Source organism: Homo sapiens, chromosome 4 (assembly GCF_000001405.40).
Source record: "Homo sapiens chromosome 4, GRCh38.p14 Primary Assembly".
Taxonomy (NCBI): domain Eukaryota; kingdom Metazoa; phylum Chordata; class Mammalia; order Primates; family Hominidae; genus Homo; species Homo sapiens.
In genome coordinates, this window is record NC_000004.12 from 100,348,473 (window position 1) to 100,636,830 (window position 288,358).

At 36.1% G+C, this 288,358-nt stretch overlaps 1 protein-coding gene, 2 long non-coding RNA genes and 1 other non-coding gene across 7 annotated transcripts; 2 read left to right on the forward strand and 2 right to left on the reverse strand.

The window, feature by feature from the left end:
• Positions 1 to 46,654: 46,654 nt before the first annotated feature.
• Positions 46,655 to 46,775, reverse strand: SNORA101A (small nucleolar RNA, H/ACA box 101A). The gene has a single exon (NR_135619.1). It is a non-coding gene; the product is annotated as a small nucleolar RNA, H/ACA box 101A (small nucleolar RNA).
• A 93-nt stretch (positions 46,776 to 46,868) lies between these two features.
• On the reverse strand, positions 46,869 to 169,550 carry EMCN (endomucin). Of its 4 annotated transcripts, none has more exons than NM_016242.4 (12): positions 169,379 to 169,550; positions 131,445 to 131,567; positions 126,566 to 126,637; positions 116,951 to 117,067; positions 99,061 to 99,099; positions 74,840 to 74,932; positions 74,549 to 74,608; positions 72,810 to 72,905; positions 68,645 to 68,669; positions 67,426 to 67,487; positions 61,810 to 61,883; positions 46,869 to 49,901 (listed from the first exon to the last, which is right to left on the reverse strand). In NM_016242.4, exons 1-11 carry the CDS (start codon positions 169,440 to 169,442, stop codon positions 61,849 to 61,851), a joined length of 786 nt encoding a protein of 261 aa, NP_057326.2. In that variant the 5' UTR covers positions 169,443 to 169,550; the 3' UTR covers positions 46,869 to 49,901; positions 61,810 to 61,848. The 4 variants fall into 4 exon arrangements, with proteins under 4 accessions (NP_057326.2, NP_001153166.1, XP_011530326.1 ...); XM_011532024.4 differs by lacking the exon at positions 46,869 to 49,901 and adding an exon at positions 52,934 to 60,621; NM_001159694.2 differs by lacking the exon at positions 99,061 to 99,099.
• LOC124900740 (uncharacterized) lies at positions 72,899 to 162,870 on the forward strand. The gene is made up of 2 exons (XR_007058203.1): positions 72,899 to 72,966; positions 162,661 to 162,870. It is a non-coding gene; the product is annotated as an uncharacterized LOC124900740 (long non-coding RNA).
• Positions 169,551 to 183,357: 13,807 nt separating the features above from the next.
• Positions 183,358 to 198,110, forward strand: LOC105377345 (uncharacterized). The gene is made up of 3 exons (XR_939023.3): positions 183,358 to 183,633; positions 196,291 to 196,399; positions 197,513 to 198,110. It is a non-coding gene; the product is annotated as an uncharacterized LOC105377345 (long non-coding RNA).
• Positions 198,111 to 288,358: the final 90,248 nt, after the last annotated feature.

Below are 288,358 nucleotides of genomic sequence, written 5' to 3' on the forward strand. Positions count from 1 at the left end.
TAGCGCAAGTAAAAATACAGTAGTACTCCCTTATCTGCTGTTTTGTTTTCCATGATTTCAGACACCCATGGCCAACTCTGGTCTGAAAATATTAAACGGGACATCCCAGAAATAAACAATTCATAAGTTTTAAATTGCATGCCAGTCTCAGTAGCATGATGAAATTTCTTGCTATCTCACTCAGCCCCACCCAGGACATGAATCATCGCTTTGTCCAGTGTATTCATAATGTATATGCTACCTGCCTGTTAGTCACTTAGCAGCCCTCTCAGTTATCAGATGGACTGTCTTGGTATTGTAGTGTTTGTGTTCAAGTAACCCTTATTTTACTTAATAATGACCCCAAAATACAAAAGTAATGATGCTGGTAAACTGGGTATATCAAAGCAAAGCCATAAAGTGCTGCTTTTAAGTGAAACAGTAAAATTTCCCAACTAAATAAGAAAAGAAAAAAACTAAATGCTGAGGTTGCTATGATTTAAGGCAAGAATTAATCTTCTATTCATGAAATTATGAAGGAAAAATAAATTTGTGCTACTTTTGGTGTTACACATCAAACTGCAAAAGTTACAGCCACAGTGCTTAATAAATGTCTAGTTGTCATGGAAAAGGCATTAAATTTGTGGCTGGAAGACGTGAACAGAAACGTTCTGATTGACAACAATTGCATTTGGTACTATCTGCGGCTTCAGGCATCCAATGGGGGTCCTGGAACATACCACCCAGCCCCCAGCAAAAGTAGTTTTTGATATTGGAGAAAGAGACAGAAAGAGAAAGGATAGTAGCTATGGAAGTTGCATTGCAGATTCCAAGAATGGAAGGAATTTAGAAAATGGAACCTGTTTATGATATAATTTTCCATCTAAAAAGAAACTCCCACTGCAGTTTAAGATTTATAAATTAGACCTGTATTGATGTAAGACCAGAATAGTTTATATAATTTACAAAATATATTATTACCTTTAAAAAACAGATCCCGACAAGCTGTGACTTCTTTAATTCTGGCATGGCCAGAGACAGCAGGGCAAGGTTTGCTGGGTCAAGAGTGACTTTTATTCTCTAATACAATTATTGAGGTTTAATTAATATACAGTAAACAGAATATGTTTAAAGTATATGATTTGATACATTTTGACATATGAATGTACTCATGGAATTATAACCACAATTAATGAATATACCCATCATACCCAAATGTTTCTTCTGATCTACTCTCCCCATTCCAAGGCAACCAGTGATCTGCATTCTGTCACTATAGATTAGTTTCAGTTTTCTAGAATGTTGTATAAATACAATAATCTAGTAGATATTCTTTTTTGGTCTGGATTTGTTTTTTCACTCAGGATAATGCCTTTGAGATTCATCCAATTTTTTGGAGTATCAATTTCTCTCATCTTAGGGCTAAAACTCCTGCATTGTCTATCGTGGACTCCAATTGTGGATGTATTTATTTTTACTTGCAGATACATCAGTTTTTGCTTTATTTTTATTTAAATTATGTAGTCAGGTGCATACATATTTTAGGCTGCTATGTTCTCTTTAATAGTTGACTGGTTTACATTATGAAATAATCCTCTGTCTCTGGTAATATTATTTGCTCTGAAATCTGCTGTCAGCTTTCTTTAATTAGTGCTAACACAGTACATCTTATTACATCTGTTTATTTTTAACTACTTGTAAATGGATTTCTTGTAGGAAACATACAGTTGGTTTTGTTTGCATATATTCTGACAATCTCTGCCTTTGAATTGGTATGTTTATGTTATTCATATTTGTATTTAGCCCAATTTCTCCTCTCTTTGTGCCAGTGTGTCACCTATCATATTTTGAAGGCAGTAACTCTTAAAACTTCAAATTATAGTTATTTCTCTTTGCTCTTTTTTCCAGACTAAAGAAGTAAATTTATAATTATAACTTGGCATCCAATATGTTTTTTTTTCAGTGCCATAATGCTTTGGCAACTGATAAGAACCACTATAGTCTGCTTAAAAGGTATAATTCTCATTGTAAAGCTATCCATTAATATTCCTTGTGTTGACCTAAAAGAAGAAACTGAGACAAAGTTAATATAGTTTCTTTGGAACACACTTCCAAGTTTTAATGGGGAGTGCTCCCTTCAGCCTTTGTTGCAAGCATATTTTTGAAGGCAAGAAAGGGGAACAACAAGTGGGCTGATACAAAATTGTTCATCAGGAATTCTCACTGGTTTACGGAAATAACATTGATTTGTGATTAGCTGTACATTGTTGAGCTATAGGATATGGTATCAGGATGAGACATTATTAGGTTAACTTATAGTTACTGGTGGCAACAGCAAGCAGTTTCAAGAGAATATTACATAGATCAAGGGGGGAGATAAAATGTGATTGCCGTCTCATTTTAATGCCTCTCTGGGCCTGATAATTTAAAAAGTCTTGCATTCCTCAGATTAGATACATACATACACACACACACACACACACACATGCACATGTTTATATATGTAAAACATATTTATATCATATATTCATATTATATCTATATTTATATTAGATACTATATCATATATAATAATTTTATATTACATATAATATATAATAAGATATTTCATATCATAATATGATATATATACATCTCTCTCTCACTGGGTATGTAGCTGTCTTTGTAACCAGGGCTAACCCCGAGAAACTAACCCTGCTGAGTGTACTAATATCCTTCAGAGCTGAGGTTTGTGTCTTTGAACATGATTCTCTCATTGAGGTACTATCACCCTTTGAAGCCTTGAATGGGTGCTCTACCTTCCCAAATAGTTCTATTCTCTCCCTAACTACAACAGAACCTGGTTTTAAATGAATATTTCTTAAAGAGTGTCTATGGGGCATTTAAACATTGGAATCATCTGGGACATGGCTTGTGAATATAGATTTCTGGGCCCAAATTTAGACTAACTGAATTTATCTCAGGCATGAAGGCTCCATGAATCTGCATTTTTAGTAAGTTTCCCAGGTGATTTTTCATGTACACTCAAGTTTGAAAACCGTCATTCTATAACATGAACTCTGATAATTAGATGTTGTACTCATCCTCTGAATTTACAATAATATTTATAGAAAATTTACCCTGGTATTTTACTTTTTACTCCTGTATTACTATATTATAGAAATCATTGGCAAAAATAAATTTTAAAATTTTGAAATTTAAAATAAATAAAAATGGAAGTTATAATATTTTATGCCCACATTCAAATAGGTTGCATTTTTATCTCCCCATTTTGTAGACTTCTGTTCAAAACTTTGGGGGAATCTTGGTAGGATGATGTCTATTTTCATTAATTTCATAAGAAAGAACCAAAACAAGCCAGGAAGGGTGGCATATGCCTGTAATCCCAGCTACTTGGGACACTGACATGAGAGGATTGGTTGAGGCCAGAAGTTTGAAACCAGCCTGAATTTCTGAAGGAACTTAAAACAGAATTAGCATTCAACACAGCAATCCCACTATTGGCTATATACCCAAAGGAATATAAATCATTCTATCATAAAAACACATGCATATGTATGTTCATTACAGAACTATTCACAATAGTAAAGACATGAAATCAACCTAGGGCCTATCAATGGTGGATTGGATAAAGAAAATGTGGCATTATATACACCATAGAATACTACGCAGCCATAAAAAAGAATGAGATTATTTCTTTTGCAGCAACATGAATGGAGGTGGAGGCCATTATCCTAAGTGAACTAACACAGGAATAGAACCGAATACCACATGTTCTCACCTATAAGTGGGAGTTAAACATTGAGTACATATGGATGTAAAAAAGGAACCAATAGGCACTGGAGGCCTACTTGAGTGTGTAGGGTGAGAGGAGGGTGAATGTGAATGTATTAGTCCATTCTCACGCTGCTATAAGGAACTTCCCGAGACGGGGTAATTTATAAAGGAAAGAGGTTTAATTGACTCACAGTTCTGCATGGCTGGGGAGGCCTCAGGAAACTTACAATCATGGCAGAAGGGGAAGCAAACACATCCTTTTCACATGGCAGCAGGAGATAGAAGAGCAAAGGGGGAAACCCCTTATAAAACCATCAGATCTGGTGAGAACTTACTCACTATCACAAGAACAGTATGTGGGAACCACCCCATGATGCAATTATCTCCACCTGGTCCTGCCCTTGACATATGAGGATTATTAGAATTCAAGGTGAGATTTGGGTGGGGACACAGAGCCAAACCCTATCAGTGAGGATTGAAAAACTACCTATTGAGCACTATACTTATTACCTGGGTGATAAAATAATTCATACACTGAATCCTCATGACATGCAATTTACCTATACCACAAACCTCCATATGAACTCCTGAACCTAAAATAAAAATTTAAAGAAAAACAAGAGAAACCAGCCTGGCCAACATAGCCAGCCAACATTTTTTAATAGACCTCATCTCTATTAAAAGAAGAAGAAGAAGGAGGAGGAGGAGGAGGGAAGGAGGAGGAGGAGGAAGAGGAGGAGGAAGAGGAGGAGGAGGCAGCAAAACAAAATTTTTTGGAGAATTGATTCTCAACCATGATTATGTCTTGGCTACACTCCAGTCCAATAAATATGAATATGGGATGGGACTCAGGCATTAGCGTTTTAAAATGTGATCCTGGTGTGCAAAAATGGTTGAAAACCTCTCGATTGAACATGTGTGGGAAGCACTTGGAGAGCTTATTAGAACACGGATCCTTGGCTCTACTTGCAGTTAGGTCTAGGTGGGGCTGAAATTTTATGTTTTTAACACAATTTTTTGTATTTGTAACAAAATATTGCTGCACTCAGTAGCAAACTGCTTCATGGTGATCGTATGGTCTCTCAAGACTTTTAGACAGGTCTTCATCACTGAAAATATCACATAGCTTTTAGTAATTAAATCTTAGATTCAGCCTATGCCTACATTAATAAGTTATTCCTTTGAGACAAAATTATTATTTAAAACAGTTTAATTATGGCTTTTTCTTGAGTATTTGAGAAAGCCCAATTATCATTCATGTACACTAGGTGATGTTGACCATAAATGCTCTGATCTAAATTAACATAACAGCCATGTGATCTGGACCACATGACCAAGACCTACTGAGATGACCACGACCTGCCCACAAGTGTATTGACCTGCCCTTCCCTTTTGCTGTAATTGTTGTTCAATAGATACATTCTTGATATAAGATGGGGCATGATTCCTATGATTGAAGTTTCTCTTTTTTTACCAGATTTTCATCTTCTCAAACTTCCTTGGTACCAGTTCTCTAATTGTGTAGACACAGAGGAAGCGGCAGTGAGGAGACTCAGGTCTAGCCTGACTTTGCCATTAGCTCTCTGTAAGTTTAAGAAAGGAATTTTAAATTTTCTGGGCCTCATTTTCCGTATCTGGAAAATGATTTGGACAAAATGAATGTTCTTAAGTTCCTTTCCAGTTCTAAAATTGTTTTCTGTATCGTTTCACAAAATACTATTCCCAGAGCAAACAAGTTGTTTATTATGTGAAAGAGTTTGTGATGGTTCAGTAATTCAGTATACTGAAAAAAAAGCATTAGCTTTTCAGCTTTTGGGGCATAGTAAATACAATTAAAATGGGTATAGTTCCATTGTGGCTTTGCTGGATCTAGTTGTGGCCAGGAAACCTCTCCACAGAATATATTTGAAACAATTAAAATCATCAGTTTTAATCTTCCTTTGGCAAAATGAAGGGGCTGTGTTCTGCTGGCAGAAATTATAATCTTCTGTATAAAAGTCCATGTGGCAAATAAAGAAACTTGAGAACATTATTGTCAGATTCAAAAAGGGAAGATTAGTGGTTTTTAATAAGACCATGATTTGGAACTTTGAATCTGTTACCCCCATATAGAGCTGCTAGGTAATGGCCAGTGACCTGTTGTAAAGAAGAATTTAAAAGTTGGGATTCAGTTTATCATTCATTTTAGGGCTAACAAACTAGAAACGTATAATGCTTAGAGAGAAATAATAAGCACTTTAATTGTTTTACAGAAAAAAGAGCACTTGTAAATGAGTGGAATTCTTGAATGGTTAAGAGTGAGTTTTATAATTAACATTTAGTAACAAACTTCAAATTGGAAGGAAGTTGGAGGGAAACTCCTAACAATTGCTTCTTATTCCTAGTATAGCTCCTCAGAGGCAAAGACTTTAATATCTTCTATTTTCAGTTCTTATTATTACTTTCACGGCTTTAAATAATGTGCTTCTACTACTATTTCTTGATTTATCAGTGTTTTCTAATCTGACAAACTTGACAAGTTAGTGCATTTATATGTACAATGGTTACTGGTGTATTTGGAGTTATTTCTACAATTTCATGTTGTGTTTTCATTTTCTCCACTTAAATGCTTTTCCCTTCCCCCACCCTTTTCTGCCTTCTTGGATTTATCAAAGTTTTATAAATATTTTGTCCCCACTTTCTATTATTTATTTGCTTTTGCTAGTTTAGAAGTTGTAATTTATATGTCTTCTGGATATTTAACATACTTAAATTATTGATTTTCAAATGTTAAACCAAATTTATGATAGACATATAAATCCAACTTGGTCATGATATAGTATTATTTTCATATATTGCTGCTTCTAAGATGATAAAATTTTGTTTGGAATTTTTTACACCTATGTTTGTGAATGAGATAGGCTTATAATTTTCTTTTCTTTTACTGCCATTGTTGGCATTTGCTATCCAGGCAGTGTTAATTCTCAAAACCAGTTGAATTAGTTGAAAACTGAAATACTTGTTCAATTCTCTGGAAGAGTTTGTATGCAATTAAAATTATTTTTTCTTAAATGTCTGGCAGAACTCAGTGGTGAAACAATCTAGATCTGGAGTTTTTTGGTAGGAAGTTTTACATTACCGACTTGATTAATTTAATATTAAACCATATTCAGGTTTTAATTTTAGTTTTTTTTATTTTTCACTGTGTCTATTCTGATGAAATGTTTTCAGAATATGTCTCTACAAATTTCAAAATTTTTGCTCTTGGATCTGTAATAATTTCTGTTGTTTCATGACTAAAACTGGATCTCTTTCTCCTGACCACACTCTCAATTTTGTATTTATTTTCTATTTTGTTAACACATTTTCCTCAGCTTTTTTCTCCCAGGATTTTGGCATGTCTCTTGTGTGTGTTTCAACAACTATATTTTGTCATAGGTAGCAGTAGCTGCTCATTTGCTTTTCAATGTTTTCAGAAAATGACCTCAGCATATCCAGTTCCGTTCTGAGAAAGTTCTGAATTAGGTGAAACAGAGGCAAGACCTTATGTCATTCCTTCAGAGAATTCCCACACAGGTCAAAACACACAAACACAATTTCTTTAGAACAAGGTTAATTTTTCTCCCTTTGATACCAAAGACACATCAGAAACATCGGATGCTGTCTTCAAATAAGTCAGTGAGTTGGAGTTGGGCAAGGGTAAGTTAAAATGACACAAAATTCTTCTACTGTGTGTAAGTGCCCTTATATTTTATAATTGTACATTTCCTTGATTATTATGAACCTTTGATTAAAAAAAATCTTTCCAAAGTTCTGACAAATGTGATTCTGACAGCTTTTGCCCATTTGGGGGCCCATCATTCTTTGAAATCATTTATCTTCTAACTACTTGTGATAGATTTTTTGATCACTTTTTAGAGCTATGTATTTCCTCAGCATAATGTTTTAGTTGCATCCTATACATTTTGATCTAAAATATTTTCAGTTTATAAAAAAAGGCAGATCTGAGTGGAGCCAAGGGTGGACTGTAGTGGATTCTGTGATGTGCTTTCTAGATTTCCCTTCTAGAAAAAATGACTTAATTCCTTCAGCTGCTGAGAGTCCTCCTGGCAGATTGCCTACAGCTCTAGTTTCCCTTCAGGTACTCCCTTGGATGATGACAGCTGACTCACTCAAGGTTACATTTCTTCCTTCAGCACTTTGTGTCCAGTGCCTGATTGACATCAAATATAAATTCCTGACCCTTTTCCCCCAGCTTGGGGCAATGCTGAAGGGTCAGCTTCAAAACTCTTCATAGAATCATCTGAGATTTCTGTTCGAATTTCATCACAGCTGGCCTTCTCTCATTGCTCAATCTGATTTCTTCTTTTTCCATCTACGGATACTGATCCTCAAAGTTATTTCTAAAAGTCCTCTGGCAGAGTGATCTTTGTGTCAGTCTTCTTTTCAAGGATTAAACCGTGAAGAAAGTCTTTCTAGAGAAATTGTTAGCCAACTTGGGAACTAGAGTAAATGTGCACAAGAATGTATACAGAACCAACAGCTCATATTCTTGGAGCAAAGAAGGTATGTGCATGTGTGTGTGTAAGAGTGGAGTCATTGTGAGAAAGTATGGCAGTATGAGAGATAGACCTAGAAAAGCACATTTTGGCTAGATCACAAAGGATCTCATAATCTGTTTGAGAAGTTTGAGACCTTAGATCCAAGAATATGGGGGAATCAAGAATCCATTGAAATAGTAAAGAAATTATCATTTCTTGAAATGTGATGGCACTTAGCCAACAACAAATGTTTGCAGATAGAAATGATCACTAAGTGATTACAGAGTTTCTAACTACCCACTTCCTTATTAGAGGTCCATTCCACTGTTGACTTACCCAGCAGGATTCTGGAAAATGTTTTTACTCTGTTTGGGACCATGCAGCCTCCTACTCATGGCTTGCAGGCAAATGGAACCCATAGGGAAAATTCTGCAGACTGTTAGTTTCAGATATGCAACCGGATCACTGCTGTGTCTTATTAAAGGCATAAATCTGAACTTGTGCTAAATACATACAAAGGAAATTTGATTTATACATCTTTATAACATAAAAAGAGTTAGTCCAGTTTCCAAAGGCAGCCTACCTGTCTCTTAAATGATCAACACCATGGTAATAGTTTCCAATAGGTAATACCAGTGACAGCTAGAATGCAACAATTATACATTAAATGCAAAATAATACCCACTTCTTCAATTGCCAATAATTCATCAGATATGGAAAAATGCTGATTTGTTCATTGTAAAAAATGCAGTTAAAAATTGAGCTATTTGGTTAGGAATCTCTATAAGTATCAAGGGCATCAGAGTAAGTGTGGGTGGCAAAAGGAGAATAAATGAGAGGAAGAGAGGAATGTGAAGGGATATATCTACCTATGATTGATCAAAGAGAAAAATGATGCTTTTCTAAAGATTTGAGCAAGCACTTCAAAACTGTCACCAGCAGGAAAGTCAGCAGAGTCACTTTGATAATGCATTCAGCCAAATGTTGCAAATCCTGTTGCATAACACAATACTTCAAAAGCAGTATTGGAACTCCTGAGTGACAAACTATTAATTTTACCACTTCATTGTATCCAGAAACAAAAAAATGTGTGTGTACGGAGTTCCATGGGGAAAAAAAAACACAATAACTGGTAGGCAAAGTGGTATTTTATGGTCTATATTGGGCTCAGAGTAGCTGCTACAACAATGAAAACCACCACGATTTAGTAGCTTAACGTGAGAAGTTATTTCTCACTGATTTAATAGTCTAATAAGGACTAGTTGTATGTGCCCACCTACCTGTTTGGGAGGGTGGAGAATGTCATCTATGTCTGTGGAGCCACTTCCCAAAGTCGTCTCTGTATTCTGGCAATTTTGGAGGGCATTTAACTTTCTCTTCCACATGAGCCATCACTCTCCTCAGAAAATAGCAGTGAACCCCCTTTTGAGTTACTTTTCTGATAATTTCTTCATTAGTAAGGCCACATTTGAACTGTATCAAATCTTCTGCATGTTGAAATAAAAATCATTGTATTCAGCTCAATTTGACACAAAAATATTATTAAGGATCCTACGTTGTTGAAGTACTGTGCTAGAGTCTGTGAATGATGTTAGTAAGATATTATTAACGTCTGTAGGGAATTCATAGGGAATGTATTCTAATGAAACCAAATTTCAATACACTATAGTAAGTGCTGGTCTCTTTTAAGAATGCTAGATGCTTACTCTTTCTATATTTTAAGATGCCATAATTCCTTAGAGGATTAATTGTCACAAATTCAAATACAGTTGTATTGACATTTAAATTAAGTTTACATATGTCATGTGTCAAAAAATGAAACTCAATAAAACTTTAGTAAATCTCTGAAATATAACCATATAGAGAAATTGACTTTGTATAAAAATTGTTTGATTTTAAAGGAAAGTCTTCCCCATTCTGTCTTTTGGAATAACAGCATCAAGCAGTCAGGCTAGCCAAATGTCATTTTTATTCCATAACATAACACACCCAGTCAGTCTTTTATTAACTTACTAATAATTGATACTTTGTTTTAATTAGTTCAAGAAGTTTTGCCCAGCACTTAGGAGTTTGACATGTCAAATAACAGTACAACTGCAGCCATTTAATAAACAGTTTATCCTGACTATGTCATTACTTCCTATGTTCTTTAGTGGCCTCCACAGCTGAGATGAACCGTTTCTCATTCCACTGTCACACTTTTTGATAAAGAATGAAATGCATTTAGGATCTTCATATGTAACTAGATATTGTAATAGAAAGAAACTAAACCAAAATGGCCTGGGACTGCTGTTATATGACCTGAGATATGTATTCAACCATTCAGTGTCTCAGTTGCTTCATGAGTGAATTCAGAGTTTCAGATTAACAAAGTTTCAAGACCCAGTGTATTCTGCTTGCTGAGTCTACTATTCTAACACATTTTGGTAGAATGATGTCATCTATGCAGGGAATTCTAAAGTAAAAAAGTTACAGTGGATATAGGCTATTTCAACAATAGTCCTTGTGTTATTTAGATGTAAACTTATGTATATGGGGATAGTACATTGACTATTTGGAAATTAGTTTTCCTTACAGTATCTTCTGTTTATTCTTTAGCCTCTTTTGTGCTATATCTTGCTTCTTATCCCCATAAATGCAAATTATTAACTCCCTGAAACTTATTCCATGAAGTACATGGTTAAAAATTTGCACAGTTCTTCATGTTTGGCAAAATTTTACTGAGGAAAATAATGTATTAAAAATAAATAGGCTTGGTTTGGGGAATGCTTCCAATTTTGAATCTTTGGCAGGAATGGGCTTCTACAGGAAAATAAAATTAGCCAAAGCTCTAGCTCAAAATCTTTTGAAAGATAAAGCTATGGGGCTTACTCTAATGTGTTCAAGGTGTCCATGTACTTTGAGAGCAGCTAATAATAAGCTCCCTGGAAAATATGATGAAAACGTTGGCAGATTATCAGAGTTCAAAAAAATCAACTTCATGTACATCCAAGACTACCATTTCCAAAATAGATTCTAGTATTTCAGGTTTATCATTTCATTTGGAATGTTAACTTTGGGAGTGTGGGAAGCGTTTTTCATAATCACAGGGAAGGGGACAGTAAGCTTGCCTCCCACATTCAATGTGTATCCTCATACTGTTTTATTTTAGCATCTGAAATTCAAAGTAGCTTCCTCCAAAGCAAGAGCCCACCCAGGAGCTGAAATGCAAGGAGTATATGGAGAAATTTGTGGTGAAATTTTGCCACAGTCCCTGAAAGCTCTCTTTCTTGTATTTTTCTGAAATTGATATGTTCTACTCACCAAATTCAACCTTTAGGAATTCTGTCACAACACTGTATTTTTCTCAGAGTGATTGGGCTTCAAGAGTGACTAAAGATATTATTTTGCTGTTCCAAAATACAGAAAACCCAATAAAAATATTTCAGATCATGAAAATCTTCCTAGTAATTCAGTGATACCTAAAGTTCACAGAAAACAGTTTAATTTTCTTAACTGAATAAGTAAACTCTCTTTTTGTTCAGGAATTATATAACTTCCAGCAGTCATTTTCAAGTAAGGAGGTAAAACGAAGGTTATTTTAGAATCTCTTGTGACACTTTGTCAAACCACACATTCTCTCCTCTCAACAGGCCCCACTCTTTCCCAAAGATTCTAGCACATTCCTACCCTGGGGGCAGCATGGATAGAATGTGCCACTGTGATCAGTAGCTACTTAGAAGAGTGGGCTGTATCTCCTGAATATTGGGGTTGGAAAAAGGTTGAGATACACAGCTCCTCTGTCTTCAAGCAATATTTCTCAACAGTGTCCCTAGATCTCAGGGGATTCATAAAGTTAGTAATGGAGACCTACAGGCAATGTTCACTATTTTTTAAAGCAACCTTATAGAAACTGTGTATCTACTGACAATAAAGCTGCTCCAGCTGCAGGCTAAAACCTTGTCTCTTGTCTTCAAGCTAAAGTTATATAAACTCCTGGTGATATGCTAACTATTGCAAGCTCTTTGGAAGTTCTGAGGAAGTTACATGTTCCCTAGTGAATAGAAGTGGAAAAATGTATTTCTATTTAAGTCTGTTCATTTGATAGAACATTTCAAAAAATGAGACACATAGATAAAACATAATTAAAAGGTCACTTGGAAGCTAAGTTTTGGAAACCATTGACCTAAAATAAGGTAGAACTGAGCATAGGGAAGATATCTGTTGATTTCTCTTTAATTAATAACTTACTTATTAATAGTATCACACACATATATATATAAGCACATATATACATACATTGTTCTAAAATAGGACTGAAGAAAGAACAGCAAATCTATAAGAATAGGGTTCTGGCTGGGTACGGTGGCTCATGCCTGTAATCCTGCACTTTGGGAGGATGAGGTGGGCGGATCATGAGGTCAGGAGATCAAGACTATCCTCACCAACATGGTGAAACCCCATCTCTATTAAAATACAAAAATAGCCAGGTGAGGTGGCATGCGCCTGTAGTCCCAGCTACTCAGGAGTCTGAGTCAGGAGAATTGCTTGAACCTGGGAAGCAGAGGCTTCAGTGAGCAGAGATTGTGCCACTGCACTCCAGCCTGGGCAACAGAGTGAGACTCCATCTCAAAAAAAAAAAAAAAAAATATATATATATATATATATATATATATATGTAGCTGTAATCATTTATTAATTTTAATTCTGATCTTTTAAAATTATTCATGTTTATTTATTTCCAGTAAGTTTGAATTCCACATGCTTGCACTTCCTGGGATGGGCACTGTGGGTGGTGAGATTGTGGGAGGCTCAACTTCAGAATGTGCTTTTACAAAATTCATATCATCAGCAAGTTCTGGGTCTTACATAAGGTAGGAATGCTTGTCCTTAAAAGTATATCTGCAAATACAATGCTATTAATACTACTTTTCCATATAATGAATTATAAATTAACGTGTGGACATTGGGTCTCTCTCATTCTATTGTAGAATTAGCAAAAATTTCCACCAGCAAACTGTTATTAGAAAGGTTGCTGATAAGCCATAAAAATCATAGAGCAGAAGTAAGAGGCTTTGGAAGCTACAGGTATTAACTTTTGAGAAACAGAAAGTTAGTTCTCCTTTTCTCTGTCTTCTTTCTAATTGCATTTAGAGTTGGAGGAAAAGACAAAAGATGACAGAGCTTTATTAAATGGCAGTGAGGGACAGAGATATGAGAAGGTGACATAAATTTAAGCTGAACAAGGATCCGCAACTGCTATCTTGATCTCTAAGGGATCTAGTTAGAAAGCAATAAAAGCTGACTTGGTAATATTCCTGCATGGAATAAGGGTGTCTTCTAATTCTAAAACTACAGTGTATTCTAGAAGAATTCTGCTTTTTAAAGCAATCACCAACAAGTTCTTGAGATTCCAGGTCATCCAGTTAAGGAGCTTGAACAGGGAGCAAAAATACATTATCAATATCAACCTCAATTTATTCACTTATTTATTTAAAAATACTTTGACATTCTTGGGGTGATAGTAAATTATACTGTATTCACTATTCAGCTGGTGGCCATAGTGGCTCCTTAATCAAGTTTTGACAAAAGGAGTTTGGAATAGAGAAAGAGAGAAAAGAAATGAAGAAAGCCAAGCATTTAGATTGTGAAATAACATTATATGGACTCATCTTTTTGAAATCCCTTCCTTATCTCTGCCTGTTTCCATTGTGAAGCAGCAATAATAATCAGAAACTCAAAAGCAATTTGGCTTGTATAAAGTATCTTTACTCTTGTCAATGTACATTCTATCTGGACAGCAGAGGAGAGAGGAAGTTAAGGTGGAAGTGACTCAAAGACCAACATAAAATAGATTCTTCATTCTGTGGTCTATCGAGTCAGAGGGCACTTAACAAAGTCAGGAGGGAAGTTTTCCTGGTCTATATGTGCTCTGAGTGTCTAACTCATAGCCAATGGCCTAAAAAATCAGCTGCATGGAAAAAAAATCAGGTATCACTGTCCCTCTGTCAGCAAATCCAAAGTTATACTCACCCTGTTGAATTCAGTGACTTTTCTTTTTAATCTTTTATATTCTTCCTTCTCATTACATTGCTTAACCTAGTGCTCTGTATACACAATGGCCACTCAACCATTGTGGGCAGGTTGGAAACAAGATAAATCTGAAAGAGTAGCATGGCCTGTAGCTTCCAAGGCTTCTTATCTCTGTTCTATGATTTTTATGCCTTAGAAACAACCTTCCTAATACAGGATTATTTTTTAATAGTTCTGTAATGGAATGAGAGAGACTCAATGTCCAGACCTGAATTTATACTTAATTATACAGTATAGTAGCAGGCTGCTGTGTTCTCACAGAGCCCCGCTTCTGGTGGTAAGACTAGCTCATTCCAGTGAGGGGCAGGACTCCTCACATGGGTGAGTTTGGCTTGCAAACTCTAAGGCCTGGCTGAAATATCTCAGCACTATGCTGCAGTGTGAGACTCTTCCTATCAATCAACTTTCCTTCCTTTTTCCTCCCCTTCCAGAGTGGGCTTTCCCTGCCTCTTCCAGCTTCCTCTGCTTTTCCCTACAGGAGAGTTGTCTCCAATAACTCTCTTGCAGGTCTACTACTGTCTTGGCATCTGCTCCTCAGAGGACCTGAGCTAACACAAGAAGAAAGTAAGCTTTCTCCCATGGCTTAGAGCTCTAAATCTGAATGTAAATGTAAAACACACTAGGGAAAACCAAGAGATAAAAAGCAGATATCCAAATGGCTTTTCAAACTGTGCTTGGTTATCCTCTCACCTTCTCAACTCCTCTTCCTCTATTCAGCTCTAGGCAGGGGTTGGCCAACTTTTTCTGTAAAGGGCAAGATAGCAAATGTTTTACACTGTGTGGACAATATGGTCTTGGTTGCAACCACTCAACTCTGCTATTGCAGTGCAAAAGCACTCATGGGCAGTGCATGGATGGATGGACATGGCTGTGTTCTGATAAAACTGTGTTCTGTTAAAAAACAAAAACAAAAACAAAAGCAGGTGGCAGGGTATATTTGGCCTGCAGGTCATAGTTTTACTGAGCCCTGTTCTTTCAGGTTCATATTGGAAATTGCTTTTGGCTGACTTATTCAGCCACCTATTTAGGCCCCTGGATAGCAGATCATTTAAGCTAAAAAGAAAGATCAAAGAAATCTGTGTTCTTCATTGGCATCTGCTGCTTTAGAAATACTTCGCCCTGCAGTCAGCATTGGAAATTCCCTTCCCTGGGGATCCTGTGAGTGTTCCACAATGCCCAATCCCCAAATCTCTTTCATTTTGCTTACAATTGCTGAATACCCCACTTTCTATTCTATTCTATTTCTATTCTAACAAACGAGGCTTCATTTTTCTTGTTGCTGGAAATTTAAAAAACTGAAATATAGCAAGAGGGTGGATGCATCTTACAAAAGCTTCTAGCAATTACAATAGGGGTCACTATAGCCACTCACTTTTTTTGGATTAAAGCATTTTGGGGTCCAGGAGCAGTGGCTCACTCCTGTAATCCCAGCACTTTGGGAGACTGAGGCATGTAGATCACATGAGGTCAGGATTTTGAGACCAGCCTGGACAACAAGGTGAAACTCCATCTCTACTAAAAGTACAAAAATTTACCAGGCATGGTGGCATGTGCCTGTAGTCTCAGCTACTCGGGAAGCTGAGGCAAGAGAATCACTTGAACTTGGGAGGTGGAGATTGCAGTAGCTGATACGGCACCACTGCACTCCAGCCTGGGCAACAGAGCAAGACTCAGTCTCAAAAAAAAAAAAAAAAAAAGCATTTTGGAGTGGGAACTGATGAAGAAAAAAATTCTGTATGCAGCCAACTGAGGTTTTGACTTTATCTAGAAAACTACCCTGAAGTTTTCCCAGAGTACAGGGATTGAGAAAAAGGAATTGGAGCTGAAAAAGGTCCTGTGGCCCCAAACAAAGCCAGGTATTGGAGGGGAGTCAACCAGGTGACCAAGTACTCTGGCTGCAGGTGAAACGGGAAGGTTTTACTTCCCTGATTATAATTAATTGGTGGTAAACATGGATATTTTGTAATTAGTATTTTATATACTATATCATTGCTTCATTTATATCCTTACTTGAATATTACACTTTGATTGTACGATTCTCCAAAAGAAGATTGTGAAAAGGGCACTGGGTTTATTTGAATTGCCTTTGGCACTTGTTCTTCCAAATACAGAAAGCAAAAGAATGGCCTCAGTTCTTGGACAGCATGGGATAGTGGCAACAGCAACCTTGGCCCACTTCTTGAGAGAGATTTGTGACTCAGAATGGATTTCCAAGGCTTGTATTTGCCTCTCAGCACTTGACTCTTATCCCCTGTCCTTCCCTTCTTCTTTGTTCTTGTTGAGGATTGAGACAGAGCTAAACCTGCAATATAAGAGGTGGTAAAGCTTCACTTATGTAATGTAACAATGTGCGATACTTTCAATGAAGCATCATTGTGAAGGCTAATAGTCAAATCAATGACAACATAGCATATAATTTACATAAATCAGTAGTAGTTATGAAGTGGCAAATTAAGAATAGTCACAACAATTACTAAAATAACATCATCTCATTTGATTTTCACAATGGTCTGTGTAGTTGTCATTATAGATTAGCAAATTTTGCCTCATAGTTTAATTTTGATTAAATTATTCTATCAAGTTCATAAAGCTGATAATTTGTAAAGGTGAAATTGCTGGCTGGTTTTCTGGCCTCTAAAAACTGGGACACAGGAGTTAGGTGCAAAGACTTGGGAACCAGATGACCTGGGTTTGATTTCTACTTCTGCCTCTTGTGTGATCAGTGACTGAACCTCTTTGTGTCTGCTCCACAGAGTCACTAGGAGGATTAAATGAGAAGTGTTTGGATAATGTTTCCCCCCATGCTTAGCATAAGTACTACATCAGTGTTTTTAAAAGCAACAAATATACTATGTTGCTTCTAAGAAAGTGAATAAATTAGTTGAACCTAGGGAATTACCTGATCTCCCTAAGCTTCATTTTCTATTTATTTGCAAAAGGGAGATTATAATAGTACCTACCTTCTAGACAAGGCTAAATCAGAATGAACGTAAAAACCTTTATATCATACCTGGGATTTATTAAGAGCTCAGTTTCTGTTAGCTATTACAGTTTTTTTGTTGTTGTTATTATCTTCTTCTATGGAGCAAAATTATATGCAAATAGATTAGTCAGATCAACATTGAAATATAGGAATGTGAATGGCTAACTTAGATAATAGAGATGATATTTTAAAGTTCTTAGGAGATCACACATATTATTTAAATATTAATCTGGCTGGCTGAAAAATATCTTCAAAAACATTTTAAGGACATTTCTTCTCATAGTGATACATCTTGTTCAGGCACAAGACAACTTAAGAATAATATAAAGTTGACTAAAAGGATACTAGACTCAAAGGAGACCATTGTATAAAATATTAAGGCTTTCCTTAAGTGTCAAGAGTTTGGACACATCAATAGGACAGCAGGCTTTTAAAACTGCTAAATTAAGTCAGAGTTTCTGCAACATAGAGCACCTCTGCATGAGAGGGGAATTTGTGAAATATCCTGAATGGCTTACTAAAAAAGACCCAGAGGAAATTCCTACAACCTACAAATAAAGCTTCAAGTGTTGACCACAACTGCCCTCAAGCTGCTACTATGAATACTCAACCCACAACCATTGTAGGCTGGGAAGACCCAGGGCTCATGCCGTGAGCCGCTGCCTGCCTCTCCACCCCTTTTCTCTCCTTCACTCAAGCTGGAGTTTTCTTGGTTTTACCAGTTAGCTATGTTTGTCCTCACTTTCAGGTCTTTGTTCATGCTATTCTTTTATGTGTGGAATTTTATTTCCTTACCTTCTGGTTAACTCTTTCTCATCCTTCTTAACTTGGGCCCCATTTCTTCAAGGAGGGCATCCATGAAATCCTCGCTGAGATTAGTGCTCCATGTACACTGTATATTTCTCTCTCTTATAGCACTCAACTCTCTTACAATTATTTTTCTTACTATATTTTTTAGTAACTATATGCACTAAGATCCTCTAAAGTTCTGAAAGGCAGGCACTATGTTCACTCTGTATTCTCAGTGCTTAACATAGAGCCTGACACACAGTAGGGGCTTAATAATTATCATATGTAATTGAATATAAGATACATTAATTGGAAGACAACCCATTATTTCATGAACCCACTAAGAAAGAAAAGAAACCCTGTGAATTAAACTATGGAACGATGCCTTTATCATCACTTAGCATTCTTATTCTATATTTATTAGAAGATCTCATTTAGTCTTATTTAGACATCGATTTTTATCATGTCACTGTTGCATATTTTATATATATATATAAATTGGTTGGTGGATTCCTGAACTTCTTTTTTGGAGCCTCTTATGAATTATTTTTACACTTAATTTAGGTTATTCTTTTTTCTTCCCACAAAATATTATGCTCTGTGCCATCAAGAGCCTGGGTGATGGTACATTTCTTGAAAAGATCATCCCCTATTGTTAGGGAGAATTTCTTGCAAATTTCATACCCATTCCTCAAATATTTATATGCATAGGCAATGACAACCTCATCATGACTGCTGCAGGGTCAGAATGGCTTTAAGATACATTCTATTTCTACGAATGTTCAAAGTAAAAAAAAAAAGTGAAACAATGAGCATGGCGTTTACCAAATAAATGCTGTAAACTATATAAATACGTGTAAAAAGTTCTATGCATGTATGTATGTGGGTAGGTAAGTAAGTAGCCAGAATATTTTCAGAATATTTTGTGTGCAATATGTCTGTGAAAAATGAGAAGTCCACATCAGATTGTTTATAGCAGGCCTCCTTAAGAATTTCAAGGTCAAGGCAAGCATGCTGTACTCTGTTTTCTTCTGCTTCTGCTTCCTGCCTCTGTAGGGCTGGAGTGAGAAGAGGGCTAGGGCTTTTGCTTACAAAAGCTTTGCTTATGAAGGAAGCTTGGCCATCTGTTTTTCTGAGATTGGGCACTTTTTCTTCAGCCCCTTGCCCTCTCACTATAACATCTGACTGGATCCTGATTCTGTTGACTTGAAGACTATAATTCTTATCTAGTCAAATGCCTTTATTGTGTCGGAGAGAAAATTGATGTTCATGGTGGTAAGAAGAAACTCATTTGTAGTTACAGGTGGACAATTATAAAGCAGAGTAAATTGAGTAGATGCTCCAGGGAAAGGTCTTAGGCTAAGCATTGGGAAGCCTAAATGCCTGGTGTGTACATCTATAATATGCATTGTTTGCAGGCATCTGTTATGGACTGTATTGTGTCCTCTCCAAATTCATTTGTTGAAGTCCTAACCCCTAGTACTTCAGAATGAAACAATTTGGAGATGGGGCTTTTACAAAGGTAATCAAGTTAAAATGATGCTGTAGGTGGGCCCTCATCCAAACTGACTGGTGTCTTTATGAGAGATTAAGAAATACAAAAAGAGACACCAGAAATGTTTCCACATAGAGAAAAGACAGCATGAAAAGGTAGCAAGAAGGTGACCATCTGCAAGCCAAGTAGAGAGGCCTTAGATCTTGGACTACCAGCCTCCAGAACTGTCAGAAAATAAATTTCTGTTCTTTAAGCCACCCACTCTGTGGCACATTTTGTTACAGCAGCCCAAGCAGATTAATACAATATGTTAATGAGAGGATTCAGAATGGTAATTGCAAAGGAAGGAGAAGGTACATACTCGAATGTCATTAGTAACTTACAGCAAGGTTGGCTATTAGGTAGTATTATTCAAGGAGTCTCAGAGGAACAAAATCCTTCTTCAAACCATAGCTCTCTTCTTCCCAAGGTGTTCAAGGAGGAAATGAACCAAAGACAAGACTGCAAAACTTCATTGCCGTCAGGGCTTGGTGTGGAATTTCCTCAGAGAATCCTGGTTTGCTGGACTGAGAACAGAGAGGGGTTCTTTCCCTCCCCTAAATTCACATCTATCTCAGCTCCCATTTGGTTATAGAAGAGGACCTTACACAAAAGAAGAGAAAACGTCATTCTTGGCACTTTCAGGTTATTTCTTTTTCTTTTTTTTTTTAACTTTTTATTTTTAACTTTTTATTTTAGGTTCAGGGGTACATATACAGCTTTGTTACATAAGTAAATGGTATGTCACGGGGGTTTGGTGTACAGATTATTTTGTCACCCAGGTAATAAGCATAGTATCCAATAGGTAGTGTTTTGATCCTCTCCTTCCTCTCATCCTCCACCCTTAAGTAGACTCCAGTGTGTCTTGTTCTTTTCTTTGTGTTCATGTATATTCATTGTTTAGCTCCCACTCACAATATGTGGTGTTAGTGTTCGTTCACTTAGGATAATGGCCTCCAGCTCCATCCATGTTGCTGCAAAGGACATGATCTTGTTCCTTTTTATGGCTGTGTAGTAATTCATGGTGTATATACATCACATTTACTTAATCCAGTTTACTGTTGATGGGCATTTAGGCTGATTCCATGTCTTTACTATTGCGGATAGTGCTTCAATGAACATATGCATGCATGTGTCTTTATGGTAGAACAATTAATATTCCTTTGGGTATTTACCCAATAATGGGATTGCTGGGTCAAATGGTAATTCTGTTTTAAGTTCTTTGAGAAATTGTCACACTGCTTTCCACAATGGCTGAACTAATTTACATTCCTACCTGCATTGTATAAGCATTCCTTTTCTCTGAAACCTTGCCAGGATCGTTATTTTTTAATAGTAATAGCCATTCTATTTCCTTATGAGCAAATCTAGGCCATTTATATTTCTCCAAATATAATACATTTTATTTAAAATTTTACATTTATTAGTACAGAGTTATGCAGATTTTTCCTTTCCAATTAAGAAAAAAAATACTTTATATATTTATTTTTGACCTTTACTCATTGCTTGTTTTGTTTGTGTTCTCCCTCTTTTTTCTTTCCTATTGTGTTGGTTCCCTTTGAAATCTTCAAAACACTCACTCTCACATGTTGTAATTGTCTCTTAACCTGTGATTTTTGTTTGGGTTTTCTGTGTCATAGAGGTCATATTATTTTCTGGGCTGATCCTCTGATTTTCATGATAAATTAGTGTTCGACCTATACCTTTTTCTGAGTCTTCATTATCTTGCTCTAGTGTGTCCTACAGCTTTTCTTCATAGGCTCTCTTTAACTAGCTTGTTTACTCTTCGTTGAAAAAAATAGATCTTCAGCTGTTGTTTGTAAACAAATAGAGTATATGGATTGCCTTTGATCTCATTTACCACTCACTTGAGAATTTGTTCTGTTTGTTCAATCTTCTGACAGGCATGGCAAGAGAGAAATTTATACCACACAGTTTCTATTTCAGTTTCCGGAGTTTGAGAGGCTTTTACCTAATACAACCCTATTGAGGTTCAATCATATGGCACTCTCTGCTCAAGATACCCCATTTTAGTTTTCTTCTGTAACAACTTGAATCAGTGCAATAAATGTAAAAGAATAATGCTCAGAATATTCTACTCCAAGGTCTCTTTTTATGCATGTACTTAAGAACTGTTTCTATTTTCTGGCCAGTTGTTTTCTGAGCACTGCAGTCTCTTTGTGGATATAGAGACTGGTATGATGTCCTGGGGGAAGGGGGAAGGAAATATCACCCTGCTTGCCTCAAAAAGCAGAATCTATCCAGTGATAGAATTCATGTGCAATGTTTTAGTTGGTTCATATCCTTTTTCTGAGTGGGACAGGAGGGAGAAAATAAAAAGATATTTTTGTTTCCATTATCTTGCTTTTGCAGAACAACAGGTTTGTTTCCTTTTTAGAAGCAAAGTATGTGTGGGACCATGATTGTGTTTCCCAGTCCTGTTTTATCACTTTAATTCTAATTTCAGGCAATTGTATGAATTTTCACCTTCCTCTCTAACTTTTATGTGGGCAGTAACTATACTTGTCTTCCCATTTTACTTCTGATATAATCTCAGTGTCAGGAATATTCCAGGTGCTCAATAAATAATTTATTTAATGAACACATAAATACCACAATTGTCACATTAGTGGGTCTTTTGGAACGAACTGAATCAAGGAAAATTTGCTAAAAAGTAATCTAAACAAGGCTTCCCCATTATGATTTCATTACATCTTAGTGCCAATTTTACTTCTTTCCAAACTAGTAATATCTCTATAACTCTAACAAGTGTTAATAACTTGATTTGGAAATTTTGATATGTGAGAAATTGTATGAAGATCAATCATTCATTCTACAAACATATATTGAGCACCTATTTATGGCTGGCACTATGCCATCATAGAATTCTTTCCAGCCACATGGAGGGTAGAGGTTTGGGGTGGCTATACACTAAAAAGTAGTTACAAGATATTGTGAGATATCAGAGAGTTATGTAAAATTTGCCATGAGATACACTTGAGCTCTGCTTTGAGTCTTCAGAGAAAATAATGAATACTAAGAGCTATAGGGGATGGAGCTGTAAGGATAGGAGTGTTTCTAGGAAAGGTAATAACACCCAGAGTCTGGAGTAGTCAGGGGATTGCATGTAGTTAATTGTGATTGAAAACAGAGGGTGGAAGATAACCGGAAAGGCTTTAAAGGCAATTTCCTATAGATCACTGAGAATAGTTTTCACTAGAATGTAAGGATAATGCTAGATTCAAGAGGGTGGTTGACCATAAGCCATAGTGATAATGACTGGGGAAGATATGTGAGTATAGGGGTAGTGAGGAGACTATGTGGGTAAGAGTTGCAAAATTGGATAAAGCTTCCCTAAAGAAAATGAATTTAAAGCTGCAGTGGATACATTAGAAGAGATAGTGCTGAGAGAATCATTATGTTCTTACAGGAGGAGGGGTGTGTGTGTGTGTGTGTGTGTGTGTGTGTGTGTGATTGTAGACACACCTGAGCTAGAGTTGGAGCTGTGTGGCTGCCTCAATTAGTCAGTATTTGTTTGCCATCCCTTGAAGTCATGGCATAACACACTGGCTCATGTCCAAGAGAGATAAAATGAAGATAAAATTAAAGTATAAGCTAAGAATGCTCAGAGAATGGAACAAAATGAACTACAAGTAAAGTTGTTGGGAAAACATGATCATAGATTTTCAAGGACACTGATCTGATGTCAGGGGAGTGATGTGCTAAGGGAATGGACAGCCTTAAACAGTAATTATAAAACTGGAAACCTACTATTAAGTAAAGGATTTAAGTGAGGCCTTAACTATAGAGTCTTTTGTATAATACCCCATCATGATTGTGCCAACCTCTACCATTTTTATTCAAAATCAAATTCCATTTCATTAACGTTAGATTCATTTCTTTTAACATCTACTGTGCCCTTTGGCACAATCTAGGTTTTCTAAATTTTTATTTCTTCATTTTCTCATATATTTTATGTACACACATACGCACATTATATATATATATGTAACTCATATATTTTATGTACACACATGCACACATTATATATATATATGTACATCCTCAGATAATTTTAAAATAATTTTCACATTACATTGAGAAACTATAGTACACCCGAAAAAATTCTTAAGATTTTATTTATATAGCTTAGATGTCCTAGGGGTGAAGGTATACAAAATTTTGCTTTTACTATATCTTCCAGTTAGCCAAATTACTGCCTAGCCCAAAGCAAGTATTTATAGTGATGAAATGGCTCTCTCCATTCAAAGAGGCATCCATTGTGTTTCTTTATGTAAGAGGTATGGGGTAACAGATCCCGTGATGTGATAAGAACAGATCACTATTCCAGCTAGAAGGTACCTGCCACTGGACACGGTGAAAAGGACCAAGGGTATGATTAAGAGTACCAGACTGTGATGATACTCAGATTTGTTTCCTTGATGTAATTTCATCTCTAGACTTCTTTCAGGAAAGATGGGCACAGCATTATAACAACCACCAGGGGGCTGCTGCTGAAAGGTACCCTAGCCTTTTGCAGGGAGATTGAGCTGCTTTGTTTAAGTTTGCTTTAAAAAGTAAACATAATTTTAAAAGAAATTAATAAAAGTAGCAATGAGCTGGGTGCGGTGGCTCATGCCTGTAAAAATCCCAGCACTTTGAGAGACTGAGGCAGGTGGATTACTTGAGGTCAGGAGTTTGAGACCAGCCTGGCCAACATGGTGAAACCCCATCTCTACTAAAAATACAAAAATTAGCCGGGCATGGTGGCACACACCTGTAATCCCAGTTACTCGGGAGGTTGAGGCAGGAGGTTGCAGTGAGCCGAGATCGTGCCACTGCACTCCAGTCTGGCTGACAGAGTGAGACTCTGTCTCAAAAAAAAAAAAAAAAGAAAAAAAAAAAAAAGCAATGAGACAAATACCATGTTACTTTTTGTTTACAGGCATATTAATTTCATTAATTAATATACTGTTTTAATTCTGGGTGTTCTGGTACGTTGGGCAAAATGGAAGACATGATGACTTCATGCTGCCTACTAATAGAAATCATACAAGCTCATCTGCAGTGACATACTTCAGTGGTACGAATTCAAAGAGGCATCAACTATGCGACTCTTTAAGAGATATAGGGTAACAGATCCTGTGAAGTTTTCAATTGGGATTTTGCACAGGGCACATCCATTTTGTTCAAAGTGGAGTTTTATATATCTGTTGTTTATAAAAGTTGCAGAAGAAAACTTTAAGGCATTACTCAGGGAAGATATTTCTTCAGGGAAATGAAATGGGTTCAGGAATATTATTTCCTAATGATCTTTCTTAATGCAGGGACTAAGTTTAGGGAATCCAGGAGAATGGCTAATTAAAATGCCTATTACATTATTTCTCTGATATATGATTTGCTTAAAACTATCCATTGGTAACTGCTCAGAGTTGACTTTCGGTAATTCTCTGATGAGAACCTGGAACCAAAATACAAAGATGCCTTGAGTAGGTATTTTGTACAGAGTTAAAAAATGAGAGCATGTTCAGTTGTATTTTATTTCCATTACAAGAAAGTTAAACCTGAAATCCATGTCAATTTGCAGAGGTCCTCATTCACCTATGAGCTCCACCCATTAAGGTTTTGGTTTTTTCTTTCTTTTTTTTTTTTTTGGTTGTAATTAATTTCTTACAGACACTAGCTTTCTTGCCAAGAGCAATCACAAACCTAAATGCCTTTATCTTTCTTGCTCAAATCTACAGGGCATCAAATATTGACCAAAATGTTTCTTCAAAGGAAAATATTAGCTTAGTAAATGCAGTTCATTTCTAGCCATCCTTGAATGTTCACTGTTTTCCCAAAGTTGTTGACAGTGCATCTATATAACAACATGCATTAATCTAATATTTAATATAGGTCTTCTTTCTCCATGGAGATTGAAGCACTCTACAAGGATTTTTATTTTAAATGAATTCAAGATACGAACTTGATAAAGCACAGGACAACTTCAAGTCTTATGTATTTCAAATCCAATATACAATGGACTCACACCTGGATTATTAGAGCTATGCTAGAATAAATATGATTTATTGGTTGAAATGGAACTCACATTTTTTACACTTTTTAAAAGTATTTTATTTTTTGAACATTACTTTTTATTATAAAAGTAATATATGTTCATTGTGAACATTATGGAAATAAAAATAATAAAATAAAAATCACATATAACTGTTTAAACCTCTGTTAAACTTTTAGACTATATCCTTACACACATTTCCTATGCACTAGTATGTATTAAAAATAATTAGGATATATGACATTACTTATTTGTGAGTGACACTTCATTTAAAATGTATCACATTTTCCCGTGTCATTAAATACTAACTATAGTATTCCATAGCATAAATGCACCATAATTCATTTAACAATTTCTTTAACAATAACTTTGTCTACATTGTAAACAATGCTATGTGAACATTTCTGTAGACAAATATTTGCGTACAATTAGAGTTATTTTCTCTAGTTAAATTTCCAAAAGGAGAATTTCAGGGTCAAATTTTTTTTTACAAGTTTTCATACATAGGCTAAACTATCTTCCACAATGGAAGTATATGTGAGTGTCTATCTTTATCTTTGCCAACACTAAATGTTATTATATCAAGTTTTTAATAATCTCTAATTTGATATGTGAAAAAAGATTGTTCTTTTACCCTTTGTTACTTTGCTTACCTGAAAATTTTGAAATAATTCATATATTTATTTACCATTTACATTATTGCTTTATACCTTATTTATTCCTACACATCATTCATTTTTTTTTCTGTTGGGGTGTATTAAATTTTATATGAAGAGAATTCTTTATATAAAATTAGGATAACATTGTGTCATGCATTTTACAAGTATCTTTCCAGCTAATCTTTATCATGTTTTGTTACTGAATTTTTCATTTTTAAATTGTCAGTTTCTCAAGTGTTTTCATTAAAGTTTCTATATTTGCTTGTACAATTAGAAAACCTTCCTCACAAAATGTTCAATATTCATTTTTATTTTACATATTTGATGATTTGCTTTGTTTTTCATTTTATGCAATTAATGCTTTAATAAATCTGCAACTAATTATGGTTTATCATGTGAGGAGAGGATTTGATCGGTTTTTTTCTATTGTTAAGCAATTGTTCCTGCATGTTTATTGAATAATACACTTCTTCCTACTGATTTTAATATTTTTAAATTCAGCTGAAGCTTTTATGTTCTGTAGTTTTCTCCTGAGATTAATTTCTGCTCCACTGATTTCTCTATTCTTCCACGTTTATCACAATATTTTAATAATGCATTCTCGTATCTGGTATTGCAAGTCCTTCTTCAGTAGTTTTTTCCAGAATGTTCTTTGTCATTCTTGACTCTTTATTCTTACATATACTTCAGAATTACTTTATTAAGTTGAAAAAGATTCACTTAAGAAGATATGTTTCACTGTGGAAAAATGCCTAGGATACATTAAGCAAAGAAAGCAAATTATATAACAGTATGTATATTATCCCTCTTACAATGAAACAGAAGTCAGAAAAAACACAGAAGTGTGTGTGTATGCTCATGTGTAGGTGAGAATGTTTCTTATAGATACATACAAAAGTTCTAGAAGAATGGCCAGGAAAGTTATTAACAATGGTTACCTGTAGTGAGTGGGAATGGACATTGTGGGGAAGAGGAACTTCTGCTTTTTCACTATAAAGAGTCTTTTCATGCAATTTGAATTTTCTACCATGAACAGTCATTAATCTTAAAAATTTTAAATGCCTTTGAAAAAAACCATCCAAAAAATATTAAAAAGCTATTTACACACAAAAGGACAAAAACTGCATAATTTCACTCATATGAGGTACTTGGGTAGTCAGATTCATAGAGACATAAAGTAGAATGGTGGTTGCCAGGGTATGGGGGAACAGGGGAAAGGGAGTTGCTGTTAAGCATGTAGAGAGTTTCTATTTTGCAAGATGAAAAATATTTTAAAGATGGATGCTGTCTCAGTGATGGTTGTATGACAATATGAATGTACCTAATGCCACTGAACTGTATACTTAAAATGGCTAAAATGATAAGTTTTATTTTATGTATATTTTACAATAGTTTTTAAAAGCTATTTATGATGATTCACCTCTGGGGAGTTGCATTGAGGAGTCAGGGTGTAGGCCGAGGACAATACTTTTCACTTAACACCTTCTGCATGGCCTGAATTTTTCATGCAAAGCTAGTGTTGTTTTCATAATGCAAAAAAAATTAGGAGTCTTTCTAAGCCTATTCTGATTTGAAGGGCTGTCTGATTAAGAAAAATTTAATGTCATAGCTAATTTTAAAAGGTATTGGAAATTCTAAGTGGAATTATATTACATTTATGAACGACAGGACATCTTTATTGTTATAAAGACAATATTTTGTCCTTTAGTCATATAGAAATACTTTTCAAAAAACATTTGAAACTTTTTTTATTTCAATAGCTTTAGGGGTATAAATGGGTTTTGGTTATATGGATGAACTGTATATTGGTAAAGTCTAGGATTTTAGTGAACTCATCACCCAAGTAGTGTACATTGTATCCAGTAGATAGATTTTCATCTGTTACCCTCTTCCCATCCTCCCACTTCTGAGTCTCCAATGTCCATTATACCAGTCTGTATGCCTTTGCTTGCCCATAGCTTAGGTGCCACTTATAACTGAGAACATGTGGTGTTTGGTGTTTGATTCCTAAGGAACTCACATGTTTGACTATCAGAAATAGAATGTTCAATTGAGAAAACTCTCACCTTCATTAATTCTCTCTCGGTTCTTCTCTACCCCATTATCATTCAATTTTTAAATTTTCCTTCTGCCGATCCTTTAAGTGTTGGTGTTTTCACTGTTTTATTGTCACCATGTGAACTCTTCCTGCAACTCTTCAATCACCATGTACGAGGGGTCTTCAAAAAGTTCACGAAAAATGCATACTATGAAAAAACTATGTATGAATTTCAATTTCTCTTGCACCAAAAAAAATTATACTAACTTGTTATAACATGTCTGAACAGGATTTAGTTTGAGGCATTAAGAGGGTTAAGACATCAGTTTGAAAAGTGTCCCTATCAAGGCAATATGAATTCTGCTAAGATTGAAGCATGAACAAACATCAAATTTAGGTGAAGCTTGGGTGAAAGAATGGTGAAAATCACTGATGCTTTATAAAAAGCCTTCGAGGATAGTACCCCAAATAAATCAGCAGTTTACAAATGGATAACTAATGTTAAAAAGTGATGAGACAATGTTAAAGATGAAACCCACAGGGACAGACCATCCACATCAATTCATGAGGAAAAAAGTTCATCTTGTTCATGCCCTAATTAAAGAGGACTGACAATTATCAGCAGAAAGAATAGACAACAGCCCAGCTTACACAATTCTGACTGAAAAAATTAAAGGTGAGCAAACTTCCACTCGATGGGTGCCAAAACCATTGGGCCCAGATCAGCTACAGACAAAAGCAGAGCTTTCAATGGAAATTTTAAACAAGTGGGATCAAGATCCTGAAGCATTTCTTCGAAGAATTATAACAGGAGATGAAACATGGCTCACCAGTACAATCCCAAAGACAAATCACAATCAAAACAATAGTTACCAAGAGGTGGAAATGGTTCAGCCAAAGCAAAAGTGAACTGGTCAAAAGCAAAGGTCATGGCAACAGTTTTTTAGGATGCTAAAGGCATTTCACTTGTTGAGTTTCTGGAGAGCTAAAGAACAACAATATTTGCTTATTATGAGAGTGTTTTGAGAAAGTTAACCAAGCTTTTGCTGAAAAACAACTAAAGAAGCTTCACCAGAGAGCCCTTCTCCACCACAACAATGCTCCTGCTCCTTCAAAAAGGGCAATTTTGCGAGTTTCAATGGAAATTCATTAGACATCCACCTTACAGTTCTGATTTGGCTCCTTCTGACTTCTTTTTGTTTCCTAATCTTAAAAAAAAATTAAATGTCACTCAGGTTTCCTTCATTATTAATGTGAAAAAGACTGCATTGACATGGGTAAAATCCCTGGACCCTCAGTTCTTTAGGGATGGACTAAATGGTAGTATCTTCACTTACAAAAGTGTCTTGAATTTGATGGAGCTTATGTTGAGAAATAAAGTTTATATCTTTCTTTTTATTTTTTAGTTCAATTTTTCCACAAACTTTTTGACATTTTCTCATATATGCTGATGACTTCTAAGTCTATATTTCCAGTTGGGATATTTCTCCTGAGATCCAGGCATCTAATTCTTCCCACAAGTCCACTTAACCCAAAATATGTGTATAACAAATATGTATTGCAAACTCTACTTCTTCAAAATCAAATTCACTCTCAGTTCTCTTATGTTTTTAAAATTGATCCAACCAGTCATTTAAGTGGGTCATCTGGGAAGCATCTAAGGGATATCTCCTTTGCTCATCTTTTATATCTTAAACACCATAGAATTCTGTCAATGTTTTCATTATTCTTCCCTTATGGTAATTGTCTTAGTCCAGGTACTAATAAAATTTAAATGAAACTATTTTAATAACACCACACACACACAGACACACACACACACACACACAGACACATTCACAACACTAGACCAGGGCCTCTTAATAGCATCAATTTTTATCTAATTTTTGCTTTTATGGAACTTATTTCTAGGTGCTAAATATTTATTGAATAGATATTTAATGGGACTAAAATTTATTGAATTATGAATGTCCTTATTTTTTAAAACAAGATAGAGGCTTTGGCATTTAGTTTCTCTTTTCTTTTCTTTTCTTTTCTTACCTTTTCTTTTCTTTTCTTTTTTCCTTTCCTTTCCTTTCCTTTCCTTTCCTTTCCTTTCCTTTCCTTTCCTTTCCTTTCCTTTCCTTTCTTTTTGTTTTCCTTTCCCATCTTGTACCTTCTTTGGAGGTTTCTTGCAGGTTCTTTGGGATTTTGTAACAGAGAACTAGAATAAGAAGAAAAAAAGAGAGACATGGGATAGGGATCATCATGGCGGACGGGAGGCAGGACTAGATTGCAACTCTGACTGGGACAGACAGAGCATGGTTCGGAGGATGGCATTGTAAACTTTAGCTTCAGATTGACTGCAAGAACAAACCAGCAATACTGAGAGGACCCACAGACCCTATGAAGGAAGTGAACTGCTCCTACAGGACCCAGGAGACACCACAAATACTGTGAGTGCCTCAACTGCGGTAGAGGAAAAGGGAGAGCCTCCTCTCCTGAACACACACCCTCACTGCAGAAACTGAAAGTCTGTTTGTGTGGAGGAGCTTCCAACCTTACCTGGAACTGAGTCAGTTTAGAGAGTCAAGTGAAATACAGGGATAGAGAAAGCAGCAGAATGGCTCTGGGAGCTCACTAGGTCCCCAGGCAGGCCATTCCTGCCTGGCACCACAGGGATCCATCAGGAGGGCAGCCAGAGGAGTGAGGGGGAAAACTGCATAGGGAGAAGGAAATCTCCAGCTGATCTTTGTAACAATTTGAACAGGGCGAGAAGCCTCCTGGCCAGAACTCTGGGGAGGGCACAAATCCTATGTGTAGACTCCACAGGCAGAGGAAGAACCAAGCCCCTTTCTTTTGCAGCTGGGAGGCAAGTAGTCTGGGGCAAATTTTCAAGCCTAGCTCACCCACCACCTGGAAACAGAACTCAGGCCTATTGGGGCAGGGGAATGGTGAGAGTGAGACCAGCCCTTCGGTTTGCATGGAAGCTGGGCGAGGCTGGCTTTCCCCCACTTCCCTGACAACCTGCATGACTCAGCAGAGGCAGCAAAATTCCTCCCAGGTACATAACTCCATGGACTTGGGTATCTCACTCCCATCCCTCACAGCAGCCGCAGCAAGACCTGCCCAAGAACAATCTGACCTCAGACACGCCTAGCCCTGCCCCCACCTGATAGTCCTTCCCTACCCACCCTGGTAGTGAAAGACAAAGGGCATATAATCTTGGGAGTTCTAGGGACTTGCCCATCACTAGTTCCTCTTCCTACTATCACAGCTGTGCTCTCTGGAAAGTGCCACTTCCCAGGAGTAGGCCAACAAGCATAAAAATAGAGCATTAAACCACCAAAGCTAAGAACTCTCATGGAGTCCATTGCAACCCTTAACCACCTCCACCTGAACAGGTGCTAGTATCCATGGCTGAGAGACCCATAGATGGTTCACATCACAGGACTCTGTGCAGACAACCCTCAGTACCGGTCCAGAGCCAGGTAGACTTGCTGGGTGGCTAGACCCAGTAAAGAGACAACAATCACTGCACTTCAGCTCACAGGAAGCCACATCCATAGGAAGAGAGGGGAGTACTACATCAAGGAAACACCCTGTGGGACAAAAGAATCTGAACAACAGCCTTCAGCCCCAGACCTTCCCTCTGACACAGCCTGCCCAAGTGAGAAGGAACCAGAAAACCAACTCTGGTAATACAACAAAACAAGCTTCTTTAACACCGCCACAGAATCCCACTAGTTCCTCAGCAATGAATCCAAACCAAGAAGAAATCCCTGATTTACCTGAAAAGAATTCAGGAGGTTAGTCATTAAGCTAATCAGGGAGGCACCAGAGTAAGGCAAAGCCCAGTGCAAGGAAATCCAAAAAACAATACAAGAAGTGAAGGGAGAAATATTCAGGAAATAGATAGCTTAAAGAAAAAAAATCTAAAATTCAGAAAAAATTGGACAAACTTTTAAAAATACAAAATACTCTGGAAAGTCTCAGCAATAGAATTGAACAAGTAGAAGAAGGAAATTCAGAGCTCAAAGACAACATCTTCAGGTTAACCCCATCCAACAAAGACAAGAAAAAAGAATAATAAAAAAATGAGCAAAGACTCCAAGAAGTCTGGGATTATGTTAAACGACCAAACCTAAGAATAATTGGTGTTCCTGAAGAAGAAGAGAATTCTAAAAGCTTGGAAAACATATCTGGGGGAATAATCAAGGAAAACTTTCCCAGCCTTGCTAGAGACCTAGACATCCAAATTGAAGAAGCACAAAGAACACCTGGGAAATTCATCACAAAAAGATCATCGCCTAGGCACATTGTCATCAGGTTATCCAAAGTTAAGACAAAGCATATAAACAGAATCAAAGACAAAAACCACATGATTATCTCAATAGATGCAGAAAAGGCCTTTGACAAAATTCAACAACCCTTCATGCTAAAAACTCTCAATAAATTAGGTATTGATGGGACGTATCTCAAAATAATAAGAGCTATCTATGACAAACCCACAGCCAATATCATACTGAATGGGCAAAAACTGGAAGCATTCCCTCTGAAAACTGGCACAAGACAGGGATGCCCTCTCTCACCACTCCTATTCAACATAGTGTTGGAAGTTCTGGCCAGGGCAATTAGGCAGGAGAAGGAAATAAAGGGTATTCAATTAGGAAAAGAGGAAGTCAAATTGTCCCTGTTTGCAGATGACATGATTGTATATCTAGAAAACCCCATCATCTCAGCCCCAAATCTCCTTAAGCTGATAAGCAACTTCAGCAAAGTCTCAGGATACAAAATCACTGTGCAAAAATCACAAGCATTCTTATACACCAATAACAGACAAACAGAGAGCCAAATCATGAGTGAACTCACATTCACAATTGCTTCAAAGAGAATAAAGTACCTAGGAATCCAACTTACAAGGGACGTGAAGGACCTCTTCAAGGAGAACTACAAACCACTGCTCAATGAAATAAAAGAGGATATAAACAAATGGAAGAATATTCCATGCTCATGGGCAGGAAGAATCAATATCGTGAAAATGGCCATACTGCCCAAGGTAATTTATAGATTCAATGCCATCCCCATCAAGCTACCAGTCACTTTCTTCACAGAATTGGAAAAAACTACTTTAAAGTTCATATGGAACCAAAAAAGAGCCCGCATCGCCAAGTCAGTCCTAAGCCAAAAGAACAAAGCTGGAAGCATCATGCTACCTGACTTCAAACTATACTACAAGGCTACAGTAACCAAAACAGCATGGTACTGGTACCAAAACAGAGATATAGATCAATGCAACAGAACAGAGCCCTCAGAAATAATGCTGCATATCTACAACCATCTGATCTTTGACAAACCTGACAAAAACAAGCAATGGGGAAAGGATTCCCTATTTAATAAATGGTGCTGGGAAAACTGGCTAGCCATAGGTAGAAAGCTGAAACTGGATCCCTTCCTTACACCTTATACAAAAATTAATTCAAGATGGATTAAAGACTTAAATGTTAGACCTAAAACCATAAAAACCCTAGAAGAAAACCTAGGCAATACCATTCAGGACATAGGCATGGGCAAGGACTTCATGTCTAAAACACCAAAAGCAATGGCAACAGAAGCCAAAATTGACAAATGGGATCTAATTAAACTAAAGAGCTTCTGCACAGCAAAAGCAACTACCATCAGAGTGAACAAGCAACCTACAAAATGGGAGAAAATTTTTGCAACCTACTCATCTGACAAAGGGCTAATATCCAGAATCCATGATGAACTCCAACAAATTTACAAGGAAAAAACAACACCATCAAAAAGTGGGCAAAGGATATGAACAGACACTTCTCAAAAGAAGACATTTATGCAGCCAAAAAACACATGAAAAAATGCTCATCATCACCGGCCATTAGAGAAATGCAAATCAAAACCACAATGAGATACCATCTCACACCAGTTAGAATGGCGATCATTAAAAAGTCAGCAAACAACAGGTGCTGGAGAAGATGTGGAGAAATAGGAACACTTTTACACTGTTGGTGGGACTGTAAACTAGTTCAACCATTGTGGAAGTCAGTGTGGCGATTCCTCAGGGATCTAGAACTAGAAATACCATTTGACCCAGCCATCCCATTACTGGGTATATACCCAAAGGATTATAAATCCTGCTGCTATAAAGACACATGCACACGTATGCTTATTGTGGCACTATTCACAATAGCAAAAACTTGGAACCAACCCAAATGTCCAACAATGATAGACTGGATTAAGAAAATGTGGCACATATACACCATGGAATACTATGCAGCCATAAAAAATTATGAGTTCATGTCCTTTGTAGGGACATGGATGAAACTGGAAACCATCATTCTCAGCAAACTATCGCAAGGACAAAAAACCAAACACTGCATGTTCTCACTCATAGGTGGGAACTGAACAATGAGAACACATGGACACAGGAAGGGGAACATCACACTCTGGGGACTGTGGTGGGGTGAGGGGAGTGGGGAGGGATAGCATTGGGAGATATACCTAATGCTAAATGACGAGTTAGTGGGTGCAGCACACCAACATGGCACATGTATACATATGTAACAAACCTGCACATTGTGCACATGTACCCTAAAACTTAAAGTATAATAATAATAAAAAAAATCATAATCAAGAAAATAAAAAAAAATAGATGTTGGAATGGATGTGGTGATCAGGGAACACTTCTACACTGCTGGTGGGAAGGTAAACTAGAAGAGCCACTATGGAAAACAGTGTGGAGATTCCTTAAATAACTAAAAGTAGAACTACCATTTTATCCAGCAATCCCTACTGGATACCTACACAGAGGAAAAGAAGTCATTATATGAAAAAGAAACTTGCACATGTATGTTTATAGCAGCACAATTCAGAATTGCAAAATCACAAAACCAACCCAAATGCCCATCAATCAACTAGTGGATAAAGAAACTGTTATATATAATATATATATATAAAATATATGTATATTATATATATTATATATCTAATATATATACGATGGAATACTACTCAGCCATTAAAAGTAATGAATTTAACAGCATTTGCAACAATCTGGATGAGACTGGAGACTATTATTCTAAGTGAAGTAACTCAGGAATGGAAAACCAAGCATCGTATGTTCTCACTGATATGTGGGAACTAAGCTATGAGGACACAAAGGCATAAGAATGATACAATGGGCTTTGGGGACTTGGGAGGAAGAATAGGAGTGGGGTGAAGGATAAAAGACTAAAAATATGGTGCAGTGTATACTGCTCGGGTGATGGGTGCACCAAAATCTCACAAATCACCGCTAAGGAATTTACCCATGTAACCTAATACCACCTGTACCCCAATAACTCATGGAAAAATTTAAAAAAATAATAAAATAGAAAGAAAAAGTAGGCAAACATCTCTTTTTACTATTAATTTGCTTTAAAAAAAAAAAAAGAGAGAAAGAGACGTGAAGCCTTGAGATAGGTCCCGACAAAAATTTCTCAGGGAATATTTGGAGGAGATTTGAGAAAGGTGGGTGCGGTATATGAATAAAATGAATGAGACAGGAAGGGGAGATTTCAGAACATGTTGCTGTGGTCTGAAAACTCCTTATACGTTGACAAATTCATTTAAAAGAAGAGAAATTGCAAGATATAATTTGTAATGACTTTTTGGTTGCCTAACTGTGCACCCAAATTGGGCAACTGTCATGAATTTACTTCTGTTAATTATGATGTGCACCCTGACAAGAGTCACAGATTTAATGCAAATACAGATGATTGAATACAGAATACATAAATGAAATGGGGACACAAACGATTGAGTACAGAATATGTAATTGAGTGAACAAATAAGTAAATGAATGAGTAAGAGCCTGACCAACATCATTATACAGATGAAAGGTATTTTATATCTTCATAGAGTTTAGTGCAGGTTGTCTATGGGTAGGGGAGTATAATCAAAGATTTCTTTAGCATTTGATTTGGGAGAGGCGGTTTTGATTAAAAAGTTTTTAAGATCAGCTGATATTTATTTAAAAATAGTAAAGGTATGTCAATAGAACTATATCCTGATGAACCTACTGGAGTAAATTTATGTAATTGCTTGTCAAAGCACTAAAAAAAGTTTGATGAAATTACTTAATGTTTTCCAATTAAATTGTATTTCCAAATATAGTGATTTCCACTTTAATGTAGTTGGTATGGAGCTTTGTGAGTGTGTGCTTCTTTTATTATGGATAATGTTCAACTCCTTTTTATTTGCCTCCTAGTTATAATAGTAAAACTCATATTAACTTAGTGAAGAATGATTGTTTTTTCATTTGCTGTAGCAGATTTATCCAGTCGCCAAGTAACTATTTAAATATATATTGCAAGATTGAGGATTTCAAGACATGGTCTTGATTTTCACTTATTATCAATAGATTTGTCACTGTCACAAATTTATTTCTGTTCACTATGATGTGAGCAATTTTATCAGCAAAGAGCCTCAAGGAAGCATTAATAGTGTAAGAGCAAGAGAATGATGATGCCACTTGGCTCACAGGCAGTTCCTCTTCATGAATTTTCAACATGATGAGCAGTTGGTATAAACTGAAAATAATCTTACTTTATCTTTAACTATATTCTTGATAATTATTCAATAGCTTGATCAGTATTGATAATAAGCAGAAATACCTGCTAGGTCTATATGCAACATATTAGATTTATTTATTTATTTCAACTATTATTTTATTTTCAGGGAATACATGTACAGGTTTGTTACCTGAATATATTGTGTGATGCTGAGGTTTGAGGTATGAATGATTTAAAAGCCTACTTTTTTTTTTTTTTTGAGAAGAAAGCTAGAGAGTGGAAATATCTAGTAGGGCAACTGATTTATCATTTAAGGTCGTTCTTCTTTATAATGATGATGTAGGTAACACTTTTTTAAAGGAAATAATTGGATATTTTGTCAAATATTTGAGTCTATCACTAAGGACTGGTTCTGAACTATATGATATTTTAAAGTACTGCTCCATTTCCCTCCCTCAGTCCTTATCCTTGTGGGGTACTGGAGTTACTAAATCCCAGGATTGGAGTCCCTACAGTACCTAGACTTGTGCTGTTCAATGTGGTAGCCGTTAAATATGGTGTTTATAAAATATTTGAAATGTGGCTAGTCTGAATTGATTGCAAGTGTAAAATGCATGCCTGATTTCAAAAACAGTTTGACAAAAAAAAACTTTTTCATTGTCTTAAAAATATTTGTATATTTATATACAACTTGAAATAATAGCATTTTGATATATTTGGTTAAAACAAATTTCATATTCATAGTTTTTGATGTAGCTACTAGTGAATTTTAAATTATACATGTGGCTCACATTTATTTCTATTGAATATCATTGCTTTAGACTATAAAGAAGTTGTCATAGGATTGTGGAGTCTAGTGATATAATTTGTCTAGATGCCAGTGGACACTTGAGACTTAACAACTTTATAGCCCAGAACAATCTAATAGCAAATTTCTCCATATAGGTACCTATTAAATTCCCTTTATTCTCCTCTCAAGAAGCTAAGTTGATAACAGATGATAAGCTAAGAGCTATAGGTTGATAAGCTATGTTGATAAGAGAATTTGCTTTTAAGTCTTTGGTGACTGAATGATTTCTGCTTGACATGATGAGTAGTTTTGGGAATCCATCAATCAAGATTACATTCCAAGTGAGGATAGAAGGCTATCTGACCATTAAAGTTTAAAGAAAGCCAAAATTTCAGCCTCTCTTACGGAAATGGCTTTGAATCAGAAGTCAGAGGCCTGGGTGAGATCACTTGGTTGGCTACGTACAAACTGTGTGCATGTTTTCCACTGAAAAATTATGTTTCTGGGAGCTAACAATGTGTTACCATAACTGTAAAAAAGGGGAAATTAATAATTGCAACACAACCTATGCACAGGGTTACTGTGACAAATAGAATCATAATTCTATGATTGCAACTCATAATTACTCATAATTGTCAGAGTATTCAATAAATTATTTTGTAAAGCCTTATGTATATAAGGTGCTATGATTTTATTACCTTTCAATCAATATACAGACAGTGAAATAGAATGTATATTTTTTTTATTTTTTCAAAGAGAAAATATATACGCAGTATTTTTTATAATAGAGTATATAATGCCACTTGCCAAGCCTAAACTAAACTGAGATTTACTTTTACCCTCTGCTCCTGAATGCTAGCCAGAGATAAGAACTTTTAACCATTTCTGTTTTCAGTTCTTCCAGGATTCATCATTATAATTTTAAATAATAAGCATGTACTTTTTCGTATAACAGCTTTACACAGTGGCTAATAACTCCCTGCTGTGAACAAAAAATAGTTTAGCTCACTAACATTACTTCACACTTTCCCTCCTCTTGCCTCCCAAGTTATAGACTTATATTAGTATTTAATGCTCATATTGCTTATCTTTTAAATTTTAAATAATATAATTAAATCTTTCTCTTTTTCATTAACTCAGGCAGTATTTTATGGTTGCTGTTTCTGTAAAATAAAGACATTTATGTCTCTACTGTGTCTTGCAACTCTCTTTGTCTTCATCTCATAACTCCTTTGGACCATGCCATTATTTTATATCCCCAGTGTTTATAATATTTTAGGCTCAACTTCAAATTCTGTCTACAGGCTTATTCAAAAATTGAGAATCTATACATCTTCCATTATTACGATTAGATTTTAAAGTATTCATTGAAGAACCTCTTAGTAAGATTCAGTTTCGCATAGTCTTTGGACAATTCTGTTGAGGCTTTCTTCCTGTGGACTTGACAAGCCATGCCTAGGTATGATACAGAAAGTCTCGTGTTACTCTACACCAACACATAATTTGTGATTAAGATGATAATGATAGTACAAGATGCACTTCTGTTATCATAGCTTTCACTTTCATGAGAATTTTTGCCTACATGTAACTTAGCAATGTCTTTTAGTAAAGAGTGGAAATCTGCCTCCCAATACCCATAATAGAAAAGCACAGATTGTAATTGGTTTTTGTTGCTGTCAGTCATATTGGAGTAATATAAGTAGGCAGGTCACCATGATGGTTAGATGTAGTGACTGACCCTGTATGAATCAATTTTTTAAATACATCCCTCTTAAAAAGGGGCAGAGTGGGTTGAGTTAGAAAATAACCCAGGCCTTTAATATAAAGGAGAGAGACTAAGCTGACTGAAGTTTGAGAATCCAGTGTAGATAATAGTGGATTATTAAATAATATTAAGTTCGGTAGCAAATACAGGGATTTTTTCTAGAAATCTTTAGAATAATGTTTGTATCTTAAGGTGTAGACCTTTTACTGACTTAGCAAAACACATTTTTAATTAATTGGGCTCAGCTAGAAGAAGAGAGTCTTCCTTGGTCTTTGGTTAAAGAGTATCTCCCAAAATAGACCTAGAGAAGGAAATATAATCGTCTGTCATTAAATTGTCCACTTAAGGATGCTATTTTAAGTGTCAATATTGCATTCACTCTTTGTGAAATATTGACTGTATTTTTCCTCTCTTCATTCATTAAAAGAACAAAATAAAAAAGATCTGTTGCATCTTTCTTCTGTTTCTTGTTTTCATAAGATACTACCAAGCTGAAATACATTTATAGTTTCTTCAACGCCTATAGGAAAATAGCACAAACTTTTCCAGGATGTGATTTCTTTTTATGCTTCAACCTTATGTACCTAATTACATGTCTATGTTAGCTCTCTGCCACATTTAATTTTTTTTTTTGATGTTATTATTTTGTATGTTTGGCCTATATGCTATAAATTGTGTTAAATGATTTGCATGCATTATTTTACTCAAGCTTCTCAAAACTTTAATATTGACATTTTAGAATTAAGATAATAACTGATGGAACCTAGACATGAGCTCATGTCTAATGACTGAGCTCATCATTTATTCCACCGTTATGCAGTGTACTGTATGTAGCTTGAAGTATGAACAATGCCATATAACTTTAAGTTTTCCATTTAATCACATAAGTTCACCTGCTCATATTAGTTGTAAGTCAAAAAACACTCTCCTCCTTAGGCTATATTACCTATCTTCTATACTACAGAACAAGATTTGGAAGTAGTTATCATTTAGGAAGTCTTTTTGTAACTTCTGTGCATAAAATAATACCTTGAACTAGTAGGAGGTAATAAAACTTTATTGATGATGATGATGATGTGATGATGAAGATAACTATTAGCATTTGATATTAATAGATGATTTCAATTTCCATTTCCTTCCCACACACATTTCTTAAAACTTCAACCTTTCAAAGCTTCCCACACTTCTCTATCCAGATAGTTAGACTTCAATTCCATATTTCAAACTCTGAACCTCCACAGAGTGGGAAGCTTAGCTATCAGAACTTTAGAGTTACGGTTCTTTTTTTGAAGTATAGATTTATGTCAATCCTAAGGAGTGTGTCATATCACAATAACAGGATGGAGCTAAGACTTAGCACATATTTCTAAGACACCAAATTGAAGTTCAATACATTTCTGAACCACAATTCTTAGATAATAGAGGTATTAATTAAAACCTGCCTCTTGTAGCATGAATGCCACAAACAGTGGCACTGAACTCAGCAGATAAGTGGGCTTTACTGCAAAGCCAGAGAAAACCTCAATAGTGCCTCCTCCTACCCTGTCAGATCATCTAAGCTGTTTGACACAATTAAATGACATTGCAGTGGGAACACCAATACAGTGGCTAATAGTTTGTTTTAAATGCTTTCATTTGCTTTTGTTTTAGTTTCAAGCAAAATACTGTAAATTTTGCATGGTGCTTACATTAATAATTTAAATGCACAGAGCATCAGAAGCAGCAGTTTTTTGCTAATATATTGCCAGCACACCAAAGAAGCTGTATCCTTTATCATAACACACACACAAATATTATTCTAAAGATTTCTAGAAAAATCCCTTTATTTGCTACTGAACTTAACTACACACACACACACACACACACACACACACACACACACACGGATTTGGTTTATATTTCTGAACAAGGGCATGTGCAGATATCTACAAACACCTGATATTGGAAAAGACCAATCAAGACCTGACACTAAAGTTAAATGCATAAGTAAGGTTTTGTACTTAAAAACATTGCAAACATTATCTTGCATTAAGTGTGCTTAAGTTGAGATGTTTCAGGTTGATATTTGGCTAACAAAGTGAACATATTCTAGAAATCAAATCTGTAGTTAAAAAATTATTTTCTCGAATTACTCATCCTTATTGTCTTCCTCTTCATTATCAAAACATATCTCTAAACACCAGTGATATTCAAAATACCTAATCATAGGTGTGGCATGGACGATTGACTTATCAAAACATATGCTTTCACTGTTGTCAGGTGTGAACCTTTTAGGGGCTGGATTCTGGAGAAATCTGAGGGTCTCAGGGTGGGGATGAGGAGGGCATCTGGGGAAGGAGTGGGCCCAGGATAGCAGTTATTTGTGAATAACTGCTGATACATTTCTGTAGTATTTTGCACTAAAGCATTTCTATATTTTAAGTCTCAGACAAATGTCAACCTTGCTAAAAGCTCATTTATATTAATAGGTGGTACTAGAATTATGGTGCTTAGAAATTTAGATGGCTCTAATCTAGAGATAGAATAGAAGGGTTTAGACATTTTCCCAGCTATTGGAAAGAAGTCTCAGGCTTGACAATTAATCTGGAACATAAATGTGAATATTTGTAGCCCTTCTAGTCACTAGAATAAATGAGAGAAAATGTTAATATTTTTATGTCCCCAGTACTTCATAATCTCATTTAATTGTCTCAATAACCCTGTAGGAAAGTATAATCTTTTGTGGGGTGCTGCCATTAACAAAGTATCACAGACTGGGTGGCTTAAACAATAGACATTTAGGGCGGGTGCCGTGGCTCACGCCTGTAATCCCAGCACTTTAGGAGGCCAAGCTGGGCGGATCATCTGAGGTCAGGAGTTCGAGACCAGCCTGGCCAACATGGGGAAACCCTGTCTCTACTAAAAATACAAAAAATAGCCAGGCGTGGTGGTGCACGCCTGTAATTCCAGCTACTAGGGAGACTGAGGCAAGAGAATTGCTTGAACTGGGAGGCAAAGGTTGCAGTGAGCCAAGATTGCACCACTGCACTCCAGCCTGGGTGACAGAGCAAGACTCCATCTCAGGAAAAAAAAAATAGACATTTATTTCCTCAAAATCCAAAATCAAGGCATCAGCAGGGTTGGTTTCATTCTGTGGTCTTTTTCCTTGGCTTGTAGTTGGCCACTGTGGATGTCTTCAAGTGGCCTTCTCTGTATGTGTTTGTGTGTGTGAGTGTGTATGTGTGTCTGTGTTTGAACCTCCTCGTCTTACACAGACATCAGTCATGTTGGATTAAGACTCCCTCTAATGACCTCATTTAGCCTTAGTTATCTCTTTAAAGACCTTATCTCTGCAAAGACCTTATCTCTGCAGTCACATTCTGAGGTAATGGGAGGACACAATTTGGCCCATAACAGAAAGTTAGTAATATCCTTCCCCCCTTGTGAGTTTCTAAAAATATTTTTTAAAGTCAATTCTATTAAAATATATCTTACATACAAAAACATACCTAGTTTATGTGTATAGCTTGAGTTTCGGCAAATATATACACCCATGTAACCAACACCAAAATCAAACTACGGAATATTTTATCATACCAAATAGTTCCCTTGTGCTTCTTTCCTGGCAGTTCTCCATCCCTGAGCTCTGGGCAGCCAGTGGTCTCATTTCTTTTCTAGCATTTCATATCATGAAGCCATGAAGTGTGTACTCCACTGTGACTAGCCACTTTTGTGCAGCACAATGCATAATGTTTTTGAGATGTAGCCATTTAACTCAGGGTATATCAATAGTTTCATTTTATTGGTGAGTGGTATTCAATTGTATGACTATACCACAATTTGTTTACTGTTTACAGCTTTAGACTGGTATGAATAGAGCTACTATGAACATTTCATTATAGGTCTTTGTATGGACAGGACAAATGTATTTATTTTTCTTGGGTAAATATATAAAAGTGGCAATGCTGTATCATATGAGACCTATATGTTTAACTTCTAAAGAAACTGCCAAATTGTTTTCCACATGGTTGTGCAAGTTTACATTCCCACTAGCAACGCAGGAAGAGTTCTAGTTTCTCTATATTCCCACCAACACTTGGCATCAGTGGCCTTTATAATTTTAGTCATGCCTGTGGATATGTTGTGGTAGCTCACTGTGGTTTTACATTTTCACTTTCCTGATGACTAAGTGATATTGAGTGTCTTTTCATCTGTATGTTGGCAAGTCATACATCTTCTTTTGTAAATTATCTGTTCAAACATTTCCCCCATTTTTTAGTGAACTGCCTTATTTTTAAATTTTTGCACTCCTTACATATTCTAGATACAAGCCATTTGTCATATATATATATATATATAATGTAAATCATCTACTCTTTGACTTGAATTTTTCAGTTTATTAATTCCCATTTAAAAAGCAGGAATTTTTAGTTCTGATAAAATTCAATTTTGTTTTTAGTTTTAATTTTTTTGTATCTTATCTAGGAAATCTTTACTGATTCTAAGGAAGGCAAACGTCATAAATTTGAATTTAATATTTAAGTTTATGACACATCTTGAGTTATATTTGTGTGTGGTGTGAGCTAAGTGTTGAACTTTTTTTGTTTTTGTTTTTTGTACTTGGGTATCCTATTGTACTGAGCCATTTATTAAAAAGACTTCATTTCCCTCATTGAATTACTATGGCACACTTGTAAAAAAAAAATCAATTGACTGTAAATGTGTGTGTATATGGGAGAAAAGCACTTATTTCTGGAATCTCCATTTTGTTCCATCAGTTAAATTCTATTCCCAAGTCAGCACCACATTGTCTTGATTACTGTAGCTTTATATTAAGTCTCTAAATCCAGTAGCATGTTCTCCAACTTTTTGCTTTAAAAAAAATGGTTTTAGCTATTCTAAGTACTTTGCATTTCCATATAAACCTTAGAACCATCTTATCCATTTTTATAAAAAGGATAGCTGAATTTGGATTGGAATTGTGATGGATCTATGTATCAATTTAAATGAGAGTGACATCTTAATAATATTGAGTCTTTTAGTCCATGAGCCAGTGTTCTTTAATTTCTCTCAGGAGTTAGACAGTTTTAAGGGTATAAGAAGTGCATAGATTTTGAAAAATTTATCCCTAAGAATTTTATATTTGTCGACATTATTCTAAGTATTACTTTTTTAAATTTTCAATTTTCATTTTTTTGTTACTAGCAAAAGATAATCAGTTGATTTTTTGTATCGATCTTGTATCCTGCAACTGTAACACATTCAGTTATTAATTCTAGTAGCTTTTTTGTAAACATCAGGATTTATGTATGATCTTATCATCTTCCTTTCCAATCTATATGTTTTTTTTCTTGCATTATTGCATTTGCTATAACTACCCTGCCACCACGCCAGAACAATGTTGAATATAATAGGTAAAAGTGAATATGCTTATTTTGTTTCTAATTTTAGAATTTAGCATTTAGATTTAGATTTTAGCACTTAGATTTTTACCATTTATGTAAGAATTAGCTGTGGCTTTTTCATAAATGTCCTTTATCAGATTGAGGAAGTTCTCTTTTAATCTTAGTGTAATGAGAGGTTTTATCATAAATAAATATTAATTTTGTCAAATGCTTTCTCTACATCTATTGAGATAAGCATATAGTTTTTCTCCTTTATTCTGTTCATATGTTGAATCACAATCCCAATAATAGATTTTCAAATATTAGACAACTTGGATTCCTGGATTAAATCTCACTTATTGCTTTTTAATTTGATAGTTTTGATTTGCTAATATTTAGCAAATAGTTTTGTTGTTTTTGTACATGAGGGCTATTAGTCTGTAGGTTTTCTTTTGTAATATCTTTGACTGGTTTTATTATCAAGTAATAGCAACATCCTGGAATTTGTTGTAAAGTACTCATACTTTTTATCACTCTGACTTAGTCTATTGTCATTAATAAATTTTTCTCAGGGTTTATGGTTCACAATTTACTCCTCTGGGGCATGTATATAATTTTGGATTAAATGGTGGATATTTAGACTTCTATGTTGTTGAGTTGTTGTTATGCTCCATTTTGTCTTTATAAAAGATTATCAGACTTTGTTCTGGAAGCCTGTTAAATATTTTGTGGATTAGTTTAATTCTTGCAAGGCTACTTTTAAGCTGTGTTAGGGCTTACCTACAGTTGTGTATACTCTAGGGGTGTTTTAGAACAACTACTAAGATACGACCATTCCCAGGACATTAAGAAAGGTGACTGGTGAGGATTTTTGAATATGGTTGACCAGACCTTGAATGTTTCTCTGCTCCATATAAGATGTAGACATTTTCAGCATACAACTACTTAGTTGCTCTTTCCCGGTTGTTCTTTTCCTGGCCTCGTGGAGTTTTACTCTAAGTGTGTTCACGCCTTCCTATCCCATTATTATCAGATACAGGGTCACCTTTGTAGTTTGTTTGTTTTTTTTTTTTGAGGTCTTTCTCTGTGTAGCTCCCTCCTCCCTGGTTCCATTCTCCACAAATTCCAGTCACTTTTGTCTCCTGGTTCCAATCGCTGTCATCTCAGGTTCTAATTAGGGATCTTCTGCTATACAGCCAGTCTGGAATGTGTCAGTCAGAGCATTCATAGGGCTCATTTGTTTTGTTTCTCTTTGCTCATGAATCCCAGTTCAGCTCTTCTTCTTGTCTACTGTGTGAAATAGCCGTTCATTTTTCAAACTGTTTACAGTGAGATAGGACTGGTCCCTGTTTTTAATTATGACCTGGAGCATAATGCTTTCATCCCTTTTTATAGATAAGTAAACTGAGGCTTAGAGAGACTAAGTAGTTTGGAGATGGAGAACAGGGATTTGGGCATAGGTTGGAACTCAAATTTTTCCTATTTACTAGTTGTACAACCTTGGGCAAGTTATTTAACTATCTGCCTTGATTTTCATATCTTTATAAGGGAGATGTTTCTGCTGCTGCTAATCATATATAAGGAATAGTTTCTTACTATTACTGTGATGGTTAACTGAGATGGTGACTGTGAAGTTTTCTACACAGTTCCTGGCACATAGTGCATGTTGGATAGGGTGTTAACTAACTAATTATATTGCCCATGATCACTTTGCTAGAATTTCTCTTTTTTTAAAGGAAAGTATGAGTTTAAATAGCCTTATCTTCCTACTTATTTCTAAATGTCAGAATTCTTGTTCAGACTTGAAAACACTTTTAAACAGTTCTTGGAAGCTTTAAAATTATTCTTGGTGACCTTGGTAGAAGCTCTGACTTCAAATTCGGGAATGTAATATGGATGGCAAAATGAATATTTTCCCTTATTTGTCAAAATTTTTTTTCTTTAAAAAGTATTTAGAACAGAAAACAAGTACATTCAAGCCCAAAAGACAAATTCCCTAGAAATTGGGGCAGAGTACACCCATTTATTGGAAAATGAGAAGTCCTGTGTGTGCAGAGAAATTTTAAAGAAAAGATCAGGGGATAATCCATCCATTAAGAATTCTCCATTAAGAATACTCATTATAGGTTTAATTAATCACAATGATGGATATCTTTAACATTAGGCAATAATTGACAGTTTTATAGTGGTGAGACTATCATCACCCAAAATACAATTTTTAAAGGTCATATTCACTTTTCCTTTCAACATCATAAAATCTTGAATGACCACAAGTAGAGCTCAACAGAGAATAATCAGGCAAAAAATCAGGAATGTTCATCATCGAAGGTTTGACTATGTCCTCGGTTGATACTCATAAATTTAAATATGGTAGGTAGAAAAGAAATAACACACAGATTTGTCAACCATATGTAACAGAATAGTTCAGTTCAGCAAGGGGAATTCAGAATTCTTTCTCTGCTGGCTGAGCCTGTATGTCAGCCAACAACATCCACTTAGTCTCAGGTGACAACAGTGCCAGTTAATTAGCTTTTGTTTATGTTTTGACTATTGATAGACTTAAATTATATTCATATTATTATGCAAAACAAACACATAGAAAGTCTTGCCTTTGATCTAAATACAGGCACTTCTTTGTTGCAATGATGTTTGAACTGTGTATCAGAATAAAAAACTTACAGTAAGCCAGGCATAAAAAGTAGATCATCTAAATCAGATAATTAAAACATATTTGATTAATGGTAATTTTGGCTTGAAAACAAAATATCCTATCTCAACAGAAGTTTAAGTTGGTTTATAAAAATGCAGACCTTACCTTTGAGATTGATATAAAATGCCGTGGACATCTCTGTAAACTTCTCAATCCTCCTTTGACCTTTTTGAAAGATTTAATCTCATAGTTGTTAGATTAATGCATATTCTTTGTGTGCACTTCTTGAACTAGAATAAATTTTATTCTTTTCTGACCATTAAAATTGTTCCCTCTTCCTAATTCTTGTAAACTCTTTTCTAACCATGCTCATGAAATGTAGAGAAAATGGTTTCTCTAGGATCCAAAATAACATATTACTTATAATTTAAATTGCAGAAGAGTTCATTTCTTTGGAATATGCTGTATGTAACATGGTTTTTGCTGAAGAGCTCGGTAAATTATCTAGGTGTGCTGGGACTTTCTTTCTTTCTTTTTTTTCCTTTTTTTTTTTTTTTTTTTTGAGACAGAGTCTTGCTGTGTCACCCAGGCTGGAGTGCAATAGTGCCATCTCAGCTCACTGCAACCTCTGTCTTCTGGGTTCAAGCGATTCACGTTCCTCAGGCTCCAGAGTAGCTGGGACTACAGGCGTGCGCCACCACACCAGGCTAATTTTTGTATTTTTAGTAGATATGGGGTTTCAACATGTTGGCCAGGCTAGTCTCAAACTCAGATTTTTTTTTTTTCTGAAGACAAATGCTCTCTGATTGGCATGCTCCAGTCACTGTCTCACCATTTAAAGACTTCTAGATTAAAATTAAGCATGGGCTCAACAGTTCTAAAGTGAAAACATACATAGTGGAGATCCCTGCCTTCTTCTCTCCTCTCTTCCTTTCCTTTCTTTCTTTTTTTTTTTTCTACTTCCCATCCTTCTCAAAGAGACACCAGTCAGAAATATAGATATGCTTATGCTTGCTTGGTGTCCTTGATTATAAATAGTCCAAACATCAGGAAACTAAAATCAAGGTGATTATATAACTCCTAAAGATGGAAGTTGTCAAAATACATCACCACAAAACAAATTTTAAAAGGCTATTTTAAATACAAGATTCCATCTTCACTAAACTGCCCCTTAGATCACTAAGATAATTTAGCATCAAAATCAGCTTAGATAATCATACGTTACAAAGCTGCCACCAGCAGCTTATTAGTTCTAAAGCTTTCCAAAAAACCTCAGCCAACTTGACACTTTGATCTCACATGTCAAAAAAGTGGTCAAGGTTGATCAGTTAGCTTTTAACAGAAGAATTTGCTCCTGATGGAGTGGCAGCTATAATCATATGGTATTTTTAGAACAGTGATACAATGAAAAATAATATCATAATTATGTATTTATAAAGTGTTGATTTTCTACAAACTAGAGGTTAGCAATGATTGCTAGAGCAAATAATTACATTTCTAAAAGAAATAAAAAATGCATGGAGATAATATCAATCAAATGAGTTAATGAAAAATCATGATCCTATTATCTTAATGAATGCAGTATAGTGTTATAAATGCCCTTGCACTTACATCTTCATCACATAGTATGAATGACAAATAGAAAGACCAAAGAACTGATAAATTACTCTCCCCCTAACAGTCTGATATGTGAATCGTATGTCCCTTTCTGACTTATTACAAATGCCTTTCATTAGTGAGTTCATGTATTCTAATAATCCATCCAAAAATATTCATAATTATAGGAAGACAATAACATTGCCATTTTCACAGTCATGTTATAGTATTTTTAGAGTATTGAGTACAGTAGTTATTTATTAAAAGTAACACGAAAGCAGGAATAAAATACTTATATGTACAAAGTAGCATGGTATGATTTCTACCTAATATTTAATAATACACGTGCAACTTTTCCCTGCATTAACATAGTGGTAAACAATAAATACTAACAGTAGGTAATATAAGAACACTGAGAAAAGTAGGAAAGTCTTCATGGATAAAAATTCTTGGCCCGGAAAACTTTAAACATTAAGGAAAGTCATGCCTATCAGCGAGCCCACCTCCTGGGCTGTCAGATTCACTGCTCACAAATTCTCCTCCTAAAATTCCTTTTCCTAGGAACGCTCCTGTAAATGGAGTAATGGAATTTTTAAATGTGAGAGAACAGGAGAGCCCCGGGGTTCTTTTTGATTCCATCAAATTATTGCATGTCAGCTGGACATCACTTTACTGGGACAGACGTCTGGTACAGTCCAGCAGCAGGTATGGAAGTCGGGATTGATTCTGCAGGACTTTCTCCTTTTCCACGCTTGGTGCATAGAAGCTGAAGATTAAGCCTGTGAGCAACAACAACAACAACAACAACAACAACAAAGTTCAGATTCCAAGAAAGCGAAGAAGAAATAGAGATGCTGGGGGAGTCCATTTCTTAGTAAGAAATGGTTGTCACTAGCTCCATTTTTTCCACCTAGTAGAATCACTTGACTGTCTCTCAAGCTCTTCAAACTTGACATATCTGAAAAGAAAAGCTCGTTTTCTTTCCCAAACCTGTTCCCCTCACTTCACAATCTCAATCTTTGGTATTTCCTCCATGATGCATTCAGGCACCCAGGCTGGGAGTGTGGGTATTGTCTATAGTCCTATTCTTCCTCACTCCCCATTGGCCACATCCAATCAATCACCACATCATGAAATTTTTAACCTCCAGACATTTTTCTCTATTCTATTCTGCCTCTTCATCTTCCTCCATACTGCAGCTCCCTAGCTTAAGCCTTTATCTTTTTCCAGTGGAATATTGCAATAGCCTCTGACTTCTCTGCTTCTGATCTTGCTCTTCTTGAATGAGTCTTCCAAATTAAACACACACTGGTGTATATCAAGCACAAATCTCATATTCCTTTTCTGATTAAAGTCCTTAACTGTACCCTATCACTGATGGGATACAGTTCAAGATCTGTTGCTTGGGGTGACAATGTGAGTAATTAAAAAATTTATGGGCAACTTTAAAGCTTTGCTGCTTTCTACTCATCAGGGAGAAGAATGAATAGGCATCAGAAGAAAGAATGAATGAATACCATTTGCCACTTCTTCATAGGAAAGGTAGCCAAGCCTTTGGTTTAGTATTTTGCATTTTTCTCTGCAGTGTAGGAACAACTTTCGATATTGGTCTATAAAAGAGCAAGAGATGGAGACTTCTATGTCCCAAGTACGAAAAGGGTAGTGGCCCAAACTGGCAGAGATTAGGTGGTGTTGTGTTGCTGATGGCAGTGTTGGTGGTTTGCTAGGTTCTGGGGAGAGCATGATATGGTGTGTGTGGTGGGGTGTGGGGAGTGGTACAAGTGGCGGAGACCTGTAACCAGCTCTTTCCTGGTTTGGTTGGTGAAGGCAAGTTCTTTGATAGGGATGGCCGAACTGTTGCTTTACATGGGGGAAAGCAGGACATTGGCGGCTATGGCCTGCGGGTAGCAGCTACAGGTATCCATGTCAAGTCTTAGGATAAGGAAAGGATTGTAGAACAGGATATCCGTGACTTCTTCCCAGAGCATCTGTGGCTGCTAGGCAGTCGAGCACATGCCAGAGCATGGTATAGCTTAAGTACCATGATTAGAAGGATGATTGCAGACAAGGCCTCTCCTTCAATTACTGAACTAGTTTTTTAGGCATATTTTATATCCAAGGTCAAGTGAGGGGTTCCTCAAAATGATAAATGACTTATTTTTTTATTTTTATCTTCTTTTTTTTAAACTTTTATTTTAGGTTCATGGGTATATGTATACAGGTTTGTTATATAGGTAAACTGCATGTCATGGGTTTTTTGGTACAGATTATTTTACCCATGTAATAAGCATAGTATTTTTCAGTCCTTACCCTCCTCCCAACCCTCTACCCTCAAGAAGTCCCAGGTGTCTGTTGTTCCCTTCTTTGTGGATAAAGGACTTTTGATGTCATTAGTGAATGAAGAAAGTTAGTACTTCATTCTAGCCTCATGCAATCCTTCATGATTTATCTTGGGAAACAAGGCTTCCTGTGATCTAGTACCCTCTACTACTTGAGCCTTGTTTCCCAGCCAGAGGTCAACGCTTCTCAAGCTGTTTATAGTGAAGGACAATGTTGGTTTCTAACAATATCTAATCAGCTACAAACAGACATTTTAAAAAATACAATAACATGAATGTTGCAGCAGTATCAGATTGCTATAACAGTTTTTAAAGTTTTATGATTTCTTTCATATACCATTCAGTTTCACAATTCTTTTCCTATTTGTACATGCTATTCCCTGTGCCTGGAAAATCTTTCCTCTCTTCACCTAGGCCACATTTTTTTTTTTTGTTTTTTGTTTTTTTTCTCATTCTGTAAGTTTTAGCTCAAATACCATCTCTAAGAAATTTGCCACTAAACTTCACGTTATCATGTCTGTCTTTACATAACACTATGTTATCATTTACCATATTATACTAAAATTATTTTTCTTATGTGTGTGTCTTTCCACTTCTATAAGCTCCTTGAGAACTGCAACCATGACAAGCCCTCCTTATATCTGGGATAGTACTTGACAAGGATTAAGGTCTGCCACTTTTTGTTCAACTGAGCCATACTCCTCCATAGATGAGTTTTCAAGTGAAGTCAAGAGTTTGTAGCATAGTTCAACTGGTAAACATCTGAATTTGTGCTAATAGGATAATGCTCATGATTGATACTGTTTCAATTATTTTCTCAAAGATCAGCAACCTAAATAAGAACAAACTCTAGTTTCATCAGCATGCATTTCACATTGACAATCTTTCTCAAAAAATAAATCTTGCTTCATTAATGATTCTTTACGTCCATACCAATATCAGTCTTTGCTTTTTTTTTACAACATTATAATCCCTCTAAAATTAGTGTGTTGGCTTCAATAATAATGGTATAGGACTGAATAGTCACTGAATCTCTCACAACCTAGATTTTCATATATTTGTGGTTTTTATAATGAATAAATGGCTATTTTATAATAAGATTTCATAATATGTTTCTTTAACACTACTGACAACAATTTATAAACAATCAGAATGGCCATAGGAGAAAAGATCATTTTGTCTTGGTTTTATAGATGTGGAACCCAGTGTAGAGCATTATTAAGAAATTCATTCAGGATTATAGAGTACGATCATAATATACAGTTGGCCTTCCATATCTGTGGGTTCTATGTCCACAGATTCAACCAGCTGTGAATTAAAAATATTCAAAAACAGTAAAAATGAACAATACATTAATAAAAAATAATACAAATCGAAATATAGTATAACAACTATTTATATAGCATTTACCTTGTATTAGGTATTACAAGTAATCTAGAGATAGTTTAAAGTACTACATGAGAGAATTCGTGTAGGTTATATTCAAATACTATGCAGTTTTATTTACATCAGGGACTTGAGCAACCACAGATTTTGGTATCTCCAGGCCTTTTGAAATCAATCTTCCACCTCCATGAATACAGAGAGGCAATTGTAAATATCCTTTATTTATGATGTTTTCCTTTTAGCTTGTGTTATTTTATTTTAAAATGAAAGAAAAATAATTGAAAAACATGTTAAGCTCTTCTGGAAGTTCACAAAGCTACTCCCAGATTATCAGGGCACCATTAAGAAAATTACAGAAGTATCAGGGAATTGTATCTTGGAGAAAAATGGAAATAGCTAACAATCCACATTGCTGAGGGTCTGTGGGAACGGACTTTGATCCAAGCTACCGGACTTTCTAACACCACAGTTCTTCACTGGTCTGAAACCCCCTTCACTCTTCAGCCTTCAAAGGTGTCTTGGAACAGAAGGAAGATGAGACCTACTGGTGAGGGAGCAACCAGGTAGCAGCAGATTCCCCCTTGACAACAGTGCAGAGTTGGTCATAGAACAGTTAAATGGCTATCTGTTCAATTCTAAAGTTGTTATTTTTCCCTTTTAATTTTATATCTTAGACATGCTTTCATGTTATTAAAAATTATTTCGAGAATTATTTTTACTCATTATATAATGTCACTGTGCAAAGTATAATTTATTTTATAATTTCCATATCATTAAACATTTAAGCTGCTTCTACGTATTTGCTACCCCTCTTGTATATGATTTCATGCTCCCACGAAGTAAAGCTTTGCAGAAGGCAAGGTTTATAGCTCATAAATGTTTCAAAATTCCTGTCTGCCCTGCCGAATCACATTAAACATAATACTGTGCACTAAATAGATGATCAATATATGAAGCAACAAGCATTAAATATATCTAAAATCTTGTTTTGATATGGAAATTTTTAACATAGGTGATGATTTCTGTATTACTGTTTGCTGTTTCATGAGGGTTCAAGACTTTTTAACTTCTTTCCTGAAATCTTCTAGGTTTGATGAATTCATTTCTATATATTCTGAATCTCCAAGTTGATATCTAATTTCAAGTTGACAACCTAGATAGTAGTTACTCTTTGGTTATTAAATTCAAAGTACAGTGATAGAAATATCTTAAGGAAAAAAGTGAGACAGACAATAGAATTGAACAGATGTCAAACTTGTTTCTTCCCATTACTTTCTGATCTTTACTCTTCAGAACATCATTATATAATTCCAAAATTACAAAAAGGAGCAATAAAAGTTATTTAGCTTTTCAAATCAAAAGGCTTGGAATCTGAGGCTAGGAATATTTTTTAAAGTACAGAAATGGAAAGGAATGGGAGTTGAACAAAAATTACTTTTATTAAGCTGGTTCGAAGATCAACACTGTTCCTTGCCTTCTATATACCTTTTCTTTCTTTCTTTTTTCTTTTTTTTCCAACTGCAGAAGACTTGCTTTTTCCAAGTTGGACAATTAGTTACTAATATTTGAGCATTTTGGTAATTTAAAAAACAGCCCTTTACTAGCCACTGGGTTGCAAAGCAACCATAGCAAGTAGAAAGGAAGGTTTCCATATATCAGCTAGGGCTGGACAACGTCTCTCATCCTCATCTTCTCAAACTTTGCACCTGAAAGTGTCCATTGCATAGGATGGACCAACTTCCAGGTTCCTTTTTTTTCCTTTAAAACTTTTATTTTAGTTTCAAGGGGTACATCTGGAGGTTGGTTACATGGGCATTGCACGTCATAGGGGTTTGGCGTTCAGACCATTTTATCATCCATGTAATTGGCATAATACCAAATAGGTAGTGTCTCAATACTCATTCTCTGGTGTCTCTTGTTCCCCGCTTTGTGCCTTTAGTGCTTGGCACCCCCTTAGAAATGCGAAGATAAAGTATTTGGTTTTCTGCTCTTTGGTAACTTCACTTAGAATAATGGACTCCAGATTCATCCATGTTGTTGCAAAAGTAACAATCTGGCTCTCTTATATGGCTGCATAGTATTCCACAGTGTATGCGTACCACATTTTCTTTATCTAGTCCACCACTGATGGGCATCTAGGTTGGTGGGCATCTAGGTTGGTGGGCATCTAGGTTCATTCCATGTCTCTCTTATTGTAAATAGTGCTGTGATGAACATACATGTCATGTGATTTGGTAGTAAAACAATTTGTATTTCTTTGGTCTGTATCTAGTAATGGGACTGCTGGGTTGAATGGTAGTTCTATTTTAAGTTCTTTGAGAAATCTCCAGGCTGTTTCCACAGTGATTGAACTCATTTACATTCTCACCTGCAGTGTATAAGCATTCCCTTTTCTCTACAACCTGGCCAGCATCTGTGACTTCTTGACTTTTTAATGGTCACCATTCTGACTGATATGAGACAGCATCTCATTATGGTTTTGATTTGCATTTCCCAAATGATTAGTGATATTAGGCACTTTTGCATATGCTTGTTGGCCCTGTGTATGTCTTCTTTTGAGAAGTGTGCATTCATGTCCTTTGCCCATTTTTTAATGGGGTTGTTTTTTACTCTTTCATTTGTTTAAGTTCCTTATAGATTCTGGATATTATACCTTTATCGGATGCATAGTTCGTGAACATTTTCTCCCATTTTGTAAGTCGTCTGTTTACTCTGTTGATAGTTTCTTAGGCTGTGCAGAAGCTCTTTAGTTTAGCTAGGTCTTGTTAGTTTTTGTTTTTGTTGCAATTGCTTTTGGAGTCTTCATCATGAAGACTGATGCACAGAATGGTATTTCCTAGGTATTCTTCTAGGGATTTTATAGTTTTTGTTTTACATTCAAGTCTTCAATCCATCTTAGTTGATTTTTGTATATGATAAAAGGTAAGGATCCAGTTTTAATCTTCTGCCTATGGCTAGCCATTTATCCCAGCACTATTCCTTGAATAGAAAGTCCTTTCCCCACTGCTTGTTATTGTCAGCTTTGTTAAAGATGAGATGGTTATACGTGTGTGGCATTATTTCAGAGTTCTCTAACTTGTTTCATTGATCTATTTGTCTGTTTTTGTACCAGTATCATACTGTACTAGTTACTGTAGAGTTGTAGTATCATTTGTCATACTGTACTAGTTACTGTAGCCTTGTAGTATCATTTGAAGTTGTAGGTGTGTGGCATTATTTCAGGGCTCTCTAACTTGTTTCATTTATCTGTGTGTCTGTTTTTGTATCAGTATCATACTGTACTAGTTACTGTAGCCTTGTAGTATCATTTGAAGTTGGGTAAGGTAATGCCTCCAGCTTTGTTCTTTTTGCTTAGCATTGCTTTAGCTATTTGGGCTCTCTTTTGGATCCAGATGAATTTCAGAATAGCTTTTTTCTAATTCTGTGAAAAATGTCACTGGTAGTTTGATAGAGAATAACATTGATTCTGTAGATTGCTTTGAAGAGTATGGCCTTTTTTAACAATATTGATTCTTCCAATCCATGAACATGCAATGTTTTTCCATTGGTTCATGTCATTTCTGATTTCTTTTGACAGTGTTTTGTACTTCTCATTATAGAGCTCTTTTGTCTTCCAGGTTAACTATATTCCTAGGTATTTTATTCTTTTTGTGGCTCCTGTGAATCAGATTGCATTCTTGATTTGTCTCTCAGCTTGGATGTTGTTGGTGTATAGAAATGCTACTGAATTTTGTACATTGATTTTGTATCCCAAAACTTTGCTGAAGTTGTTTATCAGAGCTAGGAGCCTTTGGGAAGAGACTATGGGGTTTTCTAGGTATAGAAACATATAATCTATGAAGACAGATCGTTTAACTTCTTCTCTTCATATTTGAATGCCTTTTATTTCTTCTCTTGCCTGACTGCTCTGGCTATGACTCCCAATACCATGTGAATATGAGTGGTGAGACTGGGCATCCATGTTTTGTTACAGTTTTCCCAGGAACAATTCCAGATGCTTTTTCCCATTCAGTCTGATGTTGGTTGTGGGTTTGTCATAGATGGATCTTATTATTTTGAGGTATATTTCTTCAATGCCTGGATTGTTGAGGGATTTTAACATGAAAAGATGTTAAATTCTTTCACAAGCCTTTTCTGACTGCACTTATTAAGATGATCATGCAATTTTTGTTTTGAGTTCTGTTTATGTAATGAATTGCACTTATTGATTTATGTATGTTGAATCAACCTTGCATCTCAGGGATGAAGCTTTCTTGATCATGGTGGATTAGCTTTATGACATTCTTCTGGGTTCAGTTTACTTTACTAGTATTTTGTTGAGAACTTTTGCATCTAGGTTCATCAGAGATATTGGCCTGAAGTTTTCTTTGTTCATTGTGTTTCTGCAGGTTTCATGATATCAGTGTGATGTTAGCCACATAGAAAGAGTTAGGGAGGAGTTTCTTCTCGTTTTTTTGGAATTGATTCAGTAGGATTGGTACCAGCTCTTCTTTGTACACCTGGTAGAATTCAGCTGTGAATCTGTCTGGTCCAGGGCTTTTTCTGGTTGGTAGGGTTTTTTTATTACTGATTCAATTTTGGAATGCATTATTGGTCTGTTCAGGGTTTCAATTTATTCCTGGTTCAATCTTGGGACGTTGTATTTTTCCAGGAATTTATCTATTTCTTTTAGGTTTTCTGGTTTGGGTACATAAAGATGTTTGTAATAGTCTCTGGATTTTTTGTTTGTTTGTTTGTTTTTGTATTTCTGTGGAGTCAGTGGTAATATCCACTATCATTTCTGATAGTGTTTATTTGGATCTTCTCTTTTTTCATTTTTAGTCTAGCTAACAGTCTATCAGTCTTATTTATTCTTCCAAAAGGCAAACTTTTGGTTTTGTTGATCTTTTGCATAGTTCTTATCATCTCCATGTCACTCAATTCATCTCTGATTTTGGTTATTTTTCTTTTGCTAGCTGTGGGATTAGTTTGTTCTTATTTGTTTAGTTCCTCTAGGTGTGATGTTAGATTGTCAATTTGAGATCTTTCTGATTTTTTGATGTGGGCATTTAGTGCTATTAACTTTTGTCTTAACACTGTTGAAGCTGTATCTCAGAGATTCTGGTATGTTGTATATTTGCTTTCATTAGTTTTAAAGAATTTCATAATTTCTGCTTTAATTTCATTGTTTACACAAAAGTCATTCAGGAGCAGATTATTTAATATCCACTTAGTTGTAGGGTTTTTAAAAATCTTCTTGGTATTGATTTCTACTCTTATTGTGCTGTGGTCGGAGAATGTGGCTGGTATGATTTTGGCTTTTTTGAAATTATTGAGAATTTCTGGCTGAGCATGTAGTCAATTTTAGAGTATGTGTCATGCATGGATGAGAAGGATTTATATTCTGCTTTTGTTGAGTGGACTTTTCTGTAGATGCATGTTAGTTCTATTTTGTCAATTGTCAAATGTAGGTCCCAGATGTCTTTGTTAGTAATCTGTCTTGATGATCTCTCCAATATCATCAGTGGGGTGTTGAAATCTACTATTATTGTGTGGTTACCTATGTCTCTTTGTAAGACTAAAAGAATTTGTTTTATAAATCCAGGTGCTGTAGTATTGGGTGCATATATTTAGGATAGTTAAGTCTTCTTGTTGAGTTGAACCCTTTATCACTTCCTTTCTTTGTCCTTTTTGATCATTTTTGGTTTAAAGTCTGTTTTGTCTGAAATAAGAATAGCAACCCCTGCTCTTTTTTGTTTGTTTTCTATTTGCTTGATAAATCTTTCTCCATCCCTTTACTCTGAGCCTATAGGTGTCCTTGAATGTGAGATTGGTCTCTTAAAGACAGCATACACTTGGGTCTTTCTTCTTTAATCAATTTGCCACTTTATGCCTTTTAAGTGGAGTGTTTAGCCCACTACCATTCAAGGTTAATATTAATATGTGTGGATTTGATCCTGTCATTCTGTTGTTACCTGGCGTTACGTAGACATGATTGTGTTTTTGCTTTATAGCATCAATGGTGTATGAACTTTAGTGTGTTTTTGTAGTAGCCAGTAATGGTCTTTCATTTCCATATTCAGCACTCCCTATGAACCTCTTGAAAAGCAGGTCTGGTGGTAATGAATTCCCTTAGTATTTGCTTGTCTGAAAAGGATTTTATTTCTCCTTTGCTTATGAGGTCTAGTTTGGCTGGATATGAAATTCTTTGTTGGAATTTCTTTTCTTTAAGGATGCTGAATATAGGCCCCCAGTCTCTTCTGGCTTGTAGAGTTTTGGCTGAAAGGTCCAGTGTTATCCACTGCTGTGGTTCCCTTTGTAGGTTGACCTGCTCATTCTCCCTAGCTACCTTTAATAGTTTTCTTTTCACATTGACCTTGGAGGATCTGATGACTATGTGTCTTGGGGATGGTTGTATTATATAGTATCTTGCTGGGGTTCTCTGAATTTCCTGAATTTGAATATCAACCTCTCTAGCTAAGTTGGGGACATTTTCATGGACAATATCCTCAAACATGTTTTCCAAATTGCTTGCTTTCTTTCCCTGTCTTTCAGGGATGCCAATGGGTCATAAGTTTTGTCTTTTTACATAATCTCATGTTTCTTGGAGATTTGTTCATTTTTGAAAATTCTATTTTCTTTATTTTTATCTGACTGTTAATGTGAAGAACTAGTCTTTGAGTTCTGAGATTCTTTACTTGACTTGGTCTACTCTGCTGTTAATACTTCCAATGTGTTATGAAATTCTTGTGGTGAGTTTTTCAGCTCTGTCAGATCAGTTTTGTTCTTTCTTAAAATGGCTATTTCATATTTCATTCCTTGTATGGTTTTGTTGAATTCCTCAGATTCCTCGGAATGGGTTTCAATCTTCTGATTTTCAGTGATCTTCATTGCCATCCAGATTCTGAATTCTATTTCTGTAATTTCATCCATTTTATTCTGGTTAAGAATCACTGCAGAGCAGCTAGTTCAGTCATTTGGAGGTAAGGAGGCAATCTGGCTTTTAGAGTTTCAGGAGTTCTTGAGCTGGTTCTTTCTCACCTATGTGGACTGATGTTTCTTTAATTGCAGTGTAATTTGAGTATAGTCAGTCGGTTTCATTTCTGTATGTGTTCAGAGGGCTGAGGCTTTGTGCAGGGTCTTTATTTGCAGTTGAGTTCTTGTCCTTGGTTTTACAGAGGAGTATATTACCAAAGTATTTTTGGTGTTGAAGTTTGGTTTGCAATTTAATAGATAGTGCTTAAACATAATGACTGGTAGATAGGCTCTTACCCAGCCATGCAGCCCCTCTGTGTTTCCTCACATTTGTAGCCATGCTTCCCCTCAGTGCTCTGAGAGTGTGTGATCCTCTCCCACTCAAGTGCTGGTCATAGATCTCAGCTTAGCACTCCCAGACTGTGCACTGCAGGCCTGAGACAAGCTTAGGATTTTTTCTCTCTCCCCAGCTTGGTGGCAGCAGGGGCAGGGACCTTGGCATGCCACTCAGAGCCACTGCCAATTAGAATAATCAGCTGGGGAAAGGTGGTTGCATTGCAGGCCCAAGCTAGGGGCTCATGACTGGTGAAGAGCAGGAGGGCAGGGGAAGGCAGTCTTGCCTCTTTTCCATAGGGCACTGCAGCATGCTGGAGGTGCACAAATTCCAAGATTCCTAATCCATCCCTAATTACTGGCTAGAGAGGGATAAAATTCTGATACTGACACATATGTTTGGATGGCACTCCTCTGTCTCTGTCTTCTGCTACTGGTCAGACAAGCACAGCAGGTACCATTTATTCTACAAGAAATTTCTGAGTGTCTGTAACAGAACAGTGTTAGTTAATTAGGGATTAGACATAGGCCATGAATAACAATATTTCTCATCGTGGACACTTTACCTAGAGTGACTATCATTGTGGTCAGGCCAATTCTGGACACGTATTTATTTTATTTTATTTTATTTTTTATTGTTAGTTGCCGAAAGGTAGATTCTTCTGCAAGTTTTATAAAACCTCAAAAACTAAGTGACAGCACTTAATCAATACTTCTTGTAACAATTAAATTAAAGTCAGAAGAGCATTTCCTTACTTAGTTCTAGGAAAGTAAAAGTCAATCCCATACCAACTGGGAGACTTAATTCCAAAGCAGGTTTAACGTTGGCCTGAGCTGTTTACTAAAATAAGAAACGTACCTGCCTTGAGCTTACTCCTGGTCATGACATGGAACATACTTTTGAGAAATTTCCATTTTTTATTGATTCACAATTATTGTAGTAAGATTGATCATTTGTATCTGGTTTTGTCAAGATACCTGGAGGGCTCTGTTGCTTGGCTGGTTACACAGCAAGACTATGTCTACATGACCAGCTGAGTAAAAGGAAACCTGGCTGAAACTGAATTTTAGATCATCTTGTTTGAGGTGTTTTTTTCCACACATCCATGGTTTCTGGACCCAGAGAGAAAAATATAAGGACCATATTCTGGTATGGTCCTTATAGAGAGAGGGCAATTAGACCCTTCAACTAGCTTCTCTGAACCCATTTCCCTGAGCCAGCCTACGGCTGTGATACACATCTTTACTTTAATGCAGTTTCTATATTTTATCATTTTCTTGCAATAAACTGCAAATTTGCAAGCACCGTCACTTGGATTCTGCCAGTCTTTGTCAGCAACAGAAGCCTGTCTAAGTGCCACAGTTAGTGTGTGCTTACTGACCTAGGTAGGCAGACTGAATTTACAAGGAAACATTAACAACAGGCAGAAAGAGCAAATTGTGTCATTCCTTAGACAGGCAAGAGAATTGGACAAATCGTCTACAACCACCAGGTCATTCATTTTTTGGCAATTTTTGTTAGAGTTTGTTTTTAGACAAATAGACAATGATCATTGCATTGACACAAACCATTAGCTTTCCAGCTTTTGAAATTCTTTAAAAACAATCTAAGCTGCACCAGGCTAACAAAACAGATATTAATGATTGTCTCCGTGAATGAAATTGGGAAACTTACGTAATTATTGCCTAGGTGTGGAGAGAATTCCTCAAGCTGTCAGTTCTTGGTTTTTCCTTGTGCAGAGTGCTCACCTGAGAACAGAAGATATGTTTTGATCTGTAAGCTCAGAGACTGAGTAAGGATGAAAATAAAGTTTCCTAGCTTTTTTCTATTTTTCAAGGAAAGTTCAACTTTCCTGCAAGAATGTCATTAAAGCCACCATTTGCCTCTTGGTATTGTCTAGAAATTAGTCACCAAAATATATGAACTTTTCCCAGACATCATCTGTTTTCACTTTAAAGTAGCAATATGAAGTCCTGGGTGGGATAGGTCAGGGGGCAGTGGGGGCGGGGATGTGAGTTGGGAGATGATAACATTAGAGAAACCCTGGGGAATAAGTATTGATTTTTGCTTGTTACATGAGCTGGCTGTGCCTAAGCAAGCCCATGTCATGTGTTTAAAGTGCCATTTTATCAGGAAGACATTCTAGGGTCCTTCTGTTTAAATAATTCAGTGAGGGTTTTGTGAAAATGAATTTATAGGCCAATATGAACACTTGGGTGATATACAGAGCAGCGCAGGTGCCATTACTCAAAATCCCAGTGCTATTCCACCATCCAATATACAGAGAAATATTAACCTAGGATGGTGGCAAGCTGAGAGGCCCCAAGTATTTTTCACATGCCACTGGATTCATGACCAATATATTTCGCATTACTTGTGTCCTTCAGGTAGAATCGAGTATCAACATCAGTCAAACAATATAAAAGCAATATAGGTCAAATCTCCGGCTTTTAGAATAATTCTCATCATTTTGCTCCAGCTTTTATCTGCCACTTGTTAGGAAATCTGTCCTTTCGGGACTCTGAGGATGTCACCTGTTACTTGTACCATCACGGCAATAATAAATAGTGCCAGAGACCTCTGAGGAGAACAAATTCAAGACTCCTCTTCAAGAGCTCCTTCGATTCTATGCTCTGAGAAATGTTGGGCATAGTTCTGCAGCACCCCCAGCCCCTGCTCCAAGGCAATCTTTTGCTAACTATTGTTCGTTTTGCAGAAGACACAGCACCTGCTTGGAACCCACGGCTATGAAGTACTGGAATGAGAAGTAAATAAAATAAATATTGAGTCATCCCCTAGTATCTGCCAGAAGTCATGCAAAGCAAGTCATTGAAAATCTTTACAATTCGTAATATTCTTCCTCAAGGTCTGTTTAATTGACAGACTAGAAATTTTGAGAAAAATTTAATAACAATATGATATCAGTAACAAGAATAATGATATTTATAGTAAAAGAAAACAACCCACACACATATCTAGTGAAAAAAAAATCCAGAGGGAAATATATCAAATACCAGTAGTGGTTGTATGAAGATTGTTTCATAGGTAGTTTTAAATTCTTTTTTATTCTCTATTTTTTTCTATTTTTCATTATGCATAATCTGGTCAAATATTAAAATGGTAGTTTCAGCCATGAAGAAATATTATAAGGCAGTAATATATGTTAATTTGCCAAATTAACAACATGTTAAGATGAGGGAAAGACTATTTGTAGTTGAAACAGTCAAGGAAGCTTTGGTGGAAATGCAGAGAATGAGACAAATATTGACGGGCTGCGGACAGAAGAGGATTCTATATATGGCTTTATAAATTTGTGAATGTTTTGTTCATTTTTACTCTGTGGTTTTTTTTTGTTGTTAATGAACTTTTACTTGTAAAAATAAATAAGCAAACAAAGATGACTATGCACTTAATGAGTAATTGCCATAGCATACCAATTAGTTAGTTTGCTAATGACATATTAATTATATGTAATTACCATTAGAGGGGTAAGTGTACATGACAAAGGAGAGCAAGAGACTCTCTCTTCCTTCTAGAAAGCTGGGTTCAGAGAGAGAGACAGTCAGGGGACAGGGAAGGGAATGAATGAAGTCGGAGAAATATGCATTATTATTGTATATCAAGTGCTTTCAAAACTGAGCTAGAGAAGGCAGGCACATCATGGACGGTGTTGCAGACATGCTAAGGTGTTTGAACTTAACCTTAAGTTATTACTTATCAGAGTCTTCCAAGTAGAGGAATATTCTAATGAATTCAGATCTGATTTTTCTTACTCTAAATGGTTCAAAATCAACTGATGCCTTGAAGCTAAGTTTAGTGATGCAATGTTTTTCTTCTTCCATAGAGTCATATATTTCTAATTTCAAGATTTTTCTTTATAATTTATATGACTTGACATATTAAAAGTGAGATAATGTGTATTAACTGTCTGAGATGATATAAATAAGAATCATGTTTAAAATGCATGTCACACATACATTTTTTAGTCAATCATGGTGATGTTTAACCTGACAAGATCGCTTACTAAAGCTGAGAAGTAGCTTATATGTTCTTATGAAGGACTCCTTGATCTGCAACATTTGATGCCCATTTTTTTTCCTGAAAGCATCTTCTTGTTATACCCTAGTAAGCTTTCTCTTTTACATTTAAGAGAATTCCAAATTTAAACATGCATGAGTTACAGTTTCAGCAGAAGACCTTATTCAACGAAGAATATATTTAAAGGAAGAAGGGAGTATGGATGGATGAACATCAACCATATTACTTATTCCATGACCTAACTGAAAAAGAGGGATTTGGGTCAAAGAACTCTCTTCCCTGGAGAAAATGACCAGAACTTTAACTGTGGCTCATTGAGGCTTCTAGAAAACCAGAAGATTTGGCATCCCTTGGCATTTTCCCTAAAAGTGGGTGGCTGCAGAGGGCTGTTTCCTTGGAAACATTGTTTATTGGTCTGTACCATAGTAAAATGTCCAGGGTTTCTACACTGAAGCAATGACAGATTCAAATAATTTTTATGACCACTGAAGCTCAAATTTCATTGTGTTACCCTTCTATGCTCATTAATTAACATTGTATTTCTTAGGTCTTGAAACAAATAAAGTAAATTGTAACAGTCATCAATTCTGAGTAGCTGGTGGTCAGATATTTGTTCTATCAATTGTTTTCTGTATTTTAAAAATTTCTAAAAATTTTTATATAGGCAGCAGTAGAAAAATTGAGTTAAGCTTGTGAACTGACATCAAACCTAACCATTTAAGTTTTTTTTTTCTACTTATTTTTTAGGAAAGATGTCAGTATTAGGCAAGAGAAGTTACTTAAATAAAAATAATTTTAGTAACGTAACTTCTCTTGAGTGTAGTGAGCATAGCATTATAAAGAAAAGATATTTGAATACATTTTGAAATGCAGTGGGAAGAAATTTGTTTGCTAGTGTTTGGGGAGCCACCAAGTTCTGTTAATGATAGACTTGAATAAAAATTGTGGTAGTACAAGGAGCATTTGGATAGCATTATATTTTAGATGATAAATTCTGGGCTACTGAAGTCTACTCTGAATCATCAATTTCAGTGTTGCCTTATCACCAAATATTTTCCATGGTAATCATCTGGGTTGCCCTTTGAGAGGTTATTTTGGTAAAAGCAATACAATTTCTAAATTGAAGTTGGCAGAAATAAAAGTACCCAAGAATATATCTTACTATTTCCATGGTAATATCTCCCTCTTAGACCTGTGACCTGACAAGTTATTTTTGAAGAAAAGGAAGTTAGGTGGGCCAACGGTCTATTTAACTAGTCTGCCATCGTCTATTCCACTTACTGCTATGGTCACCACTAGAGTGGGAGAGAGCCTACACGGAATTTTCCCCAGGCCTTAGAGTCTGCTATTACATTTGCAACGAAGAAACACAAGGTTCTCTGAGGCTTTCCCCCTGCTGGAAGTCATGATTCTAGTGTCAGTTGTCCCATTTCTTTGGCAGAAATGGGTGGTAGAAAACTGATCCCAGCACCCTCCTCACAAGGAGAGCCAGGAGCTTCTACACAGAGCACTTCCAGGTATGTTTAGCACCCTGACTCACCACTTGGAGAGCCAACATGACTGCAGAGGGTTTGGAGTATGTGTGATGCCTGCTTGCAAGCCACGGGCAGATTCTGAGGTCTTTTCTTGATAAATCGTGTAGTCACACTTAGGATCTCTCATGTGCTTACTCAGGACTGGTTCACATTAGGCTGCTTGAGCACTTTTTTTTTTTTTTTTTTTTTTTTTTTTTGCCCTTTTCCCTGACCTGGTAAAATAGGCCTGGCTACTTAGTAAAGGCTGGTGAATAGCCAGGAGAAAACTGTGAGTGGCTTCTAACCACTCTATGGGTACACTTTGCTCCTTTGCCCCCTTCAGATGGTTCCTCCTGAGAGAAAGTATAGTATGGGAATAAAGGAAATATGTGTATTGAAGAGTGGAAGAGATACAAGAGCAAAGGAGATCTCTCCTAAAATAAGATGGCTCATGTGAGGGATTTCAGCATTCCTGTGCAGGCTTCAGCTGTTCCTGCTCTTCAACTCTTCTGTTTGCCTTTTGCCGTTTGTTCTAGTTTGAATTTATACATGAAATTGAGAACACTTTCAGCCTTTAATATCTTGCTCTTGATTTGGGACAATATTTATAGTTTTCTGTTTTACAAAATTATTTTCAGCCACCAGAAATATTTATAATATAGCTTATTCAACTGGGGAATTGGTTATTATAAATGTATTAATGTAACATGATATTTAAATTAGACCCACATGGTTTTTTATATCTATATTTTTATTTTTTTTATGAAGTCTCGCTCCTTTGTCACCCAGGCTGGAGTGCCGTGGCACGATCTTGCAGCTTCCGCCCCCCGGGTTCCAGCATTTCTCCTGCCTCAGTCTCCAGGGTAGCTGGGATTACAGGCATGCGCCACCATGCCCAGCTAATTTTTGTATTTTTCAGTAGTGACAGAGTTTCACCATTTTGGCCACGCTGGTCTCAAACTCCTGACCTCAGGTGATCTGCCCGCCTCAGCCTCCCAAAGTGCTGGGATTACAGGCATGAGCCATAGCTCCCGGCCAGATTATTTTATAAAACTAATAATTTGTTTTTAATTGATCTGTTTCGTGATATCAATGGTTTAAATGTCTAATCTACTCAAAAGAAAGAAAAATCCATGATTTTAATTTTGAAAAGCTATCTAGCACCACATTTTTTCATTGTTCTTGACACAAATCATACCTATATTTTGAAAGACTTTTACAATTCCAATCAAATGAATATACCTAAGAAACTGGAAAAATTCACATTACATCAATAGAATATTATATTTTACCTTTATGGAGAGGCTCAATTAAATGTATATAAATGATATAAAACATGATTTACATTTTAACTGATGACCAGTTTTTTTGCCTTTTTGACCATATGCGACTACATAGCCAGCACCAAAATGAAACAAAACAACAGCAATAATTTAAAAACTTGTTAACAAATTTTGGTATCTTTCTGCCACTCCTGCAGAATAGGAAATGCCTCCAGCCATCTACACATCCACACATCTATAGAAAGCAACCTCTAAAGGCCACATAGTCCAATAATCTTATCAAATTGGTAAGATTTTTCTTTCCTTCATGGGAGAATTTTACACTTATTGACAGTAATTGGCTATTTCTAAAGAAGTTAGGCCTTTTGTTTATGTTTCACATGAACAAAATCCAAGGTTATAGTTAGATTCTAAAATAACTAATTTTCATCTAATCAACTTGTCTGGAAACTTACCAGACTCATGAGAAATTGTCTTAACGGTAAGAAGCTTCACGCTCTCTTTATCAGACTGAGGTCTATTTGAAAAAAAAAACATGAAATTAACACCACAGTAATCAGCATTGTATGTTTGTGAAAGTATTGTGACACAAACAGAATGACGAAGATACATATGCATATATATATATAATGTGTGTGTATATATATACGTGTGTGTGTGTGTATACATACATATATATATATATATATCTCCATGGCAAGAACTTTGTCTTTTCACATACAAATACACATATACTTTTTAGCAATTTTTACTTTTTCTGGAATCAAGCCAATAAATCCCTGCCACTCTCTTATAGTGGTGATTGTCAGATAAATTAAAAATTAGTTTGAGTTGTGTGAAACACTTGGCACAAGGTCCATATCGCACATGTCTCCAATTCTGAATTATGGAGAGGAAGACATAGAAATGTTTACAAGCCTTTTGGGCTTAGGCTGAATTCTGGAGATATTCCTTTTCCTGAAGTTCTGAGATACTGTAGTATAGTATCTGAACTGCCTATTTTAATCAAGAGTTCTCATCTATCCAAAAGAGTTTCAAACTCTAATTATTTCCTTTGGACATCTGAGGAGTCTCTAAGTCATATGAATAGTAATTTAGCATTATTTCTAAAGTTTACAACCTTATGAAACATAAAAACACTTATATAAAGGTAGACCACAAATTCCTGTCAACAAGGAAAACAGGGTTTGTTTTGACATGAAAATCAATTCATCATGTCTCTTTGCAGCACCTTGGTTGTTACAGTTGCCTGGATTACTAAAATCTGCTTTATTTTAATCAAGTCAAAGTAAAACAGCCATCTACCTTAAAGGCACTGAGAACTGGCTCAAGGTAGAAGCACAAATTTCCCTGTGATAAACATATTAAAAATTTCACTGGGAAACTATTTTAAAACTCTAGGTATTTTTTCTATGATATTTTCCCTCATAATTATATTCATTCTTCTACTTTTCCATTTCATCTTTTTATTTCCCATTTTACCATTCTAAGATTAAACATGATCTTACATTTGGAATTTCTCTGTTAAATGGAGAGAGCTCTGACAAACAGTTAAAGCCAATATGTAGATTTTCTACACTTTAGAAATAATCCAAAAAAGTATAAGTAGAGTAACAATAATTTTCACTACGTAAATGGTAGGGTCTAAACAAAAGATGATATGGGCTTACTTACTGATCATTTCCATTTTCTGGTGTGCCTAGGAGAAGAGGGAGTTGTTATTAGAGTTGCAAAGAAGTTGGCTACCATAAATATGAGCAAGCCCCTCTAACCCCCTCACCTGCTGTCCACTCTTTTCTATGCAGAGATGTTTCTAAGTCATTTTAAAATATTTTAATTTTCCCCTTGCCAAGCCATTTCCTCAGGTATGGTTAATACTTATCCTGGCACTCATGGGATAGTCCTAATTAGGTCAAGTCCACTAAACTTAGTTCTGGACTAATCTTGATCTTGTAGTTTCATATCACTATGTGAAATTACTGTTCATTATTGCATATCCCATGGACAACAGAAAATGTCTGTTTATTTCAGTATCTCTGAAAAAATTCTATTAAAAGTATTGAAGGTTTTATGCCAGAGAATTGAAGTTTTGACTTTCCTTTATACATTGTTCTTTTTTGGGACAGAAATCACTGTGTTTGTGGTGAGCTACAATGTAGATACTATATCTAATTGTATCTTAAACCCACTGATTCAGCCTCTCAAAAGAGCCCTGCAAAATGTCGCAGAGGCTACTAGCTGCAACTAATCTTTTGTTCTCTTTGCCAGGCTGCTTCACAGCTGTCTGATAGAAAACACCTGGGGTTTAGAGTGAGAACTCAGAATGATTCATTCTGCACAAGGACATGGCCTCTCTGGAGTGAATGTTGGTGATCAAATCTTGCATTAATCTATGGCCAATCAGGCCAGCTGTTTAATGTGATTGCATAAGGTTCCCCTTGTTGTGCTCCTTTGGTCTGGTTTTATTCCATTGCAGCTTCTGTTTCTTAGATTTCCTTTTATATGTAATCTAAATCTTGTCATTGAGTATGCCCTTTGAATATAATTCTCCTGGCTTTGACTATCCTTGTTTTATAAAGACCTTAACTTCCACTCATATTTTGGCTGCTTCTATTTCTGTCATCTTGGTTAAGATATTGCCATCGTAACTCTTAATACGTAGGATTTAACCCATGGCACCATATGCTGCTCACCAATTAGACTTAACCTCATCTTTGCTCCATCAGTAAGGTTTTAACAGCATTTTTTGATTCCTATGTGTCATATACAATATCACCTGTGATGCTAATAGCCCTGTTTTAAAATGAGTTTTTTTCATTTATAATTTTTGGGGGTACATAGTAGATGTAGATATTTATGGGGTATAAGAGAGATTTTGATATAGGCATGCAATGCATAACAATCACATCATGGCAGTGGTGTATCCATCCCCTCAAGTATCCTTCGTGTTACAAACAGTTCAATTATATTCATTGAGTTATTTCAAAATGTATCATTAAGTTTATTATTGACTATAGTCGCCCTGTTGTGCTGTCAAATACTAGGTTTTACCCATACTTCATACATTTTTGTACCCATTAACCATCTCCACTTCCCCTCCACTACCCTTCCCAGCTTCTGGTAGCCATCCTTCTACTCTCTAGCTCCATGAGTTCAATTGTTTTGATTTTTTAGCTTCCAGAAATAAAAACATGGGAAGTTTGTCTTTCTGTGCCTGACTTATTTCACTTAACATAATGACTTCCAGTTCCATCCATGTTGTTGCAAATGACAGGATCTCATTCTTTTTTGTGACTGAATGGACATCACTGTGTATAAGCACCACATTTTCGTTATCTATTCATCTGCTGATGGACACTTAGGTTGCTTCCAAATCTTGGCTATTGTGAACAGTGCTGCAACAAATGTGGGACTGCAGGTATTTCTTTGATATATTGATTTCCTGTGTTAAGCGTATATACCCAGCAGCGGGATTGCTGGATCATATAGTAGCTGTATTTTTAGTTTTTTTGAGGAACCTCCAAGCTGTTCTCCATAGTGGTTGTACTAATTTACATTTCCACCCACAGCGTACGAGGTTTCCCTTTTCTCCGCATTCTCTCCAGCAAAATGTATTGAGATTTTTATATGCCTGTTTTAATATTTTTTCCCTAGGAAACTATAGCGATAGTCTCATTAGCAGATAGATGCAAGCCAACAGACTATTTTCTGCGTATATACCATTCTTATTTGGTTAAAGTTCAGTCCACTGTCAACCTTGTCCAGATAAGCTTCATTTCTTACGGAAATCTCTGATTCATGTTGTCTTCCACAGAGCAGAATGGGTTTACTAATTTCCCAAACTAGATAAAGTCTCTCCCACATACTTGAAGAGTGATTAACTGCAGGTATTTAATGGTGCTAATTTAATGATAACAGTGCTGTAAATTCTGTCTCAGAAACAAAGTTAACAACAACCAAAAAGATTTGGCTAATTGTACAATTGCCAAACTTGACTTTAAAATACTCATGTCTTCAGAATAGCTATCCGTAGTGGTAGGAACTTTATACATCCATGGAAACCGCTTTAATAGAAAAGGTCAACTTTTCAAATAATACATTCTTAAATCTTCCTATGTAAAGTAATTTTTAGTATAGCATATTTTTACAAATAAATTTAGCACATTAATTTTTACATATCCTGCTTACTCAACACTCTCAGGCTGATTTTCAGTAAAAGACAGGATTGGTAGGTAGTTCAGAAACTTAGAGAAATTAAACTGACTTATAAAAATGCTGTTTCTCCTCTGAAAACTGAACAAGGAGACATGTTTCAGACATTAAGAAGTTTATTCACTGATTCCCAAAGGAAAAGGCATTGATTTGTTTTTACTTTTCACCAAGAGCTAAAATGAACTCTGCTGTTTTGGTCTCCTAGCTTCTCTTGGTACTGTCGTTATCATACTACAACTGTCCATGCAATGCATGGTGAGCAGGTGGCTTTAGGGATAGCATTCACTGGTGTCCTGGGGGGCACACTGTCCATGAGGTAAACAAAGAATAATGCAGCTTATATACATTATAAAAATAATTGCTTTTTACCTTCTAACAGTTTATGAGACTTAGATTTTTTTGTGACATATTTAGAATTAAAGTGGGGAAGAAGAATTCTATTTACTGTACCTTTAAAAATGTAACTCAATAAGTATATAGTAAGGGCCTGCTATATATTAGGTAGCATGCAATGTGAACAATATGTGATTTGTGACTTGGAAGGGTTGCCTGACTTTCAAGAGAGGTAGGCACATGGAGAAATAAGTAACTGTACTATGGTATGATAAATGATATAATCCAAATCTGTAGTAATACAATTAAAGGTAGAATTCATTCTGCTTGAAGAAGTGGTATGTTATAAAAAGATACAGTAAATTTGTGTTTGAGTTGAGTCCTAATGGGTAAGTTGGAGATTAGGTATGTTATGAAAGGTAAGAGGTGGGCTGGATATTCCAGAAGGAATAGTATGGATGAGGGCATGGATACATGCTACTACATTATACGACCAGGGCTGGGCTGTGAAGTGGAAAGATAGTTTGCAATTACGGTAACATGACAGCTGAGCCATGGGAGTTGAAGGGGTATTTAGGTGAAGGTTGAGTAAAGAAGAGGCAAATTTCTTGGAACAGAAAAAAGACTGAGTAAAGACTAAAAGAAATCAGAATTTAGTTAACAATAATTTATCAGTATTAGTTCACTAATTGTGACAAACATACCATCAGATCTTAATAAGGGAATAAGGGAAACTAGGTATGGTGACTCACTGTACTATCTTTGCAACTTCCCTGTAACTCTAAGTCTACTCTAAAATAGAAAGTTTATTTTTAAAAAGGATAAAAAATATAACATGGTCTTGGAAGATACTTTCGTTGGGTGTGTCTCCCAGGAGGGAAATTAGTCACGGGACATTTTTTGAGATTATGGGCCCCTGAGCTGAATTCTTAGCAATCTCCCTCTTTATTTTCTGTTACATAGAAATGGAGTTAATCTTTACCATAGACAAGTTATGTCATTGTTATGCCCTCTTTACTATCATATTCCCCTGACCACCCATAAAATTTGGGCTATTTTATTAAAAAGAATTTCCCTATATTTGATAATATCTACTCATAGTATTTAGTTCCCACTCTGCAGTTCACTAGCATTCAGTGGGTGTCTGTGCCCTTCGTCCTTTGTTTCTGTGATCAGGAAATATGACATTTCATTTCTTTCTATAACTTTTCTCTCCCTTTAAGAATTTAAAATCAAGTTTAAACTGAGCATTCATTCTTCTTTCAGGAAAACAAAACAAAACACTGTTACCTACCCGGATCTGCCTTCCAGCACATTCGGTACAAACCCACCAGAACAAATACTGAAAGTGTTATTACAATCAAAGCAATAACCACCGGCAAAATAATACCTAAAAAGAATTGGAGACATTGTCAATTAGAGTGGCTACTGAATTTCACAGCGATAGTTTGGTAAGTGAGCCAAAGCATGAGTACTTCCTTTCTTCTTTAAATATCATTCTATTAAAAACATATTTTAGGCAAAGATTCCTCTGATTCATGGGGTTTGCTCTAGTTGTCATCTTTGACATAACCACTTGATGTCAGTCTTGTAACCTTTCTGAAACAAAATTCCAACCTTAAGAGAGAGTGCCCCCATCTTCCTGGAGACTGAAGAAGTGGGGAGATGGGAGACTGGAGAAGCAGAAGATGTACTCTAGATTATAATTAAATCCTCATTCACTCATTACATTTTTTAGTACTTTATAATGAAGTTACCAAAATATATATAACCCAACGGGGATTGCTTTAGTCCTAATGCTGGCTTTCTAAAACACTCACAAATTTCTTTCTATAATAATACCTTAAAACTAGAAAAGGCATAAAATAATGTAAGTAGATACCACAGTGAAGATGATTCTTGAAAATGAACATGATTCAAGAGAGATGTGTATGTGTGTCTGTTTGGGGGAGTGATGTTGCTGCAGTAACTTAGGGTGAGTTTTTCATATTTGTATTAAGAGGAAGAGTATTGCCTGCCTTCCTTCCTTCCTTCCTTCCTTCTTTCCTTCTTTTCTGATGGTTATTTCCAAGGTTAAAAGTACAGTGATAAAAGCAAGAGAGCTGTCATAGACACACAACTAAAGGAAATTAAGATGACTATTAGTTTAGCATATTTGCTTTCATATGTACTCCTTATATATTTATCAGGGGTGAGACTTACTCTCCAATTCATCTGTAGGATGGTTTACACTTCCATTGTCAGAGTTAAATATTTGTTTTAAGTAAGTTCTGCTGATTTCATAATAGACCTTAGGTGAAATCATTATTGCCTCCCAAATGAAGATGCCGTGAATCAGCAGGTCAGTAATTTCTATGATGACTTATTTAATGGAATGGGTTTAACTAAACTTAATAGAGCCTTTTATAATAACAGTTTTGAATATTGTCTTTTTATTCTTAATTACTAAGGAAGTTATTTAATATTCTGTATTCAGTCTTAGCACACACATAAATGTTATATGACATATATAGGTTTTAGTTAAAATGGAACATTTCTTAAAGGCCGTTTTTAATGTTCTATGAAGGCAAACAATTCATTTTTTGATATAATTTATTTATTATTTTAATTATTTACTTGACAAAAATAAAATATATTCAGGGTATACAACCTGATAATTTGGAAATAATTCACTTTTATGGGGACCTCTACCTGTGCATTTTGACTTATCTGAAACTAGTCCCATCGAGTCATCCTTGGCCCTTGATCGTAATTGTTAAACACTAAACTAAGAAAAAAATTGCCAAACTGTGCTTTTTTTCCTCTTCTGTTTTCTTTCTTTCTTTCTTTCTTTTCTTTTTTTTTTTTTTTGTCATTAAGACTCACTTGTGGGAAATTTTCAGAGCAGGCAGCAGTTAGATGGGATTGTAATGGGATTGCAGGCTCAGTAAAGTTGAGAAAAGGCTGCCCATAATCTGATTCCTCTCCTTTACTGGTCACATTCAAACATTCTGCATATCTACTGCCATGAATGAAGGCATTGCTGTTACTCACTGGAATAAGACCGGCTGGTTGCTGAAGTGCTTGCATTTTTTCCACCCTCAGTGCCTATTACTTTAAGAAAGAAAAAAACAAGTCACTTTTGGTTAATGTGTGCCAATTCTTGCAGTCCTCCCTCCACCCTCATTTAAGGAAACAGCCATGATTTGTAGGTATGATGCTGCAAGTGCAAAAGATTCAGTCTCATTCTGAAGGAGCTCTGTTTTGTGAGTCAAGATTGTTAGGGTTTCAGTCAAGAAAGGGTCAGGTAGAGCAGATTTCCACTCAGGCACACAGATATCATACCTTGAGACTGTGAGGTGTTTTCTGGAATTGTAACTGGTATTGAGGTTAATGTACCAGTTTTAGAAGGTGATGCATCTGGTTGTAGAACACTACCTGTATGAAAATTACAAATGCAGAATCAGGCTATGGTATTAAGCCTTCATATGGGATTTCTTTGCAGATTCAAACAGTTTGCTTTTCTGAAGATCTGTGAAAACTATTTATTGTCAAATAGTAGGATAAATGCAATCATAACACTAAACCATAAGTTCATCCATTCCTCCTGGAAAGATAATTAAATTTAGAATCACAAAGCCTGAGTATCAGTTTTACATCTTCAGGAACTCGCCAAGAAAACTTCAGTAAGTTTTTTAGCGTAGATTACAGCCTGTATAACCTACTGCATAAGATTCTTGTGGGATGTAAATCTATGCAAAAGCATTTTTCAAATTTCAGATATTATAACTTTGGGTGATAGTGTTTTTTTTCTATCACACATAGTTAAAATGATCATAACTGCACAGGACGTCAGATTTTATGTATTTATCAGTGATTGAAGAGAAAAAAATTGCAGTTGAGGCTTTGGTTAGAAGAATTGAGGAAAAATCAAAGAAGACTCCTTCATTTTCATCCCTAAAGTTCAGCAGCTGGTTTTATTATGTGCCTTTTCTAGAGTAATGCTACTTGACTGTTTTTTTTCACTAGCATCCGTGCTCTTTTTTTTCCAAGGAAAATATAAATTAAAAATTTATTGTTATCGTTATTTGTTTGTTTAGTTAACATTTGCCATCTTCAATCAGAAGGACTGAAGCAAAAATTATAAGTAAAAATCTACTATTCAAAATCCATAGCTGTCAATAAGTTTAAAGGAAATATAAATAATTAAGTATTGTATAAGTTGAAAACATTTATTCTTGTGAATTTGGAATAAAGTACAATTTGTACTTAGAAAACTTTTTGAAAATGTATTCTCTTCCTCGTGCAGTATGAAGTGCTCTATTTAAATCATGCCTGTTTGCCTTGCCTCTTCACTGAATTGCAAGTTCCTAGAGTGTGAGGGCCATACTTGTCCACACACCCAACATGGAGCTCTGGGTACAGGGGGTATGCAGTCAAATGTAGCTGACACTAAGAGGCACTTCTTATGATTATGGCTCCTTGGGCGTATTGAGGCCATGTATAATTGCACCAAAGAAATTGATATTTCTATGACTGCCTTGGCTCATTCCTTCTTCACCACCCACATCCCAGCACGCACTGCATGCTCATGCATTTTTGACATCTGTGGGTGAAGAATAACGTTCAGAGTCTGTACCGTTCTTGCCATGCAAGAGATCTGTGGGTGGAAGCTAGATATATGCCCATAAGAACAAAGAAAAATGTCAGGCTAGTGCACTAAGCAGGCAGAAAAAGGAATATTAAATGAAAGAGTGGGAACTAGCTGAAACCTTGGTACTTTCAGCTGCCTTTTCCAGTGTCAAGTAGTTTAGTGAGGATGAATGCTCTTTCAGTTTTCTTGGTGGAAAAGAAGGTGGCTGATTAAATAACCAATGATGTTAATCCTTTTGGGATTTCTCAAGGGTTAATTGTCCTACCATATTACCTTCCTGTAGACAGGCTAAATGGCAGACTCAGGACTGATTGTAATGTGTCTGGGTCAGAACAAACTCCCAACTTCCCTGCTTAAAACGTGTTGATTGCCCAGTGCCAATGGTTATTGCTAATGACCCATGGATAGGCCAAAATGTTAAGACTTCATAGTGGAAAGATTTGGTGGCTGCTTGAACAAATACTTTAAAAATTTGTTTTGTTTTTCTTTAAACTGCAACCTTCAGTTAAGAAATTATTTCTGAATCCAGCACACACACACACACACACACACACACACACACACAATTACTGCTCATGATCCAATAATGGGAATTAACCTACAGTTTGAGAAGCTCTGTGTTTTAGCATGATCATATTGCTGAAATTATGGTACTTGGCTGAATCCATAAAACATGAGCCTAATGTTATTCTTTCTGTGACTAAGATGCGGAATCCATGACATGCTCAGAGCCTGATGATCTACACAGTTTTTGTTGAGACTGTATTATCCTACATTACTAACAAAGTGGCATTGCCAGAGGAAGTATAGGAGAGCTATAGCAGAGTGGCTAAGAGCATGATTCTGAAGACAGGATAGCTGGGTACAAATCTGACTCTAGCACTTACCCCTGTGGAATCTTGGGCAAGTTGCTTAACCTCTATGTGCCTGAGTTTCCACATATATACATGGAGATTATAATAGTTCTACATCATGGTATTGTGAAAATTATATGAGTAAAAATAAATTTAAACTGTTTAGAAGGGAATGTGATATTAATATGTATATATTATATATAATAATAATGTTCTATTCTTATATTATGATTATTCCCCTAGAGAGTTGAACCTCCCAACCAAGGTCAGTTTGTCTAATTTTCTCAAAAATTCTAAGAATGAAAAATATATGAACTTCAGCCACTTCTGTGTTTTCACATGCTTCTTTGCTCTAGTCAAGAAGTAGAGGAACTGGAGAAACTGGAGTAGAATATGGTACTCTTAGATGACATAGATTTGTTCTTGGACCCTGACTTTTGGTGATTGTTATGATTATTGAATTTGTGGCTAGGTTGTTTCAGGATTTAAGTCCAGCCTGGAAACTTCAGGTCAGAACTTGGAGCAAGCTGATGAGACAGAGACCCTCAGAGTCAAGTCTGTTGTAATAATGTATGCCCAAATTTACCCCATCAGCATCTGACAATGGTACATATTTGGAGACCTCACTGTAGACCAATTACTTAATAAATCATTGAGAGTTTTAAAGACAGAAGACCTATCAATGTCCCAAGGCACCTGTGATTGCTATAATAATGCTCCTCACAGAACTCCAACTATAGAAAGCATAAGTGACCAAATTTACCCACGTGTCCTCTGAAACCCATCTCTCTGTTTGTGCTGGTGCCATGTCTCTCTAAGGCTGCTCCCAGCCAATGAGTGGACCTGCCAGGAATATTAAGGCCGGCTTGTCCTGGGAGGAATGTGGACTGGAGGATTCCCTGATGGTCTTGCTGAACCTCCCCTAGAATGCATGGCAGCCTAGATGCTTCTGCTCAGCATCCCCGTTCTCTCTCCCTATCACCATGTCAGATGTGCATTTCAGTCTGGTGGCTCTTCTAGACTTTCCTTGTCCCCTCACAGGCATTTTTTCTCTCATAGGCATTTTCCCCTAATAAAATCCTTGTACTTTTAACTGAATCTTGAACTCTGCTTCTCTGAACATTCAGATTAAAGCAGTCTCCCTGGCAAGTATTTAAAAGGCCACTTCTTATTGGGAGTAGAAATGAAGCCTCAGGAATTTTAAACTGGACTTGGAAGACTTGGGCACTGGTTCATAAGGGAAATATCTGTTTGTTTAAACCTTTTATTTTCCATTTTTTTTGGGAAGCCTAACTCTTCCTATGGAAAATCACCCCTTCCCCACTTCATGTGGTCATGAGGTGCCCCTTTTTAATCCAACTTCAGAGTCACTGTATGACTAAAGTTCTCTCCTAAGAATTTGAGTGTGTGGTGATTTTGAGTTATTCTCAGAGTGAAGCTCTAAAGGGACTATCTATGGGTTTACAAAATCCCTGAAATTACTACAATGCTATCCTTCTTTATTCTGTGAGTTTCCCTCCCCAATTTTTTTTTTAGTTAAAAGAAATCTTGGGCAGGGCATGGTGGCTCACGCCTGTAATCCCAGCACTTTGGAACTGGTCTCTAATTGTAATTTGATAGATTATTCATGTCCCATTTAAAAAAATAACTTTTCAGCCTTTGACACAAATCTTTCTCTTCTTCTTATCACGTTTTCTTTATGTGGCTACCAATAGAATAGAGCAGACTATTGATATTTTTTCTTTTTCGTCTCCTTGGTTGGTTCCTCCTCTTATTTCTTTTTTTAAAATCTTTTTAATATTTCTTTTTATATTGAGAACAGGATCTTGCTCTGTCTTCCAGGCTGAATTGCAGTGGGGCAGTCACAGTTCCCTGCAGCCTTCATTTACTGGGCTCAAGTGATCCTCCTGCTTCAGCCTCCTAAGTAGATAGGGCCACAGGTGTGCACCACCACACCCAGCTAATTTTCTCTCTCTCTCTTTTTTTTTTTTTTTGTAGAGATAGACCTTGCTATGTTTCTGAGGCTTGTCTCGAACTCCTGACCTCAAGTGATCTTCCCACCTCAGCCTCTCAAAGAGCTGGGATTATAGGCATGAGCCACCACATCTGTCCCCTCTTTTCTTTCTAAATTATAATCTTGGAGTGTCCCCTAGGGTTTAGTCCTTGGTCCTCATCTCCAATGACCCTCATTTATTTGGAGATTTCATTCAATTTCAAGGTTTAAATGCACCAATGTCACTGATTCCTCAACTTATACTTCCATCCCAGACCTTTTCCTAAGCTCTGGATTTATAAATCCGGATACTTACTTAGCAAGTAATAGACATTTTAAACCCAACATGTCCACATTTTAACTTCCACTCTATCTGAAGCCTTCCTATCCTTGCTTGGAGCAGACATTCCTTCCAATTGCTCAGGCCAAAGACCTATTTTTGGCTCATCTCTTTCTATTCTATTCCACACGCAATCATCAGGAATAGTTATTGGCTTCATCTCCGAACTAAATCCAGATTTTGGAGATTTTGTGCCATCTACTCTGTGATCACCCTGGTCAAAGCCACCATCTTCTCTCTCCTATATCCTTTCTTCCTTCAGCTGAGTTATAAAACATGGGTCAGCTAATGTAACACTGCTGCTCAAATCCCTCAGTGATTCACCATTCCACTTAGAGAAAAAGCCGAAGTCCATGCAATAGCCCACAAAACCCTAGGTAATCTGCCTGGCAAATCCCCTGCCTCAACTCCGCCCACTTGCTTAATGCTGTCCTTTAAACATGCCAGGCCTCTCCTCAAGTTCTAGCTCTGCCTGGATGTTCTTCCTCCACATATTGGGTGACTCACTTCCTTCTTGTATTTACTCAACTCTTTTCAGGGAGACTTACCTTGGCCACTTTTTTCAATCTTGCAAACCCTTCCCCACCTCTCCAGTGCTTGTGATCCCTTCCTCCTCTATTGCTGCACATTTTCTCTTTCTCAGAGCACTTATGCCTTTTAACTTACTATATAATTTAGTTAGTTATTATTTTATTGGGTATAGTTTACTTTCCCTGCTAGAATATAAGAACCTCTAGGGCAAGGATCTTTATTGTGCTCACTCATATTTCCCAAATGTTATAACAGTGTCTGGAAGTAGGGCCCATCACTAATCACTGAATGTATAAACAAACTTCTTGGCAGCAGAATTGACTACTGTGAAAGATGAAGTGAATTTATGAGATTACCTTTTAATCTTAACATCGGGATTGGCACATGTTTAAAATCGTGATATTATTATTTTTTCTCATTCATTCGACAACAACAAAAATAGAGACCTACTCTAGGTCCACCACTAAATGTTGAAGAAAATACAACAGAGTATGAGAGGTAGCTGTTGCGTTTACGGAGCTCACATTTTAGTAGGGAAGGTGAGAAGCATATCCCAAAATTGATAGATGTGAAACATGCAATAAAGAATAAGTAAAACAGCATGGCAAAGAGCAAGGATCAAAATAGCAGAGACTATGTTATTGTTTATTAAATTTTACTTACAACTCTTAATAAAAAGAACTTGAGGAGCTTAAGCAATTATACAGACCATAAGATGAATGAAATTGAAATAAGAAATCAGAACAAATGCAAATGGAAGAAGTAAACAGGCCCCTTCTAAGAGTTAATATCGGACATAAACATAATCGTTGGTGTTGGCCACAAGAATGGACTCTGAGCACCCTGACACTCAGGGAAAGGAGAACATGAGGTCTACTCTGGGCTGTTATTATTGGAGAGGAAAATAATCTATTATATAAGTGAAACATGAGTGGTATAGACAATAAGTGCTATGACTATAGTTGATGCAATTCTGTGTTTTGGAAAGGGAACATGTTGATATAATCCTGGAGTCTCCTCTAACTTTAGGGTTTTAGATTCTTTTCAATCTGTGGCTAGTACGTATTTTCACACACAATGGTGCCTCCTGTCTACTTCATAGGTAAAATATCACAGGAGGAATTTTCTGCCTTCGGATGATGCAAATTAATTCCCGCTCTCATCTGACCTTACCTTTCTGACCTGGTTGCACTCTTATAGCAATGCAAAAAAAGCCTTACCTTAAATTTCCTTTGCTTTGCTTTGGGCCGTCAATGTTAGTAACCTGAGGTAATAACATCTTCTAACCCAGAAATAATGGAATAACTGAATGGAGATTAACGTACTTTAATTCTGTAGAAATATTTGTTGTAGAAAAAGGATATATTTTTCTTTTTGATTAAAATAGTTTTTACAAAATTATATATGATAAGAGTGAATGAGGCACTGTGCTAATTAATTCCATATGTGCTAATTTATTTTATTCTTAAGCAAATATTTTTAATCCTGTGTTTTAAAGATGAGAGATACTGTGGCTCAGAGAGATAAGGTAATATATTTAACAGTAAGTGCAAGGCTAAACCATAAGCCAAATATGACTCAAAACCCTTTCTGTTTTCTTTCTAATATGCCATGTAATCAATAGATTTTAAATGTTTATCTTAGTTACTTATGACATCATTATCAATGGAATCAATAAAATCTATTCTTAGCATTCTGAAAGTTTTGAGATATTCTCACCTCTTCCTGCATCATGAATATAGACATGAAAACATTAAAAAGGATTTTATTTTCAAACCCTTAAAAGAGACTAGGTGACAGACATTGTTCTAAGTGTCTTACAACTATTAACACACTTAATTATTGTATTATTAGTATTTGCATTTTACAAAGTAGAAACTGATGCCTTGAGAGATTCATTTGCCCAGGGCCCCACAGTAAGTAGGTGGCAGAGCCAGGATTTGAATGCACGCTCTAGAGTCTGTGGTATCAACCCCAAAATTATGCTGCCCAATCTGCTGCATTTCAGTAGGAATGAGTTATAAGGACATGACTCTTATTTTTGTTACATAAAATATAATCTATTTTCAATTTAGGCCTCAATCAAAAAGGCATTTTTTCTTATCAAAACAAGCTAAACACTTTCCTTCAACAGGTCAAACCAGACCATGCAGATAGAAACAAGGAGACAGGGAGAATTATTCCTAATATAGTAAATAAAGCGTGTCGTAGAGTTCATTGGAGAACCATACCCATTTAGCAATACCAGGAAATGTGTTGCTTCCTAAAGTGATTGCTGGGCAGCTCACCAGTGAAGACTGTGAGTTTTTATGACTTTTCAGTGCAGACTAGGGTGGTGCAAGAACAGTGCAGAGCACTACTTTGAGATTCGGTAGATCCCTGAACTAGATAAGAAACCACTTAGCCATACCCAGAATCTGTACAATTTCTTAAGGAGAAGTTTGTACCAGACACGATCACATATACGTTGATATATTTCTTATTCCATAATTGAATTCTTTTATTCTCAATTAATTTTCTAAACATCCTAAAATCCTATGTTAAAAAAATCTAGATATTACTCTGCTAGAGGTATATTTCTAGCTTGAGTGGATCCTAACTAAACGACAATAGCAGGATTCTGTCATTCAAAGTTAGAAAACTTAAATAAACTACCCCCTATAGAATGGTTCATGTTTCACTTTATATAAGTTCCTAGAGGGTCAGCAGCCAATGCCCAAAAATAAGAGTGTCAAACACAGTGAATATGCTCAGACAGGATGGAGCATCCTCTTTTCCAAAGGCCTTTGGTCAGATTTGGTGGGACTTCTAATACCTGTTCTGGCTTTGTTTTTCTATCAGATGTAATGACCACAATGCAACTGAGACTCTGAAACACAGTTAAGGAAAGTAAAAAAGATATGTATGATGAGATCTTTCAAGTTACGCTAGTTGCTGTAGGAATATTGTGATGATTAATTTTATGTGTCATATTGAATGGGCCACAGGTGCCCAGATGTTTGGTCAAGCATTGTTGTGAGTGTGTCTGTTAGGGTGCTTTTGGATAAGGCTAACATTTGAATCAGTATACTGAGCAAAGCAGATTGCCCTCCCTGACTGGTTGCCTCTCGTCCAACCAGTTGAAACCCTGGGTAGAACAAAGAGGGAACTTCTTCTGCCTGACTCTCTTGAACTGAGACATTGGTCTTTCCCTGAGTTAGGAGGCAAACTGAAACACTGGCTCTTCTTGGAGCTTGAGGCTGCCAACTTTTAGACTGGAACTTATGCCATCAGTGACCCTGGTTCTCAGGCCTTTGGACTCAGGCTGGCATTACTCCATCAGCTGGCCTGAGTCTTTAGACCTCTCAGCCTCTATTATCACATGAGCCAATTCTTACAATACATCTCTCTCTCTCTTTCTCTCCCTTTCTGCTCTCTCTCTCTCACTTGCTCTCTCTCTCCCCCATCCCTCTATCTATTTCTCTCTCTCTCTCTCTCTGTCTCTCGCTCTCGCTGTCAATGCACAACCTATTGGTTCTGTTTGTCTGGAGAACCCTAATACAGTTGTTTTCCCCAGAAAATTAAGGGTTAATGGCTTATTCCTTTCTCAATTCGGTAAGGCACAATGGTCCATTTTGCTCAGGGCTGAGATCTCTTATCAATGAAATCAAAAGGTTCATTTTCAAGGACAAGTTATTAGCTCTGCCTGTCTGTGTGAAAATGATAAGGCTAAAGAAAAATGAATTCCATGATTGCTTAAAATTGTTGTAATGGCTATGCAATGTTTGCATTTATCTTTAGGGAATAAACAGCCCTTCATCACTTTTCAGAGGGTCTTTTAATCTCCTCATTAGGTCTGAACTTAGAGCTAGAAAAATGAGTAGGTAGAATAATCTGGCTGCCAAGGGGTCAATTCTTTCATGAACCCTTTCTCATCTTTTAAAACCAGCCTTTTTTTTTCACCCAATGGATACCTCAACCACAGCCAAAGGAAAGAAACGAAAAATAAAAATTACTCTATCCTCTGATCTTACATAAGATTATCTGAAGTTCACCCATGACATATTACTTTATACCTACATGACTACTAGAATTATTATAGTTATGTATAATATTGACTTGTGTCCTTAGTAACTGCTAATGGCAGGTTCCATGTATCATTCCTCTTTTAGCTAGTGTACACATAATAGGAACAAGATGAATATTTATTAAAAGCCTTGGTTAATGGTGGTTGATTAAATATACCATTCTGTATAGTTAGCATAGGTTCATACCAAGTTTGGGGCCTTACCAGATATGTTACAGTGGGCAGTTGCAGTTTGATTTTCCCCAATACTTTAAATATTGAGCATAATTTTCTCATGTTAAGCATCATTAAACACAGCTTTCTATCACATACTACTGTTGTGCTATTGAATGAAATGAGTGGAGATGTCTTTAGATCTTGATTGATCAATTGATCATTTCCACATAACTATAATTATCTTTCTTTGATCTCTCATTTTAAAACTTAAATAAATTTTTAAAAATAAATTTTATTGTATATATTTAAGGTATACAACATGATATTATGAGATATATTTAGATAGTAAAAGTTACTATAGTGAAGGAAATGAACATATCAATCATCTTATATAATTATACACTTTAGTTGTTTCTGTGGCAAGAGCATGGAAATCTACTCATTTAGCATGAATCCCAAATACAGTACAATTGTGTTAACAATGTCCTTATGTTGTACAATAGACTCCTAGACTTTATCCCACATAGCTGCTACTTTGTATCCTCTAATCTACATCTCCCCATTTCCTCTCTGTCCCTGGTAACCACTGCTTTGTTCTCTATCTCTGTATATCTGAATTTTTCTTTTAGATTTCACATGTAAGTGAGATCATGCAATATTATTTCTGTGTCTAGCTTATTTCACTTAGCATAATGTCCTCCATGTTCATCCATGTTTTGGCAAATGGCAAGTCTCATTATTTTTTAGGACTAAATAATATTTCACTGAATATGGAATATTATTCTTTATCCATTCATCCATTAACAGACACTTTTAGTTTCTACGTCTTGGCTGTCATGAAAATGGGAGTCCACATATCCTTATGTGGTGGTAATTTCATATCCTCTGGGTATATGCCCAGAAAAAGGGATTGATTGATGGATCACTTGGTAGTTCTATTTTTAATTTCTTTCAAAATCTCCATACTATTTTATTTTTTTTCCTTTTTTTTTTATTTGACAGTCTCACTCTGTCATCCAGGCTGGAGTGCAGTGGTGCCATTTCGGCCCACTGCAACCTCTACCTTCCAGGTTCAAATGATTCTCCTGCCTCAGCCTCTTCAGTAGCTAGGATTACAGTCAAGTGCCACCACACCTAGCCAATTTTTGTATTTTTAGTAGGGACGGGGTTTCACCATGTTGGCCAGGCTGGTCTCAAACTCCTGACCTCAGGTGATCCTCCTGCCCCAGCCTCCCAAAGTGCTGGGATTACAGGTGTGAGCCACTGCACCCAGCCGAAATCTCCATACTATTTTCTATAATGGCTGCACCAGTATGCGTTTCCATCAACAGTGTACAAGAGTTCCCCTGGCTGATAAAAGCTGGAAACATCTTGAATCAACAACCTAACATCACAATTAAAAGAACTAGAGAACCAAAAGCAAACAAACCCCAAAGCTGGCAGAAGACAAGAAATAACCAAGATCAGAGTGGAACTGAAGGAGATACAGAACGAAAAAACCTTCAATAAATCAATGAATCCAGGAGTTGGCTTTTTGAAAAAATTAATAAAAGAGACTACTATCTAGACTAATAAAGAAGAAAGGAAAGAAGTATCAAATAGACAAAATCAGAAATGATAAGGGGGATATCACCACTGACCCCACAGAAATACAAACAACCATCAGAGACTACTATAAACACCTCTGTGCACATAAGCTAGAAGAAATGTATAAATTCCTGGACTCATACACCCTCCAAAGACTGAACCAGGAAAAAACTGAATCCCTGAATAGACCAAAAATGAGTTCTGAAATTGAGGCAGTAATAAATAGCCTACCAAGCAAAAAAAAAAAAAAAAAAAAGCCTGGGACTGGATGGATTTACAGTTGAATTCTACCAGAGGTACAAAGAAGAGCTAACACCATTTCTACTGAAACTATTTTAAATAATTGAAAAGGAGGAACTCCTCCCTAACTCATTTTATGAGGCCAGCATCATCCTGATACCAAAACCTGGCAGAGATACAACAAAAATATAAAACCTCGGGCCAATATCTCTGATGAACATCAATGCAAAAATCCTCAATAAAATACTGGCAAACCGAATCCAGCAGCACATCAAAAAGCTTATCCACCATGATCAAGTTGGCTTCATCACCAGGATGCAAGGTTGGTTCAACATAAGCAAATCAATAAATGTAATTCATCACGTAAACAGAACTAAAGCCAAAAACCACACGATTGTCTCAATAGATGCAGAAAAGGCCTTCAATAAAATTCAAAATCCCTTTATGTTAAAAACTCTAAATAAACTGGGTATTGAAGGAACATACCTCTAAATAATAAGAGCCATATATGACAAACCCACAGCCAATATCATACTGAATGGGCAAAACCTGGAAGCATTCCCCTTGAAAACCAGCACAAGACAAGGATCCCCTCTTTTACCACTCCTATTCAACATAGTATTGGAAGTTCTGGCCAGGGCAATTAGGCAAGAGAAAGAAATAAAGATATTCAAATAGAAAGAGAGGAAGTCATATTATCTTTGTTTGCAGATGACATGATCCTGTACCTAGAAAACTCCATTGTCTCAGTGCAAAAGCTTCTTAAGCTGATAAGCAACTTCAGCAAAGCCTGGGGATATAAAATCAATGTGCAAAAATCACTAGCATTCCTATACACCAACAGCATGCAAGCATAGAGCCAAATCATGAATAAACTCACATTCATAATTGCTACAAAGAGAATAAAATACCTAGGAATAAAACTAACAAGGGAAGCAAAGGACCTTTTTGAGGAGAACCACAAACCACTGCTCAAGGAAATCAGAGAAGACACAAACAAATGGAAAAACATTCCATGCTCATGGATAGGAAGAATCAATATTGTGAAAATGGCCATACTGCCCAAAGTAATTTATAGATTCAGTGCTATTCCCATTAAACTACTATTGACATTCTTCATAGAATTAGGAAAAAAACTATTTTAAAATTCATATGGAACCAAAAAGAGCCTGAATATCCAAGGCAATCCTCAGCAAAAAAGAACAAAGCTGGAGGCATCACCCTACCTGACTTCAAACTATATTACAAGGCTACAGTAACCAAAGCAGCATGGTACTGGTACAAAAACATGCACATAGACCAATGGAACAGAATAGAGAACTCAGAAATAAGACCACACACCTAAAACCATCTGATCTTCAACAACCCTGACAAAAACAAGCAATGGGGAAAGGATTTTCTATTTAGTAAATGATGCTGGGAGAGCTGGCTAGCCATATGCAGATAATTGAAACTGGACCCCTTCCTTATACCTTATACAAAAATTAACTCAAGATGGATTAAAGACATAAATGTAAAACTCAAAACTATAAAAACCCTAGAAGAAAATCTAGGCAATACCATTCAGGACACAGGCACAGGCAAAGATTTCATGATGAAAATGACAAAAGCAATTGCAACAAAAGCAAAAATTGACAATTGGGGTCTAATTAAACTAAAGAGCTTCTGCACAGCAAAAGGAACTATCATCAGAGTGAACAGACAAAATACAGAATAGGAAAAAATTTTTGCAATCTATCCATATGATAAAAGTGTAATATCCAGACCCTACAAGGAACTTAAACAAGAAAAAAAAAACATTTTAAGAAGTGGGCAAATGACAGGAACAGATGCTTCTCAAAAGAAGACATTCATGCAGTCAACAAACATGAAAAAAAGCTCATCATTGATCATTAGAGAAATGCAAATCAAAACTACAATGAGATACCATCTCATGCCAGTCAGAATCACGATTGTTAAAAAGTTAAGAAACAACAAATGCTGATGAGATTGCAGAGAAAAAGGAATGCTTTTACATTCTTGGTAGGAGTGTAAATTAGTTCAACCATTGTGGAAGACAGTGTAGCAATTCCTCAAAGACCTAGAGGCAGAAATACCATTTGGCCCAGCAATCCCATTATTGGATATATACCCAAAGGAATATAAACCATCCTATCATAAAGTTATATGCATGCATATGTTCATTGCAGCACTGTTCACAATAGCAAATATATGGAATCAACCCAAACGTCCATCAGTGATAGACTGGATAAACAAAATCTGGTATATATACACCATGGTATACTGTGTAGCCATAAAAAGTAATGAGATCATGTCCTTTGTCTGGACATGGATGGAGCTGGAAGCCATTATCCTCAGCAAACGAATGCAGAAACAGAAAACCAAACACTGTATGTTCTCACTTACAAGTCGGAGCTGAGCCATAAGAACACATGGACACATGGGGCGGGGGACAACACACACTGGGGCCTATCAGTGGTGAGAGAGGTGTGCGGGGGAAGAGAGAGCATTAGGAGTAGTGAATGGATGCTGGGCTTAATATCTAGGTGATGGGATGCTCTATGCAGCAAACCATCACGGCACACGTTTATCTGTGTAACAAACCTGCACATCTGCACATCCTGCACATACACTCTGGAACTTAAAATGAAAGTTGGGGGAAAAAAAGAATTCCCTTGTCTTCATACCCTTGCCAAAATGTGTTATCTTTTGACTTTTTGATAATATACACCCTAATGGGTGTGAGGTAGTATCACATAGTAGTTTTGATTTATATTTCCCTGATGATTAATGATGTTGACCACATTTGCATGCACATGTTGGCAATTTTCATGTCTTCTTTCACAAAATGTCTATTCAGGGTATTTTGCCCATTTTTTAATCATGCTATTTGTCTTTCTACATTTGCATCTTAACCCCTTATCAGGTATATGGTTTGCAAATATTTTTCCCCAATTTGTAGCATGCTGTTTTATTTTGCTGATTATTTCCTTTGCTGTGCAGAAGCTTTTTAGTTTGATGTAGTCCCATTTATTTATTTTTGATTTTGTGGCCTGAGCTTTTGGTCTGATATAAAAAAAAAATCATTTCTGAGGCCAATGCCCAGCAGATTTTCCCCTATGTTGTCTTCTAGGAGTTTTATAGTTTCTGGTCTTACCTTTCAGTCTTTCATCCATTTTCAGTTGATTTTTGTGCATCGTTTAAGATAGGGTCCAATTTCATTCTTTTACGTGTAGAAATCCAGTTTTTGCAGCACCATTTAGTGAAAAGACTATCATATACCCATTGTGTGCTGTTGGTGTCTTTGTAAAGAATTTGTTGACAGTACACATTTAGATTTATTTCCGGGATCTTTATTCTGTTTCACTGGTCTATGTGTCTGTTTTTATGCCAGCACCATATTGTTTTATTATAGATTTGTAATATAATTTTAACTCAGGAAATGTGATGCCTCCAACTTTTTTTTTATTTTCAGAATTGTTTTGGCTATTTGGGGTCATTCATGTTTTCATACATATTTTTGGAATGTTTTTTTATTTCTGTGAAGAATGACCTTGGGATTTTAACAAGGATTGTGTTGAATATATAGAATATTGCTTTTTGACATTTTAACAATATAAATTTTTCTGATTCATAAATACAGTGTATCTTTCCATTTATTTCTGTCTCCTTCAAATTCTTTTATCAATGTTTTCTCTTTCAGTATACAAATGTTTCACTTTCTCGGTTAAATTTATTCCTAAGGACAGATGGTCCTCAACTCACAAGTTTTAACTTTACAATGGGGTTTAAGACATAACCCCATTGTAAGCTGAGGAGCATCTGGACTTGTGATGGTTTGACTCAACAATTTTTCAGCTTTAATATGAGTTTATCAGGGTATTGAGTGCATTTTTGACATACAACATTTTCAACGTATGATGGGTTTATCAGAATGTAACCCCATGGTAAGTCAGAAAGCATCAGTAATTTTTTATGGTACCATAAATGAAATTGTTTTTTTCAGTTAGATTGTTATTTGTGTATGAAATGCTAGTACTTCTGGTACCATGTTAATTTTTCCTTTTGCGACTTTACTGAATTCATTTATTAGTTCTAACAGTTTTTTCTGTGGAATCATTACACATAAGATTATTTCATCTGCAAGTGGAGATTTTTTTTTCTTTTTGATTTTGATGTCTTTTATTTCTTTTCCTTGTATGATTGCTCGTGCTAGTACTTCTGGTACTATGTTGAACAGAAGTGACAAGAGTGGGCATCCTTACCTAGTACTGGATCTGAGTGGAAAAGCTTTAACTTTTCCCCATTGATTATAATTGTAGCTGTGGGTTTTTCATAAATGTTTTTTATTATATTGAGAAACATTCCTTTTATGCCTAAACTGTTGAGAGTTTTTTTTTTAATCAAGAATTGATGTTGGATTTTGAAAAATGCTTTTTCTGTGTCAAGATCATTGTGTGGTTTTTATCTTTCATTCTGTTAATGTCATATATTACTTTGATTGATTTGTATATGTTAAACTAGCCTTGCATATCAGAAATAAATCCCACTTGGTCACAATATATAATTCTTTTGGTGTGCTGTTGGGTTTAGTTTGTTATGTTGTTGGGTTTAGTTTAATCCTCAATATTTTACTAAGGATTTTTGCATCTGCATTCGTCAGACAGATTGGTCTGCATTTTTCTTGTCTTGTAATATCTTTGTCTGACTTAGGTATCAAGGTGATGTGGTCCTTATAAAATGTGGTTGGAACTATTCATTCTACCTCTATTTTGTTTAAAAGAGTTTAAGAAGTATCATTATTAATTCTCTGAAGGTTTGGTAGAATTCAGCTTTTATAAAACTATCTGTTTCTGGGCTTTTCTTTGTTGGGAAGTTTTTTGTTACTTCTTTGATCTCTTTATTTGTTATTGGTCTGTTGTTCAAGCTTTCTATTTCTTCTTGAATTGATCCTGGTAGGTTTTAGTTTTTGTTTTTTTGTTTTGTTTTGTTTTATTCTGTTTTTTAAGCAATTTATCTGTTTAGATTATCCAGTCGTTGGCATATATTTTTTCGTAGTAGTCTTAACGATCCTTTTAATTTCTGAGGTGTTTCATTTTTTTCGCTTTAATTTATGATTTTATTTATTAGTCTTCCCTTTTTTTCATTTAGACCAGCTAAAGGTTTATCCATTTTTTTTTATTTTTTGAAAGCACCAACTCTTAATTTTATTGATTCTTCCTATGATTTTTCTGTTCTCTATTTATGTTTTTATTTTTATTATTTTCTTCTTTCTGCTAATTTGGGGTTTAATTTATTCTTCTTTTGTTAGTTCCTTGAAGTGTAATGTTAGATTACTTATTTGAGATTCTTTTTGTTTTTAATGTCGGCATGTATTGCTATAAACTTTTCTCTTTGAACTGCTTTTGCTACATTTCATAGGTTTTGGTATGTTGTGCTTTAATTATTGTTTGTCTCAAGATATTTTTTAATTTCTCTTTTTATTTCTTCTTTGACTCATTGGTTGTTCAGGAGCACGTTACTTAATTATCATATAATTGTGGATTTTCAAGATTCCTCTTATTATTGATTTCTAGTTTCATAGCATTATAGTCTGAAATGATATTAGATATTATTTCAATTTAAAATTTAGTAAGTCTTGTTTTGTGGCTTATCATATGGCCTATCCCAGGGAATGTTCCATGTGAACTAAAGAAAAATGTGGCATATTATCCTGCTGTTAAAGTAAAGCTCTGTATATGTCTGTTAGGTCTAATGGGTGAAAAGTGCAATTCAAGTCTAGTATTTCTTTTTTAATTTTCTGTCTGGTTGATCTATCTACTCTTTTTAAATTATTTTTTATTAATTTTGTGTTCTTTTTTATTTTAATAGCTTTTGGGGTACAAGTGGTTTTTTTGTTACATGGATGAATTATATAGTGGTGAATTCTGAGGTTTTAGTGCATCTGTCACCTGAGTAGTGTATATTGTACCTAATGTGCAGTTTGTATTCCTAGCCTCACTCCCACGTTCCCCCTTCTGAGCCTCTAAAGTTTATTATATCATTCTGTATGCCTTTGCATACTCATAGCTTAGCTCCCACTTGTAAGTGAGAATATACAATGTTTGGTTTTCTCTTCCTGAGTTACTTCACTTAAAATAATGGCCTCCAACTCCATCCAAATATCTGCAAAAGACATTATTTCACTCTTTTTAATGGCTGAGAAGTATTCTATGGTGTGTGTGTATATATATATGTGATATATATAAATATATATCACACTTTATTTATGCACTCATTAATCAATGGGTACTTAGGTTGGTTCCACATTTTTGCAGTTGTAAATCATGTTACTATAAACATACATGCGCAAGTGTATTTTTAATATGACGACTTCTTTTCCTTTGGGTTGACATCTAGCAGTGGGATTGCTGGATGATCTATCCGTTGTTAAAAGTGGGGTAATACCAGCACTTTGGGAGGCCAAGGCAGGCAGATCATGAGGTCAGGAGATTGAGACCATCCTGGCTAACATGGTGAAACCCCGTCTTGACTAAAAATACAAAAAAAAAGTAGCTGAGCATGGTGGCAGGCACCTGTAGTCCCAGCTACTTGGGAAGCTGAGGCAGGAGAATGGTGTGAACCTGTGAGGCAGAGCTTGCAGTGAGCTGCGATTGTGCCACTGCACTCCAGCCTGGGCAACAGAGTGAGACTCTGTCTCAAAAAAAAAAAAAGTGGGGTATTAAAGTCCTTCAATATTATAATATTGCTCTTTATTTCTCCTTTCATGTCCATTAATATTTGCTTTATGTATTTAGGTGCTCCAATGTTGGTTGTATATATATTTACAATTGTAATGTCCTGTTGATACATTGACCCCTTTATCATTAAATAATGACATTCTTTGTCTCTTGTGACAATTTTTGACTTGAATTATATTTCATCAGGTGTAAGTATAGCTACTCCTTCTCTCTTTATTATTTGCATGGAATATCTTCTTCCATTGCTTTACTTTCAGCCTATGTGTCCTTAAAGCTTAACTGGGTGTCTTGTAGGCAGCATATAGTTGGATCTTGTTTTTATTCATTCAACCATTCTATGTCTTTTAACTAGAGAAATTAATTTATTTGTATCCAAGGTCATTATTGATAGGTAAGGACTCATTGCTGTCATTTTGTTATTTGTTTTCTGATTATTGGTAGCTTCGTTTCTTTCTCTCTCATTGTCTACCTTTGTAATTTGGTAATTTTCTGTAGTGTTAATCCTTGATTCTTTTCTCTTTATCATTTATATACCTGCTGTAGTTTCTTATGTTGTGGTTACCATGAATCTTCCATAAAACACCTTATAATCAACTATTTTAAGCAGATAATAACTTAAATTCTGTTGCATACAAAAACTCTATACATTTACCTTTCCCCTCACAATTTGCTTTTGATGTCACAATTTTCATCTTTTAATATTGTATATTTATTAACAACTTGTTATACGTTTAGTTATTTTTGACCATTTTGACATTTAACCGTCATGCTAGAGATACACATGATTTACACACCACTATTACAGTATTAGAGTGTTCCTGATTTTACTATGTATTTACCTCTTCAGTGAGTTTATACTTTATAGATATGTCATATGTATTTATAATAGTAATTGTCATTTTTTAAGATTCCCATTTGAAGAACTCCTTTAAGCATTTCTTGTAAGGCAGGTCTAGTGGTGATGAATTCCTTCAGCTTTTCTTGTCTGGGAACAATTTTATTTCCCCATTTTGAAGGAGAGCTTTGTTGAACATAGTATAGTTGGCTAGCAATGCTTTTGTTCTTTCAGCTCTTTAAATATATTATTCAATCTCTCTTGATCTGCAAGGTTTCTATTGAGAAATCCACTGATAACCTAATGGCAATTCCTTTACATGTGATTTGATGCTTTTCTCTTGTTGCTTTTAAATTTCTCTTTGTCTTTGACTTTGAAGAGTCTGGTTATAATGTGCCTTAGAGAGGATCTCTTTGGGTTGTATATTTTGGAGGGCCTTTGAGCTTTATGAATCCAAATGTCTATATCTCTTTTAAGATGTGGGAAATTTTCAGCAATTATTTTATTAAATAAGCTTTCTGTCTCTTTCTTTGTCTCTTTTTCTTTTGTAGAATGTGCTTGCTTAATGGTGTTCCATAAGTCTTGTAGGCTGTCTTCACTATTTTTTATTCTTTTTCCTCTGATGGAGTAATTTCAGAAGACCTATCTTTAACTTCACAGATTTTATCTTCTGATTGATCTCGTCTGCTCTTGAAGTTCTCTAATAAATTTTTTATTTCATTGATTGAATTCTTCAGCTTCAAGATTTCTGTTTGGTTCTTTTTATATCTGTCTTTTCATTGAATTTCCTAATTATATAATGAATTGTTTTCCTGATTTTATTAAATTGTCTATTTGTATTCTCTTGAATCTCCAAGTTTCCTTCAGTTCATTATTTAATTTTATTTCATTTTTATTATTTTTCTGAGACAAAGTCTCACTCTGTCACCCAGGCTAGAGTGCAGTGGTGCAATCTTGGCTCACTGAAATCTCCACCTCCCAGATTCAAGAGATTCTCCTGCCTCAGCCTCCCAAGTAGCTGGCATTACAGGTGTGTGCCACCACACATGGCTAATTTTTGTATTTTTAGTAGAGACAGGGTTTTGCCATGTTGGCCAGGCTGGTTTTGAACTCCTGACTTCAAGTGATCTGCCCATCTCAGCTTCCCAAAGTGTTGGGATCACAGGCATTAGCCACCACACCCAGCCCAGCTCATTACTTTAAATCACTTTTCAGAGAGTTTGTAATTTCTGCTTCTTTGTCGCTAGTTATTGGAGAACTATGATTTCCGTGTGGTACCATGCTTCCTTGCTTTCATGTTCCTTGTGTCCCTGCATTGATGTCTGCACATTTAGTGATGTAGTTTCCTTTTTCAAACTCTAGTAGGGGAAGACTTTCAGTTGCATATGGGTCTGAGGCTGCCAGTTGGGCAGGGCGCCTCTGGTTACATGTAGGCACAGTGGGGTAATCAATGTGCAGCTTCTTTAGTTGTGATCAATGTCAGCAATGAATGTAGGTGCCTCAGTGGCCTAGTTTGTAGGTTGCTAGGGCAAAGGCTTAACAATTCTCCTGTTCTTGTCTTTCCCACAGTGGGGAGTCTTAGCTGAAGAAAACTATTTTTGTGTTTGGTCTGATATGGCCCACAGGCAACCATAGCAGCACTGGGAGCCAGGGCATAGGTGATCAGAGTAGCTGTGGATATAGGTCATGGGCTCAGGGTCTTGTGAGACTACTGTAGCACCTTGGACTTGAGGCACAGGTTCACTTTCCAAGATACAAATGAATGCAGTTTCCCCAGTAAGGCAGGGTCTGTTCCTCTGAGGTGCACCTCACCATCTTAGGCCCAGAGTGCTGAAATATAGCTGAGGTTGTGACCCTGGTGGACATGGGACACCACTGGCACAGCTTGGTAGAAAAAGGAGTTCTCTAGAAGCTTGGGTCCAGGGAGCAGAGAATAGCTGTAATTTGGGACCAGGAGTCAACAGAGGTCAGCAAAAATGTAGACACTTAGCGATGAGGTACTATGTAGTGGTGACTCTGGACCCTGGGATGGTGGGACATATCACTACCCCAGGCTCTATGAGGCCAGGTACAGCAGCAGCAATGATGCAGAAATGGCAAGACACTGCTGTAGCTTGGACCTTGGTGGGAGGGGTGCAGCACAGCACCAGTCCCCCAAGAGGCAGCATGTCAGACTGCAGGGGTGTAGTGCAATTTTGGGTGGGCAGGCATGTGGCTGTTCAGCCTGGAGGGCAGGGTGGCACAGCTCAAGCCAGGCCTTATTTCTTTGGGATGTGTTGTGCCACATCTGTCTGGCCCCAGAAATCATGTCCATATGGGTCAGTGGAGCCTCTGGATGCCTGTGGGGTACGGTACTACATTAGCTATGGCACTGGAGTGTGCAATTATTCTTGTGTGCCAAAGGCTCTGAGCCCCTGTGGGTAGCATGCTGTCTTATCTGTGGTGCCAGGGCTGGGAGTTTACTGCTCTAGTGTAAGTCTGTGATCCTGGATGGTGGTGGTGGGGTATGCTGCCTCATCTATGGCATTGAGGGGCATGACTGCTCTGGTGTGCAGAAGACCTGAGGTCCCTGAGGGTTGGAGCGCCATTTCAGTTCAGTCCTGAGAGGAGAGTGCACAGTAACTGGAATGTGGGGAGTGGAGTAGCTCCACGGAACTTGGCCCTAGAGGGTAGGAAGTAGTAGCAGCTTGGCTGGTGGATGGTATGCTATTATATGGCTTGTTGCAGTGGTAACAAAACATCAGGGATGGAGGGGTGCAATGCATACTCACGCTTGGAGCAGGATGCACTTGTTCCCAAGATTGTACAGGGCAGTAGCAGCAGGAGCCATGAGACAAGAGGTAGGGGCTGAGAAGAGGAGGGAGGGCCACAGCATCAGCTCCTTCTCTAGGGATAGCTCAGTATGTAGACTCTGGGGAGCACCCTCAGCTGGGCTCAAACCCTATAAGGACTGCAGAAGTCTCTAGTGCAAAGACTGCATGTATCTGTGGAGATGACGGAGGTTGTTGGGGTCCTCTTGCTTACCTTTTTCCTGCAGAAAGGGGTCTCTTCTGGTTTTGAGTTGATCCCAACTAGGGAAATGGGATGGCAGAGGCAAGGTGTTTCCTCCTGTTTCCTATGTGGCCATCCTGTGTTTCAGTGGTCTACAGGATTTCTGCTGCTGTTCTCCAGAGCTTTCCTTTAGTTATTTTGATCAAGATGTAGTTGCTTATTCATTATTTTTAGTTTTTTGTGGGAAGTGGGAAGAGCACTAGAAGCTTTTAGTTGGCCATCTTGCTGATGTCACCAACATGGATCTATTTTTGTTTTATAATGTTAAAATACTATATCTATGTACAATTTGTCATAATTTACATTTTATATAGAATCCTTACTTATTTTTAATCTCCCAAAAAGGTTCTACATAAAATCATCATCAATTTCTAGACGCTTAATAATAGTTTTTGAAGTCGTTGCAAAAATGTAACTTTTCAAGGAAATTAAAACTAGCTGCATAATGTTAAAGAAAATATCAAATGTGAGAACTGTGTGTGATATATTCAAAGACTGAATCCATATTTGCTTATATTTATAGAAAGGAAACAGGACTAGTAATTCTATGGGCTGTAATTTTATGTCAACTTCTACCTAAAACAGAAATATGAATTATTTTTAATAATATGCCTGCCTTTAATCGCATGGATGAATATTTCACAAATTTGGTATTTTAACATCTTTGATGCCAAATACATAAAACTAAAGAAGTCTTTAATCTGAAAAAAACCAGAAGTATAAAGAATACCCTGTTAATAAATTTGTTAATTCATCTTTTGGGGGATGGTGTTTCCTGATTTAGTCTTTAGCTGCAATTCATATTTGAAGTTTGAATGTAAAAAAATGAGACTCAATTTTCTAGTGGCTTATAGGACCAGTCTCATTTCTTTTTAATCCACTACGCAAATAAATTGTTTGTTACTTATTTGGCTTAGGAAAATTAGTTTACATAACTCGAAAAATAAAAATAGCCTAAATGAGCTTTTGTTCCACAAAAATCAATTAAACTTATAGCTGGCATTTTGTAAATAAAATTTATTTAAACAAAATGAAGGATCCTTCAGTCCCTCCTTAAAGAGAACTGACAATTTGGCTGCTTCCCAATTCTTCAACTCTGACTTCTCCTTGATAGTCAATCTGTGAAGCAGAGGGAAAAAAATCTCTTCCCAGAACTGCATCAGTCTTCTCTGACTGGATGCACTGTTTTTGTCTTGTTTTGCTGTTTTTCCTCTAGTGCCTGCCAATTTTTAGCCTATGAAGATGGAAATAATAAAAAATATGGTGATTAATGAATTAAAAAAATGGTGATTAGTGGAGTAAAGGGAATTAATAATATAAAAATAACTTCTTTAATAATGAGATATATGATATAGAAGAAGATAATTATTAAAAGTTAAAAGCATAATAATTTGATTCAAATTCCTTGAACACAAGAGGTAGAAGTTAGACTAAGGTGATTACTTAGAATATTTGCTGTGAAAATAGAGCACCCATAATTTTTAGTGTCACTCATAATTTTTTTATTTTTCTAATTTTTAAAAAGTTTTATGAACCTATAGGTTTATTTCATATTTTTAGTTTATTTATTTTCATTTTTAAACTTTAATTTTAGTCTCAGGGATACACATGCAGGTTTGCTATATAGGTAAACTCGTGTCATGGGGAGTTGTTGTACCAATTATTTTATCACCCAGGTATTAAGCCTAGTACCCAATAGTTATTCTTAATGCTCCTCTCCCTCCTCCTACCCTCCACCCTCAGGTAGACCCCAGTTTCTGTTGTTTCCTTCTTTGTGCTCATGAATTCTCATCATCTAGATCCCACTTGTAAGTGAGAACATGCGGAATTTGGTTTTCTGTTCCTGTTTCATTTAGTTTTCATTTAGTTTACATATATCAAAGATGACCAGCACTGAAAGCTTATGAGATTTGTCATTTGTATAAGTACCAGGTAGGATGTAGAAAGATAAAAATCCCTCAGATAACTATGATTTCTGAACAGGAAGACTCAACATTGCCATCTTCCCCTGCCCAACGATCTTCAATTCCTATTGCTCCATTATCCAAAAAACATTCAGTCTAAAACTAAGGGTGGCAAATACGAGCACTAATTGGAATGATAGCATTTTAAATTGTTAACTGTGGTTTCTAAGGTCATCTTTTTGGATACTATGACCAGATTTTGTTAGAAAGTAAGAGAAGACATTTTGTACTTCTGGGAGAGGTCACACTGACAACAGAAACAGATCAAGAACAGTGGGTTTCAGGGCAGAGGACAGAGGGCAATTTCACAGGCTTTTATACATTCGCTAGAGCTGGCTCCACTCACCTTAGTCACAGAACACTTAGACATGTCCTTATATGTTCTCCTGGTCTGCATTTTTTTAAACTCAAGTTTTTCTAAACATTTTATTTGTGATGTAATGTTTTCCCTTGTGCTATTTCTCCCTGCCCCCAAACTGATTGGTGTAATTTGTTTTATTCTTGAGATTTTACCCATGAAAATACTAAGAGAGAGACAGAGAAAAAAGAGCTTACCTGGTATTTCTGTTGTTTTAATTGAACTCTGAGTTTCAGCTTTAGAAGGAAAAAAAGAAAAAAAATCAGTACAATTAAATGTTGAATATCAGATCTATTCTCACAATTGTTTCAGGTGGTAAATGAGTATGAATTTTAGCTCATTTCTGATTCACTATTTTCAAATCATAAAATCATGATTCTTCATGATTACAAGAAACTTCAGAGAAGGTTTTTAAGAAAAAGTGGTTCAACCGATTTTTCCCTTAAGGGCCAAATTTTTTAGGTTTTGTGGACCATAAATCTCTGTCATAACTATTCACCTCTGCCTTACACAGAGAAAGCAGCCATACACAGTATCTAAAGAATGGGAATAACTGTGTGCCAATAAAACTTTATTTTCAAAAAGTCAGGGTATTCAATTTTGCCCGTGGGCCATAGTTTGCTGAGTCTTGCTTTATAGGATCTGGTATACCCTCACACTTTGAATATCCTGAGATAACATAGAAAACAAAAATCCTTCAGTAAGTGCTTAATGAAAGTGGCTGCCATGTGTTGTAATCCTACTAAGACTTGGTGCATCTCATGATCTGTGGAAGAAGCAGCAAAGTTCAGACAGATACTTTTAAAATGTAAGAAATTATTTTATGATATAGTCCAGGAGAGCTTTCTGCAAGGAAAGTCACTTGGAAGAATTATAATCAAAGATCACTTCAACACCTTTGAGTACATGCAGCATTTTCAAGATTTGGCACATGAAAAATACAGAAAATAATCTTGAAACAAATAGAAGCCCAATAATGACATTTTTAAAAGTCCACTTGCTTCCTTTGTATATTCACTTGACTCTCTACATCAGCATCTTAAATTTAACATGCCCCAAACAGAACTCTTGACTGTTATCCTGAAATCTGTCTCTTCCGTTGCTTTCTTGGTTCAATACGTGGTGCCATTTGTTTTCCAGTTGCACAAAACAAAACGTCAGTAGCCTGTCTTGAGTTGCCTATGTTTCTCACCCTTATCAGCTCTAGTTTCAAAATGTATTCCAAATTCAAACATGTCTCACCACCTTTTCTGCTATTGTCCACCCAGCACCTGTATCTCTCCCCTGAGAACCTGCAATAGCTGCTTAGGAAAATCTTTTTAAATTTAAACTTCACTGCTCCAATGGCTCCCTATTGCTCCTCAACTCATCTCCAACCATTCAGACCCTGTTTCGTTGTACTCCACCTCGTGGCTTTGCTGTGGCAGATTGAAGGCACAAGGCCCTTTCTGCCTTGAAGTCTTCCTTCCTTCCTTCCTTCCTTCCTTCCTCCCTCCCTCCCTCCCTCCCTTCCTTGCTTTCTGGCTTGCTTGCTTGCTTTCTGACTCTGCTCAGAAGTCGCTGTTCAGAGAAGTCTCCCCAACCACCTTCACCAAATTGTTTCCACAGACCTTTTCACATCATTCCATCTCATTGCTTCATTCATTCAACAGTACTTTTATTACTACCATGTATGTACTTTTGTCTTTAAAAAATTATTATTTTCTGTCAGAACATAACTCCATGGGGGCAGATTTCTTATCTTGTTCAGAGAAGTGATTCCAGTGCTTACCAGTAGAAACATATGGATAGAATGAATGACAGTAGAAAATAATAATATAAAAAACTAATTCTACCTACCTGATTTCAACTTTTAAAGAAAAATGAATACTTTATTTAAAATTTCCTAGTTGGATAATTATAGTTACTATTTGTAAGCAACTTTTATGATCAGTTTCATATCTTATTAGTTGATACCTATAAGGGAAATATTGTATTTCCATTTTGCAGATCTGTAAACATTAGCTGAGAGTAGTAAAATTAATTTCTTAAGGAAAAAACCAGGTATATAGGCCAGGTCTGTTAGCTCTAGTTTTCATCTTCTTTCAGTAAAATGGACAGCTTTTCCTTCCACTAAACTGTTCCAAATAGAAAGCTATGTAATTAATTCCTACTTTTGATAACTAATTAAAACACTTTTGAACATGGCATTATGCTGCATTTGAAAGATACAATTAAAATATCTATTAGCTGCAAGAGGGTTAGAATACAAGGAAATCAAAATCCTTGTTCCTCTTATTATCAGGTCATAACCTTTCTTGGTAGACTTCACTGAGAAGACAAAACCTTCTGATTATCCCTTCTTTGAATTATTTTAGCCTTCAAAAATGTGTAATAATTCTAGAGGAACATAATAAAAGAAATATAACTATACATTAAGGTATAGCTGAGTCTTCATAAAACACATCACTTCAAAACCCTTCTGTTGAGCAGTGTAAGAGGTTTGGACATTTATATATATAAATGAATACATTGATATTTTGAGGACAAAATTCTGTAAGTCTCAAATATTTAATCCAGTATAGAATATATTCCTTTTTTCCCTGAAATCAAGAAAATATTTTAAAAATGATAAAGTGTTTTTACATAAATACAACTTTCAAATTTGGACTCAGTTCTGTGGAAACAAAAGCTTAGTAAAGATGAATGCTATGGAATATGGCTAAAGTTCTGAGAATTAATGAGTGAAGATATTTTCAATTATTCCTGTTTATTATTTATGACTTTCATGAAACATGTGTTTTTGGGAAAAGGCCAAGCTTTGATCTTAAAAGAATCTCAGAAAAGTCAAATAGCAAATTAGCAGTGTGCTTAGTTAACCATTCTCAAACTTAGATGTTTAGTAAGGACCCAAAACTTAGTCAAGGTGGTTGGCAACTTACAATCTGTTTGTTGAGTTTAATTTTTGAATATGAAATTGAAGTCTTATGAAATGTAAATGAATTTTGAAATGCTAATCACATTAATCCAACGTTAAACTTTGCTCAAGCATTTAGTTTTTAAATCAGAAATCTTGAACAGCAATACAACAAATAACTTTGCTAAATATTCTTATCTCACAAAGGATATTGCAGGATATTTTGAACTAACAGACTTACACCTAGAACATGATAATATCATTAACAGGTACAAGAGAAAAATATATACATCTATTCCCATATATAATTATCTACTGATTTGCTGTTGAATAATTTATTATGACCAATTCAAATCCTCTTCATCCTTTCTCCATATGGCATTGACTGAGTCATTAGACATGAGAATACTTCTCATCTGGCTAAACCATGACGTCTGACTAAGACTTTATCATCCTGAGGAGTACTCTTGTATCTGCCTACTTGAAATGATATAAATTAATTAAATCGCATATGAGAAATGTTATAACTAAGTCTCAAAATAAGTTTCATAGACAAATGGTGCAATTCACAAAATAAATATTGAAGCTGGGTGGGTAATTAGATAAATTAGTGTTTTCTAAAGTGTTGGATAGCCTTGTGTGAGAGATTCTATAAGGTAGTACTGGAAAGCAGCATTAAATAAGATGGAAACATTTAATGGGAAAATTGTTTCCTTTTCAGCTTTCTTGCAGTTTACTTGGTTATTTTAATGAGAAAATTCTAAAATTTTCATTGGATGCACATATATTGTTAATATCTAACATGTGCTTATCTTAGTTTATTTTTTTAAAGAACAAGCATGTCTCAAGCTCAGAACCTCTAGCAAAGAACAAATTCTAGCTAGAATTTTATTTATTTATTTACATAGTAGTGATTTTTATAGCTATTGTTTATTTATGCCAAGCAAAACTGGTTTTTCATTTATGGTAGTTTATTTTTCAAACAAATTTAAAAATAAGTGCATCGATTTAAAGAAAAACACTAAAAAAATAATAGCACAGATGATATACATCTCTAGCAACACTCATGAAGTTGTGGGAAATATCAGGGTAAAATCTAGTAGAGGTCCTTGATGAATATGAATGTGTAGAATTTGAATCAGCATTTAGAGGTAGGAGGAGGAAAGAAGGAATAAAAAATATACAAATGGGACAAATGAAAAATATACACATTCAAGTATAAATCAGGCATAGTGGGCAAGAGGACCACCCTGGTTAGAATTGCAGGTTTAAATTTATTCATTCAGTCAGTATCTTGTCATATATTTATTGAACACCTACTTGTCAAGTGCATGATGCACCTAATTAGAAGCTAGTTGTTTTCTAATTCCTTAGATTTAGATACTTTGTGTAAAATAGTTTTCATGAGAACAAGTGTGGTATAGTGAAAGGTGTATAGGGTTTGAGGCAAGAAAAACAGGGTTTTAATCTTTTAAATTTAATCTTGGCCAAGTCATTTAGTGTTTCTGAACTTGTTTCCTTATTTGTGAAATTGGTATCATATATACTTACTTTGCCTGGCTTTTATGAGAATTACTATGACTAAAAAAATAGCTAACATGTATTGTGTTTTTGTGTGTGTGTTTATTTCTTTATATGATTTATCTCCCTTAATCTTCACAAAGATCCTGTGAAAGTATAATCCTATTTTAATTATTTTACAGATGAAGAAACTGAGGCACTGAGAAGTTAAGTAGTGAATTAAAAACCACACAGCACAAATAACTAGTTGTGCTGTTTTTTGAACGTAAGCAATCAGACATCATAATCACTATTCATAACCAATAAGCTAACTTACTCTTGGCATGATTGAAGTGCCAAATTTTTATTTTATGAAGGGTATGATGCCTTGAAGAAAAAAGACCTGGGTGTTGGTCACTCTCATGTCCAGCTAGTAGCTTATCTAAAATGCGTACTTGGTTATTATAAAATTATCTTTGCTTTTTGTATAAAAATAAACTCCATATTAAACTAAGATAAATTATGCAAAAGGAAATACATTTGATAATTTATTTATTATATATAAATGTTATCAATTCCTACTAAATAGCATACTGGTTGATTATAAATGTTATTAAGAAAAGCCAGATTATCTTTTCAGGCTTCAAATCTCTAATATTGTATTCACTGTGGTAGAAGAAACTCTCACTTGGCAAAACCCTTAAAGGTGTTCCTATCCAAGTACTTGCTTTAGTAGAGTTCTATATTGGAGTTCCGCACATCCCAATTTATCATCTATCTATAATCTTATTCTGCATTCTTGTCTCAGCCAAGTTACAATTCAGTAAAGGGAAAAAGAGCAATAGTCCCTCCTTCCCTGCCAATCCTTTACAGTGTGCAAGATATCTCCTTTAAAATCTGGTTATAGATACCAGAATGACTAAGTTACCAGCAAGAAATGCGTATGTATTGTTTTCTTCCCTCCATCTCTTCTTCTTTCCTTTCTCTTCTATCCTCATAAACCAAGAGGATACACAGGTAGCATCACACTACCTGACTTCAAACTATACTACAAGGCTACAGTAACCAAAACAGCATGGTACTGGTACCAAAACAGAGATATAGACCAATGGAACAGAACAGAGCCCTCAGAAATAATGCCTCATATCTACAACTATCTGATCTTTGACAAACCTGACAAAAACAAGCAATAGGGAAAGGATTCCCTATTTAATAAATGGTGCTGGGAAAACTGGCTAGCCATATGTAGAAAGCTGAAACTGGATCCCTTCCTTACATCTTATACAGAAATTAATTCAAGATGGGTTAAAGACTTACATGTTAGACCTAAAACCATAAAAACCCTAGAAGAAAACCTAGGCAATACCATTCAGGACTAGGCAAGGACTTCCTCTCTAAAACACCAAAAGCAGTGGCAACAAAAGCCAAAATTGACAAATGGGATCTAATTAAACTAAAGAGCTTCTGCACAGCAAAAGAAACCACCATCAGAGTGAACAGGCAACCTACAGAATGGGAGAAAATTTTTGCAACCTACTCATCTGACAAAGGGCTAATATCCAGAATCTACAATGAACTCAAACAAATTTACAAGAAAAAAACAAACAACCCCATCAAAAAGTGGGCAAAGGATATGAACAGACACTTCTCAAAAGAAGACATTTATGCAGCCAAAAGACACATGAAAAATTGCTCATCATCACTGGCCATCAGAGAAATGCAAATGAAAACCACAATGAGATACCATCTCACACCTGTTAGAATGGCAACCATTAAAAAGCCAGGAAACAACAGGTGCTGGAGAGGATGTGGAGAAATAGGAACACTTTTACACTGTTGGTGGGACTGTAAACTAGTTCAACCACTGTGGAAGTCAGTGTGGCGATTCCTCAGGGATCTAGAACTAGAAATACCATTTGACCCAGCCATCCCATTACTGGGTATATACCCAAAGGATTATAAATCATGCTGCTATAAAGACACATGCACACGTATGTTTATTGTGGCACTATTCACAATAGCAAAGACTTGGAACCAACCTAAATGTCCAACAATGATAGACTGGATTAAGAAAATGTGGCACATATACACCATGGAATACTATGCAGCCATAAAAAATGATGAGTTCATGTCCTTTGTAGGGACATGGTTGAAGCTGGAAACCATCATTCTCAGCAAACTATCGCAAGGTCAAAAACACCAAACACCGCGTGTTCTCACTCATAGGTGGGAATTGAACAGTGAGAACACATGGACACAGGAAGGGGAACATCACACACCAGGGACTGTTGTGGGGTGGGGGGAGGGGAGAGGGATAGCATTGGGAGATATACCTAATGCTAAATGACGAGTTAATGGGTGCAGCACACCAGCATGGCACATGTATAGATATGTAAGAAACCTGCAAGTTGTGCACATGTACCCTAAAACTTAAAGTATAATAATAATAAAAAAATTAAAAAAATAAAAAAGAGTTAATGAGTATGTCGTGTTTTCAAGCCATTAGCAAAAAAAAAAAAAAATAGCTCAGGAAGAGAAAAAGATTTGAAGTTTTGCAAGGAAGTTTTACACTCAATCCCTCCACAGTTTAGCTATTGAAGGGTGGGGGACCTTTGTTATTGACAACTAACACTTCTTTTGAAGCACCCCTCAGTGACAACCAACGTAGCTCTGCATATAGTCAATGATAAACGTATGGATTATGAAACCTAGGTATAGTGAGGGCTAATGCAAGGACCTGGTCTGTGATGAGTTAAATGGTGACTCCCTGACCCCCTACTCCCAAAAGATAGGCAGACCTGGAACCTGTGATCTTATTTTTTTAGCAAGAATATAAAACTAATATAGATCATCAAGACACTGTGAGATTTCTACTCTAAGTAATCTAAACACAAAAGTCACTATCCTCTTTTGCTAAGCATACAATTTCTTTTTCTGCGGAATGTGTTTTGGGTGAGAATACCAGATAACTGTCACCAATGATGTCAAAGTATAGATCTTTCTATAAATACTAATTAAACATTTGGTGTCTTGTACTTTCTTTAAGAAAGTCAAGGTTCAAATAACTCTCTTTATCCCCGATAAAACTCCTTCCTTTGAAACCTTCTCTGTCTGATATTATTGTAGTCCCTTCAACTTTCTTTTAATTAGTTTTACCAAAGTATACCTTTTCCTGTCTTTTGTTTTTAATAAATTTATACTTAAAGTAGGTTTTCTGAATACTGCACATATTTGGGAAGAGGTTATGCTTTTTATCCAGTTTAACAATCTTATCTTTATAAATAAAATGTTTAAGCCGTTTTATTTTATGTGATAAATTATTATAATTGATTTTAAGTACACAATCTGATTGTAAAAATTTTCCATCTGTTCTCTGTTTCTTTTTTTCTTGTTTATTGCCTTCTTTTGGATTGAGTCTTTTTTTAAGATTTTATTTATCTCCAGTATTGATTTTACAACAGTATAGTTATAACCTTTCTCTCATTTTGGCATTTGTGCCATTGTTATACATTTTGTTTCTACATATGTCGTAAACCTTCCATACATTTTTGTTATTTTATCTTTAAACAATAAATTGTCTTTTGAAGAGACTAAAAATGAGATAAAAGTCTTTCATAGTTGCTCACATATTTACCATTTCTAATGTTCTTCATGCCTTTATTTAGATTGAAATTTCCATCTGGTACCATATTTTTCTGTTCCTGAATGTCTTTACTGATATGAATTTCGCAGCTTTTATATGTCTGAAAAAATATTTACAGAATTCTAGGGTGAAAAGTTTTTTTTTTTTTTTCTTCCAGTACTAAAAAGTTGTTTCATTGTTTTCTGGCATGCATTGTTCCTGATGAGTCTCTGCTGTAATTTTTATCATTGTTCTTCTCTATTTAATGTATAATTTTTTTCAATAGCTTCTTTCAAGATTTTCTCTTTATCTCCGGTTTTCCATGATTTGATTATGATGTGCTTTGGTGTAGTTTTCTTCAACTTGGGGCTCTTTAAGTTACCTGAATCTATGGGTTTATAATTTTATACACTTGGATTATCTTCCCTTTTGTTCGTTTTTTCTTTTGTTTTTTTTCTTGAGACAGAGTTTCACTCTGCCACCCAGGCTGGAGTGCAGTGGCATAATCATGGCTCACTGAATTCTCGATCTCCCTGGCTCAATCAATCCTCCTGCCTCACCCTCCCAAGTAGCTGGGAATACAGGTGCCTGCCACTATGCCTGTCTAATTTTTGTATTTTTTGTAGAGACAGGGTTTCACCACGTTGTCCAGGCTGGTCTCAAACTCCTGGGCTCAAGCGATTTGCCCACTTTGGACTCTCAAGTGTTGGAACTACTTTGGGGTTGGGGAGACACCACACCTGGCCCTTCTTCAAATATGTTTTCGGTCCATCCTTCTCACATCTTCTTCTGAAATTGTATGTATCTTAGGCCCCTGGGGTGTCCCACACCTCACTGATATTTTATTCTATTTTTCTGGTCTTTTTTCTCTCCAACTTATCTAGTTTCTATTGTTATGCATTCATGTTGAAAAACCCAAAATATTAGTTTTTGTTGATCCACTTTATGGTACATTTGCTTTCCAATTCATTAATTCCTACTCATATTTTTATTGTTTTCTTCCTTCAACTTTTTGGGGGTTTATTATTTATTTTTTCTGCCTTATTGAGATGGTTGTTCTAGTAATTAAGTTTGAACCATTCTTTTTCCTGCCTGATATATGCATTTTAGAGCTATAAATTTTACCGTTAAGATTGGCTTTAATTATATTGCCAGTTTTGGTACTGCATATTTTTGCTATCATTCAGTTCAAACTATTTGCTGATTGTCATTATGATTACTTCTTTGACACATAAGTTACTGTAGTTTAAAATGTATCAGCATAGAGCTATCTTTTAGTTTTTTTTTTGTTTAGATTAATTCCTCTTTGATCAAGAGACACACTCTGTATCACTTAAATCATTTAAAACCTGTTGAGACTTGCTTTATGACACAGGCTATGATCTATGATAGTAACGAATTCTTATCTACCTGAAAATAGTTCACTTTCTGTAGTTGAGATAGTTCACTTTCTGTAGTTGAGGTGCAGTGTTCCACATATTTCCATTAAATTGTTTGTTAATCATATTGATTTATGCTACATCAATACCTATATTTTGTCAACTAATGAGAAAGGTATATTAAAATTTTCATGAGAATTGTGGATTTGTGTTTTTCACTAAATGTTTGCTTTATATATTTTCATGCTATATGATAACGTAAAATTTTTAACTTGTTTTATTTTCCTGGAAAATTAAATATTTTAGTATTATGAAATGTTCCTATTTATTTCGATTTAGTTTTTTTTGCCTTAAATTCTACTTTTTCTGATATAGATGTATTTATTTCAGGGTATATCCTTTTTCACTCTTTTAAATTTAACTGTTGTATGTCTTTTTTAAGCAACATATAGTTTGGTTGTGTGTGTGTGTGTGTGTGTGTGTGCGATCATTAGTTTCTATTAATAAGATCATGTCATCTGAGAACAGAGATCATTTTACTACTTCCTTCTCTATATGACTGCTTTTAATTTCTTTTTCTTTCCTGATTGCTCTGAATAGAACTTTCAGTATTATATTCAATAGAAGTGATGAGAGTGGACATCATTTGCTTTGTAGGAAAAGCTTTCAACTTTGTACTGTTGACTATAAAGTTACTTGTGGACTTTTCATATATGAACTTTATTATTTGGGGCAATTTTTAAAAATTTATAGTTTATTGAGCATTTTTATCCTGAAAAGATGTTAAATTTTGTCAAATGTTTTTCTGCAACAATTGAGATAATCATGTGGCTATTGACCTTCATTCTGTTAATGTGGTATATTATATTGATTGATTTTCCTATGTTGAACCATCTCGCATTCCACAAATAAATGCCACTTGAAACAAGATGTCTAATCCTCTTAATGTGTTATTGAATTTGGCTTGCTAATATTTTGTTGAACGTATTTGCATCAATATTCATTAAGAATATCAGTCTGCAGTGTTCTTTTCTTGTAGTTTTTGTGAATGATTTTGGTATCTGCCTAATTTTAGTCTCATAGAATGCATTTGAAAGTGTTCCTGGCTGGGTGTGGTGGCTCACACCTGTAATCCCAGGACGTTGGGAGGCTCAGGTGGGTGGATCATGAGATCAGGAGTGCAAGACCAGCCTGGCCAAGATGGTGAAATCCCGTCTCTACTAAAAATACGAAAATTACCCGGGCATGGTAGTGGGTGCCTGTAATCCCAGCTACTCGGGAGGCTGATGCAGAGAACTGCTTGGACCTGGGAGGTGGAGTTTGCAGTGAGCCGAGATTGTGCCACTGCACTCCAGCCTGGGCAACAGGGCAAGACCCTGTCAAAAAAAAAAAAGTGTTTCCTTCTCTTTATTTTTTTATAAGAGTTTGAGGAGGATTGGTGTTAATTCTTCTTTAATTTTTGGTGGAATGCTTTAATGAGGCCATCTGGACCTGAGCTTTTCTTTGTTGGGAGGTTTATTTTATGTCATTATTTTATTTTATTTTTAGGGCTGTTTTAACTGCTAGGCTCTTTGATAACAGTATCTGGGGCCTAAAATATTTCCAAGGGCCTAGTGAAATCTTTGAGATCTCAAACACAGAATTATTGCCTCCATTATACAAAAAAATCAGCAAAATCTAAATTGATAAATGATTCCCTAATGTGTCTACAAAATGCATACAACCTTAAAATCCATTAAGGTCTGAAACACTTCTGATCCCAAGCACTTTGATAAGGGATATTCAACTTGTATCACTTTTATAACTTTTGATAAATTTTTATAAGTTTTTATAACTTTTATAATTTTATAACTTATAATCTATAAATTCAGTTAACATAGGATGTGGGGGCAATTCAATGTTTGAGAAGGGGGACCTAAAGTCAGAAGGCCTAAAACTAACAAAGGCCTTAAAACAGCCTGTATTCCAACAACAAACATACTCTATCTTCTTTTCAATTGACCTTCACTCAAACAGTTTTCCTTTTCCCAAAATGACTCCTCCCTTCTTTGCAGCTGGTGCTTACTCCTCAAAACTTATTCAGTACTAGACAAAAAACTCTGCCTCCTCAGAAGGCTCCACCTTTTGTGGTTTGAAACTTCCTTTATCATGTTCTGTCTTGATGGTAAAACCTCATAAACATTTAGCCTTCCCCTGGGTGCTAGAGGCTCTGTTCAGCATGGAGAGAGGTTCTTTGCCCTGAAAGATTTCACTGTTGAGTTAGAGAAGCAGGCAAATCCACATGAAAAAAAAATCAGTATTAAAATGACTTTCCAGTGGATGGCAAGTCTTCTTTGGCTTTCTCTTTCTTGAGAATTACATGAATTTGTAGGACTTCTTTTATTTAGTTTATTAAGTTGGACAACTCCTCCTAGCTGGAGCCATTGCCCTCAGATGCTCTCTCTCTCTCTCTCTCTCTCTCTCTCTCTCTCTCTCTCTCTCTCTCTCTCTCTCTCTCATCTCTAGAGAGAGAGACAGAGAGGTTGTTTTCAGTATTTTCAGTATATGACAATATTTTGTGTGTGTGTACACCATATATATATACATATGGTGTACAATGTGATGTTTTGAGATATACATGTATTGTGGAATGATTAAATCAAGCTGATTAACATATGATCTCACATACTTATTAGTTTTTTTGTGGTCAGAACATTTAAAATCTACTCTCTTAGTGATTTTCAAGTAGAAAATACATTATTATTAATTATAGACACTAGGTTGTAAAATAGGTCTCCAGAAGGTATTCCTCCTGTCTAACTGAAATTTTGTATAATTTGACCAACATCTTCTCATTCCCACCCTACCCAACTCCCCACCTCCAGCTTCTAGTAACTACCATTCTACTCTCTATCTCTATGAGTTCAACATGTTTAGATTCCACATGTAAGGGAAAACTTGCAATATTTGTCTTCCTGTGCCAGACGTATTTCAGTTAGCATAATGACCTCTAAGTTTATCCGCGCTTTCGCAAATGACAGGTTTTCCTTTTTCTTTCCAGGCAAAATAGTATACTATTGTGTATATATACCACATTTTCTTTACCTCTTCATCTGTTAATGGACACTTAGGTTGATTCCATATCTTGTCTATTGTGAATATTGCTGTGATGAACATGAGAATTAAATATCCCTTTGACACACTAATTTTATTTCCTTGGATATGTACCCAGAAGTGGGATTACTGGATCATATGATAGCTATAATTTTAATTTTGGGGGAATATCCATACAGTTTTCCACAATGGCTACACTATTTTATATTTCCATCAACAGTATACAAGATTTCTCTTTTCTCTATATCTTTGACAGCACTTTTTATCTCTCATCTTTTTGATAATGGCCATTCTAACAGGTATGAGGTGATAACTCATAGTGGTTTTAATTTGCATTTCCTTGATGATTAGTAATGTTGGGAATATTTTCATATGTCTGTTGGCCATTTGTATGTCTTTTTTTGTGAAATGTCCATTCAGGTCCTTGGCCCATTTTAAAATTGGGTTATTTGTTTCTTTGCTATTACATTGTTTGAGTTCCTTATATATTTTGTATGTTAACCTCTTAACATTTGTATGGTTTGCAAATATTTTCTTCCATTTTATAGGTGTATTAGTCTGTTCTCACACTTGTAATAAAGACATACCTGAGACTGGGTAATTTATGAAATAAGAGGTTTACTTGAATCACAATTCCACATGGCAGGGGAGGCGTCACAATCATGGCTGAAGGCTAATGAGGAGCAAAGTCACGTCTTACATGATGGCAGGCAAGAGAGCTTGTGCAAGGTAACTGCCTTTTATAAAACCATCAGGTCTCATGAAACTTATTCACTGTCACAAGAACGGTATGGAAAAGACCTGCCCTCATGATTCAGTTACCTCCCTCCAGGTCCCTCCCATGACACGTGGAAATTATGGGAGCTACAATTCAAGTGAGATTTGAGTGGGGACACAGCCAAACCATTATCAATAGGTTATCTCTTCACCCCGTTGATTGTTTCCTTTTCTGCACTGAAGCCTTTTCATTTGATACAATCTCATTTGTCTAATTATGCTTTTGTTGCCTTTGCTTTTGATGTTATATCTGAAAAATCATTGCACAGACTAATGTCAAGAAGCATTTCTCCTAGGTTTTCTTCTAGTAGGTTTACAATTTAGGTCTTTTGAAAATGTAAATAATATCATATCATTGCTCTGCTCTCAACTCTCCATCACATTGTGTATCCAATTAGAATAAAATTCACTGTCCTTACCATGGCCTATGTAGCCCTGTCTGGACTGACCCCTTCTTCCTGCTCTAATGGCATGTGCTATCTTTTCTTCCCTTCATTCCTTCCAATCAACCACAGATGACTCCTCTTTATTCAAACAACTTAAATCCACCCACATATCAGCACCTGTGCACTTTGTATTTCCTCTTTGAATTCTCTCCCAGATATCCATATGTTCACTTCTTGACTTTATTTAGTTCTCTTTCCAAATGGCACTTGTTCAGAGAGGGATTCTTTGAACACCTTATGAAAATTGGCACTACCATCACCACTTGCTTTTTTTTACTGTTTTATTATTATTTAGAGTATCACTGATATTGAATTATTAATATTTAACTTATTTATCTTTTTCATCCACTAGAAGGTAAATTTCATGATAGCATGGTCTGTCTAATATACAACGATTTATCACAATCCAGAATAGTTCCAGGTACATAGATAATCCTCTGAAAGATTTTTAGTAAATAAGATAATTTTTAATTCAAAAAGCCCACATTTTTTAAATAATAAAGTCAGAGCACTAGATTAATGAGAAGTTCTATCTTAAAAATTCTAGGATTCTAGAAATTGTTTCCTTTTAAATAGGAAAAATACACACCCCTCTAAAAGAATGGGAAAAGATTAGAGAGAAATGTTTTGAGTATGATCTTCTTTTTTGATCTGAATTCCAACTTTCTAGGGAATAAAGCAACAAATCTCACTAACTCTTCTACTCTAAATTAAACCTGTATTTGTTTTCATCTTTAGATGAAATACCCACAATGTACTTGTCTGATATTTCCTATCCAAGGAACCATTGCCCAGATGTTTAAGAGGGAGCTGAATCTTCAGCTGTTCAACATTTAACCAACAGTAGATTGTTTTGTTTTGTCTCTATCTCTCTGTCCTGTATCCACTAATCCTAACAGTGTTTATGTGTGATGGGCGGAAAGGGAGTGGTGCTCTGCTAACCAGGAATCTGGGAGAGGTCCCGGTTTCATCACTTGGCAAATGGAAATGTGTGCAAACACATTATATCAAGTAGGGTCCATGTTGGGCAATAAGCACCTTGAGAAAAGAGAGGGATCTAGGGAATAATGGCTGACCCAGAAATAAATGTAATAATAAATTCTAAAAAATTTTGTATAAAACTTGTTTGTCAAATAACAAAAGCAATGGACAACAGTAAATACGCTTATTTCATTATCCTGCTTTCCAGAGTGTTTCATTTCTTAAGAAAATGGCTTTGATGTATTTTTTAAACTACTTGGAAGAAAGCCATTTTAAACTGAGTTTAGAAGCTAAATCAATACAACAGTCCCCAGAACTGAGACGCAGAGAGCATTCTACTTCATGAATTGAAGTGGAATTAAAAGTCTTAACTGACTCATGGGCTGACCACATACTTCTGAAATGTATGTAATAGGTTTAATAAATCACAGTCCGTGAATGACATTTTCTTCCTCACAAGTCACTGAATGGGTGAGTATTTAGTGCAGGATACAAATTATTTGAGTCTAATTTTCCAGAAGCTGCTATACACTTTGCAGATATATATATAGTAGTTTTATTTTTATATTATAGGGGCCATCATATTATACGTAGATGAATTTTGGTTTCCTGAAGGTGCCTTTTAGATATATATTACTTACAAAATAGGTTCTACTTATCAGAAACCAAACCACTACTACACGAAAATGTTATCCATATGAAGAAGAGATGATTCTGCTCTTCAAATTCCTCTACGGGGTGACTGTCCCATTAAAAAGAAGTAGTAGTTTACAATTATGGTGTGAAATTAGACTCCTTCTAGGCAAACTTCTGTATGTTGTGCTTGAGATGATTACAATAAAAAAGAGACAATTTATGTTTCTGAAGTTTCTAGACAAGAGTAGGTCTTGGATAGCCACAATTTCTACTTGTCATCTCTTTCTACCTTAGAGATTTCCCAAGAAAAGACTTAGACATTATGAGTCATCTGTAGCCATTTCTTAGTAAGGACTATGGATACACCAAAAATGCTTCCATTACTTATATTCCTAACTCTTCCAGTCAAGTGTGTTTACTATACATAGAAATTACTTATATCATGGAGTCCAGAATGTGAGAAGTACCTGTTGTGAGAAAACTGGAACTGGAAAGCTGTCAGAAATTATGGGAGTTCTAGCTTCTACTTGTCTCTCTGCCTCGCACAAACATTTTAATTTTGCTCACAGGGTATTCCTATCTCCCAATATACTCTCCATTCTTTTCTGTCAATTTGTTTACTCATAATAACTGCTTCTGGATGCCATAGGTATGCACATGAATTGCCATGACTACCGCAGACTCCCACTACTAAACTTCGCACCTTCAATTCCCGTAGCTAACTCTGCTGTTTGTTTGTTGGGTTTTCTAGTTCAAACTACTCAGAAAGAAAATTTGATTGGCTAAGCTCATCATTTTCTTTCCTTCTGTTTTTCAACAAAGCTTTATAAAAAATATGATTTACACACCATTAAATGCACTCATTTTAAGAATACAAGTAATAATTTTTAGTAAATTTGTAGAGTTGTGCAACCATCATCATAACATAATCTAGTTTTAGAACAGCTCCATCAAATGAAAAACTCCTGTGAGCTTATTTAGAGTCAATCCCCACTCCCATCTCCAGCTGCAGGCAACCACTTACCTGCTTTCTGTCCCTATAAACTGTCTTTTCTGCATATTTACTGTAAGTGGAATCATACCACATGTCATGTTTTGTGTATGGCTTCTTTCATTGAGTATAATGTTTTTGAGGTTCATACTTCATTACAATAGCTTTAGAATAAGTTTTGAAATTGGGTTGTGTCCTCTAACTTTGTTCTTTTTCAAAAGTGTTTTGACTATTCCAGGTCCTTTTTATTTCCGTACAAATCTAGGGTCATCTTATCAATTTCTTTAAAAGAACTGGGATTCTGGTAGGGATTGCATTAAATATATTAATCAATTATTGATCAACTTGGAGAGAATTATCATTTAAAATATTGAGGTTTCTAATCTATAAACATGTAATGTATCTTTAGATATTTAATTTCTCACCAAAATAGTTTATAGTTTAGTGTATAAATCTTGCACTTCTATTGTTAAATTTATTTCTACATATTTTATACTTTTTGATGCTATTGAAGATGGAATTATTTTCTTAATTTTATTTTGGATCACCACTGTTAACATATAAAAATATAATTTATTTTAATATATTTTATATCCTGTGCTACAAACCGCTCTTTAGTGGTTTTAGTTTTATAGTGAATCCTTGGAATTTTCTACGTAGATAATTATGTAGTCTTCTAATAAAAAATGCTTTATTTCTTCCTTTTCAATCTAAATGTATCTATGTATTATCCATTGTTGAATTGTACTATCTAAAACCTCTGGCTATAATGTTGAATAAAACTGATAAGAACAGACATCTTTGGTATGTTCCAGATCTTAAGGGGAAAACATTAAGTCTTTCATTATTAGGTATGATGTTAGCTGTAGGCTTTTTGTATATGCCCTTTATCAAGTTGAGGAAATTTCATTACATTTCTAGTTTATTGAGAGTTTTTAATATGAGTGAATGTTAGATTTTGTCGAATGCTCCTTCTACATGTACTGATTTTACTAATATGTTGTATTACTTTCTTTGGTTTTCATATGTTAAACTAATCTTGCATTTCTGGGATAAATCTGACTTGTTCATATTTTATATTCCTTTTTACTTGTTACTGATTTTTTTGCAATATTTTATCGAGGATATTTGCATCTATGTCTAAGAGCCATATTGGTCTATAGTTTTCTTTACTTGCTTTTTCTTTTCATTCTTTTCTTGCTTTGGTGTCAGGGTAACATTAGCCTCTGATAATTATTTGTGCAGTGTTTTCCCCTCCTTTACTTTCTAAAAGAGTTTGGGAAGAGTTGGTATGATTTATTTCTGAAATGCTTTATAGAATTGACAATTGAAGCCATCATGGCTTGGGGTTTTCTTCATAGGAATATTTTTAGTTCCTATTTCAATTTCTTTAATCATTATAGGTTTTTTCAGATTTCCATATCTTCTTGAGTCAGTTTTAGCAATTTATTTCTTTCTAACAATTTTTTCATTTCATCTAAGTTGTCTAATTTTTTGGCTGAGCTCTCCTTTTAGTGCCAGGTAATATCATAGATTACTGCCCAGTCTTGCATTAATCTTCCTTGTGACCCATTCCTTTGTGGCTGCAGTGGGATAGGGTATCACTGTAAAAGATGAGGCTGCCAAATGATTGTTCTATTGGGTAGAGATTAAGAGACAATTTAAGCAGAGCATAATTCCTTGGCAGTTGTATGCTGGAAAACATTCTGAAACTAGTTTTATGCAACACACTAGTTTAACACTTCAGCACAAATCCTCATACTTACTCTTGGGTTTGGAACTTTGTAATGTTGAAACAGCATTTGGAAGTGTAACACTTGTTACTGTTACGTTTGAAATGATGGAGTCATTCTTCCTGACATCAGTGGTTGTGGCTTTCAATCCTATAAAAAGAATGAACAGTCATCAGGAGTATAACAAATCACCAGATCATCTTATTAATATTCATATTAATATCCAACTAAAACTTGAAGATTAATTTCTAGAAGTCTTCTGACTAAGCCTTAGAAATCCAGCATTTTAACATTCACCTTTTGGTGATATAATTAATTACTTTAAAGAATGTGGAGGGACATTAACTTTCTTGTGTACATGCTGTAGGTTATCTCACTTGATTGTCATGGTAATCTTACGAATTAAGTAATCATGATGATGATGATTTTATATATAAGACTCAGAGGAATTAAATAATTTCCCCACGGTCACATAACTTATAATAGGAGAGAACAATGACCTGAATTCAAGCCTTTCTGATGCAAAAGTTAATCACTCAGCTGCCCTGGGAAAAGAAAGGTAAGGATGTGGTAGTAATTAAGTATGGCACTATTGTTCTCATGCCACTTGGGAAAATATTTTCAAGCAGGTGGAATAGTCAGGGGATGAGGGATAATTGGACATAAATGGAATACACTTTTAATTATACTTAGTTCATTTTTCTTTGAAAAAAAAATTTACAACAAAAATATAGGCTGAGCTTTTCAAAGATAACATTGGAATAAGATGACTTGAAACAACTTATATTTGCCCATATATTCTGAAAAAAAATCGATGCCCTTCAGTTTTTTCAGTCTAATGTGGAAACATTGGGCCAGTGAAGAAAATGCAGACATGCCATTTACTGCATGCTTGGTGTTAGCTGGATGTGATGCTAGCTGGAGATGAGGGGAAAGCAGTTTAGTAGATCTCTAACACAGAGTAGAATGGAGCAAGAATTGCTGGTGTTTTCTAGAAGTGCAGTCAACTTCCATTCTATGTCAACAAGCATCTACTGTGTAATACAAATTCTTAGTGCAGTTGAGGAAGTCATGCTGAAGAAAGGGATCATTTGCAAGAAGACTTCATAGACAGTAGATAAATACATTTTCCTTCAGGTAAAAAGCCTTTGGGAATTAGTGTGCAAACAAAATGAAACAAATTCAAATGTAGTCTACAGTGTTAATCCTGCATATGAGAGAGAATGACTGGAAATAGCCACACATTTCAGAGGTATCATGAAGTGTTAAATTGGGAGGAAAATATGTGAAGTAGAGATAATGCCTTATTACAGCAAGAAAGCAGAAGTTGGTATTCGTGTTAGCATGGAAGTGGGACAGGTCACCCAAGGTGCAGAAACTCAACATTTGAGGATGGAGGAACTCCTGGGGGTAAAGATTTTGCTTCCCACTGGAATTCCAACATATGTTGGGGAAAGATCAGAACAGGAGTTTCTCTTCAGAAATTTTTGGAGAAAAATTCTTCAGCTGAGCTAAAATTGGAAAGCATGAAAAAGCTATCCTGAAGGCCTAAAGAGTTCCCTAGTATCAAGCAGACTCAACAGTCTTGGTGGAGGGAAAGAGTATATATAGCTAAGAAAGATGTGGAGGGCTGCCAGATTGGAAATATGCAAAGAAAGGAGAAAAATAATGGAATAGCTGGGAATGCAATGCCAAAGATTTTGCTTAGAGAATTGCCTATTATAAATGTGGAATATACTTCACAAATGAGAATTAGAGCCTACACTCAATGTAGGACAGGTTGTCAATTATACTACATGAAGTAGGCCTTGGAGCAAATCTTGAATGTTTAAGATAAATCAAAATGTTTTAAAATATTCATGGTAAACTCAAACTGAATAGAATAAAAGATGCTGCCACAGCCACAAATTTTTAAACTTTACTAATATACAGAAATGCTTCAAATCCTAGTCTCAGGAGAGAAGAATCTATGCATGGTTGACTAACATTTATTAAGATATGAGAATCGGCCGGGCGCGGTGGCTCACGCCTGTAATCCCAGCACTTTGGGAGGCCGAGGCGGGCGGATCACGAGGTCAGGAGATCGAGACCATCCTGGCTAACACGGTGAAACCCCGTCTCTACTAAAAATACAAAAAAAAAATTAGCCGGGCGTGGTGGTGGGCGCCTGTAGTCCCAGCTACTCGGGAGGCTGAGGCAGGAGAATGGCATGAACCCAAGAGGCGGAGCTTGCAGTGAGCCGGGATAGCGCCACTGCAGTCCAGCTTGGGCGAAAGAGTGAGACTCCGTCTCAAAAAAAAAAAAAAAAAAAAGATATGAGAATCATAGTCATATTAACATCTTTTTGAGAAAATTTTTCCAGTTGTATTTATAGTTAACACATAGTTTATTCCAAACTACTGCCAATGAGTAATTCACACCTTCAGAGAAAAAGTAAATCAATCTTAAAGCTGGTCTTTAAATCTAAATACTTTCTACTTTCCCCTACAAAACAATATGTACCTGCTGTCATCTACAGTTATGAATTGCACTATAATCCTAGGCAATAGTGCATGCATTAGGTTTCACAAACATAATTTTTCTGGAGAAATATTAATTTATAAGAGAATTGCATCAAGATACATTGGCTTTACATTTATGACTTGTGTTTTTAAGATTCATGTATGTTTAAATCGTAGCTTTTGGTATAGGTGGGACACATTAAAGACAAAACATAATGAATTTATCCATATTTGAGTTGGAAAAAATAAGAATTTAACACAAGAGATGCTTGAGGGAGTCGTATCAGTACCAGATTGTAAATGGAGAAAAGAAACCTTGATTCCAAGCATGTCCTTAGGTGAAAACCACTGCATAGGGCTGAGAGAAATGTGGGAGAGGGTCTGTTTTATAATGATCTTGGAATTGTTAACGTGTAATTTATTTTGTATATTTTGAGGAATTAAGTTTATTGAGGAAAACAATAAATCAGGACATTAACTATATTAGGAATCTAATGTGTAGTTACCAATTAACATGAAGAGATGGTTTGTGGTCATGGATTTTAATTTTATAGGGAGGGAGATTGGCAGCTTTATTCCTTTGGAATTACATAATTTGAATTACAGCATTGTTTTATCTGATGCCCATAGGAAAAATGTCTGACCACTTTGTCTTAAGAAATAGAATAAAAGGTAAGAGACTTTTGACAAGGTTAGCATTTACTAAAATACATGCTGTAGACTACTAGTACTGTGGTATATTTGGTTTTACATGAATAAAAGATGCTCTTAAAATATTTAGGATTAAATTTAATCAAGGAAATGAAAGAGCTGCACACTGAAAACTATAAAACATTAATAAAAAAACTGAAGAATTCACAAATAAATGAAAAGATATCCTATGTTCATGGATTAAAATAATTAATATTAAAATGTCCATATTACCCAAATCAATATATAGATTTTTAAAAATCCCTATCAAAATTCACATGTTATTGTTTACAGAAATAGAAAAAAAAATTGTATGGAAACACAAAAGATCCTGAATAGCAAAACAATCTTGAGAAAGAAAAATAAAAGTAGAGGCATCACACTTCCTAATTATTTAAAATTATATCACAAAGCTACAGTAATCCAAACAGTATAATACTGGCATGAAAACAGACACATAGACCAGTGGAAGAAAATAAAGAGTCCAGATATAAATCTAAACATATATGGTCAATTAATTTTCAACAAGGGCACCAAGAGGTTACTATAAAGAAAGGATAGTCTCTTCAATACATTGCACTGGGGAAACTGTGCTACCACATGCAAAAGAATGAAATTGCACCCTTATTTGACACAACACACAAAAATCAACTCTAAATGGATAAAAGACCTAAATGTAATATCTGAAATCATAAACCTCCAGAAGAGAAGATAGGGGCAAATCTCCTTCACATTGGCCTCAGCAATTATTTCTGGATATTACATCAAAAGCTCAGGGTATGGCCTCAGCAATTATTTTTGGATATTACATCAAAAGCTCAGCTACAAAAGCAAAAGTAAATAAATGGGACTACATCAAACTAAAAACCTAGTGCACAGCAAAGGAAACAATTAGCAAAATGAAAAAGCAGCTTACAAATTGAGAAAAATAATTTGTAAATTATATATCTGATAAGGAGTTAATAGTCAAAGTTTATAAAATAATTATTTAATTTAAGTCTTTAATCTATCGAGTTAATTTTTGAATATGGTGTAAAGAAGGGGTACAGTTTTAATCTTCTGCATATGGCTAGCCAATTATTCCAGCTTCATTTATTGAACAGGGAGTCCTTTCTCCATTGTTTGTTTTTGGCAGCTTTGTTGAAGATTAGATAGTGTAGGTATGTGGCCTTATTTCTGGGTTCTCTATTCTGTTCCATTTGTCTATGGTTACTGTAGCCCAGTAGTATAGTTTGAAGTGAGGTAACATAATGCCTCTAGCTTTGTTCTTATTGCCTAGGATTTCTTTGGCTATTTGGGTTCTTTTTTGGTTCCATATGAATTTTTAAATAGTTTTTTTCCAGTTCTGTGAAGATTTTCAATGTTAGTTTAATAGACAATACCATTTAGGACATAAGCATGGGCAAAGTTTTCATGATGAAGACACCAGAAATAATTGCAACAAAAGCAAAAATTGACAAATGGGATTGAATTAAACTAAAAAGCTTCTGCATAGCAAAAGAAACTATCAAAAGAATAAACAGATAACCTACAGAATGGGGGAAATTTTTGCATACTCTGCATCCAACAAAAGTCTAATATTCCGCATCTATAAGGAATTTAAATTTACAAGAAAAAACAACCCCATGCCCAATAACATGGGCAAAGGACATGAACAGACACTTTTAAAAAGAAGACATACATGTAGCCAACAATCATATAAAAAAAGTTCAACATCAGTGATTATTAGAGACATGCAAATCAAAACCACAATGAGATACCCTCTCACACCAGTTAGAATGGCTATTACTAAAATGTTAAAAAAAAAAACAGGTGCCAGTGAGGTTGTGGAGAAAAAGGAAGGCTTATACATTGTTGGTGGGAGTGTAAATTAGTTCAAACATTGTGGAAGACAGTATGGCAATTTCTTTAAGACCTAAAAACAGAAATACCACTCAACCTAACAATCCCATTACTTGGTATATAACCAAATGAATAGAAACCATTCTATTATGAAGCACACATATGTTCGTTGCAGCACTATTCAGAAGAGTAAAGGCATGCAATCAACCTAAATGACCCATCAATGACAAATTGGATAAACAATATATGGTACATATACACCATGAAATACCATGCAGCTATAAAAAAGAATGAGATCATGTCCTCTGCAGGAATATGGATGAAGCTGGAGGACATTATCCTTAACAAATTAACACAGGAAAAGAAAATAAAATATTGCATGTTCTCACTTATAAGTGGGAGCTAAATGATGAGAACACATGAACACATAGAGGGGTCAAGGAATAAATCATAAAAAATATTAGAAAATACTTTGCAGTAAATGAATATGAAAACATAATATACCAAAATTTACGGAATGCAGAGAAAGCAATGGAAAGAAGGAAATTTATAGGTGTTAACACATATTAACAAGAAGAATAATCTCAATCAAAATCCTCACTGGCCAATTTGAGAAACTAGAAAAAGAAGAGCAAACTAAACCCATACGAAGCCGTGGGAAAGAAACACTAAGGATTCGAGAAGAATGAAATAAAATAGAGAATAGAAACACAACACAGAAAAAAAACACAAAAGTTTGTTCTTTGAAAAGATATATAAAATTGAGACACTTTTGGCTATGCTGATAAAGAAATAAGAGAGAGGAGTCAAGTTATCAAAATTATGAATGAAAGAGGATTCATTATTACCAACCTTACAGAAATTAGAAGGATTATAAGGCAATGCTGTGAACAACTATATGCCGACAAATTAGATAATCTAGATTAAATGGGCAAATTCCTAGGAAATCACTAACTACAAAAACTGAGGCAAGAAGAAATAGAAAATCTAATAGATTTATAATAAGTAAAGAAATTGTTAGTATTTTAAAAAAATTTCATAAAGAAAGCTCAGCACCAGGGTCTTCCCTGGAAAATTCTACCAAATATTTAAAGAGCAATTACCACCAATCCTCATAAACTCTTTCAAAAATTAGTAGAGAAGGGAACACTTCCCAACTTATTCTATGAGGCTAGTATTATTTTGATTTCAAAACTAGACAAATACATCACAAGAAAACTACAAACATATATTTCATGAATATAGACATAAAAATTCTTAACAAAATAATATAAATAAAGTTTAACACCATGTAAAAAGAATTATACCCCATGACCAAGTTGGATTTAGCCTAGGAATTCAAGGTTGACTCAACATATAGAAATCAATATCATATGCCACATTAACAAAATAAGGAATTTTTTAAAAACATGATAATCTCAATATAATAAGACAAGGCATTTTTAAAAATCCAATACCCTTGCATAATAAACACACTCAACGAACTAGTAATAAAAGAGAACTTCCTCATTCTGATAAAGGTCATTTATTAAAAACTCATAATTAACATCATACTTACTGGTGAAAAACTGACAGTTTTTCCTGAGAGTTAGAAACAAGACAAGGATGTCCCCTCCCACAACTTCTACTCAACCTTGTATTGAAGGTGCTAGCCAGGGTAGTTAAGCAATAAAATAAATAAAATAAAATTATAAATAAAAGAAAGTCATCCACACTGGAAAGAAGGAAGTAAAACTATCTATATTTGCAGATAACATAATCTTGAACATAGAAAATTCTAAGGAATACACATTCACATATACACACACACAAATTACAGTTAATAAGTTAGTTCAATAGAGTGGAAGGATATAATACTAACATATAAAAATAAATTATATTTCTATATAGTAGCAATGAATAATCCAAAATTGAAATAAAAAATTATTTTATTACAAAATAATTTTATTAAAAGTGAATAAAATATTAGGAATAAATTTTACAAAAATAAGTTTAAGCCTTCCACACTTGGAAACTACAAACATCATCAAAATAAATTGAAGAAGACATTGATAAACGGAAAGACATCCTATGCTCATGAATTGAAAGCCCTGATTGTTAAGATGGCAATACTCCTCAAATTGATCTACAGATTTAATGCAATCCCTATCACAATCCTAGCTGGCTTTGCAGAAATTGACAAGTTGATCTCAAAATTCACATTAAAATTAGTGTGATAAAATTGGCGTGATAAAGTTGAATAGCCAAAACAATCTTGGATAAAAAAGAAAAAGTTGGAGGACTCACATTTCCTGTTTTCAAAACTTAATACGAAGTAATAGTAATCAAGAGTATATGATTCTGACATAACAATAGGCATATAGGTATAAGTGGAGTAGATTCGGGAGTCCAGAAAAAACTCATATTAGGTGGATGCAAATGTAGTTGCAGCTTTTGCATTGTTGGAATGTACCATTTGATACTGGCATACATTCTTAAATAAATGTGGTTATGTTTTATAGATAGATAGATAGATATCCCTATCATAAAATAAACTTCTATATATATATTCTAGAAATATATATATTCTAGAAGTATATATATATATTATATATATATATTTTTTTTTTTTGAGGTGGAGTTTATTCTGTCGCCCAGGCTGGAATGCAGTGGCCCAATCTCGGCTCACTGCAACCTCCACCTCCTGGATCCAAGCGATTCTCCTGCCTCAGCCTCCCGGGTAGCTGGGATTACAGATGCGTGCCACCACGCCCAGTAAATTTTTGTATTTTTAGTAGAGACATACACATACTCAGGGTTTCACCATGTTGGTTAGGCTGGTCTTGAACTCCTGACCTCAAGTGATCCACACTTCTCGGCCTCCCAAAGTGTTGGGATTACAGGTGTGAGCCACTGCACCCGTCCATGTTATATATAATTCTAATGGGCATTTCCCGTTTCGTGTTTTTTTGTTTTTTTTTTTTGTTTTTTTTTTTGCTAATGACATCACTTGCTGTTTATGTTTATTTTAGACTATGGAAATGATGTTAGACAAAAACAAATCCAAGCGATTTTCTTATTTGAGTTCAAAATGGGTCGTAAAAGAAGCGCAGACAACTCACGATATAAACAAAGCATTTGTCTCAGGAATTGCTAACGAACATACAGTGCATTCAAGAAGTTCAAGAAGTTTTGCAAAGGAAAAGAGATCCTTGTAGATGAGGAGCATAGTGGCCAGACATCGGAAGTCCACAATGACCATTTGAGAGCAATCATTGAAGCTGTTTCTCTAACAACTACATGAGAAGTTGCCAAAGAACTCAAACCTTGACGATTCTACAGCCCTTTAGCATTTGAAGCAAATTGGAAAGCTGGGAAAATCTCGCTAAGTGGGTGCCTCATGAGCTGAGCGAAAATTAAAAAATCCTCGTTTTGAAGTGTCATCTTCTCTTATTCTACACGACAAACCATTTCTTGATCTGATTGTGATGTGCGACAAAAAGTGACAACTGGCAACAACTAGCTCAGTGGTTGGAGTGAGAAAAAGCTCCAAAGCACTTCCCAAAGCCAAACTTGCACCAAATAAAGGTCATGGTCACTGTTTGGTGGTCGGGTCCACTGCAGCTTTCTGAATCTTCAGGCTTCAAAAGATACTATCAACAAAATTAAAAGATAACCTATAGAATGGGAAAAATATTTGCAAATTATCTATCTTGTAAACTTCTAGTCTTGAATGTATACAGAACTCTTGCAACTCGACAATAAGAGGACAAATAGCCAAATTTTTAAAAAGATAGACAAAGAATTTGAGCGGACATTTTTCCAAGGACAATACACAAATGGCTACCAAACACATGAAATATGTTCAACATCATTAATCATTAGAGAAATATAACTCAGAGTCACAATGAGATACCAGTTCACACCCACTGAGATAATTATAATTAAGACAGACAAGTGTTAGCTAGAATATAGAGATATTGGAACTCTTGTATGTTGCTGGTGGAAATGTAATATAGTACAGCTGCTTTGGAAATCAGTTCCTTAAAATGTTAAACATAGAGTTAACCTGTGACTTAGCAATTCGGCCTCAAGACATATACTTAAGAGAAATGAAAAACGTAGGCAGACAAAAACTTGCACATAAATGTTCATAGCAGCATTATTTATAATCATTAGCAAGTAGAAACAATGCAGATGTTCATCAATTAATAAACGGATAAACAAAATGTGGTATATCCATACAATGCAATATTATTTAGTAATAAAAAAGAATGAACTACAGATACATGTTACAACATGGATGAACTTGAAAACTTTATGCTAAGTGAGAGAATCCAGACACAAAAGGTCATATATTGTATGATTCCATTTATATGAAATGTCCAGAACAGGCAAATCTATAAAGGAGGTTAGTGGTTACCAGAAGCTGGGAGGGGGATATGGGAAGTGATTGGTAATTAATACAGGTTTTCCTCTTGGGGAGATTAAAATGTGCTGAAATTAATAGTGGTGGTGGCTGTAAAATCTTGTTAAAATACTAAAAACTTCTGAATTGTACACTTTAAAAGGGTGACTATTATGTTATGTGAATTATATATTTTTTAAAATTGTAGAAAAATGAATCATTACTCACCTTCATCTTTACTTGTTAAAAAAGTAGCTGTTGACATCAGAGACATTTTAAGTAATTCATTGGTGATTGTTCCTAGTTTGATAAAATAGATTAAATTATTATTAATCATAATCTCATGTTATCTGTCAATAAATAAAGTAAGTTAAATCTATAGGTGGACTGGCATTCTCCTTTGTCTATCTTTAATTTTTCCCATTTTCCAGTTCGTTTTGTCTAAAGAATATATGTATATTAAATATATGTATATTAAATATTTGGGTGGCCTACACACACACACACACACACACACACACACACATTTTTCATAATAAGTCCCCAAAACAAGTTTCCACTGAAGATTGTTACTTAGGTATCTTTAAACATGCAAAAAATTGTTACAAAATTCTAAATTCTAATGTTTAAAATCATTTTATTTTTCCCTGTGAGAAAAGTGACATGGTCAATAGGACTTAGGAGTATCATGCCTTTTTTTTTTCTAGAATTACATTTCATTTTATTGATGTAGTTATGGCAGTGAAACTTCTAAATGAACATACATCATGAAGGAACTTGAAAACTTCCCTATTAATTTGTGTGCCCTTCTTTGCTCTTTGCTCTTGAGGGCAGTATCCAATTCTAGTCCTTTTTTTTTTTTTTTTTTTTTTTTTTTTTTTTTTTGGAGACAGAATCTCGCTCTGTCGCCCAGGCTGGAGTGCAGTGGCGCGATCTCGGCTCACTGCAAGCTCTGCCTCCTGGGTTCACGCCATTCTCCTGCCTCAGCCTCCCGAGTAGATGGGACTACAGGCGCCCGCCACCACGCCCGGCTAATTTTTTTGTATTTTTTGTTGGTAGAGACGGGGTTTCACCGTGTTAGCGAGGATGGTCTCGATCTCATGATCCTCCCACCTCGGCCTCCCAAAATGCTGGGATTACAGGCGTGAGCCACTGTGCCCAGCCTCTAGTCACATTTTTAATCTTAGTATCAAGAATTATTCCTGGCATACACTAGGCATTTAGTCAATGTTGTTTCAACTAAGGAAGCACTCATATAACATATGAAAATCAACCAAGGGGCAAATCTGCCCTAAGTAGTCAACATGACTCATCAGTTTGATACCTACTCTCCAACTCTCTGTAATGGTCTTTCTCCCTCCCTCCCTCCCTCCCTCCCTTCTTCCTTCCTTCCTTTCTCCCTCCATCCCTCCCTCCCTTCCTTCCTTCTTTCTTTCCTTCCTTCCTTTTTTCCTTCCTTCTTTCCTTCCCCTTTTTCTTCTCTCCTTCTTGCTTGACAAGGTCTTGCTCTGTCACCCAGGCTGGAGTCCAGTGGTATGAGCATACCTCACTGCAGAATCAGACTTCTGGCCTCAAGTGATCCCCCAATTTCAACCACCCAAAGTGCTGAGATTACAGGTGTGAGCCGCAGCACCCGGCCCCTCTTCTTTGTTCCTTCCTTTTTTAACAATTTTATTTGCAGGTTTGTTGCATGGGCATATTGTGTGATTAGGGCAAAAAGCTATTTATTTTTAAAGATATTATATTATTTTGAGTCAATAAATGTTTATAATAGATTAAATCATTAAGATATCATAATTTTATTCTCTGCAAAATTGTTTCTTAAACTAGCATTCATTCATGCCATTTTCCAAAACAATCTTTGAGAAACATGTTGAATTCTATTTAGGCTACAACTGTTTCAAAGAAATGCCTAATTTGTAAACATTTCATATTTTGTGATGATAAAGTAAAAGCAAAATATCAACTTTGCCACTTCAAAATTCTATGAAAAGGAGAAACCAAAAAATCATGTACAAAGATATCCCAGGCACTTCATTTTCTATTCAAATATAACAGGGAACAGAAAGACAATGAATAAAAGGAGAAAGACTACAGAGAAAAATGGGGTACCCAAACTCATTTTTTTCTGACTAATCATACAAGAAATTTCCAAGAATGTTTTTAAAATTTTGTTCTTTATAGTTGTATCTAGTTAGTTTCTACATAGAGGATGTACAATGGAAACATCACCATATTTAGCACCCTGTGTGAGATAGGTGGCCAAAAGCATCAGGCTCCTTTACTGACTTCAGCTGAAATTTCTGGTACTAAATATTTTATTATCAGAAACTGTTAGTATCACTGTTGAGAAACTTTTATTCCTGCATTATAATTCAACTCTAGTATTGAAAAATACTAGACTATTCAATGTTTTTAAAATGAAGCTGAATAATAATCAACTTTTTAACTTAAAAAAATTAAATTTCAAGTTTCTTTTTTATCCTAGAAGTTCATTTTATGATAGGGATATTCAACATCTGTCAAATGTTGATTTTTAACTCCAGCCTTTTGGCCTTGCACAAAATGTGCATTGCACTTGATGTACATCTAGGAAGAGGTCAAGTCCCATTTCTCTAATTGGGTGAATCTCTGAGAGCAAGCCCTGCTCCAGGCGAAGCTCTATCAATCACGTCTGCCACTTCAGTGATTATGTTGCTGCAAGAAGAATTCTCATCTCAGTTGCACATTTTCCACTTTTTTGATGATAGAATTTCTGCCATTGGCAAGAAAAATAAATTGTATGTGATTTAGAAAGACATAAGCACTACTAGACCAATGATCTTTTGACCTTTAAACAAAAGAATTCTGATTAGGAAGCCTTAAAATGAAAACAAAGATGCTTTTCCATGTTGTGTTTTTTTGGTAAATACTTTCATCGTGGCTAAGAGGACCATACTGGACATGAGAAAGAGGGAATAAGGGACTTCTTCACTACAGATACCTTTTTTTTTGTATTATTGAGTAATTTTAAAAATTATTATTTTGGAGAATGGGACAGTGTATAAAACTCCTCCAAATTTAAGCCCCTCAGAGTCCTGAAATTAGTAAGTCAAATTTACTGATACACAATCCCTAGAACATGATAATTCTTAAGATAAATTCTCCATCTCCTTTATTACTGTATACTAATTGCGTTGCTCTTTGGAAGATGGGCATATTAAGTGTACTTAGTCTGACTCATCTAACCCTTAATACACAGTGGTGATCAAGTAAGCCAGACAAAAAGGAGTTATTTTCTCTGTTGTCTTTGTCCAATGTTGTTCCCTCATTCTCCTATAAGCACCACGGACCCCAATTTGCCTAACGGCTTTCTCAGCCCTACCACTGTGCCAGAATTTCTGTTTCCCACTCTGGATCCAAGCAGCTGAGGACCTGAGAGCCTGCCTTTCCTGCTTTATCTCTCTTCCACCTCGCTCTCTCAGTAGCTCTCATTAGAGACCCTAGAATAGACTAACCTCCTTCCTTTAATTTCCCTCCCACTGCTAGATTTATGTTTCGAGATTTTAACCCTTAAAATTCTCAAAATAAATATCAGATGATACTAAAGTATTGTTATTTATTTGGAGGATTTGATGATGGCATGGTAGCTTTGTGATTGTCTATATTTTTTGAGATGCATATTTAATGTATAGAAGTAAACTGGCATGAAGTCTGGGTTCCCTTCAAAGTACCTTGACAACCAAATTAAGAGAGAGAGTGAAACAGAAAGAAGGCAGGAAGGGGAAATAAAAAGAAAAATGAAGCAAATGTGATAAAATCTAGATAAAGAGTGATTTGGGGAGATGGACATATGGAGATTAATTACAGTATTCTCTACTTTCGGATATAGCTGTCTATTTTTATAATAAAAATTGATAAAAAGTAAAACTTCTCTGACCCATTACATTCTTTATAATTGTATATGAATAATTTAACACTCAAGTGCATAACTACTGAAGGACACAGACAACAGTGTAGTTTATATTAAATGGGTAATATAAATCAGTGAAAGTGTCCCAAAAAAGGAGTGTGTGTGTGTATGTGTGGGTGTATGTATGTAACCTCAAGTATTCTATGCACTTGCTTCAAAGAAGGATGCTTCAGTGTTCTGCTATGGAGGGCCCCAAGTAGTAAAGTTGCTAAAAATGGTTTGGTTTCATCTTATAATCAAACAATGCAGAAATAATGGACTATGATCATAGTACTCTTTGTCTCTGAGAATCACCACCCTATTCAAGCCCAGCGAACTAGCTTTCATTGGTCTTCTGCATATGTTTGACCCTAGTCTTAGACTGAAAATTAAGGGGGGAATAGAAAGAGGTAAAAAAGACAGCATAAGAATTTCAGTTATCCATTCATCAAGATATATGATTTTCTGGGGTCTTTCTATGACCTTAGCATTCTAACCAGAGTTTTTGTCCATAGACAATCCACAAATCTGTTTTCCATTGATTACAGGACCTGTGTGATATGCCTTATTTTTTGTGTGTTGCAAGATGGGCAGATGCAGTATGCATTGCATTGATAATCTCTTGTTTTTTTTAATGGAAGTATTCTAATGGCTTTTAACATTTTTGTGGATGGTAAAGTAATCTCCTTTAATACCTAGCTAGATATAGTTGTCACTCAGTCCAGCAACAATAATGATTACATTGCTACTGAAACCTACAAGTTAAATCTATTATCAACAGAATGCAACCAACAAAACCAATCTGTTATTAATACAGTTTCACCATGTTGGCTGTGCTGCTTAGGTGGAGAACTGGAATATTTAGAAAGATATTTTATGACTTAGGACATGGCAATTTCTTTCTTCTCTAAAAATAAACTTTGTGTATGTAACATTCACAATAGAATCATTCTCAAACAGGTTGTGATCCCAAAGAATATCAACAAAGCGGCCCACTGAGATCTCAGGGTTTTGTATGGAACCCCAAATAACACATAATTTCAAAATCGTGAAATAGCACTGACCTTTATAACAATCAGATATAAGATCCCGAATTATTTTTTCATACTGATGTATATACATACTACTAATTTTATTTGTTAAAGTTAAACTAAATTTACTAACAGTTAATCCTACCTTTAGGAGTTGTTCCAGTTGTTGGTGTGACAACATTTTTCTGTAATGATTCTGTGTTTGGTGTTGTTATAGATGGTTTTGTTGTAGTAACAACAAGTGAATTATTAGCTGCCTCTAAAACACCTGAAAAAAGTAAAGTAGTTGCATTAACATTTACATATAGTTTGCCAATTAATAGACTAGTATATTTAAACAAGTGTACTGGTCAGTAGAATGTGAATTTGCAACCAATTTTCCAGTTGTAATCAATTTATCCTTAGCTCAGCATTTATTCATTAACTGCATCTACTTCTCCCCAGTGGCATGAATTTTCAAGATGGCTGGTAGGAGCAGTTTGTGGTTTCAGAGCAATATAATTTCTGAGAAAACTAATGAGGAATAAATGTATAAATCTGAAATTTAATAATATTTTTAATCCAACGAAACTAACCTTGCCAGATGAAATGCTTAAATGGGCACTCTCTGGGCAGTAGATGTTTCACTAAATATTTTTACATCACATTAAAGTTATTAAGTAGTAAAATGTCAAAATTAGTATATGTCTTCTTGATATAAAGCACTCTATATAAATGTGTACTATATAAAGTATAAAATATAAAACATTATAATTAATAAAGACAAGAGTATACATATATACATATACATATATGTGTATATATATACACACACATATATATACACACAAAGATAAGTTCCAAAGAAAGACAATAATCTTTAATGAAATTCAACAACTGCAACATACTTAAAAGTAATAGGGCCACCATAAATCCACATTTTTTAATTGTTTATTTCTCTAAATTTTAACATTAATTGGGCAGGCAAAGGCACAGAAATGAAGGCAATACATTTTGATCCATATTATATATTTCTTTTAAATAAGGATTCTTAAAACTTCTATTGAAACAAATGATGAAATCAGTCTTCTGTAACAACCAGAGTTGGCAAAATCATCATTTCATTATTATTTTTCAAAGTGAAGTATGTAAGATTTAACTCAGTGTTCTATGAAAAGATTTACTTCACATAAAATTATTGTAATTTATTAGCATTTATAAAATATTTTTAGTCCTGTATTTTGTTGTTTTCATCTCTGGAAATACAGTTTTATGTTAAAAATCAAAATACAGCGAGCAAGTGTATAAGAGAATTTGGAAAAAAATATTCACGTCTATGGAAAGCATTGTTTTTTGTTGTTACTTGGTCTGGATAGAGTATATATACCATGTTAGTTAAGAGGATGGACTTTGAATAATACAGGCATATTCAAATCCCAGTCAAACTGGGTATGTTATTATAGTAAATGTATGTCAATAGTATGACTTCTCAAATTTAAATTACATTTGAAATGTTCCTTTTGAATCTGAGAAAAACCAATAATCTAGCATGTCAGTGAAACTAATATCTCAAATGTCATGACATAGAGAATATGTGCTGTATAATTTTATAGTCTTGAGATGCTTGGAAGTGTTAGTTCTTAGCACTGACTCTTTATAGATAGCACATAGAAATTGCTTGATGTATTCAGCACATAGAGAAAAGTGTTCAGCACATACAGAAATGATAGAACTGCATTTTCACAGGCTTTATGGAAATCAAGTCAAAAGCTTTTTTCACCTCTGGAGGTGCACTTCACACCCTTGGTCTTACCTCCCTACCCCACAATATTCAGCAGGGAGCAGGAATGCAGCCTCTAGAAGCTTATCTTTTCTCCATTAGTCATTTTGTTCTGGCTATTTTTGTTTTAGCCTTAACTTCTATGATGTAACACTAATTTTAAATTTCATATTGAGGTTGAAGAAATTACAAAATAAATACCACTTAGACAGGAAAATTCACCTATAAATAGCCTGAATGATCCTCACCTATGGACTTCCTAAATAGTAACATTCTTAATTTCTGAGCATAATCAACGTCTTTAGAGATGTTTTCCTTCCTTCCTTCCTTTCTTCCTTCCTTCCTTCTTCCCTTCCTCCCTTCCTTCTTTCCTCCCTCTTTCCTTCTTTCTCTTCCTTCCTCCTTCCTTCTTTCCCTTCCTTTCCTTCTCTCGTTTTCTCCCTCAATATTTATTGAGCAACTACTTATGTAAAAATCATGATTAGATACAATAAAAGACTCTATGATTTATCACATGATATCAAACATTACTTTCAGTCTGGTAGGAAATATAATGCCTATGCACAATAAATAATAATGTATATCATATATGGGTTGTATAAACCAGTGTTTTTCATACTGCAGGTTGTGATACAATTAAAGAATAATTAAATCTCTGTAGTAGATTACAGTCAGAGCTTTTTCCAAGTTGGTAAAGAAAAGAAACAATATGAGAGTGGTATTGCAAATAATAGGGTAAGTATTGTTTCATGAAGCTTTGGTATAGGTGTGTGTGTGTGTGTTGTGTGTAAGTCTGCACGAAATGTGTGCCAATGCAAAATACATTTCTTAATGTGATTCTAGTTAAAAATTTGAAAGCTGCTGGACAAACAATAAATTGGAAAAGACTTTATAAGATAAAATAAGACTACTCTGCTGGCATGAATAATGAATACTTCATGCTAGGAGCTAGGGCTGGAAGAGTAATAATATATCCATGCAGGGAGAGGAAAGGGCATGAGCAGAGCTCTGGAGTGGAGAAGTGAAAGGTATTTCAGAGTACTGCAAACAGTTCTGTCTAGCTGGATTGCAGTGTGCTATGAAGGAACATAGTGCGCATGATCTGGGAAAATACTGAAGGCGAACTGTAGAGGACCATGAACACCCAGACCAAGATTTAAGATTTTATCAAGTCACTGGAGAGCCATGGAAAGTGACCAAACAGAAATTCCACCCTAGGAAAGACAATGGGAAAATGCATGGGGCAGAGAATGAGAAGACACCAGTTGGATCAAGCTGCAAGCCTTCATTTTTATATTTATTAATGTCCTCTGCCCTTTTGAAGTCATCATGTGACATCAATGAGTTCACATCCAAAAAATGACTGTATGAAAACTACAATTAAGTGAATTTCTAACCACTGGTGCAGTAAGATTGAGATGTACTGTAAGGCTTTTCCTCCTCAACATCCTTAAACATATTTGGCCCCTGATTTCCCCTGAGTCAAACTTTAATTAATTAGTACTCTTTAACATCTCTATTATTAGTTCTTTGGGTTGTTTAACAAACAGCATGCCCTCTTTTGGCAAGGGCTGACAACTCCTAAAAGTACTGAGTGTGCCATATTCCAGGCTCAATGTAAATACTTTCTGTGGGTTATCTAATTTAAAGACACAAAGAGGCTCATATTCTTATGATCATCATTTTATGGATAAGCACACTGAGGCTCAAAAAGGGTAAACAGTTTGCCAACACTATGCACTGTTAAGTGATATAGTTGGTATTTAAATTCAGACAGCCTTGACTTCAGATAATATATTCTTAACCATCACACATCTGGCCATAAGAAGGTAGTGTTATGCAAAGCTACATACCTCAGCTCCAGCTGCTCTCTGCTTTTGACAGGGTGTGATAGTGACTAGGCACACACATGTTTTGCTCTTATGTAACTACAATGAGGAAATAGACAAAATAGTTCACTATTTTTTTCTTGAAAAAAACCAAACATTTCAAGTGCCACATATATACATGTGTATGTATACATACGAACACATAAAATGTTTCCATATTAGACTTCAAGCTTCAAAGGAAATTTCCCACTGGATAACACTATTTAGATCTGAAAAATGCAAAAAAAAGTTTTTCATTTAGAAAAATTTTGCAACTGGAAACTTTGTCTTACCATGTGGTGGAAAAGAATTATTTCCTCTAACTACCATGGTTGAAGGTTTTGTAGACCATGATGCAAGTAACACCAGATATGCTTTTACTGTATTATCTGTAAATTCCTTCTAGGTCTTATTTGATTTTGTAATAAACCATTGAGAGGAATAGCTTATTCTAAAGTATCTCCTTTTCACAGGACATGGTGAGATACTATTTTTTTCCTCTGTATGTCAAAATGATTAAAGATAAATTTAACAAGGCAAATTGAGCCTCATGACTTTACTTGTGCCAAAGCAGATAGCGCTGCTCTTGGGATGTTGTAAGAGAAACAGATGGTATTTTGTCCTGATTCTACCCTGTCCCCATATATCCAGACTTAGAGAGCTCAAGGGATACTGTGATACGAGTTTCCTGTACTACAAAGGATGAAGCATTATCTGAATATTAAGAAAATAACTATTCTAATTATAAAAATTCTATGATAGATTTTTGCTGAGGTCTTTCCATAGATTCTGAAATAGTTCTGTATTCTCTGAAGTTCAATATAGGAAATTCCCAAATGTGCACATATAGGGTCTTTAATGTGAACTTGCTTTGTTTTTTATCTTTGAGAATTCAGCTTATAGTTGGAAACTAAATATATTTTCTCTGTTTTCAAATGATAAAGTCATCTACTCTTTGTAATTACAAAGCATGTCTAATCTTTGTAATTATATTTTTAGATAATTGTCAAATAGTCACTAAAAGGTTTTTGTTTAAAGGGACAGGGTCTTGCTATTTTTCTCAGACTGGCCTTGAACTCCTGCGCTCAAGATATCATCTCACCTATGCCTCCTGAGTAGCTAGGATTACAGGTGTGCACCATGACTGGCTAAAGTCAGAGTTTTTATCCATTCTTATAATGAGTAGTGCTCTCTCCAGCTATCTTTCCTCTTTGGGACGGCGGATCACCTCTCCTTTACTAAGTCTACACCTAAAGTCCAGTAGAAATCCACTACTAAAGAAAGTAGATCTGGCTTCTTCTAGATCAACATAAACATTGAAGACAGTAACTTAAAATTCCAGGATGATTTGAGATCGGGAAATAAATTTTTTGGTATCCTAATGAAATATAATCTTTGCATTTTCTAGCTTAGAAAAGTTATGAGTTTTAGGGTAGTTTCAGAAGATCATAGCACCAATTAGTAAAAAAGTTTCTTTTATTTCTATTTCAGTACTCTTGATTACATGATATACAAAAATCTGTTTTTGTTTCTAATTATACTACTTGGGTATATGGAATGCACTTGCCCTCTGAATTATCTCTGAGAACATATTTACTTGCCAGTGTGCTCCATAAACAAAATTTTGGAAGGAAGGTTTAAACTCTTAAAGAAAATGATTTCTTCAAAAATATATAATTACGGTACATGCAAAATGCTAATTACCAGGTGGTCTTATAAATGTCAAATGCCCTATTATTAGGTAATAATGTCATAACCTAGACCAACTAATTTATGGAATTGATATTAAAACAATTTTAATTCTTAACAACTTACAATGTCTTATTTCTACAAATTTATATGGTCTTCATGCATTGCTACCTTGTATTTATTCCCAGCAACTCAGTGTTTTACAATTTTTTGAAAATTTTATCTTAAAATAAAATAATTGCCAGTTTTTCAGTTATGATTTTGTGCATTTTTATTCTCTGGTGTATCACAGTATATCATGAACAAAAATGTACTTCTTAAGTTTGCATGTAATGGCAATGCATAAATTGGGACTTATAAATGGTAGGAGGGTCCCTTTTCATTGTAATTTTTCAGTAATTGCTAACATTATAATTCTTATTGTATACTTTCTATGGCAGCAAATGACCATTAATGAACTGTAAGTTGAAAATTTCTGTCTTTCTCACATATTAAAGAGATATATAAAATATATACATAAAAATATAATAAAATATACAAAAATAGATACAAATAAAATAAAGTACTGTTTCCATATTTGCATCAAATAGTCTTCATAAAAGACCTGGCACCAACTTCTTTTTGATTATTAATTTCATATTAACACGGTTGTACACTAATGGTGCTCCTTCTCTTTTGATATGGGAGAGGTCACTTTGATCCATGGCCAACCACATTAAATGCAGCAAATTTTTTCAGTTAAAAGAAAAAAATTATTATGTGATGATGCAACCTGGATAATTTCTTCTGTTTGCCTTCCTCCAAAAATTGTAAGATATCATATAAAAATGTATAAGTAACTCATTAGCCAAGAGTCATTTGCCTCAATAAATATTTATTCAGCATCAATTTCAACAGGTGTTAAGCACAATTTTAAAATGTGTGTTTTTCCTAGAGTAACTTAAAAGTTTTTTTCTGATGCTTAAGCTATAAATACATGTGAAACAACTAGAAGATTATGCTTGCAGTTGTGCCATATAAAAATGGTGTTATATAATTAGTACTATACATAGCTGGTTCTACACAATATTAAGTGAAATCAAAGTGAGGTCATGTCTCTCTACGTGTCTGGCATAATCAGAAATTATTTTCTTGGAGGAAAATTTTTCAAGAAAAGCCAGATAACTGAACACAACAGGGAAAGAAAAAAGTTTATATTCAAATAGAAGAGGAAAACCAATAGTGCCAATAATAGGAGGTCCAAAAAGGGACATTGACAATGTTACACATTAATAAGCCTAATATTTTGGGAGGGGAAATCAGGGAAATCCCATTTACAATGAAAACATCAGAGCTAGGGGCAACTCTTGTAAAAGAAGCTTTTAAATTTAAAGTACATTTTCAATTAAAGCTAAAAAGTATTGTAGCAAGCACAACAGTTCTGAGAGTGTTTAAATTTCCTATATGAAATGACTTTGGAAGATAAGTAAGAAAATCTCATCTCTCGCAGAGAGAAAAATATTTAGATAAGTGGGAGAAAGCTGCACCTGAAAGAGGAATCTCCTCAGGTTGCCAGCCATCTGTGAGGTGGGGAGGGAGTGCCAAGCCTGGCAGGCTCTGAGATTGGACAGGTGTCTCAGCCACCTGGCCGCTCTGGGGAGAACAGGAAGACAGCATTCCAGTGGTGAGTTTGTTAAACAGAAAACAACAATATCTGCAAAATGGACCCAAGAACCTGAGATGTCCTGGCTGACAAATGGATGGAGGTGTACAAGGTAAATTGCCTACACTCACCCAGGTGTCTTGTTCAAAAGTACGGGGCCATGCAGTTATTTTTCCTTCACAAATGGATAATTCTTCAAAGATCATGTTCCATAGTAATGAGATATTTTTAGATTGTGGACTTTAGTATAAGGAGTCATTTTATATATTATAGCCAGTTTGGTTGAGGAATTTCAAATCCTGAGGTAAAAAAGGCAAAGGTTACATTTAATATTTATAAATGTAGGAGTGGGAGGAAAAAGGAATATCTTGGCAATGCTCCTTGGCCTTCAGACACTTGTCCTGAGATCCCTTTCTTCCTCCATACAGTTCTCTGAATCTAGAAAGGAACTATGGTTCTGCAGCTCAAAAACTACCTTCCAACGAAGTAAGATGCTGGGGCTCAGCACATCCCTGTAAGCAACAACAAATCCTTATAAGGAAGTTACCTTCCAAGGAAGTAAGATGCTGGAGCTCAGCACATCCTTGTAGGGAGCAACAAAAGCAATCAAGTCTCTTGGATCCATCTCATGACTTCAGACAAGGGATCACTTTGGGTGCCCTCTCAGTCCTGAGGGGAGCAGCACTGCTTTGTCCCTTTTCTGGGCTCCACATAGAGGAGGGGAAAGTAGGAGAGGATGCAGTTCCTATTATCTCTTGAATTAAATCTTCGGCTTTTGATAGAGTTAGGAGTTGTGTCCCCACCCAAATCTCATCTTGAATTGTGATCTCCATAATCCCCATGTGTCAAGGGAGAGACCAGATGGAGATAGCTGAATCATGGGGACAGTTTTCCCCATGCTGTTTTCATGACAGTGAGTGAGTCTCATGAAATCTGATGGTTTTATAAAGGGTATTTCCTGTGCACTTGCACACATGCTCTCCCACCTGCCGTCATGTAAGACATGAGTTTGCTTCTCCTTCACCTTCCACTGTGATTGTAAGTTTCCTGAGGCATTTCCAGCAGTGCAGAACGGTGAGTCCATTAAACCTCTTTTCTTTATAAATTACTGAGTCTTGGGTACTTCTTCATAGCAGTATAGAATGGACTAATACAGCTTTCCTCTGAACTTCAAAGGTAGCCACTTACAATCTTAATTTGTAAAGTACTGGCTCTCCTGAGCATTTCTTTGGAGACAAGGAGAGTCTCACTGGACACTTTTTACTAGCAGATCACATTAGTTTAGTATAGTGACTTGCACACATGAAATGGCATGATGGAAGAAAATTACAAACCTGGCAACTCTGACATTAGCTAACTGTGTAACTGTGTGAGCCACTTTACCTTGCTGGGCCTCCATTTTTTCATCTATAAAAAGTGACTATTGAGCAATGTCTCCTCAACTGTGAAACTGTATTACATCTAAGGTTCAGTTACAATGTAAATATCCATCATGACAAATAATAAAGAATAACTTGCATTTATACATATCAAGGGGAAGCTTGTATGTCAGGAGTTCTACATAATTGGTCTATGGAGTTATTAACTTCTTACCTGGGAGAAATCTGTGCCCAAAAGGGAATTGTGTATTTTAGGGGACAAAGATAACTACATTCATTTACAATTTGGTGATGTTGCCTGGATTAAATGTATTTCCCTTTAGTGTGTTGATCTACCCAGAACTAGAGAAAATGTTAAAGGTAAAATTTGAAACAGACATTTGGAATACTTTGCTTTGGAATTTTCTTTTCACCATAGAAGAGCAAGTATAATAAGATGAAATCTTTTTATAGATAAATCAATTCCTACCTGAATAAACAGAGCCCATATTCAATACGTTAGCTAATTCCCTTTTAAAGTGTAGTATGTGTATGTTATGCCTATAATTAGTGAAAACTGAGTTTCTAAAAATAGTCTACAGTATTGCACTTGAAGCTAGAACATGATATTTGACTGAGTCTGAGATGTCTTGCTTTTCATATTATCTACTCTTATTTTTCTTTTCTCTAAATGTAAAGAAAAACTATTTAGTTGATTTAAAATACTCCTTAGTTTGTATCAACTGAAAGACTAGTTATAAAGGGGTAAAATTTTAAAAGTTATTTTTACCTTCTAAAAAATCAGAGAGAATTTTTTTTGCCCTGAAAGGTTGTTTTAAGTTACAGAAAATGTAACTTAAATGACTGGCATTCCAAGAAAACAAGCACATATAACAATAATTACTTTTATTTACATTATTTGATTCTAATAACAATTTTGTGAAACAGTTGAACAGGCACTACTTGTATCTCCATTTTATAGATGGAGAAACCTGGTAACCAATTTTGACTTTTGAAGATGCAGTCAGAAAGTGTTAGAGCCTTGTTCAAATTCAGGTGATCTAGTCTCAGCTTCCATGTTCTCTTTCTCTACATTGGCTATAGGTTTAGAACTGTAATATGAAATTATGCTGTTTGTGGTTGCAGTATTCCCATGCTACTACTTTAGTACTCTGATGACTTTAAAGAGTTCATTTTTCCCTTATGCTATTCCTAATCATTATGAAAATAAATGTAACAAATTAGGGTATATGATCTTATGGTAATTCTATTTTTAATTTTTTGAGGAACCTCCATACAGTTTTCCACAATGATGGTAGTAATTTAGATTCACAGCAGCAGTGTGGAGTCATGTGACACATAACACCATTTCAGTCAGTGACAGACCACATATGCAAGAGCAAGATGATAAAGGAGCTGAAAAATTCCTGTTGTCTAATGACATCATAGCTGTTGTAATGTTGCAGTACAATGCATTACTGACATGTTTGTGGTGATGCTAGTATAAAAAAACCTGTGCTGCCAGTCATGTTCAAGTATAGCATATATAATTATGTACAGTATATAATATCTGATAATGATAATAAATGACTATGTTACTGGTTTATGTATATACCATACAGTCAACCCTCTATATCTGCACCTACAAATTCAACCAAATGCGGTATTTCTGGGATACAAAACCTGTGGATACGGAAGACCAGCTTTTCATATCTGTGGGCTCCACAAGGCCGACTGTGGGACTTGAGCATGCCTAGATTTCAGTACCTGCAGGTGTCCTAGAACCAACCTCGTTGGATACTGAAACACAACTGCATTACTTTATTATCATTATTTTAGAGTGTACATCTATTTATTTAAAAAAAGATGGTTAACTAGAAAGCAGCCTCAGAGAGTTCCTTCATTAGGTATTTCAGAAGAAGACATTATTATAGGAGATGATAGCTCCATGAATGTTATTGCCCTTGAAGACCTTCCAGTGGGACAAGATGTGGAGGTGAAAGAGAGTGATATTGATGATCATAGCCCTGTGTATGGCTAGGCTAATATGTGTTTTTGTGTCTTAATTTTTTACAACTTGAAAAAGTAAAAAAAAAAAAAAAGATTAAAAACAGAAAAAAGCTTATAGATTAAGAATATTAAAAAAGAAACTATTTTTGTACAGCTGTGCAATGTGTTTGTGTTTTAAGCTAAGTGTTATTACAAAAGACTCAAAAAGTTAAAAAAATTAAAAATGTCATAAGGTAAAAACATTACCATAAGATAAGCTTAACATATTAGTATAGAAAAAAATATTTTTTATAAACTTGGTATAGCCCAAGTATACAGTGTTTATACAGTCTATAGCATTGTGCAGTAAATTCCTAGACCTTCACATTCACTGGCCACTCACTCACTGACTCACCCAGGGCAACTTCCAGTCCTGTAAGCCCTATTCATGGTAAGTGCCCTATACAGGTGTACTGTTTTTACTGTGCCTTTTCTATGTTTAGATACATGCATACTTACCATTGTATTTAAATTGCCTACTGTATTCCATACAATAACATGTTACATCGGTTTTTAGCCTAAGAGCAAGAGGTTATACCATAAGGCCTAGGTGTGTAGTAGGTTGTGTAAGTGCGCTTTATGATGTTCACACAATGACCTAACAAGACGTTTCGTAGAATGTATCCCCATCATTAAACACTGCATGACTGTACTAGGGTTCCGTTTTCTCTACATCCTATCTAATACATATCTTCTTTTATATTTTTTATAGTAGCCATTCTAACAGGTATGAGGTGGTATCTCATTGTGATTTTAATTTGCATTTTCCCTAAAGATTAACGACATTGAGCATTTTTTCATATATCTGTTGGCCATTTATATGTTTTTACTGAGAAATGTCTCTTTAGTTCTCTTACCCATTTCCAGTTGGGAATTATTTTCTTTCTATAGAGTTGTTTGAGTTTCTTATATATTCTGGATACTCTTTTATGATAGCTATGGCTTGCAAATATTTTCTCCCTATCTATAGGTTGATTCTTCATTCTGTTGTTTCCTTTGATGTATAGGGCTTTTTATTTTTATGTAATCCCATTTGTCTGTTTTAGCTTTTGTTGCCTGCATGTGGGGGATCAAATATAAAACAAACTTTGCCTAGACTAATGTCTCTATTCTGTTCCATAGGTTGATGAATCTACTCTTACGCTAGCACTATACTATTTTAATTACTATTGCTTTGCCGAGGAACTAGCTGCACCACACTTGGGAATTTAACAGCTCTCTGCATGGCCTCAAAGTCCATCTCCAGTTCTTGCCAAGGGAGGGAGATGACCATCACAGCAAATTTTAGCAAAGATCAGAGGCTAAATCTGCCATACCTATGAATTTAAACAGTGTTCAGCCAAACCTAAAAGCCCCCCTGCCTCAAGGCTCCCCATAGGCAGGTGGGCAAACTTCAACCGTGCAATTCTACAGAGCAAAGCAGTTGGTCCCATCCATCCTGATCAGCAACTCCACCTAACCTTAGGGCCCCTTCAGCAACCCTGTCCAACTCTTAAAATAAAATAGTGGTACCACTTGACCAAGGAATAGACCCTGTAACCTGGCCCAACATGAGGTGGTTGCAGTGCCTATCCAGCAGCTTAGCCTGATAACAGAGGTCAGTCAGTGGTCTTGCCACATAGCAGAGCCCAGCCAGCTGCCTCACCCAAATTAATAGCAAAGGCAGTAGGCCAGCTATCTAGAGAACTCAAAAGCAGGCTCTCTCTGACCAGGGTTGTTACCAACTGGTTCATCTAGAATCACAGGCTAGACTAAATAGTGAAAGTTTATTCCTTCCAAAGAACACCTGTGAAATTTAGAAAAAGTAGCTGTCTCCTCACATGTACAGACACCAATGCAAGGATACGAGGATTACAAAGACTTAGGAAATGATGACACCTCCAAAAGAAACTATTAAAGTCCCAACAGTAACCCTAAAGGGAGATCTAAGAAATGACAGGAAAAATATCAGAGTAATTCTCTTGAAGAAGTTCAATGAACTATAAGAAAATAGGAATAAAAAATTAATGAAATTAATACACAAACATTAAATGAAACAATACAATACACAAACAAAATGAGAAGTATGACAAAGAAATAGAAACAACTTAGAAAACCAAATAGAAATCCTTGAGATAAAGAATACAATGACTAAACTGAAAAATGCAATAGAAAGCTCCAGCATCAGACTCAAAGAATCAGTGAGCTTAAAGATAGAACATTTGAAATTGTCCAATCAGAGGAGCAAAAAGAAAAAAGAATGAAAAAAGCCTGTAGCAATTGTGGGATACCATTAAGAGACCAAACATACACATAATGGGAATTTAAGAGAAAAGCAAAAGAGGAAAAGAAAGAGAAAAGAGACAGCATATTTAAAGAAGTAATGGCTGAAAACTTCCCTAATCTGGGGGAAAATTTTAACATTCAGATACAGGAAGTGCAGATGTCTTAAATCAAATTCGATCCAAATATGAGTTCACCAAGACACATCACAATCAAACTACCAAAACATTAAAGATGAATAAAAAATTCAGAAAGCAACAATAGATAAAAAACACATCATATATAAAGGGATCCCAATACAACTATCAACATACTTCCCAGAATATTATTCTTTAATATATATATCCAATGTCCTTTGCGAATGGAAGAGAAGACACTAAATAAATCAAAATAATTTATTACCAGAAAAAAAGCAAGGGGTGGTGTAGTGTAGGGAGTAGAAAACGCGGTCTGGGGGCCATGTTGCCCAATTTGAGTCCAGGCCCCATCACTTATCAGCTATGTGACCATATGCAAACAGCTTAACCTTTTTAGCCTCAGTTTATAATCTCATAGAAATCTACCTTATAGACTTTTTGTGCAGATCTAGAGATTAAAACATATAAAAAGTTAAGAAGTACAGCTAACATCTGGGTTACACTTGAATTTATCATGTTTATAACTCAATGATATAAAGTACATTTTAGAGTTCTACCATTAGGTTATGTTCCTTGCTAATACTGTCGCTATACAGTCAGTTAACTAGTTAATGGGGCCATCTCCAACCCATTTAGTAAGTTCAGGACACTAAAATCTTTTGAATGAAAACTTAATCTCCTCCCTAACTCATAATCTTATTCTCTGAATTTTGTCAACTTTGATGACCACTTTTCTAGAATTTATAAATTATACTTATTATTCTCTTTTTCTAATATCCTTTCACCATTCCTTCTAAGAAACTGTGATTATAGTTGTAAAACAAAAAGATTGCAGAATAGAAAAAAGAAAACTTGCAAATTGGGCTCATGTGGCGGAAGAAAGAGATTTTACCTGTTATGGTTCTGTGGGCTCCACATTAAGTGCTCTCATGCTCTAGACCTTGGGCTACTGGGAACTGCAGAGTTTACACCAGGGATCTTTGAATCCATATTCACACTAAATATTGTCTATATATGGATAAAATGATTTACCCATCTATGCTACTAATTTTAAAATCAGTAACTTCTATTCTGATTAAAAGTGTATGAAATTTTAGAAATTGCAAAATATTTAGTAGCATTTTATTTGTTTCCTCAAATGATGAATGCAATTATTATTTTACACGGGGGTTGTTTCACAACTTTTTTCCATATAAGTGAGTTATTTATATTTTAAGAGTTGGGGGACCACTCCTCTGTGGATCTTCAATTAGTATAGCAGTAGAAGTAGAGTTTATTTAAATTCACTCAAGTCTTCATATAGCATCACAGGACAAATCCATAATCTGACAGCTTTTCTTATTCATTCCCTGCAAATAGTCAGAGACTTTCTTCAAACATTGATGACTCATACTTTTTAATTAAAAACAAATAAGCAAATACCTACAGAGTAGAGGATTTATAGCTCTTTGGTTCCAGGATATACCAGTTCTAAGTGCTGGGACAAAAACATATCTTTTCCTTTTCCAAATCTGTTCCCCCAGTTTCTCCACATTGGATGTGGAAAAACTGCTCTGAACCACATGCTCAGCAAGAGGCCATCATGTATTTATCCAAGAACAAAGAAGAATTCATGATTGTCTGATTTTTGATTTTTTATACTAGCTTTTATATGGTATAGTTTCCAAATTAAAAATATTTTGAGCTATGTCATTAAGATGCCATCAAAAGAGTTACTTGTGGTGGGTTAATTAAAGTGAACACATTTAGAAATAACTCTGCATGTTGTGGGACAGATGTAGCCTTTGGAGAAGGAATGAGCCTACACTGAACATTACAACATAGTTTTGTATTTAGTAATAGGCAACAGACACAGTTTCAGAATATGCTCAAAGTCTGGTTGGGGAGTATCTGCTCTGCTGACAGTGGGAGAAATCAGGAAATTCATATTTAAAAAGAAGGAGATCAAGAAGTAAACAGCATATCTTTGCTTCTCAATCAACTCAAACTTGCTTCATTATTTAAAAGTAGTAACCTGTTGTATAACATTGGCCAACTTTAACTAGAAAAACAAACCACTCCAGAATCCCTTCTCAAATTCCAAGACACAGATGAGGACAGAAATGATAATTATCTAAGTACACATGGTCAGGTGTACCCTTGCAAGAGGCAATTTTGGAAATTTAAAAGAATGTCTAGAACTGAGAGTAAAAGAAAGAGCTGAAGATAAATGAATTTTTCTGCTGCGGAAAATAAAACAAAACTTGTTATACTTTTTTTTTTGCCCCAAGAGTATGGGTAAGAGAAGAGAAAAAAGGTCAAGAAAAAATGAAGCATCCAAAGGACTTTTAAGAACAAAAATATCTAAAACTCACCCTTTGCATTACTGTGATATAAACCTCCCATCACCTACCAAGATTTTAATTAACTGTATTTTTTTTGTCATCCATGAAGGAAGGGGAACTACATTTTGGTTGTTGCTAATGTGAATTTAAAAAAAAGTCATAAGAATCCAAAGAAATATGAGATTTGACAGATGCAGGGAGCTGGGAAGAAAAGTGAGCGTGAGAACTTAATCCTCCCTCTACCACATGGGATTTGCAGAAATTGGTGGCATTGGATTTTTGAGCATAGAATAAGTCTTCAATCTCAACATATTTTATATTAAAGGGTGGCAATACCTAGATGATATTTGAGTTACCTAATTTTTTTTTATTTCATTAAACATTGTTTACAAAGCTCAAATCAAATTTGCTGAGTCACAATAATGAGTTTGACAAGCAGAGGATAATCATAAATTTGTTCTATAACAAATTATTCCAAACAGTTTGGCTATAAATTGTTTGCTTTACAAATATGGCAGGATAATCAGAACAAATAAAATCTGAAGCTATGGAATAAGTACTTCAATGCAGCCTCAATATACTTAAATCTGAGATATCACCTGTATTAAGTAATAAAGTGTTTCCTAAATGTGAAGACTACCATTAGAACAGAGTTAACATTTGTAAACTGATTTTTCTGGTTTTGAAGACAAATTCATGCCAGAACAATTAAATTTACTTTCCTGACAGAGTAACAAGGATATAAATAGGAGAAAACCAATCGATGTAATCTCATATTATGATCAATACGTAATTTCTTTTATTGAGACCTAAGAGATATGGTGCTTTGTATAATTAAAATTTTGTTAGTTTAGAGTCATTACATAAAACATATAAGACTAATCAGTTTTCAAATAACTTTTATAGCATTAACATTTATCTGTGTATCTTTAGCTACTAATGCAGTACTTGATTTTAGGCCCTCAATAAATGTTTATTAAATGCTAAATATAAGTAAATTTATTCTTGAATAGCTAGAATCATCAAAATATTAGGATTATTCTATCATTTTAAATAGAATTACCATCTGCTAAAAGTAGAAGAGTAAAACAACTGTGTTGAATTTATATTGATTATATGATTTACTGTTGAAATTTCATATTGAAATAAAATTTCTCGGCTTAAATTTGTTTGCAGTCTGTTCACATATAATTATTATTTCTAAACACACTTTTGCTCTTTTGTGACCTCAGTAGTGTTCAATGCTGAATAAATATGGATTTATGATTTTTGTTTTTCAGATAGAGGGTCACTTTAAAATCTGGGAATATTGCCCATGTTCTTGGCATTTTTCTTATGTCTAGTGAGACTCTGTAACATTTGAAAATACTACTCTTCCTATCCTCCTGGGTGATAAAGATTGAAGTAAAATATATTTGATAAGTTCAGAAGAGTCATTTACCAACTATCAAAATGTCCTAAAAACTCTTGTCGATTTTAGCAGCCTTCTAGGGAGAAAAAAATGCTGGCAAAAGGAAATGCCAAATTTGGCTGTAGCAGCTGCCTGTGGTTTAATCTCCAGAAATGTATGTCCAAAACTTCATTCACTTTCTTAGCACCTTTATGAGTTTTTTCATATTCTTTATTATTTTCTTACTCTTTTTCTTAAAATTACTTCCCTTTAAATGATTCAATTCAATGTTCCAAAAGAAATGTTATAATACTACCACAAAAGTGGTAATAGAAATAACTACAAAAACAAATAATGTGAAAAAAGTAATTCAGCTCTAGACAGGTATCATTAACTATGATGGTTTCATGCTTGAACCTTGCTCTCTTGATGTTAAAGAGTGAACTAGTGAGTTTTAGGGCATGGTAAAAACATGAAAGCACCAAACATGTATGTTCTAAATTAAAAACCAGACGCAGATTAGAGATTTGAGTCAATGTTATTTAATTCTATGGGCATTTATGGCTAAAATTATCTTAAGTACCAGAAGTTGTACCCTATTACACAAACTGGAAATATTGCTCTAGATAAAGCTTTTTAAGGTCTCCAAATCAGTCATGAAGGATTTTGTAATGCACCATATGATAGCTTCTCCATATGACAGAAAGTGAGTCCCATTCCATTTTCTCTCTTTCCTTTTTTTTTTCTCATATTAGCATGCCTTAAGAACTGTATTAGCATGCTTTGAGAAATAAAGTCAGGGAAGCCCAAATTTCAGTATTGCTTTAGGGACTGATAATATAGGTAGAAACTAAGGGCCATGTAGTTGATTAAAAACCGCTTTATGTCTAAAGTCCCTATGACAAGAAAAAATTATATATAAAAAAGGAAGTATAAGACCTACAATAATCTAGCTAGACTTGAGTAAGGCTTTTGATTTTTGTCTCTTGTTACTATTAAAAAAAAAAAAAAAAACTAGATTAACCTATGAGCCAGTAAGTAGCAAAGTCAATCTAAAGAAGATTTAGTACAGCATTGCAAAGGAATATGAACTTTACAGTTTAAAAAGTAATGCAAATCAAGTTTGTTTGTTTGTTTTTTTTTTTGAGACGGAGTCTCGCCCTGTCGCCCAGGCTGGAGTGCAGTAGCCCAATCTCGGCTCACTGCAAGCTCCGCCTCCCAGGTTCATGCCATTCTCCTGCTTCAGCCTCCTGAGTAGTTGGGACTACAGGCACCCACCACCACGCCTGGCTAATTTTTTTGTATTTTTAGTAAAGCCGGGTTTCACCGTGTTAGCCAGGATGGTCTCGATCTCCTGACCTCATGATCCGCCTGCCTCAGCCTCCCAAAGTTCTGGGATTACAGGCGTGAGCCACCGCTCCAGGCCCAAATCAAGTTTTTAAAGAAGAGCAAGTTGAACTTCATTTTTAAGGTCTTGGATAATACTAAGGAAAATGACAATATAAAAATAATTTGAGAAATTATTGCTCATGTATAGGATAAAGTTCAGAAGAAAAAATATAAAGTAAAAAACAAAAGAGCAAAAAAGATACATAAAAATTTAGTAAAATAGTATAGGAGTAAATGCATCAGGAAAGATGTAAAACCAAAGGAACCCTAAGTAGGAAATGAGTCATTAATATGGTATTTTATTTTAAAATCTTATTTTCAAATGGTACTAGAGTGATGAGATCATGATATTTAAGTATTAAGAGATAACTATTGCTGTTTTTTTCAATAGTGGTTGGATTCTTATTACAGCAGGAATTCAGTTTTTGTGAATTTTAAACAAGAGCAAAGTTGTCAAAGAAGAGAAACTAATGTGAGTAAAGATGTAAATTGGATTCCAAAAGGAGAAGGAAAGGAGTTGGAATGATTTACTGTTTAGTCTGAAGAAACAATGTCTGAAATGAAATTTAATACCAACCAAATTTACACATCTATATCATTTGCCTATCTTAATTTTCCAATCTGTAAATGAAAGTAAAAAGAATTTCAGCCTAAAATTTGTTTCGCTAGATGAAAAAAAGTATTTATTTTCCTAATATTAGGAGAAAATAAATAGGCAAATCTAGTTCATGAACAAAGTAACTCTCTTGGAGACATGTCAAGGAATGTAAATTATAATTATAAGCTAAATCAATTAGTAAAATATCTCTGTCATGAAAGTAACATGATACTTTCCATAATTACAGTGTATCACTTTTTTTTTTTTTAGACGGAGTCTCGCTCTGTCACCCAGGAGTGCAGTGGCACAATCTCAGCTCACTGCAACCTCCACCTCCTGGGTTCAAGCGATTCTCCTGCCTCAGCCTCTTGAGTAGCTGGGATTACAGGCGCCCACCACCATGCCCAGCTGGCCAGGCTGGTCTTGAACTCCTGACCTCAGGTGATCCACCCACCTCGGCCTCCCAAAGTGCTGGGAGTACAGGCGTGAGCCACCGTGCCCGGCCTATGCATAACAATTATTAAACTCTACATTTAAACATTTAATGAATCTTTTTCATTCATTTAACACAGATAATTACAGAATGCCTATATGTACCAGGGCTGTGCTAGGTGATGATATAAACATTAATTATTTATTTTCCTTATCAATTCAAATAATTTACTTACATATCTTATTTTCATTATACTACTATTTAGTATGCTTTGCAGGTATGTTCTTAGAGCTATTAAATGTATTCTTTAAAAAATATCCTCAAGTGTACATTTTGTTTGCAGAAAAGATTTTTTCAGTGGTTAATTAGGCTTTAGAAGTTAATGTTCCATTTTTTTTTAAGTTACAGAATAAAAAAATCTATTTATCTTGTAAGATTTTAAGTTTAATTTACAAATGTGATTATTCCATTTACTAATGTAGTGAATGCAGTCATCATTCTAGGGATCCTTTAGCATTTAATCCCATTTATATATTTTGTTAAGTAAACTCCCTTAAGTATTCAAAACTCTATTATTAATTGAAAATAGTTAACATTTACCACTTTGACTGCTTTTAAGTGTTTTGTAGAACTAACGTATGTAAAAGTATTTTGTAAACTTTCAATTAAATACACAAATATGGCAATATTAGTATTACATTATAATGTCAGATGTGTTACCACATTGAAATGATTCATCAAAGAACAAACTTCATGGCTTTGCTCATAAGTGCTTTAACAATTGATTAGTTTTTAAGATGTTTACATTTTTTAATTACCTTTTCTGCCCTGAATTAGATGGGATTTGAGGAAAATCAAACTTAAGTGAATTAAAGTCTTCAGAAGAATTCAAACATTTCTCCAACTAATAATAGTCTATCTTAAGCACCAAGAAGCATTGTAAGCAAGCTTCAGTTTGGGCTTCAGAAGACAGCCTCGTGACAAACCTTTTGTCCTAGCCTTGTGACAAGGACCCCATGCAGAACAAGGATTTTGAAGTGTGCAGTTAGCCACAAATCCTTGGGGTCAGTTTTCAATTTAGTGGCACAACAGATAAATCAATTAGTGTATAACTAATTAAAGATGGTGAATACCTTTAACTGCTAAAATAATTTGAGGCAGTCACATCTTACAGAAAGCTATCTCCCTACAAAATGACAAGCCTAAGCAAGCCTTACAAGTGAGGCTTTGAACCCTAAATAGGTAAGGTTTAATGAGAAACTGAAATTCAGAATAGCAGAGTATCATTGAGAGCAATTGATAATAGCTAAATTAAAGCTTAAAAGTGTAAAGTATATCTTTTTTGTTCATAGGGGATTTGTTCTAGAGATGTGGGGAAATGGAAAATCCTCAAATAGTGTACAAAGAATAATGATAATACAGATTTATTTGTAAAAAAAAGAGTTTGTTATTGTCACAAAACACATCAGAGGCTGCTGACATTTCTCTCCATGGTTTTCCTGATATTTCTTAAGATTTTTGAATTAAATACATTCAGTCTCTTTTAAGTAGTAATCATTCTTAAGACCTTGAAGGATCTTATCATCTTTCCCCAATAAGACTTTTAATAGATTCCCTGCTTCAATTTAAAATTCTTAAACTCAAAATCTGAGTTTTATTTATTTCTGCCTAATGTTTGTGACAACTATAAAAGCTAACAGACCAAAACATGACAAAATATAAATGTAAACATAATGAATAAATCTTAGCGAAAACCTGGTGTAATCATTACCCAGATTAAAAAATAGAATATTACCAGCAGTGTAAAATCTCCTTGGGACTGTAAACGTATCAGTTATATCCCTCTTCCACTACTCTAGAGGTAACTGCTAATCTGATTTATGGTAATCATTCTTAGCCTTTCTTTATAGAACTACTCTCTATGTGTACATGTGAATATAATATAGTTTAGATTTCAGTGTTTTAATTTTATGTAAATGGCAACATATTGAGGCATTGTGTTTTGCCCAGTATATTTTAATTTTTTTCATTTTATTGATTATAGCTATAGTCATTGTCACTGGTATATACAATACATTGAACAAATAAAGCATAATTTACATATTTATTTTGCAATTGATAGACATTTGAGCTGTCACTAATTTTGAGCTATTCTCAAAAGTTCTGCTAAAAACATATTTTTATTTCTATTATTGCATAAAAGGAAAGTACTTACTTAAGTCAGCCAAATTTTTTGACTGGGTTGTTTTTATTTTTCTTACTGATTTGTAGTTTTTTTTCTATATTAAGATGAGTCATTTTTTGGTCAGTTATATATACACAGCAAATATTTTCTCCCATTTTGTGGCTGTATTTTCAATTTTGCCACTGCATCTTCTGATAAATAGAATAATTAATTCCAATGCAATGAAATGTATGTCTTTTCTTTTATGGTTAGTGCTTTTTTGTGTGTTTTCCTGAAATAAGGTTATAAAGCTATTCTCCTATTTTTTGTAAAGTTTTAAAGATTTCCATTCCATATTTAAGTCAATGGTTCATCTGGAATTAGCTTTCATATGTAGTGCTATGTAAGAGTCTAATTTATTTTTTTCCACTGGCTACCCAATGGTACCAGCAGCATTTATTGAAAAGATCAATCATTACTCACTGCTCCGTTATACCATCTTTGTTTTATATCAAAGACCTATATATCTGTAAGTCAGTTTCAGAGCTCTCTATTCTTTTCTATTCATCTATGTGGCATCAATGTGACTACCACTTGATTTGTCTACCTTGCACCAATTTGACTGTTCTAATTACTGTATCTTTGTTATGGGACTCTATAAATGGTAGAGTTATGTTATCCTTTCCTGTTTTTCTTCTTTAAAAATTACTAAGGATTTCTTGGTTTTGTGCAGTTTTATACAAAATTATAAAAAGCTTCTTGTATTCCACATACTGGATTGCCCAGTCAATCCAGTTTTCTTTATTTCAAGTTTTCTTTAACTTTTCAATAAAGTGTTATAATTATTCTCATACAAATAATGCACATCTTTTATTATAATTATTTGTAGGTGCTTTTTTATGTTTCCGTAAATGGCATATTGCTACATTTTCTTTTTAATTATTTGTTGCATCAATAGAAATACAATTGATTTCATAAACTTTATATACAGAGACCCTGATAAACTCTTTAATTCTAGTGGGTTTTTTTTTTTGATAAGTTCTCATAAATACTGTACTTAAACAATCATGTTTACATGGTGTCATTTGTTTGGGGAAATACCCGAGGTTCGTCATCTAGTGCTAAGGAAATTGAAGATGCAGCACACAAGGAGTGGGGTTAAAAGTAGAAAATTTAATAGGCGAAAGAAAGAAGAGAAAAGCTCCCCCACGTAAAGGAAGTGAGGTTCCAAAAAGGTCTTCCTTTTCATGGCAGGATGCAGTGGGCTTAATAGAGGGGCTTGAGGAAGTGGTGTCTGATTTATATAGAACGTAGTGGATTGGTTGGACTAGATGTAACATTTACATAGCTCACGAAGAGCCTGGCTGTCCCACCCTAATTTCTTATTATGCAAATGGGATCTTTACCTGGCTGGGGCCATGTTACCTGCACATGTGGCAAGAAAGAAAAGGGAAGACAAAACCTCCATGTTGAATATACCTGGCTTCCAGATATCCCTTTTTTATTGGTACAATTGCAGGCATTTACCTATGCAAGCTTGCATATCTATGCTTGTGGCTTGATTTTTCAGGCCGCCCTAGAAAAAAAATGATTTGGGGGCTGCTTTTAATTAAAGGAAATTCCACCAAGAAATCTTTTATGCTCATTAACTGCCTAAACAATTTCTTTTTAACTCCTATATCAATGTCCTATAACATCTACAAATAATATCAATTTTGATTTTTTCTTTCCAATTCTTAATATATTCATTTTTCATGTTTTACAGCATTAGCTAGGATATTTTGTACAAAGTTTTATAAAAGTAGAATTGTTGGGCAAGATTGTCTTATTGTTATTCTCACAAAATGCTAACATTTTACTATTATTCACGATGATTGCTACAGTTTTTGAAGCTGCTCTATTAGATTAGGAAAATCCTCTTATTGTTTTAGTTTTCTAAGCATTTTTATCAGCAATAAATATTAAATGTGCAGAAGTGTTTTTTCTGCTTCAATGAGATTATCATATATTTTCTCTTTATTTTTCCATGTAATGAATTATGTCAATTGATTTTCTAGTGTAAAACCAACTTCACATTGATAATATAATCTCAATTTGATATAATAAAAGTATCATTTTAAACATTTTGCTGGCTTTTAAAAAATCTTTTTTCATAATGGGATTGGTCTATACCATTTTTCTTTTATAATATTGTTGTCAGGTTTTGGTTTCAACAATAAGCTAACTTTGTAACATAAGTTGGAAAATAAAACTTCTATTTTTATTCTCTAGAAGAGCTTATATAAAAGTGAATTTATTTATTAAATAAAATAAAATTTTGTATAACTTCCATGTGACACCTACTGGGCTGGAAATTTTTTGTGTGAGAAGATTATTAATGGCTGATTTAATTTCTTTTACAATTTAAGGCCTACCGAAGTTTTGTATTTCTGCTTGTGTCAGTTTTGATAGGCTATAGTTTTTAGAAATTTATTTACTTTACATAAATTTTTGGCATAAGGCTTTGGCATAAGGCAAAATTATTGGCATAAGGCTTTTCATAATATCTATTTATTATACTTATATTTTGGCACAATTTGCAGTAGTATTTCCTTTTTCATTTCTATTCACTTGTTTCTGCTCTCTTGATTAGTATCAGCAGAGGATTACCAACCTTATCATTACACATGGGTGTTCTTTGCACTATGTATTTCTTTTCCATTTCATTAGTTTTGCTTTTATTTTTATTATTTTCACCAATCTACTTTTTTATTTTTTAGTTCTAAGACAGGGTTTTGCTCTGTCACCCAGGCTGGAGTGCAGTGGCGTGATCATGGTTCATTGCAGCCTTGACCTCCTGGGCTCAAGCAATCTTACCACCTCAGGAAGCTGGGGTGGTATGTGCTACCATACCTGGCTTACTTTTGTATTCTTTTGTAGAGACAGGATTTTGCCATATTATCCAGGCTGGGAAAGATACAGATATTTTATTTTCCTAATTATAATATTGATTTATTATCTAATTATATTAAACCCAGAGAAAATACACATTCAGATCTTTAGTTATTTTCAAAGGAAATGTTAGTGCAAGATATCAAGCACAATATGTGAATACTAAAGTTTTAACCAGATATCTAGATATGTTAAATTACAAGAAGATGGGAAAAATAACCATATGCAAATTTTCAAGTAAAATATCTATAATCTGTTTGATAAACCCTGTAAACCCTTTACCTATTCCATGACGTAAACAAAATCAAAGTATGTGTGCAGAGAGAGAGAGAATTATTTGAGAAGAGGATGTCTTTGTAGAATATTGTTTCTGAATCCCATTCCCACCTCTTCCATCCCCAAGGAGAAGGGCTTGTCTGCTCCCTCAATTCAAACCTACTTTAATATGTGATCCTTACAGTTGGAAGGCATAACGGCCTAGGATCTGACTCACTCCTGGGAAATCTAGAGAATTAAAGATAGCCGATAGCTGCCTAAATGCCTTGATGTAGGATCGGGAGAGTTGTTAACCATGTTGAGAATAAGCCTTGTGGGCGGCAAGCCATCCAGGCGCTGAGGCAAGAGACCGAGGGCACGAACTTTTTCAGTATAATAAAATATATAAAACAACAAGAATTACACTAGATCTAGATCATAGACATGATTATATATGAATGTCATTAATCATTAGTTTGTAGCAATTACTCTTTATTCCAATATTATAATAATCCTCGCTCTATAATCATAACCTAGGGAAAACCAGGCCATACAGAGATAGGAGCTGAAGGGAGATAGTGAGAAGTGACCAGAAGACAAGAGTGTGAGCCTTCTGTTATGCCCGGACAGGGCCACCGGAGGGCTCCTTGGTCTAGCGGTGACGCCAGCGTCTGGGAAGACGCCTTTTGCCAAGCGGACCACGGTCTAGCGGTAGAGTCAGTGCCAAGGAAAAACACCCGCTACTTAGCAGACTGAGAAAGGGAATCTCCCTTTTCCTGGGGGAGTTTAGAGAAGACCCTACTCCTCCACCTCTTGTGGAGGGCCTGACTGATGTCAGGCCTGCCTGCAGTTATCCAGAGGCCTAACCATCTCCCTGTGATGCTGTGCTTCAGTGGTCACACTCCTAGTCTGCTTTCATGTTCCATCCTATACACCTGGCTCTCCCTTTTAGATAGCAGTAGCAAAATTGGTGAAAGTACTAAAAGTCTCTGATATGCAGAAATAATGGCATAAGCTGTCTCTCTCTCTTTCTCTGCTTCGGCTGCCAGGCAGGGAAGGGCCCCCTGTCCAGTGGACATGTGACCCACATGACCTTACCTATCATTGGAGATGGCTCACACTCCTTACCCTGCCCCTTTGTCTTGTATCCAGTAAATATCAGTGCAGCCTGGCATTCGGGGCCACTACTGGTCTCCGCGTCTTGGTGGTAGTGGTCCCCGGGCCCAGCTGTCTTTTCTTTTATCTCTTTGTCTTGTGTCTTTATTTCTACAATCTCTCATCTCCACACACGGGGAGAAAAACTCACTGACCCTGTGGGGCTGGACCCTACAAAGCCTGCACTGCTTGATGTTGCCAGGGAAAGAGGTATTGGACTGTTTCCTGTGGGCCAAATAAAAGGGAGAGAGAATGAGAGTGTGGGCTTAGGGTTATCCTGAATTCCATTCCTTAGCTCTGTCTGGAGAACTGGGAACATGAGGAAGCTCTCGGTTAACAAGGATGACCAGTGCTTTGGAAGGGGTAACCAGTGAACTCCCAGAATAGGGATTCACCCACATGAGGCAAGGAACTACAGAGGAGAGAGGCTGAAAAGTGCACTTTTGAGGAACCCTTGAAAATACACCATTCAGCAGTTGGGCTTTAACTATCTCCCAGACTGTGAGCACAGCTTACGGCGCCACATCAAGTAATGTCTTTCATTCATCCTCTCACTCCTCCCTTACTCTGCTCCCAGTACAGTTGGTCAGAAAGGAGCTTGAGAGAGGAAGCAGAAAAATAGAGACCTCTAAAAAAAGCCACTTTGTAGAATCCTACTCCACACTGGCATGACCTACAAGAGAGAAATTTTAATTATAATTTTGGATTATGTATTCTAATTTCTAATTGATACACTCTGAAAATTTAGTTGTCCACAAAACTGTCCATTTCTTAAAGGTGAGCAAAAAAGCCATAGGTTTCCAATAGTTTCATCAAAGATGAAAAGTTTATATTCACCAAATCAATATTAAAGAGATAGTGGGAAACAAAAATAAAATAGAATTTTAACTACATTTTATGATTTGTGGTTTCTATGTTTTTTAAATCATTTTCTAAGTTTTATGCTTTCCTAAGACTATGAAACAAGAGTGGTAATCACTGCTAAGTTAATTATTTATAGTAACATTTTAATAAAAGCAATCATCTTTATGAAAAATGGAAAGATTTGGCACCTAGAATGTGTCTTTAAAATTCTGAGATTGAGCTGGCAAGCCTAGTTAATTGTAGAAAAAGGCCCCCAGAACCCTATCTTTTCGATATCCATTGAGTCACCACAAACATGGTGACAGCTTTGCAAATCGTATGCCTAATGCTTAGACAAAACCCTACAGCTACTATGAAATAGGTGATGAGATTAACCCAAATGCCCATGGGTCATGCAGAGAGGTAAAAGAGGATAAGGTAGGGTTTAAATGCATATATGTTTGTAGAAAAAAGGGGCATTTCTCAATTTAAAGGGGTGCTTATTACTCAGATCTAACTGAATAATATCATGAGGGGATATGAAGTCCAATTTGTCAAAAAAAAAACCCTGAAAATACAACTTTATTTCTTTTATTGTTGTTATTGTTGTTTTGCAAAATTTCCTTATTTTAAAATATTTGTAAATATTTATATGGTCATAAAACACACCTGGTATGTTACATGTTTAGTGTGGCCAAACAACACAGACATTCAAGTTAGAGGTTAAGGGTTGCTAGCTTGTAAATTCTGGAAGATAGACTGCTAAATTCTTCTTGTAAGTTATCCTAATTCATTAAGTAACGGTAAGCTAATGAACCAGTTGACAAATTTCAGTCTGTTGTTTTTTGATACTAGAAGTGTGACTACCCTTCTAGCCTAGATTCATAATATCATAGCTTCTGCATTTTTTTCATGCTCACAAATGCTAGTAATTTAATCCTCTATATATTCTTAAACTCTTCTTACAGTTAACAGTTCTCTGGGAACCAGAAATATTTGTGTTTGGATTATCTAATGCATCTTGATCCCACTTGAAACTTTGAAGGGAATACCATAGTTGTTTCTCTAATAAAACTATTTTTAAATGTGGCTAAATTTCTTGAGTACCCTATAGGATAGAGGCCCAGGATCATTCAATGTTAATGAAAACATGAGGGACTTTAATAGTAGAAGTGAAAGCAATTGATATGATTTTATAATGATTAGGAGATGAAGGGCGCCTCTTTGCGAGGAGATTGTCAAACAAAGCTGGAATTTAAGCCTGTATGCCTAGTGAGATTTCAGCACTTTGACTAATATTTGTATTAACCAAATCTGTCCTTGGCCAAATTTATCTTAAACTAGTACAAGCAAAAAATAATAATAATAATTTAGATTAAATTTATACCAATATTTTCCCTGAAAGCCCTAGACTCTAACACTTTCCTAGAAAGGTAAACATCTCTGCTTACCTTGTGGGTATGGGACAGTGAAAAGAGCACACTGCACATTGAGTGGATGGAGGGAAGAAGGATTGGCAAGAGCTTTAATGGCAAGAAGGAAGAACTCCACTGGGTACTGGCCTTGTAAGAGTGGCTAGAGGGCCTGTGCAGAATACTCTTCCCAAATCCTTAGACCAATTAATGAGTTTCCCCATCTCCTCTTCCCAGCTTCCCAGCTGTCTTAGACAGTTTCTGTCTTTCTCCCAGCATCTGTCATTTCCTCAATCTCTTTTAACCTCATTTTTATTCTCAATCTTTTTTCCGGATGTTGGTTTCTGTCCCCACCCTCTCTCCAAGTCTTTTTTCTAGCCCCACGCCTAACAAATATCTCCCATTTGCATAAAAATGAGACCACATGGAAAAATGAAAAACATGTTTTTTTGTTGATGTGTACTATGAGAAATAACTCTCATGACAGAGAATTGGCCTTTTACATGCAAAGTGGACACTTTCTAACATCCCTAACTGAAAAATCTCTAAAGGAAGTAAACATTAGGGAATAGAATAAAACATCTTGCTGCAGAAGAAGCGTATCTAGTGATAACAGGATGAAAATGAAGCAAGATAACTTCAGGCAAAATGTATAAGAATTGTTTGTTACACAAAGGTTATGGAACTGTAGATCTGGAAGAAATCTTTCATATCACTTGATTAAACCACACTCATTTTATAGACATGAAAATTAAAGCCTTGAGAGGTTAAAAATTTTGCCTGCCTCAGTCACACAGCAAGCATGTGGCCCCTGGTAACTAACCCAAGTGCTCTTGGCTCAAAGGTTCAGTGTACTCTTCACCACTTCAGTATGCTGGCTTGTCACACCAGTCAGGGCTCAATGGGAAAAATATAAGAAAGTTGTTATATTGCCAAATATATTCTTTTTTTTAGTGAAAGTACCCTTTCTTTTATGTAATATTCTAATGAATAGCATATGTATTATGGGGAAAGGATTCTGTATTTAACAAAGAACAAGGTGGTTTATCTCATGTCAATTGCACAAAGGGCGTTTGGATTATTTACTGATCTAGGAACAACTGAATTATGTGGTGCTTTTGCTTCTGCACAAGATTAGGATAAAGTTAATTACTCAACATACTGAATTAAGACTTCAGAGTTGGAAAGGCAAACTATGTAATCAAAGTGCCTTTACAATTGAATTTTCATAATTTTACAGTCTATCCTAGTGGGGGTGGGGACTAATCTGATCTAAATGGTTCAGAATTACCTGATGAATTACAGACCACTAATTTTTGTATATGTGAGCAAGTAATAGGAATGACTTGGCACTTGTGTTCAGATATTCATGACACTCTGGTATGATTTGAACAGTCACTATAATTCAAAGTTAAGTATTTTCTGCTATTTATACAATAGTAAGAGGGTAGGTCAACTTCATAAAGCAAATCAAATAAGTTTAGCCAACCAAACGAGTATTCCAAAATACACTTACTGCTTCCGCTCTACAGAGGCCAGGGATAAAAATAAATATTGCCCTCAAGTAACTGAAAACAAATCTAGGAATGCCTTGGGTATTTTCAACTCTTCTGACTTTTGAAGAAACAGAATTCTCCAAATTAAAGCAAGGGCTAGCTACGAAATATCACCTATGTGCCCAAAAATAGGTCTTGGGAAACACACACAAAAATAGTCACTTAGAAATTGTCCTTGCTTCCTATATACAGTTAAGTTGTAACAAAACCTAATAATAGATGTCTAAATGATTTTTTCTTCTCCTTTGTATACCTTAAGAATTTTAAACTTTAATTGATATAAAACTTGTACCCAACAAATGAGGCTGTCAAAAAATGAAAAGGAAAGAGAAAAAATAAAAAGTTCACTGATCACATCATTTAATTATTCTAATCCCAATAATGCAATTAGTTAATAAATCTTTAAGTTAGTTCACTCTGTGCATTTAAAAAAGGTGAGTCCCACTTTTAAAAACTGGGTTTGCAGAGAGAGATAATTGGAGAATTCTCATGGTTGTTTAGAGTTGTCACAATGGCTTTGAGCTCATTAATGTAGGAGTGGCCTTTGTATCCTGGGGAGAGTGCCCAAGAACTCAACGCTTATGTTCTCACACTTGCTGAACACCCTAGGAGGGCGATTTCACAGTTCATACCACAAAAAAGTATTTCTTTTCCCACTTCAGTTAAAAATAAATTCAATGTGTGATACAAATGGTTTTCCGTGTTTTGTGTGTGTGATTTTTATAACTGAAGCATTATTTCAACACATGGCCATTTGGATGTGAACAGCCATAAAAATTATGTAAAGGTATTATGGCTAAAATAGAAATGATACAATGGCAGTTAAAGGCCCAACTAGTAAGGGAAAATTCTGAAATTTATGGAACGGTTTCCTATTTCTCTCTTGATTCTGTGAGTTAATGTTAACTTATACAATAATAGCTAATGTTTTAGTAATTTATGATGTGCACAGTATCTAAAATGGGTATTCCCATTGTCATGTAACACCAATACCATGTCAATATGTATCTTTCTTCTCATTTTTTACATGCAGAAACTGGGATTAAGAAAGATTTAATGTCTGGGCCAATTTGAACATACTTAGAAGCTAGACTCAAACTTAAGTTTTCACATTAATACCGTGTTTCCTTCCACTAACATATTCAACCTCTCAGATTAAGCAACACTCAATACTTTATGAGAGTAGTAACAATATTTGAGGATGTTGACTATTTTCAGACTAAAAAGAGTTTTAATTAAATACAAACACAATTTTGCTTATTAATTTGAGTGATTAGTTTATAGATGAAGGTAAATAACATAAATCTGAAAGATATTTGAGAAAATACACCTGTTTGCATATAATGTATAAAATTGTGCCTGCATATATTGTAATTAAAATATTACTTGGCAGTCATCTTACAACAGTTCTATTGTGAAAAATTTTCAGATGCTCATTTTTCACTTTGCGAGAATTAACATTGTAATTGTTTAAATATTTTCTGCTTCTGGATTGGAATCAACTTAGAAATAAAATATTTCATCTACGGTGCAGGATATGAGTTCCATTAACTCAGCAAAACTTTATATAACATTTATCTCATATCAGACGCTATTCTGGGTGCTTTCTGCATATTACCTTGTGTGATTCTTCCAATATCCCTATGAGGTAATTCCTTGTAGAGATATTGCAAGAACCACATAAGGCAATCATCTCCATTTTACAGCTGAGGAAGCCAAAAGTTGAGTAACTTGTCCAAGTTTATACAGCTAGTAAGTGGCAGAGCTGGAACTTGAACTCAGACAATCTGTCTCCAGAAGCATTATAAACGTGACACCAAGTGATTAATTCACTGATAGCTATTTCCTCTTTGTTTCTTTCCTTCTTCTCCAAGTCCCATATTAGCTTCACTGACATTTATAGCCAAGTACATGTTTTTTTCAACAAACATAACAATGACTGGTAGGCAAATGCCTACAACTCCTTCCAACCCATCCCCTAAGAATTAATTGAATCCAGAATATTAAGAAAACATTATTGCTAGGTAAAAATTCATTTATGGCATTATAGTCTTAGTTGTCAGTTTAGAAGGCTGAAGTTGCTGTGAGGCGGAGTAGTGACTTCTAAATTACTCGAGCGGTAAGTCTTTATCCTTATTCTTTTTCAGAAAACTCAACTTACTGAAGTGTCACTACATCAGAAGGTAGCTGAAGAGCAACAGTCCTTGCTTTGATTTTAAGCCACACCAGCCTTGTGTAACTTTATACTATTTCCAAGCATCTGTTTCTTAATCAGTAAGATGGGATAAAGCTGGCCTTGAAATTTGTGATGGAAGTAATGTGTGTAAAGTGCCTGGCACAATAAATGGTAGATGTTAGTAGATGTTGTGACAATACTTCTTTGGGTTAACTTGGACCGTTCCCAACTGTGATCTCCATTCTCTAGTCTTTGACACAACTAATACAGGTTTCAGCTAGAGTATGACTGATTCAATGGATTTAAAAAAACAGTTCACATTTCAGTTGAGAAGTACAGAAAGAATAAAATCAATGACATCAACATTTTTTACTACTAACCTCACAGTATAATTCATTACTGCAAACAGGCAAATAATTGCCTTAGAACAGAATCTGTTTAGAATATTGTTAAGCTTATGTAACAAAAGATTGATCAAAGATATTTCATTTTCTTTGAAATGAAAAGGAAGAAGGGTAGTACATATTAATGAGAGTGTCAGAGAAACCAAAACTAATCTTTACTTAGATATACACTACCATCTAAACTAAAATGTTCTCATCAAGAAAAATAATAAATCCTGGGTTTTCCTAAATAGCAGAGCCTGAAACAAGGGCTTCTGTTCAGACAGTTTATAAAAAAAAAAATAGGAAGAGGAGAAAAGGACTAAAACAATGAAACTGGAGCAGGAATATAAGAGAAAAGCATTTATGTATTCAGTGACTCCATTCCCTCTTTTGTCAGGAGCTGTCTCATAGAATGCTAATGCTCCTGCACTTCTAGTTCAGGCATCTGATAATGCCAGATTCTGAAATGCACCTTTATAACAGAATAGCACCAGAAAGAAAGCAGGATATATGCATTAAAGTGAGGCAAGCGGCTGTCAGGTTACACCCGTGCGTAGCTGGTTGCCATAGCAATGGCTGGAGTAAACGTGGCCAGAGAAGATGTAGGGAAAGACACAACAGGAATCTAATGCTCATACGGTGACTTCTTCTACTTTGGGACTAATTATGATTATCTCTACATATATCATTCTATAGGATATGAAACCTCTATTCAAGTTTTAAAAATCTATTTTTCTTATGGTTGCCCCAAATTTGGGAACCATATAGTGCCCTTTCTAGATGTAATTGACACCACTAATGTTTCCCATGGTGTGCAATGGTACAAAAAGGATCTTGTTTGCTAACTGAGAGAGCTGCTTCTATCAGTCAAAAGGTACTGTTAGCCTAAGCTAACAGACCTATAATGGATAGGAATTCAGTAGCTGGAAAGGATTCAGTACACAGGAATTGAAAGTTACTTAAATTCCTATTCTGAGCTGGGCATGGTGGCTCATGCCTGTAATCCCAGCATTTTGGGAGACCGAGGCAGGTGGATCACCTGAGGTCAGGAGTTCGCAACCAGTCTGGCCAGCATGGTAAAACCCTGTCTCTACTAAAAATAAAAAAATTTAGCTGGGCATGGTGGTGGGTGTCTGTAATCCCAGCTACTTGGGAGGCTGAGGCAGGAGAATCGCTTGAACCCGGGATGCGGAAGTTGCAGTGAGCCAATATCATACCGTTGCACTCCAGCCTGGGCAACAAGAGCAAAACTCCATCTCAAAAAAAAAAAAAAAAAATTCCTACTCTGACATTCAGTATTTAGAAACGTGCATCTCATGTTGTTCTTAAAGACAAAGAGGAAGTTGGAAAGTGATTACTAAGAAAAAAAGAATGTGAGTAACTTGAATTAGATAATTATTCACAAGTTAAAATATTTGGCTGCAGCTTGAAATGTAACTTCACCAATGAAAAGGAAAGGATGGGCAGTTGTCTAGTAAATTCAAAGCTTTGTGAAACCCTTAAATATTCATTTTTTTCTTAGTTGTCTGGATAACTACAATTTTCAAGATAAAATTGCCAGAGAATTTGTTTCTGACAACTGTTATAAATCTTTTGAAAGTAGGAGTTCTAGAATGATCACTTCTACTTTTAGGTGGGGATTATTAAAAATCAGCAGTGGAGAAAGAATGCAAAGAAATGGTTTGCAGACTAAATACTTTTCCATTTGGATTTGTTCTATATTGGTTTAGTCTTCCTACAATAGACTACCCATTTCAGGTAAGAGATACTGGTGTGGATTAAGCTCAACAGAAGTACTTAGCAAAATTATCTACTCTGAAGCAACTCACGTTACCTGTAATGACGCATAAAGATGTATGATTTTTTTTAACTTTCCTCCAACTTCTATTTCTGTAAATTTCACTTGTAAAAAAGCCATTTTGTATTTTTGAGAAGTTGGTTGAGAATAAGGTAGCTCCTTGAATACTTTTAACTATAGGAATGTATCACATTGAGTATTTGATACCCAAAAATAAGTAGAGCTGGTTCTGTTTAGATATTCTTCCCCAAAGTGGTTATAGTTTGAGAGCTGGCTAACCTTTGATAAGAATCCCTTTCCCTTATATTTGGTGCTCACTTTCATAACTGAAATCAAAATAATCGACTTTTTTCTATATTATGTTCTCTGATTCATACTTGTCCATAACTTTTTCATAAGGACAAGATAGTAAACTATTAGGTGATTGTCATAGGAAGAAATTAAAATATGAAAATAATAAGAAGGCAACTATTTCATTCAATTATCCATTCATTCAGACAACTATGTCCTTATTATGTGTTCAGAACTGTTGCTGAGCAATCTGTAACAAATATAGCCCTTACTTTCAAGGCACTTATAATCTTGTAGAGAAATAAGACATTCATGCAAATAACTATGACAGAATTGGAAATAAGTACCTTAGGAGAGTTAGATATACGGGCATCCAGAAGAAGGATAAATTGCTTCTCTATGTTATTAATGTTACAATGGGCAAGATTAAGAAATATTTGGATTCAGGACTAAAGAACATTCACCTCTCAACATCACCTCTGGCTCCAGGGGCATACCGACTACGCATCAGACACTTTTAATTTACCATTGAACATCTCTACATAAATATCAGGATTACAAAATCACCATGTCCAAAACCAAATACCATTTTTCTCACTAAACCGTCTCCTCATATCTTTCCTAATCTCTGCTCCCAAGCCATTTTCCTATTTCTGGTATTAAAAAAAACTCTGTCTCTGCATTTCAGTCACATTCTCCTTCACTGCCAGTCAATGATATGTCAAATCACACACTTTCTACTTCCTTAAAGCTCTTCCTAGACCCTTCTTTTCATTTTATTGACACACTCTCAGACTTGCAATGACAGTTGACCTAGTTTCCTTACCTTTTATTTCTCTTGACTCCAGTAGTCTAATCTATATTCTGCTGACAGATTAGTCTTCCCATTTTATAGCCATGATCATATAATTCCCATACTCAAACCATTTACAGACTCAAACTAATTAACTATATGAGTCAATATTTCTCATCCTGGTATTCAATATCTCCTGAGGCTATATTCCAATCTTATTTCTCAGTACTTAACTATGCCCAAATTGTGACCTCTTTATGTTTCTAGACTAGAATATACCAATGTTTCAATGTATCTACTCAATAAATTCCCTTCCTCTAGAACCTCTTGATTTTCAAGCTTCAAAGCTTATAATAATTTCCACTTTTATATGTAGCCGTTTCAGATGTCCTTACATCCAAAACCAGGCTAGTTGTAAATTTTCTATGTCATTCTTTATTTACCTCTTAAAGCCTACAATATAGCCAAATTGATAATAACTTCCCTCATCTTCCTCTCTCCCCCACTTCTACGGTGAGGGTTAACTTTTATTAAGTTCTATAAACTTACGATATTTAGCATGGAGTCTGCTGATAGTGTGTTTAATCTTTCTTTTTCATGAAATTGAATGTTCAATCACTAACAAAGGAATTTCTCCAAGCAATTAAATCCTTCTTCATATACCAATAAAGAAAATGGTGTTTGTCCCTGTCTGAGAATGCCTACAACATTTTAATATTTCCCAAGTTAAGGCAAATTTCAAAAAGCAAGTGGCACTTGATGAGTAAGTGCATATTGTTTCCTTCTTCTTGGAGGAATCTCTCTTCATTAACTTCTCTCAGCCCTGAAAGTCAAAAGCTCATCCATACATCTAGATTTAAACGCCAGGGTAGGGGTCTGTTCAGTTTTAAATACAATTTAGAAAACCTTAAGAAAGAATGGCAGTTCCGTTTCAGAAACCTTCCATACACATTTCAATAGAACAGCTTTCCAAATTGGAGACTGAAAAAATATTATACCACCAACCAAGTAATAAAAAGTAACTCACTGACTGTGATGTAGAAAGATTCCCTTGATTTTCACAAACAGCATGAAAGACTGTATTGTAGTTATTTAAATCTGAGACTGACAAAAACATCAGAAGAAAAGAAAAGTAGTCAATTTATCTAAAAGATAATTATTTAGGAATAAATTACTACGCAAAAGAGCATGGATCTGCTTGACAGCTTGTGAATTTAAGGCAGATGAAATGCCTCCCTCCTCACCCCCAAGAATCAACTTTGCTGATGAAATATGTTAATCATTCCTAAGTTTGAGGAACATGTAAAACTCTGAAATCAAATGTGTATCTGGAACTAGGGGTTAAGGAAAAATAAAGGTACTCAGTCAGCTTAGGAAATGCTTTCTTCCCTGTGCCCAATCTGCAAAAACAAACAAACAAACAAACAAACAAAAAAACAGGCAGAACCAGGTACAACAAAATCATACATGTAGATGGGAAATTATCTTCCAATCCTTTCATGCTCCACTCAAATGGTCAATTTATACTCTTGAGCATAGCCTCCTCTCTAAGACAAATGGAGTAGGTTTGGTTTGTTTGTTTGTTTACAGATACTGGCCTTCAGTTAACAAGTAGACTTGTTGGCTGACTTGAAGGAGATAGTTATTATGTAACTATTGTCTCTGCTCAAATGGAAATTATCCTACAGGGGTTAACAGTTCATTAGAAAGAAGAACTGTTAACAGGTTGAGCTCATTACCAGTGAGCAAAAGGAGGTTTGTATTTTCCCAAAATGACCATAACAGAAAAACCTGCCAGTACATCTCTGGATTGTCCTTCATCTTCATGTCTTTCTTAAGGCCAGGTATTGCAGGCTACTTCTATTGATGCTATTCCACTTTACTTTCGGAAGAACGAATGATCTATTCAGAGTTTAACAATGCCGGCAAAGTATTGCACTCGTCGATGCTTGCAGACCTGGAGCAGCGAGCAGGCTAAGCCAGACTTTCAGACTTTATACTAATCTGACACATCTAATTGTGAGCAATATTTTCCATGGGATTGAGATTCCTATCAATCTTCCCCAAGCAGACCGAAGTTACTTATAAGCTAATGCAATAATTTCTGTGGTACCACATAAATGTTCTTTATTTTAAAAAATCAGATTCTAGTAACTCTTCTAAGTGAAATTTTCTGGCCTTGATACCAGCTGCAACTTAACCGCAGAAACTCCAAGATGCATGATGAGCAAATGTGCGTGAATTTGAAGTGTTTTTGAATTTGTACTAAATTTACATAGATATTTACATAGAAATGACTGATAAAATGTTGTTCAGGGAGGGATGTACTTATTTTCTTCCGACATTATCACTGTAAATTAAGATTTTGTAGGCAGTAATCTTTTAAATTGAGAATGAGCAAAATAAAATTAGAAATGAATGTTTTTGTTTTTTTCCCCCCAAGACCCCTCAGAGTCTGAATCAGTCTTTCCCAATTGTGTTCTTTTATGGTAGTTTGTTCTTCAATTTTCACACTTATTAAATCTATTTTATATTAAAATCACATGCTTATTTCTCCCAGTAGTACTTCTACCACTTTGGGCAAGGACGTCTTACTTGTTTTTATATTCCTTGCAGTACAGGGTAGGAACCTAATAAATATTGATTAAATTTAACAGTTTATTTTCAATCACTCAGGAAGGGTTAAAAGTCAAATGTAAATCGTTCTTGAAATTGTCCATTGATATACTCAAGGCTTATGAAGATACAAACCTATTTTTTATCTGAGTTTCTTAACCAGAAGTCAATAGGTAGGATTTTTATGTTTATAAATTCCTGAAATGTTATGCAAAATGTATGTATATGTTTAGATATGTGCATATTTCTTCAGCAAAAATCTATAGACTGTAATCAAATGAATCTCTCTCTATTCACCCTACCTCAAAATATTAGGACTCACTTCCCTAGGCAGCTTTACTCAACTCCTCAATTTATCAGAGCTGAAAAATAGTTGGGAAAAATACAGGCTAACATCTGCAATATAATGTCTCCGATTACAGCCTTTCACCCACACATGCCAATCTTATTATTTCTGAGCTATGTCTGCAAAGAATACATTTTTGAGAGAGAGTACATTTTTAACCAGCATTCTATTCCCAGATTTTTATACTCTAAAGAGGCCATTGTATATTTCCAGTACTTTGTGATTTCATCGAACATGCTTTCAGGCTGCTGTACCCGCAAACATTTCCCTTCAGTAGAAACAAATACCGTCTCTCTCAAGCCTTCTCCACGCACTCCAAGTCAACATCCAAACACTCAACTCATCAAAGGAATTGCTGCATCTAAGTGTCAGGGGAAGATCCCTGAAAGTAAACTGAGGCTGAGTCACCTACTAGTGATTTCCAATCCGTACCACCAGAGGAATAAGAGACAAAAATACCTGTGCTGTTACTGCTGCAAATACTGGGCAGAAGAAAAAGAATGGTCACTTGAAGCAGTTCCATGGTGCCCGTAGATGGTGTCAATATCTTCTTTCTCCAGAAGCAGGCAGGGACAATTCCCTCCCAGCCTGGCAGGGCCTTATTAGCAAATGGAAAAGGTGTAGTGAATGTGAATAGCCACTGCCCATTCCTACTTATTTTGGGGGCTCTGATAAAGAACGGGAGGAAATACACACACTCCCTTTGGGAGTTCAGCAGAGAGGAGATTTATTGTTTCAGTCCCTTACAGGAACTCTTTTTTTTTCTCTCTCTTCCTTTGGCAGCCACTTGTGTTTTTGTTACTACATTATTTTGTTCTTCTTCAACAGAAAGGTCGGGACTGGTTTTGAACAGAAACAGATCCTTCTTGAGAATGGATCATAGGGCCTTCTAACTTTTGTTTTGAAAGTGCATTCTGAAGTGGTTATAAAGGGGCCTCATTTAGCAGCTACTCAGTTGGGATAAAGAGGCTTTCACTGCCCGAGGGTTAAATTTTAGAGCAAAATCCATCAGGAATCAACTTAACTTTTCTCTTTCCAACTTGAAAGCCAGATTAGAGAAGGCCACCTTTTGGATATAAGTGAAAAATTGTATTAAATAGATTATGCTCTGCTCTTGAGTAAGCAAAAAGACTTCCAAAGGGTGTACAGAGAAGTTTTTCAGTCTTTTTTAATAGAATTAAGCAAAGACATGTGAATGTCTATTGGTCACTCCTGGTTTTTACTAAAGAACTTTGATGATGAATAAGGAACAATTACTTATAACACCTCATGAATGCTCTTCTTTAGGGGACAGGGTTGGAATGGCAGTGGGTGAAATGCCATCACACATCAGTGAAGCTGGGAGAGGTTGACTCTTTAAGACTGGAATGCCAACCAGGCTGGATAATCTATATAGCAGGGGTCACGTTGATGTCAGTTGTGACTGATTAAAACGTGGTGATAACACTGCCATAGTCCTGGGTACAAGCCCCGTGTGTGCCAATGACATTATATTTTTCTTCAGCCACAGGCTTCATGTCTCATTTTAGCTGATCATCCTTTTACGTACCTTTACTCATGAGGCTTTACTGGACAACATTGTCAATGAATCGGTGTAGATTCATTTTCCCCACAAAAAAAACAAACAAACAAAAAAACAAAAACTGTTCAAAAATTATACCTTTACCTGTTTGCAAGAAGGGCACACAGTTTCACTGCTGCACCATGCTGGAAAATACTTCATACAAAACGAGTTAGACTGAGTCAACTGCTCAAAACACTTAAAAACGTTAGCTTGTTTTATCCAACGTTATACCAGGGGTCAGAAGAGCTAAGTTTCTATTTTGTGCATAAGATTGCATTTTACCCTCTTCTAATTGATTTTCTAAAACAGACTGCCTTTGGCGTTGTTACTTTATTTGGCATATCCTGGAGAATATAAAGATAGGAACATATGTGAATAGATGTCACATGCACTTTCCATAAATAAATTGGGGTGTGGCCATGTGAAATCACAGTCGAACCCTCACATTGCCTCACTTCCTGCTCCTTCTGTACTCAAGTTGTCAGTACTCAGAGTCACCACTGATGCTGGTCACAATAATTTCTTCAGGGATTCCATGGCATTTGGACTCCTCAGCACTAAGTGCTATGCATTTCCATTTAGTACACTAGATACCTATTCTAAGAATGCTTGACAGTAGAATATTAAGGCTACTTAAAAGACAAAGGGCCTGTTGATGAAAAACAAAAACTAAGAAACATCTTAAAATGCTAGCCAAAAAAAATTTAGAATATAAGAACAGAAAAGAAAAAAAAAAAAGGAGTAATAATGAGGGGAGGGGTCAGCCTTGCTTTACTAAATCAGAAGATATTTTTAAGGTAAAATATTTAATTAAAACAGCAATGATTGCCAGAGGAGACAAACAGATCAGTGGCATAGAATAGAAAGTACAGACACAGAAATATTTATATTTGTTTCTATCTACATAAATATACACGCAGATATATTTACAGATATGTGTTTGCATATGCATGCTTGTGTGTATATGCATGTATATATAGAGAGAGAGATTAAATATAGGTGAGTTTAACATGTAGTGACTGTGATGAATAGGGTATATATTTACTGTGGGATTTTTTTGACAATGTGTTAACCATCTAAGAAAATTTTAAAATTAAGTGTCTGTTTTACTTAAAATACCAAATCTTACATGTTAATCTTATATGTTAAAGGTTTAAGTTTAAAATACAAAGCACAAAATTCTAGGAGAGAATATGGGCTACTATATATAATTGAGGTAAAGGGGACATTTTATGCATGACACTAAAGGCAAAGCACATAAAAGAAAGACTTCATACATTTGCTTACACAAAAATTAAAAGATTTTTGGCATAACATACCATGAATTTAAAAGGCAAATAAAAAATTTTGTAACAGTACATGATAAGTTATCTTAAAAAATAACTTCTGATCTAAAAAGCAATGACTCTACAACTGAAAAACGGCAAAAAAATGTCTCGCAAGAAATGGAGGGCCAGTAAAATCCAAAACTGTATTCATCACACCAGAGACCAAAGAAACGAATATCCCAACATCGCAACAACGTGTTTTGCCTTTTATATATAATTAGGTATAGTTTATGACAGTACTCATTTTTGATAAATGTTCAAATAAAGTAACTATCTTATTCTTGGGGTATGACCTTTCTGAGATGTGACTAGGCAATATACATCAAAACTGTTAAAGAACCACACTCTGAGCTTGCAAAATTATATGTTTAGGAACTTATTCTAAAAATGAAGATATTCATTGAAGTCCATGTAATTACAAAAATTTGTCAAAACATTAATTATTGAGGAAGAATATTGTTCTGCCACAAAATACTAATTAGATAACTTTTCATAGATGTGGAAATATATTCATGACACTTTGTTGCATGTATATATGCATATATATGCATATGCTTATCATTTATATATGTGAATGTACATGTATATATGTATATACATGTAAATGTGTATATATGTATATACATGTATATGTGTGTATATGTAAATACACATATACATACATACACATACAGAGCAAGAGAGAGTAAGATACAAAATGTTAATATTGCTTATCTTCTGAAATGAATTATGGGTAGTTTCTGTCACATTTTTAAATTTTCCATGAAAAGATCTTCCAGATTAAACACATATTGTTTTTACCTCTTAACAACAAAAACATTTCTCTTGACCTGATACATTTTGTTTAATTTAATGTTTTGAGTGTATATTTATACATATATTTATTAAACATTTTGTATTCTAACCTGCTGGAATGTTTTCATTATTAGGAAGTGTATAATTTAAAAGCACTTTAATAGAAGAAAATATGTGAAGAGAACTGAACCACTCTAACCTGAGAGATGAAAACATGTCTTTGCTCTTTAATTTGTTGTTGTTGTTGTTTGTTTCTTTTTCACAATTCATCTTCCGAATTGCTTGCTGAAAGAAAAAGTAGCTGCTAGGAGGTCATGCAAGAGCAATCTCATAATTCTTTCCAAATGCATATCAAGGCCTGTCATTGACATCTTTGACACTGAAGAAATTGTATAATGAAGACTCCAACACTCATGATTTATGTTAGCTTATGTGGCACTGAAAAGATTTATTCAGATAGCACCATTACTAGGGCCCCAAATTAAACTCCCTTTCCATACTTGCCTTCTTCCTCTTAGCCAGCTCATTACCCTGAATAAAATTATCTAAAATGAGAGGAAAGCCAAGAAGTAATTTCATGAACTGGCAAAGAGCATGATCTTGAGTTCAAATCCTGTCTCTGCCTTAGTTTTATGTGACTTACTGAGCTATTTGGCCCCTCTATGCTGAGCTATTTGGCCTCTCCATGCTTAGCTTCCCCACAGAAAAATAGGATAAACATCATGCCAACTTTCTAATGTGGTTTAGAGGACTAAGTGAGATTCCAGAAAGTCTTCTAAAAGTACATATTAAAACAAAACAAAACAAAAAACAGAAAAAAACCTACTAACCTTAAACTTCTAGAATCTTTCAGTTGTTAGGATTTTATATAAACCATCATATTCTAGAGTGATTAAGAAATGTCCTAAGAAATATTCAGATGATGAGAGTCCCAAAATATTGGTTTAAACTGATTATACAGAATCCCAACTCTTATTATCAGGAATTTGTTCTATGCTCTACTTCAAGGTACTTTAAATATCAAGTGCTTTCTTCAATGGAGATGCAATCAAACAGCTTATTTTTGTTACTTGCCTATTTGAAATGGGAATTGGGTGATCTCCTAAAGATTAGTGGGAACAGAGCTGAAACCAAAGAGATATTTAGAGCCCATGATTGTGGAGATATTAAGTCTCCCTTCCTCAGGGCCAAAATGGATAATGAACATCAACAGTGGGAGGGCCCAGCCATTTGGCCAAACTTATGCCAGTAAAATCACTATCTTTCTCACCTACCACATTCCTATTAATCAACTCCCAGTGACCCAGGTCCAATGGTATTTTGTTATTGCTTATGTGAAAAGAAAGCATCATAGCAAATTGATTCTTGAAGTTTCTCAAGAGCTTATCTCTCACATTCTCCAACTGTCCATCCCAGTTTTACTCCTCAGCATGTAAAGATGATTCTCATACCTCACATCAACTCCCTAACCTTGAATAAGTCTCTTGATATATAAGGACATGAATACAGGGAAATTATAAAACCACAGTGGCTCAGAGATGAGACATACGAAAAGTTAATTTAGTACGAATTTGTCCTAACACAGGAACACCCCTGCAAATGCTGAGTGAGCCTCCATGCTAACAGATGAAATGATTGAGGCTCATTACTCTGTCAGGCAGTCCATTGTCCTACTGGACAACTCTCTTTTTTAAAAAGTCCAAGTACCATTCTTTCATACTCATCTGCCTTAAGAAGCTCTGGAAATCACTGTCATAAATGAATTCTTCCTATACAAACTGAGCTGCAGAGGATAATTTTCATTAATTATGTAAATCATAATAGGAAAAATAAGATTTTTCCAAGAAGTTTATAATTCCTAGTATATATTAATACATCAATAATCAATCTTAATTGTATGTAATGAAGAATTGAGATGATTATTTCTTTGGAATTCTGGAATATATAAATAAATTCTGAATAACAAGGCAACTGTAAAGTTCTTCAACAGTTTGTTCAACTTTCCATATAGCTTACCTATTGCCAGCCATGAACTTCATGTCCAAGAGTTCTGCTCGATGTCCCATTTTTGGTATTCTAGGAATAGCAACTTACAGAAATATTCTTCTCTTGTATGGCACCTATTAAAAAATTATTGGGTGTCTGGCATATGCCAGGAATTTTTACATGCATGTTCATACAAAAATGTGACATTTAAGTGTGTGACACCTAAATGCAATTCATGTTCTACCATATGCATCCTCTGTCTAGCTTGATTAATTTATCTATGATTATATTTTAAATAATCCTTTTGTCCACCCATTCAGTTCTTGTTTTCAGTTTGCCAAGTCCCCTTTTGCATTGTCTGGCTCTGTGTAATAATCAAAGGAAACTTTCACAGGACCAGATCTGAATCAACTTAAAAGTACGATATATTTCTTTTTCACTTCCTAACTTCCAGAGCAATGAAAGATGAAGTTAATTGTTTAAAAAATGTATTTTTTTTTCTTTTTTGCAAACGAAAAGAGTATTCTGGTATTTTCAAGTGTTCTGGTATTCATAGAAACATGTAAATTTTAAGTTATAATAGAAATGGAGTGTCTGCACTGGTTTATTCCTCATAACAAACCCTTCCTACACATAACTCAGTGAAGGAGTTACCTTACTAATGGCTCCTGGACTAATCCTCAGGGATTCAAGAAACTGCTTCTTGCTCTTTGCCTATATTTCATTCCCAATCCTCTTTAGTTACTCTCTTCTAGGATTCTTTTAGCCCAGCCTATACCCTTCAGAATGGCCTCTACCTATTGGTAGTTTAGTTTGATGTTGTCTTTGGGTACTGTATCTCACATCAACGTTCTGCTCTCCTGTGGAGACATTTCACAAATGATAATGTTCTACACCTTTTCCCCAATACTCTTGTCAAAACTGACTTACATCTGTGGTGAAGAGTTCTACTGCTTACTGAATGACTAATTATCTGTATTAGGTAGGCCCATGTGACTAGTTCTGGCAGGGGCTTTAAGCAAAATTACATGTGTCACTTATAGTACAATGCATAGAAGAGCAGATATGCGTACTTTATGTTTTCTATTTCTTGTTCATGTGACCTTTGATATCCTGTATTCCCGATGGTGCAGTCTGAGTCCCTGAGTGACTGTAGAGGAAAGCTCTCCAACCCTGACCACAAATCTACTGTAATTTGGATGAGCAACACATAAACATTTATTGAATTAGGCCACTGAGATTTATTTTTTAATTTAATTTAATTTAATTTTAAGTTCCAGGATACATGTCCAGGATGTGCAGGTTTGTTGCATAGGTAAACGTGTGCCATGGTGGTTTGCTGCACCTATCAACTTATCACCTAGGTATTAAGCCCCTCATACATTAGCCGTTTATTCTGATAAGCTTGAGGCATCAAACTACCTGACTTCAAACTATACCACAAGGCTACAGTAACCTAAACAGCATGGTAGTGGTATAAAAACACATGCATAGACCAATGGAAAAGAATAGAGATCTCAGAAATAAGACTGCACATCTACAATCATCTGATCTTAGACAAACCTGACAAAAAAAAAAAAAAAGCATGGGGGAAAGGATTCCCTATTTAAAAAATGGTGCTGGGAAAACTGGCTAGCCATATGCAGAAAACTGAAACTGGACCCCTTCCTTACATTTTATACAAAAATTACCTCAAGATGGATTAAAGACTTAAATATAAAACCAAAAATTATAAAAACCCTAGAGATTTCAAGTTTATTTTGTTATTGAAGCATAGCATAGCCTTTCCTGACCAGTAAAAGTTCTTATTACCTTCTCTTGAAAATGTTTTTGAGACGGAGTTTCTCTCTTGTTGCCCAAGCTGGAGTGCAATGGCACGATCTCAGCTCACTGCAACCTCTGCCTCCCGAGTTCAAGTGGTTCTCCTGCCTCAGCCTCCTGAGTACCTGAGATTACAGGCATGCATCACCATGCGCAGTTAATTTTTTGTATTTTTAGTAGAAACAGAGTTTTACCATGTTAGCCAGGCTGGTCTCAAACTCCTCACTTCAGGTGATCCTCCCACCTTCTGCCTCCCAAAGTGCTAGGATTACAGACGGGACCACCGCGCCTGGTCAAGAATCTTAATTGATGAAATTAAGACTGAATTGGTCACACTTTTCCGACATTATCAGCCTTCCACACTAGATAGTAAATTTTTCAATGACAGAAGTTTGTCTCAGTCATTTATCCCCCTAGTTTTAGCCTGACACAAAATAATTAACTTTTTAAATAAAATAGATTAACTTCTCAGCTCTGACCTCAACCTTATGGAAGATCTTACTGGGTTCTGTTTTCTACTAACTTTCCCCCAATCACCTGCTCCATTTAGCAATAAAATGTAATTGCAGCCTCACTGACCCAGTTGAAAGCTCATGGATCACTTTTTGGCTTTTAACTTCTGTTTCACATCCAGGCTTTTGTTTTCAATCCCCCCTCAGGTTCAGATCTTGCCATCTCTGTCTTGATTCTTGGGCTGGCCTGAAATCTCAGGAACTTAGAAACAGGGTGTTAATAATTAAAAACATGGCCATTATCAAATTCCCTGCCTTGCTAGAATGCAAACAATTTTAGTAAAATGCAAATTGATTTTCCATCCAACTTCTCGAAATAAATTATTTTCATTTCATCACCAAATAAAGCTATTTACAAATGTTTTCAACTTTATTAAACTAGCACTGGCTTAGTAATTTCCCATCCCTTATATATAACTAAACATAAAAACATCTTGGATGAACAACAAAGCTGGGACCCAACCCAACCCATTCTTTCAAATCCAGCCTTTGGTCAGAGGAAATGACATAGTAATGGCTTTCACAAGCAGATGAGTGCTGCATCTGAGCACATTTCCAATCATAGAATCCAAATTTCCTGTCCCATTAGGTTTTGAATTCTGATATCCTGTCCTAACACTATAACACTGGCAGTTTTGCCCATGTTTAACCTCAAATCTTAGTATCAGAATTACCCCATGGAGCTTTTCAAAAACATGTATGTTTAAGCCTCACCCATGAAATTTCTATTTAGAAAGTACAGAGTAGAGGCCAGGCACGTATATGAGAAAAAAAATCCACCAGTGATTCTGATGGTCACCCTTAGTTAATAATTACTGACTTAGACCATTATAAAGTGTGTATATATATATACGCACACAAAAATATATATATATATTATGTATATATACTTTTATACATAATAAATATATATGTATATATATGTATTTTTAAGTGTGCTTCTGACTATTTAAAAGGTAGCAGCAGCATTTCTTGGTCTTCACTGCTGACATCCATGCAGAAGGCATTCACTTTAGGATTCTTTAAGTGTTCCTAATTGACTCCTATCAAGCCTTCTTAACATCAGCATATTCAGATTTTTAGAAGCAGTGACAATATTTCAGAAATTCACTTTTACATAATTTTTACCAGTTTATATGAAATTATAAATGTTATTTATATGGCCAACTCATAACTAATTAAACCTGGCTTGATCTTTTCAAATGGAAATGAGTCCAGGCTATGGGAGAGAAAATTATTTCTTATGATTTGAGCCCTAAATTCCAAACATTCCAAATTGCCTGTAATTATCATTCATAAATTCCCTTTTGAATCTTATTATATTTGCATCCTGATTTATAGAACAAGAATAAAATACCTCTAACTCTTGAAGGAAAATGGTTGTATTCTCAGTGTTTTTCTAAAAACTTTTAGGAAAAGCTTTTTCTTTCTATTTGAGATATTTTTGTGAATGTTCAAGTTTGAGACACAGTGATCAAGGTGTGATTCCATTATAAAGGCATTCTGTCCAATAAGTTTAATTCTAATACCATGTTTTATTTCATGCTGTCAAAAAAATTCCTAATTATAAGTTTGCTACCCAAGTAGAATTCTCCTCTTGAAAAAATAGCCTGCTGATCCATCACCTTAGCAGTAATTATGCTGTTTAAATTAATAAGTTAAAATTTGTGTTTCTATACAACCAGTCTCTTCTGAATATAACTAGTTTTGTTTAATACTCCACAGCTGATAAATCTGAGTTTCTGATCTTATTAAATTGAAAGCTAGAGTCTGATCCATTGTGACCCAACCAAGTCATCTCTCTATGGAATCCGTCTTTATATGTCACCGGATGGCATCTCTATTTTTGTTGTAGTTGCTGTTGTTCTTGTTGATTCTGTCACAAAAAGAAATTTCTAAATTTCATTATCTACGGTATTGTATAGAACACATTGCTCTCTTTTCTTCATTTTTTCCCAAAATAAGTATTTTATATATTTATTTTTTATTATTATACTTTAAGATCTAGGGTACATATGCACAACATGCAGTTTTGTTACTTAGGTATACATGTGCCATGTTGGTGTGCTGCACCCATTAACTTGTCATTTACATTAGATATTTCTCCTAATGGTATCCCTCCAGCCTCCCCCCACCCCACGACAGAACCCAGGGTGTGATGTTCTCTGCCCAGTGTCTAAGCGTTCTCATTGTTCAGTTCCCACCTATGAGTGAGAACATGTGGTGTTTGGTTTTCTGTCCTTGTGATAGTTTGCTCAGAATGATGGTTTCCAGCTGCATCCATGTCCCTGCAAAGGACATGAACTCATCCTTTTCTATGGCTGCATAGAATTCCATCGTGTATACGTGCCACATTTTCTTAATCCAGTCTTTCATTGATGGACATTTGGGTTGGTTCCAAGTTTTTGCTATTGTGAATAGTGCTGCAATAAACATACATGTGCATGTGTCTTTATAGTAGCATGATTTATAATCCTTTGGGTATATACCCAGTAATGGGATCACTGGTTCAAATGGTATTTCAAGTTCTAGATCCTTGAGGAATCGCCACACTGTCTTCCACAATGGTTGAACTAGTTTACACTCCCACAAACAGTGTAAAAGCCTTCCTATTTCTCCACATCCTCTCCAGCATCCATTGTTTCCTGACCTTTTAAGGATCGCCATTCTAACTGGTGTGAGATGGTATCTCATTGTGGATTTCATTTGCATTTCTCTGATGACCAGTGATGATGAGCATTTTTTCATGTGTCTGTTGGCTGCATAAATAAATAAACCAGCACCTGGATTCACTGATTTTTTGAAGGGTTTTTTGTGTCTCTATCTTGTTCAGTTCTGCTCTGTTCTTAGTTATTTCTTGCCTTCTGCTAGCTTTTGAATTTGTTTGCCCTTGCTTCTCTAGTTCTTTTAATTGTGATGTTAGGGTGTTGATTTTAGATCTTTCCTGCTTTCTCCTGTGGGCATTTGTGCTATAAATTTCCCTTTACACACTGTTTTAAATGTGTCCCAGAGATTCTGGTATGCTGTGTCGTTGTTCTCATTGGTTTCAAAGAACATCTTTATTTCTGTCTTTATTTTGTTATTTACCTCGTAGTCATTCAGGAGCAGGTTGTTCAGTTTCCATGTAGTTGAGCGGTTTTGAGTGAGTTTCTTAATCCTGAGTTCTAATTTGATTGCACTGTGCTGTGAGAGACAGTTTGTTGTGATTTTTGTTCTTTTACATTTGCTGAAGAGTGCTTTACTTCCAACTATGTGGTCAATTTTGGAATAAGTGCAATATGGTGCTGAGAAGAATGTATATTCTGTTGATTTGGGGTGGAGAGTTCCGTAGATGTCTATTAGGTCAGCTTGGTGCAGAGCTGAGTTCCAGTCCTGGATATCCTTGTTAACATCCTGTCTCATTGATCTGTCTAATATTGAGAGTGGGGTGTTAAAGTGTCACATTATTATTGTGTGGGAGTCTAAGTCTCTAAGGACTTGCTTTATGAATCTGGGTGCTCCTGTATTGGGTGCATATATATATTTAGGATAGTTATATCTTCTTGTTGAATTGATCCCTTTACCATTATGTAGTGGCCTTCTTTGTCTCTTTTGATCTTTGTTGGTTTAAAGTCAGTTTTATCAGAAACTAAGATTGCAACTCCTGCTTTTTTTTCTTTTTTTTTTTTGCTTTCCATTTCCTTGGTAGATCTTCCTCCATCCCTTTATTTTGAGCCTATGTGTGTCTCTGCACATGAGATGGGTCTCCTGAATACAGCACACTGATGGGTCTTGACTCTTTATCCAATTTGCCAGTCTGTGTCTTTTATTTGGGTAATTTAGCCCATTTACATTTAAGGTTAATATTGTTATGTGTGAATTTGATCCTGTCATTATGATGTTAGCTGGTTATTTTGCTCATTAGTTGATGCAGTTTCTTCCTAGCATTGATGGTCTTTACAATTTGGCATGTTTTTTCAGCGGCTGGTACTAGTTGTTCCTTTCCATGTTTAGTGCTTCCTTCAGGAGCTCTTGTAAGGCAGGCCTGATGTTAACAAAATCTCTCATCATTTGCTTGTCTGTAAAGGATTTTATTTCTCCTTCACTTATGAAGCTCAGTTTGGCTGGATATAAAATTCTGGGTTGAAAATTCTTTTCTTTAAGAATGTTGAATATTGGCCCCCACTCTCTTCTGGCTTGCAGAGTTTCTGCTGAGAGATCTGCTGTTAGTCTGCTGGGCTTCCCTTTGTGGGTAACCCAACCTTTCTCTCTGGCTGCCCTTAACAATTTTTTTCCTTCATTTCAACCTTGGTGAATCTGACAATTATTTGTCTTGGGGTTGCTCTTCTCAAGGAGTATTTTTGTGGTGCTCTCTCTATTTCCTGAATTTGAATGTTGGCCTGCTTTGCTAGGTTGGGGAAATTCTCCGGGATAATATCCTGCGGAGTGTTTTCCAACTTGGTTCCATTCTCCCCGTCACCTTCAGGTACACCAATCAAATGTAGATTTGGTCTTTTCACATTGTCCCATCTTTCTTGGGGGCTTTGTTCATTTCTTTTTACTCTTTTTTCTCTAAACTTCTCATTTTATTTTATTAATTTGATCTTCAATCACTGATACTCTTTCTTCCAATTGATCAAATCAGCTATTGAAGCTTGTGCATGTGTCACGTAGTTCTCGTGCCATGGTTTTCAGCTCCATCAGATCACTTAAGGTCTTCTCTACATGTTTATTCTAGTTAGCCATTCGTCTAATCTTTTTTCAAGGTTTTTAGCTTCCTTGCAATGGGTTCCAACATCCTCCTTTAGCTCAGAGACGTTTGTTATTACCGACCTTCTGAAGCCTACTTCTGTCAGATCATCAAAGTCATTCTCCATCCAGCTTTATTCTGTTGCTGGTGAGTAGCTGTGATCCTTTGGAGGAAAAGAGGCTCTGTGGTTTTTAGAATCTTCAGCTTTTCTGTTCTGGTTTCTCCCTATCTTTGTGGTTTTATCTACCTTTGGTCTTTGACGTTGGTGACCTACAGATGGGGTTTTGGTGTGGTCGTCCTTTTTGTTGGTGTTGATGCTATTCCTTTCTGTTTGTTAGTTTTCCTTCTAACAGTTAGGTCCCTCAGCTGCAAGTCTGTCAGAGTTTGCTGGAGGTCCACTCCAGACCCTGTTTGCCTGGGTATCACCAGCAGAGGCTCAGTTTGAAATGTAGAAATCACCCATCTTCTGTGTTGATTGTGCTGGGAGCCGAAGTCCAGAGCTGTTCCTATTTGGCCATCTTGAAACGGAATCCCAAAGTAATTATCATAAAGGTCAAGGAGGGCTTGCTAAGCCCTAATGTCTGAAATTTAATGAAAAAGTTTATATTTTTCCTTAGTATTCCTTTTTTTTGTTTTTATAAACATTGATAGTCTCCCAGTGATTAATGTTTATTTTGTTCTTTAAATGCCATTCCATTAAAATTCTGACTTGTTAAATCTTTTATTTCTAAAGAATGATGGGTTTTATTTCATACTCTTGTTAACACTTACAGATATATTTAGTGGGAGCTTGTTTCATGTTGTAAGGAATGACAAATAACAGTTACAACATTCTTACAATAACCATGGCTCTATGCAGTGAGTACACTACTCTTACAATACAATCACGTACTTTGTCCAAAAATTTCTCTTTGTAGACTTCTCGTTCTGCACTTCCAAGATTAGATCCTGGAACGTCTGTAACTGATATTGATGTTGAACTAGTTAGCTGTGAATTTCTGAGAACTGTTTTAATGGTGTTTTAATTTATACCAAATTTCCACAATTGGCTGAACACAGTTGATCTTCATGGCTGTTTTGTTCCACTGATTGCTTGCTTGCTCTTGAGTGTGATTTTTGGAGGACGATTTATAGTATATTGAGGAGAATCAAGAAAAGAGAAAAATTATAACTGTGTGATTTAGAAGGATGTCTGACAGTCATTTAAAACAGCAAAATTTATACACACCAATTTCTTATTCTAATATTCCATGTTAGCATCTGAAAAAATATCTTACTTCAGTATTTTTAAAAATTTAAATGTATTATAACACTAGAAACAAAACAAAACAAAAAAATAAAAACTAGAAAGAACTTTTAGATGTGGAAAGCGAGAAGGAAAACACTTACTGCCTATATGTTAGGACTGGTTAATGTATTGGTCTCTAAGCTGATGTGGTACTGACTGAGTAATAGCCATCAAAAGAGTCCTAGTTTGTAAATATAAGCTTGAAAATACTGCAGCAGAGTGATTTTCTAAGTGTGGCGGTGAATCACAAACATAAAAATCACCATGAATGCTTGTTAAAGAATAAGCATAGGTTTTAAGTATGGACTAGACAGTCAAAATCTAAAAAAATAGGTCCAAAAATTTATATTATTAAGAGGCTCACTCAGATAATTCCTATGCATGCTAAGGTTGTGGAAGCACAGCTATAGTTTGTGTGTGTGTGTATGTGTGTGTGTGTGTGTGTGTAATGTGTATTTCATTTCTTTTATTTGTTTTCCCTACTGTTTACTGAGTGAGAATTCTATGTAGAACCCAAGACTTGTCAATCAACAGCTAAGGGAATGAAACACTTTGCACTTGATGAGAATCAACATGGTTTTCCTGAAGATATTTCAACCCATGTTGGACATTCGAGATCTGATCCAAAATAAAGAGGTTCATCCCCCTTGGACTTCAGCCTTGCCCTGCATACATCTTTTCTATCTCATTGGTAAGTGTCAAAATGTCAATGAAGATAAAATAAAAGGGAATGTTTCTGTTTGCTTATATGCTGGCTTAGTGATTTTATTTGATAGAGAAAACAAAGCCTCACCAACTACAAACAGCTATTTTGCTAAGCCCAGAGTTGATGCAGTAAAATATGTGCTTTGGGGAAAATATGTGCTTTGGGGAACTTGTTCATAGTTAGTCTTGAGGTTGACATTAGCAGTTGTGTTACAGAATGAAGTTATTTACTGATGATTACAATAATCTGAGATGTCTGGAGGACAAGGATTACATATAGAACAGAAACACAAACATTAGGGAGACATTATCATTGAGGATATGAAAAAGACTCATAGCTTACTGAAATACATTCTTTTGCATTTTTTCAGACATGTTCTTATGCTAGCTATCATTTTGTGCTCAGAAAATAACCTAAATTCCCAAAAAGGAATATTAGAGTCCATCCCCTTCAATGAATTTTTTCATGATGAACATAATGAAAAATAAAAGCACCTGCTATAACAAGTATAAATTCACTTTCCCCTTGACCTTCCAATAGACAAAAGATCTAGGAGACAAAATACGAGGCTCAGACTAATGGCTTTTTAAGAAGTTCACTCTAATGGAAGCCAGACTCCCTCTCCACCACAGTGGCCTCTCCTAGTATAAATTCTGTAAGAAAAAAACATACATCAATGGATGAGACTTCACCAGAGGCAGATCTGGGGGCAAAGACAGAATTACCACAAAGCTCATGAAATTTAGGCTTGAGTCTTTCACTTGCATTTGCTCATTCTGAGGTCATCTGGTGGGACCTAGCAATGTATTCATGGAGTCATACATTGTTTTTATTTTTTTTCTGTAAGATTTGCAAAATGAAGATGCCTTTAACGAAATCAGTTAAGATTACTTTCGCTTTCTCCACTGTCGCCATTCTTCTGCTGGGTAGCATAAGAAGTGGATATTATGGGTATATGGCTAAGGGGAAATTGAGTTGGGAAATTTAGTTAGGATTTGGTGGTATAAAATTATGTGGTATATAGTCACCTCTATGTCTCATTAAGTTATGGCTAACTGTTACAGTGTACTACTAGCACTTTCAGGGACATGTCTACTTCTTACTGCACTGACAGCACTTGCTTTGTGTGTAAATGAGTAAGACCAGTTGTCTGATTGTAATATAAATGTGTTTTACGGTTGTTGGTACTGGGATTCTATGGGCTGTGGAAGCAAAAAAAGTTTGAAATGTGTAGAATCATATGCTAGTTTGTGGATAATTCTTCTAATCATTGGTTTCATCAACTTATAAGCAGAGCATGTGGCTTCCTTTGTTCTCTTTTGTCAGGAAAACACTTAAAAATGCCATATATTCAAGTATGCAATGCAATGTAACTTTTTTCATTTTTGATGAAACGAATGAGAAACAGAATTTATCATGTTGCCTCTATTTCTTGTCAGTAGTACAAAAAGCAAGCATACATGTGTATGAAGAAGTAAGTTTCAACATTCCAACTGCATGTAATGTAACTCAAATTTTGTTTACTCCATCTTGAGAAAGACTTTCTCTTTTCCCTGTAGAAAAGAGAAAGTTTTAAAAAAGTGGTAGAAAGTGGTTTTACAAAATCTTTGTCATGTGAAATAGTGATCAAATATTACAAAGCCAAAACAAGCAGAAAATAAATTAGAGAAGGATGTTTGTATGACCTTTGTGGGCATTTAAAATATGTGATTTGCTGTGCTATTTTCTCTTGTTCTACATGAATGATTACTTTTATACCCTATGTCTTTTCCATGAAAAATGACCATCACATTTTATAAGCTTCAGGCCCCATAAATTCTTTTTTTTGTCCTTCCTAGGAGGGCTAAGTAGAGTATATTAAAATGTCTAAAATATTCAAATGAAATTTAATGTGGCTCTGAACAAAAGTCGCCAAAACTGTATAGAGTAGCATTAAACCATATCAAGTCTCTGCCTCTCAATCTTTCATTCTCTCTTACACACACAGGCACATACAACACACACAAATACAGAACCTGTCTAGTCTTTTCGTACTTTAGAGAACAGAACAGACATTCGCAACATTCAACGTTATAATTTACATAGGAGATCAATCACCCTTACAAAGAGAAGTCTGAAGTGGGTTTTATTTTCTTGTTTCTTCAAAAAGGCAAATACTTCTATTTTATTGACACCAAATCAACTGGGAAAGTACGCTCTTCTCAAGACCCTATGTCTCTAAACAATGCTTATCTGCTTTGTGTGTCTGAGAACAATCTTTAAACTCCTCTTATATTCCTGAGAAGTTGTCTCTGATTATTTATGCTGCAGACGCTAACTAGTAAAACAACTCAAAACCACTCAGGAAAAAAACGTTCAGTTCTCTCTGGGAAAACCATAGAAAAGAAACCTCTTGATCAGATGAATAAATCATATAAGTAAATCTACAAAACTAATGATGATTTTATTTTTTTGTACACTATCTATAAAACAAAGAGAAGTCGTTTGGCTGGGTGCTTTTACAGTAAAAGAAACTTGAAAAGTTCTCATTTAGTTCGATATTCACACTGAAGTCTTGGAAGCTAAGCAGGTCAGTGTCAGGCTCTGTACCAGCCTCTTTGCCCTTGGTCCACTCCTATGCCCTCTCCAGCACTCTGACAAGAGACAGCAGGACTATAGTAACAATGGATTCAAGTTCAGCATCCCAAATTAAACTCAGGGCTTAAGAAATAGATGGAGAGGTGGAGCAAGATGGCAGAATAGAAGGCTACACCAAGCATCCCCTCCCTACCCCCTCTCGTCTCCTGCCACAAAGCCACCAATTTAACAACTATCAACACAGAAAAAAAACACCTTCCTAAGAACCAAAAATCAGATGAGCCCTCGTAGTACCTGGTTTTATAACTTCATATTGCTGAAAGATTCACTGAAAAAATAGAAAAAACACTCCTGAATTTCAAATGCCATCCCTTCCCCAGCCAAGGCAACAACAGTGGCATGGTGCAGAGAGCTTCTCTGGGCACTGGGGGAGGGATAACGCGGCAATTGTGAGGCATTGAACTCAGTGCCGTTCTGTTGGAGCAAAAAGGAAAAGCAGACCAAACTCAACTGATGCCCATGCACAGAGGGAACATTTAAACCAGCCCTAGCTAGAGGAGAATCATGAATCCCAGCAGTTAGAACTTGAGTACCTACAAACCTTGCCACAGAGGGCTACAGCACTCTCTGTCTTCAAGTAAATTTGAAAGGCAATCTAGGCCATAAGGACTGCAAATCTTAGTTGGGTCCTAGTGCTGAACGAGGCCCAAAGACAGGAGACTGGCGGGACATGCAACATACTGAGACAACAGCTATGGCAGCCAAGGGAGTGCTGCCATCTCTCCTCGTCTACACCCAGGCTGCACAGCTCATGGCTTCAGAAAAGACCTCTTCCTTCTGCTTGAAGAGAGAAAAGGAAAGAGTGGGGAGGACTTTGTCTTGCATCTTGGATACCAGCTCAGCCACAGCAAGACAGGACACTGATAAAAGTCATGAGGCCTCCATTCCAGGCCCTCTAGGTCTCAGATGACATTTCTAGACACACCTTGGGCCAGAAAGGAGCCTACTGCTTTGAAGGAAAGGACACAGTGTCTCCAGCAGTCATTACCTGCTAATTGAAGAGTCCTTGCACCCTGAATAACCAGCAGTGATACCCAGGTAGTACATCAAGGGCCTTGGATGAGCCTCTGAGACTTGCTGTCTTCAGGTGAGACTCAGCACATTACCCACTAGGTTGGCTACAGGGCAAAACTCATTCTGCTTGAGAAAAGCAGAGGGAAAAGTAAAGGAAATTTTGTCTAGCACCTTAGGTACCAGCATGGCCACAGAGGGGTAGGACACTGAGGGGGTTCAAATATAATCTTATATTTGAAAAAACCTAAAGACTCTGCAAGAAAACTATTAAAACTGATAACAAATTTAGTAAAGTTGTAGGATGCAAAATCAACATACAAAAATCAGTATCATTTTTAAATGCCAACAGTGTACAATGTGAAAATGAAATAACAAAGTAATCCCATTTACAATAGCCACATATAAAATTAAATACTTAGGAATTAACCAAGGAGTGAAAGATCACCATAATGAAAACTGTGAAACACTGATGAAAGAAATTGAAGAGGACACCAAAAAATGGAAAAATATTCCATGTTTGTGGATTGGAAAAATCAATATTGTTAAAATATCTATACTACCCAAAGCAATCTACAAATTCAATGCAATCCCTGTAAAAATACCAATGACATTCTTCACAGAAATAGAAAAAAAAGTCCTAAAATGTATGTGAAACCACAGAAGACCCAGAATAGCCAAAGCTCTCCTAAGCAAAAAGAACTAAACTGGAGGAATCATACTACCTGACTTCAAATTACACTACAGAGCTATAGTAACCAAAACAGCATGGTACTGGCATAAAAACAGACATGTAGACCAATGGAACAGAATAGAGAACCCAAAAACAAATCCACACACTTAATGTGAGCTCATTTTTGATGAAGGTGCCAAGAACATACACTGGAGAAAATACTGTCTCCTCAATAAATGATGTTGGGAAAACTGGATATACAGATACAAAGAATGAAACTTGACCTTTTTCTATCACCATTTACAAAATCAAATCAAAATGGACTAAAGACAAATCTAAGACCTCAAACTATGAAACTGCTACAAGAAAACATTGGGGAAAATCTCCAGGACATTGGTTGGTCTGGACAAAAAATTTCTTAAGCAGTACCCCACAAGCACAGCCAACCAAAGCAAAAATGAACAAATGGCATCACATCAAGTTAAAAAACTTCTGCACAGCAAAGTAAGCAACCAATAAAGTGAAGAAATGAGCCACAAAATGGGAGAAAATATTTGCGAACTACCCATCTGAGAAAGGATTAATAACCAGAACATATAAGGAGCTCAAACAACTCTATAGGAAAAAAAATTTAGTAATCTGATTTTTAAAAAATGGGCAAAACATTTGAATAGCCATTTCTCAAAAGAGGACATACAAATGGAAAAAAGACATATGAAAAGGTGATCATCAGAGAAATGCAAATAAAAACTACAGTGAAGGGAATGTAAATTAGTACAACCACTATGGAGAACAGTTTGGAGGTTCCTCAGAAAACTAAAAATTGAGGTATGATATTATCCAGCAATCCCACTGTTGATATATACCCAAAAGAAAGGAAATAAGTGTATCAAAGAGATTCCTGCACTCCTAAGTTTGTTGTAGCACTGTTGACAAGAGCTAAGATTTGGAAGCAAACTTAGTGTCCATCAACAAATGACAGGATAAAGAAAATGTGGCACATATATACAATGTGGTATTATTCAGCCATAAGAAAGAATGAAATCCAGTCATTTGTAACAACATGGATGGAATTGGAGATTATTAAGTGAAATAAGCCAGACACAGAAAGACAAACCTTGCATGTTCTCACTTATTTGTGGGATCTAAAAATCAAAACAATTGAACTGATGAACGTAGAGAGTAGAAGGATGGTTCCTAGAAGTTGGGAAATAAAGTGGTGGGATTGCGGGGAGGTGGGGATGAATAATACATACAAAACAACAGTTAGAAAGAATGAATAAGACCTACTATTTGATAGCACAACAGAGTGACTATAGTCAATAATAACTTAATTGTACATTTTTAAATAACTTAAGGCATGCAATTATATTATTTGTAACTCAAAGGACAAATGCTTGAGGGAACGGATACCCCATTCTCCATGATATGTTCATTTCACATTGCATGTCTGTATCAAAACATCTCATGCACCCCGTAAATATATATACCTAGTATGTCCCACAAAAATTAAAAATAAAAATAAATTTAAAAAAGAAATAGATTTCAGACTTTTGAATAATTTGGGAATGCTATGAAAAACTAAAGCCAAAAAAATTGCAATAGTATGTAAAGATTAAATCATCATTCATTCAGCAAATATCTGTTGAATACCAATTATGACCTCATTAACTGGACTCTAAGGAAGTAAGTATGAAACAATGAACAGGGCAGACATACACCTTTCTTATTTAAGTAACAATATGTAACTATTTAATTAAAATATAGAAATATAGTTATAAACAATTGTTAAAAATTATTTAATTACAGTTGTGATGAGTTATTAGAGAAATGTATATTATGCAATGAAACTATATAACAAGGGAAATCAATTCTAGTAATTGAGACTTCTCTGAGGAATAGATATTAAATCCAGACCCAGAGGATGATTGAGTCTTAAACAGGCAACGGGAGAGAGTTGGGAAATTGTGAAGGACTTGAAACAGCAAAATCTCATTGCACTCAAGGCAGAGAAAAATAGGTCATTGTGGCTACAGAGAAATGAGCAGGAGGGTGGTAGCACAATATGAGATCAGAAAGACTAGCATGAGCCAGGTCATGTAACCTGCCTTGAGCTTTATATTAAGGGCCAAGAGATTTCAGAAAAGACTTCTAGGCAGGGGAGTGAGTTGCTGGTGTTGTGAGAAGGGAAACACTTCTTTACCATAATCCTTAGCAAAAAGAGGTAAACAAATGAAACTAACAAGGCTGTTCCTTATGGGAGAAGTTGCTGAAAGAAAACTAGACTGTAAATCACAGACATCTGTTCATGGGGGAGCCTGGGGAAAGCAATTAAGTATAGACTGGTGGTTTAGAGAAGAGAAGAAGTGCAGCGAAGGCCAAAGAGAGGGTAGGCTACCTTGGACTCTAGGCAACTCTCTGTGAAAACACACATCTTCAGTAAAACTACAAAAATGAGAATAAGTTTAATGGGACTAGATTTCTCGTGAAAGGTGCAAGAGGTGTATTTTCCACCAAGTTCACTGAGAAGATGCACTACAAATAGCTCACAAAGATCCATGAATAGAAAAGGAAGGAAGCTTGAGGAAATCAGGTCAGTAATTACAACAGCTACCATTTAATTAGCAGTTTCTATGTGACAGGCTGTGCTGAGCTACTTACTTGCATGTCTTCATCTTATCCTCACAGAGTTTGTGGGCCATAGTATAGTTATCTTCATTTATCAGAAATGGAGGTTTAGAAAGGTTAAGTAATTTGCAGAGATCACAAATATTAGGTGGCAAAGCCAGTTTGAATACAGGCAACCTAACTTTGGAGCTCAGCTTTTAACCAGTATAGTAATTTCACTGGGATTGTGTAGAGGACATTCGAGTCATCCATATTTTGAAGTTTTCAGTAATATCTAAATCTTCAAAAAGAGAGAAGCCCCTAAGGAATATTCTATATACTTTCATTCATTTGTTTATCCAGCATATCTTAACAGTCTATTATATGTTCATTATTGTTCTAGGCACTAGGGACAAAATGGTGAGCACCAGCAAAGTTCTTCTCATGAGGCTGGCAATATTCATGAGAAGTTTGGTTGGATTGGGGCTGGAAAAAGATATTAATCAAGTATGCACAGTAATTGTCCATTTTAAACTCTATTTGATATGCTATGACAAAATATTATTTGAAAATTTGATTTAGTAGAATTTGTATAAGTGAAAGATTTTATCCAGTTAGGAAGATATGTCAGGGCTTTCCTGGAAAAGTGACAATTACATTTCAATTTGAAGGATATTCAAGAGTTAACAAGTCAAAGTAACTGGGGCTGAAAGGAAACGGGGATGACCACTCCAGACAGGAAGAAAACCCACAAAGGTCTTGTGGCAAGAAGTAACACGGAAGGGACAAGGTACAGAAGGGAGGCCAATGTGTCTGGAAAGTTAGTGCAATGACAGACACACAGGGTGAGATAAGGCTGCAAAGGAAGTTGAGGAGGATGAGGTAAGGGTTTGTGGGCTATGTTAAGAATATAAGCCTCTATGATAAGAGCATAGGAACAGATTTGCGTTTTGACAAGATCACCCAGTCTCCTGTATTGAGAATGGATTTGACCGAGGTAAGAGCAAATGTGGGAGTCTAGTAAAAAAGTTACTGAAAAATTCCAGGCACAAAATGATAGAAAACTTGAACTAGAGTGAAGGTAGTACATATGAAGAGAAATGAATAAATTAGGGGGAAACTTGGAAGGTAATATTGAGAGCACTTGGTGAAGGATTCAATTAAGGATTGAGGAAGAGTGAAATGTTGCTAAGTTTCTGCCTTACAAAATTCAGAGAATAGCAGTGTCATTTACAGTGGTAAAGAACAAAAAAACTGACAAGGTTTCAGGAGGAGCTCATAAGTTTGGCTTTGCAGATGTTGAGGTTTAGGCTCTCTTGAGCTATTCAAGAAGAGATGCAAATAGGCACCTGCATTCTATCTGAAAGTAAGTGGAAAAGTATGTGCTGGAGATGCAAGCTTAGTATACCTTGTGTATACATTGTCATTTAAAGTAATAGGATGGATAAAATTGCCCAGAGAAAAAGGGCATAGAAGACAGTTATCCTTTGGTATTCACAGAAAATTGATCCCAGGTCCCCCTCCATGGATACCAAAATCCACAGATGTTCGAGTCTCTGATATAAAAAGGCATAGTATTTGCATAGAACTCATGCACATCCTCCTGTATACTTCAATTCTATATTGCTTATAATACATAATACAATGTAAATGCTAGGTAAAACATTGTTACACTGTATTGTTATTTATTTGTATTATTTTTAATTATTGTATTATTACTTTATATTGCTTTTGTATGTGTGGAATATTTTTAATGTGTGGTTGAATCCACAGATGTGGAATCTGCAGATATGGAGGGCTAACAGTAATCCCAACATTTAATTGCTGGGTAAAGAATGAGGAATCTACTACACAGACAAAAGGAAAATCCAAAAAGATGAGGTTAAAATCTCTTGACAGAGAAAAGGAAAGAAAATGTCTCAAGAAGAGTGGAGACACCCATACTATCGAATGCTATTACAAGGCTAAGTAACATGAGACCTTTAAGTTTCTCTTTGGATTTAGCCACATGGAGGTTGTGGCGTGATGGCAGGCTGTTCCAAACAGGTGATGTGAGCAAAAGTCATACGGGATGGGTTGATGCATGATTAGAAGATTGAGGACTAACCTGAGGAAATGTAGATTTCAAGAATAAGAGAACATTTTTGAGAAGTTTATCTGGAAAGTATAGGAAAAGATGAAGAAAGGATTTCTGGGACATGGAAACTCTTTTGGAGTGGATCAGTCATGAATAGGAGATGGGAAACTGAGATAGGGATGGGAGTCAAAGATAATTCTCAAATGTCTTGTGTGAATGATCAAATGAGTTACAGGGTTGTCTATGAAAAAAAGAAACTACAGGAGTTGCTGCTTTGTGGGGTAGAATATGGATTAAAGTTTGAGCATGTTGAGTTTGGGGTGTCTATAAAAACACCAAATAAAAATAGTCTGTCAAGGCCAGGCATAGTAGCTGACATCTGTAATCCCAACATTTTGGAAGGCTGAGGCAGTAGGATCACTTGAGCCCAGGAGTTCTAGACCTGCCTGGGCAACATAGGCTGCAAAACCCTGTATATGCAAGACCCTGCAAAACCCTGTATTTATTTAAATATTATTTAAAAATTACCCAGGTGTGGGGTGTGCACCTGTGGTTCCATCATCTCAGGAGGCTGGGATGGGAGGGTCACATGAGCCCAGGAGGTCAAGACTGTATTGAGCTGTGATCACACTGCCACTGGACTCCAGCCTGGGAGACAGAGCAAGAACCTGTCTCAAAAAAAAAAAAAAGCCTACCAACAGATGGAATGGGGCTCAGAAGAAAAGGTGAGGTCAAAGATTTTAGTGGGGGCAGCTCTAGATTATACATGGCAGTTAAAGCCATGGAATAGATAAGATATCAAAGAAGAGCATGTACAGAGAGAAGTAAAGAAAGACTAAGTCCAGCCTGGAGGATCCCTATCACTTAAAAAAATCACAGTATGGGACAATACATAAAAACAGCAAGCAGAAAGATAGGAGGAAAATCAGAAGTTTCTGTCTTGAAAGACAAAGACAGAAATTGCCTAGGGAAGAAAATTGTCAATTTACATCAAATGATTCTGAAAAGTCAAATAAGATGAGGATTAAAAAGTGTTATTGGATGTAGGGCCATGAAGATCATTGATCACTGTACTGGAAGCTATGGAATAAAGGGTTAGAGTTAGTGTGGGAAGCAAATTTTAGAGTTAACAGGATATAAAGATGAAGAAACATTATGTAGACAATCCTTTCAAGAAGCTTGAAAAGAGTTGAAGAGGTAGTAGTAAAACTGAGAAGGCTATAGGGCTGTAGCAGCTGTAGGTACTATCAGTTAGTTGTACATATTATGTGGCTCTTCATATTCCTGTGGCACCACCTGCCTCCCAGACCATTGGCCCCAGTGCAGGACAACCAATTGTGTTTGGCCAACACAGGTTCACATCTGGGTTCAACTTGCCCTGGGAACACCGAGCCCTCCATTGTGTCTACTTTTTATGCAGCCAAGCTGACAAGCTGCACCCCTCAATTTTTTGGCTTCTCTTGCCATTTCTGAGCTTGGAGGAATCATAACCACACTGACAGAGTCCAGTGTGGAATCTGACATCCAACAGTACCAGACCACAAAATTCGAAACAGGGGAGAAGTGAACTCCTCGAGGGCTACACACTGCTCAATAGAAAACAAGAGCTAGCAGGGAGTTAGGCAAATCAATTTCCTCACCTTTCTTTCTGCCTGGGACTACTAGGGTCACATTTTCTTCTTGCAGCCTGCCTGGAAAAAATTGCAAATGTCAAGCAATTACATCTGTTGAGCAACTGATGTACACCTTAGAGCTTTCATGAGAAGGGGTAGCTATTTGGTAACATCTCATTTAGTATTGCTTTACATTCTTCCTTTTCTCATTTTTTCCCTCTTAAACAAGACATCAACACTTTCATCTTGGTATGAGGCTTTCTAGTTTATAGTAAACCTGAGGTAAAAAAAGGTGGATTCAGGGAGCCCTTTTTTCTTTTTCTTAAAGCGGGGAAGAGGTGAGCATGTCCAATTACTGATGAGAAGAATCTAGTTAGGAGGAAATGTTAGGAGGAATCTAGTTAGGATGCAGGAGAAGGGGAGAATTATCACTGGGGTAAGGTTTTCAAGTAAGGAGGAGGCAGAGGCTCCCTAGCATGCGTGGAAAGTAAAACTAGTTTTTCTGAGCTTTAATTATGTGCCAGGATCTCTTCACAATGATGGAAATTTTTTCTTCATTTTGGTCCTCACACCATCTTCTGAAGTAATTCTTACCGTTGTCTTCATGTTGCAGATGAAGAAACTGAGACACAAAACTTCTAAGGAATTTTCCCAAGTCACACAATTTAGGTGGAAGAGAAATTATTATACATCAAGCTTCTGTTTCTAGAGCAAATATTCTCACTCAGTATATTTTACTGTCTATCTTTCATTAAAGAGGATAATTTATTCTATCGTGATAAGAGGAAAGGAAGAGAGGTTGAATGCAGTTGCAGATTTGAAGATGTTCAGTTTGCGGTGGACTGTACTAGCAGTGAAGAGTAATTGGAAGAAGGGCATTTTGGGAATTTGGCAACAGTAAGAAAAATTGGAAATCATTTCATGTATAGCCTAAGTTCTTGTAATATCCTGCCACCCATTCATATTGCTTCTGCCCTTGTCTTTCTCCAATCTATTCTCAACACAGTAGTAGACTGATTCCATTAAATTCGAGTCAGATCATATCACTGTGCTCAGACACACCAATGACTTCACATCTTGCTCAGTAAGAACCAAACAATTCTTATTAAGACCTGCATGGCACTACACTATTCAATTCTGTCCCTATCTGCCTCCTCTTTGAGCTCGTCTACTTCTCTTCCCCTTGTTTACTCAGCTCCAAACTTCCATGAAAACACCGCTCATGATCTCAGTGCTGTTGCACCTACTACTTCCTCTGCCTGGGATAGAGGACTCTTTCTCAAGACACCCAGGAGGCTGGTTTCTACAGCTCTTTCAGGTTTGCTCAAAAGTTGCCTCTTAGAGAAGCCTTTTCTGGCCACACTCAACTGCCCTACCAATATTTTCTATCTCCTTCTCTTCTATACTATTTTCTTCTTAGCACTTATAATTACCTATCATATATACTTTAATTTTTTGTCTTATTGTCTGTCTTTCCCACTAGAATGTAAAGCTCCTCAAGGAAAGAGCTTCTAATCTATTTTTTTTTTTTCAGTAAGATGTCCTTAGCAGCTAGCATAATGCCTGGCTCATACTACCTTAGTAAATACTTGTTGAATGAATGAATAATTGTGGAGAGTGGGACAGCCAGGTGCCTGGTAATATGTGCTAAGATATTTAGGCAACACAAGACATTAGGTTGAGGGTAGTGACCAGGAATATGTAGTTTTCTGCTTTCACATTTCTCATTTGCTAGAGTACAGATATGAGGTGGGGTGTTTTTTACACCAGAATTTTTTCTAGACATGTATTTTCTGTCTTGTGTTCTACCTTAGACAAAAGCTTGGACTTCTTTTTATGTCTTATGAATCTTTAGACAGACAAAAACTAATGATAAGCCACTTTTAGAGGGATTTAAAAAATTCACATGGGCATTATTGTTATATATATGAGATATATTTTGAACAAAAGAAATTGTTTTTGTATCAACAACATGAACGTAAATTCAGACCTTAACTTATATATCTGTTTTTTTTTTCACTTAGGAAAAACTTGTTATTTGTTGAGAGACATGTGAATTTGCAGCTTTAGATGTTCTATTCAGGCAGCATTTAAGTTTGGAGGGTCAACAGATCAGACTTGGAGTCCTGATATGTAAGTTAGTACATTTCCATCTAATTTTCCACTCCCAAGAAATGGAAAAGTTTGAGTCATTAAGTGATAAGAAGCTTCCTAATTGAGACAAACAAGTTTTCTATTGCAGCATAGAAAGTTAGACCTAGCTATAATTGAGAAGACCAAAGATAAAGGAGAAATTCTTATGAGAACTTAAGGAAAGTCACATGATCTTCAACAGGTTAATGGCATTCACACAGGAACAGTGTTGGGTTTTTTTCTCTCTTTTTTTTTTTTTTCGAATTTTCTGAGCACAGGAATTCCTGAAGTGTTTGCTAAATGCAGAATCCCCCAGGTTTAATGTACGAGCATCTGTAAAGCTAAAGCCCTAGAATTTTACATTTTAATAAGCACCACAGCTGATTCCATTGTAAGCCGTTGATAAACCAAACATGGACAAAGATTATTGTATAACATATCCTGTAATAAAAAAAAAAAACATTGGCCACTAAGTTAACCAAATTAGTGAAAGGTAGACACTAAAGCTCCTACATGTTACTAAAGCAGGAAACTCTATGGACTCTTTCAGTCTTTTCGCTTTTGTTGTAAACAAAGGTATGAACCGTTGCTTGGTTATTCATTTTAAATTTGTTTAATTGAATTGAAATGGCAATTAGAAGAGCGAATGATGCCCGGTAAAGCCGGGCAGGCTGAGGTCTAATAAAAGCTAACAGCTGAGAGTCTGTCAGGGAATAAAGAAAACAATAATTTCCAAAAGCACACAAGAGTGCAGAAAGCACTGCAGTCTAGGACCTGCTTAGGCAGGGATACACAGATCTCAATCTCTCCAGAGGGCATTCCTGCATTACTGCCTTATAATGTCCCTGAGTTAATAACAAAAGATTCCATCATTCTTAGTACTCTCTGTTTAAGATTTCAGGGAGGCACAGTGAGTCTTCCAAAGACTTAGATGCAGAAAAATAATATTAAATATATATTAGAGTTAATTTCAGTTACTTGGAAAATTAACAGAAGTGGAAAAGTTTATTCCACAGGGAAATGAAATACATACTTTCTGTGTGGACAGTGGTTAAATAACCCACTTCTGTTGGACTTGTGGTCTCATGGGTGGTAACATCATTTTTCCTTTAGGTGTCAGAAATTGGGGAAGATTACTGCCTGAGACAGCACAGGGCAGCGACAGTGAGAGATGAAGGCAACATCAGTGTGCGCCAGAGTTTTGCAACTCCACACGCAGTCCATCATGGACCAACAACTGCAGCATCACCTAGGAGCTGTTAGAAGTACAGACTCTCAGATCCCACCCCAGATTCCTGAGTTGGAATCTGTAATTTGATAAGATTCTCAGGTACATTAAAGTTCGAAAAGTGGCATGTTAGTGAACTGAGATTTCTATGTCAAGGGATGTACTTGGTGTTGAAGAGCTGAGTTCAGAGTTCAGAGAGCAGGTGTTCAAAAGCAAGTTCAAGTCATACAAAAGAGCCAAGAATAACCCAAGAGCTTCCACATATCTCTGTAAACAGGGTTAGAGGTTGTCAGGGTCACAGGCAGGACAGATACCTTGCACATTTTTTTCTTAAGAAATCTCGATTATCAATCTCAAATTTTCTTTAAAGTGTTTTTTACTATAACACAAATATTGAAACACAAATATGTGTACAAATTAATGCATTTTAATACTGTTTTACTGAGGTAAAATTTACATGTAATAAAATGCATAACTTTTGAAGAATGTGTTGTGTATATCAGATAATTGCTACTCTGATTGAAATATAAAACATGTTCATCACCCCAGAAATCTCTCTCTTATCCTCTCAAATTAATTTTTAGCCCCTAGGCAACTGCTGTTTTAATTTCTATCACTATAGATAGTTTTGCTTATTCCTGAACTTAATACAAATAGAAGCAAACATTATATACTTTTTTTGCATCTAGATCCTTTTCCTTGACATAATGCTTTTGAGATTAACCTTATACTATTGTACATATCAATAATTTGCTGCCTTTTACTAGTGACTAGTGTGGTATGAATATACCACAATTTGTTCATTCTCCTGTTGATGGACGTTTGGGTTGTTCATAGTTTTTTGCTATTATGAATAAGGCAGCTATAAAAAGAATATTCTTATACAAGCCTTTTGTGGGCAGTGCTTCATTTCTCTTAGCTAAATATCTAGGTTTAGAATTGCTGTTAACTTTCTGAGAAATTAGTAGTTTTCCAAAGCAGTTGTACCATGTTATGGTCTCACCAGCTGCATGTGTTTGCTAGAATTTCATTTGCTCCACATCCTTGCTAGCATTTAGTGTGGTGTTATCAGTCTTTTTAATTTTAACTATGTGAAATGGCTATGAAATGGTATGCTTGTGAAATGATGCATTTCCCTGCTTAAGAATAATGCCAAACACCTTTGTGTGTGTGTGTGTGTGTGTGTGTGTGTGCTTATTCCTCTATATATCTTCTTTAGTGAAGAATCTGTTCAAGTTTGTGGCAGACGTATTTGCCAAAATAATGATAATGAAAATAGGTACAACAATATCTCCCAATCTCCCATAACACATATTTCTCTTACAACGCTTTTTTTTTTTTTTTTTTGGAGACAGAGTCTAGCTCTGTCACCCAGGCTGGAGTGCAGTAGCACAATCTCGACTCACTGCCACCTGCACCTCCCAGGTTCAAGTGATTCTCTTGCCTCAGCCTCCTGAGTAGCTGGGATTACAGGTGCACACTACCATGCCCAGCTAATTTTTTTTTTTTTTTTTTTTTTTTGTATTTTTAGTAGAGACAGGGTTTCACTGTGTTGGCCAAGCTGGTCTCGGACTCCTGACCTCGTGATCCACCTGTCTTAGCCTCCCAAAGTCCTGGGATTACGAGCGTGAGCCACTGGCCCGACCTATAATGCATTCCTGACATTCCTACCATTAGGTGGTTGGGAGCGTGTCACTTTATCTGAAAAAAGGAGTGAAACCTTGCTACTGCCTTGGATGATAGCTTATGGTGGAAGTTTTGCTATATGACTTCAGAGGCTAGATTATAAAAGGTGATGTGCTTCACCTAGTTCTGTGGGAATGTCTCTCTTTAGAGCCAGCTATTATGCAGTTTGAAAACCTGAGCCATTTTGTGCAGGGGTCCAACTGGATAGGAACCTACAGCCAACACCAACTTGCAAGATGTGAGTGCACTATCCTAGAAGTGGATCCTTTAGCCCCATCTGAACTGCCTTAGCTGATACCAAGTGAAGCAGAGACAAGTTTTCCCCACTGAGCTTTATCCAGATTGCAGATTCATGAGCAAAATAAATGATTGTTGTTGTATCAAGCTACTTATTTATGGGGTGATTTTTTTTATACAGCATCAGTAACCAGGACAGATTTTGGTTGTTTCATAACAAAAATTGGCTTTGTGACTAAATGATGAGAAAAAGACAATGTTAGTGAAATTCCAAGGCCTTCAAGCAGCAGCCTAAGAAAACCTAGAAGGCTGCCAATGAAGCCTCTAATGTAATGAAATTGGAACCTGCAGCAAAGGGAACTTTTGTAACTGTGAGATGTGTGACCACACTGGCATCTGAGGTAATGAGAAAAACAGGAAATTTGTCAAATTTATCAAACTACTAAATGAACTCCATATCAGTTCATCAAGAGTCAGCAAGCTTTTTCTTGACGGGCTGGATAGTACATATTTTGAGCTTGGAGATCACAGGGCTTCTGTTACAACTTCTGAACTATGCCACTGTAGTGTGAAAAAGCTATAGAAAATAAATAAATTGGCATGAATATGTTATAATAAAACTTTTTTACAAGAATGGATACAACTATGGTTTAGATATGACTTGTTTGTCCCTGGGAAAACTCATGTTGAAATTTTATGCCCAGTGTGGCAGTATTGGGAGGTGGATCCTAGTAAGGGGTGTTTGTGTTATGGGGGCAGATCCCTTATGAGTAAATAGCTGGGTGCTGTTCTCTTGGTAGCTAGTAAGTTCTTGCTCTTGGGAATGGGTTGTTGTAAAGCCAGGATACCCCTCAGGTTTTCTCCTTTTTGCATGATTCCACTTCCCCTTTGATCTTACCCACCCTATTGTGACACAGCACAAAAGCCCTCGCCAAAAGCCAAAGCCATGCCCTTGAACTTCTCAGCCTGTAGAACTACGAAATAAATAAACCTCTTTTCCTTATAAATTACCCAGTCTTAGGTATTCTTTCATAGCAACACAAAACAAACTCTGACAGACACTGTCCCACAGAGCATGGTCTGCTGATTCACCATATAGCTAAAGAGATTTCCAGGCGGAATATTGAAAGGGCCACTTGATATATTCTTGTCGTTGATGATAAAACTCAAAAAGAGAGAGAGGAATCAAAGATGAAATGTATAGGAACCAAGACTTGCTAGATTTGGAAAGAAAACTGTTCCTTATTCCCTGTCTCTCCAGATGGCAGAAGATTCTCAAAGTAACAAAATTTTTAGGGAAAAGATCAAATCCAGTGCAGTAATTTAAGAGCTATTGTTAAGATCTCAGGAAGATGACAGTTTATAGAAACTTTCTCTTTTTTTGTTTTTGTTTGTTTATTTTTTCAATAGTGTCTCACTCTGTCACCCAGGCTGGAGTGCAGTGGCATGAATATGACTCACTGTGATTTCCTGAGATGAAGTGATCTTGCCACTTCAGCTTCCTGAGTAGCTGGGACTACAGGTGCACACTACCATGCCTGGTTAATATTTTATTTTTATTTTTATTTTTATTTTTTTGTGGAGATGGAATCTCACTATGTTGTCCAGGCTGGTCTTGAACTCCTGGGCTCAAGCAATTCTCCCACCTCAGCCTCTCAAAGTTCTGGGATTACAAGCATGAGCCACCACACCTGGCCCATAGAATCTTCCAAAAAAAAAAAGGTATGAATTCATGAGCTACAGAGTATTATTTTAAGGAAGCAGTACTTGACCCTGATCAAGAAAGTGACAACATGTACTGAGATGGTTTTCAGAATTGATATTGACCACTGACTGATGTCTGTGACCTATTCCCTGCTTCCCTCCTTTTGAATCTGTCCAAAGCAGTTAATTATGTCTTTTTCACTAGCACTTGCTGGATATGTGCGGGGAGGGGGGGCGTATACCTTGTTTCTTTAGTTCATATAGCTTTATATTGAAAGGAACCATGTTAAGAATATAAAACAATCCATCTTGTCTGCATTGGTATCTGGTTTAGATGACAAGATCCTGGACTTCAAAATTCAGACTGATGAGGTAATGGATGAGACATTTGAGGGTTTTAGAAGGAGGTAAGTGTATTTTAGATGGAAAAAGAATATAAGTAATATATGGCCAGAGGGTGAACTGTGGCACTTTTAAAACACAGCCCCCAAATTATTCTACACTTGTTCCATTAAGGTACAGGTTCTACAGCCCATTCCAAAATCTTTGTAATTGCTTTACTAATCCATTACAGCAGAAGAAATATTGAGCCAGTTCCTGAGCCTGGACTTAATAGCCTGCAGCTTCCACTTCTATTTTCTCTTTCAATGCTTACCCTTAGAACCCAACTACTCTGCTGCAAGGAACCAAGCACCCATGTGGACTGGCCATGTATGATGTGTTATGGACCATAGCCTCTGATGAGGTTCCCGTCTCTATCCAGAAACAATTTCCAGACGTGTAAATAAGCAATACCCCCAGGCATTGAGTTATCTTCTATTAATGCTTTCATGTTATCTGAGCCATTGCTGCATTAAGCAGATACATGCTGCACCCTTGGAGCCTTGCCCAAATTGCAAATTTGTGAGCAAAATAAATGATTGTTTTTGTTTTCAGTCATTAAGTTTGAGATGGTTCATCACTTAGGGATAGACAACTGGAACAAAGTTTTTTGCTCATTTTTAAATTTTTTTTAAATAGTTTGTAGAAGTCTTCTCTATATTCAAGATACAAGACTTTGTCAGATATAGGCACTGAAAATATTTCTTACCAGTCTATGACTTGCCTTTTCCTGTACTTAATGATTAGTTTTCTCTAGCAGGAGTTTTAGTTTTGATGTAATATGACTTACTTTTTTTCTTTTATGGTTACTGATTTCTGTTCCATTTTTGAATGACACTGCACCTACTCGAAGTTGATGAAGCATTTTTATGTTTTTTTTCAAGAGGTTTAGAAATTTTTGCTTTTAAATTTAGGTCTGTAATCAATCTGAATTTTTTTTTCAGTATGGTGTACAATAAGTGTTGAAATCTGTATTTTTCTATATGTTAGCTAGACATTCCAGCATGCTTTGTTGAAAATACGATTTTTCCCCAATTGAATTGTTTTGCTACCTTTGCTAAAAAATTCTGGCCAGGAGCGGTGGCTCATGCCTGTAATCCCAGCACTTTGGGAGGCCGAGGCGGGCAGATCACCTGAGGTTGGGAGTTTGCGACCAGCCTGACCAACATGAAGAAACCCCGTCTCTACTAAAAAATACAAAATTAGCCTGGCGTGGTGGCATATGCCTGTAATCCCAGCTACTGGGAGGCTGAGGCAGGAGAATCACTTGAACCCGGGAGGCGGAGGTTGCCATGAGCAGAGACTGCGCCATTACACTCCAGCCTGGGCAACAAGAGTGAAACTCCGTTTTAAAAAAAAAAAAAAAAAACTTATAACTCTCCCTTCTGTTCCACTAATCACTTTGTCTGTTTTTCATGCTTGCATGATTAATACAGACTTACAGAAAGTATTGAAATCAGGTAGTGAAGTTCTTCCAATTTGGTCCTTAGTTTTAAAAATTGTTTTGCTTATTCAAGATCCTTTGCTTTTCCATACTAACTTAAAATCAACTGTTAAATTTTTACAAAACAGCCTATTAGAATATTGATTGGTGTTAAGTTAAATCTATAGATCAAGCATGGAACTCTTACCTTAATAATAGTTTTCCAATCTCCAACCATAGTTCCTCTCTCCATTTTTCTCCAGCTGAAAATCAACATTTTTCTCTTATTCTCAATCTTAGGGGAAACACATACATTAGTTTACTATTAAGTATAATTTGCTATAGGTTTCTTTTTGTAAATGCTTTCTGTCAGGTTGAGGAAATGTATTTTGGTTTCAGGTTTGATTAATGTGTGTTACTGCATTTATTGAGATATGTTTTCCTTTATTCTCTTAACATGGTAAATTACACTGGTGATTCATGCCTATTAAACAAACCTTGCATGCTGGGATAAACCCTACTTGCTCATAATAAATATTCCCATCTATATATTGCTGAATTATATTTACTACTGTTAAGAATTTTTGTCACTATGTGTATGAGGGGTAATGGACTCTATTTTTTTAATACCTCTAGCATCTTTGTCAAGTTTTGATAACAGGGCTAAGTAGGTCTCATAAAACAGTTTTGGATATGTTTCCCCTTCCTATGTTTTCCAAAAGAGTTTGTATACATTTGTTATTATTTCTTTCTTAAGTGTTTGGTAGAAAATACCAGTGAACCCATCTGAATCTAGATTTTATTTAGGGGAATATTATTTTTTATAATAAATAAAATTGATCTCTTTAATAGGTATATAAAACTCTTTACATTTTCTATTTCTTGTCAGTCTTGAAAGGTGCTTTTTGATGAATTTGTTCATCTATGTTGTTGAATTTCTTGACCTAAGATCTTCCTAACATTTTTTTGTTATCTACTTAGTATCTATAGGATCTGTAGGGATAAGCTGTCTTTCATTCCTACTACTGCTAATTTGTTGTGTGCACATTTCCCCTCTTGATTAATCCCACTAGTGTGTTTTCAAATTTATTTATCATTTCAAATAACTAATTTTAAACTTTGTTAACTTTATTTTTTCTTATTCATATTTCATTAATTCATTCTCTTTATTACTTTTTTCTCTTTCCTTTTGGTTTTATCCACTCTTTCTTTTCTCACTTCTTAAGATGAACACTCATTACACTGATTTTAAATCTTCCTTATTTTCTAAAACCACGTACTACATATTTTGATATATTGTATTTTATTATTATCCAATTCACAATATTATTACATCTTTTGTGATTTCTTCTTTCACTTATGGGTCATTTAGAAGTGTGTTACTTAATTTTGAAATAATCATGAGGGGTGTTAGATATAGTACTGAATTTTAATAATTTTATTACTTAATTTTAGTTTAATTTTTCCAAGAACATATTCTGAATGATTTTATTCTTTTAAAATTATTGATACTTACTTTATGGCCCAACATATGATTTAATTTGGTGATCAGTATATGTGTATTTAAACATAATGTGTGTTCTGCCATTTTGGGGCAAAGTATTGTTCTCTAAATGTCAAATAATTCAAGGTAATTGATAATGTGGTCATGTTTTCTGTGTCCTTCCTGATATATTAATATTTTCTTGTTCTAGTAATTGATGAGAATTATTAAAATCTTCATCTATGATTGTGGATCTATCTAAATTTCTCTTTAAGTTTTTGTGTGTATATAGGATTGTAATGTCTGCATGAATAATTGATCATTTTATTATTATGCAACATTCTTATTTATGGTAAACTTTTTCTCTTTAATTTATTTTGGCTAATATTTACATAGACTTTCCAGTTTTTGCATGTTTATGGATTGTATAGTATATCATTTTTCATCTTTTCATTTTTAGTATACTTGTATTTTAAATTTACAATGCATCTCTTCCATACATTTTACTTATTTTTTTTAATTTAACCATTCTTGAAAATTTTAGTAACTCAGTAAAACAAATACTGTTATACGTACTTTTATAAAGTGGGGAACTGATGTAAAGAAAATTTAAAAATCTGGCCTACTCCTCAAACTATGGTCTTCTAGCTTACAACATTGTATTATCTGAACAAGATAACATAAACCATTTGATTTATCAAAACTGAATTTGACCCAAAACAATAAATATAGCATAGGTTAGTTAAACGTGTCGTGATCTATTTGCCTGATATCTTCAGCTTCAGTTGCAAATCTTACTATAATCATAGGAAGATATAACAATTATATCTAACCTCAATCTATCTTCTGAGCTCCATTTTATATTTACAATAACTTTTTAGAAATTTTTGTTTAGATAAACTGTAGGCAACGCAAATAAATAATTCTATTTTTTCATCTCACTTTGTCCATAAGATCTGTCTTTTTTTATTCAGCATTTTGGTTAATTAAACCATTAAAACTTCACTGATCAAGTCATCTTTTACTTTTTGTTTCTTATTTATTACTCCTATCTAATAAGTCAACCAGTTTGCTTTTCTTTCCTTCTATTTAAGATAGTTCTTTAACACATTCCTGCTTCTCCAGTTAGACTTCATCTTCTCAGTTGTAAAGTATTGCAAGAGTGTCTTAATTGGTCTCCTACATCCAGCCGTTTTCTCCACCAAAATCACAGTGACAATCAGAATCATTCAACAATATTCAACCAAATCTGTAAATCTTTTTGTAGCTATGCCGAAAAAAGAGAAAAACAGTTCATGATTTCTACGCTTTATGGTTTGCAGGATAAAGGATCTCTATTTAACACATTTTCTTTATCCAGTCATCTGTTGACAGACATTTAGGTTGCTTCCAAATATTGGCTATTGTAAATAATGCTGCAACAAACATGAGAGTGCAGGTGTCTCTTCGATATACTGATTTTCTTTCGTTTGGGTATATACCCAATAATGAGATTGACGGATTGTATGGTAGCTCCATTTTTTGTTTTTTTGAGGAACCTCCAAACTGTTCTCCACAGTGGTTGTACTAATTTTATAGCAGAACAGGGTGACCATAGCCAATAACAACTTAATTGTACATTTAAAAATAACTAAAAGATTGTAAATAGTTGTTTGTAACACAAAGGATAAATGCTTGAGGGGATGAATACCTCATTCTCCATGACGTGATTATTTTACATTGCATGCCTCTACCAAAACATCTCATGTACCCAATATATATTATATGCCTATTTTATACCCACAAAAATTAAAAATGAAAAAAGTAAAGATCTCTAAATTTAGCAGATATCAATTCTCTTTGCAATGGCATTTATTACACTTTCATGCATTTACGCTTTCTACTAACTGAGGTATTTTCTCTCTACTCTCTGCTTGGCCATGACCTTCTATCTATCTCTCTGTCTTCCTGTCTGTCTATCTATCTATCTATTCTTTGAGTCTCAATATAAATGTGACTTTCTTGTCAAAACTTCCTTAACTCCTCAGCCCGAGGCAGTTAGATGCTCCCTCCTCACTACGATTGTTCTCTATCCTTACATGATAGATGCTTAAAAAATTTTTTATCGTTATTTTGTTCTATTTTAACATTGCAAACTGTGGCTTATGATATTGAATGTCAGATACATTAATAACTATCACCATAATAATATAAAACAAAATTTACTTTTTATATAGGTATTTATGTGATCTGCTGTATATTTACTGGTAGAAGGGTCAGGTGGGCCACACCATGCACTCGACTAATTTTATGGTTTCCACTGAATAAATAAATCTAGATTAATTTTTGGAGTGAATCTATGTCTATACCATCTGAAACAAATAATGTGCTAAAAAGCAGCAGTGTACAAGTTACCTCACAGCAATTTGTTTTAATCTCACCTATACACTGTAACATTTTTGATGTCTTCAACTATACTATGAATTATGTGAGAGAAGAAATCATCATTTTTTATTCATCTCTCTATTTTTCATATCACCTGGCACAGTTACTATCCCATAGTAGGCTCTCAGAAATGGTCTTATAAATAGAGATTTTCAAAATCCCATAACTATGGAAGCCAAGACTAAAACAGCTACATGCTATAAAACTATAAAAGGATAATGTGTTTCATTTAATAGTTTATTTTAGAGATGGGCCACTGAGTTCAGTAGACATGGTGGCATGAAGGGATTTGGTAAATACGAGAGTTCAATGCAAAGAACCTCATTAAATGTTTAATCAAAATTTCATGATTTGTGCAGGGAATTGAGAAAGTACCCTGAGAAGTCATAAAAATTAATTTGGAGGGGAATTAAAAAATAGAGACTCATAGTGCTGTGTAAGTGGTTTTGTGTGCTATAAAGCTCTCTAAATGTGTTTATGAGCTGAGCATCCTGTCCTGAGCTCATGAAATAGGAAACAAAACATCAGTCTTGGCATCTCCTGATATTTGAGATGCTTGGAATTATTATCTCATACTCTTGGCTGTCTCAAAGGAAACAAAACAGAAATGTATGTTTGGGTCAGGCTTTAATTTTCCAGACTGAAAAATTAAATCACTGTCTACCCAGACACAAGTCTTGTCTTATTTTTCTTTGATCAGAAGTTTGTTCTTCTGGGACTAGATGAAAGTAATGGGCAGTATGGGACGGTGCTATCTCAAGAGTATTTGAGCACTTGCTCCACATTTATCCTCTCCTTCTCTGTATCAGCTTAAGTTCATGGTAGAGATGATTGTTTAAATTTCTCTAACTTGGTTTCCTTATGTATTAATAGTGAGTAAAAAATAATGATGTATTAAGTGAGATATATAAATATAATGTCTGTGACTGCAAGTGAAAATTACAAAGTATACTGTGAAAAATCATAACGAACACAGAAGACTTACTCCAAAAAACTGGATACATGAATGTGAATGTAAAATAAATAGCAACATAATGTTAAAGCTTTAGTGTTTAAATGTTAAAAAGTCATATTTAAAATAAGTATTTGCATAACTGAAATGACTTATTGTACACAGTTTTGATAATATAATCATTTTCAAAAGTTGACATATAAATGCTAAAGAACCATTAGCAATAGACAAGTCTTTTAAAAATGGTTTAAAATTTGTTCTGTGATGACCAAAAGATTTTCCACCTTTTCAACTACAAAAATGTAGGGGAAGAGAAAATATATTTTAATATTTTGATTAGAGTTATGTTCAATGTAGTGCACATTACAAATCTGAGTTTATATCCAATGTACACTTCTCAATAAAAAAATAGATATTTCTACATATCAATCATTATATTCTATAGCTTTCATAGTAGCAAAAAAAGGAGATGATTATTTTTTCATTATTAGCAAAGGACACTGGGCTTTGGGTAATGGGGATCTAAATCAAGGTAATTGATAATAGTTGAGAGTAGCTGAAATTACACATAAGAAAAAATGCGCTTATAAGCAGTGTCCTTAGAACCCACTAACTATCCAGAAATAAAACAATTTACTGTGTTAATAAAAGAGAGAAATTCAAAAGGCTGCAGGAAACTGGAGACCAAGGGTAATTGAGAATCTTCTGAATTCTTCAGCAGCATCCAGGAAACATGTTCTAGAAAGTGTCCTCAGATTGAAGACCACTAATGTAAACATCAAGCTATAGAAGGAGAAAGTGAGATATTTTTATCCTAACTTTTCAATGCGCAGGCTGGAGTAAATAATAAAGGAGAAAAACTCAGAGGACTGAGAAAGCAGTCAAAATTGGAATTAAGAAGTTGTTCAGAAGAAGGCAGTCCAAAAGAGAAATAGAATATACACTGTTCCTTGACAGGATATCAGGTTGTTATACACATACTTTCAAATCCTTCTAAACAAACCCAGAAAATCTGGTCTATTTTCTCCATTTTACTGATGAAGATATTGAGATTCAGAGAGTTTTAGTAACTTCCCCAATGCTAGGTGACTAGTGAGTGGCAGAGTTAGAATTCAAGCCCACACATGTCTGGTTCCAAAGCACATTGCAGGTGTAAAGTGATTGTTTGTACAGTAAAAAATCTTGGTTCTTGCGAAAGAACCAATATTTCATAATCTATATAATAATCAGAAAAAAAAATCTGCTTTTATCCTGATATTAAAAAATTTGCTGTGGTGGCTGGTGATTCCCGTCCTAAAACATTCAGAGGGAGCCACCTAACATGGACTTTTATAATGTAGTTAACTTTACTATATTAAAGAGATAATGGAAAGAAAAATTACACAACTCAAACTCCTTGATCACTCCTTGCTTTCCCTGATATACAAAGCTTCATATAAATGAGAGTGCTTAAGAAATCAGAAGCATATTTAATGACTTCAAAATTAGGGCGGATAATAAAATACTTCTGGGATCATGGCAGCCAGAAGGCAGGACTAGATTGCAGCTCTGGACAAAGCAGCATGCAGAGGATTACGTTGTGAATTTTAGCTCCAGTAATCACAAGAGCACCCACAGACCCTCTGAAGGAAGCAGACTTCTCCTGCAGGACCTGGGAGACACCCCAAATACTGTGAGTGCCCCAACAAGTGCAGAAGTGGGAAAGGGAGACCCTCCTTTTCTGAACACACACCCCCACTGGAGAAGATGAAGGTCTGTTTGCAGGAGAAGTTTCTGACTTCACCTGGTGCTTAGTCAAATTAGAGAGCTCACCGAAATACAGGGGTAGAGGAAGCAGCAGAAAGGCCCCGGGAGCTCACTGGGTCTCCAAGCGCCCATTCCTGCCTGGCACCACAGGGATCCATCGGGAGGGCAGCCAGAGGAGCAGGGGGTAAAACTCCACAGGGAGAAGGAATTCTGTAGCTGAATTTTGTAACAATTTGAACAGGGGCAAGAAGCCTCCTAGCCAGAACTCAAGGGAGGACATGAATTAGGTGTGCAGACTTCACAGGCAGGGAAGAATTAAAGCTCTTTTTTCTTGCAACTGAGAGGCAGATAGCCTCGGGCAAATTTTCAAGCCCGTTTCACCCTCTACCTGGAAACAGGCTGTTGGTGGGGGGCACGGTGGGAGTGAGACCAGCTTTTCAGTTTGCATGGGAGCTGGGTGAGGCTGTGACTGCTGGCTTTCCCCAACTTCTCTGAAAACCTGCATGACTCAGCAGAGGCAGCCATAATTCTCCTAGGTACATAACTCCAGTGACCTGGGAATCTCAACCCATCACCCACAGTAGCCGCAGCAATACCAGCCCAAGGAGTGTCTGAGCTTAGACACACCTAGTCACACCCCCACCTTATGGTCCTTCCCTGTCCACCCTGGTAGTGGAAGAAAAAGGACATATAATCTTGGGACTTCTAGGGCCCTGCCCACTGCCAGTCTCTCTCCACACTACTACTACAGCTGATGCTTTCTGGAAAGCGCCGCCTCCTGCAGGAGGCCAACCAGCACAAAAATACAGCATTAAACCACCAAAGCTAAGGACCCTCATAGAGTCCATTACACCCTCTGCCACCTCCACTGGAACAGGCACTGGTATCCACGGCTGAGAGACTCATAGATGGTTCACATCACAAGACTCTGCGGAGACAACCCCCAGTACCAGCCCAGTGCTGGGTAGACTTGCTGAGTGGCTAGACCCAGAAGAGAGACAATAATCACTGCAGTTTGGCTCACAGGAAGCCACATCCATAGGAAAAGGGGGAGAGTACTATATCAAGGGAACACCCCATGAGACAAAAGAATTGGAACAACAGTCTTCACCTCTAGACCTTCCCTCTGACAGAGCCTACCCAAATGAGAAGGAACCAGAAAACCAACACTGGTAATATGAAAAAACAAGGCTCTTCAACACCCCCAAAAATTCACACTAGTTCACCGGCAATGGATCCAAATCAAGAAGAAATCTCTGATTTATCTGAAAAGGAATTCAGGAGGTTAGTTATTTAGCGAATCAGGGAGGGACCAGAGAAAGGTGAAGCTGAATGCAAGGAAATCCAAAAAGTGATACAAAAAGAGAAAATAAGAAATATTCATGGAAGTAGACAGCTTAAAGGGAAAACAATCAAAAATTCAGGAAACTTTGGACACACTTTTAGAAATGCAAAATGCTCTGGAAAGTCTCAGCAATAGAATTGAACAAGTAGAAAAAAGAAATTCAGAGCTTAAAAAACAAGGTTTTTGAATTAACCCAATCCAACAAAGACAAAGAAAAAAGAATAAGAAAATATGAACAAAGCCTCCAAGAAGTCTGGGATTATGTTAAATAACCAAGCCTAAGAATAATCAGTGTACCTGAGGCAGAGGAGAATTCTCAAAGCCTGGAAGATATATTTGGGGGAATAACCAAGGAAATCTTCCCCAGCCTTGTGAGAGACCTAGACAGTCAAATATAAGAAGCACAAAGAACACTTGGGAAATTAATCACAAAAAGGTCTTCACCTAGGGACATTGTCATCAGGTTATCCAAAGTCAAGATTAAGGAAAGGATCTTAGGAGCTGTGAGAGAGAAACACCAGGTGAACTATAAAGGAAAACCTATCAGATTAACAGCAGATTTCTCAGCAGAAACCCTACAAGCTAGAAGGGATTGGGAACCTATCTTCAGCCTCCTCAAACAAAACAATTATCAGCCAAGAATTTTGTCTCCAGTGAAACTAAACATCATATATGAAGGAAAGACACAGTTGTTTTCAGATAAACAAATGCTGAGAGAATTCGCCATTACCAAACCACCACTACAAGAACTGCTAAAAGGAGCTCTCTAAGTCTTGAAACAAATCCTGGTAACACATCAAAACAGAACCTCTTTAAAGCATAAATCACACAGGACATATAAAACAAAAATAAAAGTTTAGAAGCAAAACAAAAAGAAACCAAACAGGCAACAAACAGCATGATGAAAGCAACAGTACCTCACATTTCAATACTAACATTGAATGTAAATGGCCTAAATACTCCACTTAAAAGATATAGAACTACAGAATGGATAAAAACTCACCAACCAAGTATCTTCTGCCTTCAGGAGACTCACCTAGCACATAAAGACTCACAAGAACTTAAAGTAAAGGAGTGGAAAAAGGCATTTCAGGCAAATGGACATCAAAAACAAGCAGGGGTAGCTATTCTTATATTAGACAAAAGAAACTTTAAAGTAACAGTGGTTAAAAGAGACAAAGAGGGCCAGTATATAATGGTAAAGGGCCTTGTCCAACAAGAAAATATCACAATCCTAAACATATATGCACCTAACACTGGAGCTCCTAAATTTATAAAACATATTTACTAATAGGCCTAAGAAATGAGATAGACAGCAACACAATAATAGTGCGGGCCTTCAATACTCCACTGACAGCACTGGACAGGTCATCAAGATAGACAGTCAACAAAGAAACAATGGATTTAAACTATACCTTGGAACAAATGGACTTAACAGATATATGCAGAACGTTACATTCAACAACCACAGAATACACATTCTATTCAACAGCGCATAGAACTTTCTCCAAGAGAGACCATATGTAGGCCATAAAATGAGCCTCCATAAATTTAAGAAAATTGAAATTATTTCAAGCACTATCTCAGACCACAGTGGAATAAAACTGGAAATCAACTCCAAAAAGAACTTTCAAAACCACTCAAATACATGGAAATTAAATAAACAGCTCTTGAGTGAGCATTGGGTCAAGAACAAAATCAAGGTGGAAATTAAAAAATTCTTTGAACTGAATGACAATAATGACACAACCTATCAAAACATCTGGGATACAGCAAATGCCGTGCTAAGAGGAAATCTCATAGCCTCAAATGACTACATCGAAAAGTCTGAAAGAGAACAAACAGACAATCTAAGGTCACACCTCATGGAACTAGAGAAAAAAGAACAAACCAAACCGAAACCCAGCAGAAGAAAGGAAATAACCAAGATCACAGCAGAACTAAATGAAATTGAAATAACAACAACAACAACAACAAAAATATAATAGATAAATGAAACAAAAAGCTGGTTCTTTGAAAAGATAAATAAAATTGATAGACCATTAGCAAGACTAACCAAGAAAAGAAGAGAGAAAATCCAAATAACCTCACTAAGAAATAAAACACGAAATGTTACAACTGACACTAATGAAATACAAAAGATCATTCAAGGCTACTATGAACACCTTTTTCACATAAACTGGAAAACCTAGAAAAGATGGATAAGTTCCTGGAAAAATATAACCTTTCTAGCTTAAATCAGGAAGAATTAGATACCCTGAACAGACCAATAACAAGCAGCAAGATGTAAATAAATATTACCAACAAAAAAAGTCCAGTAACAGGCAGAATCACAGCAGAATCCTACCAGACATTCAAAGAAGAATTGGTACCAATCCTTTTAACACTATTTCAAAAGATAGAGAAAGAAGGAACCCTTCCTAACTCATTTTATGAATTTTACATCATTCTAATACAAAAACCAGGAAAGAACATAACAAAAAAAGAAAACCATAGACCGACATCCTTGATGGTAAAATCCTTAACAAAATACTAGCTAACCGAATCCAGCAACATATCAAAAAGATAATCCACCATGATCATTTAATACAAGGGATGCAGGGATAGTTTAACATATGCAAGTCAATAAATGTGATACACCACATAAACAGAATTAAAAACAAAATCACATGATCATCTCAATAGATGCAGAAAAAGCATCTGACAAAATCCAGCATCGCTTTATGATTAAAACTCTCAGCAAAAATCGGCATACAAGGGATATACCTTAATGTAATAAAAGCCATCTATGACAAACCCACAGCCAATGTAATACTGAATAGGGAAAAGTTGAAAGCATTCCCTCTAAGAACCGGAACAAGACAAGGATGCCCACTCTTACCACTCCTCTTCGACATAGACTGGAAGTCCTAGCCAAAGCAATCAAAAAGGAGAAAGAAATAAAGGGCATCTAAATCGGTAAGGAGGAAGTCAAACTATCACTGTTTGCTAACAATATGATTGTTTACCTTGAAAACCCTAAGGACTCCTCCAGAAAGCTCCTAGAACTGATAAAAGAATTCAGCAAAGTTTCCAGATTAATGTACACAAATCAGTAGTTCTTCTATACACCAGCAGCGACTAAACAAAGAATCAAATCAAGAACTCAACTCCTTTTACAATAGCTGCAAAAATAAAAATAAAAATAAAAATACTTAGGAATATACCTAACAAAGGAGTTGAAAGACCTCTGCAAGGAAAAGTAGAAAACACTGCTGAAAGAAATCATAGACAACACAAACAAATGGAAACACATCCCATGCTCATGGATGGGTAGAATCAATATTGTAAAAATAACCAACTGCCAAAAGCAATCTATAAATTCAACACAATCCCCATCAGAATACCATCACCATTCTTCATGGAATTAGAAAAAACAATTCTAAAATTCATATGAAACCAAAAAAAAGCCCACATAGCCAAATCAAGAACAAATCTGGAGGCATCACACGACCTAATTTCAAACTATACTATAAGGCCATAGTCACTGAAACAGCATGTTACTGGTATAAAAGTAGGCATGCAGACAATGGAACAAAATAGGGAACCCAGAAATAAACCCTAATACTTATAGCCAATGAATCTTCAACAAAGCAAACAAAAACATAAAATGGGGAGTGGACACCCTTTTCAACAAAAGGTGAATTGGCTAACCACATGTAGGAGAATGAACTGGATCCCCATCTCTCACCTTATACAAAAATAAACTCAAGATGGATTAAGGACTTAAACCTAAGACCTGAAACTATAAAAATTCTAGAAGATAACATTGGAAAAACCATTCTAGACATTGGCTTAGGCAAGAATTTCATGACCAAGAACCCAAAACCAAATGCAATTAAAAAAAATAAATAAATAGCTGGGATGTAAACTAAAGAGCTTTTGCATGGCAAAATGAACAGTCAGCAGAGTAAACAGACAACCCACAGAGTGGGAGAAAATCTTCACAATCTATACTTCTGACAAATGACTAATATCCAGAATCTCTACAATGAACTCAAACAAATCAGTAAGATAAAAAGACATAATCCTGTAAAAAAGTGGGCTAAGGACATGAATAGACAATTTTTAAAAGAAGATATACAAGTGGCCAACAAACATATGAAAAAATGCTCAACATCACTAATGACCAGGAAATGCAAATCAAATCAACAATGTGATACCACCTTACTCCTGCAAGAATGGCCATAATCAAAAAAATCAAAAACAGTACACATTGTCTTGGACACGGTGATCAGGGAACACTTCTACACTGCTGGTGGGAATGTGAACTAGTACAGCCACTATGGAAAACAGTGTGGAGATTCCTTAAAGAACTAAAAGTAGAACTACAGTTAGATCCAGCAACCTCACTACTGGGTATCTACCCAGAGGAAAATAAGTCATTATTCGAAAAAGATACTTGCACATGCATGTATATAGCAGCACAATTCACAATTGCAGAATCGTGGAACCAACCCAAATGCCCATCAATCAACGAGTAGATAAAGAAACTCTGAGTATATATGGTAGAATACTACACAGCCATAAAAAGGAATGAATTAACAGCATTTGCAGTGACCTGGATGAGATTGGAGAACATTATTCTAAGTGAAATAAGTCAGGAATGGAAAACCAAACATCATATGTTCTTACTGATATGTGGGAACTAACCTATGAGGACGCAAAGGCATAAGAATGATACAATGGACTTTGGGGACTCGGAGGAAAGAGTGGGAGGGGGGCAAGGGATAAAAGACTATAAATATGGTGCAGTGTATACATGGATGATGGGTGCACCAAAATCTCTATCAGCACTAAAGAACTTACTCATGTAACCAAATACCACCTGTACCCCAATAACTTATGGAAAAATAAAAAAATAAAAGATTTCTGAGCTAAGATTTTTAAAAATACCTTCTATTTGAAAGGGAAAAGAAGAAGAAATGATACATACGATGGATTATGTGGATGGTAGCAAAAAATACAGAAAGTGAGAGAACTACTTAGCTCACAAAATAGTAGTTTATGGTAGTAGAAATATGGGATTCTGCTGTAGCAGAGACTGCCCAGTATTTTCATTAATATCCAGGTTTTATTTGTCTTGGCACACTGCTAAATTACAACAGACCCCCCTTTCATTTGGGACCTTGTGATGCATTCTCTCCAATGGAATATGAGAATTAATATGTGTCTGGGCTGATATGATTAAAAGCAGAGCTTCGAAAGCTCTTTCTTTTCACTTGTCTATTGACCTGGCATATTCACCTGTCTATTGACCTCAACTGGATGATCCAGTTGAGGACTCCAAGGCCCTTAGGAATGGAGAGTCCTCTTGATCCAAGTAGCCTGGATCCCTGAATGATTGCAGGAAATAGAGATCTCTGTCTGCTGACTTTGTGCTATGAAAAGAAAATAAACTTTTATCATGTTTAGCCACTGATATTGTTACTACAGTCTGTCTACTCTGACGTGTCTTCCAGTAGATGGTGTATGCTTTATTCTTACAACAGCAACAACAAAAACACCTAAGCTAATCACTGTTTTAAGCTGAATTTTTAATTCCAGAAAGATAATGCACTGAAAAAAACTGGGTCCAGTGAGTTATAAGAAGTATGGCAGAACAGTGTTAAAAATGGTCCCCACTAATTTTCAGGATAAAATAATAGTAAGAAAAACCATGAGTAACATTTGTTTTATGAGATGTTTGTCCATCAAGGTAAGGGTGTCCAACATGATGAACTTGACATTATAGTAGAAGGAGGTGTACAATGTCTCATGTATTACTGAGACTTTGTAGATAGAGCTCTTGGCTACACTATGACAATGCAATAGAAATCTTTATTTAAAGAACTGAGCTGATTAGAAAGGGTGGCAAAATTGTGTGTGCAAGACAGTACTCTCCTGCTTTTACCATTCTTGCTCATCAATAGTTGTCAATATTCTAGACTTGAGGGGTCACTTCTGTCCATCTGACTTCAAATATCATCCTACAGTCTGAGCTAATACTTCTGTATTTTCTGCACCAGACTGGACTCAAGCTTAGTTTTGATAAAAAGAAAATTATATAATGGACTCTGGTCATCTCAACTCTACTCCAGGGCCACCCTAAAATGTGGGTGGATCACCCTATAGCATTGTCACTTCAGTCTGACCCAGCCTGATCTTCTTCTCACTACTTTGAATAAGAATTCCACATAGCTGACCACCATGTCTTATCTTAGTTATTAAAGTACTAATTGGCAGAAGTCATGAGATTATTGAGGTAGTATGCATTTGGAAGTTATCTGAGTGAGAATAAAGAGGGTAAAATAAGAGAAAAGCAATAGCAATTGCTGTTACAGGAGTTAGCATATTAGACCAGTTGGCACATTTGGATATTGCAATCAACATACAGGGACACAGGGGTGTAAATAATATATAAAAGACACAAAAGCGTATTGAAGCCCTCATATATAATGAAGTCCTCTGGAAGTCTCATTCCTCTTAAAGTAGAACATCTGATACATGATTGAATTTTTTCACTAATAAGTTCATTTTTTGGAAGCTACTATGGGGATTTCTACTTTGAACAACATTGAAAAAAAAAGAAGGGCTGATTTTTGGTGTATAAACATTGACATAAAATCAAAGGAAGGATATACACAGGGTGTAGTCATGTGCACTGGAAAACAGCTTTAAAATATTCACAAAAAGCATGACTCTATGTTCATGAACTTAAAAGAAGAGGGTAATTCAAAAAGGAAAACAATCTCAAAAGAAAAAAAAGGATAGGAATCTGCAAGAAAATAAATTCTGACAATTCAATTATAAATAATCCCATAAAAGAAGAAAAGGGGGGAGACATAAAGAAATCAGTGTAGCTATACCAGGGGTTATCTGAGAATGCACGAATGATGGAAGAGGCACATTTCAAAGGAAGAAAATAAAGAAGTATTCTAACCAGAAAATTCATTACAAAAATATTAAAACCCAGAATAAGTTAGAGTTTTGAAACACACTGATGAAAACAAAAATGTCCTCGTTACTCTACTGTGTATGGAAAAAGACCATAAAGAAAGATTAGTCTTGGCCCAGATGATGTGATGTTGAAAGGGAGAAATGAGAAGAAGTGAGTATTTATTTTACTTCCACTTTCCATATGAAAGACAACGATCTTCAAAGTGTACAAGGTAATACTTTGCCAAGAAGAAATTGGGCTTAAGGTAGGCAAGGAAGGAAAAATTAAACCAACATTTATTGACATCTACTACGTGCCATGTATTTATTCAACAATTACTCTTTGGAAATTTTCTATATATGTACTTTTCTAGTCTCCAGATATATAGCAATTAATAAGTTAAATGAGTCCCTGCATTCAAAAAGCTTTCATTTCCTGTGAAATTGTATAATACATCTCATGCATTACTAGGAATTTAAAAGATATCCATTCTTTTACAGAAATAGAAATCAAAGCTAAGAGAGGGTCATTAAGTTGCCCAAGGACATAAAGCATATTTAGGATAGACACTGGAATGGTAACCTAATGCTGATTAACTCCCAAACTCTATATTTTCTATTTTCTAGTATGTAGCTTTTTCCAAAGTAGAAAGTAGAAGTTTATATGAATTGCATCCTAGAGCTTGCAGTAATTGCAGGTGTAATTGTAAATAACTGTTGGCATTTTACAAAATTAGAAATATGAAAAAGTCTACTACAAAAATATAAACATTTTACTATTCAAAGATGGAAAATATATATGTATTTCAGAAATTACAAATAGGCAAATCTAGTGTGTATTTAAAAATAGATTTTCACCAGTAACATACTAATACTTAAAAATAAGTAATAACCACTGCTATAAGTAATCAAATAGCAGGCTATGTGGTTTCTAGAAATACGTGCTAGACTTAGTTTGAAAAACATTGTGATTTCAAGAAATTATTTAACCATTTAGCTCAAACATTTTCACAGTAGTATTTCTGGTGTCTTAATGCTTAGTGATACAGGTAGATTTATGTGTTACTGCTGTTTGAAAATTATTTCAAAAATTACTGAGCCAGGCATGGCAGCTCACGCCTGTAATCCCAGCACTTTGGGAGGCTGAGATTGACAGGTTGCTTGAGCTCAGGAGTTCAAGACCAGCCTGCACAACATGGCAAAACTCCATATCTACCAAAAAAAAAAACAAAAAAAAAATTAATGGATTTGGTGGTGTGTGCTTGTGGTCCTAGTTACTTGGGAGGCTGAAGTGAGAGGATCACTTGAGCCTAGGAAGTCAAGGCTGCAGTGAGCCGTTATTGTACCACTTCACTACAGCCTGAGCAACAGAGTGAGACTCTGCCTCAAAAAAGAAAAAAAGAAAAGAAAAAGAAAAATTACTGGAAGGAAGACTTGGAGCCATAAAGCTCTGATGTTGGGCCTACTTTTATACATTTTAAACTACATCATTAACAAAGACATAGAGACCTATTTAGAAAAATTTTAGGAACAGAAAATTGTGAAGAGTAGCTAATACACTGGACTTCTGAGTAAAAATGAAACCTAATTTTGAGAAGTCAAATAAACAACATGAAATTTGACAGGGGACATATAAAATTTTACACTGAGTTTCCAAAATTGAATATTAACAAAGAAGGGAGGATTTGCAGCTCATGATTTCTTCATGTAAAAAAAAGTCCCAAAGGGTTTTCGGTACCACAAATCCAATTACAGGCAACAGTATACAATAGCTTTCCATAAGAAAATAATAGGCCGTGTGCGGTGGCTCAAGCCGGTAATCCCAGCACTTTGGGAGGCCGAGGTGGGTGGATCACGACACGAGGTCCGGAGATCGAGACCATCCTGGCTAAACACGGTGAAAACCTCTCTCTACTAAAAATACAAAAAAAAAAATTAGCCGGGCATGCTAGTGGGCGCCTGTAGTCCCAGCTACTCGTGAGGCTGAGGCAGGAGAATGGCGTGAACCTAGGAGGCGGAGCTGGCAGTGAGCCGAGATCATGCCACTGCACTCCAGCCTGGGCGACAGAGCGAGACTCCGTCTAAGAAAGAAAGAAAAAAAGAAAATAATGTAATCTCAGCCTCATTTATATTCATTTACGCAACCACACAAAATATATTTTAAATGGGACATTGTCATAATAAAGTCCACCCAAAAGAGAGGTACAAAGACATGTAAGATCAATGACTATTTTAACCACTTCTGTATCTCCAGTGCCTAGCTGTGGGTCTGGAACAAAATTTTCATTTAGTAAATATTTGTTGAATTAATAAATGATAGACAACATATATCACGGAATATAGTTAAGGAAAGGTCTAAAGAAAAGTGGTTTAACAGGGTGATGGTAGTGGCCCTTAAGTAAAGAACAGCCTATCATATAAAAGATGGGTGAAAATTTTTTCTGGTAGTCCTGGGGAAAGTTAAACATATTTTTTCTGCAGTAGAAATAAATCTTTAAAATGTTTACAGGTATCTAAAAATGGAATGGTAGTCTTTCCAAGTGTGAGCTCCTTGATACTTTATATGTTAAAAAGATAAAGGATTATCAGATTTAAGGGAGACGCTGGATAAGTCTCTGCTGCAAACACTTCTAATGGAAAAATCTCTGATTCTATGTATAATTGTGGTTGCATTTTTTTCTTTATTGTCTTTTGAAGTTTCTTATTTCCTCAGTTTACTAGTCCTGAAAGTGTTTCAGGTTTAGCTCTAAAACGTTCCATCTAAAGAATATTGAATTTAGTGTTTAGACCATCTTAAGATAAAAAAAAAAAGCCTACTTTTTCAGTAGAAAAATGAAACTGAAACAAATTAGAAGAACAATGAAACTGCCTTCAATTTTAGAAGATAAATTCAGATCTAAGATGGATAGATCTGACTGAAAATGGAAGTTACAGCAGGTGAAATCCCAGCTTTGTGAGGAGTGAATTGTCACATGAACTACGATGACTGCTAGAGCTTGCAGAAGGCACCATGTGGCCTTCTTGGTGCTGCCCATCTCCCTCTGCTTGCCCTGGCGTAGCCCTCATCACATGTTTTCATCAGCAACAACTTTTCCTTATGGACCCTCTTCCTCAGTAGGCTGTGAGCTCTGTGGGGCAAAGACACTTTCTATCTGACTAACCATTAGATCTCTAACAACAAACAGAGTGCTTAACACATTAGACTCAATAAATATTTCTTAAGTAAGAGCACAAATAGATAACGGAATCTTTACTATATCAAAATTATATTTTAGATGTAGCATCCTTATTTCTGGAGTGCAGTGATGACAACTTTACTACAAGGATGCTGAAAAATTTATCTCACTGGTAGTGAAGTCATTTAAAGATCTGATCTCTTGATCTTAAAAGTTACTTTTGTCAATTAGAATATTCTCTATTACAATAATATTATATACCTATCATTCAAACTTATTATTTTTAGCTTTCATTTTGCTATCAACAAAAGAAGTGTTTGACTACCTCCTAGCATAGAGGAATGACCACTATATGAAACAAAAGAAATCCTCTATCAATGATTCTGACAGACACTCCTCTAAGGTAATAAGGATAGAAAAATTAGTAGGACACAGGCCGGGCTTGGTGGCTCACACCTGTAATCCCAGCACTTTGGGAGGCCGAGGCAGGCGGATCATGAGGTCAGGAGTTGGAGACCAGCCTGGCCAACATAGTGAAATGCCATCTCTACTAAAATAAAAAAAAGTTAGCTGGGTGTGGTGGTGCACACCTGTAATCCCAGCTATGCAGGAGGCCGAGGCAGGAGAATCGCTTGAACCTGGGAGCTGGAGGTTGTGGTGAGCCAAGATTGTGCCACTGCATTCCAGCCTGGGTGACAAAGTGAGACTCCATCTGAAAAAAAAAAAGAAAAGAAAAAAAGAAAAATGAGTAGGACACTGTCTCTGCTTTTAGAAGCTCTCAGTACAGTAGTAGAGACAATGTGTAAATAGATGTGCATACCATAATAACAATGTACGAACAACGTTGGTACAGTTAAGGGGCATCTCTAAAATAGGTAATAATGCAAGAGAGATATATCAGGATATCTCAAATACATACAAGGAGGAACTAATTGATTCAAATAATGGTTGAAGAGGAGAGAAACAGAGAATTTTTATCGTGTATCTCAAAACCATGCATGTAAACTATTGATCTTGCTGGGTGTCGGGGGAGCATGTGTTGAAATTATGAATGAAAGCTGTAATCATCACTAACATTTGTATAGTGCTTTGCTGACCACTAAGCTCACAAAACCCTATATTATCACCATTTTATAGATTAAACTCTGAAGCTAAGAGAAGTTAAGAGTTAGCCCAGATCTCTTAGCCAGTAAATGATAAAACTAGAACTGTAGCCCAGCATCTAATACCAAGTGTTTTTCACTCTTACATGAGAAAAGATCTTCAGACCTGCTTAACACACTAAAATAAATATTCCATGCATGTATCTCATTTCTGTAAAATTATTTGAATTCAAGGATTTTATGCATAAAAGTACTACCTAAATGTGACATAAATTTTACATGATCACATTAATTTAATACAAAAGCATACTCCTCTGCCTTCCCCATCCTTTTCCTTATCTACCTGTGAAATAACTTAGGAACATTGCTCAAGTTGGAAGCACACAGCCTCTGTTAGCATTAACAAGAAAACCTATCTGCAATGTTGTTTTCTTTCTTTTAAAAAAATGAACTGTGTAGATGAATGGCTTAGTTTGTTTTCATCATAGTGATGGTATTCTGAATTGATGGCCATGACAGATCTGTTTTTTACACTAAAAAATAATGACACTTTCAAGGTAAGTTGCTGTCATATACTGATTACCTGAGCAGAGATAAGAAGATAATAATAATCATTATAAACATACTTGCTTCTGAGTTCAGAGGAATATTTGCGGTAGGATGAAAATTTTTACTAGAATTATAGCAAACTCCAAACCCTCTTTCATATTATAATTTATACTTCTGAGCTTTTGAATTTCTTACTAGGAAGGCTTTGAGTTTATAAACAGAAATAAAATTGAAGTGGAAATTATTTATGCACTTTAATGTTTAATGCTTTACATTAACTAGCATTATTAGCAGTGGTCTTAACATGAGCTTTAAAGTAATATAAACATGGGTTTTAGGTTTCTGCTTCCACTCATTAACGTTGTGACTAAAAACAAGTTATTTAAAATTTCTGTGCCTCAGTTTTATCGTCTGTAAAATGGAGACGTTAAAATTTTAGAGTGATATATAATATGTGAGGTAATATATGTAAAGTGATTAGCATAGTGATTAACATGTTAAAGGCTTAATAAATATTATCTATTGTTATGGGATTCCAGAAAAAAGTTTTGAAGACAAGATTCTTTTGTTTGTAAACATTTTGGAAGGATCAGGTGATTCAGTGGGTTAAATAATTATCTGGGGCTTCAGTAGTGATTAAGGTACAAGACCCAATTTTGCCTTTCCTAGTTTTGTTTCTTAAAACATCTCACCTTATTTGCTACAAATTTGTCAGCACCAAAAAGGAAATAATACTATCCATTCGAACCTTAGGATTTTGAATCTAGAAAAGATCATAGGCATGATTGATTGCAATTTATTTATTTTATTAGAAAAGAGACTGAAAAATAAAATCTAAAGAATTTTTTGTGACTATATGAATTAAAAACTAGCAACAACTCTCCTTCCAGTTTGTGTTTTTGGTAGAAGAATAAATTGTGCATGAATTAGAAATAATACAGCAGCTAATACCACATCTAGCTTTCATTTTTACAGTAAACTCTCCATCCACATTTGAAATCTTCTTTTAAAATAATGTGTTGGGCTGGCTGTGGTGGCTCACACCCATAATCTCACATCTAGCTTTCATTTTTACAGTAAACTCTCCATCCACATTTGAAATCTTCTTTTAAAATAATGTGTTGGGCTGGCTGTGGTGGCTCACACCCATAATCTCGGCACTTTGGCAGGCCAATGTGGAAGGATCACTTGAACCCAGGAGTTCGAGGATGCAGGGAGCTATGATCATGCCACTGCACTCCAGTTTGAGCAACAGAGTGAGAACTCTGCCCCTCCTCACAGAAGAATAAATAATTAATAAATAAAATATGTTTTGGTTTGTATCTGACATTTCCCTACCTGTATAACTAATCTAGTGAGTGGTCTACTTAGCATATTGGGCACAAGAAGGGGTTCATTTAATGACACCTCTCTACTATACAACAAAACTATTTTCCACAATATTCACAAAATGAAATAAATAGCAATGCAAAAAGAAGCATATATGTAAAAATGTTCTTTTATTGAACTTCATATAGCTATGCAAATGGAAACTAAGTGTGATAATATCAAAAGAAAACAGTAGTTAATACTTTTTAATTTCATTAATTTTGTTAACAGAAAACTAACACAGAAAGAAGGGTTTCCAAAGAGTAAACTCTGAAAGTTTTAGATAATAACTTGAAAACTAAAAGACAAACTAGAGTGGATTAAAGTCCTGCTTCCTTGACTTTATAATCACTGCGGTCACATTTATTTAAGTATAATTTGTAAATGCAGAAATCTGTAGTACCATAGGACTTGGATAATCCAACTCAATGTAAGATTATCCAACATCATCTTGGTGCAGGTTCACATTAGCTCACAGGTAGCTATTATGGACATCTCTTCCTAAATTCTAGCTCAGTGACATCACATTAGTGATTTGATTATTAATTCAGATAAATCATGGAGGATGCAATAATACCAAGGAAATCAGCAAGAGCAACAAATCAAGATTTTTTTTCTTTGGTTAGCCAATTGTTAAACACTTACCAGTACATCACAAACCAAACTGTACTCAGAGTGAGCCCAAACAATTTCAGTTGAGAAATTACTCTCAAATCAATAAACTGTAGTGAGTCTATAACAATTGGGAGCCAACTGTATAACTAACTGGTAGTTCTCTGAATTAACTTTCACATGAACACAACATATTTAGAGAATTTGTTTAGAACTTAGATAGATGAAAAGTCATTCAGAATTGTTGTTTCATGGTGATAATGAAAAACAGACTGATTTCAAATTGGTTTTTGTATTGGTTTAAGTTTTATTTGTGAAATCAATTTTATTGACATAATTTGTTGGCAGATTTTCACAATTTGATGAATGTTGACAGTTGTATAAACTTTGAATCCACTATCATTATAAATAAGCAAGCATTTCTAGAACTAACAATAGACTCCTCTTGCCCCTCTGCAGTGCGTAGCTCCCGTTGCACAAGCCCAGGCAACAACTGATACAGTTTTGTCATTATGGATGAATTTGCATTTTCCAAAATTTTAAATAAATTGAATTGTATACTATGCATTCTTTTGTGTTTCATTTTATTTCATTGAACATAATGATTTTTTTAAAAAGAGTCATTCTTTGTGTTACATTTATCAATAATTTATTCTTTTCATTGCTGAGTGGTTTCCCATTGAATGTATAATATTTGGTTTATCTATTCATATATTGGTGGACATTTACCTTGTTTCCAGTCTGTGGGCTCTTGTGAATAAAGGTGGTAAGATTTGTGTTCACATCTTCTTCAGGACATATGTTTCTATTTCAGGGTATATATTATTAGGAGAAGAATGTCTGGGTTATATGATAGGTTTATGATTAACTCTTAAAAGAGGACATTTTTCTAAAGTGGATTCATCATTTTTCAACCCAACCAGCAGTGCAGGAACGTTCTAGTTGCACCTCATCCTCACCAACATTTGATTAGAGGGAGTAGATCACTCCTTCCCAGTAGCCCAAGTAAAGGTCTTATGAACTTTATTGAAGCTAACCAGGTGACACAACCTTCCCAAAACAACAATTGTGGTTTCTGTTTGCTCAGGTCTGCACCATGGATCTATCTTGTATCTGATATTTGATTCTGGTCCACTATAAGCCACAGGCTGAGGGTTGAGGAGGCAGCCTTTTCTCAGGGGGAAACTAGGAAACTGTTAGAGAAAGTTGAATGATTCCAGGAGGCCAAAGATCAACCTGATTCTCCTATATATTTCCATTATGTATAGATAACTCCTAGAAATAACAGCTTTTTAAACTCAGAAGTGCATAATTAAAGAAAAGTCTAGTTTTGGTTGGAAGAACAGTACAATGAAACACAGCAACTAATAAACATATGCTCAGGACGCATAGTGAAGAAACTGATGGGTAGGTGTTGAGAAAAACAGATTAAGTCCATTCCTTTCTGTTTCTTTTTTGTTCAAAATTCATGGAAATCTGTAAGGCAACTGAGTGTACTTGCTAAAGGCAGATGGTTGTGTTCTCTTGCTTGGTGGCATAGAAAGCTGAAGGAGGTACAGATGGCCAGACGGGGGAGGCTTTAGAAATGTGTGTGAGGCCAATACTAATTTTAGGAATCATAGCATTTATGAAGACCTAAAACTTTTGGAATATTTGTTGATCTGACAACTTATAGTCTAGAACCTAGGAACATTATTGTTACTATTCAACCTTGGCCTTTGGGCACAGAAGGAAGGAGAGCTGGATCATTTCTGCTTGCATAGCCATGTATACAAAGCTAAATAAAAGAACAAATTTTCAACTATGATTCTTCTTTGCATTGTTATTTATTTCATTTTGTGAATATTATTGAAAATAACTCTATTGTATAGTGGAGAGATGTCATAAAATGATCCCCTCCAGGTGCCCAACATGCTAAGTAGGTCACAGGCTAGATTGATTATATAAGCATGGAAATGTCTGGTACAAACCAAAATATCCTTCTATTTATTTATTATTTATTTATTATTTTTTGGTGGGGGGCAGGGTTCTCACCCTGTTGCCCAGGCTGAAGTTCAGTGGCACAATCATAGCTCACTGCAACCTTGAACTCCTAGGCTCAAGTGATCCTTCCACCTTAGCCTCCCCCAATCCTGAGAGTATGGGCATGAGCCATCATACCCACCTCAAAACATTTTTTAGCTGCTTATGTTCCTTGAACACGGTTTATGGGGATGAAATCTAAAGTTTGGTTAACTGGTCCTGTTTCTGTTCATTAAAAACTAAATGGTGATTTCTGAAAGTTATTTAAGTTAAACAAAACACTTTATTGACTTTGCATTTTGTCTTACCATTCCTATCCCCCTTACCCTGCTCACTTGACATATATGTATATGCACACACACACACACACACACATATATACACACATATATCTATACAATTAAAGATGTGTGGATATGTATTTATAATATATACACCTCAAAATTTATTTATTTTTACTACTTCTCTTCATCCTCTCACTGAAATGAAAACTTTATGAGAGAAGACTATTTTATATGTATTCTCTTCACTGTTTTATTTCTTTCACCAAGAAAAATTCCTGGCATGAAGTAGGAACTTCAATATATTTGCTGGATATTTTGTGAATATGTTTTGGATAGGCAGTGGAAAGTTAAAGATGAGGGTAGGGACTTAGCCTGACTTATTCAGTGATTTATCCGGAATGCCAACAATAGTGCCCAGCAAATAGTAGATTCTCAATGAATGTTTATTGAATAAATTACATATCGATTCTTCAACCATTTTTTGTGAAGAAGACAATGTTAACTACTGGATAGTGAAAGAAATTGGGGTGCTGGTGGTTTGAAAGAAATGCTGAAAGTTTGTAATAATTATTGTGAGCAATCATAAAAATAGCCAGTCAGAGACACCAACTCTCCCACTCACCAAAGGATTTTAAAGATGAAGAAACTCTGTATTTGTAGTGGGCTCTAACCTATGTGAATCTATAATTTCCTTCAGCATCGCTCAGCTGTCAAAGACAAGCTGATAGTTGTATTGACTTAATGACACCTCTCCACCCTTTCCTACCTACCACCCCCACCCTGCCTGCCAAACAAAACTCCTATCTAAATAAAAATCACCATGATGTGTCTTGGGATTTAGATTGCACAGTAATAAAAGTGGCTCCACAGTGGACAGAAATACTGTGATAAAAGGTATAAAGATTAGAAGACAGTAGAGTCAAAGAAGAGGAATAGTGGAAGTGGTGAAAGACTGAAGATATTAGCAATTTAGTCACAGAATGGGATATTGGAACTTGTTTTTAGGAAGCATTTCAGTTTTTAGGTAATAATATTCAGCCTGAGGCCAAGGTAAAATGTTAGCATGAGTAGAATTAAGTTTGTTTGAAGTTTGGTAGCAGGGGATAGGAGTGGAGAAGTCCAAGCAGTAGAGAACTAGTTTCTAGGTTGAGTCTTCCAGACTTGGGTTGAGTCATGTTCGATATCTCAAATGAACGAAAAAGTGACAGAGACACCTATAGGTGGCAGTAGACAGGAGGAGTGGGGTTGGGGTAGTATAGACAGACAATGGAAGCTTCAGAAGAGAAAGGGAGTGGTCAGTTAATGTCTTTAAAAAGGTGATAGTTGGCTAAGAGAGAATAGGGTTGGGGTGAGATGGGGTTGTCTTAACTTGGATGGCTGTAACAAAAATGCCGCAGACTGGGTACTTTAAACAACATTTATTTCTCACATTGACTTGTGGAACTATATTTCTAGAGGCTGGGAAGTCTTAGATCAGCGTGCTGGCAGATTCAGTTCTGGTAAGAGTCTACCTCCTGGTTCATAGGTGGCTGTCTTCCTGCTGTAACCTCATGTAAGCAGAAGGAACCACGGAGGTCTCTAGAGTCTTTTTGTAAGAGCACTAATATCATCTATGAAGGCTCTAACCCCATGCCCTAATCACCTCCCATAGGGTTCTACTTCTAAATACCATCATGTTGTGTGGTTAGGATTTTAACATATTAATTTTGGAAGGACACAAACATTCAATTCATAATGGGGGTCAAACCAGGAGTAAGATGACCAGTTGGAGGCTATTGCTGCTGTACAGAGAGATGCATTTGTGGTTTAGACCAGGCAGTAAAGGTGGAGGTGGTGAGGAATTGTCATTTGAGGGACATTTTGTGAAGGTAAAACCACCAGAGTTGGCTGCTGGAATCAGATGTAGGACATGAAGCCCCTTGATATTTGATCTGAACAACTGAATTAATGTTAATACTAGGTGGAAAAGACAAAGGAATGAGTCAGTTTGAAGGAGAAAAGGAAGAGTTTTCTTGGATTTTGCAAGTTTAAAGAACTTGACAGCTACTTGGACATTTATAGATGTGTTGGGAACTGTGTCAACTGCTTTCATATACACTATACCATTTGTTATATTATCCTACTGATCCTATGAGGTTTGTACTAATATTATTCCAAATTCATGGATCAGCTTTAGAGAATGAATAACCCATCCAAACTCATATAGTGAGAAAGCCACAGTGGCAAGATTTGAACCAAGGCTATCTGACTAAAGAACTCGCAATCACTGTTCTATACAACTTAAAATCCTTCTGATCAAGTGGATCCATGTTTTGTGATGTCGAATGCACATGTAATTTGGGAGGACTCTTTAAGAGAAAGATCACAAATTTACAACTACAAATGAGAAAGGAAATCATCATAAACTGTGTACTTTTAAAAACTGGCAAATATTTTAAGCATTAAAGTATCTAGAAAATTAACATTCCTTAAATGTTAGCAAATGGATGAAGTTTTATAATATTTCCCCACTTTTTTGTCTCCATCATTGTTGACCATCTCTTCCTGTGACAAATTTTTGTAATGCCATTTTCTATAAAGATAAATTAGTAGTCCATCTTCTATGATTAAAATTGATCAATTTCTAATTATTGATAGTCTAGGAACATTTCAGGTTCACAATTTATTAATAGTAATACTACATAAAGGTTTATGAATGTTGGGAATTTATTGATGACATCTAAGAAAACATTCAAGTTTTGCCACAATGTATAATAAAGCGATACCTCGTTAGAACCTCTCCCTAGGTATTCCAAAGTAGCCATGTAAGGCAAGGACCAGGAGCTTCAGTTTCATTCACCTCACCATGAATTCACCTCTTAAACTGGCTTCTCTCCAGGTAGTTGGGGACACCAAAGCAGGGCGAGGAGGCCCATGAGGACATTAATCCCATGTGGTGTAACATAAGAGTTATCTTTCCTGAGTAGTCATTGAGGAAATTGGTTGTCTCCTCAGATGATGGAACTCACAGCTCTTCAACTGTGAGGTGAGAGCCAGGAGGTGAAAAAGGACAAGACTGGAGAAAATGACCTTTTCTCACAAATTTCTTAACAACTGTTTCATAAACATAATAAAACTGGCATTACATTTTTCTTATCTCTCAATGAGTCAATAAAATAACATACTAAATATCTATTTTGCTCAGCTTTCTATTATTTTAAAATATTTTCTTTTGAAGTCCAAGTGTAGGTAGAAATTTAAAATTTTTCTTTATAATTAACTAATCAATATTTGAAAGACTTGCCGTGGCTGTTCTCCTACTGAGGCACACTGTTGTAAAACAGTGATTGAACTTGAATTGTACATGGTTTTCCTTATTCTCTCAAATAATTTTCCTTCAGTTGAAATAATTACATGTTCAAGACTCTGATGTTGTATAGAAGCTGTGAAATGAGAATAAGTTGGTTCAATTTTTTGTATTCTTGGGCTTGAAAGATAGATGACAACTGGAATAATCATTACAGAAGAGTGACTGTTGTGGTAGGGAAAATGTAAGAAATTTAAAGAAAGAGAAATAGTATGAGAATTAAAAGAATAAAAAGGCAAGAACATGGTATTAAAAAGTGGTTTCTGGGATGTTTAAGAACCCCATTTAGCCCAATTTTCCTTCCATATGTTTAGTAATCTGAGAGGCAGCAACAGGGCACCTCGATTCAATTGAACATGCTTAATGGAACTTCAGAAGTCACTATAATTAGTTTGGCTAATTCCCACCAGCCCAGAGTAAAATGTCATTCTTTAATTGATATTTCAGTGTCCAGACTCAATGCTCCCACTTGGTGAAATCAGCAGGAAGACCCATCTGATATGTCAAAAAGTCCCTATGGATCCCAACTTCCCAGCTGCTTGTTAATAGAACAGAAATCCCAACTCATCCTAGAGGCTCGAGGAGTCCTTGCCCGGGTGGGCAATGGCAGCTCTCAGGCTGCCAGCACACAAGAGAACCTCCTGCTGCTCAAAGGGCAGGAAATCACGGAGTCCACCGTTGCTGAATTCAGAATGTCCCCTACTGTATCTGGGTATTCTCTGTGATCTCAGAGCTACTTTTGTTATACTTGGCTAAGAGGGCAGGAGGGAAAGATGAGCCCTAAACCAGATCTATGATGTCAGCAAAGTGTAGGCCTACTTGTACTTGCAAGTGCTATAGACGGAAAGTTTATGTTCTCAAATTCTTACATTGAAACATAATCATCAGTGTGATGATACTTCAAGGTGGGGCCATTGGGATGGGATTAATGTCCCCAGAAAAGAGATCCCAAAGAGCTTCCTTGCCCCTTCTGCCATGTGAGGACACAGTGAGAAGACAGTCATCAATGAACCTGGAAGTGGACACTCATCCGGCACACTGAGACACGGATACACAGGGATTTAGTGTGTATCCACTGGTACCTTGATCTAGGACTTTCCAGGCTCCAGGCTGTGAGAAATAAATTTTTGTTATTTATAAGCCATGGAGTCTATGGCATTTTTGTTATAGCAGCCCTAGCAAACTAAGAAAATCAGACTTAACCACCTTTGCTGGAAAACTGCCAGTTTGATCTGAAGGGGAAAGAGACAGGAAGGAATGAAGGAAGGCTGTTGGACTTCTTGGATTTTACAGGATGGTACCATCGAGTTAATTGGCTGGTAGCATATTATTCTTCTAGACAAGGAAGAATGACTCTGAAGACAATTCAGAGATCATCAGGGTTGCCTCCTTGGTTTCAGAAGGGTGAACCATAGTCTTGCTTTCAAAAGGCCAGATGGCCTCTGCTCAAAAGAACACTAAGGATGAGACCCCAGCTGGGTAAAGCTGCAGGGAAAGGATTTCCCTGTGGGTTCTGAAGGCAGGACCTCTACCCCAGTAGACCTGGAGGGCAGAGCATTAAGCCAAGGAGGATTACTCTTAAGCCTTAAGGTCTAATGGAATTTGTATTGTTGGGTTTTGGACTAACTCCTAACCTATCGCTCCTTTCTTCTTTCCTGTTTCTCCCTTTGGAATGGCAATGCCTCTCCTTTATCTGTTCCACTCTTGTATTTTGAAGCACATAACACATTTGCTTTCACAGGTTCACAGCTAAAGGAGAATTTGCCTCAGAATGAATGATACCTTGAATCTCACCCATATCCGATGTAGACGATATTTAGGTGAGATTTTGGACTTTAGACTTTTGAGTTGATGCTGGAATGAGTTAAGACTTTTGGAGCTGTTGAGATGGAATGAATGTATTTTGCATGTGAGAACATGAATTTTGGAAGCAAGAGGTAGACTTACAGACTAAGTGTTTGTGTCCTCCCAAAATTTGTATGTTGAATCCTAACCCCCAATATAATGGTAGTTGGAGGTGAGGTCTTTGGTAGCTGATTAGGGCATGAGGGCAGAACATTATGAATGGAATTAGTGTCCCTATAAAAGAGGTTTTGGAGAATTTCCTTGCTCCTTCTGCCATGTGAGGACACAGCAAATGGCCATCTATGAACATGGAGAAGGGCCCTAACCAGAACCTGACCATGCTGGCACCCTTACCTCAGACTTCTAGCCTCCAGAACATGAGAAATAAATTTCTATTGTTTATAAGTCACCCAGTTTATAGTATTCTATTATAGCAGCCTGACAGACTAAGACAAAGTGCAAAAGTGAATTTTTTATTTATGTAGAATGAGGAAACATATCATGTGTTGCAGAATCCTTAGAGATTCAGATCTGTTTCTTTTTGAGAGTCTCTTTAGGCAGTTTGCCAGAAATGCTCCCTAAATTCAGTTTGGCTTTCCCTCTTCTCATAGAACACTCTAAACTCCCAACTCCCGCACACTCCAAGGAATCTGGGTGAGGAAGAGTCCCTGAAACTGAAGCTCTATTAGCTTCAGTAAATTCACCTCTGCTGTACTGCTGATTGCCTGGGGCTCTGTCAGAACCTGTTTTGGCCCTATCTAGTCTGGATGATTCATGCACAGTCATCACTCAGATTGTCCCCACCTGTTGAAGTCTGGGTGGCACTCAAAGATTTGGCCAAATCAGACTATCACATCCTGTCCTCGCTGCCTTGCCAGTGAACTCCTGCCAGTTAAATGCAGGCTACAGTAGATTTTTGTGCTGTGAAAGAAGATGTGACTTTCTTTCATCTTTATGTAGTGAAGGTGCCCATTGACAAAATGAGACTACCATACACCATTTTAATTATATTCGTTTGTATTTATTTTTCCTATCAGTAGTAAAAGATATGCAATGAAGGGTTCCCTCCAACCTAACACTCGTCTCCTCCTGTTACTCAGTATTCCTCCTTAATGATATCTTTTCTTGGGCAGCCTTACAGAAATATATTTTGCAAATATAAACAAGTGTGTGTGTGGGTTTTGATGTTAAATTCTTTCTTTTTTTACTGTACTAGAATATTTTATATAGCACATTTGTTCTCTGTTATTTCATAATTAGTTAGAATTCTCTGGCCAAATGATCTGAGGACCATGCTTGTGAGAGAGTTGGGCAAAAAGAAAGTTCTGTGACATCTTTATTTCTTTCACAGTGACACTCTATATCATCTTGGGTGTAAACTTGCACCTGGTATGACTTGTTTCTTTCTTTCTTTCTGTCTCTCTCTTTGTTTCTCTTCCTCCCTTCCTCCCTTCCCTTCCCTTTTCTTTCTTTCTTTCTGTCTTTCTTCTTTCTTTCTTTCTCTCTCTCTCTCTCCAAGAGACTTTCACTCTGTCACCCAGGCTAGACTGCAGTGATGTGATGATAGCTCAATGTAACCTTAAACTCTTGAGCTCAAGTGATCCTCCCACATGAGCCTGCTGAGTAGCTGGGACTCCAGCCACACGCCACCATGCCTGGCTAATTCTTTTTTTATATGTTTAGTTTTTAGCCCAGGCTGATCTCAAATTCCTCACCCCAAGCGATCCTCCTACCTGAACCATCCAAGTCACTGAGATTACAGGCTTGAGCCACCATGCCTGACTTATTTTGTTTTAGCATATCATTTCACTTTATAATCCAAATAAATAATCTTTTCAGGCTACTATGTGAGTTGGGCTTAATTATGTTTATTGATAGGACTGATTTTTTTGTGTTATATTATTTTAGACTTTCTCTTTTCAAGGCTTTAAACATACCATCTTTGCCTCTGCTTTCTGTGTTGTTAAATATAATCTTATTTTTAAAGACAGTATCACAATATTTACTCTTCTAATTTTGCTCATTTTTTAAATTATTGCGGATTATAATGTTTACATTTGGGCCTGAACTTGTAGCCTTAACATTTGTTTAGTCTTTGTTCTATAGTTGAATAGATTCAATGATCACCACAAATTTCTTTGCTGTGGCTTTTCCACTCATTTCTTGATTGGCGAAATCTTGCTCACCATGAGATTCCTCAAGAACAGATGAGAATAATTCTTGTGAATTCTTGCATTTGGTATTCCTTGAAATGTATAGGCTGAAATATTCTTTTATTTTAGCAAAGTCTTAATAAATTATATATTTAAATGCTTTTGTGTCTCTTTTTATTTTAATTTATTTCTCTATAACTCCTAGTATGCTATATTGGTCCTTCTTGGTTTATCTTTTGCATCTATGAAGATGTAATGCAATATCATTAGTTTTTAATTTATTTTCCCCTTTGTGAAGAAGAGAAACCAAAAAGGAAGTTTGTCCCTGAGATGCAAATAAATATTCCTTCAATACTTGTGCCTAGATTGTGGTCAGACATCTGCATGAAATTTAACCAATGATATTTTCCAGGTCTTGTTTGAAGTTTCACTGGGATATGCAAAGTGGGTGGTCTCAGATTGTTGAAGGCAGTATAGGTTTTGTTTCTGTTGGAACTTGAAGTAGAGTCTTGGTCGAGAATATCAAATGATAGTGTGATTGGAGAGAACCTGAAACTCCACAAATTATGCCACCTATCCAAAACAAAGTGATACTTACTTTACATGTTTTGAAATATAAGTGTTTAAAGCTTTACCTGTTTATCTCCTGTAATTTTATGAAATGTTCTAAAAAATCTGAAGACACCAGAGAAATAATCATGTTGGCCAAGAAGTCCCTAATGTTATTGGTTCAGACCAGGTCCAAAGCTACTGTCAGGGCAGCTGACAGCCCTGTGCCTGGTTCCCCAATTTTTGGCTACTTTGGGTGGCCATCCTACTTTCTGCTGTTACTAAGAGGAATGTGACTGGTGACATTCTGTAACTCCTAGGCATAGGGACAAAAAAAGGGAACCAGATCCAGGTCCTGCATGATAAAAAAGGGGAAAAATCTACGGGAAGTGAGTCGGGAGTGTAAAGAGTGCCAAAACATACCTCTGATTTAATTCTTCAGCTGCTCAGTGAATTACATATCTTCCATTCTGCAGATATTACACATATTTTCCTGTTTTTAGTGTTTCCTTTTTCCACTTTCTGTCAAAGATAGGGGAAAATGGAAATATTTATCCCTGCACATATGGCAATCAATTTTGCCAGTAAGCACAGATCTTAAAACCATGTTGACCCTCTCATAAAATAAGGTATTTTCAATTGCTTGCTCATATCTTGGAAGTACACGTCATTTTGCATACTCATACTCATATCCTTAGTAATCTGCCATGTGTCTGAATATCTTATTATCAATGATACTTTACTATCTATCTCTGCTCTTTCAAGTGCCTGTATAGACTTTAATCAGTTAATAAAAGAACATCGCAATATGTGGTGATTAAAGAATATGTACTCTAGCATAAGATAACTTGGTTTAAATGGGCAATTTATTTAATGTCTCTAAGCCTTGGCAATAGGGAACGTGCTAGTAACTACCTCATAAAGTTATGATGAGGAATAAATCCATTCATATGTTTAGCAATATTTATTGAGCACCTACTATGATAAGAACTATGAAGAAAAACAATGCAAGATGAGGGAAAAGAGAACGACGGGGTGCTACTTCAGATATAACTGTCAGAGAAATCTGCTCTAGGAAGATTATATTTGAGGAAAGATTTGAATGAAGTGAGGAAGTATGTCATGCAAATACTTGGGTCTGAAGGTTCTAGACAGAAGAAAGAATAATTATAAGAATGCTGTGTTGGGAATCTTATTACCATGATCAAGAAGTTGGATGAATTTATATTGTGCTTTTCCAAATTTGAGCTGTCTAGATTTAATGGCCTCAAGAAGACAAAGCCAGGGTTGAGTGGGGAGAGCTGTACTGCATAAGAGTTCTCAAAGCTGGAGTCCTTCTTAAGGATTCCAGGCCAAAAACAAATTATATTCTACATATAGAATGTAGTGTGGAAGGGGGCATCTTATCATCTGGAGTATGTATGTATTTACTACGTAAATGTCTTAGTCTATTCATGCTATAATGAGAAATAACCATAGACTGCATTATTTATAAAGAACAGATATTTTTTGCTCACAGGTCTAGAGCCTGGAAAGTCCAAGATTACGATGCCAACATTGAGTGTCTGGTGAGGACTGCTCTCTGCTTCCAAGATGGTGCCTTGTTGTTGTAACCTTACACGGCAGAAGGTGAAAGGGAAAAAGGGTCTTGTTAGTTATCTCCATCCCTTTTATAAGGCACTAATTCCATCTATGAGGGCAGAGACCTCATGGCCTAATTACTCCTAAAGGTGTCATCTCTTAATATTTTGCACTGGGCTCTCAATATATTCCCCCAAAATTTTTCGTTGGGTATTTAATCCCCAATGCAACAGTGTTGGGTGGTGTGTCCTTTTTGGAGTTGATTAGCTCATAAGGATTCTGCCTTCATGAGCAGATTAGTGAGTTATAAAAAGGGCTTATGGGAGTAAGTATGCCCTCTTTTTTGCTCTTTTGCCACGTGAAGGCACAATTTCATTCTCTCTCACCCTTCCACCATGTGAGAACACAACAAAAAGGCACTTATCAAATGCTGACATCTTAATCTTGGACTTCCCAGTTTTCAGAACTGTGACAAATAAATTTCTATTCTTTACAAATTACCCAGTCTGTGGTATTGCACAAACTGGACTAAGACAGGGATTACACCTCATAGTGAATTTTGGAGAGAACACAAACATTCAAACCATAGCAATGAGTAAAAGATACTTATCATAGAAAATTTTAAAGGCACAAACATAAAGAAGAGTAGAAAAGAAAAAGAATGAAGGGAGAAAGAGGAGAAAGAAATCATCTGTTAAGCTGCCACCCAAACATAAGTACAGTTGTTTTATTTGTTCCTTTTTGGCAAACTTCTATAAGCTCTATAAACCTGTACATAAATTTTTAGATCGTTTTAAACATATCTTTTTATTAGCTATGTGTACTTATTCTTAATAAAGTTGAGCCATAATTTACCCAATGATTGTAACCTTATGATAACCTCTCTTCATAATGTTTAAACATTCTTTCTCTTCATATGACAGCAATTGTGCTTCCGATATCCATGAAAGGAGAGAACACATAATAATAAAAATGTTCCATTAATTCAGTGATACGTTCAATGAGTTTGTAGATCAATAACCAGAACAATATGTATACACATTTGAAAAATTAGTTAGTTTACCGATAGAGAGATTGATAGATAATAGGATGTAAAGATTATTCAATTTAAGAACATGCTTGAAACACAAGCTCTTAGACTCTTTGTAAAATTTTAGCCATCCTCTCTCCCATAAACATGCAGCTACTCACAGATTAGGATGTACAGGTTAGGTAAGGCAATGGTCCTTAGAGTATGCTCTCAGGGCCGACTTCATCAGCATCATCTGCAAATTTGTTTGAAATACTAATCATTGGCCCCCATCCATGACCTACTGAATCAGAAGCTTTAAGAATGTGCTGTTGAATTCTGTTTTATCAAGATATCCTGGTGATTCTGATGCACACTGAAATTGGAGTACCAGTGAAAGCGAGCTCTCCTTTCATGACAGTTGAATCCTGTAACTACTAGTAATTAGCAATTGAACTTCCTACCCATTATATCCTCTAAGCTTCAATTTTCTCATGTCTATAAAAAAACAGAATCAGCAAACCAACATTATACTGTCGTAAAGATTAAATGGTATAACTCGTGACAGCAACTAGAAGTGTCTCTGGCATACGATATACACATTCATTCAAGGACCAGTTAAGTACCTACTATGTGGCAAGCACTGGTAGAAAAAGAGTAGATCATCTTTTCATGGACCTCATCTAGCAAGTGAAGACAAGCCGGTGTGTATATGTGTGTGTTTAATCAAATGTCATATTTGTCATGATAACATTAAGTTGGAGCCCAAGGAAGGGGGGAGTTAATTACACTTGAGAAGGGCAGAATCAGGAAAGGCTCCACAGAGGAGAACTTTTATCCACAGAACCCAGATAAGTTAAGCCTTGGAAGTGTGAAAAAAATTAAGCCTGTGGAGGTGGTAAGAAAAGGTCACCATATATAATCTGAATGAGACAACAAAATTTACTTCATTATTGGATGCAATGAAAGTAAGAGAGCAGTCAAAGAGGAAGCCACAATAATTAAAAGTGACAAAATTTCAGAAAGAGAAAAAGATAACATGAGAAATGAGTGAAGGATTTAAATGGCTTTATATTTCTGGTGTCCCAGCAATGTTAATTTCCCTCTTTTTCCTTAACATTTTTATCCTGGTGAAATCTGATAAAAACTAAGTTTTTAAGTCAGCATTGATGCTGGAGGTTTGAGAAGGGGAGCATAGAAAAGCTGTATTACAATATGGAGCCCAAGTGGAAAGGTAAAGGGACCTTAGGAAATTTTTTGTTTTTGTTTTTTCTCATTCTCTAATTCTCTGGCTGATTGCCAGAATGACTGACAAACCAGCAGCTTTTGGGGAGGAAATGGTGGGGTTGGAGGGGAAGAAGAAAGGTAAAAGCAAGAAGGAAGAGAAAGAGAGGAGAGAATTGGAGGAGTCCTTTAAGGAATTCATCATATTCAAGGCCAGGTAGCCTGAAGCAGATTTTTAGATGTACTGAAGTAATCAGCCTTTGAGTTCTTTGGATCCTCTGTGGCACATTATTTATGACTGAGTTCTTTGTGTGTAGTTATTTTTAATGACTTTGTTCCCAATCTAAGCCCTTGGTACCTTTGTGCCAGCACAGCCCCTGTGAAAATTGACCACTTTGTTCTGTTTATAAAGGACTACAGATTTACAGATGCTGAAAATAAAACTCACAGAGTCCATAATGTAGACATTCTTGGTCTTCTGTCTTACCTTATTCTACATTTAAAATGTTTTCCCAGCCACAGTCATAATAATGGTTTATTGCATAGCCCAAAGATAGAGGCCCCAGAGCATTCACTCCCTTAACGCAATTAAAGACAGTAGTTTGGACCTTCTCTCCTTGCTACTCTCATCTCTCCTGGTAGGACAGAGAAATGATTCTGCTTTATGTAAATATTATGGATGTGCATTCTGTCTCTGTATCTCAGGGTTTGAAATTTCCCACTTTAGAAGACATTTACCACTTTCCTTTGCTTCTCCCAAACATAAAACAAATCTCAAAGAATAAAGGAAAGCGAGTTGATACACCATAATACGCAGTTGCAGTATCATTAAATTGCATACACATAGTCACACTCAGAGAGAACTGGGACGCCAGCTTCTAATTTGTTATCAAATAAACATTGTCTCCAGTTGTTTTCCAGAGGTTAGGGTGTAACTTCAGTAACTGAAGAGGGGAATAAACAAAGTTAGCATCAAGTTATAGTCTGATGCAACCTTAAAGTCTGCATTTTAAGGTCTGGGTGAGCTCATCTGTCATGAGGCCTAAAATAAACAAGTGTCCAAGATGGAAACAATGGTGTAGTTAAAATCATCCACATAAGTGAGTCAAGCACCCAAAATGCCTTCTGCCGGGGACAAAGCAAAATTCTGAGGGCAGAATCTGATGATTGTCCCTTTAAGACATTAAGATATTTAAATTACCACAGGAACGCAACACACATCGTTTTATTCTACTTGTCAAATGTTGTAAAATAATCACGTTGATAAAATATGAAACTATTGGGTTGTCCACGTTCTGAGTTATAAGACTTTACAATACCAGGGACTTTATAATATCAGAAGATTTAGGTTTTTCAAAAATCCAAATGGTTATGAAATGGAGAGAGGGATTGAAATAAAGGATTATTTCTCTGAATGGACTGCAACAGATCAAAGGACAAGATCAAGGCTAAAGAGCAAATATCAAGGAGTTTAACAACTGACATTCTTCTCCATCTCAATAAATGACCAGAAACTTGGAGTCATCGTTGACTCTGCTCTTTGTCTCCTATTTTATATCTAAGTAAGTCACAAATTCCAGCAGCACTGCCACCACCCTGGTCCAAGTGTCAGTCATTGTCCTGCGAGTTTTGCTATGGTTGTAGCTTATAAATTGTTCTACCTTCATCCCACACTTACCCCTCTGTAGTCTATTTTCAACCAGGCAAGTGGAGTGATACTGTTGGAATTTAAGCTAAACTCTATCGATGACTACCCATGTCTCTTAGAATGAAATCCAAATTCTTTACAGTAACCTGAAAAACCCTACTTCATCAGGCCTTCTCTACTTGTATGATGTCTTCCCTGACCCCACTGCACCTAACTGCTTCTTGCTCACTTCATTGCAACAACATTGGCCTCCTTGTACTTCACACCTGCTGAACATGCTTCAGCCTCAGGACATTTGAATTTGCTAACCCTTCTGCCTGAAATACTCTTCCCTTAGATATCTGAAAAGTTTTCTTCCTCATCTATTTATGCGTCTTTGGTTTAAAATTTTACTTTAAAAAGTAAAACATTTCATGACCACCCTATTTAAAACTAGTTTCTTCCCTCACTCCCAGGATTCCCTGGCCCCTACCGTTCTTTATCTTCTACTATAGTAGTCGTTATCTCTTACAAACTACATATTTTATTTGTTCTAATTTTTTTTAATCTGCTTTCTTCCACTAGGGATGTTTGTTTCTTTTTGTATGGCCATTTTCCAGAGTAATTAGAATAGCAGGGCAAGGCAGGTAGGGCCTCAAGAAATAGTCATTAAAATGTTAAAAAGACTTTCAAACAATGCTAATTGTGCTACTTATAAAACCAGCCCTGCTTTAGTCCCTATGGATATTTAAAAACAAACAAACAAACAAACAAAAAAACAGATCTGAAGATTCCCAGGAGAACGCAGACCATGCTTGCAGCTCTGGGACAATGATGACTTATAACAAAAAAGGGAAGAGGAAATTCTGAGGAAACTGGCCATCCAGAGAGGTTTGGTGTACTCAGTGCACTGGGGACATCAATTTGGGAGCAAATATTTAGGAAGGAAAAAAACCATTTTAAAAAATGGTTTACCAGAAATTAACCAACAGCATTTTCCTAAATTCATTAAAGTTTCAACAGTAATGTCCATATTTCCAAGTCACAATGACATTCGATGTAATGGAAAAAACACATCTGGCATTAAAAAATATTAGTGTTAATGATATGAATTTATTCATATTCAAAATTTGGGGTTAAAAAACCAGGCTTACTTGCTTCCAGACTAACTCTTTGTGACTCCACTGTGACTTTATTTAGGCCCTGGATTAGTGAGACCATTCTAATTTCTCAAACCTTGACTAGGATTAAAATTTCCATGGTACAAAGAAATGACTTGGTTAAAAGAGAAAAAACTTTCCTTCTTCTTATTTTGAATAGAGAATGCGTAGTGCACTGAAGACCTTCAGCGATGGTTGTGTGTTATCTGAAAGCTGATCCCAATGGACTTTGACAATGCACACTGGTGTCCACCATTCACTTTCAACTGGACACGTCTCTATCCTCAGGCTTGCTCTTCTGAGGAGGTGGAGAGAATCTTAAGTGAGAACTGTAAAGGAAAACTTCTAGGTAATAAATAGCTTCAGTAGAGAATAACATGAATGATTCTACTCAGGATCATCTCAAAGGCTGAAATGAGTCACTTTACATTTGAAGATATTACAACAACATCAGATGCACAGAGGATTCCTTTTCCTTTTTAACAATATCAAGTTGAGTCTCATGGCTCACTGGAGAAGCTGAATCACAAAAATGACATAGAAGCTCATGGCCAGTATCTTAAAGAGGCATACAAAATTGCTCATCCTGTTATTTTCTGAGAGAAAATATCTTACTTCTTCAAAACATGCAGGTGGTGGAAGAGCGTATCTAAGGGAGCCAAATCAGATAGGAGCATTTCAGAAACCCACACGGAATCCATGTGGTACCAAAAGTTCTCAGGAGTTAGCAGCATCCACATGTCATTGCATTTTTTTACTCTCCTTGATAAATTTGATGTCATAAAGTGATAGTTTCAGTCTTAGTCCCTTCTGTTAAAAAGGAATCAATGATTAAAAGCCAAATTGTTTCTATTGTAAATAGTAGCATTTCTTGCAACTCCTAGCCACCTTTACTGCCAAAAATAAAATATACATTGTAAGAGCTAAGAGGACTAATTCTTTTATATTGTTGCTTCTCTTAATAAGAAATCCTTTTGGTTTCAACTGTGTAACTGCAACATTGGTCCTCTCACATTTTCCTCAGTTGCTCAAGTTGCCAAGTGCATGGAATATCCTGTTTTTTCAATTAAACTTACCACTGCTTTTCATTTTATCCCCTCTGAGCTTCATAAGCTTCTTTGGGTACCATGCAATGGAGTTCAGAGGCCAGCTTAAAAAAATTAAAAAAACCCAACAATCTGCTTTGCAAAGCTGAGTAAATATGCATAAACACGTTCACACTACCTGTATCTGAAAGAGTTAAGAGCTCCTGAACAGTACTTCAAGGTCAGCAGTTTGCTTTCATCCGTTTCCAGCACTTTGCATAGCTGGCAGCCCTCCATCCTTTGGAGAGTAGAGGGACAGCAGAGTGCACAAGACTTACAGTCTCAGCCAGAATTTCCATAATCACATCAACAGATGGAATAATAATCACTGCTGAAGTTGCTGCACAATCTTTCTGATCCAAGGAAACTTCCTTCTGATTCAATTCAAAATTATTTCTGCTGGCAACTTAGACATAGGCATTCTTATTTTCTGGAAATGTTACAAGTTAAGGTGATTTTAAGGTAACTGAACAGTATAAGCCCTGCATTTGAATATAGTACTGTGGAGGGAGCCACATGTGTGCAGGGAGGTTGAGCAAAGGCTGGGCATTTCCGAGTGCTACATGGGACGTGACATTTCTTTGGTGACTTGCAGCAGTGACTGTGAGGTCTGCCACTCTGCGACATTATGTCCTGGCCGCCTGGGCTCTATCTCCACGGTTGGGATTCTAGTCATGACTGCTTGAAGCTGTCCTTCCCCATTCTCTATATAGCAGGTTAATTCTATTCTTGATTATTCCATGGGGAAAAATCAGTTATATTGAAGAGAATTTTAGATCAACACAATTAGAATCATACTTTCTAGAATCTGGTATGTTAGGGTACTTAATGTTGATTTCTAGACAACAGCTGTGACTCTACCTAAGCTCTGAATCTGCACCGTATGAAAGTGTGACAAAGTTAAGATACCCATAAATATGATGAACAACACCTCTATTGTGTAGATTTTAAAGTTGTTTTGAGGTTTAAGGCTTTATTACATCAAGAATTATCTGAGAGTATCTCGAACTAGACATTGATTTCTCGAATTAATTCTTCTAATTATTCATCAGTGGAGAATCGTTTACCAATATAATGTCCAGGTCACATATGTGGTCAATTTGAATAACCATGAGAGTATAATATAAACATGGATCTGTCTTCACTTGAGAATTCATAAAAAGTGCCACAGTAATTATGTCTGTGTGACATAATCTACTAAAAAAATAATGAAAATGGTAGGAAAAAAATACATTACTTCAGGAGAAAAACAAAATTTTAAAAAGAAATTGGCTTATTTTTGAGTGGCTTTCTCTCACTTCAACTTAGTTATTTCTTGTTTGATTTTTTTTCATTTTGTTCTTTTTTATTGCGATCTCCTATATGTTAAGCACTATTCCAGACACTAAGGATAATTTAAGAGTCTGTCTTTCTCTCCGGACATCCTAAGGTCGCTTAGAGTTTTCATCCCTTACATAGCTTCAGCCGAAATCTACAAGTCTCTGAAATCTATATTTTCAGTAGCAACTTCTCTTCCAAGCTTCAAACCAATATTACATACTTTGAAGGAGGTAGGGGAGGATGTCTAAAGTTACCAATAAAATGCATGATGCCCAATAATTTATCCTGCAAGAAATACTAAAACAGGTTCATTGCTTATCTGCCATTTAAATTTAACTAGGCTTCTTGTGTTTTAATTTGCTGATTTTGGAAACCCTGGGGATGGGGGTCAAGATACATTTTGTTCTTTTGTGTTTTGATCTCTGCATTTCCCATTCTCCTGATTCTGAGCAGTAATCAAGCTCTAAGAACTTCCTTATCTTATGGATTTGTACAGAGCAGAAAGCCTACACTGTAACTTGATGAAAAGAGTGTGCTCCTTGTTTAAAGAGAGGAGGAGAGAAAAAAAAAAATTAAAAGGAGACTGACCTACAGGAAGGATTTCCCCTAGATGAAGAGTGGTCAGAGATTGGCAGATTTTACATTTATCAGGGGCCAGGACATTGCTTGGAAACAGAGCAGGGCAATGGCAAGACTTTGAACAGGATGGTTTGGAGGAATGGTGCACCTAAGGAGGTAGTATCCATGCCACCAAGGTTCCCAGCCTCAGCATCAACTCACATGCTTGACCAATAATACAGAAGCAGTGAAAACATCAGACTTGAAGGTACTGCGTGCATTGCAACAAGGAATGATTCAGTGAAAACAAGTGTTGGCTGGTGAATTGCTGGGTTTTCATTAATGCTTTGGGATCAAATAATATCACAGAACATTTGCACCAGGGAAACCTAGATTATAGACTGTGATTGAATTTCCTTCTATGCAAAGAAGTACGAGTCTTATAATGTAATGCAAGTTGATTTAGAGGGAAAAATGAAGTGGGATATTTCTTCCATACTTCATCTGTGAAATCAAATTTAGAACCTTTTCTGTGGCAGACAATGATGGTTACTTACTCAAAAACCTCCTTGTTCTCCAAATTTATCTTTGCTGTGTCCTTATCAGTGATAAGAAGGTATCCCGACCCAAGCCACTGGGACCTGGAAATTTTTCTTTTTCTAATTAAAGAAAAAAAAATTATGTGGAAAAGAAACTATCATTTTGCCTTTGGACTTGGTTGTTAGGGTATGCCCCCTGAATTTGTGACAATCATCTTTTGATTATGAGGAAACAAGTATAAGAAAAAAAGACAATCTTCAGGAAGAGAAAATGGAGAGATGAACAGAATTCAAAGTTGTTATGATATCACTGAATTACTCATTAGTTAACTCTGCTACTTTCCTGCTTCAGAACTTTTTATGAGATAATAAATTTTTAAGACACATTTAGTGGGCTATTTCATAGTTTGCATCTACAAGAATCCAAAATGATACATTGTTACCATCACAGATTGGGTTTCCAGAAGCAAATGCTGAGACACAGTTTAAGTGCATTGTGTTTACTAGGGACGAACAGCTGCAGAAAGGATGGGGAAGAAGTACAACTGGGCAAAGGAAGAAGTGGAAGTGGCAGGGAGCTCTGTAGCAAGTGTTGCTTACTAGATGTTGTGCAACAGGTCATGATGGCTAGAACTTTATACCCCTGCCATGCTCAGTCACTGGGGGCAGGCTGCTCTGGTAGAGATGTGACCTCAAGCAAAGGATTTATCTGAATCTAAGGCAGATCTGATGGGCAAGATAGCAGGACGCTGGCTTCTGACCACATGTTCTGCAGCTAAACAGCAAGCCCTTCCTTGAAGTCTGATCTGGGTATCTTTGTGTTCACATCAGCTATATGCATACATGCGTATGTATTCACATACATAAATACATATATATACACACACACACCTACCAAATGTATCGTTACTCTGACATTCAAATACCTCAGATTCAATGGGATCAAAATTAAAAGATGGTTCCACTCATGAAGATAATTTAGGATTGACCTCTCAAATCATCGTCATGTCTTTCCTCCTTGCCTTCACCCATCAATGACTATTACTAAGCCTAGTAATATCTTACTTCAGTCCTCATTTTTACTCATTCACATTGATGTTAGGGAAATCCAAGCCTCATTATGCTTCAAGTAAGGCTAAAGTCATTGAGTTTCCTAACCTTAAATTTGATTTCCTAAACACTATTATTAACTTGTGTTTCATATAGCAACAGTCTGGTTGTGCCGTTACTCCTCTTAAAAACCCTCTATAACCCTATTTTGTCTATTAAGTCGCAGCAACCTTTATTGGTTTTTCATCCAACAAAAACCTCAAGATCCTGCTTCTAACTTATTCATTTATTTTAAGACAATGAGTTGATTAGTAATTCTAATGGAAGTCATTCTATTTCTTGCCTTTCTGCCTTTCTTTCAGCCATGCCAGTCTGGAAATCTTTCTTTACTCTCATTTGTGCTTTCTAAAATTTTATCAAATAGAAGTATGACCCACTAAACCCACCAGTCAGTAAGCCACACCAAGACATACTGGTTGAATGTTTGTCCTAACTTTAGTATATCACATAGTCTGCCTTTTATTATGTTTTCAAGGCTGACTTGCCCAGTAAGCACACTAAATAGCTGCTTAAGGCACCAGAAAATCAGGACAGAGCAGATTGAGTTTGTATGTCACTATGATCTATATACTTGTTCTGCATGTAGGCCAGAAAGTGTCGTAGCACCAGCACAAACTGTTCCATCATGACTGTAAATCTGGGACTCAATTGGCAACTTCTTTCTCACATTGATTTTAAATATATATCATGTGTTTCTCACTTTATGCCCAGGGGTTCCTGTCGGAGGCAGGAGATGTTGTGGAAACTACTCAGTGTCCACACATGCATAACTTATGTGTCACACTTGAAACAATGTGAGACAGGATTATAACTTGTGCATGAACCTGACAAGATGGGCCTTCCCTTACCAAGGCTGAGCTAACCTTACTCCTGCTGAATGCTCAACCTGCTGGCAGCAGAGACCAAGATTGAGCACTGTGGTTGCACTCCTCAGGGAGTCCAGTTAGCCATTTGGTAACAGATCAATTTTGTGTCTTTTCACTTTTAAAAGGGCAGTAATACATTCTTATAGAAATTATTTTATACAACTCCTGTGGGGTTGGGATACTAACTTCTGGAATGCACAATTATCTACCGAGCCACCTTACTTGAAAGAAAACTTTTGCCAATGCAAAATAAGTTACACCAAATTAGAGGTTGCAGCCACCATCTGGCCTTTTTTAAGGCAAAGACAGGAGTTACTATACTAGTGGGAGTAATCAAGCCCAATCACCATGAAGAAGCTAGGGTGGTTGCTACACATTGGACTTAGGGATGAGTATCTAGAATTCAAGGGATTAACTGTGTTGTCTCTTGGGACTCCTACATCAGTTGAAAACTATAAATGGGCAGTTGTAACAATAACAGCTTGACAAGGGCAAGACAACTATGGGCTGAGACCTCTTGGGGATGAAGATCTGGGTTTTCCCACTAGGCTGGCAGTCCACCAAGCAAGAATGTTAGCTGAGGATGAAAGAAATCTAAAGAGGGAGACAGTGGAGAAAGATGATGAGTATCACTTACAGACCAGGAACCAACTGCAACAGTGGGTACCAGAGCTTGCTTTGCTGACCCTTTTAAAGGCTTTTTTTGAAGGTTGAAATGTTGATAAATTAGATTTGTACATTACATCCCAGGGAGAAATGAGAGCATCTTTACCTTAGGAAAGACATGGATATATGTCATTAGAAGAATGAATGGATCTGAAAGGCAGTTTTTGTTTATGTGACACCCAAATTCATGCACTTGCTTTGCTTTTGGGCCAGAGTGAGCATTAGCAGCTGTTTACATCAGTTCCATGGTCCTGCAGCCAGATTTCCACTTGCTGCCACCATCTTCACTACAGACCTATAGCCTGCCTTGCAGATTACTCCTAGTTACTCCTATTGTTCACATGAATTCTCCAACAGTTCCTACATCACATCATGCCATGCACCTTTATCTCATATTCTGGCACTGCCCTGGTGCCACTGAGGTATGAGTTACCCCAAGGTTCACTTAGCATTTATGCACATGCAACCCAAGTGCTGGGATTATCAGGCGTGAGCCACTGCGCCCAGCCAGTCCTTTGTTTCTTTAAAACATTTTTAATTGCAATGTTTTGTTTTTCAATGAGTGCCTTGTGGAGTTTTTGTGGCATTTTAAAATTTTGGAATATGAGTTTATTGTTACAGTAATGCATTGCTAATATCTTCTGGTGCGCAGCTTGTCTTTTACTCTCTTTAAGGCAACTTTTAGTGAACAGAAGCACTTGATATTAATGAAGTCCAATTTACCAATTATTTTAATTGTTAGGATTTTGTGTTCCATCTAAAGCATCTTTGCCAACTCTAAGGTGAAGAATATCATCTCCTAAATTTTCTTTTAGATGTCTTATTTATTGCATTTCGTTTGAGGTAAAGCATTCATTTCAATTTTTTTAATACACTGGAAGGTAGGGGAACAGAGAGCTTCTTGGATCATGTTATTCGATGTGTTACATCAGTTTGAGAAATTCTGAGTCAGAGTTTCTTTAAAAACTCACTCTCTTCCATTTTCTCTCTCCAATTATACATGTTAGATTTTATCACATGCCGAATGTTTCCTACTTATACTGCTTCCTGTATTTTTAATGTATTTTTCTTCTCTATGGATCATTTTGAAGACTTTGCAAGGAGTTTCGCAAGAAACTGCCAAACCATCTTCCAAAGTAGCTGTACCATTTTGATTCCCACCAGCAGTGAATGGGAGTTTCTGTTCCTCCACATTCTCCGCAATAGTGTTTTGGATTGGGCTATTCTAATAGGTGTGGAGTGGTAGCTCATTCTTGCTTTAATTTGCAATTCCCTAGTGACATGTGATGTTGAACATCTTTTCATATGCTGATTTGTCATCTGTATATCTTCTTTGGTGGGGCGTCTGTTCAGGTCTTTACCATTTTTTTGCATTATTAATTTTCTTCTTGTTAAATTTTCAGAGTTCTTTGTATGTTTTGGACAAAAATCTTTTATTACATATCTTTTGCAAATATTTCCTCCCAGTCTATGGCTTGCCATCATTTTCTTGGCATTTTAATCATTTTTAAGCCTATAGTTCAGTTGCATTAAATCCATTCATATTATTGTGCCACCATCACACCAGAGCTTTTTCACTTTTCCAAACTGAAACTCTGTATTCATTCAAAAATAACTCTCCATTTCTTCCCACTGGCCCACGGCAACCACCATTCTATTTTCTGTCTTTATAAATTTGGCTATTCTAGGTACCTCCTATAAGTGGAATCAGATATTTGCCCTATAGTGACTGGCTTATTTCACTTAGCATAGTATCTTCAAGGTATATTCATGTTGTAGCATGTGTCAGAATTTCCCTCCTCTTTAAGGATAAATAATATTTCATTGCAAGTTTGTACCATATTTTTTATCTTTTTATCCACCTATGGACACTTGCATTGCTTCCATCTTTTGGCTGTTATGAATGATGCTTCTATGAACATAGGTGTATAAATATCTGTTCGAGTCCCTGTTCAATTAACTTTATAAAATAATTTTTGATAAGTGACAACTATGTTATATTTTATTCTTTTTCCAAATTGTTCATTCTCAAGTTAAATTCACATTGTAACCATTTACATATTTAGGTTTTATTTCATTTCTCTATACTTGCCAATGTTTACCCTTACTATGTTATCATTATGAAAAATTTAAATGTTAACAAAAATAATGTAAAACTATTATATTTTGCAAAGGTGCTACATTGTAGCACCTTTTTGTGAACTACTTCATTTTGCTCTTACAGCAATTCCATTTGGAGTTTATAATTTTTACTTTATGTATCATCTTTCTTTAATTCTCTTGCTTAGAAGAAACAACTACTCATTGGTCAAATGATGAGCAACATATGTTGCAACAAATTTCAAAGCCATTCTTGCACCATTTTAAAAATATCCTGTGAAAAAGACAATATAATCAGAGAAAGGATGAAGAGGCCTGGATGACCAGTCTGATGTTAAAGGACAGCACAGGTAGTGAGGTGGGTCTGGATAGCCAGAATGTCATTTTCAGGAAGCATTGGATTCAGGCAAAGATCTAAAGAGTTAAACAGAGCAAGACCTCAGGGACGTGTTCCATCAGCAGAATGGCATGTATAGAAAAAGACATTTAGGCAGGTCTGATAGACAATGCCTTAGCCTCTGGAAAGATTAGAGAATAAGGCAAGAACCTAGCCTCTTGGAGCTGGGATACTAGAAGGGAAACAATCAAGAAATTGGGAATAAACAATGCTCTGGTCTAAATGTTTGTGTCCTTTCCAAATTCATGTGTTGACACCTAATTTCTAATGCAATGGTATTAAAAGGTGAGGCCTTTGGGAAGTGATTAGGTCATGAAAGTGGACCCCCAACACACACACTCCATGAATGGGATTAGTCCCCTCATAAAAGAGGCCCGAGGAAGCCTGTTTTCCCCCTTCTGCCATGTCAGCACACACAGATGGCATCATCTATGAGGAACACATGCTTACTAGACACTGGAATCTACTCGTACCTTGATCTTGTACTTCCCAGCCTCTAGAACTGCAAACGATCCATTTCTATTGTTTATAAATTATCAAGGCATTTTGTTACAGCAGTCTAACAAACTAAGACCAATAACAAGATAGAGACTATTTACTTATCTGTCTCCCCTATTGGACTGTAAGTAAGCTACATGAAGGCTGGCGCAGTCTGAGTAAGGCAATAGCAAAGCTGATGAAACTTGGGGTCCTTTTATTTATCTTTTTTTATTGATTGAAGGTTGTAGAAGTGGGCTAAATCTCCAGAGGGCATTAAAATGACTTTGCAGTGACTATTAAATGACCACAGGAACAAATATTCAAGCATGTATATTCCATTACATAATTTTTGTTCAATTTGGGGGGTTCAGGGGAAGCTATAGAATTCTATGCTGCTATAGATTTTTCATGCCCTCCCTCTTCGAGATTATTTCTCTGTGCAGATGAATAAAAATCTTCTTGTATTTGACAGGAATATGCCCCCACCACTTTATATGTGCATTAAGGAAATGTTACAATTTAAATAATAGCTGTGGTTACATTATTCTCAAATATCTCTATAAGAAGGAAATGATTTATGCAATTTATCATTTATCTAATCTATTTTAAAGAATATGAATGTGCAAGATGTTTAAAAATGTAGGAGTCAAAAGTAGAGGAAAAGAGAACAGATCAAGAAAAAGGAGAATAGATTCATAGTGTAATAAGGGAATCATTTAGATTTATATTTTTTAAGTTGGTTCAAGTCAAGAAAACAAATAAGATTATCTCGTGTATAACATCCTAATATTGCATTTAATTGAGAAAAGAACAAAAGACTCAACACAGGTTACCAAAAAATGTCCATTGTCTCCAGGAGATATGTGGAAAACCCTTGGAATACAAAGGATACACTTAAAACCAACATATGAGAACTGAAACTCCATGTTGGTAAAAGAAAATAATTTTAGGTAATTTTTAAAACAGCCTCTAAGAGTTTAAGTTTAGAATCATGGTTTTGTAAAGCATTCATTAGGCATTATAGACAAATTATGTTATTGAAGAACTATTTTGAAATTGTTTTGCTTCAATATTTTTAAAAGTTAGGTCTTGCAATAGTCTGAGAAAAATGCGACTTACTTCTATAAAAATGAACACAGTCAGAAATCACGAAGTAAAATCACTTCAGACTAGTAGACAGCAACAACAACAACAAAAAACAGTTGAAGGTAGACAGAAAACATCATAGATATTTGAACAATCCTAGAAACTGCCTGGAAAATCTACTCTTAATAGGGAAAAGACTACTCTTTTGAGCATTATGCATAGATATATTGCAACTTTTTCCCCTCTCCTCTAAAAAGTAGGGAAAGATATGAGAATTTAAAAGCTGAAAGTAATTCTAAGAAACCCAATTAGCACATTTACTTTTCTTCTTATGATGAAAAAGATTAAATATTTTGCATTAAAAAGAAAGTGAAATTTTAAATTGAGAACTATCTCCACGCCTTTTGATATCAAATTGACAGAAGAGTCAAGTTGAAGCTTGAGGCATTTTAGTGTCCTAGATGAAATTTTGACCTTAAGAAAAATTTTAGGCCAGGCGCAGTGGCTCACGCCTGTAATTCCAGCACTTTGGGAGGCCGAGGCGGGTGGATCACGAGGTCAGGAGATCGAGACCATCCTGGCTAACACGGTGAAACCCCGTCTCTACTAAAAATACAAAAAATTAGCCGGGCAAGGTGGCGGGCGCCGGTAATCCCAGCTACGCGGGAGGCTGAGGCAGGAGAATGGCGTGAACCCTGAGGGGCGGAGCCTGCAGTGAGCCGAGATAGCGCCACTGCACTCCAGCCTGGGAGACAGCGAGACCCCATCTCAAAAAAAAAAAAAAAAAAAAGAAAAATTTTAGATTGACATTACAGTGTTCTGTTTGAAACCATAATTTAATTAAAAGGAGATGGTGCACAGGTAAAAATTGGTAAGAAAGACAATTTATTTCACCTACAATCTATTTCATAAAACCTCTAAATTTTTTTCAAAGTGAAATAATATAATATGTTAGTAAGTATAAGGATTTTAACATATTTTTATTATTTATTATTTAAATTTGGGGAAAGAGCTGACTTTTAACATGGTGAACCCCATCTATAGGAAATTCTGACCATTTATACCATAGAATAGTATCTTATAATCCAGGCCATATTCCTTACATACATGGAGGTGGTAGCTTAATAAAATTTCAGGTATATGTCTGGAAAAATATAGGATAGCTTCTGGAAAATGAACCCTAAATTATCAAATATATATAATTGCACATGGGCTGAAAACACATCTTCTCTCATTGACTCACTGACAGTTTGCAAAAAGTCATGAACTGTGAAAACTCTTCAGTTCTGACTCAACAGGCTGACCATGGACAAATCACATAGTCTTTTAGTCCTCTACTTCTTAACTAATAAAATGGGCATAACCACAACTGCCTCCATAGTTTTGATAGGAGAAATGAATAAGATTGTGTCGTAAACACGTTGCACAATTCCATTACAGAAAGGGTTCAGTAAATGTCAATTACCATTTTCTTTTACCATCAAAAATCTTACCATGCATTTACACAAGAGCTTTTGAACAGCAGTGATGTTAATATTTAGTTAGACAGAATCCACCATTCTGGAAGGAATATAATGATGGTTACTTGTGTGAGTCCCCTGATTCAATTTATTCTTCAAAGGGGAAAGCTAATGATTCAAAGCACATCTCAGCTTATCAACAGCAGCAGTAAGATTTCCACTGGAGCATTTCTACCCAATGATTGGAGGTCAGTTTTCTCACCAGAATCAAGACTGCTCTAAAATGGTCCATCTTCTTCAAGACTATTAGAGATATAATATTCATTTATTCATTTCCTTAATAGACCTGCTCATAAGAAGGCTGAATTCTTATTGCCTCAATAGCTTTTCATACATTGTGAGACAAGTTTTACAACATTAAAACTAAAACATGCTCTAGGTCAACACTTGCCTATAAATACTTCGTAGCTACTTATGCTTTGCTGTCAACTTAAATGTAGTTTATAAGCAACCTTGATACTTGCTCTTTTCCTTATTACACAAAGGTGAGATCCACCTAAAGACAAATTTAATGCAATATAACTCCTCTCTCTAACCCAATTTTTGTTTTTACCGTCTCCTCAAACATTTACACCATGCTTTCTGAAACCTCGTTTCAGGTCAAATTATTTTATATATTTTCATAATTTATTTTATTTTTACAATTATTTTCTGCAACACTAAACCTTAAAAACCCTGGCTCTTCCCATGAACATAGCACATTTTTCAGCCCCTTACTTTCTCATATTTTCTTACATCTCATAATTACCTTTTCTTTCATTACTGCCTATATACAATGTATGCTCCTAAATTCTACTAAAAACTATTTTTTAAGGCTGATACTTGGCTCTACCAATCTCTATCTCACCTTAGTTATTTCTACTCAACCATCTGCTGGCTATATCTATACTTTGAATTTGTTGAATTTGGCTCACAGTTTTGTTTTTCAGCCCAAACCCTACCTTCATCCTTGATATTTTCTATGTATTAAGATACAGCTTTTTTTTTTTTGGTGGGGGCGGGGAGTGGGGAGCTTTCTAGGTTTTTCATAACCTGGTCATAACACAGGCTTCCTTTTCTTTTCTTTCCTTTTCTTTTCTTTTTTGAGATGGAGTTTCACTCTCGTTGCCCAGGCTGGAGTGCAATGGCACGATCTCAGCTCACCGCAACCTCCGCCTCCCAGGTTCAAGCAATTCTCCTGCCTCAGCCTCCCAAGTAGCTAGGATCACAGGCATGCATCACCACACCCAGCTAATTTTGTATTTTTAGTAGAGACCCGGTTTCTCCATGTTGGTCAGGCTGGTCTCGAACTCCCAACCTCAGGTGATCTGCCCACGTTGGCCTCCCAAAGTGCTAGGATTACAGGCGTGAGCCACCACGCCCAGCCAGAGGCTTCATTTTCTTAGCGGCAGTTCTGCCATTTGATTCATTGTCTCTATGCATCCTGACTTCCTCTCCTTTTCCAGGCACATAACCACCCCCATAGCTTTCATCTTTTAGCTTGCCTAAAACATAGTATCTTAGCCTGAAACCCAAATCTTTAATAGAGATAAGTTATTCAACTCCAAACAGGAAACACATAATCAAATCGCAGAAGGGTTGAGGGTGGGCAGAATCAGGTAGTAAACAAGGAGTGTAGTTCTTTGAAAACAGATTGTCCTAAGGAAGAAATACAACTCAGATAAGATCAGCTACAGTGCCACTTCTCTGCTAAAGATTTTTCATTTTCCCATCTTTGTAGCATTCAGGATATGTCTACATTTCTTAGAGTAAAATGCAAAGCCCTTTGTTATCTGGCCACCGCTTCTCTCTCCAGCTGTGTCTCTCCTCCATTCCACCTTCATTTTTCTCTTCAGTAATATTAAATATCTTTTGGATTTTAGATCACAATGGGATTTCTCGTGCTTTGCAGTCTTTTCCCCTTTCACTCTCTCCTTGGATAATGCTTTTTATCTCTCTTCCTTGCATTGTAAGCCCCTCGCCTACCTTCCAGTTGTAATTCAGGTGGGGTCTTTTGAAGGTCTTTTATGAATACCTCTTCTCTTACCACTCTGCTGCCAGAAGCAACCTACCCCTGGCACCTTTAGCACTTGGCACAACTTTCTATCATGTCCCTATTCACACACTACTGTAATTTCTGATTTCTGTCTCCTCTACTATATCTTGTTCTCTATTTGATTGTAAACTCTTTGAGGGTAAGGACCTTGCTTTTCTTAAAAAAATATTCTTTTTATAGCATCTAACATCTAGCAATAGTGCCTGGCATTTATATATATAGCACTCAGGAAACATTTGTTAGAAGGAAGGAAGGAAAAAGAGAAGAAAGGAAAAAGGAAGGAATTAGAATGACTCATTATAGCCATCCATCATCAATTGATGACAATTGCTAATATCTGGTGTAATGTATTGTGAGTTGAAATATTTCTGTTTTAGGAGACTATAAGCATAACAACTATGTAAATATTATCCTTTTTAAACTGCTCACATAGCACCTGAATAAAATCAACTGCTTTGTTTACTAACCAAAGTTTACTCTGAACTATCCTTTGAGATTCATAACTTCAGTAGCCCAATAACATTGCTCAGGGTGATAGAGCCACTAAATCAAACATCTCCCCTCTTAGACATTTGCTTGTCTTTAAAAAATGTAATGATGATTCTTAGGTACTTAAAAATAGTTGATGAACAGTTGCCTTCTTGTTGTTGTTGGTTTTTTAAATCAGAATCAATTGTGTTTTGAGAATGTCTTTAAGAATGGCTTCTGTAATCACTAAGAACTGGACCAAGAACATAAGTAACAAAATAAATCAACATCAGCTTAAATGGCAGCCCAATAATTTGTCATATAATAAAACCAGTATTTTAAATATCATGTAATAAACTTTAAAGAAGATAAGAACTACAGATGTAAATATATAAAGCTAGTTAAACATATCTGTGCAGCTGAATTATCTCTTTGAGGTAAACATACAGAGGCACAAATATCTGTCCCAAATTAATCATCTTCCTGTTTCCATCAACATAAATACCTGAGCTCCTGTAGATAACTTGTCATCTCCTTTCTATCCACTCCATCCCAGTGGCATGATATTTCAACCTTTTTCCTATTTGGGATACAGTCCTTGCTCTATCTCTATGGATATATGATACATATAACCACCTAGACTGTCTAGCCATGAACATTTGAGAACCATCAAAACCACTAGTTCAATACCCTGGTCTTAGTTCACTATCATTAAGCCTGTATTAACATTCCTCAGAGGGCTACTGATTGCAGCTTTTGAACATTTTATTTCAAATGGACTTCTCAACTGCTGTTTTGATCATTTCATTTATCTTCTTCACTACCTGGCAGAGCTCACCTGCTATTATTGCTTCTGGCTTACCTACATTTTTCCATTTATGTCATGCAAAATGGCATAACCTTTATGATGTCTGCCAAAGAAGGGACTTAAGGAGCATTATGAGAATCCCTTAATTACCCAATGAGATTTTGATTTGGCAAGCCAAGGATGTAGCCATGGGTGCCAAGACACAACAACCCATTTATTCTCCAATGCTGACTTACCTGTGAAAGGACATCATGGGTAGCTGCCACTATGAAAGTCCTGAGCATTTGTGTAACCACATCCTCCATCCTCTGATTTATACCAGAAGTGACAGTACTTTGGCAAAGGTAAAGCAAACGTCCTAACCAAAGGCAAATGAGGCAACAGGAGGTGCAAAGCAAGAGGAAAAGAAAAGATCCTGAATTCAGAACTAGGTTGGCTATCTTGGTAAGCTAGCCCTTGAGTTTGGCTTTGCAATGCTGTCATCTCTACAGCAACTAAAATAGAGGCAATGTCTCTTCACCTTTTCTAATGCTAAGGGAGGCCCGTTGGGTTTGGCTGTGCCTCAGTCTTGAAAATACATACATGCATTATATAGAATAGATGATGGATTATGTAAAAAACGATAAAAACTAAAATTTTCAAGATTAATAATCTTTATTAAAAAACATTATATATGGTGGGTAGAGATAAAATTCTACATGTTTCACGAGTTATTTATTTCACAGACACTGCTCACAGCCTGCTTTGTTTTCAAGCAATTAGCAATGTAATAGAAAAACTGGCATCTTTACTGTTTTCCTATACAGAATGTGTTATTGTATGTATATATGTGTGTGTATATACATACATCTAAATATATATATGTATGTATATGTAAATATATATGAAATGTATATATATTTCATAGGGCACATTCACATATATATACACACACATATATATATATATCCCACAAAACATCTGATAAATTAAAATTTTCTTTATTTAAAATTTTGTAGTTGTAAAATACCTCTTTCAGTGTAAGGCATATGTTTAAGAAGTATTCATTCATTCACTGAAAGCCTTACATTGTGCAAGTCATGTACAAAGCATTTGTCTAATGACTGCAGGGAACTTATAGTCTAATAAATAAGTTAGGTATATACATTTCTCATTTAATATTACTTGGTATATGCTGTCAGAATATAAAGCTATTTCTGATATACCCTCTTAATGAAAATATTCATAAATATATGAATAATTCATGAAGGCACACTGCCAATATGTATATGTTTGCTTGCATGTGTATGTATTTCTTCTATGTTCTCAGTGCTATTTAATCCAATTAGTCCTATCAAATTTATCTGACCAGTGTCCTTATAAGAAGAGTGAAATTTGGACTTAGACATACATAGAGGGAAGACAACCATATGAAAACAGAGGCAATTTCTAGAAGAAGGTGGGGGAGAGAAAAATTGATCTGTCTGCATTGGGCCAAGTTGCTTGGAACAACCTGTGAGCTCTTGTTAAATTCTTAAGCTTTCTAGAGCAGGTTTTTCTCATCTTTTGACTTGATCCTATAATAGAACTTCTGTCTTGGTCTCCAGATTTGAAATTCATCTCCATTGAGAAGATTAGACTCCCTCCCTGAATCCTAGCTAGCTTATCTGACACACAATACACCTTATATCATTTTTGCTTGCTTTTTAAATTAGAGACTGGACCCCCTTTGTAAAATTCACGTTTGTTAGAAGAGCTGTACTCCAAATCAGATTAGTGCCTAACTCTGAGCATCACCATTATAAAGACACTTACCCTGCCTGTGATAGGAAGAATAATCTCCCCTTTCCCCCCAACCCCAGTCAAAGATATCCACGTCCTCAACATCAGAATCTATGAATATGTTCTATTACGTTGCAAGGGGAGTTCTTAAAATACAAATAAGATGGCTGATCATTTGGCCTTGAGATAATGGATAATCCAGGTGAGCCCAGTGTAATTATAAAGGTAATTTTAAGTGAAGAAGTAGGTAGGCAAGTTAGCGTCAGAGTGATGCAGCATGGGAAAGACTTGACAGATCACTGCTAAATTTGAAGACGAAGTGGAGACAAACCAAAGAATGCAGGTGGCCTCTGGAAGCTGGGAAAAGCAAGGAAACAGATTCTACCCTACAGCCTCCAGACCCCAGGCAAGTCCATTTCAGACTTCTGACCTCAAAAACTGTAATAATTTGTTGTTGTTGTTTTTTTCTTTTTTACCTTTCCTATGGTGCTGACATTTTTTTAATTGTTTTAAGACACCATGCCTGTGTTAATTTGTTGCAGCAGTAAGAGGAAACTAATCCACTTGCCTTCCAGAAAACAGACCTTAGAATATCAAAGATTGTTTTAGTGTGACTTCATTAGGTTCTCTTCATTTCCTGAAATAGGGAAAAAGTATAACTTGTAGTTAATATCATTGGCTTTGGAATCCAACAAAGAACTATCTGTGTGCCTCCTAACAAATGATTGAATTTCTCTGTGCTCAGCTTTGTTAGCTGTTTAAGGAGGATTCTACTTCTCCGATCTGGTTCATTTGAAGATTAACTGAAATAATGTATGTAAAGTACTTATTTAGCTCAGTTCATAGTGTGTCCGGAATTGGTGGGTTCTTGGTCTCACTGACTTCAAGAATGAAGCTGCGGACCCTCACGGTGAGTGTTATAGCCCTTAAGGTGACGCTTCTGGAGTCTGTCCCTTCTGATGTTCAGATGTGTTCGGAGTTTCTTCCTTCTGGTGGGTTCGTGGTCTCGCTGGCTCAAGAGTGAAGCTGCAGACCTTTGCAGTGAGTGTTACAGCTCTTAAGGTAGAGCGTCTGGAGTCTGCCCCTTCTGATGTTCAGATGTGTTCGGAGTTTCTTCCTTCTGGTGGGTTCATGGTCTCGCTGGCTCAGGAGTGAAGCTGCAGACCTTCGCGGTGAGTGTTATGGCTCTTAAGGTAGCGCGTCCGGAGTTGTTCGTTCTTCCCGGTGGGCTCGTGGTCTTGCTGGGCTCAAGAGTGAAGCTGCAGGTCTTCGCGGTGAGTGTTACAGCTCGTAAAAGCAGCGTGGACCCAAAGAGTGAGCAGTAGCAAGATATAGTGCAAAGAGCGAAAGAACAAAGCTTCCACAGTGTGGAAGGGAACCCCAGCGGGTTGCCAAAGCTAGCTCGGGCAGCTTGCTTTTATTCTCTTATCTGGCCCCAGCCACATCCTGCTGATTGGTAAAGCCGAGTGGCCTGTTTTGTCAGGGCGCTGATTGGTGCGTTTACAATCCCTGAGCTAGATGCAAAGGTTCTCCACGTCCCCATCAGATTAGTTAGATACAGAGTTTGGACACACAGGTTCTCCAAGGCCCCACCAGAGCAGCTAGATACAGAGTGTGGATTGGTGCATTCACAAACCTTGAGCTAAACACAGGGTGCTGATTGGTGTGTTTACAATCCCTGAGATAGACATAAAGGTTCTCCAAGGCCCCACCAGAGCAGCTAGATACAGAGTGTTGATTGGTGCACTCATAAACCTTGAGCTAGACACAGGGTGCTGATTGGTGTGTTTACAATCCCTGAGCTAGATATAAAGACTCTCCACGTCCCCACCAGACTCAGGAACCCAGCTGGCTTCACCTAGTGGATCCCGCACCGGGGCTGCAGGTGGAGCTGCCTGCCAGTCCAGGGCCCTGTGCTTGCATTCTTCAGCCCTTGGGTGGTGGATGGGACTGGACTCCATGGAGCAGGGGGTGGTGCTCGTCGGGGAGGCCCCGGCCGCACAGGAGCCCATGGAGTGGGTGGGAGGCTGAGGCATGGCGGGCTGCAGGTCCTAAGTCCTGCCCCGCGGGAAGGCAGCTAAGGCTCGGTGAGAAATCGAGCGCAGCGCCGGTGGGCTGGCACTGCTGGGGGACCCAGTACACCCTCCGCAGCCACTGGCTCGGGTGCTAAGTCCCTCATTGCCCGGGGCCAGCAGGGCTGGCCGGCGGCTCCGAGTGCGGGGCCCGCCAAGCCCACGCCCACCCAGAACTCCAGCTGGCCCGCAAGCGCCGCACGCAGCCCCGGTTCCCGCTCGCGCCTCTCCCTCCACACCTCCCTGCAAGCTGAGGGAGTGGGCTCCAGCCTTGGCCAGCCCAGAAAGGGGCTCCGACAGTGCAGCAGCGAAGGGCTCCTCAAGTACCGCCAAAGTGGGAGCCCAGGCAGAGGAGGCAGCGAGCGAGGGCTGTGAGGACTGCCAGCACGCTGTCACCTCTCAATAGCAATGAAAAAAGTTATACATTATTCAGGATTCCTCCACTCCCTTGATTTCAGAGGCAATTTCTCCTGTCAGGTTAATGTAGTGATACTAGATAACATGAGTAGAAAAGAAATTTGAAGCCACGTCAGAAAGTATCTCTCATCACATACTACTAAAGAGCTGTGATTTAATTTGGTAAGCAAAAGTTAGTAATTTAAATTTAAAATGCTTTCCCTTTAAAGAATTTATCCAGCAGTCTCAACACAACCTATGGACACCTATAGAAATAAAAAGTTAGCAATCATATTTCTGTTAAAAACAAAGACTGAGAGTACGTTTCAGAATATGGGAGGACAAATTTCCAGTAATGATAAAGGAGATGGATTGAAATCGGAAAGCACAATAATTGGAAAAATCTGTTGTTCTTCTGGAAACATCTGGCCCACCTACCTGAAAGTAGCTATTCCTACTCCCTATCTATCTTCAAGGTTAGAAACATGAGTGTTTAACAATCTGGAAACTATCTAGTAGATGCCTTTTTCTTCAAAGGCTTTTTGAAAGATATCTTCTTCCACGTATCATTCTCTTTCCTCACTATCACTTCCTGCTTCTGTGAGGGTAAAAACCCCACTCTTCAAGAGATAAATGAAAAGGAAACTCAAGGTGTTTCATTTCAGCATAGAAAGTATAGGCCTCCTAATTAAATCACCACAGGTGATTTAATCTATTATTATTGATAATAGCCATTTCACCAGGTGTGAGGTACCTCATTGTGGTTTAGATTTGCATTTCCCTGGAGATTAGTAATGCTGAGCAATTTTTTCATATACTTGTTAGCCACCATTTATGTGACTGCTTTGAAAAAAATGTATATTAGTTCCTTTGCCCATTTTAATTAGGTTGTTTGTTTTTTCTCTTAAGTTGTTCGAGTTACTTATGTATTTTCAATATTAACACCTTATTAGATATATTTGCATACATTTTCTCCCATCTCATAAATTATCTCTTTAGTGATTGTTTCCTTTGCTGTGTAGAAGGTTTTCAGTTTGACTTAGTCTCACTTGTTTATTTTTGCTTCTGTTGTCTGAGTTTTTGGTGTCATAACCAAAGAATTACTTGCCCAGGCCAATGTCCTGGAGATATTTCTCTATGTTTTCTTCAAGTAGTTTTACAATTTCAGGTCTTATATTTAATTCTCGATTCCATTTTGGGTTGCCTATTGTACATAGTGTGAGATAAGGGTTCAATTTTATTCTTTTAAATGTGAATATCCAGCTTTTCAAATGTCATTTTTATTGAAGAGATTGTACTTTCTCCATTGTATGTTCTTGGCACCTTTTCAAAGATCAATGGACCATAAATGTGTGTATTTATTTCTAGGTTCTCTATTCCGTTCCATTAATATGTATGTCTGTTTTTATGCAAGTAAAACATTTTGATTACTATAGCTTTGTGTTATTACTTTTAATGGCAAAAGCCACAATTACTTTTGCACCAACCTAACAGTATACTTTGAAATCATATATCATGATGTTTCCAGGTTTTGTTTTTCTCAAGATTGCTTTGGCTACTCAGGGTCTTTTGTGGTTACATATTAATTTTATAACTGTTTTTTCTGTTTCTATTAAAAATGCCATTGGAATTTTGAATTAACTCTTTAAATTCATGAACACTAGATATCTTTACATTTGTTTGTGTCTTTTTCAATTCCCTTCACTAATGTTTTATAGTTTTGAATCTACAGATCTTTCACCTCCTTGGTTAAACTTATTCCTTAGTATTTTGTTCTTATTGATACTATTATAAGTGGGATTGTTTTCATAACTTTATTTTCAGACACTTGGTTATTGATGTATAGAAATGGTACTGATTTTTTTGTGTTGATTTTGTATCTTGCAACCTTATAGAATTGGTTTATTCTACCAGTTTTGGGGTTAAGTATTTAGAGTTTTTTATATATAAGATTATGTCACCTGCAAACAGACATGGTTTTACTTTTTTCTTTCTTATTTTAATGCATTTTATTACTTTTCTCATCCAATTGCTCTGGCGTAGACTTCCAATACTGTACTGAATAGAAATAGTGAAAGTGGGCTATTCTTATGTTCCTGATCATAGAGGAGAAGCTTTCACTGAATATGATGTTAGCTCTAGGGTTGTCACCTATGGCCTTTATTTTGCTGAGGCACCTTCTTTTTATACCTAATTTATTGAGGATTTATATCATGTAAGGATGTTGAATTTTGTCGAATGCTTTTTTTCTGCATCTATTGCTATGATCATATGATTTTTATTTTTTATTTCTTAATGTTGTATATCATGTCTACTGATTTGAATATGTTGAACCATACTTGAAATCCAAGGGTAACTCCCACTTGATCACAGTGTATGATCCTTTTAATGTGCTGTTGAAGTTGGTTTGCTAGTGTTTTACTGGGAATGTTTGAATCTCTATTCATCAGGGATATTGCAATGTAATTTTCTTTTCTCATAGTTTCCTTGTTTGGCTTTTATATTAGGGTAATGCTGGCCTTTTAAAATTTGTTTGGAAGTGTTCTCTCCAATTTCTAGGAAGAGTGTGAAAAGGACTGGTGTTAATTCTTCTTTAGATGTTTGGTGCAGTGCACAGTGAAGCCATTTGGCCTTGGATTTTTCTTTGTTGAAAAGATTTTCATTGATTCAATCTTGTTACTTAAATAGTTCCGTTCAGATTTTTTATTTTTTCATGATTCAATCTTGGTATGTTGCATGTTTCAAGGAATTTATTCCTTTCTTCAATGTTATTCAATTGTTGGAGTATAATTATTCAAAGGGTCTCTTATGACCTCTTGTATTTCTGTGGTATTAGTTGTTATGCCTCCTTTTTCATTTTTAATTTTATTTGAGTATTTTCTCATTTTTTCTTAGTCGGGTTTAAAGTTTGTCCATTTTCCTTACTTTTTCAAAAACCCAAATGTTAGCTTTATTTATCCTTTCTATTATTTTCTAGACTTTATTTCATTTGTTTCTACTCTGATCTTTATTATTTTCTTCCTTCCGAAAACTTTGAGCTTAGTTTTTTCTTTTTTCTAGTTCCTTGATGTGTAAACTTAAGTTGCTTATATGAGATTATTCTTCTTTCTTAATGTAACTGTTTAAACTTCCCTTTTAGAATTGCTTTTTCTACATTCCATAAGTTATGGTATGTTGTGTTTATATTTTTATTTGTCTCAACATTTTCTAAATTTCCTTTTGAATTTTTTATTTTATCCTTCGACGGTTAAAAATGTGTTATTTGGCCGGGCACAGTGGCTCACGCCTATAATCCCAGCACTTTGGGAGGCCGAGGCGGGCGGATCACGAGGTCAGGAGATCGAGACCATCCTGGCTAACACGGTGAAACCTCATCTCACTAAAAATAGAAAAAAATAGCAGGGCGTGGTGGCGGGCGCCTGTAATCCCACCTACTTGGGAGGCTGAGGCAGGAGAATGGCATGAACCTGGGAGGTGGGGAGCTTGCAGTGAGCCGAAATCATGCCACTGCACTCCAGCCTGGGCAACAGAGCAAGATTTGTCTCAAAAAAAAAAAAAAAAGTGTTATTCAATTTCCACATATTTGTAAATTTTCTGTTTTTCCTCTCCTGTTACTGATTTCAAGTTTCAAACCATTGTGTTCAGAAAAGATACTTGGTAAAATTTCAATCATATTAAAATTGTTAAGACTTATTTTCTGGCCTAATATATAATCTATCCTGGAAAATATTTCATGTGGGCTTGAAAAAAATGTATATTTTTCTGTTGTGGAATAAATGTTCTGTTTATGTCCATTAGGTTCAGTTGGTGTATAGTATTGTTCAACTTTCCTATTTCCTTATTAATTTTTGGTCCGGATAATCAATCTTTTGTTGAAAGTAGGGTATTGAAGTCCCCTACTATTATTGCATTACTAGCAATTTTTTTCTTCAGATATTTATTTTATATATTTAAGTACTCCAATGTTGGGCACATGCATATTTATAATTATTCTATTCTCTTGATGAATTGACCCCTTTATCATTACATAATGACCTTTTTTGTCTCTTTTTGACAAAACAGACCTTAAGTATAGCTACCCGTGTACTCTTTTGGTTTCCATTTGCATGAAATATCTTTTCCCATTCCTTCATCCTCAACCTATGTGTGCTGTTAAAGCTGAAGCAAATCTTTTGTAGGCAGCATATAGTTGGGTCTTTTATTTTATTTTGATGCAGTTTCAGAGAGACTGCCTTTTGAGGCAGACCTGGATCCTGGTGTCTCAGGGGCTGGACTGGAGCCTGTCTGTGAATGCTCACAGTGCCAGGGTTCACTGGGACAGGCCTGGGGCTGGGGTCTGCAGTGAAGTTGGGTCTTCACTTCACTCTTCTTCTCATATACAAAGGGCATCTCTCTCCATACTGTGATGCCAGGACGTGGGGGAGTGGTGTAACAGGTAATGTGAAACTGTCCTTCCTACCTTTTCAATGTGTCTTTTCTTATTTCTGTGCTCCACCCAGGTGCTGTAAACTCTCACTTGGATTACTTAGCCTTTGTGAAAGTATTTTTATGTGTGGATAGTTGTTCAAATTGATGTTTTTGTAAGGAAATGAGCTCTGAAAACTCCTCTTCCACCACCTTGTTGACATCATTCCTTCATAGTTGTTTTATACTCTGTGTCAGATAATTTCAATAGAAGTGTTTGTGAGTTTATTTTTATTCCTTGTTTTTTTGTTTTTCATTCACAGCGGATACCTTGTTTCTCCATGTGTGCTTTGTTTGCTTTGACAGAAAATTATTTGTAAAATTATTTGGAAGTATAATTTGAGGTTCCGGATAATTATACATGCTGCTAGAGAGGATCTTTGTGGCTTCTTCCAGGCCTTTAGGAGGGTACCGATTCAGGATCAACTTATGTTCAAATCTTATGCTGTGGTAACCAAATGATGGAAGTTGCCTGGAACAAAGATTGATTTACTTCTGGTTTGCCCTTACTCTGAGAATATAGTTCTTTACAGTCTCATCTCAGAGTAGTTGTATAGGGGTGTTTCAAAATCTTTATCTTGGTAACCCCTAGGCTTCCCCCAATACCCACCCACCCTCCAACTCCATATCTTCCACCCACCCCCCCAACCCCACTACACCCCCAGAAGCTTACCAAGCTAGTAAAACCATAGTTGAGTTTCACAGCTGATACTTCCAACTTCAGGGCAAAACACATTTGAACTCTTGGCTTCCCTCTCTAATTTCTTGACTTTTCTTAGGTTTGGGGTGAGTAATTTTTTTTTTTTTTTTTTTTCTGAGACACAGTCTTGCTCTGTTTCCCAGGCTGGAGTGCAGTGGGAGAGATCTCAACTCACTGCAACCTCCACCTCCCGGGTTCAAGCGATTCTCCCACCTCAGCCTCCCAAGTAGCTGGGATTATAGTCACCTGCCATCATGCCCGGCTAATTTTTGTATTTTTGTAGAGATGGGATTTCCCTATGTTGGCCAGATTGGTCTTGAACTCCTGACCTCAGGTGATCTGCCCGCCTCGGCCTCCCAAAGTGCTGGGATTACAGGCGTGAGCCACTGTGCCTGGCCGAGGGTGGATACATGTTTTTCTTAATTTTGGATGGCCAAATGTAACTTATCAACAGTTTTTTGTTTGTTTTCAGGGTTTTTATTTGCTTATTTTGGCTTTCATATTAACATTTCCTTCAGCTCTTTCAGCTATCTTCAGCAGGAGGATTTGGTTCTAATTGCCCAGCTTACTATTACCAAGGTGAAATCTCTTTTACGCTATAGTTGACAAAGAATCATTTACCAAATTTAAAGACATTTAAGTAATTATTTGTTCTATTGGATCGATTTTCTCCTCAAAGACTCGTTATTTATATTCTTAGAACTTAATATGGGGATTACAAACAAAAGGATCCTTTTTCTTTCCTTAAGAACACAGTTTGAAGGAAAAAGCAATGCCCATTTTTCTGGCTAAAAAACTCAGTAATGATTTTCAGTACATTTGAAAATTCATATTGAACTCTAAGTATTTTTGTGCATGTGTTTTGCTATTTAATCGGTAGTAGCTGAAAAAAAATCCAATGGTTGCTATTATTTGTTAATACATTTCTCTCTGTAATATTTTTTATTGAAAAACTATGACTATTTCTATTTAATGCTAATTCATATTTGTATCTGTCACTTCAAATGTGAAAAATGTCAGAGTGCTAGATAAAGCATTAAAATCATATTAGTATTTGTTATATAGCTTTGCAGAATTCTCAGTGTTTTGCTTTCCATCTTTGTAGATTTTTAAATATTTTTCTAATTTTCTTCATTGAATTTGTATTACTTTTATAAGCAACTTTATTTTAAGTGTATTGGCTTTGTACACAACTATATTACCATGACCACAACTATGTAAGCAGAAAATAAAATTTGGAAAACAAAAACTACAAATATTACCACTGCTTAACTCTACATTGTGGGAATAGTAGTGCATATTTAAATACTTTCATGTTTCCAGATTTGTCTAAATGCACTTATTACTCCTTTAATTTACAATAATAACTAACCAAAAATACATACAGAGCTATATGTACAATAACAATATATTTACAATTGTGCTTTAGGAAATTTTCTTTAATTTACAAGGGCATGGGAAGGAGTTACCTCAGATAATCTTTCAAAACTGTGACATTATTTTATTTCAGAAGTATTGATTGCCAAAGGTACTGTGTGACTGCTGCATTGAAAAGGAAGTTCAGATACAAGATGCAGGGTAAAGATAGCTTTAGCAACACATGACAAATTCTTAAATTTAAATAGGAAGAGGGATTAAAATTCTAAGGCGGCTTGAGGATAGGATGGCCATTCTAAGATAGGAATATGAAAAGTTGAGGCAGATTGGAAGGGTTGTGACTAGACCACACTTTGAATACTATTTATTTTTTAAGTTGTTTACTATTTCCAGGTGGAAAGAATTCATTAACCAGAACCCCTATTTTACACAAATAGTTGAATTCATTTGCTAGGGCTGTTATAACAAAGTACCACAGACTGGGTGGCTTAAACAACAGAACTTTATTTTTTCACAGTTCTAGAGGCTGGAAAGCCAAGATCAAGGTGTCAGTTGGGTGTGGTTTCTTCTGCAGCCTCTCTCTTTGGCTTGTAGATGGCTGCCTTCTCCCTTTGTCTTCACATGGTCCTACCTCTGTGTGTGTGCATCCCAGTTATCTCTTTGTGTGTCCAAATTTACTCTTCTTTTAAGGACACTCCTAGGACCAGTCTTAACACTCTCATTTTAACTTAATGACCTCTTTGAAAATCTTATCTTTAAATACTGTCACACTCTAAGATATTAAAGATTAGGGTTTCAACATATGAATTTGGGAAAGGGGACACAAGCCCATAACATTCACCTTCTGGACCTCCACAATTAACATCCTTCTCACGTGAAAAATACATTCTCCCCCCCACTGCCAATTCCAACAGCCCAAAAGTCTCAAACCATTCCAACATCAATGCTAAATCCCAAATCTTATCTAAATATTATCTAAATTACTTGTGTATGAAACTGCAGATATTATTTATTCTGAGAAAAAATTCCTCTCTGGCTGTGAACCTGTAAAACTAGACAACTTACCTGCATCCAAAATTCAGTGGGTGGGACAGGCATAAGATAAGTATTCACATTCTGAAAGGGAAAAATCAGGAAAAAGGAAGAGGTCACTAGTTCCAAGCAAACTCAAAACTAGCAAGGCAAATTCCATCAAATTTTCAGGCCCAAGAATAATCCTCTTTAGCTCGATCTGTCCTCCAGGCTCACCAGGGTAGTAACCTTACCTATTGGGCCCACTGAGGTGACAACAGCGCCTCCATGGCACTGGGTAGCAGCTGTGCCCTCTGAAACCCAGGAGGAGACAGCTCACCACACAGTACTAAAGTAGGAGTGGCAGCCTTGCTGATCTCAACATTGTCTTCAAGGTCATTCTTTCCTCTTCCTAAAGGATAATGCCTATCTGCAGCCAGATAGCTCTATTATCCCATCCTATAGAATCCAGGAAGTCCATTAGCTTTTCTTCATTTTGTTCCAACTCTATCCCTTTTAGTTCCAGCTGGTAGTGTTTTTTCTGTTATTAACCCACCTCTATTCCTCATTTTGGCTGAGACAGCTGATTAGATCCACGAGTGAGACCTCTAATCTTTTTATCAAATGATTATTCAGCCACATCCTTGGTGTTCGGTCCAGATCATGCTTAACTTTGTAATATGGATAGGGTGATAATTTTCCACGTCTTTTAGTTTTGATTACTTTTTGCTTAATGATTTTGTTTTCAATTTATGTCTCTCCTCTTGTATTTACAATATGCTGTAAGAAGAAATCAGTACCCTCATTACTTTACACCTTCAATACTTTGCCTAGAAATCTTTTTAGCTAAATACCCTAGTTCAACACTTATAAATTCTAGCTTCCATAAAACACTAGAACACATTACAGCGAAGTTCTTTGCCACTCACTCTATAACAACAGTTTTCTTTCCTCTGGTATCCAATAACTTCCTCATTTCCATTTGAGGCTCACCAGAGGCACCTTTAGCATTCATAGTTCTACTAATAATTTCCCCAAGGCAATCTGGGCTTTTTCTAATATGCACCTAAAAAACTCTTCCAGCCTTCATCTGTTACCCAGTTCCAAAGCCACTTTCACATTTTTAGGTATTTGTTACAGCAGCACCACACTTTCCGGTACCAAAATCTATATTAATTTGCTAGGGCTGCCATAGCAGAGGATCACAGACACCTGTCACAGGTGTGACAACAGAAATTTATTTTTGCACTGTCCTGGAGGCTGAGATCAAGGGGTTGGCGTGCTTGGTTTCTTCAGAGGCCCCTCTCTTTGGCTTGCAGAGGATCTCCTTGCTGTTTCCTCACATATTCTTTCCTCTGGGTGTATACATCCCTGGTGTCTTTTGTGTGTCCAGACTTTCCCTTCTCTTAAGAATACCAGTCAAATTGGATTAGGGCCCTCCCTAATGGCCTAATTTTAGCTTAATCACCTCTTCAAAAGCCCTATCCCCAAAAGTCACATTTTGTGGTACTAAGGGTTAGAGCTTTAATATGTGAATTTTGGGAACACACAATTCAGCCTATAACAAAGGTAAATTTGATATACAAAAAAACTTTAAATAAATACTTGTATTCCCAACAGCTTTTCAGATATATTTTAATAGATTTTATATGTTCAAAAAAATATATAAGGAAAATTTAAAACTAGCTCTTTGGAAAATTCTCATGATTTAAACCAAATGACAAGAATAGAAAACGATAACTAAACTACATTCTCAATTTTCTTTAACATACTTAGACACATATTTTTATGTACAAAGTAACAGAAAATATGAAAATAACAGTGATTATCACAAATTGATGAAATGACAGAGTACTTTTTTATTCTCCCTTATATTTTTCATGTTTTTTGGAATTATCTCACTGAGACATATCACTTATGTATTTAAATATATATATTTATATATAATTATTAAAGAGAGAGAGATTTCTATCAGTATGAATCTTTGGTTGCAATCAACAGAAAACAACTTTGTATGATTTAGGCAAGAAAAGAACTTGTAAGAAGGCTATTCTGGTGCTTTAAAATTATAGAAGCTGCTAAACTACCAAGTTATACAAAGGTCTGGAGTTAGGGCAGCCCTGGGGAACTTGCTAACAGGAGCTGACTGGCAATTTTGCCAATGAGTTACAGCTGAGATGACTGATTTCTGATTGAATTTTCGATCATGACATGCCATTCTGTTCCAGATTTAGAGTCCTAGGAAGGGAACTGAATTTGGCTGACTTGAGTTTTACGCTCAGTTTTGGTGGTTGGGGGGACATTTTGGCTGACAGTTCCATTAAGATAGACACTTATTCAGAAGAGAGAATCCGCAAAATGAAATCAGAGTGAAGTTACCAAGGAAAGGGAGATCTACAACAATACATCATCGTACAGTAGCACTGTATGGCCTATTATATACGATATCTTCATCAATATTTTGTTTCATTTGAATATCTGCCATCAAAGATGAATTCTATTTAAGTATTTATCAGACATTTGAATCATTAAAAGTGTGTATATCATAGAGATTCTCTGCATTATTTCTTTTCTGAATCTATAATAATCTCAAAATAAGAAGCTGTAAAGTGTCATATATTGTTTCTTGTTTTCTTACTCATTTAAAAATTATAACCTAAAATTTTTATGCTGTTTTCTGTTTAACCAAAATCAGATTCCACTCTTGGTGAGTTGATCAGGGTGTCAAGGTGGCAGTTTTAATAGTTTCACTTTTCCTTACAAGTTATTAGTACTACCCTCAAGGCACATCTTTAAATGGCCTGCAACTTTTTGGATGAAATATTGACTATTTTTTTTAAAACTTTACAATTATTTTTAATAACCACTTTAAAAATACATAATAGTGATCTGTTTCTCATGTTGTACTTGTCAAAACTCTTCAATCCCCTCGTATGGTGCTTTAGAAAAATCCCTTGGAAAGTCTAAATAAATTACATGTACCCATTCTCTTTCATTTTCTTAAAAACATCCTAAGTATCTGAAATATCAGATATGGTTTATACCTACAAAACCATGAAAGCAACATTTTTCTCTATGCCTATAAAAACCTAACTTGACTTTCAGCTTCATTTTCTTAATTTTCTTAAAACATTTTTCTAAGTACCTGCAACATCAGATATGGTTTATACCTACAAAACTATGAAAGCAACATTCTTTTCTATGAATATAAAAACCTAACGACTTCAGCTACTTTCCAAAGTACTGACATAGCTTCAATGATTTGAAATGCCCACAGCAACATAACTTTAACAGGTCATAAACTGGGATTTGGAACGGAAGCTTACTTTTCTCAAGTCTGTTTATCATGTGAAGTGATTATGGATATTAACTGAAAGAATGTATACTTTTTCAGAGTGCACTCTTTTTTTTTTTTTTTTTTTTTTAAGGAGTGGAGAGTTTAATAGGCAAGAAGGGGCAGGAAGGAAGGGAGAAGGAAGAAGCTCACCTGTACAGAGACAGAGGGAGCAGGGCTCTAAAGTCTAGAGAGAGAGTCCCACCTGCCACAGATACCAGCTAGGTATATATACAGAGGTTGGAGAGGGTGGTGTCTGATTTGCACAGGGCTCAGGGTATTGGTTTGACTAGGCATGTCATTCACGTAGCCCTAGGAAAATGCTGGCCCTCCCACCCTAGCCTTTTAATATGCAAATGCAGGGCACCATGATGTTCTACACACATGGGAATACATGGGGTTGGCCATGTTGACAGGAACAAGTGGGGAAAGGGCAAGAAGGCCACTGGAATGCCATGTTTGGGTAAACTCAATTTCTAGTTGCTGGCATTTGCATATCGACGGTTGCTGGCCTGGCTCTAAGAGCTGGGGCTTTACAAGAAACTTTCCTGGAGATGCTTTTAAAAACGAAAACTTCCCAAGGACCCCCTTTTCCTCTCTATCTGTCTAATCTAAAATAATTTCTTTTTTTTTTTTTTTTTTTTTTTGAGACGGAGTCTCGCTCTGTCACCCAGGTTAGAGTGCAGTGGCATGATCTCAGCTCACTGCAATCTCTGCCTCCTGGGTTCACGCCATTCTCCTGCCTCAGCCTCCTGAGTAGCTGGGACTGCAGGTGCCCACCACCATGCCCAGCTAATTTTTTGTATTTTTAGTGGAGACGGGGTTTCACTGTGTTAGCCAGGATGGTCTTGATCTCCTGACCTCATGATCTACCCGCCTCTGCCTCCCAAAGTTCTGGGATTACAGGCGCGAGCCACTGTGCCCAGCCTAAAATAATTTCTTAATAACTCCCACAACATTCCCCCCTGTGGAGATGCCACACTAACTGCTGTTAGGGGGTTTTGGGTGATGACTTCTTCTGGCTGCTTCCTGCTGAAAAGGGGCGTCGAATCGGGAACAACAACTAGGGCTTCTCCTGGGGTTGATCTAAGGGTCCTCAGAAGAATGGAGTGTCCATTTGTGGTTCAGTTTACAGCACCATTGGAGTTTGATTGCTTCTAGGTGAGCAGAAACAATCAAGTTATAGTATTGTGTATACAGGGTCCAAATATCAATACAAGACATATAAGCAAGAGAGGACTTAATAAAGGGTTTAACCAATCCATAAAGAAGACTGGAATTTATTAAAGAGGGATTGTAGCCACTCGGGGCTGAAGCTGGTATTTTTCCTGAGCCTGTCAATAATTTTGATTTGATTTTTAAGTACCTGTAGATTTTCCTTTACTTTACTAGAGGTGTTAATCCAAAAGCAGCATGTTTCATTTAAAACTGTATCACTAAACCCAATAAAAAGCCCTAGCCGACTCAATGATAGCAAAACTTTCATACTTCCTTTTTGTAACTATTATCCCTGCTATAAAGATAATAATTAAGCAAAATACGACAGCGATGGAAACTGTTTGTTTAATATTTCAGTTAGAAGGTGCTAACATGTATAACCCTATTGCAAATAATCGAGTGAGTATAGCTATTTCCATAAGTGTGGTGTGGTAGATAATTTCTATCTAAAATTTTACTTGTCAAGATATAGAATTCCCCTTTGGGGGGGTCTATGAAATTCCTTGATTTTATTTTCCTAAATAAAGAAACCTCCAGGTTATGGGCACCCTACTCAGTTTTATTACCTGGCAAAATTTGCAGGATAATTGTCCAGAACAAGTATATTGATCCAAACTTTTACATCACCCATCCCTTATTTTTTCTTCTAAGCTGCAGGAGATCACTTCTTGATTGACAGGAATAATCAGGGTTAGTCTAAAATGTAGATGAAAAGCCTGAAAATAATTAGTGAGACTAAGGCTTAATAACAAATGTATGATAAGCTTTGGAGCACAATTTTTCTCTCTAGTCGTCATTTTTGGTAAAAACAAATTATGAATAAACTGTAGTCTTATACTTAGCCTGATTATTTGCATAAAGTGCAGCAAGAATGGTTATTTCTACATAGGCCTTTTGGATTGGCTTTGATGAAACTCTATTTCATAAGGAATTTCAGGTAAGACTATTAAAGCCGAGCCCAGCCATGGGTTTACATCCTCAAATACCTATGAATTGGGTGATCCTCTCCTCTTGAGGTCCCAAGATAAACTCAGAGCTCCTAGACCTGTTAGAAAGTGAAATTCTTTACTGATCACAGGTGAAGAACCCTGTGCAGAGACTGTGTAGACAAGGTATGAGGCCAGTTCTCCCCAAGGGGCTTTTATTGGCTCTGCATGTCCAACTTGATTCCTTAAAGGGAAACACACCTCAGTTAAAGCCTTGGCAAAATAACCAGTTTTTCCAATTGTGTCCCATTGACAAAGAAAAATGGATTCTTATTGCACTGATGCAAACAACTATATTGCCATAAGTTAAGAGTACTCACAGATAGTTTCCAAATTCTAGAGGAACCAGGCAGAGAAATAAACATGCTCCAAATTTTGTTCATAGGAGTACACCTTATTAAAGGCCATAAATAGTTAAAAATAAGTTTCCTTGACTCAAAACAAAACCAGGATCAGCAGTATTCTGAGCAAAAGTTAAAAGGCTTGCTTTTCTTTCTGAGTGCAGTCCATTTAGTTAACTCTTGTTTTGCTTGGTATTTGTGAACATGTCAGTTCTTTAGAAGTTTCATACATTCTTTCTGTATTCCAATGTTACAATCTTCAAAGCTATTAAAAACGTGCATTTGAGAACACCTTATTAAAGGTGTTCTCAATATAGAGAACACCTTATTAAAGGTGTTCTCAATATAGAGAACACCTATATTAAAGTCCTTAATGTAGCTTGATTATAAACCATCTTTTGAGAAGGAACAAAGCAAGACAACAATTGTCTGTGAATTGCAACATTTCCAAGATATTTACAGTTAAAACATGACTGACCAAGAAGTTTGTTTATATCTGAGGTTTACAATAACTTTACCTTTAGTTATTATAATTGATAGCATATACTTAGAGATTAGAATTTTAGAAATCCCATACAATTTTTGAACATATATTAGTATTATTCACCAAAATATAACTTAAAGAGGATTGGACATCATTTTGGCAATCTCATATGACTAAACATGTCAAATAATCCTGTTTATCTCTTTTTTGAATGTTTCAGGGGCCCTCTGAACTATCCAAAAAGGCAGGCATTAGGAAGAACAATTCCCAGATTGCCATAAATTATTTAGCCAAAATGATGACTTAAAAGGCAAAAATCTTTTATTAGCCTTTACTATGACATGAAAATCCTGTTTAAAGCCAAATTTTGCCCTTGTATTAGTTTGTTAATATTAATCCTAATTTGTTTAAATGAAACCTTATAGATCATTCCATCTAATCCTAACCAAGTTGACCATGAGGTGAAATTTCTACAAACCTTTAATAACCCTTTTACTAAAAGATAGATTAGTGTTTTAAGACCTCCTTGCTATGCTTTTATTTCAAATGCTTAATTTAAGAAAAGACCATATAGATACTATGGGCATAGACAGTGTAGTGCTTCTACATGCATTTCATTCTGGGGTACATGTGCAGAACGTGCAGGTTTGTTACATAGGTATACATGTGCTGTGGTGGTTTGCTGCACCCATCAACCTGTCATCTACATTAGGTATTTCTCCTAATGCTATTCCTCCCTTAGCCCCCCACCCCCCGACAAGCCCCGGTTTATGATGTTCTCTTCCCTGTGTCCTTGTGTTCTCATTGTTCAGCCCCCACTTATAAGTGAGAACATGCGGTGTTTGGTTTTCTGTTCTTGTGTTAGTTTGCTGAGAATGATGGTTTCCAGCTGCATCCTTGTCCCTGCAAAGGACGTGAACTCATTCTTTTTTTATTGCTGCATAGTATTCCATGGTGTATATATGCCACATTTTCTTAATCCAGTCTATTATTGATGGACATGTGGGTTGGTTCCAAGTCTATGCTATTGTGAATAGTGCCACAATAAACATATGTGTGCATGTGTCTTTACAGTAAAACAATTTATAATCCTTTGGGCATATACCCAGTAATGAGATTGCTGGGTCAAACGGTATTTCTGGTTCTCGATCCTTGAGGAATCACCACACTGTCTTCCACAATGGTTGAACTAATTTACACTCCCACCAACAGTGCAAAAGCATTCCTATTTCTCCATATCCTCTCCAGCATCTGTTGTTTCCTGACTTTTTAGTGACTGCCATTCTAACTGGTGTGAGGTGGTATCTCATTGTGGGTTGGATTTGCATTTCTCTAATGACCAGTGGTAATAAGCTTTTTTTCATATGTTTGTTGGCTGCATAAATATCTTCTTTTGAGAGGTGTCTGTTCATATCCTTCACCCACTTTTTGATGGAGTTCTTTGTTTTTTCTTGTGAATTTGTTTAAGTTCATCACATCAGCAGCACATCAAAAAGCTTATCCACCACAATCAAGTAGGCCTATCCCTGGGATGCAAGGTTGGTTCAACATAAGCAAATCAATAAATGTGGTTCACAAAAGCAAATCCATAAATGTGATTTACATAAGCCATATGTATAATGATAGGAGACTTTAGTGAAACTGCAGATGATCAGATGCAGGAGGGTAACATTGAGGTGACACATCAGGAAGACAGTGAAGTCATGCAGAAACGCAATTGTGTTGTAGATTTCTTTTTGAAGTGTTGTGAAATGTTATGGAGTAGGTAAATCCCTAGCGATTACCCATAATTACATAAACAAAACTAAAGACAAAAATCACAAGCATGATTATCTCAATAGATGCAGAAAAGGCTTTTGTTAAAATTCAACACCCTTGCCTGTTAAAAACTCTCAATAAACTAGGCATTGAAGGAACATACCTCAAAATAATAACAGCCATCTATGACAAACCAATAACTGACATCATACTGAATGGGCAAAAGTTGGAAGCATTTCCCTAGAAAACCAGCACAAGACAAAGATGCCCTCTCTCCCCACTCTTATTCAACATAGGATTGGAAGTCCTGGCCAGAGCAATCAGGCAAGAGAAAGAAATAAAGGCACCCAAATAGGAAGAGGGGAAGTCAAACTATCTGTGTGTGTAGACGACATGATTCAATATCAAGAAAACCGCATAGTCTCCACCCAAAAGCTTCTTAAGCTGATAAACAACTTCAGCAAAATCTCAAGATACAAAATCAATGCGCAAAAATCACCAAGATTCCTATACACTAATAACAATCAAGCCAAAAGTCAAATCAGGAACACAATCCCATTCACAATTACCACAAAAGAATAAAATACCTTGGAATACAGCTAATCAGGTAGGTGAAAGATCTCTACAATGAGAATTACAAAACACTGACACAAACAAATGAAAAAACATTCCATGTACATGGATAGGAAGAATCAATATTGTTAAAATGGCCATACTGCCCAAGACAGTTTATAAATTCAATGCTATTCCTATGAAACTACCATTGAGATTCTTCACAGAACTAGCAAAAAACTATTTTAAAATTCGTATGGAACTAAAAAAGTGTTTGAATTGCCAAGGTAATCCTAAGCAAAAGAACAAAGCTGAAGTCATCCCACTACCAGACTTTGAACTATCCTACAGAGCTATAGTAATGAAAATGGTATGGTACTGGTACAAAAACAGGCACATAGGCCAGTGGAACAGAATAGAGAACCCAGAAACAAGGCCACACACCTACAAATATCTGATCTTTGACAAACCTAATAAAAACAGCCAATGGGGAAAGGATTCCCTATTCAATAAATGGTGCTAGGATAACTGGCTAGCCATATGCAGAAGATTGAAACTGGATCCCTTCCTTACACCATATTTAAAAATTAACTCAAGATGCATTAAAGACTTAAATGTAAAACTCAAAACCATTAAAACCCTGGAAGACGGCCTAGACAATATCATTTCAGACACAGGAATGGGCAAAGAGTTTGTGATGAAGATGCCAAAAGCAATTGCAGCAAAAGCAAAAAGTGACAAATGAGATCTCATTAAACTAAGAAGCCTCTGCACAACAAAGAAAACTATCAACAGAGTGAACAGAAAACCTCCAGAACGGGAGAAAATTTTTGCAAACTATCTGACAAAGATCTAATTTCCAGCATCTATAAGAAGTAAATTTACAAGAAAAAAAATAAACAATCTCATTAAAAAGTGGGCAAAAGACATGAACAGACACTTTTCAAAAGAAGACATACATGCAACCAACAATCATTTAAAAAAAAGCAACTCAGCATCACAGATCATTAGACAAGTGCAAATCAAAATCACAATGAGGGCACGGTGGCTCATGCCTGTAATCCCAGCACTTTGGGAGGCTGAGGCGAGCAAATCACTTGAGGCCAGGAGTTTGAGACGAGCCTGGCAAAGATGATGAAACCCTATCTTTACTAAAAGTACAAAACAAAAAAAATTAGCTGGTGTGGTGGTGCATGCCTGTAATCCCAGCTACTCGGGAGTCTGAGGTATGAGAATCGCTTGAGCCCAGGAGGTTGCATTGAGCCAAGATTGGGCCACTGCACTCCAGCCTGGGTAACAGAATGAGACTCTGTCTCAAAAAAAAACCCAAACAAAATAATAAATAATTATGAAAAACACAATGAGATATCATCTCACAGCAGTCAGAATGGCTATTATTAAAAAGTCAAAAATTGGCTGGGTACAGTGGTTCACGTCTGTAATCCCAGCACTTTAGGAGGCCAAGGTGGGCCCATCACTTGAGGTCAGGAGTTTGAGAACAGCCTTGCCAACATGGTGAAACCCCATCTCTACTAAAAATCCAAAAATAGCCAGGTGTGGTGGTGCATGCCTGTAATCCCAGCTACTCAGGAGGCTGAGGCAGGGGAATCACTTGAACCCGGGAGGCAGAGATTGCACTGTGCCGAGATTGCGCGCCACTGCACTCCAGCCTGGAGACAGAGCAAGACTCCGTCTCAAAAAATATAAATGAATAAATAAATAAAAAGTAACAGATGCTGGTGAGATTGTGGAGAAAAAGAAATGCTTATACACTGTTGGTTAGGGTGTAAATTAGTTCAACCATTGTGGAAAACAGTGTGGCGATTCTTCAAAGACCTAAAAACAGAACTGCCGTTCAACCCAGCAATCCCATTACTGGGTATATACCCAAAGGAATATAAATCATTCTATTATAAAGACACATGCACATGTATGTTCATTGCAGACCTATTCACAATAGCGAAGACATGGAATCAACCTAAATACTCATTAATAATAGACTCAGTAAAGAAAATGTGATACATATATACCATGGAACTCTATGCAGCCATAAAAAAGAATGAGATCATGTCCTTTGCAGGGACATGGATGGAACTGGAGGCCATTATCCTTTACACACTAACACAGGAACAGAAAACCGAATGCCTCCTATTCTCACTTATAAGTAGGAGCTAAATGATGAGAATACATGGACACATAGAGGGGAACAACAGACACTGGGACCTATCAGAGTGTGGAGGGTGGGAGGAAGAAGAGGATCAGGAAAAATAATTAATGGATACTAGGCTTAATATCTGGGTGATGAAATAATCTGTACAACAAACCCCCATCACATGAGTTTACCTTTATAACAAACCTGCACATGCACCCCAGAAATTAGAATGAAAGTAAAAAACAAAAGCCGAAGGTGAAACAACTCCCCTGACCTGCCCCGCCTCCCCATAAAAGGCCAAACACTTGTGAAATATCTGGGAAAAAAATCACTGTCAAATTCCCATGTCAATAGGTCAGGAATTTCACATTTTAAATAAAAACTTTGTTATCGATGCACATAAAAAGCTATAAATTCTCAAGGAAAGTCTTTCCACGGGGATTACTTCTGTGACTGTCTAGGAGGAGTAAAGATAAAATACTCTACATGAACTTATGAGCTCCCACAGCTTCAATTATCACCTCTGCGAGGGTGATTTTCAGATCTGTGCCTCCAAATCTATGTCCCCAACCATCAAGCCCATATTTTCAGCTGCACATGAGGCATCTTCACCTGAGTATCCCACTGAGCCATCACACTCAATATGTTCGATACTGTCTGCATTTTCTCATCCAAACATGCACCCTCTTGATTTTCCCACTCTCTTTTAATGACATAATTATCTCCCCTGTTATCCAGAATTGAGGACTCAAAGACTATTTTTAAATTTACTCTGTTTATGATTCTTCCCCTGCATTATCTATTATGTATTAATTACTTTTTAAAAATTATTTTTGCTTCTAAATTCTATTTTCCTGACAACATCTTAGTTTATCCCAAATAATTTTGAGTTGTTTAAATGTTAAATAAATTATGTAGCATTTCTTTAATTTTAATTGAATCCTATTCATTTACCTGCATTAAATAATTAATACAGACTTTAATTTAGAAACTACTGCACTCACATACTGGAATTTTTACTTTCTAAACCTTTATTTAATTCCTTCCCAATCAGTCATTCACTAGCTCATTTATTCAAAATTATGCTTCAATGGTCTAGTCAATTTACATAAAGTATATGGTTCCTGTTTTCATAGAGCTAAAAATAAAGGAATAAATGATTTCATAAATTATAAGTACTGTGGAAAATCTCATAATGTGATTTGATGGAGAATGACAAAGTTGTGCTACATTTGATGGAGTGATTAAGGAAAGCCTCTCTGAATGTCTAGAAGTAGCCAGTCATGTGAAAATCTAAGGGAGAACTATTTTCAGAAGAGTAAAGCAAAATGTCTGAATGGAAAAAGTTTGGCATGTTTAATAAATAGAAGGAAGTGGTTTTCCACTTCTTTCCACAAATGTGGTGGAAAATAAATTGAGCCCATAACGTGTAGGTATGTGAAACCCTTAGAAAGAAAGGTACGAGGACAACTTTTGCAGGGTATTATGCATCATGAAAATTGTTAGAATCTGGGCATCCGTCAGACAGTTTTTGACATAAAAGTGACATTATATAAAAAGATAAAACTAATTCCTGAGTGAAGAATGATTTCAAGGACTTCTGAGTCACAAAAGCAGATTAAATGTATAGCAAAACTCCCCCATCTACTTCAATTGTGTGAAACCAATCTTACATATTTTAATTTTAACAGTCACACTCAAAACAAAAAAATATAATTTTTTTCTGAATTTTATTTCTGAACCATAAATTAAACACTTAACGGTAATTGAAGATATGTGGGCATGAGCACATGGGACCAGATAAGGCTTGTTTGCCATCAGTTCATCAATACCTGTACTGGATAGATCCCTCAGCATAAAAAAATACCATCACAATTCCTTGACAGAATTAGTAAGAATCTCTTCAATGTATTCTCTACATATGATCAGCCTTCTTTCCCACTATTCCATCTGATTATCACATGTTACAGAAAGATCCAAGTACTCAGGTTTCCAAACATATCCTTTCCTTTTGCTTTTTGCTTCATGATTGCTTTTTTTTGTTTTACCTGGAATACGTTATCACATCTCTTATCTCAACAACATAAATACATCTTCTCTTACTTCTACATATAAATCTTTTATGACTGTTATGCTTATTGTTAAAGCATTACTATAAGGTGGCTCAATAATGGAGACAATGTCATTTGTTGCCCTATACACAGTGAAATCTCAACCACTGTCACCCACCGTGATTGTGTGTCAACAGCAAAATCTTTCTAATTACGTTTGTTCAGACAAGGAACCGGAACCCATCTGCAGGTAGTTAGCAAGTAAAAAAGACAAGAATTTCTTTTAGCATTAACTGTAGAAACGACAACTTGGGTATCGCTAGCCCCTGTACACCAGGATTTAAGATAAGCGTACAATGTGGATATATCAAAGAAACTTGAAGTAGACTACTTGGCAATTTTATAAGTGTTTTGTAGAGGATTGTAATTATTTCATAAGGTGAAGTGTAGACAGCACAATGTCTAGATTTTTACAGGCACATCATCTATGATCATACCAGAAATCTGGCATTTAAATCCTTGCTTTGTTTTTATGTTTGTTGTTGTGGTGGTGGTATGTATAAGGGATTGCATGTGTTCAATTAGTTCTTTTTAATTTTTCATTTGTACTTACAAAGTACAATGTGTCCTCAGGTATTTACCCAAGAGAAAAAAAAAAGCATGAGTTTCATTCAAAGACTTACACATGAATGTTCATAGCAGCATTATTTGTAATAGCCAAATTGTAAACAACTTAAATGTTCATTTTCATGTTAATGAAAAAAGTTCTTCCAAATATTTGGGGATTTCATGGCCTAGTCAAGTTGACACATAAAATTAACCATAAAAAGTTTGCCCTTTTGTCAACCTGATACTCATACTCATCTTCTTAAATCATATTTACTCCCCAAATATAGATTAAAAACTTATTTCTACCTAACATGATACAATCATTATGTATACAACAGAAAATGCAAACATGCCCCAGAAAAAGGAATAAATTTCTTGAGTAATTGATATAGTTTGGCTGTGTCCCCATCCAAATCTCATCTTGAATTGTAGTTCCCATAATCTCCATGTGTCATGGGAAGGACCCGGTGGGAGGTAATTGAATCATGGGAGTGGTAACCTCCATGCTCTTCTCGTGATAGTGAGTGCGTTCTCACAAGACCTGATGGTTTTATAAAGGGCTTTTCTCCCACTTCACCTGCACTTCTCCTTGCTGCCACCAGTGAAAAGGACGAGTTTGCTTCCCCTTCTGCCATGATTGTAAGTTTCCTGAGGCTTTTCTGCCCTGTGGAACTGTGAGTCAATTAAGCCTCTTTCCTTTATAAATTACTCAGTCTTGGGTATTTCTTCATAGCAGTGTGAGAACAGACTAATACAATAATATTTACTCTTTTTGATATTCTGCAATGTAAATACTATAATATAAATTAACAATGATTTAAAAATACTATGACATAAAATGAACACATCTTATTGTATTATATGTATCTTATTCCTTATGATAAAGGAATAAGAGAGGAAAGAAAACAGAGATTCACTACACACATACACACACACAACATTTTTAACGCAGTAAGAAGGAGATACTCGTGGAAATTTTAGTCCTCATTTCTCTTACTGGTTATGTGGCTGTAGATGGTATTTATAACTACTTTCTTCTACTACCCATTCTGTATTCCCTCTGCCTCTGCAAGCACTTGAGCTGGCCATGGTTCTTTACCTGGTAGGGTTACACAATCCTTCATTCTTGAAAGGTCTGTGTTATTACTAGTCTTTCCCAGATTGGGTTGTCATAGTTTTTCATTGACCTTAATTAAACGCATGGTAACACTAGAGACACCCTGAGGGGTTTTATATATACTCTTCCTTACTTAAATTGTGGAATAGTTGTCTAATTTCCCCTTGCTAGTCAGGATCAATAACCCCAGCCAGCACACTAACTCCCTTCTTTGCCTGTTGATTTAGAGGCATTAAAAGCCCAGAGTGGCAGGGTGGCAGACTTATCTTTCAATTCCATTGAATCATTTTTGTGTGCTTTGGCAAATGTATTTCTCCCTTTGGAGCTAGGATTTTAGGCAAGTGTAGTATAAGGTTGCAGGAACAGGAAGCAAAAAAATTGCAAGTGGGCCATTAGAGTAATAGTGAGTGATGCTTCTCCCATTTCCACTCCTTGATTCCAGGACCCATAAATTTTGACTGTGGTAGAAAGAGTACCTTATATTAGATGCTGATGCAGAGCATACACAGATTTCTGGAGAACTTTGTCCCATTTTTGTAAGATATTGCCACCTAGATGAAGCTATAACTGAGTGTTTAAAAGGCCATTTTATGTTTCTATCAAGCCAGCTGCTTCAGGATGGTGGGGGATATGGTAAGACCGGTGAATTCCATAAGTATGGGTCCATCACCACACTTCTTTTACTTTGAAGTGAGTTCCTTGACCACAATCAATACTCTGTGCAATATCATGATGGTGGATAAAGCATTCTGTAAATCCATGAATGGTAGTTTTGGCAGAAGCAGGGAAGGCAAATCTGTATCCGAAGTGTCTATTCCCATAAGAACAAAACACTGTGCTTGCATGATGGAAGTGTTCCAATGTAATCAACCTGCCACTGGGTAGCTGGCTGGTAACCTTGGGGAATGGTGCCATATCAGAGACTTGGCATTGGTCTCTGCTGCCGCAGATTGGGCACTCAGTGGTGGCCATATCCAGCTTGGATTTGGTGAATAGAAGTCTGCATTGCTAATCCTATGCACAACCTCCACCTCTGACAGCATAGCTACTTTATTCATCAGACCACTGGGTGATGTCAGCAGTGGCTATGAAAAGAGGCTGAATGACATCCACAGAACAGCAGAACAGGTCATCTTATTTATTTGAGTATTAAAATCCTCCTTTGCTGAAGTCCCCCTTTGGTAAGCATTGATATGGGATACAAGGTTTTTGCCCATTCGGAGAGGTCTGGCCACATATCTCTTTCTTAAAATTATTTGTCATCAATTTTCCAATCATGTTCCTTTAAATTTCCTAACTCTACAGACAAATCATTGCCGCAGCCACAAATAAGTATATAATTACATATCTGACCATTTCTTCTTCCAAGCAAAGTGAAGAACTGGGTGCACTGCTTGAAGTTCTGAACTCTGGGGAAATTTTCCTTCATTGCTGTCCTTCGGTTCGGCAGCTATCTACTTTTGGGTGGTACTGCATATTGTACAGAACCATTTGTAAACTCAGCTCAAGTCTTTTCTTTCTCTGTCAACTGGTCATGGGGAACTTTCCATGAGGCCATAGGTGCAGGCCAGGAGAGAGGATATAGTGCAGCAGGAGTGAGAAACATGGGTATTTGTGCCACTTCTTCATGTAATTTACTTGTACTTTTAGGGCGTGCTCAAACGCAGTCATGTACATACCACTACCATTTGATGATGGAGTGCTTCCATGCAAGTCCAATATTGTGGTTCAGTAAGTGAGATAATATCCATTCCATGATGTACAGCTCAGGTCACATGGAAACTTGCTGGCCCATAGTTGAGTGTTCAGTCTCTACTAAGGCCCACTAGTAGGATAAGAGCTGTTACTCAAAATGGGAGTAGTTATCTGCAAAGAATGTCAGTACTTTCCTTCAAAATCCTAAGATTCTGCACTGCGATTGACCTGTAGGGGTCTGCCAAAGCTTCAAAGTGCATCTGCCACCGACACTTCAAGCACTATTGGATCTATTGCATCATATGGCTCAAGTGACAAAGCAGCTTGCATAGAAGGCTGGATATGTTGCAAAGCCTTCTCTTATTCTGGGTCCCACTCAAAACTAGCAGCTTTTTACATCATTAAGCAAGTGGGCTGGAGTAACACACCCAAATGAGGAATATGCTGTCTCCTATATTATTCAGGGTTCTCCAGAGAAACAGAATCAATAAAATACAGAGAGATATGAAGAAAGATTTATAATGAATTGGGTTCTTGGAGGCTGAGAAGTCCCATGATCTTCCATCTGTGAGCTGGAGGACCTGGAAACCTGATGGTGCAGTTCCAGTCCTAACCAGACAGCCTGAGAACCAAGGGAGCCAATGAGGTACATCTCAGGCTGAGTCCGAAGGACTGAGAACAAGGAGTGCTGACATACAAGGGCCAGAGAAGATGAATGTCACAGCTGAAGCAGAGAGGGCAAATTTATCCTTTGTCTACCTTACTTTTCTATGCTGTTTATTGATATATTAGATGATACCTTCTCACATTGGTGAGGGCAATATTTTTTATTCAGTCTACCAATTTAAATGCTAATCGCTTCTGTAAACACCCTCATAGTTACACTCAGAAATAATACCTTAGCAGCTATTTAGTATTCCTTATGCTGGTCAAGTTGACATATAAAATTGACTATCACACTTCCAAAATCCAAAGAGGCTCACTGGGCATTGTGCCTCACTTTTGGTTGTGGGAGGAGCCAAATGCAACAACTTATCTTTCACTTTAGATGGGATATCTCTAAATTCCCCACACCAATGGGCCCCTAGAAATTTCACTGAGGTAGGAGGCCCCTGAAGCTTGGTTGAATTTATTTCCCACATTTTCACAAACAAATTTCTCACTAATAAGTCTAGAGTAGTCACCACTTCTTGCTCATTAGGTCCAGTCAGCATAATGTAACCAATGTAATGGGCCAGTGTGATACCTTGTGAAATGAAAAGGTGTTCAGGATTCTTGTAAACTTTAATTATGCCCCAATAAAGCTGAGGAAAAAAATCTCTGCAACTAAATTATGACATAAGGCTGGAGAGCTTATATACACCTGAAGCAGGATCGTGAAAATGTATAGCTGGCCTTACTAGCTAAAAGCAAACTGGAAGGAGGCAGAGCAAGATGGTGGAATAGAAGGCCCCACCAATAGTCCTGCCTGCAAGGACACCAAATTAACAACTATCTACACACACACACACACACACACACACACCTTCAAAAGGACCAAAATTCAAGTGAGCACTCATAGTACCTGGTTTTAACTTCCTATCACTGAAAAAGGCACTGAAGAGTTAGAAAAAAGTAATGAATTGCAAACACCACCTCTCCGCTACCCCTCGCAGCAGCAGTATGGTGCCTAGAGCTTCTCTAGATGCTGGAGGAGGGAGGACACAGTAATTGTGAAGGAGTGAACTCAGTGCTGTTTGGTTAGAGCAGAAAGCAAAATCAGATCAAACTCAGCTGGCTCGCACCCATGGAGGGAGTATTTAAATCAGTCCTAGCCACATGGAAATCACCGACCCTAGCAGTAGGAATTTGAGTGCCTGTAAACCTTGTCACAGAGAGGTACAGCGCACTGTGTCTCCAAATAAATTTGAAAGGCAGTCTAGGCCATATTGACTTCAACACTTAGGCAAGACCTAGTGTTAAACTGGGCCCAGAGACAATGGATTACCGGGGGCATGTGACATATTGAGATGACAGCTGGGTCAGCCAAGAGAGTGTTGAAATTACCACTTCCCTAACCACAGGCTGCATAGCCCATGACTCCAAAAGAGACCCTTTCCCTCCACTTGAGGAGCAGAGAAGAAGGAGTGGAAAGGATTTTGCCCTGCATCTTGGATACCAGCTCAGCCACGGTAGAATAGAGCACTAGCTAGAATCATGAGGCCCCCATTTTAGAGGACTTAGCTCCCAGATGACATTTTTAGACACAACCTGGACCAGAAGGGAACATGCTGCCTTGAAGGAACAAAGCTAGTCCTGGCAGCATTCATCACCTGCTAACTGAAGAGTCCTTGGGCCCTCAGTAACCAGCAGCAATACCCAGGTACTACATCGAGGGCCTTGGGTGAGACTCTGAGACTTGCTGGTTTCAGGTACTAGCATGGACACAGGCAGTGCAGAGCACCAAGTGAGTTTTGAGTCCCAGATTCCAGGACTTGACTCTTGGACTGCATTTCTGGACCTGCCCCAGCTCAGAGGAGAGCCCATTGCCCTGAAGGGTGAGTCCCAGATGAGGTAGCATTCACCGTAAGCTGACTTAACAGTCCTTGCACCTTAATGGAACATTAGCTGGTAGTCTGGCAGTACTCTCATGGCCTAGGGTGGTGGTGGCTAAAAGGGGAGGCTCCTCTGCCTTGGGAAGAGGAGGGAAGAGTGAGAAGGACTGCATCTTGTAGTTTGAGTGCCAGCTCAGCCACAATACACTAGAACACCAGGTAGACTTCTCAGGTTTTCTTTCCACTCTACTCCCTGACTCCCAAACAATACCTCTGGACTCACCTGGGGGCTAGGTGATCTCACCATCCTGAAGAGAAGGCTACAGGCTTGACTGGCTTTGTCACCTTCTGGTTGTAGAGCCCCAGGGCCTTAAGCAAACATAGGCAGTAGCCAGGGAATGGTTACAACAGGCCTTGGGCAAGACCCAACACTGTGCTGGCTTTAAGTCAGACCCAGCACAGTCATAGTGGTGGCCACAGGGCTGCTAGTGTCACTCTACCCCCAGCTTCAGGTGGCTCAGAAGAGACAGAGAAAGAGACTCTGTATATTTGTGATAAAGTAAGGGAAGTGAACAAGAGTATCTGCCTGGTAACCCAGAGAATTCTCCTCGATCTTCTTTAAGGCCATCAAGGTAATACCTCTATGAGTCTGCAAGAAGCACAGGATTACTGGGTTTAGGGTGCCCCCTAAAGTAGATACAGCTTAGATTACAACACCCAGGTTCTTTCAAATATCTAGAAAGCCTTTACAAAAAGGATGGCTACAAATAAGCTGAGACAGTGAAGGCTACAATAAATACCTAACTCTTCAATGCTCAGACACTCAAGAACATCTACTAGCATCAACACCATCCAGGAAAACAAGATCTCAACAAATGAACTAACTAAAAAAGCAGGTACCAATCCTGAAAAGCAGATATGTGACCTTTCGGATGGAGAATTCAAATAGCTCTGTTGAAAAAACTCAAAGAAATTCAAGATAACACAGGAAAGGAAATCAGAATCCTATCAGAAAAACTTAACAAAAAGATTGAAATAATTAAAAAGAATCAAGAAGGAATTCTGGAATTGGAAAAAAAATGCAATTGTCATACTGAAGAATGCATCTGAGTACTTTAGTAGAAGAATTGACCAA

Coding starts and splice junctions, on each gene's coding strand:
- EMCN (NM_016242.4), bottom strand. CDS start 169,442: ATGGAACTGCTTCAAGTGACCATTCTTTTTCTTCTGCCCAGTATTTGC. Junction 117,068..126,565: donor TTTAACAAGTAAAGATGAAG/GTGAGTAATGAT, acceptor TTCTTTTTATAG/GATTGAAAGCCACAACCACT. Junction 74,609..74,839: donor AAACACCTCACAGTCTCAAG/GTATGATATCTG, acceptor TCTTTCTTAAAG/TAATAGGCACTGAGGGTGGA.